Source organism: Nesoenas mayeri, assembly GCF_963082525.1.
Source record: "Nesoenas mayeri genome assembly, chromosome: 7".
Taxonomy (NCBI): Eukaryota; Metazoa; Chordata; class Aves; order Columbiformes; family Columbidae; genus Nesoenas; species Nesoenas mayeri.
Genome location: NC_137551.1, coordinates 19,818,148 through 20,106,505, shown reverse-complemented (window position 1 = coordinate 20,106,505; position 288,358 = coordinate 19,818,148). Strand labels below are relative to the sequence as shown.

General features: G+C 38.3%; 6 protein-coding genes across 13 annotated transcripts; 3 read left to right on the top strand and 3 right to left on the bottom strand.

Moving 5' to 3' along the window:
- Positions 1–9,449: 9,449 nt before the first annotated feature.
- On the top strand, positions 9,450–41,108 carry TNKS2 (tankyrase 2). Of its 5 annotated transcripts, XM_080347479.1 has the most exons (28): positions 9,450–9,753; positions 16,072–16,296; positions 17,277–17,372; positions 17,692–17,728; positions 18,058–18,133; positions 19,196–19,290; positions 20,491–20,557; positions 22,182–22,368; positions 23,284–23,405; positions 23,905–23,996; positions 24,088–24,166; positions 24,828–24,999; positions 25,708–25,787; positions 26,218–26,363; positions 26,786–26,951; positions 27,248–27,467; positions 27,887–27,996; positions 28,476–28,547; positions 28,717–28,905; positions 30,308–30,560; positions 31,157–31,239; positions 31,830–31,950; positions 34,118–34,215; positions 34,847–34,921; positions 35,977–36,082; positions 37,215–37,401; positions 37,582–37,738; positions 38,059–41,108. In XM_080347479.1, exons 1-28 carry the CDS (start codon positions 9,552–9,554, stop codon positions 38,119–38,121), a joined length of 3,576 nt encoding a protein of 1,191 aa, XP_080203605.1. In that variant the 5' UTR covers positions 9,450–9,551; the 3' UTR covers positions 38,122–41,108. The 5 variants fall into 5 exon arrangements, with proteins under 5 accessions (XP_080203605.1, XP_080203606.1, XP_080203603.1 ...); XM_080347480.1 differs by lacking the exon at positions 28,476–28,547; XM_080347477.1 differs by lacking the exon at positions 38,059–41,108 and having other exon boundaries at positions 31,169–31,239; positions 37,582–38,049.
- A 16,395-nt stretch (positions 41,109–57,503) lies between these two features.
- On the bottom strand, positions 57,504–58,013 carry FGFBP3 (fibroblast growth factor binding protein 3; the record flags this gene model as incomplete). The annotated part of the gene is made up of 1 exon (XM_080347767.1): positions 57,504–58,013. One exon carries the CDS (start codon positions 58,011–58,013, stop codon positions 57,504–57,506), a length of 510 nt encoding a protein of 169 aa, XP_080203893.1.
- Positions 58,014–73,317: 15,304 nt separating this feature from the next.
- Positions 73,318–74,679, bottom strand: LOC308042635 (D(1)-like dopamine receptor; the record flags this gene model as incomplete). Its single annotated transcript, XM_080348223.1, has 1 exon — positions 73,318–74,679. The coding sequence occupies one exon, from the start codon at positions 74,677–74,679 to the stop codon at positions 73,318–73,320; it is 1,362 nt and encodes a 453-aa protein (XP_080204349.1).
- A 17,795-nt stretch (positions 74,680–92,474) lies between these two features.
- On the top strand, positions 92,475–136,419 carry TBC1D12 (TBC1 domain family member 12; the record flags this gene model as incomplete). Its single annotated transcript, XM_080348156.1, has 14 exons — positions 92,475–93,319; positions 109,953–110,076; positions 115,651–115,707; positions 122,046–122,161; positions 124,262–124,344; positions 125,957–126,074; positions 126,257–126,363; positions 126,972–127,052; positions 129,845–129,939; positions 130,660–130,731; positions 132,629–132,757; positions 133,053–133,162; positions 134,856–135,114; positions 135,353–136,419. 14 exons carry the CDS (start codon positions 92,475–92,477, stop codon positions 135,419–135,421), a joined length of 2,265 nt encoding a protein of 754 aa, XP_080204282.1. The 3' UTR covers positions 135,422–136,419.
- A 911-nt stretch (positions 136,420–137,330) lies between these two features.
- On the top strand, positions 137,331–156,366 carry NOC3L (NOC3 like DNA replication regulator). 4 transcript variants are annotated; one of them, XR_013922335.1, is made up of 23 exons: positions 137,331–137,349; positions 138,547–138,754; positions 139,170–139,296; positions 141,519–141,676; positions 141,782–141,838; positions 142,867–142,997; positions 143,646–143,807; positions 144,550–144,643; positions 144,853–145,028; positions 145,247–145,375; positions 145,828–145,959; positions 146,325–146,405; positions 146,992–147,092; positions 147,561–147,633; positions 147,711–147,774; positions 147,862–147,933; positions 148,922–149,103; positions 149,332–149,460; positions 150,099–150,196; positions 151,964–152,048; positions 153,745–153,966; positions 154,422–154,516; positions 156,058–156,366. XR_013922335.1 is itself a non-coding variant. In XM_080347481.1 (21 exons), exons 1-21 carry the CDS (start codon positions 137,341–137,343, stop codon positions 153,874–153,876), a joined length of 2,400 nt encoding a protein of 799 aa, XP_080203607.1. In that variant the 5' UTR covers positions 137,331–137,340; the 3' UTR covers positions 153,877–154,615. The 4 variants fall into 4 exon arrangements, 1 of the variants encoding a protein (XP_080203607.1); XR_013922336.1 differs by having other exon boundaries at positions 153,745–154,516; XM_080347481.1 differs by lacking the exon at positions 156,058–156,366 and having other exon boundaries at positions 153,745–154,615.
- Positions 156,367–159,993: 3,627 nt separating this feature from the next.
- PLCE1 (phospholipase C epsilon 1) lies at positions 159,994–285,431 on the bottom strand (the record flags this gene model as incomplete). Its single annotated transcript, XM_080348222.1, is given in 33 exon segments — positions 159,994–160,427; positions 161,187–161,405; positions 161,533–161,694; positions 163,427–163,636; positions 164,390–164,518; positions 165,589–165,707; positions 166,304–166,565; positions 167,492–167,655; positions 168,457–168,747; positions 169,861–169,992; positions 174,497–174,614; positions 175,330–175,454; positions 179,085–179,211; positions 180,148–180,306; positions 180,388–180,504; positions 180,938–181,045; positions 182,900–183,065; positions 183,216–183,277; positions 184,289–184,527; positions 185,457–185,593; positions 185,679–185,801; positions 191,066–191,222; positions 191,597–191,714; positions 192,608–192,790; positions 193,285–193,951; positions 198,085–198,293; positions 199,011–199,269; positions 201,066–201,211; positions 214,178–214,494; positions 243,519–243,804; positions 283,890–285,124; positions 285,306–285,393; positions 285,396–285,431. Coding segments are annotated over 33 exon segments (7,050 nt in total). The 3' UTR covers positions 159,994–160,247.
- Between the last annotated feature and the right edge of the window lie 2,927 nt (positions 285,432–288,358).

The window sequence follows — 288,358 nt, the reverse complement described above, 5'->3', positions numbered from 1 at the left end:
TCACTTCTTCCAAGTTGGCATCTGAATGACAAGATTGTCACTTTAGAGCATGGTCTCAGGGCTGCCATCAATGCATTTACTCTTCTGAAGCATAATGTCTCCAACTTCATAGAAGAACTGGTTCTTTTATTCAGGGGCTTATTAAGTATGCCTTTCAAGAATGTCATGAGCTCATCATCGAAGTACATTATAAATCTGTCCATAGATAAATAAAACAGGATAGAGGAATCTTAGCTAAGGGAATCTATAGTAAGACTGATTCATTCATTTCTCTATCTCTTCTGCCAGCGCAGGATTTCAGGCCTCCCCCAGCAGTACTACCTGGCCCAGAAGCAAAGCCCTTGGTTTCCTTTCCTGTCCTAAAGGGACCAGCAGTTGACTGGCTTATTTAGCAAAACATGTAGGTATGTTTCTGAACTTCCCATACACAGGTATCTCTATGTAAGTCAACATGACTATTGAAAATACCATAATTCTTTGCTAGCCAGAGCTTAGCCATCTGGGTGAGAAAACACTGATATAGCTCTTAGCTAAGGTGGCCCACACCTACAGGACTCCATGAAATCTCTACTAAAGGCAAAGCAGTTCTTCTCCAGAAGCTGGTGTTGCTGTGCTGTTGGATGCAAGGGACAGTTTCTACTTCCTACTCTTCACAAGGTAAGCCCACCTTTCCAGAGCTGGTCTCTCTGTGCTACCTGATTAGCTGCAAAGTCAGAATAGCTCAGAAAAATATATGATTTTATTTGGTTCCAAGTTCAGTTTACTAAAAGCTATTTTGGCTAAAATGGAGGACTTCCCAGACCTGATGTTTCATTACTGTCATCATTGTATCTCAGATAAAATGTTAGTAACATGAGGCCAGGCATGTATCAGTTGTTCTAAGAACAGTCTGCACTTCCATCACCCAAATCTTTGCTAGAGCAAGTAGGCTTCTTTCAGATCACTCAATCTAGCTATAAAATGGGAAACTGATATTCCTAAAAAATTATTAGATACTATTATAGTCTGAAGTGTCTGAACAGAGAAGAAAGTCCCTGAGTCATTTGTGTACTCTGCTGCGTGTGCGTTCATAGGTCCTACAGTGCTTGGCACCGCTCTGAATACATGGCTGACATTAGGCACTTTGCTGGTTGGTTCAGACTAACTCAAATTATAAAAATTATTTGTTTGCCTACAATTAAAGATCCCTAGTAGCTAGCTTGTATTCCATATTTTTTTTTTCAAGAGATGTAATGTATTTTGGGCCAAATACAAATGAGGCCAACTTCTGTCCAGTGCTTATCTGTTGCATAGGATTTTTGTTTACAAGCTAAAAGTTCCACAAAAACGGCTGGGTGCCATGTCCTCATCTACATTGCAGGGGCTGTTCTGGTCCACACTGAAGAGTTTCCATACATGGACAATATCAAGAAAGACAGCAGTAGATCTGCTGCATGAGCTGTCCAGACAACAACAAAAAAAAGAAGGATCTTCAGCGTAACTGTTTCTGAAGAAAAACAGTTACTAACTTACTGGGAGAAAGCTATTTCACTGCCACATGCCTATGTGCCATTTAGTTTGTGTCACATATATTGTGTGCAGAGAGAGCATTTCAGATGTCTTCAAGGTTTAAAGATCTTAATCATGCCCACTACCTCCCACCAATCTAATTTTCCATTCAGTTGTTCTGTTTCCAGTTTTGAAATTGTTTGGGTTATGAGTTAGATCTGAAAAGTAAAATAGGCTCCCACTGGGCACGTACTGGAGATCCCACCTTGAAGGTGAAAGACCCTGGCCAGATGGGGAAAATAAGTGAGAAGGAAAGAGAGAAGGATGACCACTCACTCTCCTGGAGGGATTCCAGAGTGATAAAGCCTGAGATATATTTAGTTTTCACCCCAAGTAACCTTGCTGTTGAAATGACATCCTGTGTAACTTCATCTTAACAGCAATAGTTTGCATTTATGTAAGTCTGTTAAGTAAAAGGGCCTATTTTTTAATTTTATAGAAATATATTCAGTCACCTTTAAAACACAAAAAGGATAAGTTTTAAATATATTTCCCAGACAACTAAATAACCCATGACATTTAGGATTACCTTATACACTCAAAAATGTTGCCATCTAAAGAGGAATTTATCAGGTGTTAGGCACTGGCTGTACTGGCCAAGTACATCGTGGGTACATGTTATGCAAACTAATCACAGTCTCAGGTGAAATACAAGCACTACTGTTTGCTATTTTTAGGCAAAGTGTAACCATGATCTTGAGCATGACCATAAGGTGACATTTCAACAATCAAGGTAGGTTTGATCCAAGGAAAAAACGGTAGTTTTCTGGTATTAATGGAAAAATTATTTTCCATGGATCAATAAAGACATAAGTTACTGTTACAAGGCTTTCTATAGAATGTGCAGAAGAAATGTCTCAGCTGCTTATAAGGAATTACAGAAAGTATGTAACAGAAATAATCCTAGAATAAACTATTTGAATAAAGTCCTCAAAGTTTTCCCTCTCTTGCTATAAAATACAAAACCCCAAAAAAGACTTTATATGTACATAAATGAATGGTACGTTGCCATTCATGTACAGCACTCAACTGTGACAGAATACAATACTTAATTTGCTAATATTTTCGCATCCTTTCAATGTATAATACTGGCAATAAATAAAGCCTACCACCATACTAACTTTTCTTTCCATTAAAAAGTAAATTTTAATATTGCTTTACACATTGGTTTTGTGTGTGTGGCACTAATGCTCAAGATATTTTACTTTTAACATGTCTTAACACCTATTTTTAATAGACAGTTGAAAGGGAAGTAATTCACTTATCTACTTGATAATTCTGTGAACCTGCATGTAAAAGGTGATCCAAGTGAAAATATAAAAATTACAATTATATAGTTTATACTTTGATAATGTATCAGCACATGTAGCTGCTAAGGTCTCTTCCAACATACCGCTAATAATGGCAATGAACAAATTGAAAATAAGAATTATTCTTTTCTTGCAGCCTATGTAGACATAATACAAGAAAACCTGCTACAGATGAGTTAGTTTACTACCATGTTTCAGAGCCCATCCTTGTGCTAAATACTCACTGAATCTTTGTAGTAGTATACTCTAGTGTAAAAATCCAACAAACTTTTGTATAGCATCAGTGAAAATGTTCAAAGATGTTTTTTCTCACACACACTTAGCCAGGCAATACATAAAAAAATAGAGACCTACGTGGCAGAATCTCAAAAGAAAACCAAACTGATGAATTTTAATTCAGTTTTGAAACTTGTTTGGCTCTTAGAAAACTTAAAAGATAGAAATACTTTAGAACTTTTTGACCACTCAGGGTTTTCTTAGTTTTGTTGGGCCAAATTCTACATTGAATTTAAGGTATAGCCAGCTCTTGTATAATTTTGTTTCAGTCTGAGAGGTCTAATAAACAGATTCAGTCTTCAGTTTACTCATGGAACAAATAAATGAAATAGAGGTCTCTTAAGTGGGAATTAGTGCCTTCAATGCAGGGTGGCTGCCTACCATGCATTCAGGTAGGAATACCAATATATTTACCAGGTAAATGTCTTAGTCTTCTGAGATTTATTTGTTACAGGCAAAAATATATTTGGACGCAGATTTTAAACCTTACTTGCAGGAACAGAAGAATTGTTTTAATGGATCACAAAACATTTTTTCTGCAAGAGTACTCCTGGCCAAATGTATTCTACCCTTCTTGAGACATTATTACACATTACAATAAGTGATAAGATGTTGGAAAAATCATCCCAAAGGAGAAGTTTGTAGTTGTCATGTGTTGGTTTAGCTCCATGATAGCTTGTGCTTAGCAGGACATATAGACAATTGTGTTCATTTTTAAGAATCCTCCTTTTTTAAAGAAAAAAAATCACTATTTTTAATGTTTTTTACGGACAGTTTATGAACATTAGAGTTTGATTCCAATAACTTTTTTGACCCGTTTATACTTTCTGTCACTTGGTTAAAAATCTGCACAATTATTCATTATTGTGCATTATTAATAATGTGCATTAATTAATTAATTAATTATGTGCATTACACATTATTCACAGTAAATCCTAGGATTTTAATGTTTTCTTATCTGATTTTAATACCACTGTAATGACATTCCTTCTTTTCATCATTATTCCTTCTGAATCAGTGCCGTGGACTACTTTTCAGTAGGAGCCTTCCATTAGAAATGTTGAAATTATTTGGATTTGATCTTTATTACTTCATGATGAAATTATGGTTACTTCTTGAACCAAGTAACTGTGTTGCTTGGGCTTAAGTCAAGAATAGCTGCCTTTTTTCTTTTTTCTTTTTTTTCCTTTTTTTTCCGCAGACTGTGGAACGAGCTGTTCCAAGAAGCCATCATTTGAATTGTTGAGAAATTGCCTCTCAAAGATTTGTCCTGAAATAACATTTTGCCAATCTATGTGCCAGTAGTTGGAGCAGTACACTACCACTTTTAAAAAAACTTCTACATTTAGTTGGTGCTTTGCTTTCCTTCATGCTGCTTACTCTGCATGGTATTTGAATTACATACTATACACAAGCAATTTAGGTATCCAAATTAAAATTATAGGTTTCTTATGCCATCAACAGAAAGAGGTGAAGTGCTTCAGAGGGCAATTAAGAGTACATGAGTGAGAAACCTACCTGTTTTGTTAATTACTCGGAGGACTTGGACACTTGCGTTAAGTGTGCAGGATAGATTGTGAAGATGCCTGAACCTTCCCAAAGCCTTTTGCTTGCTTGTTTGTTTTTTTCAGTTGGAACAGGAAACAAATATTGAAATCTGTTAAAATAATGCTTGAACTGCAATTTAAATGCATGGATAATCTCTCACTAGTTCTTGCTCCTCTGAAATTTTCTCACTCTAACATGGTTTTTACAAGCCAATTACTACTTCCGACCTCAGTCAGTTCTAGACAGATTATAACTTAAGTAGCCCATTGTTTTTTTTTCCCTTTTGTACAGCTTCAGAATAGCTGCAAATGACATGGTTGAGTAGTTTTTCTAGTTTGCCTTTATTTGTTTTTAGCTTTTACATATTATTGTAACTATTTGAGATATGAGTCCATTTTGCTGGCATCCCCAGTCAATGCTCATTTTTGGCCCTACTGCTCCTCTGCTACTTGTGGCTTTCTTCTGAAAAACAAATAACAATTTCCCAGGTCTCTGCCATGTTCACATGCTGGCAGCCCAAGTAATTCTGGTTTGCATGAGTGGAATCTATGCTTTTAAACAAGCTCTTTGTCCTCCCAGACATGTTCCAGGCACTAGAGAAAAACACACAAAATCTCTCTTTAAGCCCTCTAGACACGTGTCTGTCTAGTTATCTTTGACAGCAAAACTGGAATCATTTTAAGGAAATCACTAGGGTCCTGGACAAAAGGCCCTTTTTCCTGTGTGATGTAGTTTCTGTGAACTCTCATACACTTATCTGTACTTCTGGTGTGAGGATCACAAGCTTTTCCCTACCACTAAAAAGAATCTTCTCTAAATGTATCATGTGAACTGCCATCTCCACAGCTGGTCACCAAGCTGCTGAACAGTTCTCTTGGCTGCTGCATACATGGATACAGTATTTTGATAACTAAATCACCTACTGTTACAGCTTGTCAACATCTCACAGTGTAAACCCTTCTCCTAGAGGGACCACTTGGCTCTGTGTTTGCTCCTCTCTGCAATGCTCATTCTCTCAGTGCTTCACTATCTCCACGTCTCCATTTTATATTTTTTTCACTTTACCCCCACCTGCTGGTACAACAGGGCCGGCACATATAATATGTCACTGACTGCAGATGAGTGACTGGCAGAGAAAAGGAACGTACTCCTGCTTGTTTAATATAAGTAGTCAAAATACTTGGTAGATGGGATGAGAAGGGGAAGGGAGAAAGTAAGTGCCTTTAAAGATCTGGTTGTACAAACATTCACTGCTGCACAAGCTGTTTGGCTTTGATTTTGCAGTGAGCTCTTATTTCTTAAATCGATCGCCTGTCTTTTCATTTAGGCAAAAAAAAAAGACGTACACTGAGAAAGTTTCTATTTATTGTTTTAAAAAGGTAGTAACTAAGCAATACACCATTTCTGTTTCTGTCCAGATTCACCTCTTTCGTTTATAGGTATGTTTTATTATTTCCTGGTGTACAGCATTAATTACTGTTGATTAGAGGTTTCTTTCCAAGTCTCATCTGGAAATACTTCAAATGGAATAAATTTTAAATCATTCTTCTTTTGGAATAAGCTAAACTTCTGAACGTTTGAAATGTCCTAGTGATATTAATTCTAGCATTTTACCTTGCTTCCAAGAGCAAAGCAAACTACTGCAGGGGCCAATTAGAAAGAGCTGAGAAATCCTCACAAAATGATGATCTGATGGCCTGCCTTGCAGACTGGCATGGATGATGTCTCTGCCCAGAAGTAAACTTTAATCTCCCAGACACAAATAAAAAGGGTTTATTTTTAAGGCTGCCTTAGTCTGTCCATATCAAACAGTCCCCTTCTTTCTCTTTATTTTTTCTTTGTATTTTTAATTTTTCTCTTCTGCCCTCTAGCGACCAAACAAACATGTCTCTAAACAAACTGCTTAAGCTCTTCAAAAATACTTTTGTGTCTCTATCAGGCCAGCTCATGCCACTAATATAAACGTGCTGCAAAGGTAGAGGTTATCGGTGTATCACAAATTATAATGAAAAATAAAACAGCAGTTAAATGTTTCCAAGCTGTTAATGAGTTCTTTTGGGTGGTGTTAATGATAGGCAAGATATAACCCTCACTTTCTCTAGAAAAAAACCCCACTACATACACTGGGTGAGATTTGGCATATGTTTCAGCTTTGGTTTTCTAACCATACTACTGTACAGAAGACTGGAGAAAAACCACTGAATTTTACGTATTTTCCCATAGAATAAATAGAGAGAGAAATATAATATAATATAATATAATATAATATAATATAATATAATATAATATAATATAATATAATATAATATAATATAATATAATATAATATAATATAATATATATTTTACATAATGTGAATCTCAAATGTCAGTGTAAGGGCTATTAATACACCAATCCTAAAATATGCTGAGTCTTTGACTCACTAAATTCAAGTCTAATTGAATCCTGCTCTTACAGCATCACATATTCAAAAATTATTTTCTGCTCACAGACACTTGCCATAGTTTTACACTCAAGCTATCAGGAAGCCATACTGGAAAAGGAAGTCAGGATACAGGCAATTGAGAATAGTATCTTTTAGGTGTAATGATGTGGAAAGAATGAGGAATTTATTTACTTAAGATATATAACAGTAACATATTTTATAATTGTACTCTTCTTCTAATTCACTTCAATGGTTTTCCATTAGCATTTGATAATAGCTTTTGCCAAGGAAAGAAACATAGAGTTTAAACAGAACTAGTGAAAAATCATTCTAGTTTTAAACTTCTTTAGAAGACCTTGGGAACAGGATGTGTTTCTGTGTACACAGGTATTTACACTTCCACACACTTTCAGATACACAGCCCCTTCTTCAGTTTTGAAAGCAGCCAACTTCAAATTAATGCATTTGCTCCTCCTGCTCTAGGCCTGAAGAAGGATTTTTCTCCAGCTATGCTAGTGAGACTAATAAAAGACACAAGCTGCAGCACTGAAGCTCTTGGTGTCAGTCTGTGGAGCCTGTGTGTAGAAGGGCAGTTTTAACTACATGTACTTGGGAGATGATGGAAAGGTCTGAGGTGGCTACAGGCCTACGAGACAGATGACAGTTTATGCCAGAACATTATGGCTACATGCAAAGCAGCAGAAGAATTATGTATATGACACAGCTGATAGAGGCACCCTGGTCATAGCCTGACTTTTCCTTGCCTGCTGAACACAGCTTATGATGTAAGTGGTGATAGGGAGAAAAGCCAGTGGGATGACAAAACACACCTGACAAAGGCATCACATTTGTCGAAGCACAGGCTTTCCATCCCGGCGCTGGCTGCATTTTTCTGTTACACTTCTACTGTGACTGTGTAAATCACTAAACTAAACAGTGCCAGGACACAGAAGTGTTGGACCTTGACCTGTCACTGTAGCATCGGTTTGGCCTGGGACAACTAGTAATTTCTGCAAAAAAATATTCCTGGGCACAGTTTAGGCATTTACATGGACCAGGGAGAGGCAACTTGGTGTAACTGCCTTGATCAAGAGACAAGGATATGTAATAGAATAGAAGTGCAAATTAGCAGCCCATCTCTTTCCTAGTTCTTACGCACTTTAATTTACAAGTACAAAAACAGTCTACAATTTCAATTGAGTTTGGAGGCACTTATCTTTCCTGACTTTGGAACAGGAAACTGCTGACCTGATTCAACTGCATTTTCCAAAATGTTCTATTATGGCATGAGTGGAAAAACGCTTTTCAAAATTACTGAATGAATCCTCCAGTTAGTCCCTACCACCCCCACCAAGCTTATTAGGCTTACAAGAGGGAGAAAGATGCTCTCTTTTCCTTTCTAAAGCTTTCAATTGGCTAAAGCCAAGCAACTATATTTTCTAATAGCTCCTTTCTGAGATTAGGAAAAAAACTGTGTAATTTATATTGTATAAATTCCATTTAGTAGTTAATTACCTTTTGAGCAACATATTTTGCTATGTAAATAACTATGTAAGGCTTTTGATCAAATCATGAAGTTATTGGGACCAAAAAAATATATCCCTCAATAGCTGTCACCTCCAAATCTACATTTAATTACTGTAGGCAGGCAGCAAAAGGACATTTGTTCTTCTAGGACAAATTACTAGCTCTGCATTTGATTTCTTGCACTACAATCTTCTCTTAAAAAGGAGCAGGCAGCAGGTTAAAGACAATGTGCATCAGTGGTGTCTTTTATCTTGTTTCCTCCCTAAGTTTGAAAGAAGTGGACAGAAAAACTGCTTCTGTTTTGCACTAACAGGAATCCCAGCTTCAGATCGTTTTCGCGGCAGAAAGGGCCTTCGCGGGGAAGCAGAGACGAGACAGCACTTTGACACACGAGTCCCGTGCAGTGGAAGCGGCTGGTAGGCCGGGAACCCCCTCAGTCCTGGGCCCTCCCTGGGTCGCAGCAGCCGCCGCAGCGCATTCCCGGCTCTGGGCCCCAGCGATGGGCGTCCGCCCCGACAGCGCCTCCAGAGCGCAAGGGCAACACCCGCCGCCGAGGTAAGGACCCGCGGGCCCCGGACTCCGCTCCGAGCCGCCCGGAGGCCGCAAGAGCCGCGTCCCAGCGCGCCCGGCACCGCCCGGCACCACCCACTGTCCCCGCGGGCAGCCGCGCCACTGCGCGTGCTCAGTGCGACCGCCCACGCGCGCACGCCCCGCGCGTGCCCAGCCTGCCGGAGCGCGCCTGCGCAGGGAGGTCGGCAGCTGCGCCGCCGCTGCTCCGCCCGGATCCCTCCGCCGCGCAGCGCCGGGCCGAGCGCCCCGCCCAGCGGCGCGTGTGTGGAGCTGCCGCCGCGCAGGGCCGCGGCCTGTGAGCGGGGCGGCGGGGGCTGCTCGGCCGCCTCCAGCGGGCCCGGCCCGGCATGGCGGCGCGGCGGTGCGCAGGCGGTGCGGCCGCCTTGGCCGAGGCGCCGGGCTGCGGCACCGGGGGCGAGCCGGCCCGGGAGCTCTTCGAGGCCTGCCGGAACGGGGACGTGGAGCGGGTCAAGCGGCTGGTGCGGCCCGAGAACGTGAACAGCCGCGACACGGCAGGCAGGAAGTCCAGCCCGCTGCACTTCGCCGCAGGTACGGGCCTCAGGCCGCCGGTACCGCCTCTGTGGGGAAGGGGAGCCCAGGGGACAGCCCCGCCGGGTGCCAGGCCCGCTGCCGGGCCGCGCTGCTCCGCTTCCCTCTCGACGCGGGGCCTGGGCAGGGCCGGGCCGCGGGGACGCGCTGGGTGCGAAGGCTCCGCGCAGGCCCCGCAGCAGCGGGGGCAGGGTGGGCACAGCGGCCCTGTGTGCATCCGGCGCCCATCCTGCGGCTGTGACCGGCCCTGGGCGCGACCCTCGCTGCTGAGGTGTCACCCGCTGTTTGCTGCGTGGTGCAGGTGGCGTCTTGTTTCTTCTGTTGGGGACACCTGGACTGAGGTTCTGACTGTTCGTGGTGTTGTGTGTGAGCTCTAACAGGTGACATATGTCCTGGGTACTGCTCCCATTGATTTCAGTAAGCCCGCTTGTTTTTGGAATTTCACCCATGAAGGGTGCCTGTCAGATAATGCTGTTCATAAGCTTTTTGTTTTCTTCTCTTTACTAAATAGGCTTTGTTAATTTGGGACTTAAATATGCAAACAGCTGACATCACAGAACAACTGCTTTCGCTGGCAACAGGCCAGAAGATTGCATCCCACCTTTTCAGACAAAGACCTGACTGTGACTGTTGTTTTCATGATGTTTGTTTTGATTTGATTACAGTGTTAGATTTGGGACCCCAAGGCTGGCAAGCTGCAGAAGACAGCAGCCTGTTTTCACCTAAACGACATGGATAGTAATAAAGATGTTTGTTTCTTCACTGGATTGTTTTGGAGAAGGTTTCTACTTAAGGTGTCCTTTCCTTGTGTTCAGTAGACTTAAGAGGTCTAAGTTCTTGAAAGCCTCATCAGGAGTTGCATTTCACAGATTTAAGAAACTTGATTGACAAGAGAGCCCAGGAGACAAAATATCCTGTCAGAGGAAAACATTTTTGCGGCACTTTTTTTTTATATGCAACAGTCCTGCCTGTTCACTACTGAACTCTGAAGTACTAAACAAACGAGTATATTTTCTGCATTTTGAAAAAGTGACTTAAAAAACAGAATTCCTGATCTATAGAAAGCTTTTTCTTTAAAAAATGTATAGCAATCAGTTAATGTAGTTGTTAAACTTCTCATGTTAAACAAGTTGGTGTGTGAATGGGAGAGGCCATTGCCATGCTTATGCCCACTTCAGACTTGATATAGAGAAGTTAAATGTTCCTCTCACAAGACTATAAGAGATGCCAAAAGTTTCTGGTTAACATATAACATAAAATACTTGTATAACTGCTTGAATTAACACTCTTGCACTGCTTCAGGTAGAACTCTGCTGTTGTCAGCCTACTTGTAGTAGACTCAGTGTGAAAGATGGACATAAGTAACTCCTGGATTTGGGGGTTATTGTTTTTGTTTTGCTTTTCCCCCATTATTCACAGTTGGAATAATACACCTTCTTTTGTCTTCTGTCTCTAAAGGAAATTACATTCCAGGAAGTAAAGCAAAAGTCTGCTGTGTTCTTGCTTTGTTTATTCTTGATGTGTGTTCTTAGAAAATACATAACAAAACTCTCTAGTTAGTTTCGTGCAGTTTCAAGACTTAGTTTATGGAAGAGGGGGAGCTGAAATACGAAGGCAGGTTTTGTATTGCCCTTTTTTCTCATTGCAGTGGCATTCTGGAGTCTGAACTTGCGTTCCATTTTTTAAGTATTTTCGCAGATTTTAGCTAACAATTTAAAGAAATAAACCAAATTGTTCTTTTTTCCGTATATTATTTTGTAAAGTTGGATTTTAAAATATTTTTTAAAAATATTACAAGCTTTCCCTAGGTGTGCATCATTATTAGAAGCAATATATATTGGGATCCTAGTGAAGGTTGCTTTTTAGATTTTGTAGTACACAATTGTGTGGGTGGTAGATAAGTTGTACTGAAGCTTAAGTCAAGAGCCCACCACCGTTTGCAACATAATAGGCTCAGTCCTCTCTCACCATATGCTACGTGTACTTGTTCAAGTCAATCCTTTCCATCACAGTGGATGTTAAACTTGAAAGTATCACAAGGTTTCAGGGACTCAGCAGGAACCAAAATGCCCTTCCTGCAAACTAAAATTCGTTTAAAAAAAATAGAACACCTGGGGCAGAGGAGAAGAACTGGCACTCAGTTGTTTGTGTTAGCTTTTTGTCCCATCAAAATTAGGTGAATATCAATTATGACATGACAGCAACTGTAAATAAGTAAATTTTATATATATATATGTACAGTTACGAGTTTCTGTTGTGATTAACATTCAGGATTTATCAGCTAAAAAGTTGGTAACTTTTCAGGGAGCAATAAGTGTCATAGATGGTAGAAGAGTTGACAGCTGGAGGCCATGGGTAGCCCTTCTACTTTGCAGTAGGAAATAAAGTGATCATGATGAAGATACAGTTATCTTGCACAGTTGCAAGCTGTGATACCATATAATTGGTCTTTTGATAGAAGCTCAAGAGCGAAAAAAAAAAAATCCACCCCTTAAAAATGACAATGTATTTAAAAAAAAAAGCAGTGAAGTGTTTTTTGCAACAGTGGACTAATAGCAAAGAGGAACTGTTACAGTAGATAGTGGCTCCCTTCCCTATGTCAGCAAAGTCAGTCCCCTCTTTCCATTCTCAGTGAAAACAAGAGAGAGGAAGGAGACCATCATACAGAGTTTGGCCACTTCCTCTGTACATATACATCCTTTAGAAAATAATGAGGAAGTATTTCTCTTTCCATATATGGTGCCCTCTCGTACAGATGCTTCCACAAGGAAGTAAGGAATCCCTGCTGTGCAGTCAGTGCTGAAGACAAGTTGCAAAAATTGATATGATGTAAATGAGCCTGTCTCAACCTTAAAATAATTTTAAGTAGTTTAGGGGTGTTGCTATACTACTTAGGTTATTTTTGAATGGTTGCAGGATCTGCACTGAGAAAAAGCTATGGGTTGCTCGTGAACTGTATCTGATTGAACCTATATACTAAATAGAGGACATTCAGGGGAATTCTCTACACCTATCATGAGGTTCACTACAGCTGATTTTCAATTATGATATTGATTCCTCCTAAGGTTGGTATTTTCCATTCAGAAACATGGCTATACCTCAAAGCTTTGAGGGTCAGGAGTCTCTTCTGTACAAATGCCCTAGTTTTGGTTGGGATAGAGTTAATATTCTTCCTAGTAGCTGATATAGTGCTGTGTTTTTGATTTAGTATGAGAAGAATGTTGGTAATACACGGATATTTTGGTTGTTGCTAAGCAGGTTTTATACCAAGTCAAGGAGTTTTCAGCCAGAAGGCTGCAGGTGAACAAGAAACAAGGAGGTGACACAGCCAGGACAGCTGACCCAGGCTGAACAAAGGGATGTTCCATAACAAATGACATCATGCTCAGTGTATAAACCTGGGGAGTTGGCCAGGGGGCTGCGTCTGCTGCTCGATAACTGGCTAGGTGTCTGTCAACAGGTTGTGAGCAATTCCATTGTGCATCGCTTGTTTTATATATTCTATTATTATTACTATTAGTATTTTCCCTTCCTGTTCTATTAAACTGTCTTTGTCTTAATGCATGAGGTTTACCTTTTTTCTGATTCTCTCCCTCATCCCTCTGGTGGGGGAGCAGTGAGCGAATGGTCGTCAGTGGTGTTTAGCTGCCTGCCAGGTTAAACCACAATAAAGAGCGACGTTTAGCTACCAGAAGTGTAGCTTCTGGACAGAGAATTTGATCAGAGACTTTTCTAACATAACTAAAGCAGTTCTGGAAAACCTTTTTTGGTACGGGAAGAAGAAGATGATACCAAGCAGTCTGTCATCAAGTAACAGCTTTGATGTGTTTGTAGGACTTGTAAAAAGTCTCATCTGAGTAAATTGTTGAAGAATTTAGCAAATTTAGAGAATACATTCAGACTAGAAACAATTTATTGAAATTTTGAAGATGAGAATTCAGGAGGACACATTTAAGGCAACAATATTTATAATATCTAGTTATGAAAGCTAAATATATTTAATAATTAGAAATATGCTGCATGTAATTTGTAGACAGTATGGCTGCATGGGTATATGTTAATAGGTACTGATTTTTTTTGGCAGCAGAAATATGTATGCCTGTGCATTGAATATGACTTCTTGTGCAGGTAAATTGTTTTTGCATGGACCATGGGTCTGATCCAGTTCTCATGTGAAGTGTGCTGAGCTCCTGTTTGCTGTTAGGACAGGCAGGGTACCTTCTGTTAGTTATGAGATGGGTAACTGTAATGTTGAGACTCAGAAGTTAATTTGCTGTGCAGTATGTGGTTCTATTGAAGTCAAGGTGCTAGCAAACCAAGATTTGTATTATTAGTAATGTATTTTAAAAAATTGGAGCACATCGTCAGTCTAGTCTTGTGGCTATTACTTGAAAATACCTTGGAGTTCATTTGGGGTTAAAAAGTTTCACATAAAATTATTTTTATAATAATCAGAAATCTGTGGGAAATGGGTTTTCTTACCAGACTTCTGAGAGAAGAGGGAGAAAAATAGAATTTAATAAAGGCTTTTCTGAATACCTTTTCTAGCCTTTTTGGTTTTTGCTTATACAGCTTGTAAACGAGATCACTCAGCAAGCAGGATCCAGAAATTGCTTAATAATGGCAGTGTTTGTTTCTCGAACTCTGAGTAGCAAAAGTGCTTTTTGCTTCGAAATTCCGGTTGCTGTCAGTCTGGGAGAAGGATTTACAGAATAGTCAGGTTTTAGTTAATGTGCTATGAAAAGCTGAGTTGCAACTAAAGACATTCAGTTGTAACTAAGGTGCTGGCACTTCTCACACTTTTCTGTAACTTTGTCACTGAAATGTCACTGAAATTTCTAGGTTACGATTGCATGGACTTAATACCTACCTATTGATGTTCCATGGATGAGTTGTAACACAGTTCAAATTTGCTACAGTCTATGTATCACTGGTGTTGGCAACTGTGTCATGATTCAGGCTGAGGGAAAAGCCCAAGACTTTGTCCCCATCCAGTTCTGCAGCTCTTCAGGAAAAGTTTGCAACTCATATTTAAAGTAAGGAATGCCATGTCCTGCAGATGCAGGTTATTTCCCAGAAGGTACTTGGCACAAGTCTGATATATACAAAACATGGCTCTTACCTGCCCTAATAATCCTGAGACCCAAAGAGACCTGTGTGAAACCTTTGGGGGATTTCTGTAGGCAGTGGCCTTTGGAATGTGACCAGATGGGTGTAATGACTACAGGCAGAAGTCCTAAGTTATTCAGTCCTCTTGTGAAGATACTAGAGAAAACGTGGATACAGTTGTTAAGTTTGACGTCCCGGTTTATTTGCTGTTATATAAATGTGCAAGATACAGCTGAAATTAAGCAATAGTAACTATAGAATGCGCTTATAAGAGTTAAGTACCTCATTTATGGTATGTTTCTAACCCCGAATGTGCAAGTGGACATATTTTTTTGCTGTCTATGAAATTGAATTGCAGGATTGTGAAAAAGTGCTTCAGAATGTGTAAGACTATTTCTGTGCTTCAGTCATGATCAAATATTTATAATCATTTTAGGCATCACTGAAAATAGATATTATGAATATCTTTAAATTATGCTTACGCATACTGTCATAAATTTCTTCAATAGAGAATGGTCTCAGATAAACTTTGTATGTCCATAGGGGTTTTCTTAAGTGATCGTTTCAAAGATGGAAGCTGTGTGCACAGTATCTTAATTATTCCTTAGAAAGCAAATAGCCATTCATACTTCTAGTTTTAACCTGAAAGCAGTGCTGCTTATGTGCTTGAAAAAAACAGCCAAACAAAAAAAACCCACAACAAGCAATGTGTTTCTATAAAATACTTGTCATGTTTTAGGAACCTTTTTTTAAAAGCTTAGAATATGAGTTGTATGTGCATTGGCTTGTAGCCAGTCTCATCTTACTGCTCCCTGGGCTCAGTATTGATCCTTCCACAAACTGGCTTTGAGTGGGCAGAGTATCATGCAAAATGTAGTTTGGCTTAATAGCCATATAAAATTACTTAAAAAGAGGTTTTGTTTTCAGTTTTTTGTTCTTTTTGTTATGTTTGCAATAAGCTGATGACTCATGGGAGCCCTATCAAGATATTAATTGTTCCGGTAATCTTGAGTGTTACTTTTCTGCTGGTTTTAATGTAATTTTTAGGGTTTTCAAAAATAGCCTTAGTGCGTAAATGTTCTTTTAGTAAAGAATGACAGTTGCAATTGTTAGTTAGAGTGGTTACTGTTAGTTGGTTTAACCTGCGTGTGTGGGACAACGAACTCTCTTAACCCACGCTGATACCTTTCTTCCCTTTATGTCTTCCAGGTTTTGGTCGGAAGGATGTAGTTGAATATTTACTTCAAAGTGGTGCCAATGTCCACGCACGAGATGATGGAGGCCTTATTCCTCTTCACAATGCTTGCTCTTTTGGTCATGCCGAAGTTGTCAATCTTCTGTTGCGGCATGGTGCAGATCCTAATGCTCGGGATAATTGGAATTACACTCCCCTTCATGAAGCTGCCATTAAGGGCAAGACAGATGTCTGCATTGGTAATATTCTCCCACTCTTTCTGTGACTAACTCATTTCTTTTCACTGTGAAAAATCAAGAACCTTTTAAAGACCATTTTTACTCTCTGAAGCTGTGGTTGGCATAAGGATTAAAACTAAAAATCTTGTATAAACCTAAATTTATATGCTAGTTTTATAAGAAACAAGTTTTTTAGATGTTTTTGATAATTGCCTAAGTATGAAGGTTCACATTGACATAATGGGAAAAGAGCTTTAGAGTGACATTATGGAGCTAGATTCTCTTCTACTCCAGCCCAGGCTCTTATGCTGTCTTCTGCTGCTGCTTGCAGTGCAGTGGAAAGAACAAAACTTGTTTTAATAGTGGATTCATTCTGGCTCTATATGTAGCAACCATATTAAATTAGTTACGGGTAGGAGCTAAGCTTCAATTATTGACCACTTGTTTTTCCTACACAGTTCTTAAGAGTTAGGAAGAGGTAGAAAGTTACGTATGAGGTCAGGAAACTAATTTTGTGATTGTGTGGTTTGCTCCCATTTACTTTATTAAGCAGAACATATGGAGACTTGCATATATAACATTGCCTGTTTGTCCTCAATATCAGTGCAAGATGCATGGCCTGCTATGGCTGCATACAGTGTAGGGCAGGCACAGGCACTTGTGGATTTGAGGCAGAGTGATCTGGAGCTGATAAAATGTAGCTGCTGCTACATTTTGTGTGGTACGTCAGTCAGTGTCTTTCAGTTGAGATTGCCTTCTGCCAATCTGTAATTGTCCCACCTCTGCTCTGCTCTTTTCTCATAAAATATGTACAGGCATGTTTCACTAGTTAAACTTTTCACAGCTGATGTTAAGGAATTCTATCATCAAAAATTTGCTAGGGGAAGTTAGAATCAGTAACTGGATCTTTCTTTTGTTGCTTGTTGCTTACAGTAATGATGCATCTCATAAGCCTTGTCTTGTAGAATTGTTTTGTCATGGAAAACTTTGGCATTTTGTAGTACTGCTGCAGCATGGTGCTGAACCAACCATCCGGAACACAGATGGAAGAACAGCTTTGGATTTAGCAGATCCGTCTGCGAAAGCAGTGCTGACTGGTAAGTGATAATCTTTAGATTACATTATGACTAATAACAGTCAAATGAATGTAATACAGTATTTTAAGGTTTTTTTCTTTCTGATGTTACTTTAACTTCTCACTGTTTTGTAGTTCTAAATAGAAGTTCCCATATGGCCTTCATCATCTCAGTCGTGGAATGTGTTCTGCATAAACAGTTTATTGTGCTAGCTCAGTCATCAACTGTCAGATTTTTAGCACTTATGTTCTCTAAAATTTGAAAGAGGAGGATAAGTAGTGAACTTCACAAGTATAGATAATTTATCTAACAACTAAAGAATCTCACTTTTGTCTTCCAGGTGAATACAAAAAAGATGAACTCTTAGAAAGCGCCAGGTATGCATGTTTGGAAGATATCAGGAATTTAGTTATATTTTCAGAGTTGTCTGGGGGCTTGTATGTAATGAATGTGTATATATATATATATAACTTTTCAGCTGGCATTCCATCTAGATGCTGAACTTGGGCTGTTATCTGTGAATAAAGCCACAAAAATAATACTGTAAATGCCTTTTGCCTTTCCTTTAATGCTGACAGTACAGAAGTAATGTATGACTTCTGAACAGATATGCTGAACATTATAGCAAGCAAAAATATAAAAGCATAATAAGCTACTAAAATCTGGAATAAAAAGGATTTTGTCCATTTCATATCTTGTTTTCTAGGACTGGAAATGAAGAAAAGATGATGTCTCTTCTTACACCGTTAAATGTTAACTGTCATGCAAGTGATGGCAGAAAGGTATTTTTGTTTAATCCTGTTGTAGAATTAGTTCACTCTTATGTGTTTCCCTGTTATTTTCTTTAATATATGTGGGAAAATAAGATTGTATCTCTCTAGCAGCTAGCTGATTCTTTTTGTTTGTTCAGCCTTAAAAGGACAATGTAGGTATTACCATCTATAAGCAATAAACAAGTATCTTTTCAATTGGAACTTCTGTTTGACCTTCATGTCTGCAGTAATAGAGAAGCCTTCTCATAGATTCTTGTCACTTTCCTAGAGACACACAGGCCCCTTATTTGCCATACATGCTAGGCAGGTTGTCACTGCTCTTTTGGGAACAAGCTGTTCATAGATATAAGTATTGGCAAAGAACTACATGAAAAATGTTCAAAATCTCCATTTAAAAAAATCTTTATAGTCTCCTGGGTTCATCCCCTAGCCTACCAGAGCTTCAGATCACTGAGAATCAATTTTTGGCATCTACATTTTCATTAACTGTGTGTAATCATTCGTTTAGGTTTTGCTTGAATTTATTTTCCTATTTAAGGCTTTGTGGTAAGATATTGGGATCTCCAAAATGCCTTTGCATCTCTATTTTCACATCTTCTAGTTATAAGACTCCTCTTCTAGGAACTGTACAAACCCAGTTTGTAAATGAAGAGGATAAGATTTCACTAATTTGTAGCTTTGCCCTTGGTGCTGCTGATGGGTATGCTTGAGTGCGTTTGCTAGGGAAGATCATAGAGCAGTTATTTGACTGCTCTGTGGGGAATGAGAATTTAGAAGAGTTTTCCCCTCCTCCCATGAACATACTGCACTCACTGACATTAACAAGAATCTCTGTTGATAATGCCTAAACTTAATCAGGATTTGTGTTCATGGTGACTCTAAGAGTAGTCAGTAAACAATTAACACAGTTACCAAATGTCTGATTTCAAGCACTCTTTTTTCCTTTTTCCTATGTTGCAGGTATTTTTACAGCTTCAGTAATTAGCACTCTTAACAAGTTTTGAAAAAAATAAATATAAAATGAACCCTTGATTTTGTGTTACTGATTGCTTTTACATTCTGTCGTTTCAGTCTACTCCTTTACATTTAGCGGCTGGGTATAACCGTGTAAAAATAGTACAGCTCTTATTGCAACATGGGGCTGATGTACATGCTAAGGATAAAGGGTAGGTTCATTTTTCCTTTGTTCAGAATAAACAGAATTTGTTAAAAGTTGAGATGATGTAAAAACCAGTAATACTATTTTAAATATAAAGAATTTCTAGGTTGAGACCGGTATGCAATCTTTAACCTTTATGTTATGACAGAAACACAAAGTGTATAGGGTTAAGTTTTGTGAATCAGTAGAATCCAAATTAAGCTGACCATACATCATTCTGCCTTTTAGGTATCATTAGCCAAATGGTGATCTTTTGTTTAATGAAATACATTCATACACCCCTGTGAAGTCAGCAAATATTTTAATGACTTAATCAATGCTAATTTTCTTTCTACGTTTTAAGTTTCTACACTTCTTTTTGCAAATAATGTGATAAAATATAAGATCTGTTGCCCAGAGGTTTTATTTGGACTACATTTTCAAGCATTTGGTTGTTATGTCAGGAAAAGTAGTGAAATATAGATATGCTAAGTTAATTTAGTTACATAAAATATAACAAAAACCCTATTTTTAAATTGTGTATTTATGTACATTAAAGATCATAGAAAGCAAACTCTTATTCCTCGTTTTTCCTAAGATTACTTCACAGCTACATAAAGAGCTGCCTGATCAGACAGCTTTAATTGTCCCTTTGGGCTTGGAATTCTCTTTTGTCATTTCTCCCTTACTAGCCCACAGTGCAAGTATTCGCTTTGGGCAATTTCTCATTTGCTCTTAAGACCACTGAGTTTGAGGGAGCTGGCTTTAAAACCTCTAACTCTGCCGTTAGTGTAGAGCATGTACAGTTCCTTAAACATTAGCCAGTAAAACTTCTTTAGTTTCCAAGGGAGAAGATAATCTTACAGCAATATTGTTGTGGAAAAGGAAATGATTACTGTCTCTCCTGAAAACCCCCTGCACATAGTTCTTCCTGCTTAGGCTTCTGATTCTGAGCAGAACAATTTCATTTGCAGTAAGACAGTGCAATTAATTTCTCATCTTCTGATTGTTCTAAAAGTTTGTTGTTTTGAAAAATGCTGATGGGATTTTCTGGATTGTTCTCCAGTTTCTTATTTCCCCTCGACTTCATTTGAACTATTGTACTATATGTACTATTTTTGTAAAGTTATCAAGGTATAACATAGTACCATAATCTGTAATGTTATAGATGCATTTGGAATTGAAATACGCACACCAAGATAATCCTTCCCCTTTCTCTCCTATATAGAGATTTGGTGCCGCTTCACAATGCCTGTTCCTATGGTCATTATGAAGTAACAGAGCTTCTAGTAAAGGTTGGTCTTTGAAGAGCTTAAATTGCACATTATTAAATAAGAACTATTTATAATAGACACATACAAGGTGTATATTTTTTTATTTTGTACTTAGATTTACAAAACTTAAAGAGTGATAGATTGCTTTTGCTCTACATGTTAGTGATTATAAACCTGGAGCTATAGAATCTTCTGCTTGCAAGGAAGCTTTTTCCTTATAAGTGTGCTTTCTGCTTTTAACTCTCTCTGCTCAAAAGTTGAATGGTTTTGTACCACCAAGTAATTCTTATCTCAACCTTCCCACCCTCACCCAAAAAGCCCACAAAAAAACCTCACAAAAACTGAGCAATATTATGAGTTTGACAATAGAAGACTGTTTCAGAAGGCAAAGTATTAAGAGGTTTTTGAATGGAATACTAGTAAAGATCATAAATGTTTTAACATTAGAGAGTAATCAGTCTCTTGAGGGAATGAACTTTACATCAGTTCTGGCCTTCACCCCAAAGAAAGAAAAATATGTCACTTTTTCTCTCAGAACTGAAGTGACTTATCTGGATTATGTTAGTCTTGAAGATACAGTATGATTCTTGTCAAACTAGTGGCTCAAACATGTGGCCTGCAAAAATCTGAGAGTATTGTCCACCCAACTGTGCCCATGCTCAGCTGCTGCTGCAAATTGTGATCATTGTAACAGCTGGGAATGCTCTACATGTTTGGATGCTCAGGGAATAGCTGTTGTTATTCTGTCCTATGTGTCTCAGTCCCCAATAATTCCATGTGTCTTTCTATTTACTTAGCAAAAAATATGCAAAAGATATTGAAATAAGCATATAGTAAGTATAAATAGTCCAGGTTTGTTTTGGTTTTTTTTTTACTTCAGAGGCCAGTTGCTAAGTGAATCTTTACAGTTGTGGTACTAGACAAAGAAAAACCACTTGCCTAGACACCACTGTATATCCTAACTGTTAAGCTAGAGTTGCATTCCCTGTTGGATTTCTGTTCCAGTGAGTTTTGACTTATTTTTTGCAACGCACTACAGCTTTAACAGGAGCAATGGGAAAGAGCATATCCTATCAGACTTGCTTGCAGACAGGACTCAAGGTGCACACAAAATGTTATTGGAGAAGAAGTACACAATTATTAAACATCCAAGAGTATTATTTGCATAACTTTGTACTTAAAAGTTTTGAATTGAACTCAGTTTTACCTGTCTCCTAGATATTCATGTCTTGGGGATTATTCACAAAACATGTATTTATTTTTAGTGCAGCTGTTCACTCTAGACTTTTTCTAGGGCAGTAAGAAATGCTTGTTCAAAGGTGGTTTGGAGTATATGAATTATTGGCTCTTTCTCAGATTTGACCTATAGCAGAGCTACTCTCCTTTTGGAGGTGCTGGAAAAAGTCTGGAAAGACTAGTCTGCCTTTTGCTTCTTTGGATGAACCTGTGAGACAATAAAGAATTAAAAACCGCAATGTGCTGAAATGTTGTGTTATACTGAAAATTAATGTCTGGAGAATGCATACAGTTTGCATACAAACATTGATTTTTATTTTAACAGTCTACTGGATTGAAACTAATGACAGAAGTCTTTCTAATTACCTGTTGCTGATATTGTGTCTTTTATACTCCTTTTCTTTTCAAGCATGGAGCATGTGTCAATGCGATGGATCTGTGGCAGTTCACCCCTCTGCATGAAGCAGCTTCTAAGAACAGGGTGGAAGTGTGTTCTCTTTTGTTAAGTTACGGTGCTGACCCAACACTGTTGAACTGTCACAACAAGAGCACCATTGATTTGGCTCCAACACCTCAGTTAAAAGAACGATTAGCATGTGAGTATAACGTGAGATCAGTTTTATGGTTATAGATTGTAATGTATACTTAGGTTCCCTAGACAGTGACCTGCCAAAAGTCAGATTTGGAAGATGTTTACACTTCCCAAGCAGTTGTGCAATGCTGGACAGTAAATTTCACTGTTTATAAATCGAGATTGCTAGATTTTCCAGATGTAGGCATTTAAAATAATTTTATTGTCAGTTTTATAGTCATGTGGTTGTGGTGGGGTTTGTGGCTTTTCTTTCCTGAATATATGCTTTCCCTCACAACCTTGCCAGTGCACTTTCACACTTTCATTTTCCATGCTTGCTCCTGTCATTGCATCAATGCTGTTGAAATATTATGTTTTTTTCTTCCACTGTCTTTTGTTTGAAGAAAACATAACAGTTCAGAATGGTGAATGTGTTTGAGTATGCCATAATTGCTGAAAGATCAAATAAATTTATGGAAGGCATTGCTTTTTGTCCAGCAAACTTAAGGAGTTGAAAAGAATGCACTCAAATTCTGTCCTTGAGCGATCAAACAACAATTTTCTGGAATACATAGAAAAACTATCAGTAAATACTACGTTAGACTTCATATAGCATCTAGAAACGTTTTTGCAAAAACAGGTCAGGAGTAGGGATTTATGTGTGCAAAGAGTGGAACCTAGAACAGTGGTGAGTGAAACAAATCTTGTTCAGCCAGTTTGGATGTCTCTGGCTTTGGTTTAGAAACAAAGCAAATTCCTGTAGTGTTTTGAATTAGCTAGCAAGTTCTGTCTAGTCATGTAAAAGCTTAAGTCTGAGTTGGAAATACCTGTACCATGGTCTGCTGAATAAAATGAGCATTTTTATCTGAAAGAAACAATCCTCTTGATCTTTCTTGAGTTAAGAGTGTAACCTTCTGGTGTGTTTTTGTTTCTCTTAAAGATGAATTCAAAGGTCACTCACTGCTACAGGCTGCAAGAGAATCAGATGTAGCTCGTATAAAGAAACATCTTTCTTTGGAGACAGTGAACTTCAAACATCCTCAAACACATGAGACAGCACTGGTAATACCACAAGATCTCTTAATTATTTTGCATGTGTTGTGGCTGACCTAAACATACTAGGTAATAGCTTAGGACTAAAAATTTCAGCATCAAACAGTGTAATTCAGACCAACCTGGAATATCCAGTGTCTGCTTAAACAGGTAACATTGATTAATATTTTGTTCTTAATGTTAAGACTGATCCAAATTTCCCGTTTATTTGAGGTTGTCTAAATTACTCTTTTTCTGTACAATAGTTTAGTTTTAAGCAACAACAAGCTACGTACATTAGCTTTGTTTGTAAAGCTTGAAGGTTTCCAGCAGTTAGTGGAGATGGAGCTCTGGAAAATACCAGAGTAAATCCAAAAGCCCATGTGGATCTCCCAGATTAATAAGCTTTTACATGCTTGAGGTTTTTTTCTGTCGTCTTTGCACAAAACCAGCTCTTAACTGCCAGCTGATCAGTAAAACCTGTATATTGCTAGCTAGTTGTTAATGCTACAATTTTCAATGTTCTCAGCACTGTGCTGCTGCATCTCCATACCCTAAGAGAAAACAAGTATGCGAATTGCTGCTGAGGAAAGGAGCCAACATCAATGAAAAAACGAAAGAGTGAGTGGTTACAAGTGTATACTGCTAAGTATTAGTTTAGAAAATGTTGCAAAATACATTCTGAATTATTCTTTGTTTGTTTGTTTTAAAGCTTCTTGACTCCTCTGCATGTGGCATCAGAAAAGGCTCATAATGATGTTGTCGAAGTCGTTGTGAAACATGAAGCTAAGGTATGAGTTATTATTCATACTTTTTGTGTTGAGGTTTGCCTACTATATAGATTTTCATGGCAGCAGAATGGACAGCTGAGTAGACAGACTTTTCTGAAATAATTCATTTTGGAAGGTTGTAGATCTATACACTGAAGGCACAGTCCATCAGTACAGCCTGACTGCTGTCAAGTTTCCAAAGCAGTGATCAAAATCAGAGGAACAGTAGAACATACAAGTAACATTTGGGTGCAGAGTTTTAAGCTGTTAAATACACCTTGACTGAAACACACAGGAAGTCCTCAATTTGAAAGACCTCAATAAGCCAATGCAGGTAGAAGGTATTTTACAAGTTAGCACTGAGGATTTGTGTTGTCATGAGCAAAATAATGGCCTACTTCTGTATGTGGTAAAACTGCTGTAACTGTTTGTTTCTACTGGATTATTCACATGGCTCTAAAAGGGGGCTGTTCTTTCTCAGTAAATGTATTAATAATTATAACTTTATGAACTGCTTTTGTTTCAGTTTTATCTTTCTAAATGTCATGACCTTTGGAAATACACTGAATATGTTCTTTTAATTAAAGTGAGAAGAATACTTGTAGAACTCTCCCAGTCAGTAATGAAAACAGCTTTAATATTAAGTTTTGATGGACATATTTCTTGTCTGTGTTATTTTTAGGTTAATGCATTAGATAATCTTGGCCAGACCTCTCTTCATAGAGCAGCATATTGTGGTCATCTTCAGACCTGCAGGTTGCTGTTGAGTTCTGGATGTGATCCTTCCATTGTGTCTCTGCAGGGCTTTACAGCCTTACAAATGGGGACTGAAAGTGTGCAACAGCTACTACAAGGTACAGCTGATTTATTCAGGATGCACTTCTGAAGTAATGTGGTGCTTCATTTTACTTGCCATTTCAAGTGCTGTCAAGAAATAATAGTAAACACAAAAAAGTACTTTCTGTAAAAGACAGTACTGGGTTGTGCAGTACTTACTCCATAACCACGTACACAGGGAGGGTGCCTGCTCAGGTGTGGTTAACAATATAATTTACTCTCTAGTATTCAGCTACATAGATTGTCAGAAATCCTCAGAGTATTTCATGGTATAGCCACCTGGGGTAATTTTGGAGAAATCCTGATGTAGGGAGGGGGGAATCTTGTAAGCAGAAAATTAGTTTCAAAAGCAAAAAAAATGGCTGCTTTGTATTTGTGAGCAGCGGCAACAGGGTACATGGATTTTCAAGAGTAAGGTTTGGACACCATACAGATAGATAAGCTTCTTGATATAGTCTAATTCTGAAACTGAGATAAGAATGTTTAGTGCATACTGCACTACTTCAAAATAGATAGGAAGCACAATGCTGAAGGCAACTTTGCAAATACTGTTAGAGCAAATAGCTACAGCTGTAGATAGTAAGAAAAGACAAAACTTGTCTGTGGCTGGTTAACTTTTTTTTTTTTGGAAGGGAAATCCTTGAAATAACTAAATGATTTCCTGTTTTAACAAAAGCCTTCAACTACATACACTTACCTATCATGTGATCTCCTTTATTTTGCAGAAGGTATCCCATTAGGTAATTCTGATGCAGATCGACAGTTGCTGGAGGCTGCAAAGGCTGGAGATGTGGATACTGTAAAAGTAAGCTTAAACCTATCCTAAAAGTAAGAGGGAATTATACCCCAAACTGTAATTTCTGGAAACAGTCAATCAAACAGCCCTTCACTGTCTGCTTTAGAGTTGTGATCTGTGTTCTGAAACCTTTGTTTTGCACAAATATTATAGATGACAAAATGTAATTTGTGTCACTCCCTACAGAAACCTGTCTTTTATAAAAGAGTAAATAAGAAGTCAAAGGTGTGGATTTGGGAGGAAGGAGTATTTAATTTTTAGGGGGAGGACACAATCTGTGAAAAGTAAAGGTTTTATGTAAAAATAAATGAAGAAATAACCCCTCTTTTAAATGAAAGCAGCTTTTCAAAATTAGGTGTGTAACAACATTTTATGACTAAACTGAAACTGTGCCAACACTGTATATAGTGATGTATGTTTTGTTTTGGGGATTTCACAGAAACTTTGTACAGTTCAAAGCGTGAACTGCAGAGATATTGAAGGACGTCAGTCTACACCACTTCATTTTGCAGCTGGATATAATAGGGTGTCTGTTGTTGAATATCTTCTCCAGCATGGAGCTGATGTGCATGCGAAAGATAAGGGGTAAATACTCAAATGTACATTTTCATGGCAATTGTAGTTGCTGGTACCTGTCAGGCTCTTGAATATTTCTAGCTGATAACTATCCCATCTTTATTCAGACATTCATTTTTTTTTTGTTTTCATGGCAAGTTCTGTTAGAATGAGGATGTTCAGAGTATCTACAAAAGCATTTGCAGTACTTGAGACTAGACCATCAAGAATTTCTCTTGCCCTGTATTTTTTGTTCTCTTAAGTGCCACTGCTGATGGCATTTTTACCATTTTGACAGTAGATATTCCTACTACATTAGACTATTGTGGGAAAAAAAAAAAAAAAGTTATGGTTTAATTATTGAAGGTGCATTATGTTTTAAGTTTATATCATTTTGTGAAATAAGACCCTATTTCAAAATATATTTTTTTCTCTTTTTTAATTGTTTCCAGAGGTCTTGTTCCTTTACATAATGCTTGCTCATATGGTCACTATGAAGTTGCAGAATTGCTGGTTAAACATGGTGCAGTTGTCAATGTAGCTGACTTGTGGAAATTCACTCCCTTGCATGAAGCTGCAGCGAAAGGAAAATACGAGATTTGCAAACTCCTGTTACAGGTATCACATATGCCGGAGAGAAATTTATTTTCTTTCTTGTTCAGTCTGAAATATGATTAGACCTCTCTGAGAAATTGATTTGTGTTTTCTGGCTTCTAACTTGTAGTTAAATGTATGTTTTCAGTACATGGGATACTGTTAGCAACTATGTTATCCTTTCTCACACAGTAGATGGAACTGTCTGTCTGAAGGATTCAAATATGTGTCAGAATATTTGCGCAATAAGGCATAAGATGCCAAAGGTGCAACATGTTTTTTCTACTTATGTACTTAACACCTGTTTTTGATGTGCACAGCATGGAGCTGACCCTACAAAGAAAAACAGAGATGGAAATACTCCTCTAGACCTTGTTAAAGATGGCGATACTGATATTCAAGACCTACTGAGAGGAGATGCAGCTCTGCTAGATGCTGCAAAGAAAGGTTGTTTGGCCCGAGTAAAAAAGCTGTGTTCACCTGACAATGTCAACTGTCGGGACACACAAGGACGGCATTCAACACCACTACATTTAGCAGGTCAGTGTTTTAATAAACTGTTTTGATCAGAGTTATTAGTTACTGTGGCTGAACTTTCTATGTCTAAGCAACTGTAAAGTGTAGCCTCAAGTTAGAGGATTCCGTATTTTTTCTTTTTTAAAAAAAAAAGTCTTTTGCACATATTCATTTTATGTTCCACTTCTAAACTATTTAATTACTTTAATTTCCTATTCTCACTAGCCAAAGAGGATCTTTTATTGTTTATCAACAGAGGTTTTAAAACCAAATCCTTTTACAAAGGCTAAAGCTGTCTTCACTAAGAGATAACACACAGTCTTCACTGGGATTAACATCTTAACTTTCAAGTAATTGAAGTGAATTATTACTTCTCTACAGTTTGTTTGAGGATTTTTTTTTTTAGTAAGTTCTATTTATTCTGTCTTTTTGCAACCTTCCAGCTGGTTACAACAATTTGGAGGTTGCAGAATACCTGTTACAACATGGAGCAGATGTGAATGCACAGGATAAAGGAGGTTTGATTCCTCTGCATAATGCAGCATCTTATGGGGTAAATATCTCAAACTTTCTGAGGCTTTATTTGTTTTTAAAATAAGTAAATAAAGTGATACATTTCATTGTTAGCACTGTGAGCCAGTACTCCCCAGAACACCTTTGCCTTTGAGATGTAATCTTATTTGTGAAACACACACACACACACACACACACACAGATCTATTGTTGTCAGCTCATTTTATAGGTGAAGACTCTTACATTTGTAAAATCATGATTGGAGTTTACAGAATTGATTTTTCTTAACACGAATGCTTAGAATGCCAGCAGCCTGAATGGTGTTCCCTAAAATGCATTTCCTTACTTGTGCCAGGCAAATTTTGTCAGCAAGATCTGATTTTCACTTATTTCGCTGGTATTGAGACATTAATTGTATTTGTGGACTTCCTGGATCTCTGTGCTTAGATCAACTCTTTAATCAAAACAGTTGGAGTACTGTACAAACTGAAAGTTCAAATTCAGGTTTTTTTCCTTTAGATACCCGTGGATTTGGGATTCTGTTGTAGTCTGTCCTTTTTTCACAAGAGAAGAAATCTTGACTTTTTATTGGTATGTTATAGTTGAGGTAGAAAACACCATGTTTTAATACCTTTTTAAAATCACAATGTAGAAGTAAATGTACTCTAAGAAAATTCAGAATGATAATTACAGAGAAGTACCAGTAATAGTTTAATATACTGTGGTACCTTGGAATTTAATGGGTGTTTTTATTTTCCAGCATGTCGATGTAGCAGCTTTGCTTATAAAGTATAATGCATGTGTGAATGCTACAGACAAATGGGCTTTCACACCCCTGCATGAAGCAGCGCAGAAAGGAAGGACACAGCTTTGTGCCTTGTTACTGGCACATGGGGCTGATCCTACTCTGAAAAACCAAGAAGGACAAACACCATTGGACCTTGTCACTGTAAGTGATGGGGCTCTTCTTGGGAAATCTGTACTGCTATTTGTGGCAGCTCATCTAAAAGCTATCCTTTTTAAAAAGAATAGTAATATAGCAACTAATGCAAAATGTGGTTTCTCTGGTGTTTATATGTGTCTGTAAGGAAAGTAGTAGAGCCTTTATAAACCTTCTTTAAATACTTTCTTGCTCAAGACTTCTATTTCAAGATGGAGTAAAAAAAGAAAAAAGGCACCAACAAAAGGAGTTCGTGCTTATAATGTGGTTTTTAATTCAGTACCTATAGTTTGACTAGTATTGCAGAAATAAAATGTAAGCAGACTTTGTAGCAACAGAAATTTAAGAAACTCTCTGACTGCTAAGTTTTTGGGTGGGTTTTTTGTTTAAGTAATATAATACAATTCAAAGCTACACTGGGAAGTGTTTTGTTTCATTAATTCTGCTTGCCAGTAGAAGCCTCTGTTCATTTTTCCAAGCAAATTAATTCTGTTTAACTGTCCTTTAAGTATTTTAAAAATATGGAAGTCTTTACTTTTTACTTTATTACAGTTTTTGTTGATAAGCATTTTACAGTTTCGTGTATGCAGTTGGCACAAAAGGCAATTTGTAAACTGCATTGTGAACTGCATATTTTTCTGATATGCATTTATTTATTTTGCAGTATACTTAATGTCGAGGGTTTAGATTGCGGGATGACAATAAAACCCTGTCAGATGTATTGTTAGCCCCCTCTTCCCCCCCCACCTCCCCCTTTTGCCCCTCCCTCTCCCCACTTCCCACTCAGGACAGGCGATCGGGAGGGAAAGAAGGACAGAGAGAAGAGAGTTGGAAAAAATTAAAGATGTTTTACTAATGCTACTAATAAGAGTAGAGAAAATAATACAAAATATACAAAACCAATCTTGAAAGTCTCAGCAACTGCAGAGCCGGCACCCGAAGTCCTGGATTGGACTCTGCAGCCAACCGGAGCTGGATTCAGTCTCTCACTAGGCCTCAGTTCGCAGGGACGACTAGCAAGGTCCTCTCCTAATGTCAGCCATAGGGAAAAAAGGGACAAGATCCTCGTGATCTCCCACTTTTATATGAAGTATTCACGTGAATGGAATGTTATACACAGTTGGTCAGTTTCTTGGTCACTTGTTTCTCGTTACCCCTCTCACGAGATGTCCATCCGTGCTTATCAATAAGTTTGCATTCCATTGCTAGGTTTACCAAAACGTGTCTGGTTCTCCAGGAAAATGCGGTTAATATGAAGGCTTTAGCTGACAGGCAAAATTCACTGAAAGAGAAACTTGTTTTTAACAAAACCAGGACACTTAAGAAGTCTGGAATAATGATAATGCATTCTAGGCAAAAATGTTGTGTAAAAGTGTTCATCTGTTTTACTAAGTTGTTTTCTGCTATTTAGGCAGATGATGTCAGTGCATTATTGACAGCGGCAATGCCTCCTTCCGCCTTACCAACTTGCTACAAACCTCAGGTTATAAGCGTGTCTCAGACTACGGCTTCTACGGCTGATTCTCTGTCATCTGTTCCATCCAGTCCATCCAGTCTGTCTGCTGCAAGTAGTCTTGACAACTTGTCTGGTAGTTTTTCTGAACTTCCTTCTGTTGTTGGTACAAACAGTGCAGAGGGAGCTACTGTGCTGGAGAAAAAAGAAGGTGAGGCTTTCTCAGTTAGGAATGAGTAACATTTTCTACCGTATGGTAAAAAGAGTACACAAGTGTAAAGTTTCCTACACATTCACATAGTTACTATGACATATGCAGTATCCCTATTCCTTAGGGTGTCACTAATGAGGAACAAAAGTCTTAGTCTTGTAGTATAAGATTTTAGTACTTTCCCCCTGCAGAATCTTTAAAATGTTCCCTTTTTGCTGTACAGAATTGTGTTCTAAAAGAGAAGTCAAATGAAATATGGCTCTATACCAAGCAGTATTTTACTACAAATTTTATCTAGTTTCAAAGAGGCTATTTCTATAGGTTTCTATTACGTTTTGGTTCTCAAAACATGTTCAGTTTGAATATGCATTTCTGGTAGCTGGTTAGTTTTGTGGAAGCACAGCTCTTGGGGGAGAGGGGGCAGAAATCTTAGAGTACTAGGGTTGATTAATAGTTGCCACTGGTTAATGATACAGATATTTATTCCCCATCTTCAGAAGACTGGGAATTTCTGTCTCGTTGCCAGAGACAGTGAGATGTGTATATTTTGCAATACATGTATGAATGTTCAATGTGAGTTTTTCTTTTTAACGCAGTTTCGGGTGTAGATTTTAGCATAAATCAGTTTGTGCGGAACCTTGGCCTTGAACATCTGATTGACATATTTGAGAGAGAACAGGTGAGTAGCTGTATTTATTTCCAGATACTCAGCTAGAAAGCAAGGGAATAAATTCTGCCTGTTTAGAATAACATAATGAGACTTAAAATGAGGGAATGTCAAAATGAGTGAAATGAAGGAAAGGAGTGCAACTATGGGGTTTTAAAATTGTTATATAATATATATATATATATATTAAAATATATGTATATATAAAAATCTGGGGGCAATAATGTCTGTATCAGTGAGACAGTGTAGACATATTTCCTTTCATGTGGTGTAAATGATGTAAGCAGTCAGTGTTGATTAGTAATTTCTGGTTTTGTTTCTATTAAGTTGAATACATCTAGAAAAATGTATTTCTCAATCAGACACATGATCCTTGCTAGAAATACAAGTTACACAATTGTAGTTTGTAGCTTGTTTATTTAAATACAAAAATTTGGAGAACACAGTTGAGTAAAACAAATACACTGAAGTCTTCAGTGTTCATGTTCTTTTCACGCTTGCTTTTTATCTCTACTATTGTGAGGTACATTTTCACTGTCACTGGCAGCTGTTCTAGTCTGTTCATTGTATTGTACTAAAAAGCAGTGTTGCTTTCATTATAGATAACACTGGATGTATTGGTGGAAATGGGGCACAAAGAATTGAAGGAAATCGGAATTAATGCTTATGGTCATAGGCATAAAATCATTAAAGGAGTTGAAAGACTCATTTCTGGACAGCAAGGTATATACTTGTTTCAAATTACTATGTCACACTGCCTTTACAGAACCCGTTTTTATAAATTCTTTAGATTATTCCAAATTGTATCTCCTTACAAAGAATTGATAGTAAAACTTGTCCTAGCAAATGGAACTTCAAATTGTAAGAATGTATTCTGACTTGAAACTTGAGTGCTTTTATTTGTGCTGTGGATTACTGTGAATCTTGCCTTTCAGTTCTCTATTTTTTTTTCTTCATGGTCACTGTTTTGTGTTCACTTAGGTAAAGTTACACCTAGTTCAAAATGATTGTAACCGTTTTGAGATATAGGATCTTTATCTTCTTATCTTCATCAGAGCACTCTCTGGACAGCAGAGCACATTCTCTATTGATGGGTTAGGGCCTGTTACATACTGTTCCATTGGGTTCTGCAGAATAATACTGTGTTTGCTCTCTCATAAAGTCAGCTGAAATTGTTATATATACTTTTATTTAAAAATACAGTCAGTGTGCATCCAGTGAACCAAATTTAACATTCTTGCTTTGTTTAACAGCTTCAGCTTGTATTGAAGATTTTGCTAAAGCCTCTTTATTTGTGCAGCACTGTTGATACTAAGACAGTCTTGGGAACAGCACGCTTCTTTTAACTATGGCTGCATAAGACAGAGAAAAGCAAACCAACAAAACACACAAACCTTTTTTCCCTGCTTGTCTCACTGAAACATCACTTACTGTTGGTTTGCTGTGTTTCAAAGAAATTGGATAAATTAGTTGAAATTAGTAGGAATTTTTCCATTATTGAGATACCAGCTATAAATTCTCATTCTGGGCACTTCTTAAAACAGTGTTAACCAACCCTTAAGAGAAGCCTTTTTCTTAGTAATGGAAATCTTCATAGTTTTCTTCTCAGTTGTCAGTTGTTTTTGATAGATTTATTGAGTATTTTGGATAGAAGTTACTTTTAAGGTGTCATTTCAGCCTCATGTCCTGTTTGAGTTCTAAATTTACAAAACCAAAGTCTTATATACTGGTTTTGCTTTCCAAGTAGGCCTGATTTATTTTTTAACATAAATATATTTGTACATATTTTAATTTGTCTGTACATAAACAGAATGTCAAACACCTAAATCTTTCACCGCTCCCACCCCTGTTCTTTCTAGGTTCATGCTGTCTTGCCATAAAAGGACTGACATTTTCCTTTGTAACATTAACCACAGGCACAAGTACTTCAACTGAATATTTCAACAGCTCTTGATTTTTTTTTTTGTTTTTCTAGGCTGTCTTTATAGAGTGGGGAGGATTATTCTTGTTCAGTTGTTCCATCAGTTTATCTTGCCCTTGGGCTCTTGCACTCAAGTATGTTTGCCCTGGTGTTTTGCCATCTCTTCCTGGAGACAGTATAGCCATTATTCTCAGTTGGTCAGGGCTTTCGTGGAGGAGCTTTTTTTTATTTCTTTCTTGCCAGAGTTTGTTGCCCCTGAACACACTATTCCAGTTGCACACTGCCAAATTGAGGCTCCTGACCATGCATGAATCTGTAATTTCCCTTTTCCCCATGTTATTTATTTCTACAGAGGTTATGACAGACACAGCATCATACTCATGTCACCTGCTAGTTGTCTGGGAAGACCATGGGCAAAAAGACACCTAACAAGTTCCGTGTTCTTATGCGCAGTAATTGCATTCTCACTACTTGCCAGTTATGATTGAAGTCTGCATTTAAATCGACAATGGATTCTGGATTCTGCATAAAACTCCTTCTTTTGTTTTTGTTTTCCTGTATTTGGAATGATAGAGAAGTTTCCTTTAAGCGTTCAATATCAGGCTCGGGCCTTTTATGTTCACAGAGTATCTTAGTTCTTTCCTCAACTCTTTCTGCACAATCCATGGGAAGAATATTCCTACTGAATTAACACTTCAAGTGCTGTGCTTCTCATGGCATTTGTGGTGTATGCATGGTAATGTATATAGAGGTTATAAACAGAAATGCTGTAGAAGTTTGTTTGAAACTAACGGAAGAGTTTGAGGGATTGTGCTTTGACATTTGCAAAAATGTATGTAGCTCTTCATCTTGTAAACTGAGTTTTGAGAGAACGATCCCTTTAAAAAGACAAACCTCTTGCTGGTTATCATTCCAAATTGGCGATCTTAAAGCAGTTTCTGAAACTATTGTGTTTTGTTATATTCACAGGACTTAATCCATACCTGACTCTAAATACTTCTGGTAGTGGAACTATTCTCATAGATCTTTCCACTGAAGATAAGGAATTTCAATCAGTAGAAGAAGAGGTATGCCTTTCTTTGTAGTCTCTTGGTATTTTTGTTATTTTTACTAAAGATGTAGGTAAGTTGTCTAGTAATACCTTTGACAGTGCAGTAAACATTGCTAAGCTAAGAAGAACTTGCATAAGGATACTTTGAATTTCCAACTTTGACTGCACCCTTTATAATCTGTGCTCATTACATCTGTAACTTTTTTCTTATGTTATTACTGCTTGTAGCATTTTTAAAACCTCTACTATACAGAAAAGCACTTTGATGTAACACAAAAATTCTATACTACCAATTGCCTGTCTGTTATACACAGTTTTAAGTCACTTCCTTCCGAAGTGTCATAATCACACAGGACAAAATTCTGAAGAAGCGATATTCTATATAGATGAGTGACAATCTTTTTCAATTTGAAAACTCGACCATAGACTATTCAAGATATGTTTTTTAAAAAAAACGAAACATTAAACCTGTGCATGTGCCTCCACAAAATCTGGCATTACTTAACATATCATTGCCTAAAAATTTCCTGTATGATTTTTATATTTTTGCAAGATAGAATTAGTTCTTTGGATTGACTGTTTGAAGGATATGTGTTTTGAATGTCTTCTAAAACAAGGTGATCTTCCTTAAAATTCTCATTCTTCAGATGCAGAGTACGGTCCGAGAGCACAGAGATGGAGGACATGCTGGCGGAGTCTTCAACAGATACAACATCTTAAAGGTAGCTGTTGCATTTTTGTGGTCTGATTACACCTTTAGAGTTTTGGTTGAAAATAAAATGTCCATGAACTGTTCTAAGATTTGTTTGTTGAGTTCCATAATGTGATAAGATGTCTTGTTTTAAAACATGCATAGGAAAAATATCGTCTTCCAGGGAAATTCAAAGAGTAAGATTATACAGCAAAACTGCTTATGGGTTAATCGTCTTTAAGAAGTTTTGTGAGAAATTGACATACAAGGTACTCACAGAAAACTGCAGAATGTTTGAAGAAAGAGACAGAAGGCTTTATAGGAAACAAAAGAAGGTTTCTGTTGAGGGAAAGGCAGGCGAAAAAACAGCAAGAAGCAAAAGCAAAACTTCTGAAGCATGGAAGTAAGCAGTATCTGGTTTGATTCAACACCAAAGAATCTTAAGACACCAGACAGTAGACAACCTTTATTTAAATAATTTAAGGGAATTCTGGTTTGTATTTGTAGTTTTTTCCTCTGAATAAACTGTCGTTTTCACTAAAATGACAAAGATTTTGATTTGCTGGTAAGTAGTACTAAGTTTTACTCTGAACTGATGTTGCAGTTTCCCCAGTAGAATGTTATATCTACATGCATAAGGCTTTGCCAATGTTCAGCATACCTCTGCAGAGGGTGCATCATTTACTTTCTTTTAGAAGTGTTTTAGAAGTCTTCATGGAAGACACTTCTTAAGTTACTAGATGATATTTTTACTAGTGGTTTGGCATCAAGCTGTGTTTGGAGTTATACTCAAGTGGACTTGTGATTAAGCCTGCTAAATTTAAATTAAGGAGTATTGCTCAACAGATATTTAAAATTAGTTGATTCTTAATTAAATGTATAATTATCATTTACTTAAGTTATACTACAACAGTCAACTTCTGCAGGATAAATTAGAGAGTTTGTGTTTCATTGAGTTCTAAGGAAAATATTCTTCTTCAAGTGGCAGCGTTGTGTACTGTGGTGTAGCTGCTATAGATTAAACATCTGTCAAAGCAAACAGAATTTTTCAGTTTCAGGGAGGAACTTACACTTTGACTGTTTCAGATTCAGAAAGTGTGCAACAAAAAACTATGGGAAAGATATACCCACAGAAGGAAAGAGGTCTCTGAAGAGAATCATAACCATGCTAATGAAAGGATGCTGTTTCATGGTGAGATATTGAAATGCACCTTATGAACTCATTAGTGTCAACAGTTTTTTGTTAGAGGGTTTCTACTGGCTCATACAAAGTAAATTTTCTCAGTGGAAATAGGTTCTAGATTTTGCCTGAGTTGTAAACGAGCAAGTGTTTGTATGTATCACAATGGGGATATACCATGCACTGCATCTTTCTGAAATAAGCATCTCCTTGTCTCGCCCCAAAGGAGGCTTCAAAGATCTAAGTGAAAACATTTTAGCAATTATGAGTGGAGGCTGAAGAGCGTGCCTTCTTCTTGGTTAAGTTACTAATTCTGTTTTATCAGCTGTATGACCAAAATGATTAAGTGTCAAACTTTATTCTGCTATGGGTTGTTTTGGGGTTTGGGATGGGAATTTTTGTTTTCTTGTCTTTATAGTTTGATAATTTAGTTCTTGTTCATCATTCCAGAAAAGAGAGCTTGTAATTGGCAAATTAAAGCCAATGGAAAGCTCTCCTGTACACAAATATGTAGTTTATCCTGATGAGCAACTTAAGTAAGTTCACAGTACATCCTTACAATGAAAGCAACGTAGTTCCCAACATAGTACATTACTGTTGGAAGCAGCAATAACACAATAATTAACTGCTTGCCCAAACTTGTAGATATCTAAATCCTGTCTTTTCACTGTGGTCTGTAACCCTGTAAGAGGAAATAGCCTCTTAATGGAAAGACCTGTCTTTAAAGGAAAGTCTTAAATTAGATCATAACAAAATTATCCCTGGAACAAAGCAATTAATGTTTTATGAGCGTTCTGGGTTGGTTTGGTTTTGTTTTGTTTTGAAGTCTTTTGTTTATATATTTTTTTTTAAGCATTGATATATGTCTTAAACCATGTATACCACTTGCAGAAGATGACAAGCAATTGTCTCAAATATTATCCTTTGTAGATCTTTGTTAAAAATATACATTTATTTGCTACTGTCCTTTGTATAATACTTCTAGCAAATTGGCTGTGTAAATCGGAGGTCAAAATTTCTGGAGACAGATTTCCTTGTATGTGTAGAAGATCTGTACCCAAAAAAGAGTTGGAAATATATAACTAAATTGTGACAAAAGTCTCTTATGTACTGTATTTCCAATATTTTACTTCCTTTCTCTCAGGCTCGCCATTTGTAAACGCGATCATTCACAAAGGCTTTGATGAGAGACACGCATATATAGGTGGCATGTTTGGAGCTGGGATTTATTTTGCTGAAAATTCTTCCAAAAGCAATCAGTATGTGTATGGAATCGGAGGTGGCACTGGATGTCCAATACACAAAGACCGGTCTTGTTATGTTTGCCACAGGTAAGTCCTTCAAAAGAATCTGATTTTGCCTTCAGAATTTTGTGAACTATCATACAAGGAGTGACTAAAGTGGCTTTAAAGTTCCACTGTTCGCACGTAAAAGATTCAAATTATTAAGAGAGTCTTTCTGGAGTTTCACAAACATTTTGTATTCATGGTTCTTTTTCCCTTTTAACACAGGCAATTGCTGTTTTGCCGTGTAACACTGGGCAAGTCTTTCCTGCAGTTCAGTGCTATGAAAATGGCTCATTCTCCCCCAGGACATCACTCAGTTACTGGACGACCCAGTGTAAATGGATTGGCATTGGCAGAATATGTCATTTACAGAGGGGAGCAGGTAAATAGCTTTTTGTTTTGGTTTTTCAGGCTGTTGGGTTTTGGTTTTGTTTTGTTGTTTTGTTTATTTTTTAAGGCATATAATGTGTTGGGTTTTTTTCTTACTTTCGAAGGTCTAGGACTTGCTTTTGTCTTAAAACAAACTCCAGATGTGGTTGCAGATGAAAGGAACTGTGCTTCCTGAATGCTCCAGGCGTTTTACCTTTGACGTTTTGCCTTTTGTTCTTTGGCATAAATACTTTTTTCCCCTTCTCTAGCAAACATACCGAATTTGTCCAGAAAATGAAATAATAATAAAGAATGTGCATGTCACTCTTTCAGGCTTATCCAGAATACTTGATTACCTACCAGATTATGAAACCTGAAGCCACCACTGAAGCTTAAGACAGATTATTTGTGGGAAACCATCAGACTTTGGATGCAAAGATACCAATGGCTGTTCTCCTGTTAATTACGATGAGTTGTTGGAAAACTTTCATCCACAGGTGGTGCGGTAGCAAATGTGAACAAAATATACCATTTTTGACTTGATAAAGCTTTAATAATGTACAGTATGTTTTTCTAAAATTTCAGAGATGTCCTCTTTTTCAGCACTTTAACAGATACCATTCCAGGCATAAACTGGGGTTTTGGCTATACTAAATTATTAAAAAAAAAAAAAAAATAAATAACTTGAAACAATGGTTTTATACAATACTGCATTGAAATTTAGCAGAAACTGTAATGCTCTATACAGGAAATCATTTTACTATATTGTGTTCTTTAAAACACTGCATTTACACTGAAAACATTTTCATTTGTAAAACTGTAAATAAGAGCTTTTGTACTAGCCTGGTATTTATTTACATTGCTTTGTAATATAAGTGTTTTAGAACTACAACCTTGTACAAAATGTTTTTTCCAGATATTAGTTTATTCACCTGTGTTTTCTCATGCACAATAGATTTGAAACGCCAATTTTTTTCAGGGTTTATCACTTATTTGTGAGGGAGACAGCAAATTTTATCTGAAGATGTTTAGAAATATCCAACTTTAGATTGAATATGCAAATTTTTGTTCTGTATTTTTATTTATGAAATATACATTCCTGAGAACGATGGGCTATGACAATAGAGTGTTCCAGCTGTATACTGAAGTGCTTTTCCACCTCCTTCTTTGAGTTGCATATTTTATTTCTGAAAAATGTCTTCTTTTTATTTAGGTATAGTTGACCTGTATCCTCACTTGAAGGCTAGTAGACCATGCAAGTTACAGTTTTAGTAAATTATTTTCTTTGAATGTAGTTGGCAAATTAACCTCAAGGAGGTCTTTCTTGGGTTCCTCTTGCTTACATTTAAGCCAGGAAGTTAAATAGTTTATTCCTAACATGAGGGCAAACATCTTGGTCTTTTTTGTATGCTTCTTTTGGTAAATTAATCTACCTGTTAGTGCCCTCGGGATACAATTATTGCGAGGTGGAAATGTTAAAAACCATCCTGTCATCTCCTGTGTTTCTTCCATGTTAACGTTCAAGCTGTAGTTGAAGCAGGTGCACAGCCGTGTGTTTGTCTGCAGTGCTTTTGGCCAAGTGGTACTGGTCGGTGCAAGGTTCTGCTCCCTGCACTCGGCTGGCTGGCAGGTAGGCTGCAGGTGGGATGAGCGACTCTTCCATGGCAGCAGCTGCCTTTGGCAGCTCTGGTAAGACCACTTGGGTGGAGGAAGAGTCCAAAAGGTACAGTCCCCTGTTCAAGTCTCATTTGAGGTTACTGAATGCACCGACCAGTTCAGTCAGCTCTATCGTAGCTCTCTCATGTATTCTCCTTCTCTTCCATCTGCAGTTTTTACCTACATATTTCAAAAATATGTAAATACAAATTATAGTTAATTTGGGGTTAAAGTGGTTAGGAGAGTATTTTAGTTGTTCTATATTTCTACACTGTCCCAGAAGACAATTTGTTTGCAGGGCATGTTATCATACCATGGTTTTAAATGTAGTAACTGGTCAAGATAATGAAATTGTCTTGCTGATGTGGTGGTTATGTGATTATGCTCCATGTAAAAATGTATCGAACATTACCCAGGTATGTGGGGAATCTGAATAATAAGATTGTATAATTCTTGCAGAAAGTGATATTGGCTATGAATAAAAAAGGCTTTGATTTTTAGGTACTTTCTCCCAGCATGCTGCCTGTTCCTTAGGTATAGTAATGCTGGAATTGGTGTTCATGCAAAATCTGTTAAGTATGTTTAAAACTTCTTTTTGTTACTGCTAAAATGCTTCATTCTCTTTGAATGATCACTTAATGTCTTGTAAAATATTGTGGTATAATAGCATTTTAAGGGGTACCACAATGTTGGTTTTGTCTGTTTGGGGATTTTTTAAACTTCTTTTTTTGCATGACATACCTTGCACTCTGAAGATGGAAGCTGTAATGATTTGATAATACTGACTATTGAGGTGTACCTTTAATCTCTTGTGCAATTAGTTCTGCTTTACTCATTTTGAAGTGTCTTTACATGTACTGTATAACATTCCATATCCATTTAACACTAAATAAATTTCATTCACTGTTTTTTTGGTAGCATGGGAGTAATTATAGTATGTCAACCCATTGTTTTAAGTGTGTGTACAGTACTATAACAAACTACATAATTAGAGGCAAAAATAATTGCATTAAATAGCAAAGCTTTTAATGTGGATAAAAAACTGTAAATAATGTGGAAACTTGTAGTTTGGTATACGGCTAACTAACATCTTTAGCTGCTGTTGAAAATGTTTTAATAATAAATCTAAAAGTAAGCTTCAATTTGTGCATTTAAAACTCCATTTTACGGTCTGAAACTGAAAAAGAAGACTGACTTGCATTAGTTTTGTAAAATGAGAAGTAACCTGGAAAGTCTTACCTTTCAGATGACTGCAGAGGAAGCAGTATGATACGTACATGAGCAGCAGCACAAGTACTGCCTAGATCACTTGTAGTATTGCAGTATGTAAGTAATTTTATTTCAGTAGGCTCTCTTACATGGTAGGAGGTTTCCAAAGCCAGCCTTGTGTAGAAGATTTGAATAGAAATGAGCACTAGAGGGCAGGAAACCAAATGTTTAAGATCAAGGGTAAGGAAAATCTTTAAAGTATCCTAGGCATACAACTTCTGATAAAAATGCTTCTGAAAATTCCACCTATCTAGGCTGTAAAAAGTTAAAATTAACTTTCCATTCTGCGTTAGTTTTTTAAACTAAGTAATTAGTATAAAAACAAGTGCTGAAACTAAGCAAATTGAAAATGTTAGGATTTTTTCTTAAAAACTTTACTCATAACTTAGACCTTATTTCTTAGAAATTAAAACATAATTTAGCCAGACTCTTCTGTTGTACCTGAAACACTTAGGATTATCCCCACAATGCATGTACAAGAGGTACGTTGGCACAAATTTTGAACAGAAATAACTCCATATAAAAGGAGTTCCCACTGTCTTTTCTCCCTGAATTTGCTCATTACATACAATGATCTGTGTGTGTGTATCCATATGCATGTGTATATGAGTACACACACTTGCTCATTCTCTCACTTCATTCACCAAGAAGCTGAGAAAAACTCTAAAAAGTGATTTCTCCAGCAGGTCAGCACTGTCAGTGAGGGTGCTGCAGCCATTTCCCCTTCTTCTGCCTGTCTCTTGAACTTAATGTAGTAGAACAGTTTTTTGCTGGAAACAATAGAATCCCATGAGCGGCTTGCCTTCTGCCTGCCAGTCAAAAAAATATAAAGGCTTTATTTGTACCCATCTAGTGCAACAACACAGCAAAGACTGCTTTCTCACCTCCAGTGAACTGGAAAACGGATCCCCTGAGGTCTGTCCCTCGGGGGTTCTTGGAGCTGGGCTTGTGCACCCACTGAAGGTGCAGTTGGAAGTGGAGATGGTGTCAGCAAGAGATGAGGGTGTGGAGGGAGGCGTGTACCCCTTTTTGCCCCTCTCCAGCAAGCATAAGCAATGGTACTTCTGAGAGTATCAAGGGCTTTCTTCCCTCTGCCTGTGGCTCAGTAGATCAGAAAAAGCTGCAGGCAGCCAGAACAGAATGCAAGAAAAAGGAAAAAGCATGTAGATCACTGGTTTGGAGTTAACATGTTCTGCCCTAAAAAGGGACAATGTTGGTAACTGAGAGAAGACAGACAGGAAGGGAGAGATAATAATAGAACTAAGAATAACCTGTAAAGAAATAAAGGCAAGTTCTACAGACACTAAGAAATTATGGTAGGAATAAGTAATATAATTATTAGGAGCAGCCAAAATAATCATACATCAACTTCCCAAATTATGTTTGAGTTAAAACAGCAAACAAGTGCTCATGTGTAGACATTACAGGGATTTCAGAATATCTCCTCTTGAGAGGAACACGGTGTTTCAGAGGAGAAATTTGCAGCCAATCCTAAACATCAACATTAGACCTGTGAAATAATGTGTGCAAGAAAAAGAAACAATTTAAAAACTGAAGGCAAATGTCCTGTACAATAGCCCTGTAAAACATTGGTTTTGAAGCATCAATTATCAGAGACAAGCTGAAAAATGACAGCAGATAGCATATGAGTAAGGTATGTCACATCAAATTATCTACCTGTATTCTGTCTAGTGGCAGGATATATATGGAGGGTGTGGGGTTTGGAATTTTAATGCAGCGAGGGAATTCAAAGGAGGAGATGGAGGTCAGATCCATCGCTCCATCTGTAATCTTGAAACTGCTAAATTTATTCCTTTGCAACTGAAGTATGTTTCAGCTGGGATCTTCACAGGTGGCAGAGACAAGGACTGGGGTGGGGTCTTGGTACAAGATATGGTATGCGATACCACTGCACAGCCAGTGTGCAGCAGCACAGCTAGGGGAACACTTACGTGCAAAGGTTTTAAGTTAAGGCATTCCAGAGTTTTCAAAAGATTGTACTAGTATTTGCAAAGCTTAATATTTAAAATAGATTTAAATTGTTTAAGGAGCAAAAGAATATGCACTAGAGCCTAGGAATGTATGACTGAGGCTTTTTTATAGTTGGGAAAGGAGCTTTATGTCAGATGATAATAATGTTTACAGATCTAAGTTGGTACATGTGGGAAAGGATTAACACTGAATGGTGAAGCTGATAGAAATAGCCTGAGAAATTGACTTGAAAGTGGTCACTTATTTCTGGGCTAGCGGTGTACGGTTTTATGTTGTGTAGCTGCTCTTCCGAAAGGTAACATTTTCCAGCAATATATTTGGAAGCTTATTTCACAACAAGAAATGTATTCGAATTTGTGAGGCAGTGGGCATTGTAGATGAACAGATGTGTATAGAAGTAGAACTTCTTACTAGCCTGATAAAGAAGCAGGTAAATAAATTGAGCAAGTAAATAAGTAAGTAGGAATGTCATGTAAATAGAACTGAAATTACATGAACAAATGAAAAAATTGATTTTGTTGCAAAAATTAGTAACAGTAAATCAATTAGTGTATATAATATTTATGACCCAACTGAGGATATTATATCTAATAGTTCTTAATTATTGAAGTAGTCAAAGTGGAAGCTGACAGCAGTTACATTAATTATTGTTTTAATTAATGAAAGAGTGAACTACCAAGCAGACCAAAAGTATCATTTTTAAATAAATAAGTCTTTATATTATGACAAATTGCCTGATAGATAGCGGTTCCCTATTTGGAAGTATTTTACTGAAGCATTGCAAACATACGATAGTATAAATTAGATTTGGTTTAGTATTAAATGGATTCATTTTTAATGATATCTATTCATTAGAGCACCTGTTTTCATAAAGGAGTCAAATTCAGGATTTTGGGAAGGAGCTACTTTGGGGGAAGAACCTGTTTAGCTGTAGGTTACTAAAACAAAAATTTATAAATAACTGAGAAACTATATAAATAAGGGCAGTTTCACAGATAGCGTAATCCCAGCAATAACATGAGGCCTCTGAAGCACATAGTATAGAAGGTTTTATTTAATGCAAAGATTCTAAAACCAGTAATCAGACAAAATAAATATGACTTCAAAATAAAGCGACAATAAGGATACTAAAGCTTATTTCTAAATATTAGGAATGTGAAAATGCACTAGAAGCTGCAAAAACCTAGGTTTGAAGAGCAGAAAACGTTCTGTATGGACTAGAGCTCTATGAATGGAGAACAGGTCAGCACATTACTAGTAAGGTGGATTTCTAAAGGTGCAGAAAAAAATGGGGTTAAAAAAAAGGTGGGGATGCAGGGGGAATGACTGCGTGTCTCAGAGTGCTGGCAGACAGGTTAGCAGAAAACCTGATCAGTGGTACGCCAGAAGACCTGAAATAGCCTACACAAAATCAGACTGAAAGGCACTAAGTGTCTTGATGAGGAGACAAAAATAGAGAAAAGGGCTGCTCTTAACTGCAGTGAAGAGTAAGTCGGATTGCTGAATTTCAAGCAATCCTCAAGAGTAGCACAGAGCAGACTGGTCCCGGGTGGGCAATTCTAATGGGAATAACCAGTTCTAGGTAGGATTGGACAAAAATAAAAGTGGAAACCTGCTCTTTTTATGTAATCAGGTATTAGATCACATTCCAAGGCACTTCTGAAATATCACCTGCTATTACAAGTGTACTTAATTATGATTTTGGAAACACCTAATTAAAAGAACAGCTGTTTGTAAAATATAAGAAAGAAATAATAGTAATTTCAGATCTGGACCAATTAAAAGGAATATTTCACACCTGCTGTAAATTGAAAGATTTATTCAGGGACACGCATTAAAAACAGTTTTGGACCAGTTTATATATATAATTACCATGTGTCTGCTGTAAGGAAATAATCCAGCAGAAATACTGAAATCATGACAATAATTTACGTGTGGCAACTTTTAATAGCCAAGGACATGTGCAAACTGGTCCATAAATGAATAGCTAAAAATTTAGGCATGCCTGCTTTCTGTCTTCTGAGACTTCCCTCCCCATTCCCGGAAAATGCCGGCTTTTCAGTAAAAAGAGTTGAACAAAATGTGTGAGTTAAATATTTCATGCATCAAGTTTTGGTTGTGTTTATTTTTTTGAAAAGAAGAAAGAGTAATGATGCCATGTTGTACAATTAATAGCTTAAATATTATTATATTAATTGTGTAATTGGGTGCATTGTTATGTATTACAGATGGTTTATTGCAATATCAATAAATAACATTTTCCTTTTAAAAAAAGAAAGAAAAAACTTTTTAAAATAAGGTTTAATATGTCTCCTTCACTGGACTGATTTTACCGTACGGATTTCAGGGAGTTTGTGGCTCAGCATCTTTAACCTACTTGAAATACTATTAAAATAGTGGGTTTGATTCGCTGACCTAGTTTTAGCATAATGAATTTTCTCATCTCTGTAAACACAAAATTGTACATATTTGCCTCAGAATTCTGTTATTCCCAGGAAAAAAAAAATCAGAACTATATTTATATACCCTAATTTAGCAGTACAGATATTTTAAGGTTATTAACTGAAACAGTTGGCTTCTCAAACTCAAACACAATTCATTTGCCCCTGTTGTATCTAATTCTGGAGGTAAGACGTAACTGGGATTTCCCAGGAAAATCTACGAATTATGTCCTTCAGTTTTAAAACTTATTTATTCTGGTTTCTTCTTTTTTATAGCATTATGTCTCTTTTGACTCAGTGGAATTACTTTATTTAGCTATGGCTGCCTAAAAAAAAGCCTCACTTCACTGTCACTAGCTCTCTCTTACACCAAGATCAGAATTGGGTTTGACATGTAACACTAAAGGGAAAGGCTGTACACCCATTTTGTGTCAGAATTTTATTTCCTGAGCTAAGCTCTTGCTTGTTCACACCAGGATGCGATTTACAGGGAGGTGAGGGGGGTTCAGGTGGGTAGGCGATCATCCCGGAGGGGTACCGAGGGGTCCTTATCACGTTCCCCCCACTGTCACTGCTACAGGTGGCTCCAGAGACCTGGCTGCCAGAGATGTCACTAACAGAGTTGCAGCTTGTGTTCATCTGAAAGACTGACCCTCGCGGGTGGCCTCTGGCACCTTCTCCCTTGTTACAGCCCACAGGGACTTGCTGGCATTAAGGACCTCAGCTTCTTGGTTCCGAGCCTGCCCTGCTGTAAGCTCTCCACCTGCTCTGAAGAAGCGCCGGGAGTCTGTTCTGTGTGGCTGGAGCTTCATGATCTAAAATGTGTGAGTGATGGTGTGGATGGCAAGTGACAGGAATGTACACATTCTAAATAAATAGTGATGTCCATAAGGATCTCTGTACCTATAGACAGCACAGTATCAGTTTTATTGCTGGATATTCCTGTTTCTCTACAGCATTCTCTATAATTTTGCCTGCTTTCTTTTTTCAGCCCAATTCTGTAACAAGGACATTCAACCCAGGATTCTGTAATAGTCATAATGTCTACTGAGAGGCTGAAAGGCATTTCACTTCAGATAAAAGTGAGATTTATCCCTGTAACTTCGAGTAAAAATATCTGCTGTGGCTCTTTACCCCCTGTAAAAGCAAATTAGATTAATTTGAGTTGATATTAGAGAACTTAAATTGCAACTGGTAATTTTAAATCTCGTATTTGAGAAGGATAAAATGTGTATGTATTGCTAGAGGTCTTCAATTTGAGAACTTTGCTTGCTTTTAAATAGGGTATTTCTATTCTCAATGTTAAATCATAAGAGTAAGATCACATCATACTAAAAGATGATTGTCATTTTTAGTAGTTTCTCAAGTAAGCAAGCAGTTATCTGCCTGAGAGAAAAGGAACCATGTCCAGCTTGTGTTTATAGTTTATAATTTAAGAAATTAAGTTGATGAACATATAGCACTAAGTGTTAAGAACAAGATAGATTAATCTGCATACTAACAATGTAAAATGTATGTGAAATGTATAGCTCCATATGTGGAAAGCAGCACAAGCGAAGACCACCAGTTCTGCTAATCAGTCATTCACGTTTCCCACTGTTTTCTTCTATTGTAGCAAAATGTGAGAAGCTGCTCTGAGGCCACACAAACAATGCTCTTTATTGGTCTTTACTGAGGCATGATCAGGCGTCTATGCTGAGACTGCCAGCCTCAAAGAAGTGCTGCTGGATGACATCTGGCAGCCTGGCTTTGCTACAGATAGATTTATGAGCTGTGAAAGATGGTCAAATTAACATCTTCTGCATTCTTGATAGGATTAGGGTTTCTGGGACATGCAGCCATTTGCATATTGCCCTGACTTACCACATTAGTATTGTGCTTGTGGCTCATTTTAATAGATTTTTGTGGGGGACTTTCTCCCTTTACATCCTACTGGGTTTAGTTGCTATTGACAGTGATGCAGCTGTGTTGGTTTAACAGACCTACCAGAAATCATACTTCTTGCTCTGACTTCTTCCAGTTACAATCTCAATGCAAATCAAGAGCAGCAGTAGTTGTAATAAGATCTTTGACTCAGGGAAGGATGCTCTTCACTAGGCATGAGATCATACATGAAGTCCCTAAAGAGAGAAACTCTGACCCAAGCTAACTTCCTACAGCCTCAAACAATTATTAAGTTCTTGAAAAGCTTAATTTCAGCAGTAAAAACTTAACTAAAAACACTGTTAGCATTAAATGTCTGTTCCTTTCCCTTTACCCCTCCTCCCAAATACCCACAAGACTCACTTCACGTATTTTTGACAATGCTGTCATCTAGTGTTGCTAAAATATAGCCTGTGCTTGTCACTAGAGTGGAGATGGTTTCAGGTTGCTGCGTGCGCGCTGAATGTGATGCTGTACACCCCTCAGCAGCTCCTGGCCTGCCTGGGTGGTGGCACAGGGCAAAGCGTCTTTCTAGGGGACAGGGAAAGGGTCTGGGCTGGAGACGCTGAGCCCTGGTCAGCACCGGGGCAAGGCTGGCAGCTGGGGTGGGAGAGGGGACTTGTGGGGCCCCCATGGAATGGCAGAGCAGGCTGGGGCTGCTGAGGCAAAAGCATGGCCAGTGCTGGAAGATGCCGTATGAGAGCACAGGCCACAGACTCTGGTCATCGCTTCCAGACTCTAGGGTGGCTCTTGGCCTTCAGATGTGGGTAGGAGTGGTAGTGAAGGATATATTATAAAACGCAGTTTAGAATGCACCATTGTAACCCCATTAAATGCAAAACCAAAGACTGTGTTTCATTCCGCTTTGGATCAAGATACTAACAGGGAAGCTATTAGCTCGTGTCAGTGAGGCTATAATGTCTGTCACCACAAAAAAATATCCTATTCTCTTCAATGGTCTAACTGGTTGAACTTCTCTGAGCTATCAACCCCTTTAAGAAGCTCTTTTTTTCTACCCTCTAGTTTTGTTTTCCAGATAGAAGTATGCGGTGTAAGCAAGACACCGTGGCAGGACACTGGAAGGCTCACTGCCTCTGGGGCTTGGAAACGACAGCAAGCGGCCAGCACAAGCCCAGAAGACACAACTTGGAGCATTTACAGGTAGAAGGGAAACAGAACTGCAGTTAATTCTGGGTTACCACACAGGTATTAGGGTTTTGTTGACCTTTAGAGCCAGAGATCCATGGCCCTCCTGTGCTGCTTCTGGGACAGCCTGGCACCCACTAGATGCTCTAGTGAATGTGTGTGGGGAGTTTGGTAGTTACACTGGATCACCTTAACTCTGCTGTGTAATTCAGTATACATGACCTTAAGTGAAACATTGCTGTTAGTTAGTTTGAAATCACCCTTTCTTCAGACCAGGTATAGGAAAGCATAAATAAATGGGTCTTTATAGACCCCTAATTGCATTTAGTTGCAATAAATGAACAGCTTATGCTGTAGACTTAAAGCCCTTTAAAATGAGAATTCACCAGTCCTGTCACTGAAAAAGCCAGGCTCACCTGCGTTTGGACACTCACTTCAGCTCCTGTGCCACACCTTCCCTGATGTGGATAGGACCATCTCAGGGTTCTGACCCAGCCAAAACTTATCCTGCCCAGAATGCTTCAACACCGACTGGTTCTCTGATCTCATTTGTGATATGGCTGCACTATGTCACTTGCACTGACATAGAAAGATGGGCAATAGCAAAAAAAAGAAGGACAAGGCTGCCTCTTCCAGCTGCAAGGCCAGTCTCTGCTGACTGCAGCTGATGGCGTAAACAATGTTCCCCAGCCTTGGGGTGCCGGTGTGAGATAACCAGATAAACTGCACACACATAGTGATGGGACTTCCAAGGTGCATAGAAAAGAGAGGGTATCAAACGAATCACTATTTCAAATTTTTAAAGGGTACTTATATGTACTTAGTCCTTAGTCTGTAAAATAGTATAAAATAAACAAGCTCTTCTTCAGGACATGATGACTTTTCCAGCCTTGTCTTCTGATTTCCTTACTTCCATTTTTCACACTCACTGCCACTCTGACTTAAAGTTAGCTGGTACCTTCTCTCTAGAGTCAATTACTTTTGCTGCAGGTGATGTGTGGTGGAAATATTGTCATTAACCTCAGGAGTTAGCTCCAAATTCCCAACAAGAAATCTACTCTGCTCTGGCATCTTAGGTTAAATAACTTGAACGGATTTAGCATCTCCAAGAGTCCCACCACACTGTTACATTGTGAGCAAAGAAACTACAGAGGCAGAAACATAAATGGAGTCTAATTTCCTGCAGCAGTGAAAGGCATAGGGAAGGCAATGAAACCTGCATGACCATGGCATAAAAGGCAGAGCAAGCTGTGACAGATTATTTTCTGGTGGCATTGGCTGTATACTCCTAATTTCGTGATGTTATTTTTTCCTAAGCCATATTTGCCGTGTGGACACATTAAAAGGAAGAAGGTCAGGCTCACCTCCCCATCCTGGCACTTGCAGAGAGGGTAGACCAGAGCCTCTTGGTGACCCACTGATGTGTTGTCCCCATAGGTGCCACCCACACACGGCTGGCCCTAGCCCCAGGGCTGCCTTGTCTTCCAGAAATGAGAATAGTAGCCTTTATCTCTCTTAGACCTATAATAACTCCTTAAACCAAACTATTTTTTGTTTCCTGGTACTGTTTTCCTACATGACTATGGCACCGTAAAGTTCCTGGCTCAGAGACATCCATTGAAACGAACAGTCACATTACCGCTGCTATTTACCGTGGACTAATAAAGCTTAAAAAGCCCCCAGAAGCTATTAAGATGCCGCTGATGTGTACGTGTGTGGCGGAGCCAGGCGAGGAGGACGATCATTGGCCCCGTGCTGGGTGGGATGACATCAGGCCCCGCTTTCCATAGGGCCTCCAGCTTGCCCCGACGTCTGCTGAGGGTTGCGAGAGAATAGAGCCAAGGGGAGAAAACCTTCACGCTGCACCCTCTGGGATCCAATGAGAACACAGGCAGCTTCAGCTGGGGATAAAAGAACTAAAAGAAAAAAAAAAGGCGCAAAAACAAAAAGAGAGACACTATAGTCTTGGAGCCACTATTAACGGGAGATGAATCGCAAGGGACCATTTCATGCCGAGGGACTTTAGAGAGCAGCATCCCCAAGAGCTGTTAGCTCTCAGCGAGAGTCGCGCCAAAGCCCTTTGCTGTCAGGACAGAAGCATGCATATAAATTTTATACCGTTTGTCTTTGAGCAGAGACAAAAGATCAGCTCTAAATCCTCAACATCTTGTCTCGACTAAAATGAAGTAATACTCTCTTGTGTGACTGTCTTGTTACTCTTTTCCCATCAAAAGAATACTAGTGATAAATTAATTCATAATTTTGAAAGGTTTTGCTCTTAAAATCAAGAGAAGAAGAAAACACATAGGGTTGAGGCTATATTTACTCCTGTTAGTGCAAATCACGGTGCTGCTAAGGATGGTGACTTTGGGAAGTGCACAGTACTTTTGTTTAGTTGAGAAGAAGCACAGCTTTAAAAAGTCAGCCACGAGGTTTTCTTCTGCTTTTCACTAAACTAACTCTGATGCTGATTGTTCTCATGTATTTTCTAGCTGCAAGTGCAGTCTGGAAAAAAAAATAAATACTATAGGACTTTTTGCTCTTTTTTCAACCAAGATTTCAAACCCTGTAGACATTTTGGGGCCTAAGACCTTCACTTACTCATGCAAGAAAATCTGCTGAATCTAGTAGTCAGACTAAATAGTGGCTCTGGATATAATCAGCAGAATAAAATGCTTTGAAAGCTTTTTTATTACATTAACAATGTGTGCCAAAACAGATATTACATGCAATTTTACATTTTAAGATCTTGATCTCTTTTATTGCACCAGATTTTGTTCTATGTAATCCCTTTGTTAAATATATATTTTAGCTTTAGTAGTTCACGAATGTGTAATAAGAAATTATTTAATTCTCTGTTCACCATGACCCCTTCATCAAACATTTTCTCATTTTATGGCAGTTGAAATAAAAAACTATGTCATGTTAGAGTCTGAAATTAATTACAACTTAATCCTAAGAAGTGTTATTACACAAGGAGCAATTATTGCTAGATTTCCTCTGAAGGATTAACATAAAACTTCTCCAGCTGGCCCAACAGCTCTACAGTGGGTGTAAAAGGGGTGAGTGAGTTGCACGGCACAGGTGCTGGCGTGGCTGCGGTGCTGAGTGACTCGGGCACAACCCCGGCAGCAGCCGAACCCTGTGCCTGGGGCACACACTGAGCACACAGTCCCTGACTGTGTGTACCCAGCCAGGGTGCAAGAGCCAGCAGCAAGGACTGAGCTCTGAAATAGATATATAAAAACACAATTTATATATAAACGTACATAATTTTTATGTATAAATACATACAATTTAGATATATAAATGTTATTATTTTGGGGGGGCTCTCAGTGAAGCATCCATGTGTTTTCCTGGTGCACTGAGACCCTCAGCGTCCCTGCTGGCCGGGGCTGCGTGGGAGCGCGGGAGAGCCAGGGGCTGCTCGGTGAGCAGAGGGGTCTCTCCCGTGGGAAGGCTGGAGCCAACAGCAAAATCCAAGCACAGCGCTCAGGCCGTGCTGCTATTCAGCCAGTGGCAATGAGGGCTGAGTGCACCTTGCTGCCCTTCTTCCCACTCAGAGAAACAAGTATCATTAACCTTCTGAGTGCTTGAAATAGATTGGGTGAAATATTTGCCTTCTAAGAGGCCAGTGCAGAATGTACACACTTCACAAAGCACAGCACATACCAAACAAGGCTAAGCCCTAAAACACCGAATTATTTCTAAAGCTGTAGATATTTCATACATGCTTGTACTTAACAGATCCCTTCTACATAAGGAATGAGCATGAGGGCTGGGAGAGTTAATCTAAACTCTGTAATACTGTACAGTTAAAAGCCTCTTTCATGTAACTGCTTTCATGAACTGAGCTTGGAATTCTTAAAAATCCAAATTGTTACAAAGGAAGGGGTTTGGTGTTTGGCAAAATGACAAAGGCTGCCATTCACTTGCCTGCTGTGTTGCTTGGCTTTACAGTGAGTCCCAATAGGGCTCATGGCACAAGGGATTGCCTAGAATATGTCAGAGGCATTTAAAGAGAAATTCCCAGATATTTCAGGTTCCATTATCCAACCAGCTCCCAACTGAATGGTTTGGGTTTTTTTTTTAATTTTTTATGTCTCCACCTGTTTCTTATTTGTTAATAGCCTGATGACTTTTAAGTTGCACCACAAGTCTCCAAAAACATAGCATTCCTTTGTAGGCCCCCCCAGAACAGATTGGTCTTAAACTCAGGGAACAAACATCAATGTCAAATGATCAGATGTGGAAATATTAAATAAGCAAAGGCAGGCAGGTATAGCTGGTAGAGCTGCCAGCTGAACTGAGACTGCCTGACCACATTTGACTTGTTGAAACTGTGAAATGAAGAATTAAATCCCAGTGTCAAACACCTGACAATTAAGCTCAGTTTGTGCCAAAACTCTCTGCAGCTTAGCCATTTCAAGGGTTATTTTTCTTAAACCGACCTCCATAGGCTGCTTCCCACAGTACTGTGTTGCTTGATGCTGGCAGCGACCCAGTGTCACTTGTGAGCGCATTGTCCTTTACTTGTCTGCACTGAGACAGCATAACCTGCAGCCTTTCAAGACTCTGCATCTAACTGAGTTTCCCAAAATGGGCTGGGAAGAGGTGAGCAGGAACTGGAGCAGAGCTCAGCACTGTTTCTGCAGGTCCTGAGTATATAACAAATCAGAGACAATAATTTGCAGAGTCAATATTAGTGATGTAGAAGTGTCCAAGAGTACTCGTGTGCTTTGCTGCAGTAACTAATCCACTGAGGACATACAACAGCCAGTGCCTGCTAAATCAAAACTCTAAGTATTTAAAATAGGCCTACGACAATTGAGTAATACTGTGGCATCTTAAATTGCAATATGTATACTATATGTTGTAATACATTGGCATGAATTGGCTTATTCTAGTTTCGGTTTGCCTTTACAAACCAAGAATAAATGGGTGGGTGGTCCATCAGAACAAGAGCTATTCTCATCATCCAGATAGGGCAGAGCTCATGTGCTGTCTTTGCTTTTGTGAATACTGGACTTTTCTCCTACTTCACTCTAGCATAACTCACAGGTGTCGAATTGACTTACAGAAATTGAAATGCTTTCAAGTAAGACACAGCCATGTATGTCTAAAGGTGTCATCACTGTGAGCTTCACTCCTGTGCTGAACCTTGGGAGACTCCTGTTCTTCATCCAGCTCTGCTCAGTTATTGAAGAAAGATTTATTTATTTTATTGATTTTGTGATGTCACTTTATAGGAAGGGATTGTTGCAAACAACAAAACAGTTTACTGTGTGCTTTAACCTCACAAATTAGAGTAATATCTTGTAACTGTCCCTTCAAAATCAGAAAGTGGTGAAAGAGATTATTAGTTTGCTATTTAATAAGACCTGAGGTTTTCTATGTGTTAAAAAAAGTAATTAAAGCCAGCTGCACTAAAAACATGCCCAGATTCAGCATCACTGACTTTTCTCCAAAGGAAAATCAATGATATTGCCAGCTCTTGAGATTATGAGGCACTGAGATATTTGTTAGTATGGTTGCATGAACACATGAAGAACTGTGAGTTCAAACTCGCTGCCATTTCTACTGAGCAGCCAAAGGAAAGAAAACAATGTTAATTGTGTGCAATATAGCACAAAGCTGATTTTATTTTAATTTTTTTTATCCTTGAAGACTTCTGAAGAATTAGAGCTCCCAGAATACAAAATCCAGAAACTAAAAAGTCAATTGATACCATATTTTTTTAAAAGGTAGCTCATGGTTTTCCTCAAAAGACAGATATAGTATCCTGATACATTTAGGGAGCAGCACCTGCATGATGACAACCCAACCCTGCAGCTGCATGTGAAGAAGGTGCCCTCTCCTTAATTATGCCCAGGATCACCTGCTTCTGGGATGGGAGAGCTTATCAGGCCTGCAGGGGAGACAGTCAGGCTTGCTCCTGGGGGTGTGTCTGTTCTTGCTGAGGATGTTGAGTGACCAGGAAGAGATGAGGCAGGAAAGATGAGGCAAGAGGAGCCAGCCAAGCCAGGAACCAGAGAAGTGGAGAAGGACCACCACAGCTGCAGTGGAAGAGCAGAGGTAAGGCTGGCTGCAGGGTGGGGGTGTGGGCAGATTTGGGTGGCTGAACTAAATCTGGAGGGGTGACAAGTATGTGCTGTGGTAGAGCTGTCACAGGGTTGGAAAGGAACAGATCCTGTTGGAGGTGAAGATCTTGGCTTCAAAGCTTCTCTGTGTTTGGTTGACTTAGCTGGTGGTGTTAGCTGCCACCTAACCACAGGAGAGGATGAAAATGTTGAGGTAGGAAGCAAAAAGTCACAGTCTTCCCCCTTAAAAATAAATCTGGGGATCTGACTGTGGTTTTCTAGCCTTTGGGACCTGCAATACCTGAAGTAAAAAAACTGGGTTGTTTTGTTACCATTCAGCTCTAGCCCTTAGTGTTATTAAGCACAGTAAATGCAGTTAATGCAGTCTCTTGTGTTGTTGTTTCATTACTTGGTGGTGCTATAGAAAAGACTTTGAGATCTTTTGGAGTGTCAGGGGAATAATATGGTAAAACTTGGAACAAGGGATCCTATTCTTTCTTCTCTCTCTTGAGTAAAACAATGAATTTGTTCAGAGTTTCTAATTGGGTTTCTAAACACAGGGCAATGTGGGTAATCAGATCAGTTGCCATGGTGTTCCACTTTTGCATCTGATGGTGTGACATATAAGCTCTAACAGCACTGCACAAAACTGCTGTGCCAGTGTCATGGATGTAAAACAAAGCTGCATGTTATTGCAAGATGTTATGCAATGCTATAGCCAGCAGTTTGCTGTATAGCTGTTTGTATGACATACGTATGAAAGAAAATTGAGCTGTCAGTTAAAAAAAATTGTGTAAGTCACACACATTGATGATCAAGCTTTTGCAGAGTGCTGCTGAGGATTATCCAAGATACTTGCTGTAAAGAAAAATCCCTTGGCCTTAAGAGCGGTATAGAGCAGTCTGGATCCTCTTGAGAGAGCCACTGGCAAATTCTTATTGCATCTAGGTGGTGTCCTCACAGCCATCCATATAGAAAGAGTCTGCAAGTGCTCCCAGTCATGGGCAGGCACCTGGGGCTGTGTAGGACCACAGGCACCTAAATGCACCGGTCTGGGGGCAGCTGAGGAGGGCAGGTTTGCAGACTGGGGCATGCTGGTGGCTGCCCTCCTACCACCCCTCACACACACCGTGACAGTGCTCAGGTGTATCTGTGGCACTTGGTATATGAACCAGGTCTGGGGACTGCAAGCAAGGGCTTCAACTCGAGTGCTCCTTCACTGTCAGACATAGAGATTAATGGTGCAAAAGAAGGGGTAGAGAAGATTGGGAAGGCACACATGCCTTTACAGAGCTACCTGAGCAATGGTTCTGGTTTGGAGCTTTTGTTGGCTTTTTCCCTTTTCATGTGGTGTTCTTCAAGCATGTTGAGTTGTGGGTTGAATTCATTTAGAGGTTGTGGAAGGGACCATGTTTAGGACTAGGAACAAGCAGCTCACATTGCATAAACTTTTTGAACACTGTAGTTCAGCTTTTAAAAGATAATTTCAAAACTAACATGGAATTTGTCTCTGGGCAGTATTTTATCAACCTGAAACTCTCTAACTCTCTCTGAACAATAATGTTATGAACTTACATTTAGGAAAGTGAACACTACTTGTTATCTTGCCACATTTTGAGCATCAAAGTTGCAAGGGCTATAAGTCAGCAACAGTTTCTCTCTTGCCTGGTTTAAGTTCGATTTCAAAGGGACAATATTCTGGTTGTCTCTAGGCTTCTGTGCATACCTGTGAGGCTGAATAACACTTTGTCATAATATGTTTGCCAACAATTTAATCGTGAAATTCAAATTTCTGTAACACATTGTTACCATTTCCCTTGTATGAAAAGGTGAAATTCTGTAAACCAGTAAGGTAAATAATGCTGCCATAAGAATACATATAACATGGCTAAACACTCATCTGTGAGAATGCTAGAGTTTTGAGAGAGATGTATTTTGCTAAGGCAGAGAGCTGGTTACACAGTGACCGCTAGCCTTTCAAAAATAGTGCCCATTTCCTCTTGTAGTCCAGCTGCTTCCCCAAATAATTCTTCAGGTTAAACAAAAAAATATACCTGGTGCTTCCTCAAACAAGAGGGTTCAGAGGAACAGTTACATCAGGAAGACTGGGTTTTATTTTTGACATTGCCCTGTCTGATTTATCCATGGTTTCTGTAGTTGTTTTACTGCACCTGTCAATGGTTTGATGTTTAATTGCTGGTCCTGTTGTGTGTGAGGTGACCATGATAGGTGCTTCACTGCTGCTCAGATACCGCTCCTCTGTGCTTGATCTGGTTCAGGAATAATGTATGAGAAGCAGCCATCTGACTGACTGCAGGGGTAATGTCAAGATATCTCTGCAGAATAATTAAATTAATTTAATCCTTAAACACATTTTACAATCCCCCTTTTTTCAGAATCTGAGCAGGATGTGTCTAAAGGAGAGAAACCAAGACTGAGGGAAGCCTGAGCTTTCCTTGCCAAAATGTATCATAGAATTGTGCTTCAGTGAGCAGATAAAGTAGTTAACATCTAAAATTCCTCTTCCCCCTTGGTAAGACAACTCACCTACTTGAACATTATGGTCACTCTAAAAGTGACTTGCTTTGGCCTTAGCTCACTGGCTACATGAAACACAACCTCCAAAATACCATCTCTGTACCTAGCTGCTTCTGAGTTTCTCAATCTTTTCACATCTGGTTTCTCACCCAACTCTGTTCATGTTCCTGTTCAAAGTCAGTCAGTGATCATCTGCTCTGTGGAAACAGGACTGGACTGGTTTGTTTAGCTTGTGGAGTTTTTGTAAGCAATAAAGTTTCTTTTCTAGGACTTACTGTTTATTGAAGTCTCAGTTGTTCCTTCTTTTGGTATAAATGTCTGTTTTTCTAGTTGGGCAATTTCAGTGTAACTTTAACCTTTAGGCTTATAGAAATAGATTTGGAGGAAGGAATAGCTGTCTTGCTTATGTCCTTGGAAAATCTTTAATGTACTAAAACACAGGAACTGACTCTAGAGACTCTCATCTCCTTCGTTAGCTGCCATGTCACACACGTCGTTCAGCAGTGTAACGGTGCTGCAGGCATTGCAGGGCTTTGAGAAAAGAGTTATGTCCACTACTTGTCGTAAAATAGTTGGCACTTTATTGGAGAGGAAAGAGGAAAGCTGACAAAGTCGAGGGACATCGGTGTCAGGCAGGTGAGGACAGGCAAGGCTGGGAGGGTGGACCGTGGCCGCCAGCCGGGCAGAGCAATTCTTGGTCCGCGGACAGGCAGCCGCGCTCCTTCCCGGCGGCTCAGCCCTCGAAGAAGCCGACGAAGAAGCTGCACAGCGAGTGCCAGCGCTCGGCGCAGTAGGTCTCCGCTGGGTCTCCCGTGGGCTCCGGGGCGGCGGCCGTCGGGGAGGGCCCGGGGGCGGGCAGCAGGCGGAGCTGCGCCTCGGGCGGCGCCCGGCCCGGGCCGCACAGGCGGGCGCTGAGCGGGCCGCCCTGGGCGCAGGGGTGCCGCCGCCGCCGCAGCTTGCCCAGGATCTGCCGCCAATACTGCCGGCTGCGGGCGTCGTATGCGGGGCAGCGCCGCGGCTCTCCGCGGTACGCGCAGCTCCGCGCCGCCCCACCGCCCGCCGGCGGCCGGCAGCTCAGCCGAAGCTCACTGGCCCCCGCCTCCGAGCGCAGCTCCCAGCTGCATCGGTGCTGCTCCGGCGTGGAGAAGCGCCCCGCCTGCACCGCCTCCTCGGCCTCCCGCCCCGTGGCGGCGGCGGTAGCCCCTAGGGCAGCCAGGGCCAGCAAGACCAGGGGCAGCCTCATCTCCTCGGCGCCGTGGGAGCCTCCTCCGGTGCCTCAGCGACGGAGCGTTCCGGCACGGAGCCCGCCGACCCGCCGCATCCTCCGCGCCCTGCGGAGACACGGACACTGGCGATCGGGTGCCTCCGCTGCTCCCACCCGCTGCCTGCCCCGGCGGGAGTGCAGCCCCTGGGGTCGCGCCAGGCTGAGCCGGGTGGCATTTGTTTTGGCAGAGGGGCTTGTCCCTTCAGAATCGTAACCGCCGAGGCTTTTAGCTTGTTTTTTCCCCCCTCGCCCCCTAGCTCCGCTGAGGGACCGCCGATGGCGGCGGGGCTCTGGGACCACCCCAGCCGGGAAGCCGTAACCTCGGGGCGCCGCATCGTGAGCCCCCCCCCTCCAGCTTGCAGCATCAGAGCAGCGAGCGGCCGCCGCTCAGTCGCCAGAGCTGGCTAAGGGCAAACCGCTCCCCTAAAAACCCGTCGTTGCACCCCGAAACCGGTTTCCCCCCACCGCTCTGTCCCGAGGGCACTCACGGTGCGCTGTGGGGTTGGTGGAGGTGCCTGGGCACAGGCGTGCGCGGCGCTCTGCGGCGGTGGGGCCGGGCAGGGGGGTTATCAATGGCCGGGGGCTGCCCCCGCTGACGCCCCTCCCCGGCCCGCCGCCCGCGGGGGAACACGCGGGGAGCTCTGTGCCCCAACTTGCGAGAAATTCACTGCCCCCTCTCCTTCCCCCCCGCTTTCGGTCGAGGAAATCTCACGCCAGTATCGCAAAACCATCCCGGCGCCGCAGCGCACTTGGTAGGTGCCCTGCCCGAGAGAGCACGGTCTGGGTGCCGAGTCGGGCAGCAGCGGCTGTGCGGAGACCTGCCTTCAGGATGCTGGTGGATGAGAATCGATCTCTTTCTTTTCCCTTGCAACTGATGAAAGTTAGATCACAAAAAGGGATTCTCATTTCGGAAGTGAAATACCAACGTAGATTATTCTAGGATGGTTATTTATGTGGATACAGGCTTCTATATACGGAGGATGTGTTTTTTTAAAAAAAATGCCAGAAGTTTCAAGAAAATGCAGATGTGATCTTTGTTACTGCAGTTTCAGAAGTCTCTGGGTGGAATTAGACGCACAAGATCCGTGTGTGCTTCAGTTTCATGGGTGATGATGTCCTTTTCACTTCTGTTCCAAACTTTTTATTAGCACTCTGAGCCTCTTACGAACATCTAAGTCAGCGAGCCCTCGAGTTCCCCAGCAGCTCCCCACTGTCTCCGCAGTAGCGGATCAGCAGAAGAGCGTGTCCCTGCTCAGCGTGCCGAGCCCGGCCCTGCACAACAGAGACACTCTTCGCCTGCGGTCCTTGCAGGGGAAGTCCGGGCTCTCCCCTGAGCTGTCACAGGCTTTTGGAAAGATTACTGCTGAGCTATAGATGCAGATACTCGCCTATGCCCCTCAATAAGTGCACATACTACGCAGACTGCCGTGCTGTCGGTGTAACGCTGTAGCCGAACCGCGGCCGCCCCCAGGCGGGCAGAACCGCGGGCGCGGCCGAGGCAGCTCTTGCTGCCGCCCCGTCCCGGTGCGCGGAGCCGCCTGGTGCCCGGCCGGGGCACGGCGACAGAGGGGTAGGAGAGCAAAGCTAAAACGTAGCCTTCTTCGCACAACGAGGTCAATGTTGTTGTAATGAAGACTGAGTGGTACAGGGACCTCTCTAGGCTTTCTTCTCGTGTCATCCCCCCTTTCCAGTGACTTCTTGAAAGATCCCCTGTGCTTATAGCAAGGTATGCATGGGAGGTGTTTGCAACTGTGGCTGCAGAGGAAAAAGTGTGCCTAGGTGTTTCTGGAGTCACCTGCACACAGACATTTAGACACTGGCTTTCATATGCATTTCTGAGGATGTGGTTTGATCAACATCTTAGGCTAGCCTAGATATGGCTTCCTCCCTGTCTTCCCACTGCTGCCCATGTCTTTGTGAGGCACCAGCTCTGGACTAGTTGCAGCATGAGCTGGATCTAAGAACACTTTATTTTGCTGGGCAGCTGCCCTGGTTGGTCAGAGCAAGGAAGTTATTTGGAGCAGTGGTTTTGGCAAAGCATCCCAAAAGAGTGCCTTTATTTGTTCCTGAGTGCTTGAGCGTACTGTACTCCTCTAATCTTTCCTCATGGAGTTGTTCTATTTTGAACAAATACTATTCAGTAGAACTTGATGGGGGGAGACAGGCTGATATTGACTCACTTATATTTCTGTGCAGTAAGTCTTGAAAAGGAAAGACTTCTGTAGAGGCTGAGAAAATGACTGCTGGAGGAGATGTGGGATGCAGAGTGCTTTCTCTAACTGAGGGAAAGAGGGGGATTTTCAGAGACCTCTCATTTCCCAGCTGCATTTCATGCTTAAAGCATGGAGACATTGCTTTCCTTAGTTGGTTGTTTGAGGTGGGAGTTGAAACAACACGGGAGAGAAATGCAGTGACTTAGGCAACAAACTCTAGGAGAAGGTTTACAACCAGAAATTTGAAGTGGAAGCTGGCATCTCCTGTTGCAAAGTTACATACCTAACTACCTCTGAAGAGCAAGGCATAGCTGACTGTTAGCTGTGCATGGCTCCTTGTCCACTGTGTTGGATTGTATAAATACCTTTCAGGGGTGCTGAAGACTTCCCGTAGGGCTGTAGGAGGAATCTTGGCATCTAAGTTTGGGCTGTGGGTACCATGAGGCATCATAAAGAACTGCATTGTGACTTTTAAGACCCTCTGTGGCTCCAGTGAGCATAAGGCACATCATGTGCATTAGCTTATTAGTCCAGAAAACCTTGGAGTTGCTTTCAGATTAAGTTCTGACCACCTGTAGTTGCTATGCACTATTAGACAGAGATCCTTGTCCATTTTCCACATTCTTACTGGCATTTATGCGAAGTGAAATGAAGTTCTCTAATATGTTTGAGATCATTTTTATAGCAGGTTATCTTAAGCATATCAGGTTTGGAGTGATATATAACTGTGTTTTAATGAATGTTTTGCTATTACACTTTTTGGACAGTTCAAATTTCATGCAAGTTATTACTGTTCATGAACTAAGGAAAGAAAGCGAAACAGAATGAAACTTGCCTAAACTCCCCATACAGTAATTTTATCCCCTGTATTTTTCTTTGCCATGTTCTCCTAGTACCTATATTTACACACACATTTTCCTCCATGAGTGCAACTAATCTTTTACAGAAAAGCAGATGTTAATCTTACTCATTAATTCTATATTGGAAGTCAGGCCATTGCAGGGTGCCTCAGAGTCATCCCAGAATACCGCTCCTCCTCAGTTCATTTGCTTTAACAAAAAGTGTTCCACATATGTTTCCACCATCTTTTCTGTCTCGCATTCCCTGCAGGTTTTTTCTCAAGCTGCTCTGAGTCATTCACCTTGTGTTCTCCAACGCTGGTTTTTGGGTTGTGTTTTGTGTGGGGTTTTTTTGTTGTTGTTGTTGGTTTGGTTTGGTTGGTTGGTGGGGTTGGTTGGTTTGTTTGTTTGTTGTTTTTTCTCCACACTGGAGCTCAGGAAATTTTAGTGATATGAGTTTTTGGTAGTGGTTCCATTGCCCCATAGGAACTGCTTTGTCCCTTGCACCATGTGTATATTCCTTTCTTGCTTTGACTTGTACATTCTCAACTCAGACTGTTGTATTTCTGATTAGAGATACACAATTACATGCTAATTTTTCTACGAGTGTGTTTTTATTATTTAAAATGCTACCTTTGAATGTTTTCTTCTATAATCTGTCTTCCACTGTGAGGACACTTCTGTATTAGTCATGTAAAGGTTACCTTGCTTGTTCTTTACCTTCATAAGCAAACATATGAAGCTTTCTCATTTATATTTCTCAAATGTTTGTCAAAGAGTCATTGTTGTTTCCTTTCACAGGGAACCCACATGACCGCTATTTCCTACCTTCATTCTTCATTGTATAATTAAAGTACTGACCTCAACATTGACAATGCCCCTTGTTGAGCTTGGTATGGGAGCTGCAAAAACACCCCTACCACCCCGTGCTTTTGTATCAGCTGATCAAAACTTCAAGTCTTGTGAAAGGCTGAACTTCAGTTTTGCCTTTGCCATTATTTAAGCTGGTTCAAAATAAATCAGCCTCTGCCCTATAATAGTGAAGGAAATTTGAGACAGAATTGATTTAAAGTACCACATTCCTAGAAATATGAAGTGTTAAAATTAACTCAACAAATGCATCTTGAGACCATTTCTTCGCAGTCTTTCACAATGTGGTGGAGATGCCTAACATGCTCCAAAAGCCTTATTTCATTATTTGAGAAAAGTAGCTAAAGAGTATAAAGGGAGGAAAAAGCTAAAATGATGCAGGAAATCAGTTATTAAATTGTTACCAGAGAATGCTTGTATCAGATGGTGTGAGAGAGCATTTCTCTTCAAGAAGCAGCAGGCACAGCGTGAGGATGGCAGGCGGCTGGTAATGTAAAACCTGGTACTGCAGCATGAACTCCTCATTCGCCACGTGTGGGAGGCCACGAGTTGTAAGGATCACAGAAAACTCAAGGGTGGGATTGCTGCCTCATTTTCTTCTTTTTGTGAAACATGAGGAAATTTCACATTCTGAAAATATAAATTGTGAGGGCTTCATTAACAAAATATAGCTGCAGAGCCCTTCCAAAAGGAAACGTTCTAATTATTTGACAACCAAGTTGTAAACAGAAGGTGGTGTCCTTTAAAATAGATCAAATGTCTTGTTTGAATGCAAAAATTCAAACCCATATATTATTATACAAGTTTTAAAAAATAATAATTTCTATAACAAAAGGTCTGATCTACAATGTTCCACTTAAAATTCCAGGAAACTTAAATGGCAAATGTATTAAGCATACAATAGTCTGGCCTAGTAGGCTTACTTTTATTTAATAACACATAATAGAAATAGTCTATGTTTTTCCAAGGGAAAAAATATAACATTGATTGTGCTTTCTGCATATCATCACAACAAGGTACCTCACCTGAAACTGCAGCAAGTTCAAACATTCAGTTTGTTCAGACATTGTTTATTTAGAGCTTAATTCTTTTACCAAACTACTCACAAACTGAAGGCTGGAGCTTGTTTTTCCATGATGTGAGCTGATATGTAGACTACTACAAGGAAGAGTAACTCTTAAGAGATAATTATGATATATGTCACTTACCTAAATTATGGATATTTTTTCCCCCAAAACCCTCAACTTAATAGTTGTATAGAATTCTGTGTTTATTTTTGTTTATACTGTGGTTTTATCTAGACATCTGATGTAGAGAGAATGTTGGTGTATTATACACCAGGTAAAAATGAAGTTAGCCCTGGCCTATAAATTGATTATTTTTATGGAGTAGAAATACACGGGCTTATGTGTATTATGACAACATATGATTCATGGCTCTTGTATTACAAAATTAAAACCAGTTTGATTTTTTTTAATTTTTTTTTTTTTTAGTAGCTCTACAGCATAAGCACCAAATATAAAAACACTGCAGCAAATATCAAGGAAAGACACTTGATTAAAACAACTCAGAACTTAATATTAAGAAAAGCAGATTAGGACCATGTGCTTGTTGATGTTTGTTTGCATTGACAATACACAGGCCACCGAGTTTCCAAATGGATGTTTTCTGGTTTGATACAAATGTGCACCCTGTTACCAAGCCTCTGCTGCAAGCACAGTTTTTTCAAGCTGTTCTTTTAACGGCATTTTCTTCTCTGTGTTAGAAAATATGGTATTTTATTCTTGTAAGCTCCAAAGAGTTGTAGATAAATGAGTTGATTCATGCCCCTTTGCTCTATAAGGAAGGAAATAGGAATTAATTTTGTGGTACATGCAGTAAAACTGAAATGTGGGTAGAATACATATTCTCATTCCTAAATCAGGAATGTCAAAAAAGATGAGTATTCTGACAGACAGCTGGACAAGCCTGTCCCACTGGAGATGTGGGCTGGCTCTGGCTGTATTTCTCCAAAGGAGAAAAATCACATAAATGAAGTCTTGCCCTGACACACTTCTGCTGTCCCTGTGCTGCAGCCCACTGTCCCTCTGCTACTGTGGTGGACTACAATGCTTGGTGACCACTGAGCCTCCAAGCAGGACCCAGGACTTTTTAAGCCTGGAGAGGATCATTCTTTGGGATCAACATTTTAATTTTTCTAAAGACTCAATGTTTTCAAAACAAGTCTTCCCACTATGGACTGAGTGCATCTAGAAGAAAGCTGCTTGTTGGAGACAGGAGACAAGTGGAGTTCAGACTGTTAGTTCCATCACAGGATGAACCACCTCATGCATGCTTTTTGTCCTTTTGTGCAATCTTTCTACACCCATGTGTCTTTTCTTCTGTTTGCAGATTATAGTTGCCCTCTCTTTTCTGCATCCTGGTCTCTCTGTGTCTAAAAGGCTCCATCAGAAACGGAAAATATTTTTTTTCACACTGTGGCTTATTAGGAGGGTGCAGTGATGAGACCTTTATAGTTACCAGGTCAAGAGTTAACAGAATCACAGCAAATACCACAGTATCAGACAGGGAAGGAGCTGCTTGTAATGTACAGAAGATTCATGCTAGCACGGTAACAGGCAATATAGAGCAGTGGGATTGGCTGTAGGCAGGCTGAAAGTTAGGAAAATCTGTTTTATGGATGCATGATGTTAGATGCTCAGCCTAAAGGCTATTAAGATCACAATGACTCCTGACAGGTACATCTAGTTCTTCCAGGTTAGGTCCTGGTGGGTGCTGAAGTGCTTAGTATTTTCCGTTGTCATGTGTATCAGTAGGCTGAAGTTAGAGGTCTGTGTTCCTGGAGCAATATGGTATGAACAGTTTTTTCCTTTCTTACCACATGATACCTTCACCAAGGGTGATGTGTTTTCTGCCTCTAAAATCCTGTAGACTAAGTCAGAATATAAAGGTAATATGGAAAAATGCCTGTTTCATTCAAGCTACAGTAGAGCTGAGGCTGACAGTGATGAGCATTTTCTAAAAGGAAATAATTGGTTTTTTCTAAGTAATGTAGAAATATTAGTGTCAATACTCAGTGGTATTAAACTGAGTGGTATTAAACTGGATGAAAAATTTCCCCTGTACTACTGTTTTGCCTTCAAGTATATTTTATTTTATTTTTTAAATTCTGTATAGATTTTCTTCATGTTCTGTTAGTGTTTTACCGAAGAATGACTCTTTTGACTGGACTGCAGGGGAAGCTGGCATGTTGTAGCAACACATGGGGAGAAAAGAAATTATATTTGGAAGCACATGACTTGAGGCATTGTTTGAACTCAGCTTGTGCTACTCCAAAATTACACATTTCAGCTTTATAAAATAAGGCATACTAAAAAACAACCGAAGCTCAACAACACATTTACAATTCATGGGTTTTGCCTGTCTCTGAAAGTTAAGCTTTAATTCACTAAGAGGATTATTCAGAAGTGAAATAAAATAATGTTACTATATTTAAAAATAAAATAAAGGTAATACATATTCAGATAAGCAGCTATTGTGCATTATCTGGAAGCAAAAGTGGTGGTAGTAGTGAGTGGAGTGACCTGTGCTTCAAATGAAATCAGTGTTGATTTGTATTATCAGTCTTGGGTCAGTTATTGGAGCAGCACAAAAGATATTACACAGCCCTCTGGTCATCTCTGTGGGCCTCCTTTGGACTTGCTCCAACAGGTCCATGTCCTTCTTGTGTAGGGAGCCCCAGAGCTGATCACGATACTCCAGCTGGCATCTTGCAAGAGTGGAGTAGAGGGGGAGAACTGTGTCCCTTGACCTGCTGGTCATGCTTCTTTTGATGCAGACCAGGATACGGTTGGCTTTCTGAGCTGCAACCACATATGGATGGGTCATGTTGAACTTCTTGTTAACCAATACCCCAAAGTCCTCCTCCTCAAGGCTCCTCTCAATCCATTCTCCTCCCAGCCTTTATTTGTGCTTGGGATTGCTCTGACCCATGTGCAGGACCTCGTGCTTGGCCTTGTTGAACTTCATGATATTCACATGGGCCCACCTCTCAAGTCTGTGCAGGTTCCATTGGATGGCATCCCTTCCCTCTGGCATGTTGACCACTTCATGTCATCAGGAAACTTGCTAATGGTGCATTTAAGCCCACTGTCCATGTTGCTGACAAAAAATTATGGTTATTAATTACCACTATTGATTAATTTGTCACAATGTAGTTTGTCAGCACTAATATTCTGCTATAGTCCAAAACATAAGAGACAAAATGTCTAATTACCAGTTTGATGTCTTGAAACTCAGTTGTTATATATTTCCCCTCTGTTAACAAATTCACACCAAGAACATTTGCCGTGGTGCTGCCTCTGACTCTGTTATTGATTTAGGCATTAGTAAACATTTCATGCTCTGTGTTATTTTATGCATTCGTTTATTTAAGCTACTTTGGAAAATTGACAGTTCTTATCACTTTGGTTTATATATTTTAATTTCCTGAAATCTAAATGAGGTGTTAGACTTTTCAGACTGGCCATCAAACAAAAGATCAAATCTAGTTCTTTGTACATATTAAATATCATTACCTCTTGTCAAGTTTTTAGTGTGATCTCTGATTCGTCCTTGTTACCAATACCAAAAATGGAACTAGTTTGCACACTTGATCATCTTACCTCCTATCTGTTACTATCCTGCATCACTGTTGTGGTGTTTTGGTGTGGGTTTTTTCGTTTGCCTATGTGTGTGTTTTCATTTTGGTTTGGGCTTTTGTGGGGGGAGTGGGAGGAGAGGTGGTTTTGTGGGTTGTTTTGGTTTTGTTTGTTTGTGGTTTATTTTTGGTGTTGTGTGTTGATTGTGGGTTTTGGGTTTTTGTTTGGTTTTTCCTTCAGCTAGTCAGAGCCTAGGGAGTTTTTCCTCTCATCCTAAAGTAGGTAAATCTTTCTAGACACATTTGACTGTTTGGGATCTCCACTGACTGTAATAGAAGCCCTGACACCTTGCTCACATGTAGTTAGTTACCTTTGATGTAAAAGTCATCACAGGATTTAAGCCCATGAAATGGTGTGTATAAACTCCATTCAGCCACTTCAGAACTAAATATTAAAAGAGTAAAATGAAGTGATGTGCTCTTACTGAGGGTGGGTACAAAGATGATTTTCACTAGTTAAAAATATTTTAAAATGTTAAACTGCAGAAAACTCTATGAAAATAATCTTTGAAGAAAAATGAGAACCTAGCAACGTTTTCTGCAGATTTTACAAATGGAAATGTCTTCTCACTATCTAAACTAAAAGCAGGCTCAAGACAAAATTGTGTTCCTCCAGTTGAAGATAAACCTACATTTTCCCCAGCATCCTCATTCATTTCATGCTGTGCACATGTGAAGATTCTGCATACATGTCCACACTTCACTTAGTGCTGTCAGTCGTTTAGGCATTTTTTAGGCATCATGTCACTATTTAACATAGAAAAATGTGAAATGCACGCATAAAACCGAGGTTTTCTAAAATGCTTTGAATGATTAGACACAAGTAGGGACTGGTGAGGGACAATAAGCCAACAACATGATTACCATAAGTTCCGTAAGTGTGGGGTTTTTTGTGTGTTTGTTTGTTTTGAGTTGGTTTGGGTTTTTTTGTTTTGTTTGTTTGTTTGGGGGTGTGTGTTTTTTTTGTTTTGTGTTTAGTTTTGTTTGTTTTGTTGTGGTGGTGGTGGTGGTGTTTTTCCAAAGCCAAATATGCTAGGAAAATTCATTATTCTAACACCTTTATGCCCATGCCTGGGAGTGCATCCTGCTGTGTGTCCCTTTGTAGTAGGAAAGGATTCAGGAAAGTGAGCTAAATTATAACAATGAGATAAATAAAGTTAAGCATTATGTGGTGGGAGTCTGTAACCATGGTGATGAAACCACTTAAGTACATCAGAGTACAGAGGGACTGGACTCATAGTGCTTAACATCCAGAAAGCCACTTCAGCCCCCCAAGTGAGGAAAATACCAGTTTATGAAGAATAGAATTTTTCATAAAATAATTTTTACTGAGAAATATTCAACTGATGGAAATACACTTAACATGATGTATGTAGGTGCATCATCTGAAATCCAACGCAAGAGGCACAATTTTGGCAGAAGCAAAACAACAGATGCTTATGGCAACTGGGTTTTATAACAGATTTCTCTTTTTGCTACCTAGGTCAGCTGTTTCTCACTGAAATTAAAGTTTACCAAAATGTTAAGGCATCATCTTATTATTATAAGAATAAGAAAAAGTTATATACAATTGAGGCTTCCTTTACACTGGTATTTCCACTGAATTTAGCATTTGTTAAAGTTACACCTAACTATAAACTTCTGGATGAAATTTAATATTTTTAGCTTTATCATAGCAGCTTTATGTAATAGTTGCTAAATCTTCAGAAATATTTAATTAATTTTCCATCTGTACATATATTTGGACTTTCTAAGGACAAACACAATGATACTTAGTCCATATTCAGCTCAGCAAAATAAAATACAATTTAGCAAGAAATAGAATTATGAGGAGGGACGACTAATGTTGAAAAAATATAATCTCCTTTGATGCCTTGGCAATATATTTTGTGATATATAAAGGCTAAAATAACTTTCATGGCCTTTTATGAAGTGCCTTTCCTGAAAACATCCAAGTGGAGGAATCCAAAAGCTTGTGCAAATACAAAGCTGAATACCCATATGACTGTACTGGGTTTTGTCCTCATAAGTGGCTGCTTAGACCCTGGAAAGTGGAGTAATTTGTCATTGTGGTGGTGGTTTCCTTTTTATTTTATTTTCTTTTTTTCTTTTTCTACTTTGCTTATTATTCAAAGACAGGGCAGCAGCTTGTGGAAAGCAGGGGATGAGCTAGAGCTGGAAGAGGGCAAAGAAACCCTTTCCCTCTGCAGTATCTGCATGCCTGTGTGCACTTGTGAAGGAGAAGGAAGACTCTCCCTGGAGACTGGATATATGGGTAGCCTTTTAATCTGAAGGGAGGAGGAGACTGGAAGGAAATCTCATCTTTTTAGGTTTTGCTTATTTAGATTTCGTTAATGGGAAGTTCCTTTGAGAATATGTTTTTCTGTTGTTATGGTTTGAATTGTAGAATTGTCCCAGGGCTTTGTTTTCTCATGCCAAGTGACATGTGCTTTTTTCAGTCCCTTCTCGTTTCTGAAACTGATATGAATAGAGGCAGTGCTGTAGCTGTAACAAGCTTCCTAGAGTCAACAGTGATCTCCTGAAAGTCTATGTGTAATGCAAAATAAATACATAAGTGACAGGCAAACAATAAGCAATAAACATCAGAATATAATAACGTAAGCATAATGTCAAGAATGCATGTGTGTTGTAATTAATATTTTTAAAATATTGCTTAGGAAACAAGCTGAAACTCTGCATCAATGCAATGTTCAAATACATCTTTGCTGTCTGACTGTTACATCCTGATACAAAGGTGCTGTAGCTGGTGGCACCACACTTGGTCTTAGAACCAACGCTCTGGTGGCTGGTTGTGGAAATGTGACTTGGCATCTCTGCCACACATGGTTGTGGGAACCAGCCTTGGTCTTTCATGAGGAGGGAGTTCTTGTCCTCACCCTGCCACAGCTTCAGCTCCAGAGAGCTCTCCCTTGAAGCTTAGATCTCCTTTTCCTTGAAGAATGCTGATCATCTTTTAGCACAGTTGTCTATGAAGGTACGTACATGTGCATCCACATATCTGTCTCTGTTTACCCCCGTGTTTAACTTTTAAACTCAATGAACAATTTCAGAGAAAGTGGACAGGAGGGAAAAGCTCCCAGCTGGATAAGCATCTCTACATCCACTCAAGGAGGCTACAGAGACATTATCCCTATTTGTCATGTGCAATGTAATAGTGAGAAGGGCTGCCTTGTTGGCTAGGCTACTAAGTTTTTAACTGACCACAAAAAGTTTGTATTCATTTCAGTTGTTTAACAGAAATAAGAGCTCTTGGGAAGTGTAGCTGGTTGAGAACTTTGTAGACTGACACAAGGAAATGGGCATTATTTGACTGAACAGAGAAGGCATTTAGTGTACATTGTAAAGCTCTATTTTGCTGAATTGCGACATGTTTTGATTTGGATGTTCAGGCATTGGTTAACAAGAGTGTTTAGAAAAGGTATCTGTGTGGTTGGACTGTTTGGACATCAAGGCTATTTAAAAGCTACTTTTTAGGCCATTGTAAACGTGGAACCACTAGGCATGGAAGTGAACTGCTTTTAGTCAGTAAAGTATCTGACACACATTGTGGTGAATACATAAAGTCGTATGTAGATCTGATCATCTGAGTTACAAGAAGTGTGTTTGAGGAATAGCCATAGATTTCTCTGAAATATTACCTTAATCATTTATGACTCACTTTGTCCAACAAAGTACTGCCAAGATTCTGCTTTGGAAGGTGTTTCTTTTGGGTCACTGCAAATGTGTAAATAGGAAATAATTTTGCCTCTTAATTTCTGCTGAAGTAAACCTTTGGCTTTTTCTAATAATTTTTTGTAATAATTTTCATTATCTCGCCAGACTCAAACCTAACAATTCTAATTGAATTCTGTCTAATCTAACACAGCTTCTTACCTTGACATAAGAAAAATGTCAATTAGAGATCACATTTAATCACTGGAAAAAAATATTGGGAAAGTAAGTCTCGGAAAACAAAAATACACACAGCATCAATATTTGTGTTATTAAATTGGCAACAGCAGAACACGTAGTCTGAAGGGTGATGCAGTGTAGCTTTCATACGAAGTATTTTCAGTAATATGCCACTTAAAATGAGTGAAATTTGTGAAATTTGTTGCAGCTTTGAACACTACACTGCATTTAACTACAGTGGACCTTACAGCTGTAGACTATAGTAATGTGTACCATCTGTACATGATTAGTGACCATTATCAATTAGGTACAAACAATTATTTTCTGCATCACTTTCAAAGAGCAATTTTAAACTGTCCCTTTAAAAAGCTTCAGTAAAGACCATGTTTTTTTTCTTCAGGTAAATGTCCATTTATTTTCAGGTACAATCTGACCTATTAATGAAACTTATTTAACTACAGCCACAAGCACTGACACAAATAGGTTTTTGCATTCTTAACCCAAGCAGTTTCATAAATCAAAGTTACCATGCATTTCTGATTATTCTTAAGATAAAACATTATTCAAATATATTCATGGCTTAACTTCTGCCACCTACTCTGTCATACACTGTTTTCGTCGCTCTGTGTATTAAGTCCAGACTACTATCTGGGTGAGATGGCTCCCATAGGCAGAGCAAACCTGGTGTGAAGGTAAATCTTTACCTTATATTAATTTTCAGCTTTTATCACTAATAATGGGGCTGTCCACACACAACAAAAAAACAAAGAAACAAAAACCCCACCAAACACAAACCTCCTGTGCATAATAATTTAATGTGTGGCCTTGACTGCCAGAAGACTGTCTGCCCAAGAGAAGGAAGATGTGTGTGGGCAGTGAGAGTTAACTCTCTGAGGGATGGAATCAGCTGAAGCTATTGCAACAGAAACAGAAGCGTAACAGGCAGTGAGGGAGTCCCACTTCAGCATAGCATCTTATCAGGTGTGTCAGTAATATCCCCAGGATGAGTTTTAGTGTGGAGGGGGTGGGATGAGAAGTCTATTACAACTCTAAGATATAATTTCATTTTTTTGGATGAGATAAAAGATGTTGATACTCTTACAACAGGTGTTTCTGCTCTATGTAGGAAGTAAGAGATGCAGCAAGGAAAATTCTCTCAGAAACTGATTGACCCTTTAGCATCTGAATCTATGTACAGTTCACGTACAATGCCCTAGAAAATAATTAAGGGAAATCGAAACAAAACCCACATATTTTGTATATCTTTCAAGGAAATACTAGGTTTATTTCAGGTTTTCTCTCTGGATGAGGCACCAGGTATGCTGAATGATAGTTTTTAAATGCTAATTAAAATGGGAAATCGCTAAGATAAGGGAGATATAACAGTGGTGTCTCAGAGTTCTTAACTGTATGCTTTTTTGCCTTCAAGAAAATTTCTCAAAAAAAATTGAACATCTTAAGCTGAATTCTTAAGGAGTCCTGTTGTCATAGTGAAGCAGGACTAGAAAAGATCTCAAGAGACCATTACACTATGCCTCTGCCCTAAGACAGGGTTAATGATGTGAGTGTGCTTTCAGACAGACATTTAGCAATCTCATCTTCAAGACTTTTACTGAGAGATGTCATAACCTCCCTAGGCAATCTACTCCAGTGCTTCATTATACTTATTCTTAGAAAGTTCTTCTGGGGTCTTGCCTTGGTCTTTCTTACAGTTAAGTACATGACCTCTGGTCCTGCCAGTCTTGGCCATGAAGAGCAGACTAGTTACACATGGTATTTTCTCTCCTGCAAGCCATCCAACACCCATTTGCTCTGCCTTTTGCTGTTGTTTATGCTTACAAGGACTGAAATGGGTTCAGAAAGATGATCTGACCACTTTTTATTTTATGGACCAACTTGCTTTCTGGAAGGATTGCTTGTCTGAACTAGGAGAATGAAGGATTGCAGCTGCTTCAGCTGATAGCAGCTTAAATCTCACTGGAGTTGTAGCGTTAGTTCTCAAACACCATCCTGCTGTAACTTCAGCTCAATACAATGCTACATTTTCTAACATTTGAGGATGAGGAAGATCCTAGCTCAGTATCATTAAACCTGGATACCAAAATTTGGCACCTGAAATTGTCTGGCATCCTACATAAAAGCAATATAATTTTCCAGGGTTCTGAGCAGTCTTTTGACTGAACGTAAGATAGTGATGTTTTAATAGAGCAATTTTTATGAGCCTAAACACAGATTCAGACATGTAAATGCAGATAGGCAGCTTTGAAATAAACACAGAAGTAAAACCAAACACAACCTTTAAGACCAGAATTATGCACATGTATGATGTGAAACCAGGAGGAGTTGGAAACTGGGTTTTAGCAAGTAAGCTAAATCTAAGATTAACTCATCTATGTAAGATTATATTAGAGTTGCAAACTGCATGTTGTTTTTATTTTTATCTAATTATCTTGATATTCTTAATAAATATCACAAATTTGATTGTGTGAAGGTGTACAAATGCGTGGGAAATGTCTGCTGACTCTGAAAGAGATTAAGAAGTAAAGATGGCTGTGGAAAGAGGTTAATATACAGTTGCTGCATGCTTTTGGGCTGGACTTCATACACTTATCACCCCTCTGGGGTAAGAGCTGCAGGTCCCCATCCCTCTGGGATGGGACTTTGTTTGCTGGGGGACAGGTGTATCTCATGTGCAAGCAGAGTGAACTCCCCCCATGGGATGGCTGTGTGTGTGAGAAATGCACAGACTCTTATCCCTCTGGAACAGGGTGCTCGGGTTCCACACACTGACCAAGCCCTGTACAGGGGCTAGTAGTTTCTGCCTTGCAATCAAACTGCAAAATGGCTGGTGCCTGATGACTCTTGGGGCTGCTGCCAGGGGCAGCCTGTGTCTGAGAAGTCACAGGCCTCTTCTCCATAGACATCTCCTCACTGCTGTCTTCTCCCTGCAGGCTTACAGTGTGGGGTATGGGCTGCACCCAGGCAGTGATGGCAGGGCGGGGTGCAGATGATGAGGCAGCCCCTTCCTTCTGGCAGGTGGTGTCATGGTGATAGGAAACAAGCTCATTGCTGAAGTTGACCCTCTCCACACTGGATCTGGGTGTGCCACAGCAGAAGCATTTGCAGCCCAGCAGGTTGCTGAAAGCCCGCCTGAAATCTGCATTGAAAGCATAGATAACTGGGTTCACTGAGGAGTTGGCCCAGCCAAACCACACAAAGATGTTGAAGGTAGTTTGGTCAATGCAGGGTGACTGTCCTTCATGGTTGCTCTCCAGCTCGGGCTGGCAGAAAGGCAGCAGACAGTTGAGTAGGAAGAATGGCAGCCAGCAGCAAACAAAGACTCCCATTATGATAGAGAGGGTCTGCAGCACCTTGGTCTCCTTGCGCAGGGAGCTCCGCAAAGAGGAGGTAGGCTCCTTGCTGTGAGCTGGCCACTGCCCCCCTGCCCTCTCGAGGGTGGAGATGCGGCGGATCTGGGCCTGGGCAATTCGGTAGATCCTGGTATAGGTGACGATCATGATGGCTACAGGGATGTAGAAGCTAATAAGGGAGGAGGTGATGGCGTAAGTGCGGTTCAGGCTGACATCACAGCGGGGTGTCCCAGGCAGCCAGGAGCCTGGGTATCTCATATCCTTGGCTTTATGCCAGTGCAGCTGCACTGGGACGAAGGAGATGAGTATGGAGAGCACCCAGGCCACAGCTATCATGGTGCAGGCAAGGCGCTGTGTCATCCTGCGCTCATAGCGAAAGGGGCTGGCGATGGCCCAGTATCGGTCCAAGCTGATGATGCAGAGGTGGAGGATAGAGGCAGTCGAGCACATGATGTCGAAGGCCACCCAGGTGTCACAAAAGTGGCTGCCGAAGATCCAGATGCCACCAGCCACCTCAGTGACTGCCCTCCAGGGCATCACAAGGAGGGCCACACAGAGGTCCGAGATGGCCAGTGATAGCACGAACCAGTTGGTGACCTTGGTGCGCAGGTGACGGAAGCGGAGGACGGCCAGGCACACTAGTGCATTGCCCACCAGCGTGCTCAGCACCAGGGCGCCCAGCAGGCACCCGGTGAGGGCCTGCAGCGCCCGCGGACCGTCCCCTGCCACCTCGTTCCCCATCAGCAGCACAACCCCGGCCGCCGCGGCTCCGCCTGGAGGAAGGGCCCGGCCCGGCCGCTCCTGCCGGCAGGACGCCCCAGGACGGGATCGCGGGACCCCTGGCAGCCGGCGCCGCCCGCCGCAGGGAGAGCGGTCGCTGGCAGGGGCATCTCCGTCCGCCGCCCCCGCCGCCTGCCTCAGTTTCCCCCTCGGCGGGACGGGCCGTCTCGGTTATACTCACCGCACCGGCTGCTTGGGGCCGCCGCCTTTCGCCTCGCCGCGGCTCCGTCCCGGAAAGGGATCACCCGGTGCGAGTGCGGAGCGGGCGGCGCTGGCAGCCCCGCGGCGGCGGAGCTGCGTCGTGCCGGGGGGACACCCGCGGCTCCTGCACGGAGCGCTGCGGTGGGCGAGCAGCAACTTTGAGTAGGCTCCGCTGCAGCGGGAGGGAGCGGAAGGGCGAGCCCACGCTCAGACGGAGCTTGTTGCCGGGTGGGGAACGGCGTGGGAAGTCCCCAGGGTTAAGCGACCTTCGTAACTGCACGGAGGGAGATGTCCCCACAGCATCGCCCTGGGAAGAGTCTTTTTGCAGACTGCAATTTGTACTTGCGTAAGTGTCAGGGACGAGGATCTGGCGCTTTCCAAGTATCTCCTCCTTTGGGAGACCACGGTCAAATTTCAGGTTTCTTAAAGAGCAGGATAGCACTTCACATCTGTTCACACTGCGAATGCTATCAAATTGGGGTATTAGAAGCTGCGTTTTCAGCAAAACAGTATTTTGCTATTTGTTTTTTGTTTTGAATTTAAATCATTCGTAAAGAAACCAAAACCATAGAAACCTAAGACATCTCTAGTTTGGATTTGTTTCATTTTGGCAGAAGCTTGTTCGTGTATTTCCACAATCACCCAAAACGTGTCTCTGTGTTTTTCAGCCAAAGGTGTTTTCAGATGTATTTCAATAGTTTTCCATTTATTGTTGTAATTGTGTATACATGTTGTCATATAAACTCCTTGCATATATTTACAGCCTACTTTCAATAAAGTATCCTAATGCAAACAGGGTATAATCCTTTATTTTGGAAGAATTTATACAGTAATCCTGTTATGAGAAAAAAGAGATTGGGATCTGAATAGAAAATATCAGCTCATGTAATTAACATGGCAAACAGGTATTTATTTTAGATAAGGTATTTTATATTTTCTTTTTCCTCCTATTATACTTAAAACTACTTCATTCACTAGTGCCAAATAATTTTCAAGCCAGTAGGTATCTGATTTCCACTGTACTGTTATGACATTTTTGGTAATTAGAACAGAGACTGGAAATTCTTTAAACAAATTTTGAACAGCAAAGCTGCCAGCTTAGCCTGTAAAAATCAGTACATTTGAGATAAACTAGCAGGATTGTACCAGCTCATAACAGATTGTTAGCATTTGGTCATGTTTTTTTAAGATTCTAGTTGCTTTGTGCCTTGGAGACCACAATCTTCATAATACAGTCCACTGTTACTTCTTCTCTGACACTGAAAGTTGGAATACATTTCTTGATGTCTTTGTCTATAAGACTAACTCATAATTCAGGCAATTTATCTTCTCTGATAAAATATATATTTTGTTAAAACAGTAGTAGCTGTCAAAATATCATAATCTGTAAGGTAAGAGCCAACTCCACACCCTGTCTTATTTTTAACCATCTGTAGTTCCATGTACATGGATTTTGTGAACATCTGCAAACCACAGTGGGTCTCTAATTTTCATTCCAATACTAAGGACTAAATCTTCGTAAGAATTCTCTACACACTTGTTAATTTGACTCAATACATTTACTCTTATTTAACAATCAATAAAAGGAACAGTATATATCTGTGAAGAATTGTACATGGGACAGTAGATGGAATTAAGGCAATAGAGCATTGAAAAGGAAAGAGCAATGCTTTTGCATATTCAGCAGATGATAATGCTACAGGGCTCTGTAGTGGAAGGTAGCTAGCATTTTCCTTATAAAAAGAACTGTTTTCAATGTCTCTGTATCTCTTCAGTTTCCAGGATCTCATTATGCTCTACAAATATTTCTAGCTCATTTTTAGCGTGTATTATAAAGGAAAGTGTTTGTAATCATGCTGGTTTGTGTGCATATGTTTTTATGTAAGTGCCCTGCCTCAAAATTCGGAGGTTGTTGGCTGAAGTCAGATCTGACTGAAGCAGATGTCTTGAAAAATTAATATTCCACAGTTTTAATTAAGTAGGCATCCTGGTAGGAAGGCTGCATTGCAGACTCAACGCTCACTAAATACAAGAGAATCCACACAGAGGGAGACATTATGAATGCTCTTATCTTAAAGAAAACATCAACAGATGTATTCATCTTCTTAGATACCAGAGGATCCAAGTGCAAGATGCAAATGCTTAAGAAACTCTACAGTGAGTCAGTGGCAAAGACAGGAATAGAAACATTGCCCTGCTCTTATTCCTATATTGGGCATGGTGGAGTGAAGTGTAAGCTTATCGGAGAGGGAGTAAAGAGAGACATGGGGGGAAACACAATGCTGTATGAAAATCAGTGTGTGCAGTGAATTGAAAATGCAGTGAACTTTGATTTTAAGGCCTGTAGCTATTTCTTGAATTAATCTTACAGAGGATAGAATAGGAAGGGTCTGGGCAAAATAATACAAAAAATAGTGGTGGTTTAGGTAAAATGGTCTCTTGTGACTCTAGAAAATGTGCAATCTCATTCCAACTGAGAAAAAAAAAAAGCCACCAAGCACTTACCTAGAGATTATACATAAAGCATATGTCAATGTTTAGAATGTCCCTATATTGTAGTCACTGTATTCAAAATCTCTTTCCCTTGAAGAAAGGAAGGAAGCCTGGTCAGGCAGACTCGTATAACAAACCAAAATCAGTTTCCTTCTCCTCCCTCTTTCCTTCCATTTGTCTGTCTTTTCCCTTGTAGAACTATCTCATCCTAGACTCAGTGCCCACATGTTTATAGCACATTATGATTAAGAGGAGATCTGACTCAGAACTTAAACTTAAGCCTTTAATGGTTTACTAGAATTGCATTTGGAACACATACCTCTCTCTGGGTCCCTAATGCATTGGCTGGACAGCTGAAACAGGTTAAAATCTGTACTCAAGAGGCTGTGATATTTCAACCCAACCCTCAAGGTGCCTCCTGGAAGGGCACCACAGTTCTCATGTCCCGTGCTGTCATGCTGCAGTCAGCTGGGGACAATGAGCCTTCACCCCATTAGCGGCAGGGTCCGCACTGCCCTGGCACCCAGAATAATGCCAGATCTCACTGACGTTGCACGGTCTCATAAAGACAGTGACTGTAGACTTCAACCATGATTATTCACTGCCAATCATTACTGCTTTGTCAAAAGAATGTAATACCAACAGTGGTCAATTAAATAGTCCATTTAATTTTGAGATCTTTTCCAAACGGGGGAGCACTATTATAACCAACTTCATGTACTAGTATCATTTAATGGAATGTGATCACACTGTATAAATATGTATCAAGGTACTGCTAGAATGATGCTCTGAATAAGCTGTCTTCCTTGCAGTCTGAAAAACCATTGGTAGTAATGTGAATTAGACTAAACTAGGATTTGTGATTACCTTTATGGCTACTTTTTGTGGCTGACTTTATGTATCTTGGAGGAAAATGTAACATTATTGTCTTCAATGACATCTGAAACCAAGATTATTATCTATCTAGGCACCCACCTATCTATCCATCTATATATCTCTATACAGCTACGTAATCTATCCCATTTCATACATATGTGTATGTGTGTGTATATTTATCATTTTGGCTTTAAATATTGTATTCATGCTTTCAACGCTATGTGAGTTTCGTGAACTTGATCATATAACAAGACTGCTGATCTAGGTATATAGATTAGCATTTACTGTTGAAAATAAATGACCTTTTTATTACAGAGATATGGATTAGCTGTATGATAGAACTGGAAGTCACTGAATAATTCATCATTTCAGAAACTGTCTAGACAAGTTCAAGTAAGAATAACTGAATCACCAGCTAAGTATCAAAAGCATGCTTAGCCTGTTCAGACTTAACAGAAATAATTTGAATTCATGATGTCCCATCTAGAGTCCACTGTAGCTCTTCACATCATTCAAAGTTAATATGGTTCTTAAAGTGATTTCACTATGAGTTGTTTAGTAAATTGGTTCTTGAGTTTGGAATACCTTTAAAGTTATGTAAGGAAGACTAAAAGTGATGTAATATCTAACTGAATGACTTTTCTGGGAAAGCTGGCTGGTTTCTCTCACAGATATAAAGGCCAGGTGACAGACAAATCCACTTTTCAGAAACGTCCTCCAAGCACCACTGTATGATAGCTATGAATACCAGTCTGTGGGGATGCTGTGATGCTTTCATGTGATCTAATCTGGAAGATGGTCCCTATCCACAATTGAGATTTCCTGTGTCCGGGTGCTAGGAGAACAATAACTACAGGTAAATAAATGGCTTTTCCACAATGCTTGCTGGTATCACAGCGCAATGGGTACTCAGCAGTAAAGATGCTACCTCTTGTGAGTTCGGACAACTAAGTGGCTAAACAGATTTCCTTGAGAGATAAGGAGAAATTTCTTAATTTTTTAGCAATCTTTCATGAAGAATAATATTTAAGGAATTTTAAATGTCAAAGAATGAATGCCATCAATTCTCCTTTGTTGCTATTTTGACAGAATCAAGACAGTATTTTATACCAAGTTAGCAAGAGATCTCTCTTTGTAGAAACTTTGCTGATCAGATCTTTTCATTCCATAATCAATAAGGTGTTTTATTGCAGTGTGGTTGATAAATTGACTAGATGCAGGATCTCTGCGTTATCTGTGTATCTGTTTTATGTAATCTAAACAGGGTGGTTCTGTGTTCTTCTAGTGAGTGGACCATTCAGGCTTTGCCTAAATTGAGCAATAGGTGTGTATTGCTGCACGATCCAACATCCTCATCCAGACTGGGAACTCCACAAGAGCATGTCCTGGCTCCCTTCTTGCTGTTGTACCCAAGTCTCCTTCCCATGGATGCCAGTGTGCCCAGGGAGTGACAAGGTTAGCACACACTGGAGTCTCTCGCTGTGGCTGTGTCAGGCCATATCTAGGCAGTACACACAAGAATATCTGGACCAAAAAGTACAGAAGTTTTCAGAGTTTCCTCAGTGCAGAGATCATGGGTGTTGGATAGGTGCCTGACACTGGCTTCTAGCAGATACCAAGTAATTTGTTTGAGACTCTGGAGACAGCACTGTAGTTATAATTTAAATCCATGTGGATTATTTTGACCCTTCGGGTCTCACACAAAAGCTGCATATTTTTGCTAACAGCCAAAACACTTCACCTGTGTTTTTAGGGTTCTTGGGTATGCTGCCTGGACATGATGACTTTATGCTTTTGAAATTATAGGGTTGCTCCAATTTATCTTATAGCTAGTCTTCAGTCTAAGACAATGCCTTATTTTCACTACTAGAAAATATTAGGTAAAGGGTAGCTGTCTTCCCCTTGTGTTCTCCAGTTTAGAACTAAGGTAGAGAAGACAACATTGTCCTTTCTAGGGCTTCCTAAATCTTCTTTGATTATTCCCTTTAACCTCTGTTGATACGGGAAATGCACAGATCCATGTAGGGCCACAGCAACTTTCCTCATTCCCTTCTTATCCTCTATCTGATGTAGTTTAGTGTTCCTGAGGCTGTTTTCAGTTGCTAGATTTGGAGCTGGACTCCAGAGTTGTAAAGGGCTGCACTTTGGCTTCGCTAATACTGGACGTTCATCATTCAGCCACATTGGGGTTTTGGCACGTTGCTTTCCTCATAGTCAGAGGTACGTATCTGTTAGAACATCTTTGTGGTTTCCTTAAGTAATAGCTAGTGCTGATATAAGGATTCTACCTCCTTCACTATTCTCTTTTTGGAGCATTTTTATTAGTCATTTTATGGAAGTCTACCATTTCACATATAATTAAAGTGATTAGCATATGATTACTCTATAGTACTGTAAATAACGAAAGGGTACAAATCCTATTTAGGTAGTAAACTGGGCTTTTTAAAAATTGATTATTTTTTTTTTAACTATTAAAATAAACATGGGAGGTACAATCAACTGTCATTTGAATTGCAACTTTACTGTGAACAGCATGAAAGAAAACAACTAATTTGAAAGGGTTTGCTTTGCAAAGCAACATTTCATAACTGCATTTAACCTGAGATATATTATTTCAAATTTTTATTTAATCTCTTCTGTTATTGATAAGTATACACAAAGAGATTTAACACTTCTAGATGAACTGAGTTCAGTATTGTGCCAAGAAGCAAGTGAATACTTACTACTAAACAGAAAAATCATGCTCTCAGTTCACCACAGATAATGCTAAAAGGGGTCTTGATCCTTTATTTTAGTCTGCTGGGTAAGGCTCAGTTTAAAGGTAAAATCCATGTTTTGAGCATCCTGCTTTGCAAGTTTTCAATAGGTTACCTTTGGTGATGACACTTTTCTGATCAACTTCAGTAATCCATCCTGTTCTCCAGGGAAATTCTGTGTTGATATCACACTGATAAGGTCATCCTATTGTTTTATTTTATCAGGATATTATTCCTTCCATTATTCTTCAGAACCAGCATAACTGAGTCTCTTGCATTCTCCCAGTTTGGTGTTCTCAGTGGCTTAGCTTTTATCAGATCCCTTGGCTCACCCCTCCCCAGCACATTTCTAGTTATTTGCTTCCACCAAAGCAGCCCAGAGACCAGGGCTGGCAATGTATCACCCCTGGGCCACTGGCTTGGACCTTCCTGGGTGAGAAGGTGCTGGTGACTGAACACCAGTATTTTTCACTCAGCACCATCAAAGGCAAATACCTTTGAGAGGGTACCCTTCCAACTCGGGCAGAGATGGAACGCCCAGTGTGACATTTAGGTACAGTCGAAAAAGCAGAAGGTAAAACCAGAAGCTTTAATCTCCAGGCAGCCCTGGGACAGTGCTCCTGACTATTCTGATTGTGAGCACCATCCATGGGCAGCCATGAAGCACCCCTGTAAGGCAAAGCAGCACACAGGCTGGTTGGAGTAATGTTGGGGTTGAGTTGCCTTCTGACACAGCCCATAGTTTAGGAGGCAGAAATGTGAGGTGGTTTTAATGCAATCTTTGCCCTCTTGCACATGAGCTGCATTTTTGAGTTGTGCAGCACAAAAGCCAACACCTTCTCTGTTGAACAAAACTACATGTTCAGCTGCTCGAGTATTTTATGAGTGGCTTCCTTTTTTCCAGAGAGGTAGGGCACAGTAAAGAGCTTTTTGATTTTACCTTTAAAACAAATGCAAAATGTATTACATTGTGATATTAATCAGTATCTATTTTATTTTAATCAGTGTTTAATCTAGATTAAAGTAATCAAGATAATAATAATGTGAAAACCAGTCTATAATAAAATGTACACCATTCCAAAATGCTACCTCTGTATACTTTAAGATATAAATACTTCACTGAAATTGAATTTCATTGAAGATACAAATGCTTCATTGAATTGAAATTGACTGTCCTTGCTTTTATAAAACAGGCTTTAAAATTAAGATTAAAAAATGCAATCCATCGTATGTTTCCAATAGAGGGCACACGCAGCACTTTGCAGAATGAAAAATTTTTGAAATCCTCTTTTACTAAGTGATGTGGCAGAACTACTACCAAATAATATTCAGATTCCTATAGGAATTATTGTTAATAATTTGTGCTCCACTTCTGACAAAAAGTTATCTGCTAAGTTTGGAATGTATCTCTTTTGGTTTGCTTCAGAATACACAACTCTTAATTATTAAGAAAATAAATGTGAATTTTCCTTACTTTTTGTCCATGTTCCCACAATGTGTAAATAGGTTTTTGAGATATGTGTGATATTTTCAAAGAGTAGACTGCAAATGGATTTTCTGTTTATATGTAACAGTGCCTGGCACTCAGCATTAAGAAGTGCAATTCAATCTCTATTCAAAATTATTTGACTTTAAAGAATTTCAGACAACAACGGCATTGCTCTTTGTTTCGTTTTGTGTTATTTTATAGATTAGGTAAAACAGAATCTGTCAGCAGGCTGGAAAGCTTTCCAGTACCCAACAGAGGGGATACATGATAGCCACTGAATTTAGTGTTACACAAGGACCATTTCATCTATTCTTGTTAGAAGTCTAGATGCAGCCACTATCAGAACTGCTTCCACTACATGGACAGACAACACAGAGATGATGAGCAATTGTTTCTGTCCTGAAGATATGGACATGCCACCGCCACCAGTAAGGCTCGGTGCTTGGCTGACCTGGCTTTGAGGAGCAACAATTAGGTACACAGAATGTAAGCAAGGCAGAAGTGATGCCAGGAGGCAGACAAAAGGCTTTTGAAGGCTTCACAATGCTATATTCACTCCTATTTTTTTGCTGATTCCACATGCCTACAATCTATCTAACCTGTATTTTAGAACAATCTTTGAATTCCTCTCAAACCTTCTATTATCTAAGCTATGTTATTAGCCTATCCTGGCAAGCAATAGCCAGCCTAATTTACTCACTTACTACAAGCTTGTGGCTGGACTGCAGCATTTAAAGTAATGGAGCATTGATGTTCAAGGACACTTACAGATACACGGGCACAACTGATAAGGTCTCCACAGCCTGCGCTGGCTACCTTGGAAGTTGATTCAGATTCAAGTTCTTTATCTTCAAGGCTTTCCCAGACTTCATGCTGGTAAAGGCCATATAAAATGTCACAGTAAAGATCATGGTTAATAACTACTTGGCAACTGTCCCTGGTCAGAAACATCCTGCAAGAGCTGCTTGCTTGCAGTCTTCACCCCAGAAGTTCCAGCAGCTCACATACCTTGTCACCTACTGCTGCACACCTCTTTTTCAGCAGCAGCTGAGCAAATTTGTGTTTGAATACGAAACAAATAAACAAAAATCTTTGTTTGTAGCATGTGCTTCTTTCCCTGTGATTGAACATGACAAATATTAGTTGCACTGGCTATGTCTTGACTGCGTTGAGAAGTGCTTCCCATGAGATGCTACAAACAGGGCCCTTTCAGTCTTTCTTTGGCTTTCCATCTGTGGAAACCATTGCATGAAAAAGTGGAGGCATGATGTATGATGTATGATTAGCTCTTAACATCAAGTCAGGACAAAATTGGTTATACCCCTGGAACTGAGAAATGAGAAGTGTTTCATAGTCCCATAATTCAGACGTAGCCATTATCTAATGCCTGCACTTAGAGTCATTACAGTGCTGGACTGGGACAATGCAGTGTTGAGAATTGCATTAAAACTGTATGGAAAGCAACACAAGCTTTCAGCACTGTCTGGAAAATAGCTTAGGATATGTGTAGGATGCATCACTGGATAACTCAAGTTTATATTTCTTCATAGTAAATATACGCCTCATATATTTTTTTCTCATTTTCCTCATTCCTCTCCATCCATGGTGCCAAATGTTCCATGTTGGTTTTATAAATAGACAAACATTTCTTACTAAGTATACTTAACAAATGTCCTTAATAATAATACACATAAGAAGTTTCTCCCCTGTTGTACCGCCTGTGATTAGCTCCAGTCGTACTGGCTGTGCCTGGCTGCACCGTTTCCTAAGGGACCGTCTCCCAGCTGAGCACAGCTTAAACACAGAGCAGTAAGTTGAACCTTACCCCTTCCAACCACTCCCTGTTCTCCTGTTTGCCCAAGATAAGGGAGACCTGTTCGTTCCAGGATACACTCTTGTGTACTACTATTTGGGACCAGGTTCAGCATTCACAAGCAGCACTTTGTAAACGGAGGTAGGCGACTCCCGCATGTGTCTGCATCACTCAGCTTCATGTTACCTTCATGTAACTGCTAGAGCTGTAGAGTAACATAGCAAAAAAAATAAGTTATTTTTCATTCATATTACTTTCTCAGTCTGATTCATTGCATTGCCACACAAAGAGCTGAGATGGCGTGACAGCAGGCAGGATTAGGAAGGTGAATGCACGACCGGAGCTTGGACAGAGGAAAGTCTGTTTACACCAACATTGTCACTGAAAATTTCTTTACCCTTCATACTTTGTGCTCTTACATACCCTGTGACAACTTCTTTAACTTTCTGTGAAAGGTTTGAAAGCTTCTATGCTGGTCATATCTCAAGAAAATACTTTTTAATAAAAATAAATTAAAATATTTAATCTGCAAGTAGTCCTAAGCCAAATTCAGTTCTCACTGAATTCAGGAATAAAGACTTTCAAGTTCCATCTGTTTTTCTTGGTGGACTTCCCTTGACACTAAATTTAGTGGACCGAATTCCAGAGTGCCCAGGACCTGATGCTCAGTCAGCAACATTTTACAGTCATGCTGTATATATACATAGAACCTGTAGGTTCAGGGCAGCATAAAATCAAACCAACTAGATTAGTCCTAAATATTTAATATGAACTTAGCTTGTGAAGCAAAGAGAATGTTTGGAGAGTGCAAAGAGTGCAAAGACAGAGTCCTGTTCTCATAGCCCCCAATGGGCATTACAACACTTTTTTTTTTTTTTTTAATTTAGGAATACAAATCCAATATGACTAAGGGGGAGAAGGAAAGGAAAAATCCCAGTAATTCTTCTCCCTTTTTTTTTTTTTCTGCTTATATTTTATCAGCCATAGAAATGATTTTTAATAGTGACACAGTGAGCAAACAGAGCACAAGGCTGAGACAGGAATTTGTGATAAGGTTGTGACTATGATGCTATGATGGAGGAGGACTAACAAATCTTTATTAACTACATATTAACTTTAGAAAAGTAAACAAAAAACTTATAAAATGCTCTCATTGCATGTAACAAATGTTGATATGAAAAGTGCAAAGTATATTCCATGCAATTGAATGAGTTCCCACAAAAATATTTACTGTGGTAGGCTAAGGACCATATCCTGCCTGAAAACAGGAAAGGGTTGTGGCTGAAAGTAAGTGATTAAAAATGGGTCTAATTAGTGGATGAAATAAGTGAAGTAAGAACTATTGTTGCTCCTAAAAAAAACCTCCAAACCAAAGGTTTATGTGGAGAATAACTAGCCAAAATATTCACAGGGAACCAAGAAAAGAGCTCAGATCTCTGCTTCATTAAAGTGACTCCCCTTTCATTTCATTCCCCAAATATGCCTCCACTAACATGGGGCCACTGCCTGAGCAAGTAAGGATCTCAGGCTGAGAAATGTGAGATCCTGTGTTGCCCATTTACCCTCAGGTCTTCCTTTTCTCCTGCTTTGTGTCTGCTCTCTGCCAGCTTGCATCTACTCCTTTAATGGGTCCCAAAGGGTGAATTTGATCAAAAAAGAAAGAAAACTCGCAATCTTTGTGAACACAACCTGAGGTTTCCAGCATCCAAGTGGACAGAGCCTGTGGATTAGGTGTCTAATCAATTATTTGGATAGAAAGAGGAAAGTAAAAGCCTTCTGTATCACAGCAGAAGCAGTTTTGTTTTGTTTTCATTTCTCTCTTCTATTAAGAATAAGTGTAATTACATTTCTGGCTTGGATGTGGTAATAAATAATTCTGGTTTTTTTCTATCTCAATCTGGTTTCAGATAAGGTTAATTTCTCGATAACTCTCTGTCCCTATGAGTTTAGTGACATTTAAACCAGGAATATTGGGATATGTAAGCAGTCTTTAGATTTTCAGTATCTTGATGGTGATATCCAGAGGGCAACAGAAGTCTCTACACAGGTGTGTCATCCACATAGACTGGTCTGGCAATGAGAAACATGGAGGTTACATGGAACGAGAGTCTTCCAGTGACTGTCAATAATTTTGAAAGCCTTCTAGTCCCTAGCAGAGCAATGGCAATTATAGCTTATCCCACTGCAGTGCCCAGGGAGGTTTTGGCTCTGTTTGAACCACAGCAGGTATAAGCATACATAAGCAAAGCATCACGGGCTGAATTATCTTAATACAGGTATATAGCATGTTTGATGCACAAGAAGTGTAGTTTAATTCCAGGACTGCAACATGAATGGGAGTGTGCAAAGGAGAAGCTTGCAGTGTGCAGGAGTCTGCCAAACATCATGTCTCTGAACATCTTAATTAATTGTTAGTTGTACTTTGTGGTGAGATCTTGTCCGGAAGGCTTTGTATTAAAAGTGCAAACTGCTATCAGTGGGGTGCGACGATGTTCTTGCCAAAGTAGCATTTCCAAAGAAACAAGAGCCTCTGGAGTGAACTGCCAAAGAGCACAACTATATTGCAAACAGAAGAACATCTGAGGTCTTGGGAACCCTAGGGTACAGTTCTTCCTATATATTGATTTGAAGAAATCACTCTGTATTTTAATTACAGAAGTAATAAAACAGCACAGGGAAAACAATAGCTACATATTGGTGGTGTGTGTATCTATTAAATGTGTATTCGGTTATCAGCATTGGTTGGCACAAGAGGTAAACTAGTATCTGCAACCTTGCTAGTTGTTCTTTTGAAATGGAGAAACTAGTGATGGACATTGGCTTATTTTTTGTACAGTTTGGTGTTGGTTTTGTTTGTTTGTTGTTTTTGTTTTTTACAGAGTAGCAGAGTAGTCAGAATAGCTTTGTTTCTCAGCACTCGGGAACACATTATAAATTGGCAGTTTCGTTGTTCATAATTTCCAGACCTACAGAGAATGTCTGATTTGTGAGCTGCAAATGGGCATCAGGGAGGGGCACAGGAACTTGTATGACATAAGAAAGGGCATTCCCATCAGCTTAAGTGTCTGTTTAAGCCAGTATCCTGCCCCTAAACCAGAGGGTGGGGAGATCAGATCACTACGTTGTGCATTTCAGCAACTGGTTCTTGTTCCTCAAGGAATGCCTCAAGGCTTTCTCAGTACTGCCAGCAGCATTGTGTAAGTCCAGCTCAGCAAGGACCGCACACCAAAGTATGCAGAGCTCACAGTATACCTTGTCATAAGTGTTTGCAAGATTAGAACCTTTGCCTGTGATCACAGCCTCCTTGAAAACAATTGCCTGGCTTATGTTGTTGCACGATATTCCTTATGTTTTAAACATTGTAGTAAAAAATTATCTGTATCGGTAAAACCCATAACTCGATGAGGCAACACAGATCAAAATGGAAACTAGTGCTAAAACTAATGACCTAGAATTGTGTTAATTATATGAGAGATGTGTGACATTTCCTAAGCATTCAGACCTTTGAAAGGGTGCAGATATAGACAGGGGCTATTTCTAATGAGGGATGGTATTAAAAGGTCAGCTGTCAAAAACAGTCAAGGATGCAGATAGGTCTAGTTCTCTGTTGCCAGCGTATTTTGCAGCCAAGAAGGCTGCTTCTCTCAGGCATTAACTCTGGGTCACTGCAGCACACTATACATCTCCAGAACAAGAGGCAGGGTTGCAGTTCGCGCAAACCTGAAGTAAGAAGTATTGAGAAGACTGACCTCTTCCTTACATGGTATTTTAATTGTAAATTCTTTGGAACAAAATCTACATGTGTTATTTACTTGTACACTGCCTCAGTGAGGACTTGTTTAGCTGAAAGTTGTACGTGCTGTTTGTAATATAAAATAATGAATCCAGTGAAGATTGCTTCCTTTCTCTTCCAGTGACTAACAGTGAGAACAAATTAGCCAGATTCCTTTCACTTAGCTCCTGTTTCATACGTATTCTCTTGATACCACCCCAAAACTAGCATAGCACTCAGAGCTGATAGACTTCTAAGGTGGCAAAGATGCTGCTCTCTTCTTTCTGACATCCAAAATGCCTGGAGTATCTTCTCCGTAGCTGAGATATTTTATAAATGGAGCTAGAGGCTTTGTTACTGTAGAAAAGTTTTTAGCAAAAGAAAAAGAACTCAGCTTCACGTTTATGTAACGTGACTCACTCTTTCTCCACAGAATCTTATTTGGTAAAGTTGCCTCTGTCGTAAGGGTCACCTCAGAGAGCTGGAAGCACAAAGGATCTTAACATATGCAGATTGCTGTAACTAGTTTGAAGACAATACAAAAATCACTGCCTGATAAGTTATTCACAATATTCAACTAAGCAGCTATTTTCACTAATAAATTATGCTATTTCTCATGCGATTATGTCTAAACTTTTGGATACTAAGGCTCTCACTACCAGATCAGAACTATAGTGTAAATAATAAAAATTGTCATTTTTAACACTATCAGGCAAGAGCACAGTTACTATACAGGGTAGTTAGGGTAGAATCCCATGTTGTAACTTCTTCAATGTCGAGGTGAAGAGATTCCCACTCTGGCCAGTCATTCCGAACCTCCAGCCACAGTTTAACTCTCCTTTGTGATTATTCATTTTTTTTTTCTGGGACCGGGTTGCCCTAAAATGAATCCATCAAACGATGTGGGATTTTGATTTTTCTGAACCAAATGATTTCACAGATATGCTGTAATAATTCTAACATGGGGCAGTGCCCTCATAAGGCTCAAAATAAGTTCCTGCACAGCTAGTCCTTTCAGCAACCCTGCTCTTAATATTCCTGGACTTTATAACCACCCCTCTGCTGTTTAGTCCCCACTTCTTCCCTGTGGGCTGCTGACAACCCTCTACAGACTCCAGATTACCTGCTCATCCAAATCAGAATGAACTTCTAACATGGGAGCATGTGCTTTGATGTGAATTATTGCCTTGACTTTCAGATACTTGGCTCAAAGCTGTTTCATTATCAGCTACATGCAAACTGTATAATACATATTCCTGACAATTACATCTTTAATTCTTTAGTTCGTTGAGGTATTCCTCAGGATTGAGCATTTCTGGAAAACACAATACAGAGCTTCAAAAATCCTCATTCAGCTCTAAACTCCATCCTACAGGAGTGACTTAAAATTCAAACTATTATTTGGAAATCTGTGGGTTTAAAAATATGTATATAAGATTAATCTGCCTGTCTAGGAAGTCCTAGAGGTGGAAATGAATGCAAATGCAGTGAACCAAGTGGTTTTATTTTGTGCAAGACAACCTACTATTCTTTGGAATCCCTGGCATAATTACCAACTATCCCAGCCACAGTGATTAAAGTAAGTTCACCATAAGCCAATCTTGTGCTACAATCTCAGTGCCAATCTTCATTTTGCTTAGCTTGTTTAACATTTGACACCGTTTTGCAGGTTCTGCTTTAAATTAAATCACAGGAGTCTATTCAAGAGTGACACAGCCACACAGCATCCCAGGTAAACAGTGAACACTGTTGAAAATGAGCACAAACACTCCATGGATTTCTGAGTGTTTCTTTAAACCTAAAATCCTCACCAATAAAAGCAGACATATCTCTCATTTTGCCCTGGTGCAGAATGAGCTCCCAGGTAATTTATTCTTAATGGATTCACACTGCATCCACCCCTTCCTTACAAGGCATAGAGTGGTGCTGTGTTTCCACAACAATTCACATCATGTAACAATGACTATGTAGATATTAAGTGAAATCACTGTTGATCCCTTCTTACAGTGTATGAAGTCACTAATTCAAGATGGTTAGAACACCAAGATGATGATGATGATGATTATTATTATTATTATTATTAATTCTGCTTGCTGCATCAGTTTAACTAAAATCCAACAGAAGTGCAAGGTGGATGGATAAGCCACCTGCCGAGACCTCTAGTCTCAAAGAGGATCCACAGCATATGCTGCACAGGAGTTGCATAGTCTCTATAACACTCTGCATGTATGTTCACTCAGCAGGCATGGTGATTAGATCCCATGTGTTTGAGATGACATGGACCACAGTGAACAGAAAATCCACCACCTTAGTTACAGCAAAAAGCTTAATTAAAAAGCCTTAGTTAACAAAAAAGCTTAATTAGATCATCTTCGCTAGTAATTTGTTTTGGACAAAGTAGCTTGCAAAGTGCTCCAGCTGGTATATCCAAAGGATAGGCAATCCTGGCAACATTTATGGGGCATTTTTGTGAGCAGCTGAGGCCAACGGTACTTTATCTGGAATAGCTGTAGCTGGGTGGGGCTGCATGCCTGCTATCAAGATACACAAGGAAAAAAAAAAACCAAATCAAGATTTGTTTCTTCTCCAGCATCTGAGATCCAAGCCAGACATTTTTGTCAGATTCTTGTATTTACCTGCAATATGCTGTATGCTTACCCTGGGAAGTGGTTCAGTCACCATCCCTGGAGATACTTAAAAGGTGGGTCGACATGGTGCTTAGGAACATGGCTTAGAGGTGGACTTGGCAGCACTAGACTTACGGTTGAACTTGATGGTCTTAAAGGTCTTTACCAACCTAAATGATTCTATGATTCTACTCAACTAAGAAGGGGTGAGATCAGACTTGCTTGTTACATGTAAAATATGCAGTGATGTACATCTGATTACAAGAAGGGAAAAAAATTCACAAACTTCATTTTTTTGTTTATTTCTTACTAAAGCAAAACCCAGAAGTCTTTATATTGCAAAATCCTAACAAGAAGTTATAACACAATGAAATTCATCAACTTTTTATTTGGATGAAGATCCTCAGTTTAAACCTTTCTTTCTAAAACGGCCACAATTTTTAGGACAAAAAAAAAAAAAGGCAAAACATGAAAAGAAGATGGCTGTTTTGTCTTCATTTCCATGTGGTGGGTGAGGCCTCTCTCTCTGGGCATGCCTCACTTCCCTGCCTTTAAAAGCAAGGACCTCCACAATGCAGCAGGACCTTTGAAGGTGGAATGACCAAATGGAGGACTTTTCTGGCCAAGGATTTCCAAGAGAACGGTACCTCCCTTGTTACCAGCTGTGAGTATTTATGGTAGGAATCCCAAAGTCACCTGTTGGTTTGAGGTGCTACCTTTGGTGCTTGCCCAGGATGAGTGGCAGCCTGCTAGACCTTGCATAGGGCCTGTGTTATTACTGCTGCTCCTTTGCCATTTCTTTTGTCTATGACTTTTGGTCTTGTTTCCTCACTACGCCGAGGGGGCTGTAATGACTTTGTTTTCCTCTGAGAGGTAGAGTAGGAAACGTGTGCTGGCACCTGCCTTCCTACATGCCCTCCACCCACCTCCCAGTGTCAGCCTAAGGAGTTCTGACATCCCACCGCTGCTCTGGAGAGGATTCACGCCGTGATTTCAAAGCGCTCATCCCGTTTCTATCTCCCTGTTGCGGGCAGGTTGCTGGCGTGTCCGTGGGTGCGCGGGGGCGGTGACCGCGGGCGCACTGTGCGGCGCGCCTGCCCGGCTCCCGGCCCCCGGCGCGGCTGGGAGCGGCGTGCCCGAAACCCGCGGGAGTGCTGGGGCAGCCGGAGGGTCCTGTAGGTTTGTGTAACCCCACCAGGAGCGGGCAGGTGTGGGTGGCAGCTCGGTTCAGGGGAGGGAGGAGATGCCGGCAGCTGGGCTGTGCTTTCCCGTGACGGAGGGGGCGCGGCAAGCCGGCGGAATACGGTAGGTACTGCGCGAGGCGAGCCTTTAGCTGGAATACGGTAGATACTGCGCGAAGCGAGCCTTTAGCAGGAATACGGTAGCGGGGCTGCGGAGAACGGCCTCCGCAGCACCTCTCTGCCGGCGAAGATCCTGTCTAGTTGGCAACTCTATGGTCCCGGATGTGGCTGCGCCGGAGAGGGCGGGCGCGCTGCTCCGGCGCTGCCTCTCTATGGTGACTTTCCGGGGGGAAGGGCCGCCGCCGGCGCCGCGCGCCTGCGTGAGCCGGGCCTGCCGCCCCCCGCCGAGGCCGCGCTCCCAGGCGCTGAGCGGCGCCGCCGGTGCGGAGGAACGCGCGCGCCCCGCCCCCCTGGACCCCCGCCGCGCCGGGGGGGCCGCGCCCCCGCCCCGCTGCGCCGCTGGCATCCCCGGGACTCCGCGGCGGCAAATGGTGGGGCCGGACGATGCCGGAGCTCCGGGCAGCGCAGCCGTGCTTCCCGCGGGCCGGCAGGAGGCGGCGGCGGCGGCGGAGGAGGCGGAGGAGGAGGAGGACGGGGAGCGGGATGGGAGCCGGGGCTTGAGCCGGAGGAGCGGCGGGCCGGGGCAGGAGCGGCTGCTGCAGCGGTACCTGGCGGCGCTCGGCCCCGCCGCGGCGGGTGGGAAGCGCTGCCCGGAGAAGCCCGCCAACGGAGCCGCCTACGCCGTGGGCCCCCGCGGCAGGATGACCAACGGGGACGTCGGCTTCCTGCTGCTGCCGCCGCCCGAGGAGTCGCCGCCGTCGCCCCCCCCTCGGGCAGGACGGGCCGAGCCGGGGCGGGATGAGCCGGAGCCGGGGGAGGAGGAAGCGAAACTGCAGAACGGGGGCTTCGTCCCCTGCCCGCCCGGCCCGGGGGGCGGCGGCGTCCCCGCGGGAACCGCCTTGGAAGAGCCGCTGAGGAGCTGCCGGTTGCGGAGCGAGGCGGAGCGGCGCGGGGGGACGGCGGCCGGCAGCTCCCCGCCGCCCCTCGGCCCGGGGGACGATGCCGGCAGCCGGTCACAGGCCGCCCCCACTGTGCGGACCTCCCGGGGCCGGACGGAGCCCGCTGCTGCGGCCCCGCCGCCCCTCGGCTTCACGGACGTGAACCTGAACTCCCGCAACACCTACGAGGTGAGCCGCCGCCGCAGCGCCCCGGAGCACCTGCCCCACGGAGGGACGGCGCCCGCGGCCCCGCCGCCGCCGCAGGAGCCGGCGGAGAGGTCCCGGCGGGCGGGCATCGCCAGCGCCGGCAGCAGCTTTGCCGAGTTCTTCACCAGGTAAAGGCGGGCGGCGGCGGGGCCGGTACCGGCAGTGCCCGGCCTTGAGCCTGGGGCGGGGGCTGCCCCGCGGGGCGCGGCGGGCCGGGAGCGCCGGCGGCGGGGGTGAAGGTCTGCTGGACCGGCTCACGGGGCGCTGGGCTTGTCTGAAGCGACGTGTCTCGGCGCCAGCAGTGCCTTGCTGCTGGTCAGGTGATGAGCCAGTCCAGCCCCGCCGGGCTTTTGCCACCAGGTAAATATTGCTGCAGCAAGAAAGAGGCTTTGGGTTCGAAGCGAGCGTAAGGTGATAAAGTCACTTGTGCTGCTGCAAACTATCCGGGCTTCAAACTGGAATCTGCTTTCTGTGCCAGAGCGTTTTGCTGTCTGAATGAACACAGTGGTACCGATTAAACTCTTTGAGGAATAAGGTGAAAATTGTTGGTATTGGAAGCTATTTTACCGTAATAGAGTCATGAAAGTAACAAAGGCTCATAAAACTTTTGCTGCTTGTTGACAATGTAGATACTGTTTACTTGTTTATTCCAAAGTGTGCTGTGGTGTGCTTCAAGGGCTAGGCTTTGTGCTCAAATTAATTGGGCCTCTGTTAAGTTTCTAACACAAACCAAAAAACTCTACGGCATCCAGCTTCATTACCTGGGGACTCTGTAGAATCACTTACTCTTTAACATACTATACAGGAGGTGCATCTTGACTATAATAGCTTATAGCATACTCTATGTTACTTTTGTTGTGTTTGGATAGGGGATTTCCCAAATTTCTAACAGTTTTTGCTCTCCAAAACCCCAGGATTATAGTTACTGTGTGACAGTCGCTCTAATAGCATCGTGGGTCTCTAAGTGTTTAGAGGAGACAGAATAAGATTACATCTATTAACTGAAGAATTGATATAGAAGAGGGGAGATTTGATTTTGAGGCAGGATCCAAAACTGAGAAATAGGCTCTCTCTGCCCTCAGGAAAGGGAGAGATGGATTCTTGCTCAGGGATACTGGCAGTTGCAGGTAAGTTTGATGCCTCCACTTTATTTCAAGGATGGGTTGAGAGATGTCACTCTATTCCCAGTATTTCCTATTAGTGTTCTTTTTCCTCACACCTTCCTCCCCCATGTTATGTGGACTGGGTTAGATTACTTTCTCTTTGTCTCATTACTTGAACACTTTGACCAGTAACATTGGTACTTGCTGGTTATTGCCCTGGAATGAAAGCTTAATGAAATTCTGTAGAATTTTCTTCATAGAAAAGACTGAACTTGGTGTGCAGTAGAAGTTTTTGTCAGTATATACTCATGTTTGCTGTTTCTAGTGAAGGCTTGGATAATGCACGGAAAAATGTAATTCTTTCTATCCTGGCAAAAGGCATAGTGCTGATGCCTCGGTGAAAAAAAGGACTTGACAGAGAGCCAGTTTCATAGCCCTTAACTGGCCCAGCTGTCTGTGCCTCTTGCGTGTTTGGCCTGGTGAGCAATGTTGTCTTCAGTGACTTTACCTTCAGCTCTTCCTATATGTTCATATAAGTGTCTTAGTTACAGCTGAATTCATCTGAGCAGCCAAAATGAGATTTATTAATAAAAAAGCACTTTTACTGATTAGAGAGAGGAAAAAACCCCACAACAAACAAACCCAAACAAACAAAAAACCACAAAACCAAACCCAGACTTACCTTCCTTGATAGATTGGTCTCTAGATACAGTAACATTAGAGTTTGTAGTCTCCATTGCTTAGAGAAGTGGTAATAAAACTTGCCTGTCATAAATGCTTTTGAGTAGTTAGTTCTTGTTGTTCCAAACTGACAGTTGCCACTGTGAGTGGACTTTCTTCCAGTTCTTAGAAAGATACCTTGGCTCTCAGGAATGAGGACTTAAATTGTTAAAAACTGTCCTGTGATTGAATGTTGATAGCAACTATACCCCCTTGTGAAACCTCTCAGCAGATGATTGGTTGTATTTTTGAATGAGCACAGAGCCGTAAATGATGTTACTTCCCCAAACTTAATTTGTACTGGGTGGCTGTGTCCTATCAAAAGTACTTGCTAAGACAGAACTACTTGTTTGTGTTTTGTTGGCACCTGTATCTGCTCCCACAGTGTACGGGTAGTTCAGCAGTCTGGAGCATCTTATAGGCTGTTTTGCACTTGTAATGCTCTTAGTCTAGGTTACAAACTCTAAAATTTGGTAGCTTCCACTGTTTTTTCTAGTAGTCATAATCACATGGAAATTCTTTACAAGGTGGACGTTTCTTGCTGTTATTTAAAGTCTGAGAGAAGCCAAGGGGGAAGTCCTACTGCCTTCAGTGTGAGAGCTTCATTGTTGTCATTGCCCAGTCAGTCAAACTGTTCGGTTGTGGCAGATCTGGGTTAGGAGGCTGCTGTTCCCAGCTGCTTATTTCCATCCCTTCAGTTTTCAGCCTGGCCTGCTTTGCAGTTCCTTGAAATCATCCATGTTAATTGTCTGTGTTAATTTCACTGAACCAGAGGAGAAACCCATGAGGTGAAATAATGGAAAAAGTGAGCAGCTGTCAACAGTGGCATCTTACCTGAGCTCTGTAACAGGGAGAGTTGCTGTGCCCTTGAGATTGTCAGTAATAATTATTTTAAGGCCATGGGAATGTTTCCATCAGTTATCAAAGCTTTTTTCTTTAGGTAAGTATGAGATGCAATATTTGGCCCTGGGCTCTTAAGTTGTGTTTGTGCCAAATTAATAAACCTGTCAAATCAATGCTAACAACTTTAAACTGAAAAATAATAATTTTTGCTGTGCTCTCTTTGTTTCTCTCAGCGTGTGAAGTGGGATGTCTCAAGTAAATCAGAGGTATGTGGAGTTGAGTGCTATGGCAAGGAAAATTGCATGACTATGGTCAGTTGTCTCCACTGTGCTACTGTTATGGTCAGAGCATTAAGTGGCTTCTTGAAAGTCACCTGTCACTGCTTTGTACTCCTGTGTATGATTCATAATATGGTCATATATAGGCACTGTTCTTGTGGTTTATGGTCTTATGTAGCAGCTTACAAGGGTAATGCTCTGTTCTTGGGTTATTGGATCACTTTTGGGTAGCCCCAGTGCATTGTTATGGGGTATAGAATGGTTCAGTGAGCAGGAATGTTGTGCGGACGGTTGAGTTAAAGACGTGATGATTACTTTGATTGCAGTATACTTTATCCCCCAAAGCAGAACATATAGAGCAGAACAGTAAACCAAAAAGGCCAAGCAGCAGTGAGTATTGTGGGACTGAGATAAAGCCATGGTGATTCTGAACGTCTTATAAAGATAGATTATATTTCATAGTCCTACACATATGTACCAAGCTTATTAAGGTGTTGTTCCTTTCTGGATTGTGTATTTACTAGATAAATATACATATCTTTTAGTTGGCAAAGTTTCTCATTCCTGGATTCAAAGCTTACTGGTGACAACAGCAGTGATATTTACACTGTTGTAGTAAAGCATCATTTTCCCAAGTACTTGTTTTCCAGACTTCATCTAACAAGTTTTACTGATAAAATAGCAAAGAGCTTAATTCATAACCACCACTTAGTGTAGATCACAGCACATCCTAAAGACCTATAGGTGTAAGGTGTTGGACACATAGATGGTAGTTGGCACGCTTATGCTTACAAAAACTGTCTTTAGTCTCATCTTTCCTTCCTCAGTCAGAGTGGTTGTGCTTATTGTCCAGAAGTTTTGAAAAATCCTCACTTGTGGAGATGATTGGAAGTTGAAGGGAATCAGTGTATATAGGAACAAAGAACTGTGAAATCTCTGAAGTCTGCATCTTTTTTTTCCCTCTTTGTAAACACAGTTCTGTGATTTCAGTAAATAGGTAGTTCTTCAAGAGCTGCTAATCTTTGTGCTCCTACTAATGTCCTTGGCAGACACTGCAGAGAGTTGTGAAGAGGTTTACCTCCCTGAATATGGTTACTTGTGTACTAGTAATGTCTGTAGAGCTGTAGTTTAAATTTCTTACTACGTAGCAGTTGAAGCTCTTTGAGCTATATAGGCATATACCTGGTCTACAGTTGCATCTCGTCAGTGTTTAATACCAGAGTCCACGTGGTTGTGTGGTGGTTTTTTGTGTGTGTTGTTTTCATTTTTTTCTTTTTCCAGAGCTCTTCTGTTTCATAAATCAGCATGAAATTTCAGGGGAAGTACAGTGTGCCTCTATGAAGAATAAATCTGTTTTGTTGGGTTTTGGTCAAAAAAGAGTCAGGTGGGGTATGAGCCATCCTAATTCTGATAGATATTCTAGATCTCCTGTTTGTGTAAAGGTCAAAGAACATATTGGGGGCACTTCACAATGCTTCATTTATATTTCTCTATTGCCTGTGCCTATGCCTTGGCCAGTTCTTGCTGACAACCTGAAAGACTTCGTGTGCTTGTTTTTGGGGTTGTTTTTTTTCCCCTCTGTCCAGATAGGAAGGAAAAAAAAAAAGCTACAGAGTGCTTCTAACATATGTCAAGGAAATATCCTGGTAATATATTGGAAAGATAATTGGAAGAGAAGAGCTAAGGGAATGTAACAAAGCTTCCCCTAGAAGTTTTGAGAGCACCCTTCACTCTTACGTCTTTGTCCAACCTACTTTTTTTTTACTTTCTCTAAGCAATCTTGTAACTTAAGTGAACAAGCAGATACCTATGATTGATTTTAATTAAAGCTGACTGGTGAAATTTGGCAAGGCCATCTGGACCCAAATCTGTGACTGATTTCAAACAGTATTCCTTTTTCCTCAGAGGCATAATTAACTTGATATAAATAGGAAAAAACATTAATTTTGTCAAAATGAGAAGCTTTTCTGTGGATTCTTCATTCACTGTTTGCTAAGAATGATTGATTTTATGAAGTCGTATTGACACGTTTACCAGTTTCTGGCTTTCAGTCATATGAATAACAAATATAATGGCAACTGAAGTAAGGGTAATCTCCTAAGCAAAACAAACTGTAGCAAACTTTGAAGATTAAAGCTCAGCACTTTTTATTTTGGCTCCCAACTTTTTAATAACTGTGTACATGGAAAATTTTACCCAAATTATAGAAAACTGCTATTCATAAAAAGGTTAAGGAAATACTGTGCACATCTAAAGTTTCTACAGTGGGATCTGCACTTGTGAAAACTAAATCTGTATGACAGCAGCCTTGTTTTTGTTAGTGAACCAGTTCCAAGCAGCTTATGAAAATGAGCAAGTCCTCAAGGTCTATGAGTTGAAAATGGCTGTTTGAGGAAGTTTCTTGATGTATAGGCTTTAAAGAGTTTTGTGTTTCTGAAAAAAACATGAGCAATGGGTGTTTCACCGTAAGTATGTAAGATGCTGTCCATCCATGGTGCCCATGTTATTTTGGCTAGAATGTCTGTTGATTAGTAAATCAAAGTTAGATTTCAGGTGTGCAAGCGGAAGAATCATATGCTGATTTAATTCTGGATAGGTATCAGGTTGCTCCAGCTTCTGTCTGCAGCCCATTTCCTGCCCTCTCCTCCCAAGAAAAAAAACCGTAACATCACACCCAACTAAACAGATGTGATTTCTAAGACCTTGCAGCCATGTGTATAATCTTCATCAACTTCAACTACCCAGTGTATTATTAGAAATTTATCTTTTCTCCTTGGTAGACGTTGGTACAGATATTTGCACTGGGAGTCTAATAATCCTAATAGGACTTTTATTGAAGTGAGTTTCCCTTAAACTAATGCTGTAGGTTGGTTGTTGTTTGGGTTGTTTTTTTTTTTGGGGGGGGGGGGGAAGGGGAGTTGTGTGGGTTTTCTTAGTGTTTTGTTTTGTTTGTTTTTTTTCCAAGCCAAACAGCTGAAATTACTGTTCAGTGTGCACAAAACTGTTGGAGTTGTAGCTTTTTTTGCTAAGGAGTGTTTTATAGAGGTATTTAAACTTAACCTGTAATTATCTTCTTCCCTGCTTAGTTTCACAGAAGGCCTTTTTCATTCCATGGTCTCTTCTGCTTACTTTATGCCACAGAATTTCTTACAGGCTCAATATATTGAGCATAGTGTGACAAAATGAATGGGACCTCTCTTCTGAACAGTTTGTGACTAAAAGGAGAATGTTTTACATGGAAAAGAACAACCAAAGGAGGTCGCTTTAATCACAGCTGGCCTCTAAGAAAATGATACTTTTATGCTTTTGCTTTTCTGACTGTTCAATTATTCATTAGGCCATTTTGCCTTGATTGTTTAAGAATAAAAGAGGATTTTAAGGATTTTGGTCACATTTCATTTACATGGATGCAAAAATTATTATTCCTCTCTTGAGTTCCTGGGAACTGCTGAGATGTTTATGATATAAAGCCTGTCCTTTTTTTATCTCTTCTTGATGTTGTTTGTTGTTCGGCTGGGAAAGGACTAGGTTTGTTAGACTGGATGGTAGACACTGCTTTAAGCTTCTCAGCCTCAGACAGTACTGTGCTTCTCAGCCTTTTTATTATTGCTTTCTAAGGAGCTGCAGTTTAGGCAGCTACTGCCTCATCTCTCTGGTACTGCAGCCTGTTAGCCAGGTTCAGTCACATTTCTCTGAGACTGAGAGGACTCAAAAATTGAAATCCTGCAGGTTTTTGAATTAAGGCTGGGCGTAAGGAGAGCCTGCAAAAGAGAGACCCTGCTAATTTGCCTCTGTATTTGGAGTAACCAGTCAGCTGTGCAAACCACCTGCAGAGCGTATTGCTTCTGGCCCAGCATTGGGGGTAGCAGTGTGAGAGGTGGATGGATGTTGTGGGTGAACTTATGACCTGAATGAGTAGAAAACTGGTTTTGATGGTCATAGATGAGTTTATTCTTTCAGAACTTCTGAGAGCCAAACATTCAGACTGGTGTTCTTGAAAATTCCATTACTCCCCACTCAGAATAACACCTGTAGCCTATGGGAGGAAGCTCTTTGCGATTTTTCTCCATCCTTCTCCAAGGTACTCCTTTAATTAAGAAGAAATGGTGCTCTGTTTTTGTCGTTATATTGGGAACTTTTATTTAATGTACTCTTGAAGTGAAACAGTCTTTCTGGATCAGGCAGTATAATAAAAGCTGCCTTGTTGGCTCCCCTTGCCTAGGGCAGTTCTGTTGATCTAAACAAATGTCCTGAAGGCCAGCTGTAGAAACAAACTAAGTGATTGTCTAGAAGGAGAAAAGACACCAGAGATATGGAAAGCAATAGAACATCTTTAACCCTTCTGCCTCTGCTGTAGCAAATGAAGCCCAGGCTTGCTGCTGCTGCCCCAGTCGCTGAGGTCTGGTTTGGTGTGCTGAGGAAGATGCAGTGGGACAATGGTGACTGTGCTTCACGCGTCTTACATATGCTTCAAGAACAGCAAACAGAGTTGCTGATGCCAGTTCCTCAGCGTTCTGTAGCAGAGGAAGGTTGGCCCTGGCCAGGTCTCAGACCCCACAAAGCTCAGTCCTGTCTGTATCGCTTCAGTTGCCTAATGCATCCATTAATGTAGGATCTTGTCTTTCTTGCTGCTGGGCAATAATGAAGCTGTTTGTATGCTTGATGCCAGAATGCTTTAAAAAAAACCCAACCAACCAACAAAACCCAAACGAACTGTGAATTACCAAAGGCATTGGGGGGGTTTGTAGCTGTGGAATGGGAAGCAGTGGAGATTCCAGAGCACCAAGTAACTCTGTTGTGGGTGGCTGAGGGAACTGGGGTTGTTCAGTCTGGAGGCTGTTCAGAGGCTAAGGGGAGACCTTACTACTCTCTACAACTACCTGAAAAGAGGTTGTAGTGAGGTGGGTGTGGGTCTCTTTTTCACAGGTAACAAGTGATAGGACAGAGGAGATGGACTCAAGTTGTACCAGGGCAGGTTTAGATTGGATATTAGGAAAAATTTCTTCCCAGAAGGTTTGTCAGGCATTGAAATGGGCTGTGTCGCCTGTTGTGGTTGAGTTGCCATCCCTCAAAGTGTTTAAAAGATGTGTAGATGTAGTGCTTAGGGACATAGTTTAGTGGTGGCTTGGCAGTGTTAGGTTTACAGTTGGACCTGATCCGAACGGTCTTTTCCAACCTAAATCATTTTATGATTCTAGCTGCTTGTTGTTGTAAACTGTAGGTATTTTGCAAGTTGCTTGCTGTTCCTCAAATTCTGTGGGCAGCTGAGTGATAGGTTGGGGAGTCTCTTCCTTGCTTTGTAAAACACGTCATCAGGCAAAACTGGAAATAATCAGGCTCTTGCATATTAATGTCATCTGTCTAACACATCAAAAATGGATTATGGAATTTTGTAGTATTTCTGCAATTTATCACTGAAGGAGTGACATAAAATCTATTGTGAATTGCTAACCACAGCATATACCAGATACACTAAGTGGCCACAAAAGTAGTACTGTAGTATTTTGTAGTACTACATGACACAATCAAGTAGTTGACAGGCGCTCTGGGAGCAGAAGGGAAAAATAGTAAATGGGGTTTAACCAGGCTGTTTGGAGCAGTAAGCATTGCTGCTCTTGGGACAGTCTTAAAAGTAAGACTCTGCCCTGTGTTTGAACTTAGAGTTCACAGACTTGTAGGCTGTATCAAAGGCTGAAAATCTTTCACCTTTGTCTTGAAAATGCATCTTGTATAGGAACATTCGCACTACACAGGTGACTGCCCTGATAAAGTGTGAGACTTTTGCCTTAACTGAAAGTGAGTTTCTACTAGAACAGTTTTAGGTAGTTTGCTTCAGTATGTTGTACTTTTGAGAGAAATCTTGTTGAGGTGATTGAAGAATTTGTTGTTGTCAGGAAACAAAGGGAATGTCTCCTCCCTGCTTCTGGTATTTATTTGATCCTCTATGAGCTGCTATAGCTCGTTAAGCTCGGGAGTGAAAAAATGTGGATGGTTTTCTGTGGGATTAGTGAGCTGAATTGACTTGCAAGGTATAGAGAGTCTTGGGAGTTGATGCAGAAAAAGGGGCTGTAGGACATGACTGCTGCAAGGAAGAGAAATGGGCTTCCCCTTTAGTGGAGCTGAAATAGCTTAGCCATTGTGTGTGGGGGGAGGGAAGGGGTCTTATTCCTGCAGCGTTTTTTTGCTTAGAGTATATTGCTGGTTAAGCAGCTGTGGCTTTGCTGGAGTAGATACACCTGGCCATGAAAGAAATAGCAGAACATCTGTAGTCAACTGGTAGAAATTCTCCACTTATTGCAGCTGTGATCTAGGATTTTGGTTTAGGTTCTGTGGACAAGTGACATTTGGTTATTGTTAAACGTTTGGTGTAGCATCAAAATAGCTGCTGAACTACCAGATTAGATATGAAGATCATAAAATAGTTTGACATAGGGCTCTGTTTTGCTAGTTCACTCTGAAAAGTAAAGGTAAGACCACACCAATTATCTTCCTTTTTTTTTTTTACTTAAGCATTTTGAAATTTAACCACGTCTGTCACCTTGGCATATGTCTGCTTGTTCATGTATGTTTTGGAATGCTTGAGCATGTTTGTAAAGTTGACCTGTGCAACAGATGTTTGTTAGAAGTATTATTTAGACTGCTAAAATACTGCTTGCCAGAAAGTGCTGCGTACTGAGTGTTCTGTGATACTGCTAAATCGTTTCAACTGTTAAAACTTCCCAAGTGTTTTTGTACCTGTAGTAGAACTGTTTTGCAGCAGAGTTTGTAAAGCCACTTTGGGACTGGTATCAACTGTTAATCTTTCCCTCCTAAGAGGCCAGAAACCTCGTTCTTGCCTACCCCTCAATCCTTAGTAGCTACTCCTAGATGGTTCATTAGATTTCAGGTATACCTAATTGTATTATAGTTGAGGCTTTAGTTAACCGGTAATACCAATGGAAATGTCAGAGCTTCATTAAAAAAATACTGCAAGCTTGGTCTTGCTGAAGATGGGCCTTCTACTGGTTTGGATTTTTTTGTTTCCTTATTTTAATTTTTTGGGGGAAGGAGAGGAAAACTGAAAACTTGCTTGTGTAGCACTTAAGACTATATTTCTAGAGTATTACAGATGCAAACATTGAAATTCCTTTGAAGAAGGGTGGTTTGGGATAGTCTCTGGGTTGCCTTGGTGTGGAGAGAAAGAAGAGATCTTTGTACTGCTATAAAGTCCTGAAATGTGAAACATCCTGTAATATGTAGATCTGTGTCTGGGGGAACAGGACTTCAGCTGGTGTGTAGTTGTTCCTTGCAGCAATGTGGTGGAAGAGGACAGAGCCTGGAAACTTGTGCTCAAAGCAACTGTATAAATGTATGGAATCAAAATGGGCTGATGTTGTTCTAAGTTATTGAAAATAAAAATATAGCATGTGTAATAAATTCTAAATTTATTAGTGTTTTGTTCTAGATCTATATGCTATGGATTTTAAACTAAACTGAAAAATGTTTGTGTCTTAAGGTTGAAATGTGAGAGTAAAGGATGAGTTGAAAAGTGTATTTCTAAAGTAGGGGTATTTGCTCTTAATATTTTAATCTTCATGTCACTTTTCCAGCCATAACTAATAATGTGAGAAAACACTTCTGAGCATGTGAAAGTGAGCAACAGCTCCTTGACAATGTCATGTAATTCAAATCTAAAATAACCCTATCCAGTGGTGTAAGAAATAATTATTGTGTGCGCTTTGAACATGCATTGTGTTTTTTTTCGACACTTTCATAAATTCCTACAAATGGTGTACTGTATATAAACAATTTAAAATCTAGAAGTAGAATTCTACTGTCGTTGCTCTGCGAGCTTTTTAAGTGGCTAACCAGAAAGTTTTTTTTTTCTTTTAATTATTCATTATTTATGCTTAGAGTTGAATTACTTTTGTTTCGGTATGTAAATTATTGAAAAGTCTTGTTTAAGAGGAGCTACTTGTCTATAATCAAGCAATGTTTTTCTGGTGTTACTTCCAAGTTGTTGCATGTAAGACCTTAACAGAATGGACAAGTCTTGAGTATGAAGAAGAATTCTGTTGTGTTCTTAAGCAGCTTTTGTGTTTTACACATGGCAAAAACACACCAGTGTGAATGTTAAAATTCTTGCTATGTGCTCAGTTTCAGTCATGAAGGAATATGGAATTACAGACTTGCAGGGGTCTTCAGAATTTGTGCATGCTGTTCTGAAGGCATGACTTTAAGCCTAAATGACTGATTTTAATGCTATTCCATTAAAATGCATCTGTAACAATTTCTGGACATATGTCTTCTAACTCCTTAGTGATACAGCTCTCTGGATAAAGATTGTTAGGTGTAGTTTCCTTATCAGTTTGTCTTTTGGCTCATTCAGATTTCAACCATAGACCTGTTTTGTATGCCTAGGAAGCTTATTTAAAAGTTAGCATAGGGATGGAGCAAGAACAGAGTGTTTTTCACAAGCAGAACTCTATTCTTTGTGGTGATGCAAAGTAAATTGTATCATGATACATATGCAGCTTTTAATGAGTTTTATTATTTCATATTCATTTTACAAATGCCGAGGTTTTCTTGGAATCAGTGGATTTTTAATGTGATTTAATTATTGCAGAGAAATGCAGCTTCCAGTTTTTTTAACTGGATTTTTGTAATTATATTTAAAACAACCAAACAGGAAACTTTTTGTCCAGCTTGGTGCACATTTGCAGTTTTAATTCGATGCTGGATTCCCCCTCTAAGCCTATGTGATTCTGGGAGGAAAAGTTAAATAGGATAAAGTGAGGATAGTCTTGATGTGCTGCTGATTCCTTCCTGTTTGTCTTGCTTCACTGGATTTAACATGAGACAGTTGTCCTATGCAGTGTGTAACAACAGGAACTAGATGCTTAAGGAAAAGGAAAATATAATCAGCCATCACTTCCTTTATCAGTTCTTCTGGCTTTCAAAGCTTGTTTTCTCAGCGCTTCCCTGTTACCAGAGATCTTGACAGGTAGATGCAATGACAAGAAATGATTGTTGATTGAAAATTACTGTTAACCAGAGTGTTATGTGTGTAAAAAAAGGTCAGAAAAATGTTTTAACAGGAAGGTCACTTGTAGGAGCTATTTTATTTGTAGGTTAGTGAGTAAATATTTTGAGCAAGGTCAAAGTTGCTTTGCAAAGGAAATAGATTATAGTATTCTAGCTTTCAGCATCAGGATTGGAACACATTTATTTCTAAGATAACCCTGAATTCTGAATATTTTATTTGGAAAAAAATTGTTTGGTGCCATGCATCAAGTTTTGCAAGGATTGTTTTCCAGGGATGCCTACAGTTGTTTGTTGTCTAACATGGTGCAGCATTTTGAATTAGATGTATTTGTATATGAAAGTGAATTGTAAGGAGGAAGCATGCTTTGTTGCTCAGGTGTAACAGTAATGATGATCCTGTGTTTTATGCTTTCTTCTGAGACCATATACTGGTTTCAGTAGTTGATACCACTTGATTTTTTTGCCACTTTTCATAGTGCAGAATTGATGCTCATCTTAAATAGCTCACATGTAAGCCTTCCCCTGCACTTGAAATTTGTATATAGAGAACTAAAAGCAGCAGAACAGGTGAAGCTTGGGTCTGAAGGTGGAGTTCTAATGATTTGATTCTCTTAACACCTAATAAGTAGAGCAATGCTGCGATTTTTCTTCAATGCAGAGGAGGTAAATCCTTATTAGGACACCTTCCTGCTTTGGCTGACTAATTACCTTTGAGTTTGCTGTGCCTTTTACAAATCTGATTGAAGGTGCATTACTAGATTCACTGGCTAAACAGTTAGGGTGGCTTTCTAGGCAGTCACATTAAAAGTGCTTTAATAATGCAGGTTAAGCCGTGCACGCCAGGACTGCATTTTAGCTTGCCATTTTGCAACTTCGTTGCATTTCACAGATTTCTAAACTGTTTGTTTGTTTGTTTTTCCTAAACACTTCACAAGCATTGCTGAATGTATGGCTTTGAAGGCTACAGGTTACAGTTTTATGGAGAGTGGGAAGGTGAGTCAGAATCTATATCTTGTTTTAGAGCTCAGAACTAAGGGCAGATACAGGCTTGTGGATGCTGTTTCCAAGTGTTATTGCTAAGAATGCTGGACTCAAATGGGAGTTTTAGGGAAAAATGGGAAGTAAATACAGTTGCTTGCTTCCAATAATGCTGGACTATATCTCAACAACATCAGAACTCTGAATCATCAGAGATGATTCTTCTGGCAGGCTCCTTTGAGTTAAAATTTGGAGTGAGAAGGAAAGCAACTTCAGGTTGCCCATAGGTTTTTGTGTAGAATAATCCAAACAATGTCAGAAATAGATGTCTTGGTATGTGCCAGTAACAGCTTTGTAGTCTATCTTGCTTCAGTTACTTTTCAGGCTCTTCAGTGCACCCACTGGAACATTTTTGAGTGTCACTGAGAATGTTAATATGTATTCCAGTGTAGTTATATAAAACTAGCAGGGAAAAAAACTTACAAGTTTTCCACTGGGCTTTTGTAAACCAAAGCTGAATTCAATGAACTAATTTAATACTTGTCCTTTCAACAGAAAGCATTATTCAGTTCTAAAGTGTAGGCTTCTTTTTAATGAAATGTGATGTTTTCAGATGGATTTTGAAATTCTGTACCAAAATGCCACTGACTCTTCAGTCCATCTCAATAGATGACTTTTCCTGGGATCAGTGAAACTCATGAATATTCTAAGCAGCAACAAATATATCAAATCTGGTACACTTCCTGCCGTTCAGTGAATGCAACTGGTCAGCTTTCACAGATGCTGTTCCTTAACGGTGCTTTTATAAGGCCTTACTGTTGTCAACAACACATCAGATGTGATACTGTTAGCTGCCAAAACAATGTATTAAAGTGCCCTTCCATCTTCAGTAAAGCTTATTTGTAAACCTCCCATTAATTTCTCTTGGATTAGAATTCCTATGTGAGGTTTATTCTGACATGATATAATGTCTGACCAACATTTTGCCTTCACAAGAAAAAGACTTCAATGAATTTCTACTCAATAAAAGTAAAATTGCATATTTTCACTTGTGCATTCATAAAAAGTGAAATAAGCTTTTGCTTATTTCAGTACACCGAAGAAGAATAAAGAAACAACCAAGATGTGTTTTGGTGGATACTATGTTCTGGACAGTTTGTTTTAATGTTATATTTGTTTTTTTGTTTTTGTTTTTTTTTTTAAAAAAAATCCAATCTTGTAAAAGCCACGAGGCTGCATAAATCTTTTGTACAGATATATTAATTAAAACCTTCTGTATGTTTACACATTTTTCCTTTTAAAATCTGCCAGCTTCCTGGTTAATCATAAACCAGCTTTGATACAGTAACAGATTGCCATCACTGTTCAAGGCATACATCATCTCCATTTCCACAAGTGGTGGAAGCAATGGAGCTGAACTGCCAGGTAATCCTGGTAGTATTTTGTAATATGTGCAGAGACTGGATGGTTACTGCTATCCATGAAGTCAGGACACATCAGCTATTTCATATTTCAAGAATGGTGCTCCAGAATGTATCTTCCTGCATACCTGCTATTGGAAAAATATCTCTCCCAATTAAGTTTCATATATAGCTGCTGCTGTAATTGCAGATTTAAGGGCAAGGCTCTAGTGTAGTATCTAGTGTCATCTTGGTCTTTAGAATACTTTGTCTTGTTTTTTTGATGGTTCTTTGAACACTTCTCATTCCCTCCTGAAAGCAATGTAAAGCACTGTGAAAGGTTTCCTGTGCTTGTGAAATGAGCCATTGTTGTTTACATAAGCACACTTTTGACTTATTTTTCTGTTATGGATGGACCTGTTCATTTCACTAACGGTATGCAGTCTTGGGATTTACTTTAAAGATGTTGGTACCATGGCTTGGCTTTTTCATCAGCCCCTCTTTCCAGGTCATGTGTCAGGAAACACTAGTTTGGCGTTCTGGGTGCTTACTCTGCTTCCACAGGGATGGACTAAGATATTGCAAGTTTCCCTGATGGGGACACAGTTGCGGGATGCATGGATCACAACTAATGCTTACCAGAAAACCTTGTATTGATTAAGCCATTAAGCTATTAATTAGCTATTAATATCTAATTAAGCTATTATTAATAGCAACAGCTGAATTTCATTAATGGCAGGTAACTATTAATGCAGTGCAAGCAATTATTTCCAAGTGTACTTACTCACTTACTGGGTTGGAACAACAGCTGGGAGACATCCACAGACTTGAAGGGCTGTACTGGTGCACCAACAGCTTCTATGTGGGCATTCAAAAAAAAAACCTCTCAAAGTGCTTTCTCTTTCATCAGGTGTGTATGTAATCCCATACTCCCTGCCTGCCTGAAGCCTGCTGCTTCCTTGCCTGCAGTCCTTTTTTTATAACAAGCTGTTGTTGCTAGTGTATGCTGCTGGCCTTGGACAGACTGAGCAGAGTCTGTGTTCTGAGTTTCTCGGTTCTCCTGGATTCCACAGGACTGCTTGTCTTGAGCTTACAGTTCTTGGGAGACTTTCACACTTTATCAGCATCTACTTCTACTCCCCAGCTTGCTGTTTTTTGGTGGCTAGATCTTCAACTACCACAGGAGTATCCGTAGAGTCCATTCACACAGACTCGCACAGAAGAGATTTTTGTGACACACATTTGCTAATTTCCTAAATAACAAAAAACCTTCTGCGAGCTGAAAAGACAGCTTGTATTTGAAAGCTATACAATGTCTTTCGAACACTGACAGTTCCTAATTGTACAACTATGCTTCATGGTCAGACCCTGACAGCGCTGGAATTTAAGAGCAACTATACTCTTCAGACAGTTTGAGGTTGTTGGAGCATGCTGCTTCTGTCGTGGCAAAGCCAAGAGACTGATTTCTGTGCACAAATGTGAATTCATTCAGTTTGAGAAGGAAATGTATTTTAAAATACAACAAAATGTTGTACATGAAGGATAAATCTGGGGATGTCTTTCCAGAGGAAGAGCATGAAAGCACAAGGTTGGCTAGTTAGTGCTGCTCAAAAACATCTTCTAATAGAAGTGCTTTATATTCTGCTTGCTCAGAGGTCAACTTGTAAGCATCCTGAGAAATAACCTTACAGGGTACCTAACTTTTAATCCCTCTGTGTTTTTCATAAGTTTCTGGAAAGTAGCTTTCCAGTATTCAGAATAAATGCACTTCTTTCTCTTTCAAAGCACTTGCACATGGCATGCTCTCCGAGAGCTTGTGATCAGAGTCAAATGGTTGGCTTTCTAAGAACTAATAGGGCAATGCAGTTGTTTGCTTGTTTGAGTGTAATTGCTTTAGGCACCGGCAAAGATTATCTTCTGTGTGCATGGTCCCTGGTTTTCTAGTCCATGTTATGAGAGCGGAAGGTGTGAAGATTGCAAAAAGGGTTATTAGAAGTAATATTTCACAATTTCTTCTTAAATCTATAAGTTACACAGTGTTTTCCATCTGTTTTCAGCTCCATAAAGTACACTAAAACAAACCCCAGACAAAAGTCTGAGACCTGTTGCACGCTGCTAACTTACATTTAAGAAAGTATCTGGTATTACTAGAAGAGGGCTGATATTGCTTAAGTAGCTTAGAGTTCAGAAATAAACCAGAGTGTTAAGTACAAATATTAGTATCAAAGCACCTGTAATGAAAGCTGCTCAAGTTAATTATTTGAAAGTATAAGAAACAGCTAAGGTAGCACACTACGCATTTGTTGAGAAGTAATTCTCTACATTGGTGAGCTTGGTTTAAAGAAATGTAAGTAGGTATAAATATCATGTTTATAAGTTGTTAATAAACAAAAAAATACCCTCCTCTCTTTTCAGAAACTTCTTTGCTAAAAGGACAAAGGAACTCAAACCTGCTGTCCAAAGTGCTCCTGGATGGAAGCTGTTTGGTAAAGTTCCACCCAGGGAAAACCTTCCAAAAGATTCCAAAATTATTCAGCAGGTGAGTAAGCATCACACAGCTTCAGGTAGAAAACTTGTAAAAATTAATGCATAGTATTTCAGTTCTCTGCTGTTATCTCCATGCTGTTACTGTACAACCATGCAGTGCTTTGGGAAGACTCTTTATGAAGTTCACTTCTGAGTTACTTTTGCCTGTTTAGTGCAATAATATCATAGTTGCATATTCAGTTTTTCTTCGTCTTCAAACTAGATATTAATCTAGGAAAATTTATCCTCATAAAACATTATTGGGCATTGTAGTGTTACGAAACTGGTTTTGGTGTTGTTTTTTTTGTGTATGGTGGTTGGTTTTTTTGTGTGTGTGTGTGTGGTTTTGTTTTTTGGTGATCTAACTCATATTCCCATAGTTGTTCTGGCCTGGAAGGCTTACAATGTGTGTAACTTGTGACAAATCGCTTAGAATTCTTTGTGAAACATGTAATCTTGTTTCATCTACACTTGTAATCTCACTCAAGGTATTTTTGTTTCAAAATAGTACTGTAGGTTGAACTTGTTTTAGAGTTACTAGGTTACCGCATAAAGGTAATCCTGATTTGCTTCCCCTGATAGTGAGTTGTACTTCCATGTATTTGTTCTTGCAGAATCTCTGTTTAATTAGATAAAATAATAATAAAATGGCATAGTCTTCAAAGACAAGCAATTGGTAATGCATCGTTAACTTCATGGTAACATGTGATCCTGAAGTTGAAGGATTTATTGACCCAAGAAGTATGATTGCCCCTCATGTTGGTGCAAACAGTAACTTTAATCTCTTGAGAGCTGCTTTCTCTTTGTCTCCTTGCTCAAATTCCATATAAGCTGATGTGTTTGGTAGGTACAAATGTAGCTGTGAATGAAGCCGTGTTGAGTGATCTGCTAGAAAGAGCTTCATGGTGAAGAGGGCCTTTTGGGAGCAACTAAAGTGCAAAACACAGTGAAATGTAGGAAAATTATGCGATTGCAGAAAGTGCTATTTACTCTGAAGTAAACTGGGTGCTTTTTCAACATTTTCAAATACAAATTTCCTTATTTAAATGGTTTCGCTTTTTGGGTGAGAGAAGGCAAGTGTTCTTGCTTAGTCTACTTGCAGATAAATGGTCTTGGCCTTGTGATATGAAAACACTGTGGTAAAAATCCAGATGTCTCTTCCATCCTGAAGAATGGAGAATGTGTACAATGCCACCAGTCATCTGCTTCCCGTTTTCTAGTAATGAATGTGTTTGTGCTGGAGACCAAGTCATAATCTGCAGAAATAGTCTTATTTTCTTATCCTGCTGTCCCTCAGTGACTCTTTTTCTTCTAAACTGTAGTGTTGCCATTTTTTTAACCTCTCTGTAATGGCAGAAAAGCAAATATATTAAAACAATGTATTATCTCCTAAACTTGATTGAGTTGGTCCTGGCCACTAGTCGTGGTTTCTGTTATAATGATTGCCAGATTAGGGTCACTATTGGATTTATATAATCTTGAGTAATGTGTCAGTAATAGCTAATACTTCTAGCTTCTAATTTAGCTAAAGCATGTGTGGTCTTTATCTAAAGCATCATGAGCTAAGATATACAGTTATCAAAGAAGAATGCAGACTGATGGTATACTCTGCACAGAGTTAGCTCTACAATACCTGAGAAAATTTGATTCTTAAATTGAGAGGTGACCCGAATGTCTCCATATGCAACATATGTCAGATCTCTTGCATGTGTATTTAAAATTTATAGTATATCTCCTTGCACATATGCCTTTGAAGAAAAGCCAATGGTTTCTTTTTCTCAAAAACCTTCAAATTTGCTAAGCTGATGATGGGTTAGAATGAATATAGGCACACTCGGTTATTGAGGATCAGTAGAAAATAGTATCTTCACTTTTGAATGGCTGAGTGAAACCCCTAGATTAAATTCCTCACTATGCAGGACATGTGAGAAGAATATAGGCAAGAATGCAGTTGTGAAGCCTTTAAGAAGTTGGTAGAAATGTGATTAAAGCTCAATATGTTCTTTTCACAAGTAATTCTGGCTGAATACTTCATATCCTATGTGGAGTGTCTACAAACTTCCATGTTGTCTTTCTAAATTGAAGTCAATGGATCAAGTGTGATCTGAAGCACAAAACTCACATTTTTTTTCCCCAATATCTTTTTAGCCATCTGGTCAGAACAGTGGCTACTCGCTGTTTAGCGCTTTTGTAAAATGTGCTTCTAGGTGTAAGACTATGCAAGCACAATGAGCTTAAGCTGTATACAAACTGCATGTGAGGGAGTTTATGGTAGTTTATTATTAGCAAAAAATCTTGCTATTCCTGGACACTACGGCATTCTCTGTGGCTGGACACAGACTTGTGTGACTTTACTGATGCCAGTGGCCAGATTTGGCAGGGTGCAAATAAACCCTTGATTAAGGAAACTCAGTAATGAGTCAGCATCCTTGAGATGAAGGATGAGATCTCAAAAAGCCTTTTTGCAGGAAAAATTAACTCACAACAGGAAAAGCTTTGTAATTAATAAGAAGAGGAAGTCTTTTGGGTAAGGATAATACTTAATATCAAAGCTTTATGGCAATATTTTGACACTTAAACGACTTCCCTATTAGTAAAACAAGAAAAAAACTTGCATTGTTGTAGATTATAATATTTATAGTCAAGAGGGTGGTAAAGCTCATGTGCCCTATTTCCATCCTGTTTGATGGAAGCCTCCCATGTTATCTTTTTGGCAAGGATGATGTAGTAAATTGATAATTACATTTAAATGAATGCTTATGGCTCCTAGTCACTGTCTATCAACTAGACATTGCTATATATGCCTCTACAGAGAATTCAGGTGGTGATTCTAATATCCTGAATAACTTCCAAGAAAAGCTGGAAACTTAATTTGGGATGCTGTTGCGGACGTTTTTCAGACAGCGATGCTAGCCAGCTCTGCCTTCAGAGACTGTCGAATGAAAGTTACTGTAAATAATTTTCTTTGCAAGTTTCTTAGCCTGTGTGGATGATAAATGCTTTTGTCGAAAAGCAGCCGGCATGGTTTTCCTGGCCGGGGAGGTGGCGCGGTCCGGCAGGGTCCCCGCAGCCGTGCTGCCGGCAGCGTGCCTGGGCCGAGATGCTCCAGCTCGAACTGGGTCAGGGGTTGAAAGCTCTTGGCAGCAGCATCTCCCCACTTGCAGCTGCTGGCACGCTCGGCTCTCCGCGGATTTAGAGCTGCCCAGGCAGGATGTGATTGAGGCCAACTCTTTGGCTGGACATCTCCCTCCTTTGGGCTTCCTTCCTTCACTGTTTTTTAAAAAGGGAAAACAGCAACTCCTTAGGACTGCAAATGTGAAATGTGTTTGGTTTTAGGAAGTGTGCCTTCCTTCATGAACTGCAGCTAATAACACTGGCTACTATAAGAAGTATGTGTTCATTAATGATCAGTCTGGTAAATTCTTTTGGTCTGTACAGAGATCTGCTTTAAATTAGACTGCTGAAATATTTTAATACAGAAGCATTTAAAGCAGAGAACGACTTGTGGGCTGATGCGTAACATTTTGGTGTGTATTGACTGGAGTACAAGTTTTGTTCAAAAATGCAAGCTTGATTTCATTTTTTTCTTGCTCATGATAAAAGAACTTTAAATCTATGATCAAAATTATTCTGGATATCAAGTCATTAAGTTTAGCTCTTGGGTTTTATTAAAGCACTTTTTGATACTTTTGATTTGTTTAAAGAAGTATGGCCATTTTTTTTCCTAATATGCCCGAATTAAGGTAAACTCAAAAAATGGAAATACACATTGCAAGATAAACAAAAGTAAATCATCAAATTCACTTCATGAGCATTTTTAACAAAGTACTGTTAGTGACAGTCTTAAATGAGGGGGGAGAAGCTTGCTTTTTATTTAAATCTGACACACCATGAAAAGCCTGCAGTGATTTAGAAATGATTGCTTATTCAGAAGTGTAGCCATCTTTTCCAGAAGCTGTCACCTTGTGTACAAAATGGAAGGTATTCATTTTAGACACTCCATTAAATACTAAGTTTGATTATGATGACTAGGTCACTGTCCTACAACTAACCTCTGAAAATATTTTTGGGTGGCTCTGAAATTGGAGGTGGGGGAAGAACACAAAACCAACAACAAAAAACAACCCAAATTGTACTTCAGGGCCAAAAAACTCAGTGTCTTCACTTGCATATTTTTCCGATGTCATTATCTCCAGCCTGAGATCTAATGGAAAAATTGCATTCACTGAATCAGGAGAACTCCCATGGTCTCTCAGGGACAAGAGTTGTTGGAGGTTTCTCTTCAGAGGAACAGATGCGTTTTGAATCAGTTTTCATATGACACAGACCTAACTTGCAATATTAACTCTTCCCTGCAATCTGTGTTTCAGTTTAACAGTGCTTGCAAAGTGAATATAGCATGGTTGTCAACAAATCTAGGTACTGAATATGTGAAGGAAGTAGGTAAATACAGTACTAGATGCTTTTTCACAGGAGTGATTCTTAAGCAGGTACTTACTTAGGGATAGCAGAGGGTGACACAGATAAAAATAATGGGTTTTTCTTCTCTTAAGAAGCGAGCTTGTGCAGGTTAAGCAGACTTATGCTACTGAGCTTGAGGTGCTGTGATAGCAAAATCATAATCTAGGTAGGCTGTATGAAATTCCAAAAGGGTAGGATTTAGCAAAAAGATTTGTGTAGTAAAGATGCTGTCTTTTGTGGACTTTTTAAAAGTTGTGGTGTATATGTGGGTTTTTTGTGTGTGTGTGTGTGTTTCCTGTGGTGGGTGGGTTCTTGTGTGTGGGTGGTGGTGGGGTTTTTTTGTTTGTTTTTGTTTTAATGTAGCTTTTATCCTTGTGAGACTGGTAGGGTACTTTAGTGCTGAAAAGGAGAAAAGAGCAAGGGAGAAGAAAGCCTTTAAAATGCTTTTTATTAGTCTGGGCTATGCATGGTACAAGAACACTGCAGATGTGTCCAGAAATAATGTTGAAGGCATGATAATTTTCCTTCTTCCAGGTGCTATAATGTGATGTGTAAAAGCCATGACTTTTTTTTTTTTTCTCTTCCCCCCTTCCCCATCTTTCTGTTTGGCTTTTCCATGAGAAGTGAAAGCAGGGTCTTCAAGATTGATTTTCAGAGCAAACAGTTTCTGTTTTCTTGTGTCAGCCTATAGAAAATGTTTTGTTCTTTTCTTTTTAACAGTTTATCTTCCAAGGCCGGTGTCTAAGTAAGTTTAATTTTTATGGGTGATCTAGACTAGGGAGAGACAGTATATCAGGGAACGCCATCTGTTATGCACTTGAAGTGCCACAGTAAAAGATCTCCTTTCGGGCAGAGGTGCCGACTGTAGAAAATATACAGCTTCAGTTAAGCCAGAAGAATAGTCCAATAGATGTCTATACACATCTTGCACAAGGGGGAAGTCTTTGTATGTGTTTTTGTATGTTTTGAGAGCTGGAGAAGGAGGAGCAGCCACATCTATGTTTCTTCAAACACAGAGTATAAATACTCTACATATGAATTGAAATTTTGACTTACATGTTGCTGTATTGTAATGGTCTTTTCTGTCATATATTCACTAAGGCTTTACTTCTGTTTCTCTCATTAGGATGACAGTTCTGGCAGTGTTGCGTCAATATCTGCTCTCAGTCTATTAAACACAGGGGTATGAAATTTAATATATTTTTTTCTAGTTGTATTCAATGCCATGCATGGGACTATGTAGCACTCATTAAAATAGAACAAACATCACATTTTCACATTAGCATGAATATTTTATGGCACTAACCATCAACTCATTAGATACCATTAGTAAAATAAATAAATAAACCTCGCACATGAGTCTCACTAACAATTTAAAGTGATAGAGTATTATTGTTTGTGTTGCATGTTCTCGAATAGTAGGAAATAGGTAATGCTAGAGCTTGACGTTAATCTACTTTCTATGTTTGCTGTACCAACTTGCGTAATGGTAAAAGTTGTTAAAAGGCTTAATTTGTAATATTTTTGAACACCTTGTATTAGCTTTGAAAACTGATATCCTAGAATCTTTTTTTTCCCCCATCACTAAGTCACACAAACTATTAACAGTGGCACTTCAGAACTCCAGAGGCTTTTAGTCTCTATTTCCAGTGTAAAATTGGAAACCTAGAAATGCATAGCTACTGAGACTTGTTAGATGCTGTTATGTCTTCTAATGCTGTGGCTGGTATCCTTCTGGAATTGGCCCAATGCACATGCCTGTTACTTTGAAAACTTTTAATGTTGAACAGGAGTATTCCTGTGTCGAACAGGAATAGTACAAGCTTAGCTTTTTAGTTCTGTGGGTCTGTTACTCTGGCTTTGTGAAGTGAAGCAGTAATGTGACTGCTAGCTGTATGTGATGCCTGTGGTTCATGTTACATGGTCCAGCCACTCTCAGCTCTTCTTTATTGCTGTTTTGTAATAAACAAAAGATGAAACTTGATGCAACTTGTTAAATGCCCAGTTGAGGAAAAAATAAGGTAAATGAACATCTTAAGATGGATGATGTTACTTTTGAAGGTTGACCTAGAAACTCTTCACTGTCTGTTTGGTTGTTCTCTTGTACTATGTGAAGATTAGTATTTTTCCCTCCTTCAATATAGGTTCTTCCTATATCACTGGCAAGTTAGGAAAGAAATTACTGTTCTGTCTGTCCTTATAGCATTTGGCATTGTTAGTTCTGGGAAAATGTATAGTGTGTGACTCACAGAATTTTTCAGTGGCACTTACTATTGCTATAAACACTTCATTTTTAATCACCTTGTAACCAGTTCTAGCTCAGCAATTTTAACATTTAACCTGAAGGCGACACATGATGACACTGGAGTGAATCCTTACGCATTAGCAGAAATCCTTCTTACATAAATTTTCTTACTTTTTATTGAAGTGATTTAGATGGGTACCTTCCTAAGCAATTATATTAATGTTTCCATTCTTGCATGATCAACTCTGCTTGAAATGAAGGGAGATGATCTCTCTGATATTTCTAGTTAGCTCTACAACACTGTGAAAATAATCATATAGATGTTTTTAGACCCCCATCCGCTCTAGAGTTGCACATGTGTGTAGAGAGAGGTTTAAAACAACTTGCAGATTATACGGCACTCCCCGTTGTTTCCTTGACAGCAGTCATGATTGCTTGAATAAAATCTGTTTCAGTATCAGGTTTAGAATTTGGGGGTAGTAAAGCATGTGAAGAGAAACAGTAATATACAGGGTGTATGCTTTGTTTAATAGAAGTATTCGTAAGCCTTGACATACTGGAAATAGAGGCAATCCTTAAGGTAGTAAAAGTTAATTCAATGTTACCTATTGGGTCATTTTCTTCTCCAGCATACATAAAACATAATTGGGTCTGGGGTGCTTAATCTGTATTATTGGTACTTTCAGGACTGTAGGTACTCTCACAATCCTTGTAATCCAAGGCTTTTATCACTCATTTCCAGGAGTTTAGCTATCGTTGTTGGATCCTAGATAGATTAAAATTTATCCCAGCAAGATGCATGTAAAATTCCATTGTCAGTATTTATTGCTTTAAAGCTGTATGGTTTGGGGACTGTAGATGCAAGTTTATCTTCTAAAATTGAATCATTATGTGCACACTTGGCTACATACTTTATACTCACAAGTGTGCCCTCCTTGGGGTCAACTAATGCTTTTGGAATGCTGCGATGCAGCTGGTTTTCTTTTCTGTAAGTTAGTTTGCTTAGATGCTGGAAGAAGCAGCGATGCGCAATTATGGTGTATGTTACACAGTGTAATCCAGTACTGCTCAGAGAGATTCAAAATAGCCCAGAGTGGTCTAGCTGTCCTATATGGTTCTACTGAAGCAGGATGAAAGAAACTTCAGTTTTTTATGTTTTCAATGTAGATATCAAAAAGGTGCAGGCAATAAAGACCTGTGCAGGCTTATTATTTTTCTTTTGTTTAAAACACCAGAATAGTTTGTGTGTATGCCAGTTTTATTTCTTTGTTAAAATAAGTTACAAAAGACGTTTTTTCCCCAGCCCCATTCATGTATTACTTGTCTGAAGGTTAATATGTTTATCTATATTTCTGTAGGAATAAATACAGGAAATACAAATCCCTCCATATATTAAAGTGCTTTTAAATATATTGTCACTGTGATTTTTGGGAAAAACGTGCTTTTGGCCTGTTAACAGGTTTATTAGTGGCAGTAGATTAGACAATGCAGTTCCAGCTTTAATAAGGAGAGAACTATACTTACTTTGTAGTAAAGCTGAGATTTGGTTTTCTTCATCTATTTTGAGATTGTGTTCTGTATCTCTTAATGCTGTAATAACAATTTTTTTTAACATAATTCCTTAAACTACTGAAACCATATGTGTGACACTTTTGTTTTGTTTTTTTCTTCCCCATAAACAAGTCTTACATAGTCTTGAATCTTAGTTTTCGACAATTCTATGGTCTGGCATATACCTCGCATGTTAAACATTTGACAAGACATTTAACTTTAAACTGTATTTTTACCTTTTAAAGAAGAGTTTTAGCTCACATCTTTTGAAGTGAAATTCTATGTCAGCAGAAGCTTTTTATCCTGTGTGAAGAATTTTAGATTCTGTATCAAAAGCATTGTTAAGGCTATGGGATTCTATGCTTCTAGTAATGCAAAATATTCCACAAAAAAAGAAGATATTTTAGTTGCACAAATGAATGAGTTTGGTGCATGTCTGATGGTTCCAGGATCTCACCTTCAAGTAAGTTTCCTAGAGCACGGGCTTCTTGAAGCAGCAGCATCTTCTATTGGAAAGTTCCGATACTTTGGACTGTATTTCATCCTGAGGAATGTGCAGCTATGACAGTTTGAGCTTGAAGCTATTTTGGTCTCTGCTTTGACTCTTTCTAGTAACACTTAGTGTTTTTCCTCTCTGTGCATGTGTTCTTTTCTTGCAAAAACCAACTGTTTATGAAGGGTAGTTCCAGAAACACAGTTGGGTGATGAGTTCTGCCTTTTGTGAAAATCCCTTTCTTTGTTGCCTTGGAAATAGCATATCAGTTCCTAGCATGTACAATAGCCAGAAGCACTAGCATTATTCAAATGTGTTGCTTGTAATAAAAAGGTGAGAGTAGTTTCGTTTCCAACATCCATCTTGCAATGCTTTTTTAATTTAACTTTCCTACAAGTTAGGTATGTAGGAATGTTGAAAAGGTTGGTACCATTTGAGCTTCCTAATCTCTGACCACTAAATGAACTTGATTTTGTGGCTTCTATTACAAAGTATTGGAAAGTGTGAAAGTAAATCAGAACTTGTACCAAGAATATGAGGGGTTGCCTTGCTGTGGTACTTGCAGCCTGGATGCTACCAGAGGATGCATTCCTAACTTCAGAATATACTGGGTTAGCCTGAGGTATAAAGCATAGCAGAAATGCCTATAATGTTTCTATAGTTTCAGGTGGATGAAATAATTTTACACTTAATGTGTATATTCATTCATACAGTGAATGTTAGTTTCCAATTTGTTTTTTTCTCATGCCTTTGTGAATTACAACAGGACTCTATCAATCCTATACGTCCAGATGTTCAAGATACTTGTTTGAATGTGCCAAATTACGTTGGATGCATATTATTTTCGATCAAAAGTTGTCTTAGGTATTACCCTTCAGGAGAGGAATATGTTCTAGGCAATTTTTGTAAATACTCTTCTTTGCTAGACTTGGAAATATTTTAGAACTAAGTTGTATTTAAGAACTGTTGGCTAGTAATTTAAAAGTCATTGTGTTTTCAAAGCATTAGGGATTTAGTGGGAATGTGTGACTTTCCAGGGTACTAACAAAATGAGATATTTAGTACACAGCCACAGGGTAGAGTAAGATACAACAGGTAAAGGGGTGGATGGCTGGAAGGATAGCTGGGGTGGAGGTGGGAGTCACTTCAACAGATACTGAAAATATTTCAAAACTATTCTTTGCCTTGTTTTGTGGAGGTGCAGTCACCTTTTCTCCTGAGCTAAACTGTTGTTCTGACTCCTACAAACTAGAGAAGGGCAAGAAGTCCAGATAACTTCTCAGGACCTGAAAATATGTATAGAGGCATATAATGTGTATGCCCTTAGTGTTGTGATGACACCTGATCTCTGACCTCTGAAGGTAAAAGGTTGGATCTGGTTAGTACTTGGATGGGCATACCAGTTGCTGTAGCCTCTGCCTAGCAAGAGTGCAATCTCCATCCTTGGTGATACTCAAAATTGTGCTGAACAAGGCCCTGTGCAACCTGCTGTATGACGTTGCTTCAAGCAGGGAGACTGGACTAGATGATCTCCAGAGGTCTCTTCTAACCTCAGAGATTTTCTATGATAACTTCCCCTTGAGACGAGATTAACATGGCATCATTGAGATTATACTTTTCAGATCCCTTAATGTGTTATGCCCTATGTGGAAGAACAGAAATTTTGTTAGAGATCATCAAAATGGGCAGGGTAAGGAGGCTGTGGAGCAGAAAGCTTTTAGCAACCTTAGTGTTGGGCGAACACTTTGTGCCTTCTCTAGAAATCTGAGGCTGCATTGTCATGTTTGAGAGGTCTTTTCCCATTTGACTTTGTGGACTTACTGTGTACTGAATTTTTAAGCTATATAATAACTTTAGAGTTGTCAACTCTGTTTCTGTGATGCTACTAATGAACACAGAATATGTAAAGCCCTCCGTTTCTCCCTGGGAGAACTAATGTGCACAAGAAGCTGTATATTAGGTGTGAGGGTCATTTGGGAACAGTTTCTAGAGAAGACTAGTTTGTTTGGGAAGATACATGATAATTCTTTTTATTTTTGGTGACTTATACGTAAGATATTGTGGTTAATCTGAGACTGAACTTACACAATTATTAAAGCAACAGATGTACAAGAACAAACTGCCTTTAGATTAACAAAAAAGCTTGGACAAGTTAGAGCTCACTTGGCTGTGCTTAAGAATAGAGCTGTGTGATCTGTGAAAGTACATTACTAAAATATCTTGAATTTTACTTTTCAGCTCTTAGTATTCTATGTTTGAAATTCAGCATGTGGAAGACTTGCAGGGAAACTAGTATTGGCCTTCATGCCTAAGGAGAGTGTGAACCCACAAGCTCACTTGGTTGGGAATAAGTGGAAAGTCTTCTCACAGATAACCTTAGAAGCTTTGCTGGCTTGTAAGAATGGGTTTCCTAGTAACTTGGCAGTAAATTTTTATTTACCAAGGCTAAAAGAGAGGGAACATGAGATTTGAAGTTTCACCTGGCTCTGTCTAGCCTTTTGCTGAAGATTGTCTCATATTTCTGTTTTGTTGAGTTGCTCTGTTGGAAAAGGAATGGGATTCTTTCTTTCTCAGAATCTTCTGTGTACTGGAGGCTCTAAATATTTTTTCCTAAGGAGACTGCGTGTTTTAACCTCTGAGAAAGAAATGATGTGAAACAGACTTTTAATTATAAATACTGTTACATTGTCACTGAGTATAGTGTAGGTAGGTCTGGATAATGTGAGTTTGATGGTCTTCCTAAAGGCTTCAGAAACCTGAGAGGCACCGGATCTTAAGGTGACTATTATAGAATTAAGGGGAAAGAAATGGAAAGAGACACGTGTTCTTGGTTAGTGGTTTTTGGTGTTTGTTGTGTGAGGTGTGTGGTGGTTTGTTTGTTTTGTGAACTTCAGATTACTTAAATATACTTGTGTACTAATTGGTTCAGGAAGATTATGTAGACTTCCTCATTGTAACTGATCACTGGATGCTCAGTAGTAATGTTGAACTAGAATAGATCAAAGATTAAGTTGACACAAAAAACTGCTTTCTCATTCATCTTTACTTAGCAGTCTTGGAAACCTGCAGTCTTGCTATAAACAATTACAACTTGTTAGCTCCTTGCTGTCTTAAATTATTGAATATTATATATTTTAACATTATTTCATAAGTTAAACAAGTAATATTATACTTAGTAACTAGAAGTGAGGTTGAAATCTGAGGTTGAATTTTTATCAATAATGTTATTTAGGAATATGAAGCACGGACAGGAAGAATGTATAAACCTCCACCCCCAACAGCAAGACGTAAAAATATTGAATTTGAACCACTCTCGACTACTGCTTTGATTCTGGAGGATCGACCAGCGTAAGTACAAATCTCTTGTGGAACTGATGATGACTGAATTTGTTATATATGCTTTTGATGAGCTAAGCTTCTCAAGTCTTACCTGAAAGTATCATTGTATTATTCCATCCCAGATAATAGACTAACAAAAACCTCCAGGAGGTCTATAGTCTATATAAGGAATTATTTCTCACTGTAATGGGGCCACCATTCTGTTACCTACTGTATATCACAGCTGCCTGTGACAGTGCTGTGGGCATCCTCAATCAGGAAAGTTTGCAAAGATTTTTATGGATTTCTTCACTGCCCTCTCAATGTGCACTCCTCCTCCTTCCCCCATCCTGGAAACTTAATTTCCTAGACCAGGTGGGAAGGCAGTGGCAGTTGTCACTTCAGTAAACCGGGACTTGCCTCACCAGAAGAGTGTTTTTAAAAAAGGAAAAAAAGTATTAGGTAGGTAGCTGCAGGAGTGGGAACTGTCTTTGAAACACAAGAAATACCTTCCTGTCACTAGTGCTGAATGCTCATTTTGTGTCTGGCAACTACAGTTGAAGTCTTTGTTGGCAGCAAGATGATCGTGTTCACTGAAACTGTTCCTTGCCCCTGTTTCAGTTGTTTTTGTGGCTCCTTAAAACTACAGCTGAAGGCAAGGCAACAGCAGAAGATGCAACAAAAACTGCATTAAGTACAGATAAGAATAGTAATGAAAAATGGGTAATAAATTGGTCGGTATTTTTAGCTGTACAGTCTTAGCAACTTGAAGGAATGAGGAGGACCTGCTGACTAGGAATGCGTGCTGTGCTGTGAGGAAAGCAAAGGGAGCAAAGCTTTCATATTTTACCGTGAGAAAGCTTGTGATGGCACTGTTAAATGTTTGCTATAAGCAGTTTGAATTGGGAAATCTAAAATAGAACATGTAGTGTTTCCTTTGATACTCTCTGTAGTGGTATATAAGCTCATTCCATGCTGAGATGGAAATATATCAAATGAAGGTATGGATTGCTATTATTATTTTTGAAAAAATACATTATTTCTTTTACTATCGGGTGGATAGTCAGATATGCAGTAACTGGTTTGCTGATGCTTTTCTGTACTTTCAAAATATCACAATTTACAAACTAACATAAATGTATTTTTACAAATGACACTTCTGCTCATTTCAAATTGGAGTGCCAGTGCAATGTATTGCCACAGTCTCATCCTTTGAAAATATATACTGTTCTCTCTTCCATTCAAAGTATTAATACAGTTTTGGTTTTTTGTTCTTTTGGGGTTTTTTTTGGTGTGTGTTGTTTTGTTTTGTTGTGGTGGGTTTTTTTTTTGTTGTGTTTTTTTTTTTCCTGCTTGTGCAAGAGGAGATGGAAAGCTGGTTGGTTGGTTTGTTTGTTTGTTTTTCATATTAAAATGACAAAACTGTTGTCTGTTTATTTTGAACCAAAGTAGACTAGGGATGAGGTAAGAGACTGAGACCAAACGTTGTGTTTAGATTTGCTTTGGAATTAGTCTGCTTGGTCAAAAGGAAGTGTCTGTTTGACAATTAGGGGATCATTATGCAGCCAAAAACCAAACACATTTTAAGCTGGTGAACTTGTAGTTCTCCAGTAAGATTCTTTAGCTTTAGCTTTGACATAAATGGGGATCTATCCTTTCTTCCTGTAGCAAACCTGTCTTCTCTTAGGAAGGCTTTAAAGGGCTAACTGTAATGAATAAAAACCTTTACCTTTCATTAAAAATACATAATCATAGATTTCAGATGAACAAATGGATTATCAGTATGCAGGTATATTTAATGATTAAAATTTGCCTGTGCAGAAATGCATTGGAATAAATATCTGGATAGAAGATCAGTATTTCCATTTTGTTACTTCATGCAAACTTCATTTGAACATCGTTCCAGCTTTTCAACCAGTCTAATAACCCTGCTTTGAAAGCTGTAGATGAACTGAAACAGAAGTAGTAAACATCTGGTAGGTTTGAATGAGTCAGTCTTCTACTGCTGTTACTGAAACACTGGTAGTGTGACAAGCCCAGAGTTCACCTTAGAAGCCAAATTAAAGCCTGTTTTGAAGTGGTTCAGAATGTCATTTGTATGTATTGAATTCAGGAACAACTTGTTTTCAGAAATCTTCCTGCCAAATCAGTGGAGGAGGCTTTACGTCACCGACAAGAATATGATGAGATGGTGGCAGAGGCAAAAAAAAGAGGTATGTTAACTGTAGAGCAAAAATAAAGTAATTCCTGGCTTCTAGGCTAGTAGGTACAGTCAACAACAACCTTATTTAATATCTAGGTTATTTTCTAGTACACGTGTGCACACAGTAACAGAACTCAATTATCAAATTGTTTTCTTATTCCACCAGAGGGAACACAACTAGGTTCAGAAGTCAGTTTAACCTTTTCTTTAATTTTTAAGTAGAAACTTGACGATGTTTTTTTAAATACTTGTATAATGTGATCAGCTAGAAACTTTCTGTGCACTTGGACTCTTTTTCAAGCTATGTTGCTGCAGTTGCCACTGAGAGCCCAAGTATAATAAAGCTGACTACCTAAAGATCTGGGTGGGTTTTTTTTCAGGAATTTGAGATAAATTCCAGTGTGAAGACAGATTAAAACTTTGTTTTGTTTCCAACTAGCCGTACTTGTGTGAACCATTTTACTCCTGATAGATCTCCTTTATTTTTTTTTTTTTAATTAAACATACCTATAGCATCTGGTACCGTGTAGGTCTTTGAACAGTTTGTTGAAGGGACTTCCGTATTCTTGTGCCTAGTATCCAGGGCATAAGCTATTTTAAGAATCCGTGCTGCATGTTGTACTTGGGCTGTTGTCAGAGTTACAAGCTTCTGTATTGATTGAGCCTCTATGGATCTGTGGTAAATCACTCTGAAAGATGCAATAAGAATTTCAGGCATTTGACAACTTGCTTCACTCTTGTGTTGTGCATCTTACAAGGTGTGATCTGTGGCCCGTGGTCTCTTAACTGCACCTTTGGAGGGTCAGCCATGTGTGGTGTGTTAGTATGTGTGCCTTAGTATTTATTAACTATTGCTACACAAAAAGCTTCAGTAAAAACTTAATGAAGCTGGTCAGCTGTATGAGTTTACCAGGAATGGCATGTTTACTCTATTGATGTGTCTAATGCATCCATAAATAGAAAATGCCTTGCAATTTCACAGTGGTTCTTAGTGATGTCAAGATAGCACTGCTCCGTCTTTCTTTTAGCCTTTTTAATAAGAGGAATCTGTAAATGATCCTCTTCTAACAGAAGGCAGAATACTTTTCTCCTGTTCAGCATTGAGGCTTTGTCTCAGATACTCAGGTCCTCTTTCCAGAAAAGAAAACATATAATCCTTTTAGGTGGAAAATTCATTAAAATTTTAATAATTTTTAAAATGGGTGTAGAATTGCACTTCTATATAATAATTTGATCTATAAGAATTCCTGATTAGTCTAATAAGTAAGGTTTTGGTAGAACATGCTGTGAAATTCATTGCAGGAAAAACATTGCTAATGATGTGCTTGCTTTTTAGTCATTCTGTGTACTGCAGAAAAGAGTGCCAAGAGTTTTCTAGCCAGATTTTTGCTTGTTGAAGTTGTCGTGTATTTGAATAACTTAAAGATAGCCTAAATTTAAAAAAAAAATCCTGTGAAATACACCTACACTCAACAGAAAATAGTACCTGCTGGTTCCTGCACAACTGTAATTTACCCTTGATATCTTTCAGGCATCATCTAAATAATTAGATAATAGCTGAAATATTTACCCAATACTTTATATACACTAATATAGAATTATTAACATGTTATGCTTAACAGAAATTAAAGAAGCACATAAAAGGAAAAAAATAATGAGAGAGCGTTTCAAGCAAGAAGATAATATCGCTAGTGCTATGGTGATCTGGGTCAATGAAATACTACCTAACTGGGAAGGCATGTAAGTAAAATTCTGTTGTGTAAATGAGGCAAGGCTGGTGTGTTTCTCCTTTGGAAACAGAGGAACCACATACCCTATTTTCCTTTTCCTTTCTTTTTTGTCAAGAAGTCAGTTTTTGTTGCCGTGATATAGTGAGAGGTCATTACAGAGCAATATGAAATGTGCTTTTTTTCCTATTTCAGGCGTGCTACCCGAAGAGTTAGAGAGCTGTGGTGGCAGGGATTACCCCCAAGTGTACGTGGCAAGGTTTGGAGTCTGGCTGTGGGAAACGAATTAAATATCACTCCTGGTATGCATGAACAGATCTCATCTTAATGCAAAATTAACTTGGCTATTTTAAAAGAAAAACTTAAACCTTTGTTAAAAACATATAAATGAGAGTATACTGGCTTTTTTTTTATTTTTTAAACCATTGGACATTATATCCTCGTAGATTATGGAAACTATCCAAACCTGCTTACAAAAACATTTCAGTCTCATAACAGTTAAGGTGACGCTCCCCCCAAAAAATATTTTTTATATTTAATATTGAGAATTTGTAGCTTTGTTTTCTTAAGGAGATGGAAAGGGGAATTGCTTTATTTCATAACTAATTATGTTGATGAACTTGAAGTGTTCCAACCTATTCACAAAAATAAACATCTGAATTATTTAAGACATGATTTCCCTCTTGTAATTTGCCTGTTCACTATAGAAGAAAGCAAAATACAGTGCACACTGTAAAACTGGACATAGTGGCACTCCAGTGGTTAGGGGTGACCACCTAATAGATTCTCCTCCCGCCCTCCATGGTTCAGATGAAACCAAGCAATAAAATCAAAGCCAAGAATACTTTGTGTGCTTTTGTTTTGGATGGGTGCTTTTCTTATCTGTTCCTTTGGTTTTGTTTTCTTGCAGAACTTTATGAAATCTTCTTGTCAAGAGCTAAGGAACGATGGAAAAGCTTCAGTGAGACAAGTTCTGAGAATGACATAGAAGGTGAGATCTCCTGAATGCTTGACAGCCTCCTATTCACTGTTACAAACCCAGAAAGTCTCACAAGTTCAGCTGCAATTGCAGCATTAGGAATACTGGTTAAAAGAGCTCTGGGGCATTCCCTACTTAAATGTTTGTTTTCTTATAACAAGTCAGTGAGTGAGTAGCTTAACAGTATTTACTATATCAATGAAAGATGCCTTGAAATATTGCATGTGCTAGATCACTTTCAGATGAATGTGTTTTCCTCTGAATTCCTGAAATGCCAGGACTAAACTCTTCTGAAAATTTTAGATCAAATACAAAAGAAGAAATGGAAAATTAAATTACAGTGTGTGTTATTGTTTAACTCTGCTTAGATAATTCTTACGTTGATATCAGTTCCACACTTTTGGAAAAGAAAAATAATATTCTCTGGTTTTTGATTGTGGAACTGAAAGGTGAAGAACATATAACATAGTACACATTTTGGATCCCACGTGGGTTTCCCTGGAGGAAAGGCTATCTGAGCAACCATGATCAATTAAGTGGGGATGTTATCACACTTGTATGTGTAACGGTGGTTTATCACTGGCATATTGCTGTCTCCTGTGGCTATTCTCTCTGTTAAAAATAACATCAATGATGTTTTTAATGGTACAGAAGTCCTTGTTATAAACATTAACTCCTTGTGCTTATTAACAGTTAATTTTTAAAATGCTGTCTTATATTATACTGTCAGCACCAGCTGCTATATATATATTTTTTTGGGTTTTTTCTTGAGCTCGTCTATTTTTGGGAAAGAAAACGTCATTGTAATGCAAACCATGCTTTTTTGTTTGCACTTGCCGTAGCCTGTCCTGATTAGTTTGCCACTTCAACTGTAAATTATTCAGGTCTTCTTTAGGCAACTTCTGTGACTCATCTGAAACTTGTATTAAAAAAACTGTGTGTGTATGAGACTGTAAATATGCTTATCCTTGGAAAACACATTTGCAGTCCCCCTTGGTTTGTGGGGTGGTGGATTGTTTTTTCTGTTGTTGTGGCTGTGTGGGCTGAGCGTGGGGGAAGGCTTAGGTAATCTGTTTATTTTGGAAAGGTAGTAGTTCTGGATGGGAATGAAAAGGGGAAGGGTTCAATTTGATTATATCAGATGTTCTGGGAAATGTAGTAATAAGGGAAAACTTAGAGTAATAGGATTTTCATCTCTGGTTGAAAAGCAACCCAGCTCACTGTGCTTTTTACTGATCTTTGGTAGCAAAATCTGGAAGATCAATTATTTCAGCCTCATTTAACATATTTGAGTCATTCTGAAGGTTTTTCCTGTTCAAATATCTTTAACACACTCTTTTGGCAGATGAAGATTAAAGCATGAAAAATACGTTTTTGTGTCTTGAAGACAAGACATTCAGCAAAAGATGTGTTATCTGTCAGTTCTGTTCAGAAGACCCCAGCAACTTCTCTTTTGGAGTTGAACTGAATTTCTTGCATAAATCCAGAGTTTCTTATGCTCTGTACTGTAGATTATAATCTTCCTTGTGAATATACTAAATGGATACTATCCCAAATTAACCAATATAATACCTGTTCCTTTTGAGAGAGAAAGAAGGGAAGCAGCAGTTCTTGAACGTTTCATTTTAGATTATGCTCCTTCTCTATAATAATAATCACCTTCTTTCTCCCAAATTCCCCTAACACAACCTGCAACAGTCCCACTCACTCCTGAATGTAACTATCTTAGTTTTAGGAGGACTGGACAAAAATGCTGCTTTCCAGGTTTTAGCAGAGCAGGTTCTGTTTAGCCTGTTCATCAGACTCTGCAATCTTCCACTTCCCAGGTGGCTCTTGACTGGTTTAAGCCCTCTGAAAGAGCCAAGTGCCATCTGTATTTTTCTCCTTGCTGTCACTAGCATTTGCATCATATCCCTATGTAGAGGACAGGGTAGAGATAACTCAAGGGACAGCTGAATTTCAGTGAATGTTGCCTTTTTTCCTTGCATTTGAGGAATTCCACTCCTTCTAAGGATGCAACAAAAGTCTGGGTCTAATGAGAGCTCAGAAGTAATGTAATGTAATGATCAGATCATAACTGTGTGGTCAATTCTGGAAACTTCAGTAAAGTTGCTCTGTATAGTTTAGTGACCTTCAGTAAAAGTGGGACGTGAGAAAAGCATGACTTCAAAAGTCATCTGCTTGACTTTGCAGATGAAGAAGTGCTAGCTTCTTGTGATAATTATGTAATTAATCCTTTTATTTTTTCTAGAATACAGAGTATATTTCAATGCTGCTGGTTGAAATAAGCCACCAAATGAGCTGATTAGGAATGAAAAATTTGAGAATTGAGATGTCACTGGCTCACATTTAGATCAAGAGCAGTGCTCTCTGTGCCCTTGCACAGACTCAGTAACTGAAGTCACAGTAGAAGATACGAAAGAAAACAGGGGTTTGAGGACTGAGCTGGGCAAAGTTCAAATTCGAGAGAATGCAGGGTCAGTCTGGGCCTGGACAGAGTGTGATACAGAAGGAAAAGGTAACTTGTTATTTTAAAGTCTGAATGGTATAAAGGTGACTTGCAAAACAATGAGTAGACAGGTAGTAGTTGCTGATCGTTTCCCTCACTTTCTGGAGCTGATGGCCTACACCAGGTATCAATGGGCAGCTTCAGCTCTTGACGTACAGCACTGTAGAAATGCATTCCAAGAGTTTGAACTAGGTAACTTCTCCTTAGATCCTAAAAGTCTTTATGTGCCTATGGCAGTTTTGTTCTGAAGTCTGTAAAATTTATCAGTTTTAATAAGTGTTGGTTTTGCTTGCAGATGTGGGTGCATCTGTTGCTGATCGTGAGGCCAGTCTGGAGCTAATTAAGTTGGATATATCACGCACATTTCCATCCCTGTATATTTTCCAGAAGGTGAGATTTCTGTAACTTAAGTTATGACAACTGTAAACTTCTGAATAGTTAAACAAGAAAAGAAACCTAGCTGGCTAAATATTGGAATAGTTTTTAGAAACTATTTGTATAAAACAACAAAAGTAGAATTAGTTCTCTTCTACACACAACAGCAAGTAGTAATTTTTTTTTTTTGTGTGAGAATAAAGTAGGGACGCTTTGAATTATAACTCTCGTTCTCTTGGAAAAAATGCGTGTGGTTCTTATTAATATTCGTGAAATTACATGCAAAATTAGAATATTCTCACTGCTTCTACTGAAATCTTGTTTTAGTACACATTTTCAGGCTTTTTGATTTTTATATAGATGGACTATATGCATACACGTGTGTATCAAATAGCATTCACTCTTGTAATACAGTAACTTGTGTTATTAAGAATTAAACCATCTACTGTTTCTGAAAAGGAAAAACCAACCCTGGATGTGTATCAGATATCCTCATTTTCCATTAAGTACTGATTTCTGATGAATTATTTCATAGGATTATTGGTCAGTTACTTTTCCTTTAACATCTCAAAACCATACATGGTAATGCGTAGAGTAAAACCTAGTACTATTCTAGATGTGAACAAAGCAAGAATTTACTGGCTGACTTGTATTTTAAAGCAGTGGCTTGTTGCCTTCCTATATTTATAAGGTGATTTTGAAAAAAACTCTATCTACTCCCTCTCCTTGTATTAGGGTGGTCCTTATCATGATCTCCTGCATAGCGTTTTAGGAGCATATACATGTTACAGACCAGATGTGGGATATGTAAGTATTTACTATAAAATGTTTATAACATGTAAATAAATGTAGGATGTCATGTATTAGAATGTATTAAATAAGTAGGTTATCTAAACTTTACTCTACTGGCACTTAAAAAAGTCAATTTTGGCATTGATTCATTTCATAGCAGTTACAGTGATGGTAATTCTTAGAGACAATGAAATAGCTGAAAATGTAACTGAATGTCAAGGGTGAGTATATTATCTGGCTTGCATGGAAAATTTTAAATGGGTGTGTTCACAAGGCATTGTAGTTTTGACAGACCCACAGTACATACAGGAAAACCCAAAATGCTAGCAGACTTACAGTGAGACCTCGGCCTCTTCTGTCCTAGTGTTGCTCCTACTGCTGCCATTTCCACACGCTCTCTGTTTCACTACCACATGTCCTGAACTCCAGAAAATCCTTATTGGTGTTGTCAAAAGTTAATCGCCTCAGCTGAGTACAGTGAAAATAAGATTGTTTGCATCAAACATTACTGTGTGTAAAAAAACCCCACAAACAAAAGCCACAAACACAAAACCACCAATGAAACCCACCCATATGAAATTGGCAAGAATCCCACAAACCAGCCAACTAAACCTAACATTGAATGGTGTCAGCTTACAGAAGCAGTTAATAACAAACAGATGCGTTTTTCCTTTTTCTTTCTAGCAGTAGCTAGGAACACCTTTCACAAGCTCTCATTGATTCTCAGCTAAAAAGAACCTGAAGACTTTTAAGTCTGATCCAAGTAACAAAACATTACTTTACATAGGGTGTGTTTTCCTCTAAATCAGATATACTTGGGACTCTGCATCAATATCTAGTTGGTTTTTCATGTTCAAATGTTTTTCAGCCCTGAATACTGTCATCTGTGACCTCATTTTCAGAGACCCTCCCGTACTCTTTAAGTGAGATTATAAACTTGGCAGTTCTCAGGGTGGAGTTTTAAAAGGAAAATGAGTAATTTTTCATGGATAGGTCTTCTCTTTTTCATGAGGAACACAACTAGCCTGGATATTGCTGATTATAGGGTGTTTTTTTTTTTCTTTTAACGTTAATATGGCGGTAAATTTAATGTTATTTCCACACCCATCTGTTGCACAAAAATGCAAAGCTGTGGAACTTTTTTCCCTAGTTGGGTAAAATACTAAGTGGATTTTTTTTAATGCATAAATGCCTAGAAACAGCAGAAGTTGCATTTGAAACATCGTTGCAGTCGAAATGGGTAAAATTATTTTTATAATATATAAGTATTTGTTATTTCTTGCAATAATGAGTATTCAGTTCATCAGTTAACAACTACGAGAATAATGCTCTTCACTTTTACTGCAGGCTAAAGTGTTTTTGAGAGAGTAATAGTGGAAAAATGTAAACTTGCATTGTAGCTAACCACTTAAAAGTGCTTTTATGTATATGAACAAACACTATTTGGCAAGTGGAAAGCTATATATTGACTGTTCTGAAACAGAACTTTGTCTCAATTCCAACATATCTGTCTGGGTCTAAACTGTCCCATATGTGAGGTTTTTCTCCATGTCTGCTTTTCCCATAGCTTAACAATGAACTTAAGGCAAAATTTTGTCTCTTATGAGCTTTGTGTACATCCTGTGTGGTTTTTAATTTCTTCCATTCCAAGTCCCAATGACTTGTGATCGTGAGACCTCCCAGAACTTCCATCAGTCACCCATAACTGCCATCTGAAGAAACACACTATGTCTTGCTGAAATAGAATTGTCTGCATGCATAAAAATTATTTATCCGTATTGTTTCTGTTCATCAGGAAGTGTTATGCAATGGTTTTTTATGTATTGCAGACTGTAAATATTTGCATTTCCAAAGATATAAGATGTACTGAACCTACTCACCTAGATTTACCCAATGCTTTTCCCCCTTGAAGGTACAAGGGATGTCCTTCATTGCTGCTGTGCTCATTCTCAATCTGGAAGAGGCAGATGCTTTCATTGCCTTTGCTAACCTTCTAAACAAGCCATGCCAGCTGGCCTTTTTCCGTGTGGATCACAGCATGGTATGCACAGTTTTCTGGTTTTGAACCATAACATTCTTTTGACTTGAAGCATAGTTGATTTATTGGTGACTTCCTTTTGTTCTGTTGGATAATGGAGAACTTTTACCTCTAGTTACAAAACTGAAAATACCAGATACTAATCCATAGAACACATCCTACTGTGTAATACTCGTACTTATCCTAAGAAGTCACATTGTGCTATGTTGACATACTTAGTTTTTGGTAGTGTTTGTGTTATTTTACAACTAAACATTCTTTTGATGATTGCTTATGAGGTGCTTTACTGTCTCTACAGATGCTGAAATACTTTGCAGCCTTTGAAGTATTCTTTGAAGAAAATCTTCCCAAATTGTTTCTTCATTTCAAATCATACAGTCTTACTCCAGACATATATTTGATAGACTGGTGAGTTCAGAGAACATAGCAAATCTAATCTTATAACTATTGGAACACTTTCCAGTTTGTTATAGGTTTTTCAGCAATAGAAATACAGCACAGAAAAAGCATTCAATAGGTGCTTATGTACCTTAGCTTCCTAGGTCTTGTGAAGTTGTGGTGAACTGCTTTCTGCAACAGCAGTTCCACTGGTAGGATTCAAATTTTATGAACTGGGATTAGGAACGACATCTATTCAGATAGAAAAGGAGGCACACAAGAGTCCTGTGTGTCTTGTGTCTCATTTTCTTGTTGCTACAGATAAGACAGCTGTGTGTAACATAAGTAGGGGAGAGAAGGCTGCTACACTGATTGTGACTTGATGAAATGAACATCATCAACTGCTGCAAAGCAGGAGGAGGATAAATAACATTTAGGACCTGGTTTGGGAAGGGATAAGGTTGGAAATAGAGTGAACATTTTGAAGTAATGAATGTTCTAAAGCAGAGAGTATCAAACTATGTTATGTGCCTATAGCAAAAGGCAGCATCCTTGAAGTACAGAATGTCATTCATAAGCATTTGTGTGTGGAGAAAAAGTACTTCATTGTAGTATTATTAGAGAGGTCAGAAGTTTCTAACAGAGTAAATTGAATTGAGTAGAATTAAATAATATAAAAACCATCATGTCATCTGAGTACTGAAGTATGAAGAACTTTGGCTATAAGATGCAGCTTATCAGTCTCAGCAGGAGCAGGTTATACAACAGCAGCATTGAGTCAGGAGTGTGCTGCAGTCCTGAGAGTTCAGGCAGATCGAGAGAGGTATATATGGCGTGGAAATAGTGCCACTATACGAAGTACTAGAATATTCTGCTTCCAATTACCCATGAGAAATGAACACCATTATTCCTGCACATGTTCCACAGATGGCCTTGAAGTAGAAAGAGTTCCTCTTGTAAAAGGAGAGTGGAAGAGGTGGTGGTAGTCTGCAGTAAGGAGCGTTCTGAGGTTCCTGAATCACTTCCCAGCAGGAATGCTGGGGAAACAGAGAACGCCATGCTTTGTATCAAATGAACCACTACAAATTTATGGGAGGGGTTCTCCAATATGGTACATGCAGCAGGCTGAACTCTCTGCCCATGTATAATGAGTATAATTTTTAAAAATAAACTTTGCACTAAGAAGTGCAAGTGGGCTCTCCCCAGTGAGAATAGAGCACCAACTGTATTTAGATGTTGGCAATTTTTAACGTGGATAGAAATTCAAAATGTATCATGGAAATGTAGTTATTGAGTTCTCATTAGTACATCAGTGGGATGTAGCCTCCTATTGAGATGATTTAGATTTAGTTTAGGAAACAAATGATTACAGAGCTGCTAAACTCTGGCTTAAAGAATGGGAAGGGTTAAGTTCTTATTTATTTATTTTACCCTGTTTAAGTGTAAAGGTGTTTGTAATTTCTCTAGTCAGAGCTTTCTAAAGGAGATGGCTTTCAAATTCAAGGTTCCCTGTAGCATGAAAAGACGTGGGTTTCAGAGTAGGGTTCTGACCAAGAACTGGAGACTTGTGGATCTTTGAAATAATGGTAAAAATAAGAACGTATGAAATAATTTGTCATCTGCTAACTCTCAGCTCATGTAACTGAGACTTAAAGGAGGTTGTGTTTTGCTCTTTCTGAGATAGGTTAAAGTTATAATTGTGCCTTTTTTTTCTCAATTGTAGGATTTTTACACTCTACAGCAAGTCATTACCACTTGATCTGGCCTGTCGTGTCTGGGACGTTTTCTGTAGAGATGGAGAAGAATTTTTGTTTAGGACAGGGTTAGGAATCCTTCGGTTATATGAAGATATTCTCCTACAGATGGACTTTATTCATATAGCACAGTTTCTAACAAAACTTCCAGAAGACATTACATCAGAAAAGCTTTTTAGTTGTATTGCAGCTATTCAGATGCAGAATAGTAACAAAAAATGGGCACAGGTGAGTTTCTTGGAGGAAGTGTGTGTATATATATATAAAAACAGACACGTTGGCCCATGAATTTATGGGGCACTTCTCTTAATGGCTGTGCTGTATGTCTGACTTCTGAGCAATGGGCACTTCCTATCTGGTGTCTTACTCTAGAAATCAGTTTCCATGATAATATTGTGGTGGTTAATATTGATCTATTTTATAAGACTGGCTTTTAAAATATTCATTAAATAACTTACTTTTCCAGGTGTTTGCCTCACTGATGAAGGACAACAAAGAAGGGGACAAGAACCATAGCCCAGCACTGAAAAGCTAATTGTCGGAATGTTGAGGTCAATTGAAAATGTGGAAAACCACTTGATGATAAGAGTTTTCACATCACTTCTATGTGGAAAAGCATTATAGAAAATGTGAAAATGAGATGGAAAACCGGCACAGTTCTCAGTGGAGTAATGAACTGATGAAATCTTCACCCTTTTGCCAGTATTAGCTTTTGTCGTGGGAAGATTTGTTTTCAGATAGAATACTAAAACCTATGAAACTGAGAAGTGGGGGAGTTCATATTTAATACTTTAAAAGAATCAGCTCAATGCAATAAACATTTGTAATAACTTCTGTTGGTACTTCAAAAAAATTTTGAGGCATAACGTTTTTTACGAATACCACAAAGGCACTTTTTTGGGGGGATGAGGGAAATGTTAAATCTTAAGGCCCCAAAACTGCTATCCAAACCAAATGCTTTGGCACAAATATTACCTCCAAAATTAATCATTTGAAAGTATTGGGGACCAAATAAGGTTGTTTAATATGTTTATGTTCCAAGATGGTTAAAATTTGGGAATGGGTGTTGTCTTATTTACTTGTGTTTATTTTGTTTTAAGTTGCAGCTTCATTCTTCAGTCTGGGCAAATGTAATTAACTCAGGAACTGTGGAATTATTGTGCCCAAACCTGTTAGAGCAAAAATCATCTGAATTTTAAACAGTGGTAAGATCAGGGCTAATATTTTCAGCGTGTACAGTTTTCAAAGCAAGTGGTGTTAAGCATTAGTTTTGGTATATTGGTTGTGAGGCTTGTTAGAAATGCAGTAGGTATTCTGTGAAAGGGTTTTGCCACCAGAAGTTTTATTTTGCGGAGCCGTTTCCAACTAGGAGATACTTTTATGTAATGGTGAACACTAGGAACTGGCAGAGTTATCTGCAGACTTTGCGTTGTCAAAGGAGCAGCCACTTTTAACACTTTGGCATAATGCAGACACAGAATCACTCTTGATACTGTCTTTTATTAGTGTGCAATACTGAAATCCAAAAAGCATTTGGTTTAGTGAAACTTAATTCTTTAACATCTTTTAACTGTGAGACATGAGGTCATATTGTATGTGTCATGGCAGATATTTGCAAACATTTCCTATTCTCAAAGATGCTGTACAACAACTTCTGATTGTAGGGGATGGAAATTTAAAATGGATAGCACTGCAGGTGAGGAACACTTGCACTTTCTTGGTCCATTTTTGCTAATATTTAATGTAAATAAATTCCTTACATGTGGGTTTTTGTAACTGGTCCCTCTGTGGAAATCAAGTCAAAATTTATCATTATGTATTTTTAAGTGCAGGAGGCTTCCAGTTGTCTGGTGTTTAAAAGCAGAGTCTACATAACTGGGGTAAAGATTTAGTGTGGTGTAACTTACATTGCTATCTGGTTTAAAAACTACATATATACTACTCATAACATTACAAATTGAAATTTAAATGTCAAATTTTTCTTAACTTATGTATTCACTACTTTAATTGGATCCAATTTGTCTTATATTTTTGTGTTATCTTGTACAGTTTTCTTACTTTTCAACTATAAATCTGTATATAACTGTAAATAGAAGGATCAAGCTGTCCTTTAAAACCACTAGTACCAATTCCTGTGTAAATAAAACTTATAGCAGCTGTGCAGTGTGGTTCTCCTCCGTTCCTCAGTAACCTGCAGCTACCTGTGGCAGGAGAATGCTGTAGGGACAGTGTTGTACTGGTTGAACTGAGCGCCAGCCCCGGCCTCAGCTCGTTTCTTTTTGGATGCGGGGCATAGGGCGGGGCACTAAAACCAGATGTGCAGGGAGGAGCTTCGCCCCCCCAACCCCTGGCGGCCGCCGCTCTCCGCCGCCAGGGGGCGCTGTGGCCGCGCAGGGCTCCGCCCCCGCCCGGCGCTTCCGCCGCCCCGGCACAGCACGCGCACGGACCGCCGCCATGAAGTCGGTAGGACGGGGCGGGCGGGACAGGGGAGCGGTGCCCGGGGCTCCCGCTGGCCCTTGCGGTGCCGCGGGGCGCGCCTGGCTGGGGCCTGCTGCTCGGGGCGGCCCTCGGGGCTGCAGGAAGCGATAGACCGCGGAGCGCCGGGGAGCGGGTGGTGGCGAGGCGGCCAGCCTTTCCGCGGCGGGTCCGGGCAGAGCAGCCCTTCGGCCCTCGCCCTCGAGCGTGGCTTTGCCAAACTGGGGCGCGGAGGAGCGAGCCGCCGCTGTGCGGTGCTTAGAGGCGCGGGGCGGGGGCCGGCAGAGCCCCTCCAGCGCGGGGGGATGGCGGCAGCGAAACCTAAAAAACAAACAACAAACCCGTAAGCATGAACTGGCAAAAAATTTGCAGGTTCGAGGAGCCCCATGGTAGGTACTCCGGCCCCTTGTTCCCTTACCAGAGGGACATCCCTACCACCATCAGGCCCACTTTCCCTCTGTAGCCTCTGCCTTCCCAAGCCCCCCGGTACAGACGCTGTGCTGCGTCCATCTCCATCTTGGACGCTTCTGAGAGCCTTTTGCAGGTTTGGCACAGGGTGCCTGTGTTGATGTGTTCCTTTGGGCTTTCCCTGAGCCCTCTTTGGCACAGCCACTGGGACCCTCTGAGCGCTGGCACCTGTGACAGGTACACAGCTGTGCCTCATGCTGTCCCGAGCCCTGCAGCCGGCAGCCTTGTTACTGCCACGCAGCTGCCAGGCACTGAGAGTTTAGGGCAGGAGAGAGACAAAGCTCAGCACGGGCAGGGGTTTTGCAGGAAGATGCTTGAGGCTGTGGCCATGGACCAGACTCTCTGAACCTTATCATGTGCTGGGGAATAAGGGCATAGTAAAGAGAGGAGACAGAGAACTTGGGAGCATGCAGGGCAAAGAAGTGGGCCCTAATAACATATTTACCATACTTTGAGTGTTTGTGTGTCATGTGTCATGAACATAGGGTTTCATAAAAAAATTGTCAAAGAATATTTTTGTAAAACATTCTTCACAGGTCTCTCTTGAAAACTTAACATGGTTGGGTACACTGGGAACTAACTTATGACACCATTTGGAGGAAACATGTTCTTCAGCCCTCATAGAAATATGAATGTAGTGAGATCTGAAACAGTGAAATAGATTTCACAGAGACTATGGACGTGTCAGTTACTTGTAGTTTTCTGTTTGTTTCCTAGAGAAAAAACACAAAACGAGTTCCAAGCTTTCGCAAGTTACTCAGAACTAGTCAGATAAAACTTGACAACAAATTAAAGAATAAGCAGTTCAAGCAGAAGAGTGCTGCTAAGAAGTATCGAAAAGAACAAAAGAAGCTAAGGGAGGCTGTCAGAGATGCTATCGCTAGCAAACCTTTTCCATTGGAAGTATACAAGAAAAAGCAAATTGGTAAGTGTTTGCTCAGAGTTATTTTTGTAAGTGAAAAGGTATGAGGATTACTAAATATCCTGCTGCTTCATGTTTCAAAATTATGTTTCAAGAAAACAACTTTTCATTTTCTGTGTACAAATAATTGCTTTTCTTGTTTAAAGGAAAGAAAGGGAGGGTTATGAAAAATATAAAATGTAGCCATTCTGTCAGCAAGATGTGATGTAAGATGGCAGAATGTATTTGCTCTAATCGTTATTGTATGTCACAATAAAGGGGCAGTTTTCTGGGATGACACAAAGTGCTTGAAGGCTGATGAGTTCAGGATTGAAGTAACGAGTAAAATGGTCTTGCAAGTGTAGGCAGGGTTAGGTTTTCAAGTTTGAATTTATGTACAGGATCTTAATCTGTACATATATATCATCTTCTAAATCAGCTGAAAAACGGGAAGAAGAGGAGGAAGAAGATGCTCTTCCACTGGACATGATGGATGAAGATGACTTAAAATTAATGGAAGATTTGGCTCAAAAAGCATCCTTTTTAACCAGAGATCTTTCTTCTAAGTGAGTATTGTTGTGACATCTACTTTTTTATACTCAGTTATGTGTGGTTAATATGTAATTAATATGTAATGTAATACATAAAAGCAGGAGGTCACTTTCAGTCTGGTGTTTCTTTGCAGTTCCAGTTTAGTGTTTCCTTAGTCTGTCAGTACATTCAGTATTAATGTATTGATGTATATCGGTACATTCACCTGCTCTGCCTGATCTTCAGGGTACTGTTTCTGCACAGTATTCCTTCCTGTGAAGTCCCTGGCTGTAAGAAATGCGTTAATCTGTATACAGTCCTTTTTCCATATAGAGTATTCAGGACATTCCCTGGACTTTGAGCCACTACACTTTCATATTGCATTGCAAATTGCTGTAAAAAAAAGAAAAAATGGAGGTTTTGGAAGCCATGTCTGTAAACACATGCAACACCAAAACATTCATACAGAAAATTTGTTACCAGTTTTCTGGAGCAAAGTGTTATGGTAGAGTTCACAATGAAATACATAGAAGGATAGTTGCTCTTTTACCTATTTTACTCTTACTAGATTTTAGCTTCTTTTATAGTGTCCCCTTAAACTGGAGAATTGTCTTTTTCATCTGCTCTATTCTGATCAGCCATAATCGTTCTTAGGAACTTGTCAAATACTACCTTACTTATCAATTACATGTTTATATTAGCACAGAATAAATATTTATGTTCTTATATACTTATGTGCAGGTTAGGAACATATCCTACAGAAGAGTAGCACACCACACTGCATTGAAGAGTGAGCTGTGACACAGGCTTTCCAAGTGAGCAGAGTAGAAAAGTGATAGGAGTAGTGGTAAAAGTTAACATGGAGTAGGGATAAATAAAAATGTGCACTGATGCACTCATTTTCACATGCTGGTTAAGCATCACCTGAGTATTGAAGGCAGGGTAGGGGAGAGTGAGGCTGTGGGGCACCTTATGGAAGACCCTGGACTGTGTGTCCAGTGAGAAGGTCCTAGTCCTGCTTGCTTGCTCATGGAGTCCTTCATGGCAGAGCTGCTCAGGGTTACGTTTTTAGTGAGCCTCAGCCATGCCAGGACACCTGCTCATGCAGTGAGGGAGCACAGTGGGGAGGGGTGTAGGTAAAACGGTGCTCTGGTCTAGATGAGAGACAAGCTGTGCTGAGATCTTAATAGTTTATATTTTGCAGATTTTAATTTCATTTACATTTTTCAAAAATTTTTAATATTTTGGCGGTGAAATCATGTTTCTGAAGGATGTTTGCTTTTACAAGCTTCATCTGATTTGTTCACTGTTGCCTTACTTTGAAGGATCTCTGAGTCCCCTTAGTGCTGCATGAATGGGAACAGTGCCACCTCAAAACCCATCAGCCAGTACTAGGGTCTCCAGATGTTTGGTATGACCCAGAGTTTCCTGTGTTTTCACAGCAGCTGTATTTTCTTCAGGCTCAACAGAGCAATCCTAGATATGTAGGATCCTGTGCTTGTTGAGTAGGATTTAAGTACATAGGAAAGGTTTGATCTGCACAGGGACAGCAGGGCTGAGGCTGGTGCACTGTCCTTACAATACATGCGTAGGGTGACTGTGTTGTGTGTGCAGCGAATCTGGGTATACTCTGGGATATAAAAGTACATCTCATACAGGTGATTTCCCTTTCTGAATCCTGGCAATCTCTGAGCCCAGGGCTTTCAGTGTCCTTCAGATGTCCACAGTTGAAACTCTGCCCCTTACAAGAACAACAGCAGTGTTCTTATATGACAGACCACGTGGCTTCAACAATGTGATTCTTTATCCCTGGCTTTTATTTTTTTAATAAGATGAACAGATAACATATTTCATAGTGTGCCTGTACTATAAGCAATTATACCATTTAGTTAATTTCTTCTGTAAATTGAAAATCAATGCAAGTTTTTTGCATGCGTGTTTATGCTCATATGCCAACATTTCAAAATCCATGAAGTTGGCTGACCTGTTAAGATTAACTAAATTTCATTTTGTCTTTGCTCATGGGAAGCACTGTATTGTCCTGAATTCAAACATCCTGTACAGAGCTACATTAACATTGTTTGATTGAGTGGTGATTGATGCTGTCAGTGGTAAACACACTAAAACATTCCACTTAATAAGACCAGTCATCATTTATTTTTCTGAGTGGAGAGACTTAATCCAGGTAGTATACTGTCATACATGGTTCATGTCTAATTAGAAGGCTAATTCATTTAGCTTGCCTTGCACTTTTCAGTGAACCTGTTCATGTCAAAAAACGAAAACACGAAAGTGTGATTGACAAATATGAGAAGGTGCCAAGACGTATGCAGTCTGAGCCAGAAAAAGAACTCATCCATCTCCTGCCCATCAAAGACAAGGGTGGCATTATTCCCCAAACTATGGAAAAGCCGGGTAAGACACAGATTCTGAACTGGTATAGTAGCCAAGATGGATAGAATTTATTTTTTTTTAATTCCACTGTGTTTGTGACATGCTTGACACACTCTATTTTTGCAGTTTCCAATGTTGGACAGGATGAAGAAGAGGATACAGAAGAAATGGAGGAAGCAGAGGGTAATAAAACGTCATGTTTGCCTTTTCTTTTTTTTGGTGGATTTCTATTTCCAAATCACTGACATATCTGAAGGATACTTTACTGTTCCCTAAGGAAGATTGTAATTTAAGTATATTTTCTTTAGGGTGTTTTTTAATATGCTCATTACCCTGTTGCCCCCAAAGCATAACAGTGATTCAGAGCTTGCTTTCTTGCCTGTTAGGATCTCAGGACCTGAGGAACAGCTGTTTTCAAAATCTATTTATTTAAAATTATTTTGATTTTAACCTGAAGCTGATCTTTGCGCTTGTGTTGTCTTTGCTAGTGAGAAAGGAAATCGTGGTCTTACTTAAAGAATACATGCTGTGGTTCTAGTTTGATTACTCTGAGATCGTTTTGAAATGCAGTTCAGGATACAGATTTGTATAGGCTTTTAAGTGACTGTCTTTGACTTTGAAATTTTTTACCTAAAACTGCAGGATACCAGGAAATTCAGATTTTGATTTGCAGTTTGCTATGCAGTTAAGAGTCATATTCAAATAACAGTTGCAGTTGTAACTCTGCCACTTCTGGGTCATTATTGTCTAAATAAAATCTGAAGCGAGGAAGGACATACTTGTAGGAAAGTAATACTCAGAAAACACAAATAATACAACTGTGCTTTTAAAAGAAAAAGTGAATGGTGAATAATTCGCTGCAAATTGCAGAGCACTGCAGTTTCTTGGTCCAATTGGGATTGTATGTTGAGTTTCTATGTTCCCACTGTACTTAGGCAACATGATTTGCAGATTCAAAAACATTTGGTCCCTTTTTTTTTTGCAAGTGTAAGATTTTGGAGCAGAGCAAAAATGAATGTCTGGGTTAAGCTAAGCTCTAGCAAGGTCCTTCTTAAAGCTTCTTTTAATGTGTAAGGGCATGTGTTACTCTTGTGTGGTGTTGCCACAGTGCCCATTGGAAATGCAGTGTCTAGAGCTGTAGTTTGGAATACAGTATTTGTTAAGCAACTTCTCTCGTGATGCTCCTTTCTAACTCTCACACCTTGTTCCAGACTTCAGTGCAGAGCCCCTGCCTGTGCTCACTCCTGAGGAGATGGCTGCTCAACGGAGACAAAAGCTGCAGGAGAGGAAGATGCACATAGCGGCCTTGGCGTCGGCCATTCTCTCTGAGCCAGACAACAACGTAGGTAACATTTACTTCACATGGATGTATGTGCACCAGTGTTGTGCAGTAAGGCAGGAAAGGCCTGAAGTGACCAAACAATAGCAAAAGCAGAAAAGTACCTGAATTGAACAAGGTAAAAGGTCAGTGTCGTATCACTTTTTGGGGCTGGCAAACAGTGAAACTACTGACATGGGTTGGTACAAAGGATTGGAATCAGGTGAAGATCCGGGTAGCTGTGTTTGCTCTGTTCAGGAGTGATTTGTCCCTCTGAATACTTGTGGATTTATGAATGTCTGTGAAATTTCGTGTCCAGGCTACCTTGTTCCTTAAGCATGACCCTTATTTAAGCTCTGATTTCAGGATTGTAGCTGATAGTTCTCAGTGTTTCAGGATATGCTAGTAGTTTTCTTTAATTCTTTGCAACTTTGTAATAGGAGGGTAGTTTGAACATTCCCAAGATAAAAATTTTCTTGGGATATTTAGCATTTCTTGGCTCTTTATGCAGTGCTAAGCAGAGACTGAATAACCGCTGAATTAGTTGCTTTCTCTTTCTAATATTTAAAAATGAGACATGTTTCTTGTGGCAAACTTTTGCTAAAATGTACCTTGTGCTGGTAAATTAGTTTAGGGGTGATCTTCAGCTGACTTTGTCTGCCTCCTAATCAGATTAAAAAGTTAAAGGAGCTGCGTGCCATGCTGATGGAACAGGATCCTAATGTGGCTGTGATTGTTCGGAAGCTGGTCATGGTTTCTTTGATGGAGATATTCAAAGATATTGCACCTTCTTACAAAATCCGGCCTCTGACTGAAGTAGAAAAAGCTACCAAGGTGAATTAACAAATTTCTTTATAGAGTATTGTGAGTAGTTCAGATTTTTTTTTAAGTTATGCCAAATACTAATACTGATTTGTTTGGTATGAATTTATAGTTTTGAGCAAAAGGTGACAAACACATGAGTACTTGTGGAAGTTCTGATACTGTGACACTTTCAGGGGCAGAGGTCTTTGTTTTGAACCTTTAATTCTTATGTGCTTTCTTCAATAAGCAGGTGCCATTCCGGTGGTAATGGAGGGGAAAAATAGCATATGAAAGTAATATACCAAACCTGGGTGACTTTCATCATAAACCTTGCAATAAGACGATGTTTTTTGTCACACTGAAGACAACTAGAAAGCTAGTTATTGTCACCTAACTGGCACAGATTTTTGAAATGCATTCGATAATTTACGGAACAAATGCAAAGTAACTTGTTTTCTGAAGCTTGTTTTTAACCAATTCTTTAGATGGTTTCTTTAATATAGGTAATACAGTTTAGAGTCATGGCTTTAAAATAACATCTAGCTACAAGTTACATTTCAGTCCCTATAAATGAAATGGCCCTTTGAGCACAAGGACATGTATAGAAATATGTAGAAATATTTTACTTTTCGTACATTCCTACGAATGTCTGTCTAGAAGAAGAACCGTAGATATCTGATATTTGTTTTAAAACTTTTTTTTTCCCCACCACTGGCTAGTTTCGGGATTTAGCTCTCCAAATGAAATTTCATTTGTATTATTGTTATTACAGGTTAAAAAAGAAACTCAGAAACTGAGAGAATTTGAAGAAGGCCTTGTGAGCCAGTATAAATTTTACTTGGAAAATCTGGAACAAACAATTAAAGGTACAGTTAACACTTCCCATTTTTTGTAGTAAATGCAAAATTGTTTACGGCATCACAATTTACTTCCTCAGATTGAATGGTACTTGCCGTCTTTGAAATAGTACCTGCATGAAGTATGTGGCAGAATGCCTGCAATAACTAAAAATGTAAATATTTGGAAGCTCCCCTACATTCTGATCTGTAATCACCAAAAATAATATTTTGTGCAGATTGGAAACAAAGAAAGTTGAAGAAAAGCAATGTCATCTCATTAAAAGCATATAAAGGTCTAGCGGAGATTGCAGTGAAGTGCCTGTGTGAGCTGCTTGTGGCCCTACCCCACTTCAACTTCCACAACAACATTATTGTTCTCATTGTTCCCCTCATGAATGATGCATCAAAAATGGTAAGTGATTTTCTGATTAGAGGAAAGAGTTCTTGTTTTGCATGAAAAATAATCTATTTCTGAGCTTTATTCCACAATATCCACATCTTGTGGCCGTATCTTTTTGCTGTTGTGCAGGCTGTGTCTACTTTCTAATTAGTAGATACCACAAATATTATCAGTTAGCTGTTGTCATGGAGCTGGCTTTACAGAAGAATTTGTTTGAATTCACTTTTCAGATTTCTCAACTGTGTGTTGAAGCAGTTAAGAAGCTCTTCAAACAAGACAAGTTGGGCTATGCTTCACTTGGTGTAGTTAAGGTCATTTCTGGCCTTATAAGAGGTAGAAATTACGATGTCAGACCAGAGGTAAGAGACTTTCTGTTCTACTACACAATTTTCTTCTGTCAATGGTTTTAAAAAAAAATCTGAAGGTTAATGTTAGTGCAGCTGCGGGTTACAGAGAAGCAGAATTTCCTCACTCTGTCAGAACTTGGGCAACTTAGGAGTGGGCTGAGCCAGATGGTTAGAAAGAGGGATATGGGGCGAGGGAAGGAGACTGGGAGGAGGAGATCAGACTCCAACAGAGACATGGGTTAAGTCAGGCAGGGAGACTTGAAGTGAGAGGGGCAAATGAGGGCAGGGGTAGAAAGGGACAGTGCTGGGGGGAGGAGCTGGGAGAAGAGGTGGGAGACACAGCTATGAAGGAACAGAATGATTGTCCAGCAAAGCCTGCTAGTTGGAATGGAATTCAGAATTTCTTAGCTTCCATTCCTCTGTTGTGGATCACGATTCATTGTATTTATTTTATTTTACTATAGGTGTTAAAAGTATTTCTTCACTTAAGAATTAAGGAAGTAGAATTACAAAAAGATTCTGAAGACATTGCACCAAAGAAAAAGTTCATGACTTACAAAGAGAAAAGAAAAAATCTTTCAAGAATGCAAAGAAAGGTATGAGGGGGGCTTTCTCATGCTCTACGTCAGTGAATTTATGTAGCAATTTGTTCTATTAGTAGCAATGATTGCACTTCTGTTGCCATTGTTAACTCTTGAGCGTTGCTGATTAGTATTTGTGTTGTACTTGAACATTTATGGGATTCTACAGGGTATTTAATTATCTTCCTGTTATTTTCCTATTTTTTTTCTCTTTCTGGTTTTGATGATGCCTTTGATTGGTTGTTTTTAATAGGAAGGAATATATCCAAGTTGGTTACCTTGTAGCATCACAGGGTGACTTAAGCAGCTCACCAAGCATGGAAAATTTGTTCTGTGTCGTTGTTTTATCTGTTGTCTTAAAATCAGCTGTATATTTTCAGTGGAAGAAAGCAGAAGAGAAACTGGAACGAGAGCTCTTGGAAGCAGAAGCATCAGAAAGCAAAGAAAAAAAACTGAAGCTGGTGAGTAGTTTAGAGATTATTTTCCTGTTTTTGCAAAGTAGCAGCTCTGAACACTTTTGTAACGAGGTTCTCCCTTCCATCCCAACCTCTCAGCGTTCCACACCTCTAGGTAATGTTGGCAACCTACAAATATTTTGCCTGTGCCAGAGGTCTAGGTTTTAGGAAACCAAGCCCTCTCAGTTTACCCAGGAAAGCCAGCATGGGCATTCCTGTTTCCTTCTGTTCTCTGCACAAAAAAAGTGTTTGAATCCATTGGCGTAAGTCCTGCAGGTGCCCAGTTCCGCATGATGCTGTGTAATGGCTCTTACCAGCCTCTCAGAGTGGCCTTTAGGCAGAAGAGGAGTGTGATTAGTGTGGACTGGGGTAAGAGAAGCTGTTTATCTGGGAGATGGTGAGGGGACAGAGTAAGGGGCAGGAGAACAGGACTTGAACTTTTCAGCATAAGAAGAGCAGAGGTGACGGTGCCACAACTAGTTGGGAAGGCCCGAGTGCAGACTTGGAGAGGAACATTTTCAACTGAGTTTAATTGAAGTAGAAATGTCTGTTTTCCATGATTAAGTATTTTATTTTGTTTTCTTTCCTTCAGCACACAGAGACCTTGAATATTGTATTTGTAACATACTTTAGAATCTTGAAGAAAGCTCAGAAGTCTCCGCTTTTGCCGGCTGTGCTAGAAGGTCTTGCGAAGTAAGAAATGAGTCCACCTGCTTTTGTTTGTATTAGAAAAGACATAAAGCCCTAAAGGGATTTTTGACTCTGAAAGGGATATATAAGCAGTGAGAGAAGACTGTTCCTTAAAAGCTTGTTGAAATTCTTCTATTTCTCTGCTGAAGTTTTCACCTACTTCTAAAAACATTTCAATGTGATGTGAAATTTCCCATGATAGAATTGATGTGATGCAAACCCAGCAGGGTGTGACATGAGTCCATTATTTTGTTTGATTGCTTCCTGAAGAACACAGACCATGTCTCTAGTACTATAGGGAAGCCGTGATAGCAGCTGGGGGCTGAATCATCCATCTGTGCAAAGATAACAGATGTTCAGCATTTTATTTAGCTCTGCTTTTAAGGTGTTGATTTTGGCATTTCAAAATACTTTGAACTGAGTTTCCAGATAATGTCTGTAGCTTAAACATTAAAATCTCTTTGATTCAAGGTTTGCTCATCTCATAAATGTGGAATTTTTTGATGACCTGTTGATTGTCCTTCATTCTCTCATAGCTTCTGGGGTAAGTTGAAGTTACTTTTATTACAGTTTTCTTAAAATTGCATTCTTTTGGGTACTTAGTAGGTTTTGTATTTTCAGGGTTTAAGCTATCGTGAGAGTCTTCATTGCATTCTCAGCGCTTTTCATATACTCTCTGGCCAAGGTAAGAGATCTTTAGAAACATACTTTTGTTTAATATTGTCTGATAAATTAATGGAGTAAATATATTTATTTGGGATTATGTTAATAGGTGATGTTCTTAACATTGATCCAATGAAATTCTACACACATCTTTACAAGACACTGTTCAGCCTACATGCAGGTAACTCCAGATTCTTATTTTCCGTATTTACCTAGATAATGTTCTGCTTATTCAATATCATAGCCTTAATATAATGTTAATAAACCTCAGTTGGTTTAAGATATCTGAGTTCTGAAAAGAGTACTGTTTGTTTTAATCTACTTTTTTCTCAATTTACACGCTGCACTACTGTAGTACAAATACTAGAATTATTGCAGTACATGGTAACAGGTACTAATCAGGTCACTTCATTAGGGAATGCTGAGTATGTGACCTTGGATAAGCATTTATCTTGTCCTTAGTTGAAGTTTTTTGTCTTCCTTAAAATAGTTTCTTTCAGTAGCAATTCAAAAATTGTCTGTTTTTCCCCCAATTCTTCCTCTTCTAAGGAAAAATGTCTATTTTTTCTAATATAATTTTTAAAACAATTTCAGTTTAAAGCCTATTTTCTAGAATCTTCTGGTTTATATTTCTGATTGTTGTAATTCTGATGTTCTAATTTTCTAATATAAATTTTCTAATAATTCTGAGAAGTTGAATAGTTTATGAAAATAAATATAAAGTTTGAAATTAATGTAATTTTAATGAACTTCATTAATTTGTACTCACTAAGGAGAAAAGCTTGAGAAAAAAAACATTCTACAGGTCTGCAGTTTTGAATGGCTAAAAGATTAAATCTTTGCACCACTGAACAATTTATAAAAGATGATGTAATGAATGCACTTAGGGTTAAAATACTAACTGCTTCTAATGTTTAGACATTTTTGATGGAACAAATATTTTCTTAGATAGGAGCACAGAAACAATGATACATTTTTTTCTGTTCAAAGCTGGACTATTTTTACCAAAAAAGGATGGATGCTTGTGTCTGTGTCACATTGATGCTGTGTCTGAACCCCTTAGCTTTCATGCTGTTTCTCGGGTTCCAGCGTACAGTCAGTACCAGAGTATTTAGCTGTATGTTCCTCTAAATGGTTATTTACTCTTCGTATGAAATTCTGCTTCTGAGGTCGTACCAATGATGACATGGGGATTGTGCTCCAGTGCCTGGATGTCATGTTTGCCAAACGGAGAAAGCAAGTTTCCCAGCAACGAGCTCTTGCTTTTCTAAAGCGACTTTCCACGCTTACTCTTCATGTCCTTCCAAACTCCAGTGTTGGGATCTTGGCAACTAACAGGGTATTAATGCAAGTAAGTTTTACTTGTTGGAATGTTTAGCTTACTAGTTAAAGGTTTTTGAATTTTTTGACAAATTAACTTTATGCAAAATACATTGAAGCATCTTAAGCAAGAGTGATGAAAACAGACTATCCTTAAATGCTGCTGAGACTGAATAACATGGAATGAATCCTGAACTTAACCATGTTGTAATTGGGTGTGTAATACAAGCAACTCAGTCTTTTTTTGTGTGTGTTGTAGATATTCCCAAAGATGGACCTCTTACTAGACAACGAATCTCAAGGCAGTGGAGTTTATCTCCCAGAACTAGAGGAACCAGAGCACTGCAATGCTCAGAACACAGCTCTGTGGGAGCTGCATTTACTGCAGGTCAGTGAGCAGCTGAGTGATTAGAGAAGTAAAAGTCAGCAGTAAATAGCTGCTAGGTGTTTATGTACTTCAGAAGAATAGAGAACAGAGGTCTTCAGGCTTATTAATCAAATTTGGCCGACATGATAGACCTATTCCATACAAAGAGGAAGAGCAGCACAGTGATGAAGGGAAGGAATGAATTCAAAAGGGGACATTACATATCCCTTATGATAATGCCACACTGGATCTTACTGCAGGTTGCCTAATAAGACCCTCTGGAGGCTTTTTCCATCTGTTAAGTTCTTGTGCAGTCCAGCCCTTATTTGGGGAGCAGCTGACACCCTGATCTGTCATTCCAGCCAGGGTTTAGAGTCTGGGGCTTGGGAAGGGCTTCCTCTGCCCCTTCTTCTGCCTTCTGGGAGCAGAAGGTAGATTAACTGTGTGGAGTTATGCTCACAGCATGACATACTAGTGAGTAAACGTATGACTGGGTGTTCTCATTAACGTAACTCCAGAAACTGACTGATTTTGGGGTGCTCAGTTTCTCTATCAAAAACCAAAGCAGAACCTTCCATCTTATTGAAATAGAAATAAGTGCAAGAATCCATAGATTAATATATTATCCTTCAGCCAAATGCCTTCTTTCTTCCTTTTAGAGACACTATCATCCAATAGTGCAGAAATTTGCAGCTCACCTTATTGTTGGAGCTCCAACTGAAGGCTCAGGGGCTCTTTCACTTGATTTGAGCCAAAGGTGAGTTATCAAGGAGTTATGTTTTTAAAAATACTGCCCTGAAAAGTAGCAGTTACTCATACTTTAAAGGAATCCTTAAAAATAATTATCCATAAAATTAAAAGATTTCTGTTCTTCAAACTCACTTTCTTTGTTCTTCTGCCAGTACAGAATGTTGGCTGCCTTTTTTTTTTTCCTTTTGAGGCTTGTTGCCAGGATATGACAAGGGTAAAAATCTCACAGTGCAGTGTGCTTTCTTCTCTTGAGAGCAAAATATCTGTGTTTCCTCAGTAGCAGCCCTGATCTTAATATGGATCAGGATCACTGGACTGTGACTGTGTAAACTGGAAACCAAGTTGCAACATAAGGTCTGTAGCATGTTAAAATGTTAGGATGACCATCCTGGTTCACACTATAGATTTAATTCAGCATCCTGTCTTTGTCAGCAGCTGGTAGTAGGTGCTTCAGCAAAAGTAAAACCAGGGCAAGCTCCAAGCCATGTGCTGGCCTCCAGCTGGTTTCAGCCAGGTGGATTTCCTGAACCTGATACCGTTTTCTGTTTTGTACCTCTTCATAGAATTATTTTCAAAACTGTTCATTTTGACTTGAACCAAAGTATGCATTTTGCAAATACAGCATTTTTTGGTAAAGATTCCACGAGTCCACAGCTCATTAAGATGTACCTTCTTTTGTTTTGAACCTGGTGTCAACATGGATCATTTAACAGTCCCTGGTTCTTGCTCTGGGAGGTGAAATGAACACTGTGCTCTAATACATTCTTTCTGTGGCTCACATGACTTGGGGGAGCCTGTATCATTTTGTCCCTCTGTCTGCCATCTGTTGTCGCTGAAGGGATCTGGTCCAAACAGGAGCTGTTCTCTGCTTCGCATGATCTTTGTTGCATGTTCCTGAACTTTAACCATTTAATGTATTTCGAGATAATTGGAGACACAGATGCAGTATTTGAGATGTAGGTGGTCCGTGGATTTATACACTGATGTAACTATTCTTCTATTCTGTTCTCTGTTTCTTTCCAACTCAGTTAAGGTCACAATCCCATGAAAGTATTTGTCATAACAACAGTATTTTTTTTCCATAAGTGATAGTGCTGTCAGTTCAGAGCCTGTTGTTTTTATGTGATGCTGAGATTGCTTTTCTCTCTGTTTGTTTTGCCTTTTTTTCCCCCCACTAAATTTGATTTGCCATTTTACTGACCATCTCATACAGCAGTTCTTCACAGGCAAGAACTTGGTACCCTCCAGCTCATCTTTGAGTGTGTTGAAAAGCACAGCTCCTGGCTCAGACCATGTGGAAATCCGTAGTTTCTTCTTGCAAAAACTAACTTCCATCCCGTTTCCTGCCCTTTAACCAGTTCTTCTCCCATGTAATGGTCTTCCCTGTTCTCCCATGGCTGCTTAGTTTTTCTAACACCATTTGCTAAGGAATTGTTGGAAATTCAAGCAGATTGTATCAGCCAGGTAAACTTTATCTGCATTTTTTTTACTTTTACCATGTACAGGGCAAACAGACAGTGACTGCTTAAGAGCGTTGGCAAGCCAACAGAACAGTTTTCTTGTCTCCTATTTCTTCTTCTGTCCCCTGAGTATTTGGACACATTTTACTTGCTTTTACTTGTATTGTTCCCCAGCTGTTGGCTTCCGGTCTTTTCCACGTGATACTCATTACTCTGAGGAGTTCTCTTATAGCATGGTGGTGGGTGTGAATGGCATGTGTGTGGGAAAAGCTATAGCTAATGCCATTTTTCTTTCAATGTGGTTTCTGCTATAGGCCTGCTACAGAACTTTTTGAAGCATACAGTATGAGAGAAATGAATTTTAATCCTCCTGTTGCATCAGTAACACCCAGAAGAAAGGTACTGTCCATCTCTCTGTGTCCTTTTTAACCACATGACATACCAACATAACCTGTATCTGCTGGCTCACCTATGCAGTTGCCCAAGCATTAGCAGACTTAGTTGGGCTTTTTGGTATCTGTCCTTTCTGTGTCAAATATTTTTTTTAACTGGCATAAGATAGCACTGACTATAAAGAAGGAAAAAAGGCTATATGAATAGTTCCACCTCCCATAGACAATTAATGTAGCCAGATGAATGTGGTAGTTATTATTTTACTCATCTTTTGCACTTTGCAGTGGTTCAGTGCAGAGTTCGTGGCCCTTTTCTGTAATGATGAACTACTGTCTGTTCAAAAAGCAGTAACAAAAAGCCAGCTCTCTTTCCCCAGTGTGGGTAGTTGGCAGGACAACTTGATTTCCAGAGCCTTTGATTCAGTATGTAGAAGGACACTGGTCCCTGTTGGTGTCAATTTATAAAGTATAAATTTGAAGGGAAAAAAGAGCTAATGTATAAAGAGAAGGAATGGGTAAAAACTTTTTAGATCCTCAGCAGTGGATGTGTTCCAGATGCTAACCTCCATTAAATGTCCAGCGAGTGGTGTGTCCTTTAAAAGGTGATAATTAATTTTTATTCTTCCTAATGAAAACATTATAACTTATTAAGCTTGTTAGTGCCTCCAATTTGTAACTCGGTAATGTTGAGCAGCTTCTGAAAATGTAGCTACTTATTCTGTCCTTTTACAATGACTTCTTGATGTGTCTGTCCTACCAGGGTAAGCAGCTCTGACAGAACAAAGCTGGGAAGAGCAGATAAGAGAGAGATTGTGTAGTGCTTGAATAAAGAAGTGCATAAGCTCGTTAAGGTAGCAAAAACAAAGGAAGAGGAAGGGAACAGAGAGAACTGTCCATATCTGGTTGTGATGGATGTAACTGGGAAAATTACCTTGGAGTCTTGCCTTCTCCCTGGTTGTCTGGCTCACTTTAACAAATTTTGGCAGTATCTAAGTTTTAGCCTGTCTGTCGTGCATGTTTTTCTCTGTGTGCCGTGCTGCCGTTGTCTGTCAGGACTCTCTCCTCTTGACAGAAGCTCTGAATTGTTTTCTTTCCTTGCGTACCACTAAAGAGAGGATCTCGTTTGTCCTGGAGTGCAGAAAGTACTGCACTATGTGAGTGTTAAGATTTTAACAGGGAGGTATAGACTGAGTGCATGAGCTTTCTCATCTGAGCACTAGAAAGGAGGGGAGGCCTCCAGAGCTGGCTGCAGCCACAAGGGATCTCATGAGGCAGGGTCAGGACATGGACATGTCTTTCCGACTGACAGCCTCCACTGCTGGCATTATTGCTCTTGCTAGCCTTTCAATCTGATAGTTTATTTATGTTGATAAGGTGTGTTGAACAGGAAACAGTGCGTAAGCTTCTTCAGAGCTGGAAGCTGGGGCTGTGTGTAGCAGGTATTTTTCTAATGCCCAGTTTACAACAAAACAAAAAAATCCTCACCAAAAACATGAACTTACAAAGCACTGCCCTGCACATTGCTTTGCTACTGGCCAAGTGAAGCTTCCTGGCACGCCAGATATATGTGAGCTGCCAGATCCATAGATCTGGTCTAGACACCTAAGGGCATGGGAGAGAAACAGGGCTGCTAATTGAAGCCTTGCATGGAAAACACATACTGGCCTTGTTTAGTAATGCATCTAATATTTTGTAATTTTCAGGATACTTTCTCACCAACGGATTCATTTATAGATGAAGAACTAAACAAACAGCTTCAACAACACATTAGTGAGACTGTTGTTCACAAACCCTTGGATTTTGCTAAACACTTGAAGGAATCATCCTTGTCGTAAATTTATCTATCAACCATGTTCAGTTGGTTTCTTGTAATTATGGAAAATGATTGGCTGAAGGAAATCTCCACTTACATTAAAGGAATTCAAGTAGGTTTTGGTTTGACTACAGACACACAAAAAAAAATGTAACAGCAGTTTTTCACACCAAATTACAAAGCCACCGAGCCCATGTTCTCTGGGCCTGGGAACCACAATGAACAGTCACAGCAGCAATCTAAAAAGCAGCAAAACCAGGTCATTTAAAAATTGTTTGCAACCATGCATTAAAGTATTTTTGTTTATATATTTTGAATTTTTTAATAACAGAATATAGGCATGTGTTTCTGAGAAACCACAGGGTTGTGTTGATAAATTAATAAATATTTTGGAAATGTAAATATAGTAGTGACTTTGTTTGAGATACCTAGAGATTTGGAGTATGTATTGCATTTTTTTTTCTGTTTCTTTTTCTGATGTCTCCTAACCATTTATCTAATCTTGAAATGATTTTACACTTGGTGGGTTTTTTTCTCTCCAATGACTCTTGGTATTGACAAATTGAGATTACCGAATTCCAGTTCTGAACGATCATGACTGAGTGCTCTACGACAATGTCTTTAATAAGCTATTGCTGTCAAGAATACTGGACAAATTCAAGGTAAGAATTTGAATTATTTTTTATTAGTTATTGCCTGGTTGTTTTAGAATCCATTTTCAGCTGCATGTTGGCTTTGTGAACAGTAGATAAAACATATGAAATAACATGCAAGTGAGTATTGGCTCTATGTGAATTCCGTTCTACAAGGGAGTGTGGTAGGCTCTCCCTAGCTGGCAGCTAATACATTCTGTAGTGTTTAGTCCGTGAAGTGGTAATGATACATGTTGGAAGGTTTGCAAAGCTTTTGTTCAAGTTGCTTAACCTTCTTACAATAATCAGAAATTCTTTTTTTAAATCTTGATTTCTATTTAATGGATTAGAAAATACCTATTTTACTACGTAGATTACAAAACTTCCTACATAATACTGCTGGTAATACATGTGTTTCTGTTTAGGTTGCCAATCCCACAGCTTTTGAGTAGTTCTTTTTAATAGTTAAGTGGTTGCAAATATGGATGTGGTTTAAGTTCTGAAAATTACAGGGGGACATTTGCTGGTACTTTGTTAGGTCAGGAAGGCAAAAGCAAACAGTCAGCATCTTAAACCATTTATTTTTTTTACAACATATACAAATACAAGTTTATTCTTCAAGTCAGCAGAGAGAAAATAGTCCAGGTGGAAAAGTCACTTTTAAAATTGTTCATTTTACACAATTTTGAAACAAAATAAAGACTGGCACATGTTAATGTTGCATTGTCAGAATACTTTGACATGCAGAGGCAGACAACTGTACAACTAAGTCATTCTGAAATATCCTATACATGTATTGGAGCTAAATCTATTTACTGCTATTGATTTTTGTGTTTAATTTGCTAACTCTGCCAAAGGTCTATCACTATTGAAGTTACAAAATATTTGTCACAGACAGGAAAAAAAAAAACACCACCATTGTTACATTTAGTGGGCTACCCTAAAAGTAAACTGAGTTTTATAGTGGAATAGTAACAGCCAGTGATTAAAACCCAAAAGTAAGCAGAGGCATTGAGAGAGCTAGAGCAGAACAGACAGTTTGGTTTCAGAAGCTGCAGACTCAACCTTCACTGAACTATGAAGCTACCAGCAATTTCTTCTTTTTTTAAAACACTAACTATGAATGTAAGAGAATGTGTTCATGAAATATGTAGATACTTCCATGTTGAAGTCTTCAATTCGTGAAAGCATGTGATTTCTAGAAGCAGATGGGTTTCTAAAGATGGCTATTTGGACACTTCATCTAGTAGTATTTGTAGCAATTAAAAAAAAAAACGTGACTACGTTTTAAAAATTAAAATTGACATAGTATCTTTTATTCTTCTAACTGCTAATTTTGAGGTTAGTAAGATAGAAACAGGAAACCCTTCAGGCGGTAGGAGGGACCTCCTGGTGTGCCCCGGTTCCTGCAGCAGGGCCAGGATCTGCAGCTGCCCAGCTGTTGTCCCGTACAGTCACATCACTAAAAAAAGTAGCACATGCTATGCAAGGAAAATACAAGACATTGGTAGATAAGTAACAGTGGTTTTAAAATAGTGTAGAATAAAATACTTCTGTGTTTTTGCCAATAGGCAACAGAACGTGAGATTTCCGCCTGTAAACTGTTCAGCATCAGGCCTGCTACCACTCAGAGACTGCGTGTTTCTGGAAGGTGTTGTTTATTTACATTCCTTTCTTTCAAACTTTATCCTGAAAGTCACTTCCTGTAAATAGTTTGTAATGTAAAAATGAATGTATTTTCCTAATTGATGTCGATGCCCAGCCAAAAAGCACAGAAAGGGACAAAGTTGTTTTGTCAGGCTTGTCATAGGAATGTGCAGACAGGTATTCCTGCAGAAATAAAATCTGGCTAAGCAGAATAAACTTTCCTATTAGAATAATAACTCAGCACATTAAATTTGTTTAACTGGGCTTTCACAAAAGTTAACAAAAAAACCTCTGTTTAATGCTTCAAGTGGTTTTGTATTTTCATTATTAGGATACTTGAAACAAACACAAAGGGAAGGCTATTGTATTCCAGTGTACCTAATTTCAGCAACAAAACTTTACGCTGATGTTTACCTCAAATTGCAATTAAGTGTTATATTAATGAAAATACTGGACAAGTGTAATTAGCCCTACACAATTCCAGATGTCTACATGCCTATAAGGTTGGAGGTTTTATATAGAAAGCCAAATATTTTGCTGTTCTCTTTCACTGTGATAAACAGCAGCAAAAGCAGCTTTAGACTGTGACTGATGAGGAAGATAGATAGTTATATGAATAAACTATTCTCATAGTTAGAAAATTATTGTATTAGCAGAAATGGTACAAAACTACTGTTTTTAAATTGTCATTAGATGTCAGGCTACTGTTAAACCTGTGTTACACAATGTGACATGGCTGCTGTTGTCCCTTGATTTCCCAAGGGTTTTTCTTTTTAAATCTACGTGACAGAAAACCATTAGTGGATGACGACATGGTTATATGAACTTTCCATCCTGAATCTAACGAATTAGCAAACGTGTCTTCCAAACTACTGTGATACTACAGGTGATGTTAAGACTTTTATTTTTAGTGCTGCTGAATATAACAAAACAAAAAAGCCAAACAGGTAAGGTCAAACTCTATAGGAAGTAAGTATTGTTTTTAAAACATCATGGAAACACCAAAAGAAAAAAATTCTTAAGGGTGTGAAACTGTTACTGTGTTAAAGTAACAGAGAGTGAAACTAACATTAAAAAAAAAAAAAAATGCATTAGTAGAATTGTGCAATAGGTGGATGTAAGTATTTCCCAGTAATTCAGAAGTATTGCAAACTATGCATATAAAACTACAAGTTGCCACATCTAACGTTTTACTCACTATCAGTCTTGCATTATGCACGTGCCTTGGGTGGGGATGGGAGGGAGCACAGCACATTCTTACAGGGCCAGCTGTGTAGTTAGAGCTGGTGATGTGTGAGTGAAGGGGCTGAGCTGGGAGGTGTGTGGCTTTTTTAGTTGGAGCTTGATTGCTGAATTGCAAAATTCTGTTTTGCTACAACAGTACTGAAGATAAGCAGTGGAAAGTGCATGGTCTCTGGGAGGATATGCCATGGAGAAATTTGACTTTTTTATGTGTCTGTGGTTATTTTCCCTGGAAATGACCTCAGAAGGGCACTTTTTTGCTTTGGTAATGGCTACTTTATTGGAATTTTCTGCAGTGGATAGTGAAAGACTTCTTAGCTTCTGGTGACAGAGAGCGGTTTCTGTTTTCATGTTTATATGCCAGTTAGTGACTGACTTTGCTTGCTTTTATTTAATTTTCTGAGGGCTATGGGGGGCTGGTTGTCACAGGACTGCTGCTTGTAACTTCCTTTCATCCTTGCACTATCAAAAGTAAACATCCTTTTAGTTGTGCTGCTTCTTTATCCTTTGCCTGATGCAGCTACTCTCTCAAGAGCAGCAGCACTTTGTGCTAAGGTTGATGTGGAATAACTGAGTGCATGAATCACTCCCTGTAGTCACACCAGGTAACTGAAATGCTTTGTTCAGGGATTCCTCTAGGAAGAAAAGAACGTGCAGAGCAATTTCTTCACCACAGATACACTTCTTGTGGGAAACCAAAGGGATGACTCATTTCAGCAGTTGTGCCCCTGTAAATGAGTATGGATTGTTTTCACTAACTAAGCACATTGGTAACTCCCATAGAGGAAAAAAAAAAAAGAGACAACCACAACTAACTAAAATATCAGAAGATAAACATAAACCTTTCCAACAGTGTTTCTATGTAAACAAAAATGTCAAGAGTTATAGTGTGAGAGTTCTTTGTACTCTCTGGGTGTAACAGACAAAAAGACATTTCCTGACAATATGGAAAAATGTATTTAGAATTCAAAATTTTAAAATGTTAGTTACATTTATCAATGCATTGTTTTGAGTGGGGTAAGTTTTGGGTATTAACCATCTTGTGCTGAAAAAACAACCAGAAAAGTTCAAACATTTTTTCCTCTAAATCCAGAGAGAGGTAAAAATTCTGCATTTTCTAAAAAGTAGTATATGATAAATATATTACACAATAGCATATACTTTGGAACATGATAATAAATATTCTTTCTTTAAACACAAGCCTGGAAAACTAGAATTTATAAGAATAAAATGTTGTTCCTTGTCGAAGTATCACTACCAGTTAGGTGTATTCAGCTATTGTACATTATTTTGTTAAAGTAGATAAACCATAAATAATTTGAGCATTTTGTGTATATTCGCCAAAGTTAAACAGAGAAGCAAAGGAAGTTACAGTATATTTAAATCTCTTTACAGTCACTTAACACAGTGTTTAACAGAAATCTTCATGTAAAAGTGCATTATTTTAATATAATACACATAAAAGAACGCTCTGGTTCTCTGCCTTCAGTTTCCCTAGAGACAACTAGCTAATATCATCTTTTGTTTAAAAAGAGGAGGGTGACAACACACATTTGTTTGCAACAAACTTCTTCATCCACCTGTCGAGGATCTGCAGATGTGAAGGGATGGGAAGAGGAGAATCTTCCAATAGCTGCCAGGTGTATTTCCAATCTACAACATCACATTCAGCCTTCCCGGACTCTGGATGTTAATCCAGCAGCATTACCTGGATTAAGCATCTATAGCACAGGGCACACAATTGCTGACCAGCTCAGTCCACAGCAGGTTCCTTCAAAGGCACTGCAGAAGGATTCAATGATTGATGTAAATTCCAGTTTTCCAAAAATGTAAAAACAAATGAAGAAGAAGAGAGAAAATGACTGGGCTCTTTCCATAATTTACTTTGCTTTTCTTGAATTCAAATGGTTTTGATGATTCTAGGGCTTTTCTAGTAGTCTAGAAATAAGATACCAAATTTGTCCCTTCATATTTGAACTATTTTACAAATGAAAATATTATTTTTGAATTCTGTAAATTTAATGATTTAGCAGTAGTATGACAGTGCATGTCAAATAATGCTTTAATAATTAGCTGTATGTGGAAAGAGAAATGTAATCTTAAATTGGCTATATGTGAGATGGAATTATCAACACTAAACAATTTCTGCTTCATTTACGATGAGCCATAACTCAGATGATGTCTCAGTGCTGTAATAGCACCACACAAATATCTGGTTAGTATGCGGTGGACGACTTGCATGTACTATCATCTTCACAGAAACAGGACAGTCTTATGTTGTATATTTCATTTGTTTTAAGTCAAGCAAGATGGAAGAAATTGAAGCGATAAGGAAAGGATAGTAAAAATGTTTAAACATTTCTGCCAGAATTTCCACAGAGAGAAATTAACACTATAAACTTTTGTAGCTAAAAAGGAGATCGTCAACCCTGCTGATTTTATTATATGCATGTAATAAAAAATAACAAAAGCTCTCCTGGATACTTCTATTTAGTTTGGCCTAGAGCAAGAGTAACAGGACATTATTAATTAAGCACAGTTATTGGATTAAAATGCATGCTATAAAATCAACCAGGATGCAACTTTTTTTTTTTTAATGGGCAGAGAAAGTGGGTGAAACTCCATTCTTGATGCCATTCTGATTCACTGTAGCAAATGCCATAAATAAGTGGAGACGACGCTGATCTGATTGTGCCTTTGCACACCAATGTGTAAGGCTTTTATGGATCTTTCTGGCAGTCTCTTGTACCTCACTGTCATTTAACCTGCTACAACTTTGAAAAAAATACTCTGTAAATCAGGTATTAAGTGACTGGTCAGAGACAGAATCAGTATGTCCTACCTGGACAGACCGTGCGGTAGGCAGTGGTGGTTACTCCATGATGTCACTAAAAGTCAAACTGCACGCAGACCTCTCGTCCTTGCTCTGGGGACTGTCCGGCGAGACCTGCAGAGGTGCCGAGATGAATCCCCGATACTGCTTGCTTGACTTGGTTAACTTCTTGAGTTCACTGGTAAAGGAAATGCCTTTTCTTTTGTCATCTCGTGCTGCCTGTAAAAAAAATAAATCACAAAAGTGGTTTATAAGAGGCTGTTTGTTAGCTGTGAAATATGGAATTAATACAAAACCACCTAACATCGCTCTAAGCAGGCCTCCCTTTTGAAATTCAGCGTGGCTGTGCTTTCATAACCAAGCACACTCTTCTAATTGTTCTGAATAAATTAATTTAAAATTATGCATTGTCAAAGATATTTTTAGCAAATGTGATATAAACTTGTTAAAAATGTGTGCTTATGCCACGGGTACTTTAAAGCAACAACTGCTGTAGACTGGTGGCATCTGCTGGAAGGGAGAACACTGGTCCTTCTCCGAGCAGGCACGGACTTAATTCCTGCTATTTTCCAAAGCCTGAGATAAACGAACAGAACAACTTTTTCACAGGGCAAAAAGAAAGGGGACTTTGTTCCAGTAGTTTTTCCGTTCTGCCCATTTGCACAGTCCTGCTTCACTGTGATGGGGAGTACGGCGTACACATCCAGAAGATTTTGAAAAACAGAAAGCTGCAGCAAAAGACAGAGGTTGTCGTGGGATTTGCAGGCTGTGAGGGAATTGTGTTGCTGGATGTAACTGATGCAGTTTTGCAAAGAAAAAAATGGAGCTGTGGAGAAAAGAGGAATCTGCTTTTTGCTGTAGTGTCTTCTCCCTACCCAACCTCCTGTCAGGCTTGTCTCCCTCCCACTGAAAGCAGGTTCCCATTAAGCTGATCGTAGACCATCTGTAAAACCTGCTGCAAAGTATTTAATCTTTTACCTGAACCTGTTCTTTCAGCTTAAGGATAAATTTTCCTGCTCCCTTCCATTTGCTTTGGGCCTGAAACACAGACTCTTGATCAGAGAGAATCCTCTGAGATGGTTTAGATGTTGAGGACTTTTTGTTTGCTGTCTCTTTTGTCACCTCTTCCAAGAGCACATAATCACTTGGATTTGGATTGCTCAAAATGCTGTAGGAGTATTTGGCTTTGCAAAGAGTCTGTTAAAAGGCAGAAAAAAAAGGCATTTCTTCAGATTCAAGTTACTAAACTGATGCCTCAGCCGGTGCTGAGAATAACCTCCACCCCACGTGTTAAAGACCTACCAAATGGAAACATGCTGCTTACCTGCTGTATGACATCCTGAGCTGTGCTGAAGCGGGGAGCTTTGATGACGGTGCGTGGCTGCTCTGGGGAAACATCATGTACCTGAACAAAGAAACTGTCATCCTCAGAGCTGATGGCTGCATCTTCCTTTGCTTCTTGAAAGACATTTCTCTCATTTAAATTCTATAGAAAAAAAGGAACGCCAAATTCATTTACTTCAGAGAAGTGATTAATAGCTGGTGGTCACAAAAGGTTCTGCTGCCCCTGCTTCATTTCATTAAATGCAAGTCTTATTATATAAGGGTTCTGACAAGCCGCTGTTGCTGGTAATAAATCTCTGTGTGGCTGAAATACTTTTCATAGTAGACAGGGAGTGGAGACACACATTGTACATTATGCAAAAATGATCACTTTCCTTATGTATGAAAAATCAGGTTTTCTTGTGTAATAGTGGCATTAAGATGGGAGATGGTAGAAGGTGCCCTTTTCTCTCCTTGTCCCTGCACTGAAGCCAAAATAATTTAGAGAGCAAGAAGTCTGAGCAAACATTTTCCTGTGGATCAAGAGGAAGGCTGCTATGCTGTCCTTTTACAGACTCTCTGACTATGGCAGATTTTAGACAGAATTCCTCCCTGTATCTTCTCTCAGATAACACATTTCTCTCCAATCCCTTGTAACGTAGCTTGAATCCATAAGCTATAAACATGGGCTGTGTATCACACCCTACAAATGGACCCACACTCCTTGTTTCTCCATGCAAATTTGCAGCTCTGTTTCTCCTCCAAGATCTGAGGCTGCTATCTGCAGAAAAGCTCAAAATTACAGATAATGCTTTGAGGTACCGGCATCACAGGACAAAACTACAGCATAATTTAACCCATGTTTTCTGAAAGAATGAAGTTCAGCAGTGACACATTTGTGGTCACATACACTTACAAAGTAAATGGTGTAGTCAACTGAATTAAGTAGGCTACTATTTCCATGAGCAAATTTCTACCTAGTAATTTTTCTCCAAATATTAGAAATAAAGGAAAATAAAATATTGATTTGTCTAGTACAGTGGTTAATTTGTCAGATTGAAGCTTTATCAAAAATTTTGTCAAAATAATCAGTTTAAATATATTTTTTAATTTTAAAGGATCCCAGAGGATGTCATCTGTGCATGTAAAATCTGTGCATATAAACATATGTCACCATATATTACTATGTTCAGGCTAAGCAAGCATCATTATATGCTGAACTGACCAAAGAAGTGCCTCTGAAAATGAGATCATTAAATGTCTTTCTCCTGCTTTTGTGTTTCACAAGCCTGGGCACTGGCATATTTTCAAGGTCTGGACATTTTGCTCATAGTTTAAACTGAAGTAATCACTCCGTCTTCCTCCTTCAAATTTAAAGGAATCGGCTATTTTAGGCTATCATTGATAATTTCATCATCTGTTGAGGTTTTTAGAGTTCTTAAATATTAAAATCCTTCCTGATTTTTCTGAACAGAAAAGAAGCTGGTGGCATCTAAACTGATTGATAGTTGTAGTCTGGAGTTCTCTTACCTGTGATCTTTTGGTATTAACTATTATCTCTTCTTTATATTAATTTCCTCTCATGTCAAAATCTAGATTTACATTACAATAGAACTATCGGTCAAAACAGTAAGCTAGTGGCACTGAACTGTTAAATGATAATGATCAAAACCCACAAAGCTGATCCTAAAGCTGAGTGAAGTCAAGTTAGTGTCGTGCAGGTGTATAAACTCTAGTTGTCCTCAGTCAAGAGTTACGTATGTTTTTAAACAACGTACACAGCATTGACATTACTCACCAAGTAGTGAAACAAATACTGCACCCTTTTGTTTCCTGGTCCTCACAGCTATTTTTAGCTACCTTTGTAAATAACAATTTATTTAAAACAGACTTACTTCCTCTCGGGTTTTAAAGATAATCCTTCCAACATATCCTTCTTCTGGGAACCAACTGTTCAAAAGCTGCACTAGCCCTTCTTCAGGACCAATTACTCTCTGGAATGGTGGTTTTCTGCATTCACTCTTTTCTTTAGATATAAAGCTTTTCTCTTCCATCAGAAAATAGTCTGCCGCACATGAGTCAGTGCCTTTTGTGGTAGCCAAGATCTAAGACAGACCACAATAAACACATGGCAATTAGAATGCTAAATATAAACTGCATAATTAGTATTTATAAATGAGACTGAATAAAGAAGCTTTAAGATTCTGTAACTGTTCTGACAGCGGAGGCAAGACTTCTGATGTGCTATTTATTATTCAGATGTTTTACTCCGGGGTAATGTACTGTTCTCTTTAGCCTAGCCAAGCAGTTCAGCTATTCCAGACAAGGCAGTACTTATTTAAGCTTATTTCTGTCCTGTTGGGCTGGCCAGACAATTTATTAATAATCCCAGGACAGTACAGTCTTTTCCCACTGCTAGAATAACAATCCCTGTTGAGTTAACTGGTTTTTCTACTCATGAACTTCGCCCTCTAACTTTTACTCTGTATTCCTATGGTGCTCAAGTTCAGAGAATTGTGCAGAAATGCTTGTCCTTGTTGTAAGGACAGCCCACTGCCTCCATCACTCACAAAGACTGTTTTTCTTATCTGCATATGCCCAAATTTAAAAGTAACTAATAAGAACATGTTCTAGGATTATAAACCCATTTTCTGAAGCCAAGATTGGGGAGATTTCACTCATGACAGTCTGTGTTTGTAATGAAATTAATTCCACAAAAGCACATTTCTGAAGCACCTCGTGGCTGTGACGAATGAACTACAATGACCCTGCGATCTGGGAAATGCCAGGAGAACCATGTCCAGAGGGATGTTAGTGTGGATTCTTGCAATTAGTCTGCAATTCAGAGGGCAGCTTACCTGCTGGAGAAGCTGTGCAGCCATGGTCCCCTCGCTTACATTAAAAACAGTGAAAGGCTCCAGGCCTGGAATTCCATGAATTGTCACTTTGTGAGTCACAGCAGCTTTCCTTTCCCCTGTGCTAAACAACTGTTCAGACAACATTCAACAGGTTACTGAACATTTTTACACAGGTCTGTTATTTTTAGGTTGCATAAAATAAACTGTACACCCAAGTTGTAAGGACCCCGACAGAGCAACGCTATCCAGCTAACATATGCATCTTAGACTACAGATCAAGGCATTAAAAACCGCAACAAACCAATCCTCCAAAAGACCCCAGCCCAGCTTGAAGCTGAAGAGAGAGCGAACATAAACTGCCACTGGACACAGGGCAGATCTCCATTGCTCACTGTCTGCATTTTAGCTGAGCTCCAACTACTTGGATTCAGTGTACAAATTACTGGATGGAAATCTATAGCTTCATTTTACCCTCCAAACCATTTATGTTCTTCCTTTCTGCCCAAGGTAATTCACCAAGGTAAGCGTTTGTCATGTATTCACAGGAGGACAGCGTCTGCAACACATCCACTGTTCACACCATAGCTCAGGAGGTTTTACCTTAACACTTTAGGAATCAGCAAAATCATAATATACAAGCTTAAAGTTCCTAAAACACAAGTAAACCAGGCAACCTAACATTAAGGGCTATTAAAAAAAATAAAAATCACATGCGTATATATTACATACGTGTATGTATACATATTTGTGCATCTAAATGTGCACACACATATAAAAATATGTATTTATGCAAATACAGACTCCATCTTTTCCTGTAATACAATTTAATTTTACTCTCGTTATTGCAAAGTTGTTGGTAATTTGCATATTTCAGGGGTTTTTATCCCAAATGCAGTGCTTACGATTCATGCATAAAGGAATGCAGGAGGCAGCTCTGAACCTTACAGCTCAACCACACTCCTTCCACACAGGGGTCCTCGTGCTGTACCTCAATACAGCGAAAGCCAGACTTTGAAAAGATTCACACTCCCACAGTTTCAGAACCTTACTTCCATCAAAACCCAAAAGAACTGGGCATCGAGGTACTTTCAAAAAACATGCAGGTTTAAGGGGCTAATATCTTTGAACAGTCTGGTTCAGACCATAGTAGTCATTAAGACAAGAATACACAGCATTCACAAAAAAGAAAAGAAAATTACCACAGATGCAGGCAGAGTGTTTCCAGAGGGACTTTCTTCCATTCTTCGACTGTTTATGAACAGACTAGAAATTTCTAACGCTTCGTTGTGCAGGTTATGGAGCTGGACATGTCTGTAGCCTAAAGAGAAAAAAACCCTCTATAAGTACTTTGCCACATCCTAGAATACAAGCCTCATAAATGTAAAACTCAAATTTGCTGTATTTATAGATACAATTTGTCACACCGATAGGATTTAAAGCACTGTAACAACACTGCATGAACAGTGTCTGTACAATAGTGTAAGCCAAATGCTGTGAAATCCTGACTGCCTCATATAGCTGCATACTTTTGTTTTGCCATAATATTCAATATATTCATACATGAAATAAACAAATATTAGAATATGAATGAAACAACGGCAAATTCTCACTGGGAAAAGGCATGTCTACAGCCAGACCTCCTCATACGCTAAGACTGTTGTGTACAGGATGCCCCAGTCTCTGCAACAGCACAAGATGTGACTTTTTACCAAGTCACTGGGGCAGCCTCCAGCTCCCAGGGAGTCTGTTTAATCAGCATCATGCTGCCAGGGCAGAGCGTGTTGTCTGACACTTGCTCCCTGTCTCATCCAGAAAAATTCAACCAGCTGATTAAAAATATCCCTCCGGCAGGAATCAGTCCACGAACCTGCTGGACCATTTTGGCCTAGGGTATCACTACAAACTATACTGTACCTCTTTTGAGAGCTTTAAGGGGAATGATTCTCTGAGCTGCAACAGCTGAACTGTTATTTTCAACAACCGCAAAGCGAAGAAAGACCAAATCTTCGAAGTGAACCCGGAAAAGGAACTGCTCATTCCACATGGGGTTGAGAGTGTTGCGGTGAATGGGCTTTGTCCGGAAATGGCAGCTGTCCAGGGGCATCCCCAGCACGTCGAGCTCAATGCACGGGCTGCCCGTGCTGTTGCTGGGGCAGACGTTCTGTCCAGACACGATCTGAAGCCGAGGAGTACACAGAGAAACCAATTAGTGGAGCAATTCTTTTATTGTCACGATTCTGAGATAAACGTTGTTTAGCACTCCCCTAAGCACAGTTTGTTAACATGCTGATTTAATTACAATGCTCCCCTACTTTTGTAGTTGCCAGGGCAGTAATTTCAGGAGCAGTGCTGCTTCAACACCCCCCCCCCATGCCGTTGCCACGGTATCTTTCCTCTGAAAAAATACACTACACATAATGAGTGTAACCATTCAAGGCATTTGAAAGTTAATCCAGAAGGAATGTACCAGTAATGTAGTCAAAAAGGATCAAATTTTCTTCTCCATTACTTGGGGCTGATGGCACTGACCTCTGGCTTGCTTTGGCACGCACAACACGAAAATTAGGTGTGTGGTTACCTCAGATGGGAGAATTTTGACTTTTATGAATCTCACTTTTTTTAAACATTTCCTGGAAGGAACTAGCTTCTTAGAATACATTTTTTTGGCCATAAATGCATGAACTATATATCCTATTATATAACTTAAATTTTTTTTTTTAAATGTTCAGTACAGCTTTTCATAATGGCTTTTTGTGTAGCTTCTCAATTGTTCACAAACATGAAACATCCAGGCACATGTATAATTTTACACAGTTGTGTAGTCCCAGGGAAAGTGCTTTCAGTACCGGGTTTTGACAAATATTGTGAAGGAAACAGTGAAAGTAACTATGGATACAAACCAGCCAATAAAAGAAAGACCATTATTTGCTCCTTCCCCCTCCAGTTTCTGTTAGTTATACTGACCTTCAGAAGTACAACCAACAATTAAAGGTTCAGTGTTTCCATACAGAAGCATGACTGTAATGATGGTTAAAGACTGTAGTTAAACATTGTCTGCTTCTATCTGTTTGGCTGTATTAAATTCCCTTTTAGTGTACTTACTGTTAAAGAATATATAGCTGGCTCCTTATTATCAAGATCTCTTTCTAACGGACAAAACTGCTGGTACATTGAGCAATTTTTATCCCACAAAACAGGAGGTTTCAAAACATATCCACAGCCGCCATTAGCCTCAAACATCGCTGCATTAAGTTGCAGAGGAAGATCTGTGAAAGGAAGGCAGTCAAAACTGACAAAGAGCAATAGTACAATGGAAAAACTGTAACACTGAAGGCAAAGACACGTTTTAACTGTCCTTTTTTAAACTTTATTTTAGTTGTGTACTATCATTCTTGGTTTTTAGATAGCTGTAATTCATGTATCGAATCTATCCAATACTTAATTACACAAAACTATAAGAACAGTTCATTCTTTTCTATCTCTTTCTGTTGTCTTTATCCAACTGTAAGGCTTGTCTGCACCTGCTCTCGGAGCAGGTATTTGCCCTGAACTGCAGAGTGAAAAGGCATTGACTCTGTACCTTTGTAGATGACCTAATAGATCCCCCATTGAAAAGGTGAAGAAACACAAGATAGGGTAGAAAATGACCCCAAAATGTTTTGATCAACATTAAACCAGCATCCAAGGTGGCACTTCTAAGTAAAAGAAGGTTCAGTACCTTTTTGTACTTGGAATTATTAGAAAGGGATAACAGCTACTTGAACTAGGGAAAACAAACAAACAAACAAACAAACAAAACTTCAGCAATAAAATCAAAATGGAAAGTGTTGGTGTCCAGGCTTCTGTGCTACCAGGAGATCTGCTGCATTGGCATAAAGCTCCTGAGCTCTGGGATCGCTACTCTCAAGGACCAGATTGTCGTGGTATGAACCTGCTTGTGCTGGGGCTCACAGACAGGTACATTCGCTTGTGGTAGCAGGTAAAAGCAAACACCAAACACAAATTCACAGTTTAAGGACTTATTTCACATTTTAAACGTATTAAAATGTGTGTTCATGTAGTCATACCATCTGTTTGGTAGTTAAGAGCCACGAGCTGTACGCCATGGAGCCAGAAGATGAGCGGATGGGGATTTGAGGAGTCAATGCGAGTGGCAGCGGGGTAGGTCCTCAGGAGCTGACAGGTGGTGTGCTGGATCAGCTTCTGCGAGTACCGCCTGCACAGCCGCTTGGCCGCGTTCTCGTTCAGCGAGGAGATGTGATAGCACTTGGGCGTCCTTATGATAGCACTGAGAGAAGCGGGAGAGTTGTAAGGAGAGCAAGGATCTTCTCCGGTCTGCCGCATCACATCAAAAGGACCTAGAAAATAAACAGTAAGCTCAAGATACAGCCACAGATCCAGAGACTCCAAAATTTCAATGTTTTCTAGTGAAAGACGTGTGGCACACTTTGGTTATAGTACAAAGAGGTGGTCCTGGAAAATGACACTATCAGCGTGCCACATTCCTTCTTAGACAGTAAGAACAATTCATGAGAGGATACATGATGTTTAAGTATTGAAATGACACTGTGATTAGAAGTGCTAACAAGCCTTTTCATAAAGAAATACTTAATTGGCATTTGCCTGAATAAAATAAAGGACTAAGAAAAGATTGAAACCTATCTGCTAAGTCTCTAAACAGGAGGTCTACAGAGGCTGTAAGAGTTAGGGAACAAAGCCAGCAAAATACTTACATCCTTTAGAATTAGGCACTAGGCTCCTTCATTTTTAGGACACTGGCCTCTAACTGGTCTGCTGCAGCTGTGCCCTTGTGCTCAAAGAAACGCAATGTTCCTTGAGCCAGAAAATACATACAAGAAAGGGTACAACTCTGTAACTTTCTGTTTATGGCATTCACCTGAAAGGCAGGGAATCTGGGTCTCATCTCTGCTCAAGAACTGAACTTTCTTTGTACTCTTTACATCTGTTCATATGCAGAAGTACAATTTCCAAGTTCAAAAACTGAATCATATGCGGAGTCTAAACACCTCCAAGGTGGAACACGGGAGTTTGCACAGTTACACATTTGTACTTGGCTGAATTTTAGGCAACTAAGTCCTACTTCAGACACTAAAAATCCTTTTCTGGATCCAGCCCAACGTTTCTGCCTTCCATTTGTACTTTAAAATACTCATTCATACCTTTTAAAACACAAACTTTAAGATACATCACTTAAAATGTATGTTAGGTTTGAATCATTTACAAATTAGGGTCCTCATATGCCTGACCAAGTAATCCTATTTTAACATTCCACACTCTACACTTCAGTTATAATAGTGTTACTGTAATAGCTGCTGCGATAATGAAAAACCATTCCAAAGTTCAACATCTTACACATTGTAAAGTATTTGATCTTTAACAACTTGGTCTGGTACATGTGTTGGATTACAGAGTCATTCCATGTGACTGGTGAAAGAAGATGCTAACTTTACCTTTTCCAGATGCTTTGGCAAGAGCAGCTGATTCCCCAGGGCTCAGCCTGCCAGGATTGTTGCCAAAAATGGACTTCCTGCTTTTTCTTTCTTTTCCTCTGCTAGAGCCAGATGAGTTTAGAGTTGACAAGCCTGTTCCCATAAATGTAAAATAAATGAGCCAAAAAACATGACCAAGAGGGCATGACATTTTCCATCATATTTTACATTATTTTGGAAGTCATGAGTACTCCTCTTATATAGTACACAGGACAAGTAGTGTATCTTTCCCCATAATTTAATTTTAATATCTTTTACATACATACATGCCTTTATATATGTATATATTATGTGTGTTTATATATATAATGTATATAAAAACTGATATGAAGCAACACAATAAACAGTTATCTCTTTGTGATATAACTTTTCTCCATATTAGTTTTTGGCTTCGGGAAGGTAGTGGCTCTGTCTCAAATTACCAAATGGTCCTAATTAATACTAAAAAACCATGCAGTAACAGTCCTAATGTATTCATCCTTAGAATAATTAAAAGCAAATAATTTCTAGAAAAGCAATAAATCTGTACAGTAGCAAATATTGTGGAATTCATATAAATGATTAAATAAATGCAAGAATATTATTTCAAGATATAAGGTAAAGGAAGAAGCTAAAATGCTGCTGGCTAAACAGTTTAACCTCAAGATGTTTTCAGAGTTATCTTCTTCTGTTTAGAATTTGTATTGCAATGATGGGAAATACAGTAGGTGTGCAAAATCCATTAAGCATTTAATGGCAAATATGTACTAGAAGTGGAACTGGAAAAGTCTAGCAGAGCTGTTATTCAAACATATGCATTCTAGCAAAATAATCATTAAAATCATGATCTAAATCCCAGTGAAGTAAACAAACTCAATCCCGCTTAAGGTCAGTTTATTTCTGTTGACTTGGAGAGAGGACATGGCAGGCCAAAATTAAACTAAGTCAAAACACACAACAATTATTCTGACACCAACAGCAGGGAAGGTGCGAGATGGGTCTTTCAGAGACCTAAGCTGTACTTGTGATATAAAATATAGCAAAGCAAGTACACTGTTACTTGCCTAACTGTGATTCACAGAATGACCCTCATGAACTCACATCAATTCACACCTGCCTAAAGGCAGTTCTGGATTTAATACTAATATTTCAGCTACAAATGTAAACCACAAAGAGGATACATTGGACTCTCTTCTACTGAAGTCTTTCCACAGCTGTAAATTTTCAGCTCTTAATCTTTACAGCATGTCTACGTGTACTTAGTAAAATTATGCTTGTAGTTTCAATGGAACTGCTTGGGTTAGTAAAATTTAGGATACATAAAAATGTTTTCAGTGTTGGAGACTTACTGTCTCTTTGGGCCAAAGCATACACACAAACCACAGAAGATGGTACGAGCTGAGATCAAGGAATATGAACTGACTAGAAGAATGAGGAGTTATGTACTGTGTGCTTCCAGCAGTATTTAATCTAGGTTTTCAATGGATCAAATAGATTTGGCAAGCAAGATCCAGGTTCCAAAATCCTGTTGTGGAGACAGTCACTGAGGAAACAGACTAACTTCATAAATCACCAGTGAGTGCAACACAAAACACCAGGGTTAACTGAACTCAGGGTGATGGCCACAGGGTAAGTTGCAGCTGGGAGTTTTCTTTCCATCCTTCCCATGGCCATGCTTTGCATGTGACATGCCTCGTCCCAGAGGCAAGCTCCATTTTTCTCCCCAATTTAAACTAGACTCCAAAATGTAGCATCACCTATTCATAGGATCATAAATCCACAAAATAATGGAGATTGGCAAGGATCTGGAAGTCATCTGGTTCAGTTCTCTGATCAAACCATGACCAGCTTAGATCCCACCATACTGCACAGAGATCCTATTGTACAACTGTTAACAACAGAGTAAATGTTTTCTATTTACCTACAACCCCTACACTATGTCCTTTGAATTACAGAATTTAGTGCCCATCTCTCATGTTAGATATAACTACACTGCTTTACTGCTTTTAGATTTTTAATCCACAGGATGGCAAACTTCCCTGCCCTTGTTATCCTAACCATGCTAAATTAACAGGTTAAACTGTAATTATCACCTTCTCACCATGTGTTTCAGACCAACAGCCATTAGTCTTCATGTTTGCACATCTTGAAAAACAATTTAAGGTGCTTTTGTATGTAGGGTCCCCTTTTTCATGCTCATTTTAATTTATTGAAAAGTGATACCATAGGGGCAGATAGTCTGATACAATGGAGATGGTGACTGAATTTCATGCTGGAGAGTTCAGGTAACTCCCTGCTCTCCACACTTGAATGTGCAGATCCTGTATTTATGTACTCAACTTTCTTTACTCTTTGCATAAGGATCCTCAGCACCAAGGCAATGAGCCACATGCAGTGGGTTATAGGACAAGGGGCAATGGGATCAAGCTGGAACACAAGAGGTTCCACTTAAATTTGAGAAAAGACTTCTTCTCAGTAAGGGTGACAGAACACTGGAACAGGCTGCCCAGGGAGGTTGTGGAGTCTCCTTCTCTGGAGACATTCAAGACCCACCTGGACATGTTCCTGTGCAACCTCACTTAGGCGTTCCTGCTCCAGCAGGGGGATTGGACTAGATGATCTTTTGAGGTCCCTTCCAATCCCAAACATACTGTGATACTGTGATACTGTGCTCAAGTATGCTTCACTGCCCTCATCCTGGGTGACCCAAAAGAACAGATCTTCACCGTCTTAGATAACAGTATGATGATATCAAACGGACTGAAACTGAAGTTAAGCAAGGGCGGTAAGGGTCAAAAACCACTGAAACAACAAGAGTTGTGGTGGGTTCCTTGTTACCAGAGATTTTATAAACAAGAAATGTTATTTTCTGCACATGATAAATCCTGTTTTGACCAGGGAGTACTTAGTCCGTGTTATGCAGTAGGCTAGCATAAGTGAACAGAATGGTCCTTGTCTTTTTTTTAAAGTCACAAATCAGTGATTAACATTCAGGGACATAGGCAACTGTAAACACAGAATAGACCTACATGAAGACAGGAGAAATAAAATATTTACACTACTGAGCAGCCACTGACATGAATTCTACCTTCCCCATTTCCAAAACTCTTGCATTTTCTTAGTTAGGAACCTGGTCAATAGAGCTACATAGTCATGGATCTACCAGTCTTGTTCTCATTATTAATGGACCATATTGGGGTACAGCAATGCCCCATGTCTGTGCCCTCCAGCTGAGCAGAGGAATCCAATCAGCAGTATGGTGGCCATGGAAGTCTTCATATCTTACAGAGAAGGCAGTATTTGTCTCAAAGGAGACAAAGTTTGTTGGAAAACTGATTTCTACAGCTTCATGTGTTCACCTGTGAATGGAACTATTTCTCATAATTGTTTTATTCATGTCCCCTTTAAAGCAAGAGGAAAAAATTTGATAAGCAAAGCAGGTTATTTCTTTTATAACTGAAAATACATTAAAAAAAATGAAATATTTTACACTCTTCTTCGAATATCAGAACTTCTTTGTGTGTCCAAGTGCTTGGAACAAGATAAGCCTATCTCTGTTTAATCTTTAATATAATTCTTTAAAAGAAAATATTTTATTTGAAAGATATTTCACTGCAGATTTCATTAAAAAGAGTATCAGATTTGAATTTTTAGAAGTTATTATTTTTACAAGTGACACCTACAATTCTTAAAGTTATAAAAGATTAGAAAAGAATGCTTCTCCATTTTTCAGCATGTTTATCTTGCCTATTTGACACTATTTTATGTTTGGTTAGCTTCTCTAATCTGATTATAGTTCTATTTGTATAAGATTATAATTTGGCAGAATTGCTAACTTTTTCACAGAGAACCCCCCATTCAATTAAAAAGCACATTTTTTATTCAAAACATTAGACACACCAATAAACAATAAATTCTCAATTTAAAAGTATTTATGTACACAGTGTGAGTCAAAACATACTCAACCCCTCATGTTTCAGGACTGTACAAGTAACTATCAGTGATCTCCTCTTCAGTCACTCCCTCTCCTTTTCCTCTGCAAACATTATTCTTCCTACTGTACCAAAGATGACCATCCTATCTCCTTAACCCCTTCCACAAAGGGTGCGTGTGAGTGTCCAACCCGCTGTCCTCACCCACTCCAGGAAGAGCTGCTTTACACCCCAAAATGGCTCCTTCCCACCCACTTAGGACTAAGAACAGAAGAGGCAGCTGTAGGCAAAGGTGAAACACGGTAAAGTGATGTCACCTAAAGAAATGTGATAAGCTCTTCCTGCAAAGATTTTCCTTCTTAATTCAGTAGGTCCTTACATGGAACTTGGAGCTCTTAAGATAAAGCTTTCTGTCATCTGTCATTTTGCAATGAAGCAGTTGTCTAAGTTGTGAAGACTGGCAAATTTCTCTTTTGTAAACATTTGACAAACAATATGTCTTTGCATAATTTATGAATACTACTTCTGAGCCAGTAACTGTTATTATGTAGAATACCAAATCATCAAGAAAAACGCTCCTTGACTACTTCAATTTGAAAATGCTTGTACTAACTAATTCAAAACATAAACATAACATCTCTAAGAATTAGAAAGCTTAAAGCAATAAAACAAGGCAGCGTACTTACCAGGGAACTTCACAGCTTGACAGTAAATTACAAGATCTGATAGCTCTGGGGCTATCTGTCTACTTTCCTTCTTATTCTGTGGAAGATAGAACTCTTCACCAAGCTCCATGTCATAAACCTAAGTGACAATTCCAAGAACATATAATAATAAAAATATGGAATGTGAAAGTACTCTTGTATATCTCACTTATGTCCTTAAAATCCTTTAACTCATTCTTCCTATGCAATTTGCTGTCTTCACCTCAGACATCTCTGTGTGCGGGTTTACGCATCAATACCTGTTACTGATACTGTGGTAGCGTGCAAAGGCCTCAATCAGAGTCATTTCTACAAACATTTAGACAAAAAAAACCCGTGTTGAGAAGAACTACAGTTTACAAAACTGGTTCACTGGTTCAGTTGTGAAATGATTTAACAGAAGGTAATGTGGCTGATATAATAGTGCTGTATTTTAAAGTTTTTTAGGTACACAAAGATTTTGAATATTCAGATGAAATCTTCAGTTCCATTGATGTTAATGAAAATTAGATATCTAAACAAACTCCTGGATCTAGCTTCAATTAAGTCTTCCATTGAGAGCAACAACAGTTAAAATTTTCAACCAAACAGCCTGTATATACAATAACCTCTGAGGACTTTTCTTGAACAGTATGTTGAGTGTTTGTTCTATTTAATCTATTTTCCCTGGTGTGTTTCCATTCTTTCTACTGTTTGTCTTCATTCAAGCACATTTCCCATCTGATGTCTCAGTTACCTAAACTGCTCAAATCCTTTTGAAGCTGGTTACATATCAAAGTGTGGCTGAGAAGAAAGGGGGGAAAAAGCAGAACTACCTTTCCTTTAATGTTGTAAGTAGCACAATCAGCCTTCTTTATTCGTTTGGCAGTCTCTTCATTATATTCAAACTGCAGCTTATCACTTGATAATTTATTTTCAGGTCGGTCTTCAAGAATGTTATCTAAAAATTAATGGGATTTTAATAAGCATAAAGCCAAACTACTTAAACTGAAAATTTAATTTGAATTAACAGTATTTGTGGAAAATGCTGTGAATCTTATCTGAATAACCAGATGCCAAAATAATGCATCCACTGGTCAGAGCATTCTCTTTTAGTAGTAACTTTCTACTTTAAAAATCTAACGCTCGGCTTTGGTTAATGTGTTGCACTTCTTTTAAAGCCCATCCTTTTGTGCTCAGAAGATGCTTAAAACAAAATCATCTAGTGTATTAAGCTTGCCATCTGAAAACAGCTGATATTCCTGAACAACAAAGAATTGCTCAAGTCCAAACACAATTAACCACATCAAACATGAACATATCTTTGTACAGTGAGTTTTGGCTTTAGTCCTTAACATTCACCATGAAGAAATATTTTTTTACATCTACAGAAATTCCTCTTCAAAGCTACATATTTATCAGAGAATAATACACTTATTAGTTTGGTCTTTCTCGACCAAAATATTGTAACTGTCACAAAAGGAATGGTTTTATTTCATTCCTGATATTCCTGATGCTTTGAACTTATTCTTTTTATGCAGTGTCACACATGCAGCCTTCTAATAGTTCCTGACCAGTTAGCAATGCCATTTAAAAATATCGGATTGCGTTTTTAATATGAAGTAGAAACCATATATTCACACCATCACATTTAACAGGCTGGAGACACAGTGTTGATTTCATGCAGTTAAAATGCTCAACCAAATGGCCTTTACCTTCCAGGCTGTTAGGAGCAGGAGAAGCATTAAGGACATCAGCTACAGGGAAATGGAGTCAGAGAGGGAATAAGAGTAAAGGAAATTAAGATTTACAGCCAGAGAAATGAAAATTAAGTGTCAGTTGTAAAATGCTTAGCCTTAAGCAAACCTAATGCATCAGTAAGGAAAATAAAACTGAAAATCTTTTAGAGAGTTTACAGACCATTATTTAGATTAGTTTTGCCAAAATATTAACTTAATTAAAGATCCCAAAGAATAATCACTGTAATAAAGCAGTAAACCATGCTGCATATTCCTTCATATATTGGAAGGTGTGAATGTTTCTTGCTAGCTTCAGATTTCTCAAACCTCCTCTTATCTAGAATATTGCTCAAATGTCACTTACTGCAGTTGGCTTGCAACATTTTCCTGGCAAGTCTGTTGACAAAGTTTTTCACAGCAATTTACATGGACACTATCTCCACCCTGTCCCACACAAGGAGTATTCTCAAGCAGCCAGTTAGGCCAACTATCTAGCTAAATGCAACTGAAGGCAGCACTGGCACCCAACTTGAAAAATTTTCCCATTAGCATAAACAATACTGCTATCCCACAAGCAGTGTCAGGTCCTGAATTGCATTAATTAATTTTGTGACTATTTTTTAAATCATTAAACACAGAAGCAAGTAATGTAAATAAGAGACCAACTGGAAAGAAGTCCTGTGCTGCAGGGCATGCTCAAGCCTTACATCTTCTTTGAACTTAGTGCCTAGAACTTAAACCAGTACCCATTAGATTTAAAGGTTCAGTGTGTAAAGTACTTTACTGTTTACCTAAGAGAACATGCCCAGCTGCATCAGCGCAATGGTCCATCTAGCTCAGCATTCTCTTTCCGACAGTGGCAACAGGAGATGCTGTGTAAAGAACGCATCAGCCACTGGTCATGGTCTGACTCCCTAGAACCACCCCAACATCCACAATTGCTGAATATTAGGATGTTGGACTGTACATTTCTACATAAAACATTTGCTTATAAACCTGTCCATGAATTTGTCCAATCCTTTTTTTTTTTTTTTCAACCTGCTGATACCATTTGCTTCTGCAATTCCAGTTGGTGCCAAATTCCAGAAATTTACTACTGGCTGCAGAAAGAAATACTTCATCTCTTTTGGACTGATCTTCCACTTATTTTACTGAGCACCTCCTCAACCTAATGAGTTCTGTACTCCCTTTATCTACCACTTCATGATTTAGTAAACCTGCTTCAAATTCACCTCCCAGTCCTCTTCTCTACCAGCTGGAAAATTCCAGCCTTTTCACACTCATGCAAAGCCACTGCCATAGTCCCTTTACTTTTTTCCTTTTCCTTCTCTCTAGCTTCCTTAAGTCCACCATATCCTTCTCAAGATCTGGAGGCAAGACCTTGACACAGAACTCAAGTTGTGGCACATTAAGGTTATATAAAGAAGCAAAAGTTGTTTTGTTTTCAATACTGTTCCTGATGATCCTCATCTTTCGGCTGTCGCTGCACACCAAACTGAGGATTTCAGAGAACTTTCAATGATTTCATGATCTCCCAAATCAATATTGCCATTGTTGTGCTTAGATTCATATAAGCAAGGTTTAAGTTTATTTCCCTAAATATATTACCTTATGTTTATCTACACTGAAGCACATCTGTAACTTGTTTGTTCCCTTGGTCAGTTTTGTGACCCGTTTATGGAGTTTAAGAATGGTGGAGCATTTAGCTACTCAAAGAGCTTAGTATCACTTGTAACGTCACTGCTGTCACATTGGAAAAACACGCTGTGATCTACTTTGATATAGTCTCTGAAAATTACCAATTAAAAATAACTAGTAACCCATTTAGAGGCATCCAGTGTGTTCAACCCATGCATTGGGGTTTTGACAGATGTCCTTTGACAAAACTTGAGAGGATTAAGTATTTCTGACTCCAGCTGTTTACCAGAATCTACCAGCCCTGCAGCAAGAGAAGCAAAAGAATGCATGACCTCAGCTCAGCTGCCTCAGTGTGGCACATTCGGTCCATCTCTGTAGTTGAATCAAATGTGTCTGACTGAACCGGAGAGCTAAGGAAGCAGTGAAAGTTACTAACTGCAGTACTTTTTATCACCTCTGGCATGCCAATCATTATATCCAATCTATAAATTGCTCCAAAAGGTGGACTTATGCTAAACTGCCAGTTCCTGAAGACTGGGATACCTGAAGCACAGAGAACACATGAATTTACAAGGCAAGTCAGTCAGATACACTGTGCTCTTTTTTCACTGAGCAGCTAAAGCTTTAATAAAGCTTTCTGTATTCAACAAGCCAAGCATTCAGTAGCTTTTCTACCTTTATGCATGAAATGAACAGCTGATGCTGAAAGTGTAACTAAAGTAAGTACTTCAGCGGTCCCTGGGATTAGACAGTAACTAAAGAGGACCTCGGAGAATATGCATCTTAGGCCAGCTTAATGCTGGTCACACAGATGAAAGAGCTAAGCCTGTTGTGAACCTTGAGCTTTCACGTGTCTAAACTCCTTACGAAAGACAATACAGGTGAATGTAGGTAGAGTATACTATCAACATAACCATTTTTGCACAACAAATAATATAAAATATAATTTAGAAAGACTAAAATTTAGCATACATTGCACAGTTAAAACCTTTAATGGCTGCAGTTAAAGTCACACTTAAGTCCTCTACAGAGTCGAATTATTTTCACAGTATTATAAACTATTGCACCAAAGTGCCACCAGGGACATTCAGTACATCTTCCTTACAAGGTAAGATAAACTTAACTACATCATTCCTGAACCAGAATATTTACATGCCTTATTGCTACTGTTCTAAAAACAGCACTGTAATAAAAAAATAAATATATATAGTTACCATCAGACAGAGATTCATAGTCATAGTCATATTCATCCTCTTCATCTTCTTCCTCTTCATTGGTAGGTGTGGTGGGGTTGCTAGCACCATTGCTAGCCTGTGCTTGCATGTGCGCCAGCTGGTGAGCCTACAGCAACAGAACCACTTATTACATTACTGGCATTTTTAAAAAACAAAAGTTTTCATCACTGTTTGCATCTTATGTGAAAGTGATGAATCTATATAATGAGAAATAATTAGGATTATTAAGATCAAACTGAAATACTATTTTAAGGATTTGAATATAAAGAAAACTTGTACTGGTAGAAAAATACCCAATAAGATACGAAACCTAATTAATTATGGGAAAATGTCCATTTTGGACACTACTCAGAGCAAGACCACCTTTTTCCAGTCTGAGATATGCCGTTTTGGAAACATATTAAAACTTTTTTAAAATATGGAGAATGTCCATACACTGGTACAATTAGTGTGATTTACTTATTCTGATACAATAATTCAATTCTAATTCAATTGTATTTACATTTTTGATAAAAGCAGTTAGTTTTCAATGATTCAATCTAATTGCTGACTAACCATAAACATTGTTAAGTTGAGGCTACCAGAGATGCATCCCTAATTTTCAGAAACCAAAAATATTCTCATATAGGTATAAGCACTACTTGAGTAGCAGAGTTCCTCCAAAATGGGTGTAAGAGAGTATTTCCCTGGCTTGAAAATGAAAAAAGAAACAAGCAGAATTCTACGAAAAAATATGACATACTGTATATTATATATACACAAATACTCAATTCATGTATCTATTTCTCAACAAACATGAGCGGCAAATAGCCTCAGAATGAAACTTCATTTATGTTTATCACATAGTGCATGTGGTGCTAATCACAATATTATGAAGCATTATAAAACTAAAATACACAAATTTTGTTGTGCTGTACCTCTGTACCTATACTTTACTACACGTCTTGTCTACTTATTTGGAAGTGTTACAATCCACTTCAAACACAAACTTTTTCTAACAAAAGTTAGAATGTCACTGCTTGCTACTAAGGAAGGACTTTACCTTTTGTTTCAATATATCCACTGGTGTTTGATGGGCTTTCAGCTTCTTGTTTTTAAGCAGGATTTTTCTTTTCAGTTGCCCAGGTGAAGGAAGCATGGGATCATCAGAAAAGTCACTCTCAAATAAAAACTTTGTTACCAGCTTGTCTCCAAATACATTCTGAAATATAGAGAACATGTGACATATTATGGAAAATCCCAAGGCATGTGCTTAGAATAATCACCACAACTTATGGTCTACCTTGAAAATTTCAGCCATCTTGCGCTGCTGAGGCAAGGAGCAGTGGTTTTCTATTGATATGATAATTGGCATGTCGGAGGTGATAAATGCATTGCGGTCAATAGCTTCAACTACCTCCTATGAGAAAGAAAGGTCATCGAAAGAACATGTGATTATTTTGCAGCATTCAGTTAACTTAGAGTTAGCTGAAAGGGGAGAAAGGAAGGCATCTGTTTTCCCCTCTAAGAAGAAAGAATCCACAATTTGCTTTCAAAAGAAGCTCCTACAGATAAACCTAGCATCTTGTTACAACAGAACTGGTAATGGCTACTTAAGTTAGTTGTGTTGACAGTGAAAGACAGAAAATTACAGTACATATGCTACAAAAAATAATTTGAAAAGTATAATGTTTTCAACAGAGGAGTTCATGTCTGATATGGTGCATAATTCATATTCTCTTAGGATTTAGTCCATTTGTACTTTTCTAATAGGTGATTTTTTTTCCTCAATTACAGAAAAAGTTAATGATTTTATTCTAACTTTTTGCTTCTATGTGCAATTACCAGCATACCTTAAAAGAGATCTTAGTAGTAAGAGTGTGCCCGTGATAAATGATAGGCATCCCATCATCACCATCCCAGCAGTCTAATTCTACACTTCTGCAGCCTTGTAAAAGAACCTACAATGCAATTGAACAGCGTAAGCACGTATATACCACAGTCTCATGCTATCAAGGCAGAAGACAGACATTGCAGAGCTAAATGAAAGCCCAGTGATGAAGCAAAAGAGCAATCTCTGTGGAGCAAATACAGTCTACAGAAGCTACAGCCCCCAGGTAACTGAATTCCCTAGGTTGAGAAGGAGTGGGAAAATCAAGAAAGCATTTATGTTCACAGGAGAAGTACCATAAAGCTTTGAAATCCATGGTATCTCACAGGACACAAGGAATCTGTTTGCAGAAAGTGGTTCTTAAGTGTATGGCTTAATGTTGTGAGGGAATCGTTTCTGTATTTCTACCTGCAAAAACAACTATAAAGCAACATGGCAATTTATTCCAGGTTGCTACCATGACAGCTTATAGGCATGGCATCTGCAGTTTGTTTACTGGTTCTTTTTGTTGTTGTTTTTAGGTTTTTAAATAGAAAAAGGTCCAAAAATAATATCTTATGAACAGCTTCCATGAGGATAGTCAGAACTGAAATGTGCCAGGTCATCTTATTTAATGATATTAAGAAAATTTACAGCCATCCATCCACTTTTTATTTATTTTAGAAAGCCCTACTTGCTAGAAAACCACTGAAGAAAGCCAAGAGGAATGATAGAGGGAAAGATAACCCATCTGTTGGCAGCCCAGCTTATTATTGCTATGAGTATTTAGTATGCTTATAATTCAAAGAGTTATCTCTACTATGATTAAATATTTTACTGACAACAGAGATCTTGACAATTAAAACCATTTCCAGCAAAAACATTCATGAACAAATAAAAAATTACTTCTATTCAAAATCCAAATAATTAGATTTCAGGTGGTTGTGTCCATAGCTGGCACATCACCACTTCTGTGAGAGCCAGACACACTGACCCAGGACAAAGTGCCCCTTTTCTGGTGACAACTACTCCAGGGAGAGAAAGAATCTCTTCTGCATCATGCAAATTTTGGAATCAGCTGAGCTCTGTGTCAGTTCCCATCTATTAGCAACACAGTACTCGCATCGCTCTGTGCACTGCTGGAACCTCCTTTGCAATTGTGCTATTCAATGCAATCCTGTTATTTGGGCTTTCCTAACACAGCCTCACCCATCTTGCAACTCCAGGCAAAGCAGCACATGGGATGCCAGATGAGCCCTTCTCAATGATGAACCGTTAACATTTAGAGTAATGATAACACTACTCACAGGAAGTTTGATGCTTTCTCTAGCATTTGGTAAATACACAGACACACAAATATATATACATACATACATATATATACACATACATACATACATATATATGTATGTAACCCCAAGTTAGGGTTAAGCTCTCTCTCTATATATATATATATGCAAACAAACACAGAACCAAAAGCCCTAGGGAGAAACTGTGCTTCTCCTATTTACCACGAATAAGGCATAAAGTCTAAAAAATGGTAGAATATTCCTAGAAGTAATGTTTTTAGAAGTTATAGTTCCATTTGCAATTTGTTTTTGCAGTGCAATGCACAGTATTTGAGTAGCATTTTGGACATCTGAATGAACTAAAATATTAGATCAGTCTTTCCTGTGGGAAAGTCTAATTTTAGTAGGTTGGGTCAGACCGACTGGTGTCTAAATGCTATGAATCTCAAACTAAACCCATTTTTTTGCCTTAGAAAAGGCATTTGAGCACAACTGTGCTTACAGGCAGCTTTCCCACACATCTTGTTTTCCAACATTTTGCAAGCAGGGGTTTAGGACATTTAGATTTTCAAAGCAAAAAGGTCATGTTTCTTTGACTTGCCAGTTAAAGGAACAAGTTCATGTTGAAAACTACACAACGATCCAATTCTGCATACCTGGCTGTAGAGCTCTACCGAGGACTCTCCTTTAAGCTGATGGCCAGTAAGGTAAGTATTGTGTGAAGATTCTATATAGTAATATGACAGTGGAAACTGCAAGTCCTCAGAATTCTCTTGAGACTCATCATTTTTGGAGGCAAAGTTGTCTTTATCCATCAAAAATCTAGAAGTGAGAAGATGTGAGGAAATTTAATGCTGTGCTGAGTATTTTGTGACTGTCATACAGACATCAATACATTGGTGTGATTTTCATATATATATATATATATATACACACACACACACACATATAATTTAGCAGATAAATAATTACCTTGCAAATCCTTCAAAAGATAGCAGCCCCTGCTGGCACATATTCACACTGGGTTCAAATTTCTATAAAGAGGAAGAAATTTAAGATATATATGTAACAACAGTTCTTAGAAATACAGCTTCTTCATATTGTCATAGTGTAGTCTGGTCATTGAACTAATCAGGTAGTATGTAAACCCAAGTCTTTTTGTGGATAAAGTAAGTAGGTGCCTGTAGTATGCACATGCTTGTTTTACAAATCATTAAACAAGCATACTGAACTCATAACTGTAAATCATAGAATCATACAGGTTGAAAAGTACATTGGGAGGTCATCTAATTCAATCTCCTGTTCAAAGCAGAGCCAGCACTTAAGGTGAAATTAAAAAGGGTGTATAATCAGGCATTCTTCTCCAAGCTCTTGTGCTTAAACACAACACACCACCACCTTGAATTAAAGAGACTTGTGGTATGCTAACTTGAGCTAACTTTAGAATTTCTGTTCTTTAAACTTAGCAATTTTATATTACATGCTGATAGCTGAAATATAATTTTTAGTCTTTGTTACTTGCTAAGTGGGGGCTTAATTTTGGAGTATATTAATTATGTGTGTTTGGAGGAATTCAAAGTTGTGTACATATATTCTAATCACTTCAGCCATTGTACACAAGGGAATAAAATGTCCATAAAATAAAAATATGTGGATATGGTGTTTCTTTTAAATTCCAAGTTAGGGTTAAGCTCTATCAAAGGTGGTCATAGACAAGGAGAAAACAATGCACTGTCATAAACACTTTTCCCAAGTGGTGACTAGGGAAATCCCTTTTCTGGATAAGCATACATAGCAAATAAAACTGTTTATTGGCATTTTTTTTATTTTTATGAATGTATTAATGGACATCTGCACAATTTTATATCTCAGAATAAAGACAGTATTAACTTTTTAATTCAAGTAAACTGTAGTGACAACATGAGTGTGAAAGGAGATATCCACACATACATGCTGTTCTCGCTACAAGGCACACAACGCTAGTGGAGAAAACAGAAGTTACAAGACTTCAAGTAAAGAATTTGCAAGATGTTTGTATTACAGACCTGGATAATACTGAGGATTTCATCATAGGTGCAGTGTTCTCCTTGGCAATTCACTAAGAAGTCGTTTAGCTGCTGGATTCCCACTCCAAATATTCCTAGCGATGTGCTTTCAACTCCAGTACCATTGGTTACGATACTGGCAGCAGCAATAGCATCAGATATTTGCCTCTGGTTGTCTGATAGTTGCTGCCTGCTCTTAATAAACAAACCAAGGTCTGAAACATTCCTAGTCAACAAATCTTAAGGAAAAAAAAAAAAGGAAATATAAATACAAGCTATATGTCTACTATATATACTATATAGCATATAATGTCATACATAAAACACATTATCATCTGCGTATTTTAGCAGTGACATAGTAAATTAGAAGAAAAACATCTTGTTTCTATTCACTAATAGAAGAAAGAGCATTAAGGGTGTGTGAAAACAGTGGGAGTGAACTAGAAGTGTTCAATTACTACAAACAAAATCCTGGAACCTTTAATATGGATTCATCCCCTCTCAGGCACTGTCACTCAGGACTCTCCTGCTTCCCCTCACCACCACATCCAGCCTCAGAGACTCTCCTTCGCTGCGTGCAACCCCATACCCTTCCTGTGCAATCACCATTTATCTTCTTGCAGCCCCATATGCCAATTGTACTGTACCCTCCCCACAGGCTGCTTGGCAGAAAGACTGTTTTCTTTAAATGCGGACAAACCTCCAGACTTAGAATAAGATAAGTGGGGAATGTAAAGGGGGACAGAGGTTTCTTTCCCCCTTGTCTCACATAAAGCAGATCTACTACAAAACCAAATGAGACACAGGGCACAGCCTCCTCATTTCTCTTCCCTGCATTTGCTCGGTGTTTTAGCTCTTCTAGAGCTCCTGCAACCAGATAGATAACCCTGTGTTGAGTCCAGAGGCTCAGCAATGAGTTCTATGCCTCTACTATACCAGTTACAAACATATATGACTAATATCAAGCAGGAATACTTTTCTGCCCCTTCATTTCTGAAGTGAGAACCTGTCTTACATCCTGCTAAGCAGGTATGAGAGGATGGCAGGAATCCTTTACTTAAACTTTTAACTGACAGTTCTTTATGAGACTGACTGACACGCTTTTTCTGAAGGCAAATAACTGAAGCTGTTCAGCAGTCTAATCGCTGCATTTTCCTCTTCAACAAACCTAAATCAGGCTGGAATCCACTGCTATTCTCATCAATCTTCAAATTAGTGTAAAGTGGAGCAGGCTCTGAACTGGATCTATTGCAAGGCACAGCATAGATATCAAATAGGTCTTTCAGATCCTTGCGGCTACGGACACTGCAAAAAGAGTTGAAAAGTTCATTTTTTTCTCTTTTATAAACTTGAATGAATGAGATCAGTGCAGAATAAAAATATATTTTACCTGAAAGATTTGAAGAGCTCTACAAACTCCACAAAAGTCATGTTACTGTCAGACACCATGAAGTTTTGAAACCCCTTCATTCCTCCTTTAACGCGGCCATGCCAGCTACTGCTGCTCCATGTGCTAAATCAGAAAGACACTGCTATAGTTTCGTTCTGTTAAATTTCCACTTATTGAAATATTACGCATTACTGCATTAACACTTTATTTGTGCTTTCCTTTAATGTATTTATTACCAATATCTGGAAGAAGCAAATAAAGCAGTATATTACAAGATGCACAATGACAGTTTGTACCTTCTTTTATAGCAACTATTCCCTCCTGACAACTGCAGACTTTGTCAGAATTAGTAATGTATATGCATAGTATTTAAAACTCTCCCGTGTGCAAAAGGGTCTGATGGAAATAGCAAAATCACAGCATTCTTATTTTCCCTTTAAAGAAAACAATTTCAGCATTTCCGTAGTGCAGGCTGTTTATGAGGTTTCTTGAAGATTTGCTAAGGGGAAAAATAAAAAGGATCTAGAATTCCTTAAAGCTCTGTGCTGTTAAAATAAAATAGTAATATTCAGACTTGATACACATGAAAAACAAATATTTTCCTTATGCACCTGTTTTTTTTTTTTAATATCTGGGATCATTTAAGGAGCAGATTTTTAAGAAGGACAACCCTTCCCCTTTCCTGGCACTCAACCCTCATTGTTTCCCAGCCCATGGGTTTCCTGAGTACTTCCCAAGAACAGTCAGGATTATCACCAGATACCTCAAAGACAGGTCACACTACAGTCCTCTTCTTCTAGGCTTGGACAGTAGCCTCTGGAGGCCATTTCCTTCTAGAAATTTGGTTCTAATGATTTCTTCCTTTCAGCTTTGTGGGCTGAAGGAAAGCAGGCTGGAATTTCTTGAGAGCAAAGGCATAAAATGATCGCACAAACAGCTACCTGTTTAGTTGACTTCATAACACAAAGCCCAGCCAATTTCATTATAACTGCAATTGCTAACCTAAGTCGTGCAGCTGAACAAAGTTTTTGAAGCAGAACCAGTACATTTCCAAACACCACATCCCAAAATCTTGAGGCTACACAGGATATACACTAGTAAGTGTAGTTAGGCCATGACATGAACTATTCCTTGAGCAGTATGAACAAGTGAATTTCATGTACTGAGTTGCAATGATGACAGCAGGATGGGCCTAAACACCTATGAACACACATTGCAGGAATGGGATCCATTAGCATCCTGAAAATTGAGGGATCTAAGCAGCCAGCACAAATATAATGAGTTTTCTAGTTCAAACCAAAACTAACTCCAGAAGTTACAGTATTTTTTTCAAAATGTCAGACTAGGTGACCACGTGTCAGACTTCATTGCTCTGTAATCAAATCTACAAATCCATTAATCTATGAGTTCTGTCAGGTTCAGTACAAATAGTTCCAAGAGCAGTGATGGAAAACCAGGATCAGCTTGTTTTCCTGTTCACTTGCTACAAGCAGATGACTTTTTACATAAATATGCTAGATCAGATTCCTCAGTTCACTCCTGGCCTGGGATGGATGCTTGCAATTGAAACCAGAATGTGATTTAAAAGTATTAAAAATACCATCTACTTCAGTTGATAATGTTCCATTTGTTTGACATCACTATGGCAAGTGCTGATAGGCTGCATATAAATTTTGGCTAAAATCATTCCTAACATTTTTATCAGATAAGAAAAATAAACTGTGATGAGGAAATACTCTTGAATCCAGAAAATAGACTAGAACTGTAGAGTACTGAATGGAAGACCAGCAGCAGACAATAATGTTCAGCATCTCACCAGATATGATCACTAAACTGTATTTTCCACAATCGTCCCACAGGTAATAAATACAAGTTGTTTAAAAAAAGCCAAAGAAACACCAACCTCCCCCCCACCCAAGAAAACCTTATTGCTAACAACAACTAAACTGTAATTAGCAGCTGTCTGGATTATATGTGTATACAGCTAATGAGAAGGGCAGTTTACCCTCTCTTTGCAAATCAGCCCCCATCTCCAGTTTTCCATAACCTGCTGTTTCCCAGTGGTGTTACCACGATTTCTCCTGCTTCCTCCACCTTACAACAGGCAGCATCAGATTTCCAAAGAACTTGGGAATTTACTGGATGCACATCTGCTTTGAAAGAACGACAGGAGACAACTGCAGGCTACCTGTATTTAGAAATTATCTGGACATCTGGATTGTATAAGGATTTATTCTCAATGTAAACTATTTGTAAGGAGGTCAGGAATATCAAGGTTCTGAGTTATAAAAATAAAAATACTGTTCTTCATTCTCCACCTGTAAGAACTGTTATTTAAAACGTACAACAAAGATGGCTATCATCATATTTAGACTTTTTTTTCATTTTAAGAAATTTTATTTTATTTAGCACTTCTCACTTGCTGGAGACATTGATCTACGTGACTGGTCAGGGAAATTTAATGCACATATACAGCAAGAGAAAGAGAAAAGGGACTAAAAATCTCTCTTGTTCTCCTCCTCCTAGCTGCTAAACTGCAGCTAACCATCATTGTTACCAGCTCAGCTTTCTGTGCTGCAAAAAGGCTTCTGCAGAGCCCCGTAGTAATCTCTGCTCCCTGCTCTCCTAAGCTCTGTGTTCTGTGAGGGATCATGCACTTACCTAACGTGGACAACCAGCTCACGTCCAACACTGCCTCCAACTATTAAGCCTTGTCTATGTTTGAGTCTAAATCCAGATGCTAATCTGCATTTATAAACTCTGTTGGCTCTAATCTGTGCAGAGTATGCACATGAGCACTCCCAGTGGATCCCGTATTTCCTAGTTATTTCATTATCTAGGTCATTCCAACTTTGCTACTTTGGAAAATGGGTACTTCATTTATCTTAATTTATGATGCCACCAACAAAACTGGTTGAGTATAACTTAAGTATATAACTTGATTTTTATGAGACTGCAAAACTAACAGCAAAGCAAAAGGAAACAAAAGATGTCTGTGTTCAGCCTGTGTGGGTTTCCAAACTTACTTTGCTCGTGTGTCACTACTACTAAGGCTAGCAGCTCCCAAGAAGACTATTGCACTGCTTGCTGTCTGTACGTACCATAGTTTGTGGATCTGTGCCCAGTCTGCTCCTCTGTCAGTTACATCTGCACTGCTAAAGGCATCCATCCTGCCACTTTTTCTGAGGGGGGCAGAAAAGCTCAAGTTCACATTGCTCTGTACTGCCCAATAATTGGCTAAGGTCTTGTTTGGTCCCCCATGGTGCTTGCCTGTCTCTAAGACATAATTTTCATTTCTGGTGTGTGTGTTTTATCTGAACTAGCTGAAATTAGATGTGGCATGTGCTCTTGGCTGACAGACTGCCTTTGAATAATGTAACACAAAGCAACAAGACATGCCCTGAGTGTGGGTGGATTTCCTGAAGGTACAATTCTTGCGGGGATCATGTCCTGCAAGACAGTATATTATAGGTAGTTTGAGACTGAGTAAGCTCTCCATGCATACTATCTAATTACACAAGACTCTGGAGGAATTACTCCCAGAACTGCACCTAAATTCCCTCTTGGAGGCAACAAGTTGCTTTATTCTAAAGGAGATCTCAGGAGTGAATTAATACAGGGTGGATGATCACAGGACTTTGCAGCACAACAGAGAGCAAAACATTTGACAGCTTAGACTTACTGGTTGCACTTAACGCACTACAGATACCTTTTTCTTTCAGCACACGTGAAATGTCCACACACATGAAAACTGGCAAGCACAATTCAGACCTATGAAGGGTCTGAAGGGTAAATACCAAGAATAAAACTCTCCAGTGTTCCAAGTCTCTTAATGGCTCATGAAAACTGGGTCAAGGCAATGGATAAAACACATAATGGCATTCTGAGGAAGATTTCCCTCAGGACAGATGAAACAGCCATACAGCTGTATCCTGAACAAATTCTAGCAAGAAGGGTCATCAAGTCGAGGAGAGCTCTATCAAGTGACACCATTGAGCTTCTAGACAACCTTACCAGAGAAAATGTGTCCTAGCTCGGGGAGGCCCAGAGTGCTAAGCTGTTCAGGGATCTGTACAGAAACCCAGGACTGAGAGGATTTAGAGGAACATTAGCTGTCCTTCCCCCAGGAATGTGAGTTCTCTGTTGAGCCTTTTAATCTCATTTAGAGAACAACAATTATTTTGGCATAAAAGCAAAAAACAGATTCGCAAAACAGATGCATTTTCAAGAGGTAGTAATCAGTATTTCTTCAGTTTAATGTAAAAGAAAGCTGTTCCAATCTTTAAAAAAAATAAAGGTAAGTGTCTGACAGAGATAAATTCTAGTCCATCATGTTCATCCCATGGTTGTGAGTGACAGCAAAGAACAAAAAGTAAAGAGCATAGTAAGAGTCTCGGCAGTGTTAAAAGGAGAAGCAGCCAACCACAGATGTCCACAGGTGGCTCTACTGCTCACAGCTATTGCCAAACATTTTTTAAGTGTAAAAAAAATCCCTAAGACAAGCACAACATAAACCATTACATAAGACATGCCTATTCAAAAATAACATTCTACCAGCAGCAGTAGTCTCTAATCTCTTCCATTGTTCACCACTGGTCTCCTGGAAAACCCAAGATTCATACTCATAATGATACCTCAAATATTCATTCAGTTAAAAGATACTGCAAGGTCTCTGTTGAGACTGTCTTCTTGTAAATCATAAAGTACCATCCACAAGCCCCACATTGTTGTTATATTATTATTACTACAACTACTATCACACCACAATTATTACCACTCATAGAATCAATACCAGTGCACTGTAGCACTGCACAACCACAGTATGACCTTTTGCACTGCCTAAATGACACAAAAAGGATGAATATTCAAGAAAAGGCCTATAAGAGAAAGATTTAAAACCTCTTCCTCCAGTTCCCTGAGACAGTACTGCAATCATCACCAGGAATGTCAGCAAAAATTAATACTCCCCCAGGTAGAAATTACTCATGCTGAGAAACCTCAGAACTTGAGTTGAGACATCTATAGCATTTCTGTTGTTTTTCATTATACAGAAGACATCTGTAACTATGATTTGGAGAAGATCTGGAGAAAGAGTTAAACTCTATATTTGTGTAGTTTTGGAACAGCATTCCAATCTGCTTCTGTAACAGACACAAACTGAAGCATGCTGCTCAGGGAATTGCTACAAAACCATCCACAGATTCATGGGATTTCAGCTTAGATGTTACATGTTGTTCTGCAATGTGTTTTAGATGTCTATCAAAAGGCTAATGACATTTCTGGCATTGTTTTTATCACATTTCAATGGCTTGGCACAAACTCCACGTTTGATAATAATAAAGTAAGAGTAACTTTTTTTTAAGTCAAAGCATTGACTTTGTCCTTACCTCGACTGACTCTTGCTTGAAGACATTACAGGAGAGGAGACTGGTCTTGCTGGTGAAGATGTAGCTCCTAAAGTAGGAGATCCAGATGCTGTCAAAGAGTGAGCTCTTCTTGATGGCAGGTTGTTAGATGGAGAAGCACTAATAATAATATTTTGATCTATGGAGAAAACAAAAGCTTGCAGCACAATTACAACATCTGGCCCAATAAAAATGCTTTTGTCCAAGAGACCCATATTATAATTCAGTAACACATAGTAAGACACTAAAGGGATTCTAGATTTGTCCCAAGATATTAAAAAAGATACGTTCTGAACACCACTTATATACCCATTTCATCTGAATCGAAAGGAAGCGCTATTGAAACTAAACAAAAGAACAGAACAACAGAAATTAATTTAAGAGTTTATAGCATTTGGAGTTTCAACCGTAGTTTTCTATCTTAAATGTATTTTTAACACCATAAAACATGTCTGTATAGAAAGACTTTCAGCAAAACTGAGGGACTTTTAAGTAATGAAGCTATATATCTACCTGGTTCTTCTTGTTCATCAATATCTTGAGGATCTGAACCACTTCTGCTGCGATATTCCTTACAGCTTTTTGCCTTCCGAGTTGCCATTTCATCATCAGTGGCCTCTCCACTTTCACCCTAGAAATAATGAGCACCATAATAAACATCCCCAAACCACTACTTTTCCCATTCTTTATCAATGCAATCTTTAACAAAACCATGAGATAAATCAGCTATTCTTTTTGAAAAAGACTACTATAAGGCTGATGTCAGTAGAAAAGAGACAACTAAACAGGATACATAGTGAATTACGGGACCATCAGGTGTTACCTCAGTTTGATGTCACACAGAAGACAACGACCATGTCTCTCTAAAACGGTGCAGCTGGTTTTACACTATTCTGCTGGTGCATGGAAGCCCTAAGCGGGTGGATCTTGCCATCTGAGGATCTCCCCTACCTGCCCACTAGAACATGTGGAGAGCCTAGAGCTGCTAGTCCCAGCATTTTCCTCCATCCTGGCTATTGCCAAAAGTGGTTGAGTCCAGGAAAAAAGAGGAAACTGCTAGACGACGTTCGGTGTTCCTGTCAGCCACATAAGATAAAACTGTGTGCTAGCCTGCAGGAGAATAACCGTGATGATGGGTTTGGGAACATGAAAACTAAAAGGAGCAAAGTTTAAAAGGAGCAAAGAAACTGACACCAGCCTCCAAATATCATTTTGCATGTGAATATTTTTATTATTGCCAATATTTTACGTTTATACTGAGGTAGCACCTAAAGGTCTCAACAAGATTCTGTCCCCTTCTGCTAGCTCCAGTGCCCCCATGTCATGAGAATGCTTCAAGCATGAGAAAAGAAACACACGCTAATGGAAAATAAGCCCAAAACCTGGAAGTACAATAAAGAGCTTTAAAACTATCATCTAACTTCTTATATCTGGTCCAGAATATAGTTAGCTACACAATAACTGCAGGAAGGACACAAATCAGCTAGATAAGCAAAAAAATACATTAATAACAAAATATTCTACCCTTATGAGTACTTTTTTCTTTTTCTTAGCTGTGCTTATTCCCAGAGTGTTGTTCCTCTGTACACTTGGTTTCTCAGAGCTTTTGGTGAGAGTTCCCGTGCTTGTGTTTCTTGCACTCCATCGTCTGCCTCCGAACAGTTCAACAGCCTGAGCCAAGGTTGGGCCTTCAAACCTTCCATCCTCCTACAAAAATTCCCAGCATTAACAGAACAAGGAGAACAAAACCAGACACATTTTCTTAAGCAATAATGTAGACATCTCTAAGGAAACATTTAAAGACAAAACATCAAGAGGAGTCAATTTTTAATTACTGCATGAATACGAAAGGGCTATTTTGTTTGCTACTTTGCTTTTTTTTGGCCCATCACTCAGTACTTCAGTATCCTGCTCAAGTACAGCCATTGCTTTTTCTTTAATAAAATACTTATTCCAAAACTCCAAACATATGAAGAGCTTCATAATAAAAAGAGATTTAACTTCAGTGTATGGAAAACATGCAAGGCTTGACAGAACATTATGTACAGAATCAGATCTTATTGACTTAAGTTGTGTTACAAAGTTGGAGATTTTTGATGCTCATCTTTAATCTTAGCTTGCTTACAAAATAAACTAACCGCATTACATTAAGTTGTTGACATATTTGAACTTTTCTCACACAAAATCACAGCATCTTTTACCTGATAAAGGCTGACATACTGTTTCCGTAGCCACTGCAGTCTTTGATCAGGGAATCTCCTCATTTTTCTTACAGCTTTAGTCAACTCCAGCAATCCATCATACAGCATTCTGGCAGTATATTTTGGAGCAACAAAGTGCAGCAACCTGTTATCAGTAGTCTGAAGTCCATAAAGTAGTGTTATACCATTTTCTTCAAGGGACATATTACAAAGTTTATTTTGAACACACACAGTGTGCATATCAATGCCAGAATGTCCCATATATACCGCCTTGGCTGAAAACAAGTCCAAAAAACCTTCCACCAGTCCAGTATTACCAGGAAACTGGTATTTACCAAGCTCAGCAGTATTACCCAGCACACTCAGTTTTGCCTTAGCATTTGCAGGGCAAACCGTTGTGGGTTTTGTCCAAGTCAAAGTACTATTATCAGGCTGAAGCTGAAGAAAGCACCGTGCTGAGAGATGTGTCTCCTGGTCATAATGAATGACGGTTGCCCCTTGTTGCATGAATTGATGGACGTCAGCCTTGATAGACAACACGTACCAAGGGATGAGTTCTATTCCATGGCAGAAAGCATTTTGTTGCTCTTCTGTTGAATTTGTGTCCCACTCCTTCAACTGCTCAAATATATCACTTTCAGAATCTGAAAGATCTCCGATTATAAATCTGTATGTAAACAAAGATGAGAGACTTACAGTGATACATGTGCTGATTTATACTATGATTGATGAATATTTTTCTGCTGCAGTTTAAATAAAAAGAATACTATCATTGCTATATAAGTTGGACTTAGGGGAACATTTGTAGTTTTTGAATTATTACAATTTATGTTATTGCAATTTTGAATGAATTAATAGTTGCTGCTATGACTAATTATAACTCCTGTAACAATATAATTGTATTTTCTTAGAACTTTCCAAACATTACATTAACAATAAAAAAAGGCCATTTGGATCCTAAAGCCAAATGATTCCCGTTTCTAAATCCACAGCATAAGATTGCTTCAGTTGAAATATCAAGTATCATAAGTGGAAACTGTTAGTAGGATCTAGTGGACTGAAGTCAGGTCTTCTAACCTCTGTTCTGTTATTGATTTAATATGCAGACCTTTCACATTATATAATTCACTATTTAACATTTGTAAAATAGTGGTTAAATACATACCTTCCTCATAAGAATGCACCAAGAATTTTATCAGATACTTTCCATTAGAAAATTTACTTTTACTTAAGCAAAATATTAACATGAAACTTGTAGGCAGCAACCAAAATTTTTGAAATATTTTACCATAATTAGAAACAGTTAATACAGAGCAAAGTACTGAACTAATAAATGAGGTAGTTTAAATAAAATTTCTTCCCTGCAGTAGCTTCTAACATGTATGGATGCACAAATGTTCAATATTTTGATACTGCTTTAATGAACACAAAAAAGAGCAAACTGTTCCATGCACAGCAGAACTAATGAAGCACATTTTCCTAAGGATATCTGGCCAATAAAATCCAAACCAGCTTCCTCTGCATATTCTTCAAGGCATCTTGTCTTAATATCCTCAGTGCTTCCCCTTCATATTGCCACAGTCTCTCAGCATCTGCCCATGTCCTGCCAGCTGAGCAAAAGATGATCCATGTTGTTACTTATTCCAAGTCACATATACTACCTCCCAAAGCTAAACAGCATGGATAACCATTAGCTCCTTCCTCAAACTCTTCCCTATCCAGGGCACTAATTAATTTGAATTTTTCCCTTATTCCATACATCAAATCTACTGATTCCTCTATGAATTTATTTATCAGTGAGATCTCTACCTCTCTGCCCAATTTAGTCAAAATTGGCCAACAGGTTGAGGATTTATTGCTTGTGGCGAGAAGAGTGACAAAGGAAGAATAACTGTATCAGCCTTAACTGTAGCTCTATTTTCTTAAGAAATCTTCCTAAAAATAAAGGTCATGCATTATAATGGACCTGGTATAAATGGTCTCACTAGACTCTTAACAGACACATGTATATTAAAATACTTAACCGTATTACACAAGATTAAGATTTTCAAGCAACTCTTTCTCCACTATGCCCTCAAAACAATCAAAAAAATCTCTGCAAAAATGCTAGAAAATGTATTCTGAGACTAGATGTGCATGGCTGGAAGAGTCTTGTTTAGTGGAGACAGAAACAGCCGAGCTTCGTTTTTGCCTTATTTCACCTTTGACAGCACTGGCATTCTGCAGATAACATGTACAGGAAGCAGGTAAGCCAAGCACACACACACAGCCAGATACAGAAACAACCTCTGACATCAGCTGCCGGCAGCGACACAGCTCTTAGTTATTTGGAACACACTTACAGAACTCGGTTTGAATCAGAAGCTTTCGTTACATGTGCTGCACTGAGATGCAAGGAAATGAAAAGAAAGGAGAAAGAAAATGTTAAAACAGTTTTAGAGAGGAAAATTGCAGAGGATATGAAAAGGAAAGAACTTGAGGTTTTCCCTTAGTATTTTAAAAGGTATTTACTGTAATTAGGAAAGCTTAAATTGATTATGAGATCAGGCTAATAAAGTGATGCCTCAAACTTTAGAGTATATTAATAGGTCATTTGATTAACAATTCTATACAAACTGTATTTCAAACTTTTTTTTTTTCTTATCTCTTTCTATATATTTGAGAACTGTTCTAATAAAGACCAGAGTTTTATATTTATCTGGCATGTACAGAATTTCAGGGTGATTAGACATGTCACTGATTACAGAGTGATAGAGTTTATTTGCTAACACAAATGGAAAAGTAATTCTACCCACTGATTTTATTAGATGTCTTTCATTTTCTTCAAATCAAACTAACCTGCCAGCTTCCAAAAAAGCATTAGGCAAACTAACTGAATATCTTCCTTGCAATTTTAAAGTAATGAGAAACTTGTTATACATTTTTCTGCCTTTATGACCACAATACTACAATTATCAGGTAAGACATAATTATCATATAATTCGGATTTTATAATACTGTATGCCAATATGACTTAGGTCTCACAAGAAAGAGACCTAGTTTCTTCCTTAGAACTCTTTAGTTGTTCGTAGCATTAAAAATAAACCAAACATTGCAGCCTCATATGGTCCTTCTGCCCCTGCAGCAGTTTGCTCCTGTGCCTCATCCAGCTCTTGGAATGCCCAGGAAAGAGACAGAGGGTGAATAAGGAACTTCCAAAGTCTTTGAGGTACTTGAGCTAAATTAACGCTTTCAGAAGTATTTTTCTACAAGTAATTATACTGTTAAAATTAAAAACTGCAGCCTGAATCAGGAAACATAACTTTAATTACTTACCTGCAGTTTTGTTCATTTAAATTTTAAACTTTCATTTCAGCCTTGTTTTTTTTAATTTACTTTCTACCTTAATTAAAGTGGAACTTACTAGATTATATTTAAATATTAAGCATAAATAACTAATTTACCAAGAAATTATTTCATAAACACTTAGGAAAGAGAACTTAATTTTCTCCATACTGTTCTGCTATATTTAAATTCTACTTTGTTCATCCAAGTGAAATGTTAACTTCTCTAGCTTATTCTCCACTTGAGCTGTGAGTTGCATGCTGGTTTTAAAGCATATTAATTAATAAAAATAATTCCTGGAAAAAGTATTTGAACTGAAGTAAGTCACGAGACAGCATAAATGGGGTCTGTAGGTCTGTCTTTCTTGGCTTATTCTGCTACTCCACTTTCCAGAAGCAACTAAAGCCAGATGAGAATAATTCTATTAGAAACCATTCTTTCAGGAAATAATGATTATTTATTTGAAATTAAATTCAGAATTGCATGTTAATGAAATAAATGCATTTAAAACAGGAAGATAGTAGTTCCTTCTCAGGCAGTCACTTATTAGATTTTATGTGTAAGTAGCTGAAATATGTTGGATACTTCTGATACACATTGTCAGTAAAATAACTCAAGCAGTGACCAAAGCATGCTCACTGCAAGCCCTCATGTAACTTTACAGTGCTTCACCTCTGAACAGTACAGTTCTGTTACTCGATTTTAAGTCACCCTAGCACAGTTACTTAGTTTAAAGCTGACCCACCTTTGTCTATATGGGCTGTAGCTTCACTGGAAAGAAGCATTTTAGAAAAACAAGTGATGTCTTAAACTTTGTATTTACCATATTTCTTGCTGGTGAATAGTATATAATACACCAGGTCTTCGAAGTGAAAATCTGAGATTACTGAACACCGGGCTTTTTTTACATGGGGCACAATTAAGTAAACTTCTATGCAAAATAAAAGGACTACAGCAACTTGTAAATTCAAAACGTCCACTGACTTGCAGAAGTTTTCTGGACATAATTTAAAAGCCTCTAACAAACATGTCCTTAAAAGCAGAGGTCTTTTGAAGGATAATAAATAACCTTTATTTTGAAGGAGGCAGAACATTGCCCGAGCATTCAGAATATAATGTTCTCAGCTCTGATAACAGATATGTCCCGGTGCTATTCCTGTCACCACAGATCAAAATTGTAATCGTAACTGTGGATTTTTAAAGCTCTGTGTGTAAGATGAAAAGGATTTACCCTTATCGTGAGAGGAAGTAATTACATCATGAGGGAAAATATAACTATACAGAGAGTTTCCAAGCATTTGAGTATCAGCTACTTAGCGTAAGTACAGGGGAGAAAAGTTCTGAATTGGAAGAGGATGAATACAAGGGAAGATGTTAAAGTCACCCTGATTTCTAAAAGTGAGCCTGGGCAGTAGGAAATTAAAGATTAAAAACATGAAATATGCAGGTAACACTAGAAAATAAAATGAGACCTACTGGTACCGGTTTTTGTCCTTCAAAGAGTTTTTTCTTGAATTGTTCCCTTCACTAAAATTATCTTCACTCTCTTCAGATTCCAAACTGCGACTGCAGCTCCGAATAGTTTGAAAGATACTGATTGCTGTTGATTCTTTTTCTGGATTATTTAAACCATCGTGGCCTACTCGTTGCAAGAAATTATCTTGTCCACTGTAATCTGAAACAAACTAGAGATATCTAAAAGATTAATATAGTAATAACTAAAATATTGCGTCATCTACCCATTGGAGACATTTTTACAAGAATTCACAATATTTAGCATGTATTTCCTATTAGCTTCTAATGGGATTTTGTACCCGCTTCCAATCCTAAACAGACCAAATCATTCCATAAACCAAGTAATGTAAGTTCCAATAACTACCAAAAACTTTTTAAAAGCCTCAGTCTTCATCTTTTCATGTAACAGTGGCATTTTTCTTTTAAAACCAAAATGATAAAACTCAAAGGAATTTATTCTTTTCATAGAGAAGTTTGATCCACTGAGCTTTTAAATTCTGTTTTTAAGGAAATTAAACACTTCCAATTCCCAATGAGTTATGTGGAAGGTCAGAGTACTTAACAGAAAATAGATACATCTTTAAAGATTTACATACTTACTTTACCCAAATCATAAACACGATCTTTTTCGCACTAATGTTAATTTCTCAGTACCCTGATATTGAACTAGGTATAAACAACCAAACCTAAATTGCTACAGTAACTATGGGAATGAAATTGGAAGTCCATGTAACTGAACAATGTGGCAACAGTGGTTTAGAAAACTTTAATTAGATGATGCCTTAGTATAGAATAATAAACAATACAAAGTAAAATAATAAAAATAATATAAAAGAAAACACTTGATGGCTGTGAACATAACCTCTTAGAATATCAATCTCATTTACCTCTAATGTTTCATCCTGGCAGTTATACCGTGGACAGAGTCTGATGAGGCTTGATGCTCCATCCAAAACTTCACAAAGCTCTTTTAAAAATACACCACAGAAAGGAACGACTTTAAAGCCTGGAATATTGAGTGCCCGGTTGACCACTTTCCTGTATTCAGATGATGACTCATGTTGTGCCATAGCATCTTTCAGACTTCGCATGGTTTCAATATCAGACTGGTCCATAAATTGCCACATTTTTAAAACTTTTCTTGACCTATTACAAAAAGAGATCACAACATTTATTAAAAAAATTAAAAACTATTTACATTCAAGTTCAATACCTGCAGCATATATGTAACAGAGGAAATTATCATCATTACTCATAAATGAATGAATGAAATCAAGGTCTTTTTATGAAAATTCTGGACTGTTTTCCCCTCTTTGAATTATTAAGGAACAAAAATAAAAAGGAGAAACAAGCAGTCTGATCTATGGGAGTAGCGTTTGACATTTTAATATAAACCTAGCTACATAAGACATACAAGCAGGCATTCTAACATTTTCATTGTATAATAGCCTTAAATTTATAACGGCTTGAGAAGAAATAAGAAAAGATTAAGGAAATGGCAAAAAATAAACCAGATGGTTTATTACAAATTCATTTAGTTGTATTATGAAGAATTATCAAGTTAGCAAAAGAGTTTTTTTAAAATTCAATTTATTTAAAGTAGTTTACATTGATTATTTTTTTTTGCCATTTGTCTCACAAAATAAATTGTTTCTTTTCACAGAAATAAGTCAGGACCATGTTCCAGCTCTCAGGCATCAATGCAGCACGGCACATGAAAGGAATCTCTGATTTCAAACAGAAATAGCTCCTGATGCTCTCTGAGGACTGCGAGTACCACTGAGAGGTCTCCTACCTTGTGAGCTGTGTGTCTATGCAATGAGATGGCCTTTCCACCCACTCCTGGCCCCAGACATACCAAAAGGTCTGTGAAGATGCTAACAGGAGAATGTCCTTAACCCCACTTTCTGTCCCTGTCCCAGAAACACTGCTGATCAGCGCTAGCCTTCCTCTCCTCTTTCCCTTGTGCTGTGCAGATGTATTACATATAAAATAAGGCCCTTAATTGGCTTTGCATTTTCCCTCACAAATTACATGGCTTGGAGGCTGTGGATGCATTCTGCTCAAAGACTCCCTATGCCTACAAGTGTTTCAAATGTGTTTTATAAACCAAAAATATAAACAAATAGCTCAATGAGAATCCTTACTGAGCCACAAAGAGTGGCAATACAAACACTTTAGAGCTTTGTTACACAAACACGATATACAAGGAAGGTCAAAGCCAAGACCCCTGTTCAGTCCTATTCGCTGCCCGTGCACAGGCACAGTGTTCTCGCTCACCCGGCCCGGGGGAACCTGTGGTTCCATGGGAAAGCTGAGAGCAACAAACTGCCCTTAACCCCACAAGCTGCCTTTGTCCTCAGACACTGCAGGTCTGGCTATATAAGACCATGACAGCATGAGATCCCAACATCAGTCAGTATAAGTAAACTGGATAGGTTAAAAAAGAGGTACAGCTCTTTGTTTGGTTTTGTCAGTTTTGGTGTGCATTTGTTTAGGTTTTTGTTGTTGTTTTTGTTTTTTCCCCTACAATTCAAGACTGACACTTTCAGAACATTATCACAATTCTGTTTCGCTCATGTTCTGGAAACTCCAAACCCAGGTTATATTAGTTGTGGTTGATCAGATAAACCACAACTGCTTTCCCATTTTCTTTTGACATTTAAAAAATATATCTTTTTTTTTTTTTTAATGTATGTTTTCTAATGTAACGTTTTTAGCATGTATGAGGAAAACAAATGCTGCCTCCAGAGCATTTTGAAAAAAACAGCTTTTAGCATGATTCATTCATCCAAAGGGGATTACTAGAAAGTCACAGGGTGAGATGATGTGATTTAGCCACAGATTCTGTTTAGTCCATTGTTCTCTAGAGATCTCTGCTTAACAGAATCTGCAGTGTAATCTGTCACTGAAAAGCCATTTAAAAAATGAGTTGCCAGTACCTTAGCCCGGCCAGAAATTCCATTACAGCATTGTAGTTGCCCATATTCCAGCAGCATTTTGCCACATGAACTAAATATGAGAAGACTTCTCGTTTCTCCTCCATAGAACCTGCAGTCAGGATCAGCCAGGTAACCCACGAGCTCACCTTGTAAAATAAAACGGACAGGACAGTCAGCCAAAACAATGTCACTTGGAGCTTCCATTCATACTTGATGGATAATGTGGGATTTTTTTGTTTCCTTCCATCAGGAGAGTATCACTCATAATTCTGCTTACACACTCATGGCCAAATCATATATGCATTGCAAACACAGCTTATACACAGACACACATTAGAACAGTCATATCATTAACTACTCTAGAAGTACTTATACTAAACAAAAAACTACTGCATGTTAAGATATTCTGAACATGCATTCAGGCCACAGAAGAAAATGGACAGCTTAAGGCAGTGCTGATTTCTAAAGCCGCCAGAGAGATCTCCAGTGTAAATTCTCATTAACAGTTTACAAATCTCAGCCTCGCACTGAATAACCCAGCTTCTTACAACATGGACAGTGCAAATTGATAAATTGGAATTTTTATTTTTGCTTAACAAAACTGGTAGCTGTATGTAACTCACAAATTTGCTAATTTCTATATGCACTGAACATTTAAAATCATTCACACTATTTGCAAGACCACAAATGAAGTAACAAAGAAGAAACAAAACAGAAAAACCACCACCTTCCTAAGTGTGACCATACTATCAACTTCTGTTCAGTGGTTAATTAATGCCAGAATCCAAAATTAACTTAGTACATGATTCTGTTTGTATTTAAACAAATAAAAATCAATGCTGCATTTTATCAGTGTGCAGATTTTTTTTCCAATTTATGTTCCCACAACATCCATAAAAAGTAGCTATATCTTACATGGAAACCTAATTTAAACCAACTGTTTCTTTTTGCAACATGATTCCCTGGGGGCTTGATTTTTGTCATTGTGTAAACACGTAGGAAGAAATAAACGTGATTTGTTTACTGACACTGAGTTCCATTCTTTGGTCCTGAAGGATTCAAGTGTTTACAGACAATACCAGTGCAAGGAAAGGCTTACGAAAATTAGAAAACATTAGTTCACCCCTCAGGGGGCATAGACTTTTATTTAAAAAAACAAGCATGTGGAATAAAATGTAAATGCACTAGTACTAACAGGAAAAAAAGAAAACAAAACTAAAAATACATAAGGGTTCCATTTATGAACATCTATACAGACATAGTGTTCTGAGCCTCTCCTGATGAAGAACAGCCGAAGAATATGAAAAATCTAAGTTACCATTTAATTTTTCTGATGCCCAAATCAATCAAGTTCAATAAATGAGAAATGTGCAGATGGGAAGACAAGCCATAGCTCTAGTATATGCAAAGTACAGGCGTGTACAAACAAATCACATTTTTAAGACTGAATTCCTGAAGAAATGAGGTTATAAAATCATTCTGTCTTTCAAGCGGTAAGGACATACTCAGGAGTGCATACCATGGGGATGCTCTAATGGGATGTGAGGATCAAGGGACAACAGACCCGTTAAGACACAGTATTCCACCTGCTCCAGCCCTCATTGAAAAACTTTGGTATGGAAGGCAAGAGCTGGAAGAAACCTGCTTCAATTCTAGTGATAATTGAAAGAAAATAGGTTAACTACTGTTTTAGTAATTACTGTAGATTTTTATAACTAACAGGTAAAAACCAGAAAAGATGAGGATCAGATAACAGGTATAGAGTATTCAACAAAGGTAGAACTACCAGAGTCCAATGTTGTACATGTGAACATGCTTGGGTAGCCTTCCCAAACACACAGCCTTAATGCACTTTTGCTGTAGAGGTCACAATACAAAAATAAATAAACATAACCCATTAATATTGGCTGCCCTATAGATACATCTAATTGCTGCAAGAGCTCTGAATGAGAACTTGAATTTAGCTGAAACTTAATTCAAAGTGCTCAATTGGTTATTCCTAAAATGTAAAACCAGAATCAACACAGAAGTGTACACCTGAAGAGCACAAGGTATGGGAGGAAGAAAAACAACAACAACAAACAAACACCCGAGTACAAACCACAGCACTATAAGACACGGGGGTCAAACAAGGGCAAAACCAGAATAAAAGGTAACAAAGAAAAAAAAAAACAAACACAACAAAAATTGTAATACAAAACAGTTAAATCTGTGATTCAAGTTTGGAATAGGTTTGTTTGTGTATGCTGGAATAAAATTACATATTGTTTTTGGATATTATTCTGATTTTCCAGAAATGGCTCTGTTAAGATACTGTAAATGCTAAACATGGAATCTCACACAAAAAAAATAATATTTGTTTGGTACAAAATACCAAGCATGGTAATGACAGTTTGATTAATATTTGTTTAAACATTTTAAACAATAATACAATTTTTAACAGATCCATTTTAACATAAGGTAGTAAAGATGTAATGGTCAGGAGAAACAGTATCAAAATTAACTAAGAACGTCTAAAAAGGCAACTGAATTCAGACTCCTCACTAAGAAGCAACCTTGAAACTAGGACAGTTACTTGTTGAAATTTTATTTAATAGAGAGTTTAGGACTGCTATAAACAGTTATGACAAACTCCTACAAACACTCTGTACAAGCAAACAAAAAATGATAAAGGTCAGTATGAACACTCCTTTGCAGCCTTGAGATGGCATACGTGTATATAAGAGCAAAACAAGGTTGCAAAAGGCACTGGTCTCCCATGAAGTTTATGCTCACTCCTCTTGCAGGACAAGAATAGACTTACAGGAAGAGTAGAAAACATTAATAAAATCTTTCACTAAACAAGAAGGAAAAAGAAAGTGTATAAATCTCTAAATTTAAAAAGCGAATGGGCAAAGGCAGATATAATGGATGGGGCAGAATCAGGGGACAGAACTGAGCATCTAAAGATACCATCCAGTCTAGAAAAATAATGCACATGCGTGCTTTAGAAACTTCAGTATTTACGTTTTTCCTGGAGATGAGGAAAAGTGCGAAGAGCAGGCTGAGACACTTAGTCAGATAATGGAAAATTTCAATCATATCACTATACACGTTTATGAATTTAGGAATGAAACAGAATTGTTCCTGTGCATATGCTACAGACTGTTTGGATTTTGAGTTCTTTTATGTCATAACTACCAGCTGCCAGGAGTATAAATTGACCTTTCTCGTGGTCTGAATAGTGTCAGGTCTCCATAAAGTTTTTCTGTGAATTATTCAGAGACTGTTGGTTGATGAATCTGAATGCATCATATAGGCCCCAGAAAGGGAGACTTCTCAGAAAGCACGTGGGCTTCTCAAATAGCAGAATAGCCTGGTACCCCAAAACTGATTTATTGGAAGGTTTTGTCAGTTTGAGACTAGAACAGAGATGATTAAAATGCAACAGTACTGTCAGAAAGGAGGGAGCAGAGGACAGGAGCTGGGAACAATGGTCATGTCATTACATTCAGTGAGGTTTTTGTTGAGCGCTGTGGCTAACATCTGCAACAGCTTTCCTAGCCCTAGCTTTTTTAGTGAAGACAGCTGGAAAGGGAAGAGAATTCAGTCAGAGAACAGTGCTGAGGGAGCACTTCCCACAAATTAAATGTGGTCCTGGAGCCCAGCTAGGAAACAAACACAGAATTAATGAGCTGAACTATCAGTTATCCATTTAAATGCCATAGGGGATTTTTGTCATAGTTTTGAAGGTGGGAGATCTGGTTGAATCAATAGGCTTTAAAGGAGCAGAAAATCAAAGCTGGACCTCAGCTGACTGAGGTCACTTCCCAGCTCTGAACACCCTGAAGATTTTATTCTGCCCTGACAGATTGAACTGACGGTTCCAAGAACTTTATAACGAAGAACAATATTCTAAAGGTCTTAAATAAATGCACACAGGAATAGCTTGGGTATGGCATTAATTTGAGGTGATTACTCATAAGGGCCACCAGTAAAATGAACCATGTACAAACAACACTCAAATGCAGGTAAATTGAAAAGACTGCAATCTTCAGGAAAAATCATGTGTGACAGCTTAGAGGAAACTTCATTATATTAATTAAAACAACACTCAATACTCTTGATTTTGTGATTTATTGATAAATATGTAAGCAATCTAGAGTATATCCTCAAAGTTATGCCTCCATAGGAATCACTGACATTCTCAAATGACTGTGGAGCTTCCACAGGATCCCCCAAATACCCAATAATGCACATACTACTTTTTTGCCACAAGAAATAACAAAGTTTTCAAGATCTTCATTCAAATGAAAGTTCCTCAGCTGCTTCCTGTGTACACCTGAGCTAGGTGCACCTCACATAAAAGAAAGCAGGGCACAACCCTGTATATGTATTTATTTCTTGGTGGCAATGGAATTTACCTGGAGGTCGAACTTAGCTTTTTCCAATTTGGCAAGCAAGTAGCACAGACAGTATTTTGAAGCAGCACAATTTCTCTGTCACCAAAACTGGGTGTGATCTCCACCTCCAAAAGGGGTTTTCCAGTAGGGGAAGAGATGAAAGGGAAGCTCCAGCCTGGCAGGCTCTGACTTCTGGACACCTCAGCCAGATGGATACAGAACGGCACCTCCTCTTCCAGCAGTTCATTCTTGGTTGGCTTGCAGAGCCACCTCCCCAGCTGCATCACACCTGAGGAGCACCTACCTGGAAGATGAAGCATCATCAGGTACCAGCTGCCTGGTTACCAGGTGAACGCTATGGCAGCGATAGGTCTTCACAGCTCGGGCACTACCTGAACCAGCTGGCTCTGGGACCGGAGACAGCACAGCCCAGCCAAGAGAGCAGACAGCAGTAGCCTTGCCAAGAAGATCAAAATACACTGCAAGGATTCATCAGCATGAGCAGTAACACTTTTTGGACCAGGTTTTTGTGTTAGATATAACGTTAATGTCAGATCACAACCTACATATCAACATATTAACCCTTATTTCCTGAGTTTACTTTTTTCACAATTGACTTACATAGTTCTGTTTACATGGCTCATTTTAAACTCCCTTCAGAAGAGAAATCACCACAGCAAACCTATAAATAGATTTCCGCTGCATTGCTGATGAGTCTCAAAAGTATGAGAAAAAGTATCCTGGCTTCATTACTATAATCCACATGATTATAAGGCACAAGAAAAGTCATAAATTGAAAAACGATCCACTTAAGTTGATAATTACATCCATCTTTTCATCCTTCAGATGGATAAAAATGAATGTCCTTCAGGATTACTGCATCTTTAATATTAAGTAGTAAACAATATCAAATTAAATAGATACTTATTTAAGATTTAAATATTTTCTGGTGCCCTAAAAGCACTGACAACATTGTGCCAAATTGTAGCTTAGCAATGATCTCAAGTACAGTAATACAAAAAGATCTGTAAAAGCTTTAGGTTTCTTTAAATTGTCTTCTTCTATCACCTCTTACTATTTTAACTGCAGAGATCTGAGATCTATTCTTTTCAATAAACTTTTTCAAAAGGTTTTTAGGCTTATCTTACTTTGATCAAAGTTTATAAATGAATTCAAGTTAGATATTGCTAATGCATTTGGGAAAGGCATATTACAACTCAGTGTTAATCTTCAAACATACTGTGAATATTTTGAAGTCAGTGAATTAGTGTCATTCAATGTTTCTACTAACTTAACTTGAAATTTTTCAGAACTGTGGCAATGATAGACCTTTATTTAGGACAGACAAACCTTCATTAATCAGGACATCATGTTCCCAGAAGGCTTCAGAGATTCTCTTCTGATTTTCAGATTTCTTTTTTTAATTTGTATTTTTTTAAGGCAATTAGAAAGAGAAGTTCCTATAACTCAACTGTCAGAATTATTAGGAGAAATATACATTTTTAAAGTATAGGATTTTCTTCACAAAAATTAAACAAACTCACCCTGAACTTTTAAACATGGGAAATCTATATTAATCATTCAACATATAATATGAACCTCCGTATTTGATTACCCAATCACTGAACAACCACTGATTTAAAATCAGGTCTATATGCAGGCAAAAATCTCCGAATTTGTCAGGGGCAGGATATAGCTTATTACTGAGGCTCAGCTGCTTTTACCAATAAAATATGAAGGACATAAAAGAGACACCCATGACAGAACTTGATCCTCAAGTTATGGCACATGACCTTCAAGTCCTTACAAGTGTAAATTATGGGACTGTTTACCATTTACTCTACAGGAATCCTGCTTCATGCAGAACGCAGGATGGAACAGTGCTTAATGCATCTTGGATTATTAACTGTGTCCCTAAATTTACCATGGATTTACTTTACTCCTTTTCTTCTTTTAGTCTTCCAGTACTCAAGATTATAATAACTCATATATATATTTAAAAGTATTTACTAGCCTTCATCTAGTTGCTAGAGAACGTATTATGCGATTTTTTAATAGGAATTAATTTATTGTTTATCTTTTATCAGAAGGTAGTATCTTTCATCTTTCATACAGAGGTGGTATTGAGGGAGGATACTATTAAGAACCTCCACCTGCAAAGCCCAGCGTTTTGTTATTTGTACTGCTTCACACTCATTTCCTCCACTCTAAAGTTTATAAGGCTTTTACAGCAATTCCCAAGCTACATACTTCAGTGGGTGATGCTACATGGAAGAAATTACGTCTTCTGTTTTTATAATACATTTTTTAGGAACTTCATAATACTCGAGAAATGCAGCTTTCAGAGGTGAAATGAGCAAACACAGCTGTCTACCTGAAGTTTAATACTTACCATTACTAGCAAGTAAAATCTTTTGGTTTACCACAACGTAAAATCACAATACATACCTTTTCTAATACCTAACACACACAAATTAGCCATGGATATCTTTCTATAATAAATTGTAGCTGATTGAACTAGTGCCTACACTGGAGTAAGAAAGCAAGCAATTTTACCACTGACAAAATTAAGTATGTGTATGAGAAATCTCTGAATACAAAACAAGAAGTGGAATTTTCTGGTATCCAAAGGATAAGCATGACAATTTGTAACCCATCTAACCAAGCCATTCTGGTTTGAATGATTTGTTTTGATAAAATCAATAAATTTATGTAAAATCTGAAGAACGTGAAAAATCCATGTAAAAAAAAATAACCCTCATCAGATGTCATGCGGTATTTATGGTAAGAGGGGAAAAAACATACATTGTCTTGCTTAAAAGCAGAATTCTTAGTATATCAGTGTACTTGACTTCTCCCTCTTAAAAAAAAATATCCATCTTTCACAACACTACAGAGTCTTTCCACAAAGTAGAAGTGTTGGTGAAGGATATTATTCTTATTTTTATGAAGCAGATTCCTGTTTATGAGGGTTTTTAAAACACTGGCAGTATACAGCATTAGCATCAATAGCTGGCTATCCTGTGTTCCTTTGCATTGCTAATGTGCACAAACCCATCAGTGTACATTGATGAATATAAGGATCGCACAGAACTGATATATTTCACATGGGTTTCACTAAGTTGTCATTATTAAAATTTAGGGGCCTTTCGTATAATATGCAATATAATTTTCAGGTGCATTTTTTAAATCTGAGTATTTTAAACTGCATAACTTATGAGCAGATGGTTCCCTTCACATACTTGAGTGAAATTATATAACCTTACAAAGAACATTTACCATTTTAAATCTGATTAAACACTATTCCAAACAAGGACTGGAAACAGTTTGATATTTGTACAAACACAATCATTTTAAAAGTATTATGCAAACCCATTTAGGCATTGCAAAAAAATGCTGAACTAAGAGAGAGAGAGCACAATATTTATTTACATTCTGTTATTTCAGTAAAATGATACATCTCTGTTTTGCTAGTGAGGGTTTAAAATTGTTTTTTGAATGAACAATCAAGAAAACTTATAAATTTAAACCACCTAAAATAAAACTATCATCAATGTCCTAAATAGCCATATTTGAAATTAACTTTACTGAATATGAAAATGATTAGTGAATGATGAAACTACCCTAGTAGCAGTGCTATGCTGGAGCAATTCAAACATTTTTACCTTCTTAGCCTATTTTTTGGTAATTCGATCTTTCCAAAATAATCACCTCATGCATTGAACTTCTTATTTTGCATTTTCAGTTCCATAGTGGGACTATGTTCAGACAGCTGTTTGAATGATCTTTCAATCTGGTGCAACTTTCAATCTAAGGCAGCACAATTGCTTTGTATACATATCAGTGTGGAAAATTAAATGCTGCTTTTTTTTTTCTTTTTTCCTTTTCTTTTATGTTAAGCTGTGGCCAGAGAGACAAAGTTACAAGAGACTCTTTTCATGCTTATATAAAGCAATGTTTGAAAATATTTACAATGTTTACATAAACATAAATGTTTACAACATGTACATTGAACTTGTGTTTCTGTGGTTGCTCTGCTGGCAAGAGGCAGAAGAGTGGCTGGGAGGAAAAAGCCATGAATGGGGAGTAAAGATACAGAAAAAGAAACAGGTGCCCAGGAAGACTGCAACATACCATGAAGGTACAATACCGAGTAAGGACCACATGGCACTCGAGATAAAGCAGCAGGGCCAACTTATAATACCATAAAGGAATTGGATAAAAGAACTAAATGAAGAAGAGAACGGCACAGTAGGCAACAAAAAGATATGCAAAAAAAAATTACGTTGTTACTGTTCTTAGAGTCCTAAAACACACTTTGGTACCATTTTCCTAAGTTCTTCCCAGCTACCAGGGCTCTGCTAACTCTGCAGAACCTCCTCAGTTCCTTAATAGTTTTCTCCTGCAGTTTTTATACACCCATGAAAACTAAACTTCTAGTAGTCAGTCCTCTATCATAGCAGAAAAATATACTACTACCATTACTGCTATTACTTCTTTCTGCAGTGTAGCATATATCAGCGTATATCAGGGGTTTCTGGGTTCTGTCTGGGTTTCTTGTTCTTCTGTGGTTATCCACCATTTTTAAGTTTTCCTTTTTCAGTTCTACTGCATCTACTCCACATGTTGAAAAGTTCTTGAAATATTTGATTATTTTTTAATTTAACTGTAGTTTTATGAATTATTTCTTAAACATTAGTGACCAGGCTTCCTATAGCAACATCACAGAAGTTATTTAAACTTCAGTAGCAATCTCCACCATGACTGTCATCTTTCTATAGTACCCCTAGGGAAGCAAAACCTGAAAAAATGTGTCTATGTATGTAAACATTACAAATTTTTAGTGAGTGGGCTACATGTCACATGAATTTCTATATGTCTGAAAACTCCATCAGAGACAGTAAATCCTGCAGACAAACTGCAACATTGAGACTATACAATTCTTTTTTTCCTGTGAATATTTTATTTTCCTGTGAATTTCTGTACAGACTTGAGAGCTGGAATGACCCAAAACTTTTAGAATACAAATGAAATACAATCTAAGGATGTATTTCATTCCATTTTGTGGGATTCAAGCAGATTATTCATGACTGACCTTTCTTCCAATGTATTTTTGAAACAAGTTATTGGATATTCAAGCTCCTTGTCAAGGAAGCCACCTTTATTAACATAGCAAGGAATAATGCTTGGTAGACTTGGAAACCCATGGCAAGAAAAGACACAGGGAAATACATAATGCCTGAATCCCTTCTAGTAACTGTGTGTCAGGTCAAAGCCGTAACCACGCTCTCTTAAACAAAGGCAGTTTCTGTTTCCCAGCCTCAGCAGCACAGGATTTACCAGTTGTATGTTTGTGCTACTATTCATGGAGTGCTTGACAGCAGCTTTAATCCATGCTATCCATCTTATATGTCTCTACGCTACTTACTACTGCACTTTTTTCCCATCATTCTTGACAGTGAAAAGAAAAAATGTGTACATGAAGAGGATCTATTTCCATCTTGGGTGAATATTAGTAAGGATAATCTATGTCTCCAATCTTTGTTGCTTAGGTTTTTAAGATCTTAACACAACAGAAACAAAAGCCACTCAGTTACTAGTTTCATCCAGTATCTCCAGCAGCTGTAGAGTTCCTTTCTCTACCCCTGAATTTAAGGTCAAAGCACTGACTGAAGTCATGCAAAACGGGGCACGGTGAGCAGTTATCACAGCTCCCAGAGGTAAACAAACCGTGTCTCTTCCATAACATAGAGGACTCAGACCACTGATACCTTGAGCAGCCACTGACATTATAACAACTGTGTTCAGATTGTTGCAGATTAAAAACAAATCATGTAGCTCTGTTGGGCTATCCCACTATTGGGACTTTCGACAAATGTGAACAAAGTGGGAAAAAATAACAGCAGTTATTTATTGCACATTCAACCATGCTGATTGTCTTCAAGCACCAACTACTGCAGAGGGCAACTGATTTCTGATTCAGTCCTGCAATTTTTCATAGACTGTTTCCATGCCAAATGATTAGTGCTGACGGCTCAACACAAGTGCTTCCTCCTGTGTAAGTCTTTCCTATACCTGTTGGACTCCAGTGGGGTCTAACCACTGTAATTTGTATTAAGCAACACTAACCAATAGTAAAAAGAAAGGTTTAAACAAACTATTAGAAGATATTCCTACTCTATGTAATCTCTCCAGCAACAATTTTTAAACCATTCGCCTCCAGAAAACGACAGTTTTGCAACGGCAAATATATTTAAAGTATAAGGGAACCATGTGATGTTTCCCAATATCTACAGCTTCATCTTGAACTCTGCAGCCAGTGGGAATTCACAACTTGAGTCATGAATGGAGGTTTCTGGGAGTTACTGGAATTTAAACAGTAAATAATACTAGTAAAATTTACCTCAATAAGACCAAATTTTTCCCCTACTTTTCACTTAAACTCACTTTAAAAAAGATATTCTAATATTCTGAAAATATTTTAATCTTCATTATTTTTATTAATTCATTTTATAATACTTCTGCTGCCCTAACTCACTCTAAGCTTTCATGAAAATGTCACTATTTTTTCTATTTAATAAAGAAGTTCCTTTGTGTCACAAACCAGCAAATACTGTCATTCTAAACAACTGTTATAAAGCATCCCTCACAAAAATTACTGAAAAGCATATTGCTTTATGAAAAAAGCTCTGTGTACTATAATCGCTGTTAGTACAATAGCACGAAATTATTTTTTTCCTATTATGTATCAGAAGCCTGTCATCCTAGAAGTCATTCTGGCTCCCACACTGTAAATACACCTCAGTATTTCTATAAGCAATGCCAAAAAAATCAGCAAGTGCTCACTGACTTTTGCCAACAAAAGCATGACTCTTTGCACAAGAATTTTCTTGCCATTTATAAACAAAGACATTTTGAAAGTTCACACTTGTGATTGGCTATGGCAACTGATACACTCCACCATGACATAAAGCAAATAGCAAAACAGTGATTTATTACAAGAGTAACTATTTTACAATAACTCAATTTAAACATATACCATTTTTGCTTTAAAAAATTATTCCCGATTATACTTAAAATAATCCATTGCACTAAATGTTATATAATCTACACACCAGATATTCAGGAATTAATGAAAATTATATGAAAAATTACCCTGTAGCATTACCAAGCAAGTAATGCTAGACTACAAAAACTGCAAAGTCACAAACCTCTAACATTAAAAGAGAATGCCAACTATTTTACAAAAAGGCAACTTTAATCTTAAAATCCTCATTGATATGGAATATTCTCAGTCATTTCTGACAAGACTTCTTCACCACCTACTTGCTCTTCAATCTCGTGACTGTTCAGTGTCAGAACACATGATGGCGAATCTAATTTCTACAGCTAACTGCAAAAGGCCCCGACAAACTGCTCTGGCGTTATCCCCCACCAGGTCATATGAGAACTTGATCACTTCACCTTTTTCGCACTGCCCTTGCTCTGGTGATCACCGTATGAGAACCACCAGAGGAAGGAGGATCCGAGCTGGGTCAGCAGCAAGATTCCTCTCCAGCTATGCAACAGTCACAGTGTTTTCCTAAACACAGTAACTAGAGCTAATGTAAACAATTTTTAGTCTCTGTCTAAGACTTCATGTTGTAAGTTGCAACTTTTATGTTCACCTAATTCTATTGAATTAGGTGAGAGAAGAATATTTACACTATTTTAGTTCTTAAATCTCAGTAACATGCAGGAAACAGGAACACTTAAAAACACGCTAAATATTCAGTCACTGATTCTTATTTGCTCAGGAAGCAGGAAGTTCACTAGGGGTTAATACATATTCTGCTCTATCTACTTAACTTTGTTTTTTTGATACCTGCATGATTTTAATCTCTTATTAAAGCACAAGAATGCAGTGGATAACAAACTAAAAGACTGTCTTCATTTTATTCTACTTCTATGAATATAGAAACTGTTAACATTGCATATTCTTCACACAAAAAGGGAAGAAAGAAATTGTTGGTTTTCTGCAGCTAAAATCTGAGGTTTTATTCAGGGGGTTTTTTGTTTGTTTGGGGTTGGGTATTTGGGGTGGATTTTTTTTTACATTTTTCTCAATCCTTGATCAATTTCCTATTAAACTCATCAGAAGATCACCTTACTAAAAATAAAGTAAAATTTTAGTAAAAAAACTCACAATTTGGCTTATGTAAATGCGTCATGCCAAATGACATTTCTTTGTACAACAACATTCAAGACACACACAGTGATTAAAGAAAACAATAAATAGCACAGATTAGTGTAGTTATACAGAATACAGAAACTTCTAGTTTATAATAATTCTTTGCTCACTCCTAGGATCATGCTTAGTCTACAAAAATCCAAAGCAAATAAATAAAACTCCAGCTCCTGAACAAAATAATAAACTGACACAAAGTATACCCTGTACTGTCATTATAAATACAACAAAATAAAAGTCTGTGATTTTTTTTTCTTCCTGTTTACTTTACAATGTGCAAGACAAACTTAGGTCACAGTTTTCCAAACTCACTGAGCAAATCAGTCACATACTTCCTATTAAATTCAGTGCAATTCTTTTATCCCCTCTTTAATCCCCTGGTCAACTTACGTTTTAAAAATTTGCCATTACAGCTAAATTCAGTTCTGAGAGATAAAGGAAATAACTAACCCAGGAATCAGGTAATAACACTTATGAAAAGTCTTTAAAAAGTTTTGTCTTACCTCATTAAACCTTGTCACAAGGTCTTCTACAGCATTATGTTCACCATTGGGGGAAGAAAGAATAGTAGCAGATATGGAGGCTTTAATAGATGGCAGCTTGCTTTGACATTCAGCATTACCCAAATCCCTGGTTAAAAAGCAGAGGTAGTCCATGGGTAAGACTTTCCGGTAGAGCTCCTGCTCCTGCTCGGTCAGAATGCTGGCAACCTCCTCCGGGAACTGGATGAGGTGCTGCAGTTCCACCAGCTCTTTGCTGATACCAGCCACATTGGAGGGAAGGGCACTGGAGCCAGCCATAGATGTACACGCTTGACGTTCTAGAACAGAACAAATAAGAATTTACTAGGTTTCACCTTGAGCTGGGCCATGCAAAAACAACACAACTTGTTCTTTTTATTCTGTTAAACTGTTCACTAATTTATTCAGCAGTACATTATATCCTAACTACTTTATATTTAAATGACCTAATTCATTCTTTTAGTGAGGGTCTTTCTGTGTATGTCTATATCTGGTATTAGCTAGATAGCTGTATTGGGGCTTCTTGAGACTGTTAAACTGCCTGCCAAAACACGCTTGCTTCGTGACTTCTCCAAACGCCTGCTTCGGTCACCTGCAGTCTTGTCAAAACTTCAAATATAAGGATCTTCTCATAGGGTCTGGCTCTGTTCTGCCTCCATATTAGAGTCTGCAGTACAAAGGGGTTTGAGGCCTTGACTGGGGCACCAGGACTTTGCTGCCACAAGAAATAATGTATAATGATCACATAAAACCCACACGGGTCAGCATTTTTCTTCAGATTCCTCTTGATATAGGATATAATCGATCTGAGATCACTGCATCGTGAAACTAAATGTCTAAAGTTACAAAACATTTTTCATTCCTTTGGGAAAATGTATATATTGGGGAGTATGCATGTTTTATCTGTTATTACAAGAGATTCATGGTGGTTTTATAATATCCTGGCAGTGATGTCCCTTGCAAAATAAAACTTTTCCTAAGAAGGAAGACGCCCAGCTTTGTAAGACCGTGTGGGAAGCCTGAAACATCAACATAATGATTCCAAAACAGTGAGTATTAGTCTTCCAACTAGATAGGTTTAGAATGGGTTCTCTGAACAATAATTTTTCAAGAATTACTTAAATGTATAAGCAATCATAATAGTATATTCTGTACTCTTCTTCCTTCACAGGAAAAGGAGTTCATAATTTTCGCATTGCTTCACAAAATAACTTTAGAGATTTTTTGCAAGCATAATGGAGGTATGCTCCACATCTAGCTTTTACTTCACTTTTTTTTAATATCAATAAGCTTTCATTTCATGGAGGGGGCAAATATGCTTTCTGTTCTCAAAAAGAAACCCAAGATCAGAATGACTGATTACAATTCACCCTCTTATATAAACACAAAACACATTGCATGAAGTTTCCCTTGATATATTCATTTTATGCAAACCATATCATCAATCAGCAGGAAGTTACACAGAAAGTTGCTTTTTCTTTATATATTCTCCTAAAAGCCAAAAAAATAAATTATAGCAGCCCTTAATAAAGCCTTTGGGCTAACAGAACCTGTCAAGAAATTTTCAAATACCCAAGAGGCTTCTGAAAGAGTAAAGGAGTAGATGTTTCTGTATTTACACTAGCAAGGAAAAACGTAATAGACTTAATTTGCAACAAAAAATATCCTGGTTACATAGTGGGGAAAAGCTATAACTTCAAGGATAGTGCTATACAGTATCTGCAGGTATCAAGAAATCTGTGTCACCAAAACTCCTGTAAAAAAGATCAGGGGGGAAAAAAGATAGTTAAGAACACCATGTTGACATGCCAATCTTGTTTTGGGCAGCAGATCAAGTGCAGTGAGCTTCTGGGATTCCTTTCAGTCATGTTTGCTTTGATTCTACATGAGACTCCAATTCAGTTTTCCAAACTGTCACTGTCCCAACCCGTGTTATCTCAGAATGAGAAGGATATGCAAAGCGTAACAGCTCTTCTCACCCAAGGACTTTCCTGGGAAATATGAGCTGCCCTGCCAGGCAGGAGAGGGCAGGAGCAGGCAAAATACAGCCTGTACCGCCTCTCCTGTGCCTCAGTGCTGAAACTGAGGGTACACAAGTTGTGTCTACATTGTCAATTTATTTTAGATCAGAATTGCACTTTTGAAGAGAATCTCCCAGATACCCCTAAAGTCTTGGAGCACACAAACTGGATCCTTTTCAGATGAAACTGCAGCAGAAGATGCTCTCCCAGAAGACAACTAGCACAGCCCAGTTGCTAACAAGCTGTGGCTGTTAGTAGCATTTGAGCCCTGGAGAGGACACAGGCCAGGAAAGGTCAGTTGGACCAGACAGCACAGATCATGGCTCAGCTGTGGGTGATCGCAGGGAGACAAGACAGCAAGTAGCACGGACAACACCATGCCACAGAAATACTGGTGCTTTGCAAATTCAGTTTACTTGGTAACTCGTTATATATACCTTGTATCTGTCAACATAGAAGGAAAGGAAGGCGTAGCTCGATAAGGATTGCCCAGTCAAGTAGCGACTGATTGAAGAGAAGTAACGTGCAAGTGAAGATGAGCTGTTCCCTGATGTTGAGACTTGCTGTTGAGACTCAGTGGTATGTTCTCAGTAATACACTTTCTGCATTAGAGTATCAACTACAAAGCCAGCCCACATTCACACTTCCAGCAGATCTACAGTCCACATTGTCTCAGAAATTCAGCTTTGCTCAAAGACCTCAAAAACTGGCAAAGGTTGACACTGAATTTGCAATAGGCTAGAGCACTGTTTGTGATCCTATTGCACACTGCTTTGCCTGAGTATGATCAGCCTTCAGGTTCCACTTTTTACAGCCTCTCATATCTAAGAACAAGGCTCAACACACCACAGTGACCAGAGATAGGAAGGTGGCTCCACAGTGTATTTCCGGACTGCCTGTAACTACTAGCAATATATCAGTTGAATTTTATTTCACTAGACTGACTGCCCATTGATCAAGTCCAGAAGAAAGCTAATGCAGAGATTTTGAAAGCCTTTAATGAAATCATTATCTTCTGTAACGAAGGCTTCACAAGCAAGATTCATTCTAACAGAAAAATGAACCTATCAGAAATAAAATATTTTTGTGGAAGCTAAGGCAAGATGATTCAAGCTACAGGCTAAACAAGATCAGTCACTGGTATTGCTGGATTTGAAAGAAGATAGAAAATAAATATAACTTTTCCTGATTCAATAAAATGAATTTCAAACCAGCATTTCTCAACTTTCCATTAAACTGGAAGAATTAAACAAGTGCTGCATCTTTAATGTAAGAGACCACAAACAAGCTGCTGCAGCAAGAGGGCAGGTGATGTCCAAGGCAAGGTGCACAGGCCAAATAGAATTATAAAGATTCACAGCTCATGGCTAACATATGGATATAAATACTGAAGAAGTGGAAATATTACTTATTTCTGTTGACCTATAAATATTTCTTTCATCCATAATTCACATCTTTGCAATTCTTGCTTGTTGACAATATTTCACCTTTCTAGATTCTTATTTTTTATCTTTCCTTATTCCAGTCTTCTGGTTTTTATCACAGAAAATCCAGGATCCTCATTTTCAGCCTCACCACCCTTCATGATTTACACTGTGTGCAAGTCTGCTTCTTTTTCTTTCTCTCTTTTTATTTGCCTGTACTAAACAATTATGTTTTTCTGGACTTTTTCTTTTTGTCTCTTTTTCATGTCTCATTTTTCATGCCAGGAACCGATCTGCACTTCCCCGTTCCTGCTATAAAACTCCCTAACTAGTCTCATCCACAAGTCCTCTAGCTTGGTGTTGTCATCTTATGTTCTTCAGGAAATAGATCCTATCTTTCTGTGCTTCAAAGACCAGGTCCTTAGATTAACTTGCAGAATGGAATTGCTTTCAGGCCAAAATCACAGTAGGCTTTGTTAGAGTCAAGGATACAATTCTCATTAAATCAGCTGCTTCTGGAGTAAATGGTATTATTCTTTGTGCTCTATCACATCAAGTTAATGCTAAACCTAGCAGAAGAAAATGAGGACCCTAACTACTCATTTGCAAGTTGTTTGGAGCTGGAATTAATAGCTCTACTTATCCTTCTGATAAACAGCAGATAATCTTCTAAATAGCAAGCATGGTTTATTAATCAAAACAAGATAACCTCTGTCTAGCTTTAAAAAAACAGGACTTGGGTTTACTTAATCATTGCTGATGCACATGGAAGCAAAAAGGTCTCATCTTCTCTAACAAAAGGATAATCTATTGAAGAGTGGGAGAAAAATACAGAATGCCTGTTTCAGCATATTACTCAGCCTAAGCTCATCACAAACTCTAAAAAACATTTTCAAGAATTACTAATTTTTATTTTTAAAAAAGCTTTCTGTGAAGTTTAGTAAGAAGTTCTTTTATCAACAGATTAACTTCAAATTAACTTAGCCTTTATGACTACAAAATTTAGAATTTCCATACATCTTGTATATATATAGGTTCTAAAAAGTCTATTCTGAAAAAATAAACTTCAAGTATGTAAATATGTAAAAAACGTGCATGCATTTTTGTGTATCTATACAAAAAAAATGTTGAAAGTCTTGAAAAACTGTTTTGGTGTTTTTTCCTATTGAACCATATTACATTTGTGCTGCTGCACTAGCAAGAAGTTGACTCAGTATTTTTTTAATATGAAGAACAGGGAGTTCACTTTAAAGAAAAACACAAAGAAACTTTTATAAATAAAACCATTAAAAATACTGCTAGAATATTAGTGTTAATTACTTGCAGTAATTCATAGATTTTTTCGACATTTGTATGTTCTATTAAATACAGTAGTTATGTGACAAGTGATATGTCATAACCATAAAATCAAAACTATCTGTACACTTACCATATTTCTTGTAAAGCTAAAATTAAAACGTGAGTATTTATTAAATTTTATTTCATTGTGGACATATAATTTATTGATACACAATATGATACAAATTTTGGGCTGCTGCCCTCAATTTTCTCTAAGCAAAAATTCAGCTGGAATTCATATGAAGACAGAAGGAAAATAAATACAGCCCCAACTGTAATCAAACCAATGTCAGAAGTGTTAATGCTGCATAAAATTACAGTTGCCAACCATGCAATTTGTACTTTGATAAAATCACATTGCTTTCCATGTGAATTGTGACCAAGTAAGGACTGTGGTACAGAATTACTTTCATCCCAACTCAAACACAACATCTCTTACATCTGATACTTCTAGGAATGTGTGATGCACGTGGGAGTACATCCAGGGAAAAGCCACCATATTTTTTAAATAAGCACAGTCTCAAAAGAGTACATCTGCCAAAACCATGGAAATTAACTTTCAACAAAGTTTGATGAATAGACAAATGAGATAACTGAATTTGTACATTCGTTTTACTTCTAGGTTGCTTTTCTTTTTACACATTGAGAAGAAAAAAAAAAAAAGGTATTCTCTCTATACATTCAAAAACCACCAGTTTGAAAGCAGTAAAGTGAAAATTGCAACCACTAAAGAAGTGCTCACTCTCTAGAAGGCTACTGGGGGAAGATCCTGTGACTATGACAAACTCTGGGTTCTAAAGCACAAAACAGATTTCAACAGCTGTAAAAGTAATTATTCAATCTATGGTAACATCTTATAACTCGGTTGCTTTTCTGACAAAAGACTGCTTCCATGAAGTTATGCTACTGGGACTGAAATTACACAGTAATTACACTGCTGCTATTAAAAGGTAATGTAATAAATGGAATACAATAGCAGCCATGCTACAGACAACATCCAACTGTTCATATGCTTTAAGAGAACATACAGACTATGTTTACAGTGAGAAAATAAAAGCAGACCACGGGAAAAAAAAACAGAGTCACAGCTGAACAACTGTCAATATATAAAATACACACGTATAACAGAGAAGTGTTCTTTTCAAAGAATAGGAAGAGTACAATAAAAACTCCCTCAAACATAAGATACGTATGTAACATATGGCTATTTAATTGAACACCAGGTTCAGATACAGATCAGCTTAACAAGGTTAGCACGGTTTTGCTGTCCCATGGATACAACATGTCTTAGTACCATAATAACCAAACCAACACGCTTTTGTTAATTTCCTGTTCCTCTTCTGTATAATTAAAACCACCTCCATCTCTCTTTTAATGAACATGAATTCATTGTTATCGATTTTGACTGCAAACAACTCACTCCACTATCAAAGGGACTCAGTGGGAAGCTTGCCACACAACAGGATCAAGTTCAAGTTTCATTTCACTGTAGAAACCACTGAAATTAATAGATCCCATTTTTTCTTCGAATTAACTTATGAGTCAAGTAATCAAAGAATCAGAAGACGCACCTGCTCTCTGTCCATATCCCTAAATCTAGCAACATGAGTTACCTATTAAAACTGTGTATCAGTATGGATTATAAATCATTATTAATAGCAGGGGAGCTCTAAAGCCACAGGGTACTTGCACTAAATAAAACTGGAGTCCAGTATGACCTGAGTATCAGTAAGCAGAAGATAATACTGTGGGCAAAGGAAGATTCCCAGATGATGACTTGATGCAAAGATGATTAATATAGTCACGGGCTATATGGAAAATAAACTTTTATTAGACCAAATAATATTACAGATACACTCTGGGTGCACAAGATTGTTTTCAGGTTTGGAAGAGAAACAGTAAACTTCAGAGCTAGTATGAAAATACCTGCTTTGAGTTTAATTTGATCATGGTAATAGAGGGACATTGGAGAAGGTGATCTTCTCTGGTGGAGCAGCAGCATGTCATCACAATGGGCCAGGTGAAAAGAACAATAATTTCTACAGTACAAAGAAAAAAAAGGTAGAGATCACCTCTAGAACAGAATTTTGCTGGAAACAGATCACTATGAAACTATAACACACAGATATTTCTGCTGAGGCTGAGATTTTTTTTGTTGAATAGAGTGTTGAAACCCCTAGAGAGGATTTTTTTTAAGGGCAGCAATCATACTAAGTTATTATTGAATTAAATAACAATTACATACCACAAAATCCTGACTCATGAACTGACCAGCATAGTGGAATTCAGCAAACAGGAATATATAGAGTTCTAGTAACAACAAACACTTACTCCTAAAATCACTTCTTGCTTTAGGAAATGGCAAACGGTTCAGTTTTGAAAACCAGACTCTGAACTGTTTGCCCTTTATCTATTGCAATCACAGCATCAGTGAAATGAAATCCCAGAAAAAAAAAATGGAAACTACTGTATAGTTAGAGATACAACCTGCCTATATTTTTTCTGATTTCAAACAGATTTAAGTTGACTAAACAAATTACATTCGTATAAGGATAGTTGAGAAGTATAGGCATGGGAAATATATTTATTTTTTTTAACCACAAAAGTTGTGTATAAACACACTTACAGGGCAAAAGCTATGCACAGAGAAACATTCATTCAGATTTAAAACTGAGTTAAAGATCAACATGAAGAATTTGTTAACATTAACTTTAAATTAACAATTACATAGCAACTCTTACACTTTTAGAAGTTCCTACCCATAAGTATGAACTTGAAAACCCATGTAAACTGTTTGTGGTTGGATTCAGAAGATCTTGGTTGTAAACTATACACGTGAGCACTAACATAATATATGGAAGGAATTTAAAGTATCACCATGATTTCATCACACCTGAGACTGCCATGCCGGCCTCCCATCATCCCCAGTTTACAGCTACACACTGCCCTGGGTAATTACATCTACGCTGCTGCTCAGATTTCTGGCAGTGTATCCCAGGTCTTTTACCACTCTACTAGCCTGAGTCATTCATGGAAATATTTTGCAGGGTCCAAAAAAGAACTTGGCTGCTTGTCTCTGAATTACCATATACTGTCAACACATTTAACTAACCATTTCCTGCTCTGTGTGCAGTTTGGCTGGTACTGGCTACAGCTGATAGAAACAATCACGGACCTGTCCATAATAAACGGATCCATTCATTTTGCTTCTGGCTCTATACTCACCAGGAAAAAAAAATGCAAATAGTACCATTTTAACAGTAGTTTTGACTCTACAAAAATAATAGCAGATGTCAGAACAAAGTTTATCAAATTTGGTGCTGGTTTCCTGATTCCTTTCCATTTTGGGGCAATGAGCAAAGAGCTGGGACTGCATCCTCATGCATACACAGGATGACCAGCAATGCCTCCAGAACATCTGTGTAAGAATTGGTGTGATATTGTGGGTTAACCCCAGCCAGCAAACATTCTTTATGCACCTGAAATAATAGGCTTTGAAGGCAGTGTCCTAAAACACAACCCTGAGGCTAAGATGGTAGCAAATGGATACCTCAGCCACAAAGGGCACCTAGTGTTATGCAAGGCTTGGCTAAACATAGACATGTTCATGGACCTTAAGAAGAGATGAATCAGCAGTGTGTATTGCCAAAAGTCTGAAAAGATTCACCATCTACAGGTTTAGTCAGAAATCAGCCTTATTGCTTCCAGTCTGCACAGCTGGCAATAAGCACCCTGGGCCCTACTCTTTAGGGGGCCTTCACTTATTGCTATAGTTCATTAAACTATATCCTGATTTCAGAATCCTTGCCAGAAGAATGTTTAATTATAAGTTGGGTAGGCACACAGTGAGTGTCCTAGTGGCTGGCTGAAAATTAGATTTCAAAAGCTGTTCGATACCAACACGCCATTTGTCTTGCTGTGACATGCTGCAGCCCACACTGTGCAAGTGCAGACACAAGATTCTATTGCTTCAGAGGCAACTATCATCATGAAGGCTGGGTGAAGGAATTAAGGGAAGTAACAGCTAACTTGTAAATCTACACCTTCCTATCACAGTGTAAAAGATATGTGGAAAGGCTGTAAAGAGGTTAATAGGACACCACCACACTTGCCATTGAACTATTCTCAGGTTATTTGTTACTTTCCTGCAACAAAATCTCGTCTAATTAATCCCGTCTTCTGCCAATCTCCTGGAGGTGTTTTCATAAATATTCTACTTTCATATTCATTTCATAAATCTTTCTGCTAAAGGTTGTCCAAGTGATCCTGGTCTATCAGAAGCTTGACTTGAGCAACACACCAGCAGGAGGATTCTCCCTGCAGGATCTGTATTCAAATACTTTTAACATACTGGATACAAACACGGCACAGCACACCGAAGGTTAAGTTCAAATGATAAATAAACGTATATAGAAACTGCCAGATAAATTCCAGCACATAAGAAAAAAATGGTCAAAATGGAAGATTTATGAATTGACTTTGGAAGAGTGTTCTAGAAAAAGTACTGTACAATTCTCACTGCAAAATGAACAAGTAACTGCCTGAGTGAAAGCAGATCCCAAGCTGTAGCCTAACCCACAAAAACTGGTACAAAGCATGTCCAAAATCAAAGCAGGGGTTTCTGTGCACTGATGGAACAAAATCAAAACACATACAGCTTTGAGTTAACCCCTGAAAGGAGAAATATCCAGTAGCTAAACAGAGCACAAGAATCTCAGATCAGATTCCAATATTCTAGTATTTTGATCAAGATTTTGATAAATTATATTTATTTGGATTCTTTTCATTTACATAAAATAGAAATTAAGTAATTTTTCAGTTTTCAGAATAAAACAACTGTTATGAATCAGTGAGAACGGAAGTTAAACAAAAATGTATTTTGAGAATGCACATACACCTATGGAAAACAAGGAAGTTAAAAATAACATGTATATAAAGTTGGGTACCCCTTAAAGTTCATGATCTCGATTTTTCATACTTTACTCTTTTGTTAGGCACTTTTAAAATTCAAAAGACCATACAAACTGTGGTTGCAGTAAAATATAGCATTCATTATGTAAATAACAGCAAAACTGAAACAACAGACATTTTCAATGTTTCAGAGCCCCAATCTTGAAGTGTTCCTTTCTATCCTGAGGGCACTGATCTTCCACAGCAGCAATCCCTGCATTGAGTTAATGATATGCTGCAGTGTCCTCCTTGGCTGCACAATTTTTAACAATTACCACAAAAGCAAATTGCTTTTCAGCTTTAAGATCCTCAGAAATATATTTTGTAACAAGCACTACCTTCCTTGCTTTGGTCTCACCCTGAAGCCTGATTCCATGTGACAAGAGACCCTTTAGGACAGAGCGGGAAGAGGAGGCATAGAATCATAGAACATCCTGAGTTGGAAGGGACCCACAAGGATCATAGAGCCTGACTTCTGTCCCTGCATGTGACAACCTCAAAATTCACACCATATGTCTGAGGGTGTTGTCCAATCACTTAGTGAACACTGTCAGGCTTGGGGCCATGACTGCCTCCCTGGGGAGCCTGTTCCATCACCCTCGTCCAGCCTAAATCTCCCGTGGCATATCTTCCTGCCATTCCCTCGGGTTCTGTCATTGGTCACCAGAGAGAAGAGATCAGCACCTGCCAGTTCTCCTCCCCTTGTGAGGAAGCTGTAGACCATGAAGAGGTCTCTTCTCAGTCTCCTCCAGGTTGAACAGCCATAGTGACTTTAGCCACGTCTCATACAGCTTCCTCTCCAAACCCTTCACCAACTTTGTAGCCCCCTTTCTGGCCACTCTCCAGTACCTCTATATCTTTTTTATCCTGTGTTGCCCAGACCTGCACACAGTGCTCCAGGTGAGGCTGCACAAGTGCAGGGCAGAGCAGGACAATCACCTCCCTTGCCTGGCTGGCAATGCTGTGCTGGATGCACCCAGGACACAGTTGGCCCTCTTGGCTGCCAGGGACACTGTTGGCTCATGTTCAACTTGCCATCAGCCAGAACCCCCAGATCCCTCTCCGCAGAGCTGCTTTCCAGCATCTCGTCCCCCAGTCTGTATGTACAGCCAGGGTTGCTCTGTCCCAGGTGCAAAACCTGGCACTTGCCCTTGTTGAACTTCATGCTGTTGGTGATCACCCAATTCTCCAAATTTGTCCAGGTCACTCTGCAGAATCTCTCTGTCCTTGAGAGTGTCAACAGCTCCTCCTAGTTTTGTGTCATTGGCAAAATTCCTTAGCATTCCCTCAGGTCCCTCTGTCTAAGTCATTTAAGAAGACATTGACGAGTGCTGTCCATGAGATGGATCCCTGCGGAACGCCACTAGTGACTGGTCACCAGCCCGACATAACCCCATTTACTAGAACCTTTTGAGCCCAGCCCATCAGCCAATTGCTCAGCCACTGTGTTGTGTGTTTATCCAGCTGTGTGCTGGACATCTTGTGCAGAAGGATACTGTGAGAAACAGTATCAAAGGCTTTACTGAAATCCAAAAATATCACACTCACAGCTTCCCTTGGTCAACTAGGTGGGTAACCTTGTCACAGAAATAAATTAAGTTGGTCTAGCAAGACTTTCCCCTCATGAACCTGTGCTGGCTGGGACCAATAACTTTATTGTCATTTAGATGTTTTTCAATAGCTCCCAGAATAATCTTCTCCTTAATTTTGCCAGGCACAAAGTGAGTCTGTGAGTGAGACTGACAGGCCTGTAGCTGCTAGGGTCATCCTTGCTGCCCTTCTTGAAGACTGGGACAATGTTTGGCAGCCTCCAGTCAACTGGGACCTCTCCAGATTCCCAAGAGCATTGAAAAATCATGGAGAGAGGTCTCGCTATGACATCATCAGTCAGCTCTCTAAGTACCCTTGGATGAATGCCATCAGGCCTCATTGACCTGTAGGGATCTCGCTGGAGCAGCAAATCCTGTACAACTTCCAGACTGATTGGGAGTTTATTGTTCTTGCAGCCATGGTTCCCTAGTCCAGAGCTCTGGGGGCCCCAGAGCCCATCTTCAGTGTTAAAGACTGAGGTAAAGAAAGTATTAAATGTCTTGGCTTGTCTATGTCCCTGTTTATAAGGTGACCATGTTAATCAAGTAATAGGTCCATGTTATTTTTGGCTTGCTGTTTGCTATTAACATATTTTTAATAGCCCTTTTTATTGTTCCTCACAGTACTGGCCAGCTTCAACTTTAATTGATCTTTGGCCACAAGAATTTCTTCCCTACAGTGGCAAGCAGCACCTCTGTAGTCCTCTCATGATGTGTGTGACCTTGCTTCCACTGACCATATACTTCCTTTGTTGCCATAGTTCAAGAAGGAGATCCCTGCTCAGCCAAGCCAGCTTTTTGCCTCACGTGCTTGACTTTAGACCTTTTGAAATGTCTGTTCCCATCTTGTCCAGTTACTCAAGCACTGCAGAGAACACGAATGCCTAAATTCAAGGAACTATTTAATGAAAACTGCCTGCCTTTGGAAAACCACCATTAAATATAGCCCTACTTGGCTTATGAAGTTTCCACTCTGTTTCTACTATCTGTCTCAATTAATTTTATTTCAATAGTAATGATTTAACCCTCAAATTCACTGATGGCCTCAAAAGCTGTTCTAAAGCATTCATCTACCTCAGTGGAAGCACTGTTATGCTTAATAAAGCTGTGAAGTCCATGAAAGAATCTATAGTCCTGAGACAGCAAAAATATCATGTAGCTTAATGAAAATCACGCAGCACAACAACAAGAACTGCCAAGAAGTCAAAGCTGAGAAGATTTTGTTTCTTTCCTTCAGATGAATTTAAATTACAGAGTGGAGAGCCTGTATGATTTAGCCTTAGAACTGAAATCAGTTAAGTGACGCAGGAGTTTACGCCATGGAGGGATCAGTGGAATACAGCAGACTGCCGCAAACAAGGCACGCATATGTCTGGAAGCCAAAAGAAGTAAAACAACAGACTACACAAAATATTAGATCAATGTAAACGTCATAATAGAGATTTCAACATCTACGACTTGCCTCAATATCACTTCTTCCTACCTCAGACAAAAATGTTTTAAATAATTATTTATCCATACAAGCTTTTTTACAACCTCACTAGTGAACTACTATAGTTGTGCTAGACTAAATCCTGCTATAAGCAATTATTTTCTATAATTGTTTCTGTTTAGTTCATGTCATTTGGGAATTAGTGTAAGCTAAATTAACAAAGACACAGTTATACAAGATTGTGTTCAAGCAAACAGAGCATAGCTATATGTATTACACTGTTGCAGCTAGTTATCTTTTAAAAATGAAAGTATTTATACCACTTGGTTTTCACAGTATTAATACACTTACTACATAAAACCTCTTCTAAACAGTCACAAGGCTTTTTAATGAATTCTGTCTTTGTTGTTAGCTTTAGCAGATTATACTAGAAAAAGTGTTTGCAGCCCTTATCTAACACGAAAACTTTCAAAACTAATGATTTTGCTGTCCAAAAACAAGCTCAAAATTAGTACCTTCTGAGATGACTTCCTCAGATTTTAAGATATCTCCCTTAATCTGAAAGCTTCAAATGCAACTACTTGTTTCTTTAAAATGACACAGTAAAAATTAACCATTCTCTTTCTTTCCCTTTCTTGTGGTGCCACTGCTGCTTGTACTGTGGTTAAGGTTTAAAGTGGAATTAGGGCCAACTTTGTAAACAGTATTTTTCACATAGTAAGAAAACAAAACAACTAGAAAAATAACACACATCAGCCTTTCCATGTACAGGGCTGGACTAAATGACTGGCACATTTCCTTCCAACCCAGATGACTCCATTATTTTTATGTGGCAGTTTAGCATTTTACCTCACTTTTAAGTATCACATAATAGTGGAACAAAAAGTGGTCACATTAGTGTACACATTTTAGATCCATTGGAAATAGGAAGTATTCTCAACGCAAGAAATGCAGATCCTGTGTATGGAATGGAGTTCTGCTTTCCTAAAGGCCATGGCTCCGAAAAAATAAGAACAGACACTAAAATCAAATGTTTTTAAGGAAGGGAGGTAGCAGAAAAGGAGATGCCAGAAACACATCTTTTCAATGTTTTTAAAGAAGAGACAAACCACAGTGTGTGCAGAAGAGTGCTATAAAATTATTCCACACTTGAATAGTGAGACCTAGAAGAAGAGATATAGATCAGAAATGCATAACTTTAGGTAAATAAAGTGAGAACTGAGAGTAGACTTCACTGTAGTAAATTTGTAAACATCTCCAACTGGGAAAATACGTCAGTTTTTAAATACTTTAACCCAGCAGAAAGAAGGCATAGAAAGAACAAACAGTTGGTCCTTGATGACAGACAAACTCAAACTAGAAATAAGTTGGCCCCCTTTGCGAGTGTCACTGAACACTGGAAAAAGCTGGACACACGGATGATAGTTCTAAGGCATCCTCCAAAGGCTGTACAGTAGCACTGCTGCCTTTCAACTCCAGAGCTTAAAATATAAGACAATTGGGTTTAAGTAAATGACATCTTAAAAGGATGTCAGACTATAGTTAGTGATCTCCATTGACATTGGGCTTTGCATTTCTATAAGCTGTCTTACCTTCCCAAACTACATGCTCTTATTGCCCTCCTGTCTTAAAATTTGATGTGCCAATGTCCATGCAATCGCTAATGGGTTTTTTTCATTTGTTGTTGTTTTGGTGTTGGTTGGGGTATTTTGTGGGTTTTGTTATTGTTTTTTAATCTCAAGCTTTCCCTTTCCTGCAAGACCTCTTTCTGAAATTAGTCCCTCTCTATTAAGTCACATGCATTTATTTTTTCACCTCCTTTGCTGCCTTTGTCCTGCTAGTGATGCCAGCCAACACCACCTGTGTCCATTTTCTTCAAGTGACACAAGAAGTCCTTCAGTTTAACCGGACCCATCTGTCAATTCCCCTTCTATCACAATACCTACAGTGAGGTGTTTGCTGTTTGGATCCATTTATTGTTCCACTCCCAGCAGACACAAAATACTTTCTCCTGTACTGTGGTAATTATTATTTATCTAAACGTTATAATGTATCTCCTGAACTTTTCTCCATAGAAAGTGCACAAAGTTGGACAGTCAGCAATGAAAAGACTGAGAGGACTACTCCCTGGCTTTTACATATAACTTATTTATTTTTGCCTCCCAGTAAAACAACAAACATTACCACAACATGGTGTATTTAACCAACAGACAGCTTGTGACGCACTGTGACCAACAAATGCTTTTTTGCAGGCTGCTTCTCACCAGTCCTCCCATGCTGACATAAAAAGTGATATAATCTTCTGCCCAATAGAATCAGAAAGCTGTTACTTTCGTGACTCCATTGTTTTTTTATTGTAGCTATTACTGAAAAAAAATAAATATTAAAGTACTAACATTCTACCATCGTTAAACTGTTTGTTAAATCAGTTGTAACTCCCATTCATTGTGGCAGCAAGTAACAGAACAAGGGCAATTTTGTTTACCCTTTTAAAAAATGTAGTGAGTTTCCAAACCATGCAAATATTGCGGTTTTGTTTTGTGACACCCAGCATGCTTGCAGTTCTTCAACTTTCAATCATATGAGAAAGAGATCAAATATGCAGGAATGTGGTAGTCTGGAAGAGTCTGCTATAAGTCAAAATGCAAAACTACAGTTTTCAGGCTTTTTGTGCATACAGGAATTTAAAATATATTTTAGTTTTCCCTTGTTGTCTTTTTAAAAGCAATTCACTCTATAAATGGTTATAGAAAATTCCTGAAGTTTTTTCCTCCCAAACACTAAGCTTGTATGCAAAATCCTACCACCATCTTTGAGACAACCAGTACCTGAAGCCAGCAACTCTTTTGTGTTCCACTCACACACTTGAAAGGTTTATTGACAGCTTTTAGCAGGTTTTATATTCACAAATCCTTTACCTACAAGGTAGACAAAAACTAGATGATTTCTTTTGATCCTTTCCACTTCATGGCAGTTACAGAACAGCATATTACTAAGATCTGAAACCTAGAAGAAAATTCTACTTTTAATGTTCATTTTCTCTCTCAAATTGAAGACACTATTAACCTTAAACAATAACAAAACTATTTCATGGTATTTTAATGTATGACACTACAAATAAGTTCATAAAATATTAACTTTTCTCAGTCAAGAAAGTGCCTACACTGACACAACACCAGAACTAATTACTATGATGTAACTCCTCTCAGCAAATACTGTAAAATCACACACACTGACACACACATCTGACCACACTAGATATTTTTTATCTTTTAATGTTCAAATTAGTTACTGTACTGTTTTCTTAGCTTGAATCATTAATGCCATAATGGTTTATTGTGGGTTTTGTTAACACTATTTTTATTTAATTCATTCATTAATAAAAGTGAAATTTTTAAGATCTCTAAAAAGATCTATCAAGTCTTCAACCTACAAGTTCCAGCATGACCTCGTGCAGCTCAGGATGAAAATAACCTTGGACATTTGGCACATTATGCCCTCCTGAGATTTGCAGAACTTGCAATACAGTTCCAGTGGCTACAGTTCCATATCTGGAGGTAGTAGGAAATGATAGTATTACCCACAAATATTCTACAGAACAAAGAATGGTCAAAAGAAAAAAACAAAAACCCATATGTAGTTTAATGGCTATAGCTATTCCTAAAGCTATTTTCAGGATCAAGGCCTGAAGACTAATAGTGTTTCCAATCCGAATTCTTCTGAATTCCAATCTGAAACTTCTGGAAACTTGTTAGAAGAGCAATTTATTTTTAAAAAATCTTATAAGAATGTTTAGAAAAGGTCATACATATTCATGTCACTTCAGTCCCTAGTCCACTTTAATAAGGAAAATGGTAAAAGAAATCTTTGTTCAATTTCTTTTCAGAGCTTTGCAATGTAATTCTGAACAAGCAAAGACAGGTGAAGAGTTCAGATCAAATCTTCTCCAAACCTAACAGCAACATATGGAAAGGCATTCAAAACTATAGATTTTCCAGATCAAGATTTCTTTTCCTCCCGCAAAGAAAAATGTTCTCGGAAGATACCCTTTCTGCCTGCAGCAATATGGTTAAGTCAAAAAGTGCTTTGCTCCAAAATATCAGAGGAAAGAGACATTGAAATGGTCACTGAGGAGGGGAGAGCAGAGACCTAACGCAACAGCATCAGACCTGCCCCCTTTCTAGAAGATCTGAACACTTCATAAAGAAAGCTTAAAACATGTATGAAATCTGTTGTACCAAGTCCATGGGAAATTAAAGATAAAATATGTAATTGCTGTGCAAAAACCTTAGGAGTAATTAAAGGTACTTTTCGCATTACATCATATTTCTAGTTCTTTTATTGTTGCCTAGTATTTTGCAGGCAAAATATTTTCCATTTGCACTTGATGAATCTCACTGGTAATTTACTTACTTCAGAATTATTAGAATGGGTAGAAATGCATTTTTACGCATAACTATTTCCAAAGTGAGCACTTAGACATTAGAAAACTACGTCAATATGAAGCCTCTTAAAAAAAACCTAAACAAATTATGCTGTAACAAAAATTTTCGTATCAGCTTATTTTCTACAGAACGCCTGCAGCATTCTAGCTCAAATCAAAGCTAAAACATCACAAATCAGCAATCAACGGCAGGGTCTGAGCTGAATTTATAATTTTAATATTTCTGAAATTAACTAATATAATTTTCTCTCCATTTCTTGTAATCTGACTAGGTATCATATGTTCATTATCACCGACTGAATAAAGGGATTTAAAAACCCCAAGATTTTGCAATTAATACAGATACACTTAGTATTAGGGCTTTTTTTTCTTTCCTAAGTCTCTGAGGTGAAAATAAAGGTGTTGATAACCAATACAATCTTTCTATTGCAATGGGATACCATCTGTTTGAATGCTGAGTGTTTGTCACAGTCTTTAGCTAACAGCCAGATTAGGGAAATCAGAGGGTTAGCAGATGAAAGACATTCCTTTCACAGAGTAAAATTTTATGAACATTAATTCAAGTTACATGTCCCAGTTTACAAAAAAAAAATGTAAATACAGATGTTTCTTTATGACCAGTTAGTAACAAAACATTTCTTTTACATGCTGCTATGCACTCACATCATTCAGAAGGGGGAAAAAAATCAAATTACTTAAGCATCCACAAAATATGAACTGGTTACAAGTTATGAACTTATATACTGAATATTCAAAAGCTTGCTGAAGAAAAAAAAACAGAAGTGGATTTACATTCAAAAAATATGCTACTAATTCATAGCATTTCTGTAATACATAAACTTCAGGGAAGAAAAAATATTACCTAGTTCTATTACTTTAAAAAACTTCTATTATATCTGACATTCATATTTTGTCCAGCATTTTTTGTAAATCACTTATATTTGTAGAATAAGAAACAAAGTCTCAAATCATAATTTGATATCAAAATAGCTGCTATGTGAACTGCAAAGTATACTTAAATTACTTATAAATATTTATATTCCATTCCATTTCCAACAACTTTAAATACAAAATACAGACTTATGACTGAGAGAGGGCTTTAAATTCCTACCGTTTATATTAAATCCCTACTTCATTTTCCACCTAGCAATAGTTTTAAGTATCTTTACAGCATCGTTATTAAGTGTAGACGTTATAGATCCAACATTAGATTAGAAATCTACTATCCAATCTACTTCTATCTCTGGAAATAAAACTATCACTTTGTTTAAACCACCTACAGATAATCAGAACTGTGTACTATGAGCCATAGAAATGCAAATCTTACCAGCAATCGTGTCTTCCATGGAATCTTAGATTCCTCCTAAAATGCCAGAAGAGCAGGTACTCCCAGAAAGTCTGCTCGCTGCACTTGTCCAAACTAACAGTCAGGCAACAGCTGCTCAGTTTAAAGCTACAAACTGTGGCAAAATGCATAACTGACATGCCTTGTGTAAGCCACGAAGAAGACGTGCATTTGGCTGGCTCGCTGAAAGGTCAGGTTACCCACCTCCCCAGATAAAAGTTGAAACACTAGGATTCGAATGGAAGGAAGTTTAGAAATTAAGGATGAGCATACATCCTGCTAAGACTAAAAGCATTTTATTTTGACAGCAGAGTTACAAACAAGCATGATTTAAATTCTGCTGGATTTTTGTCTTTAAATATATTAAGAAATAAGCTAGCCTAGACCCATGCTTTTGTACAAGTTATATTTATATCAGTGTTGTTTAAACAGGCCAAAAGCAATAAACCGAGTTAGTTTTGTTTTAGGAAACTTCAGCTGAAGCATTACAAAAACCGCGACATGGGTTTCTTTATTAGCAAATGCCCTACCTTTACAGCTATTCTGCACTCTGCTCTAGAGTCTCTAATAAAAGGCAAGAGCATTAGTTTTTATGGGACAAAAGGGTATGACTTAGCCAACAATTGAAAAAAGTTTCTTTGGGAGGCAAAGAAGAAGAAAACCTTCCCGAAGCTTCCAGAACTGTGATTAACTGTAAAGACACTACAAGTAGAGGGACCTAGACAGCACAGCCTTTCAGGCTGCATCTATGTTAACGAACTACATGGACACCAAAACTCTGCCTTGATCCCACCAGCTGTTAATATCAGGCTCTGGCATTTTTATCACTTCTTTTCTTCATTCAGACCTTAGCCTTGTCTTCTCACAGTTTACATCACTATTATAAGCAGCAGGACTACATCAGTGAAAAGTTAGTTATGAAATCTGCTTGAGTACACAAGGCTGAAAAACAAAACACCGCCACAAGAAGCCTTTCTCCATTTCCCCAGGAAGCCTGAGAGCACGATCTGTGCAGAACTGGAATGTGAGCAGTACACTTAGAGTCACTTTGTTTATACGGTGAATATACGTCTTGTCTGAAAAACCTCTACCGGAGGAACCATCATGGAATCTGGCCAACGCACCATTATTCCTTCATTGACAATACTAGCATATTCTTTCTTAATTGGAAGAATGACAATTTAGTGTTGTTTCCAACTTCCAGCTGAAAACTGGCACACTTAAGATTTCTGAAGAATTGATGTTAAATAGGACAATATAAGGACCACCATGGTATCAATTTTATTTATTGCTACCTCCTTACAAAAATACAAAATAATACATTAGATTAAACATTTCTGATCAGTACAGGGTCCATAGTAAAGAATTTCTCACTAATTATAAAAGCAAATATTTGAAAATCTAAAGAGAAAACTGAGAATGTTTTTGATTCTATGAAGAAAATTGTACAGTATGTTGTAGAATTTAATAAAAAAAAAATTGTGCCTGGTTATAAATACGAGTATTATCCTATAAAAGTTGATTTTCTTCTATTTTGTTTCCTAGAAACAAAACTTCAAGGGAATCTTTAGAGATGACTCGAGTCATCTTGAAATCCTCAGATTTTTTATTTTGGCTTCTGATTGACATGCTAACATAAACATACCAAAAAAGTTCCATTCTACACTTTAAAAGTTCCCATGGACATTACTTTTACAAGGCCCATTCAAACAAATGTTTAGACTTTTAAAACAATAAACAATGATAAGCAGTTTAGAGATTAAACTTTTTTTTTTCCTGAAGACTAATTACTCTTCATAAAAAATATAAGTTTGATTTTAAAACTAACATCACTTTGCACAAACTTCTCATCTCTCAACTGCAGACATTAGTACATTCTTCTTCCCTTCCTCACAACAAAGCTCTAATGGCAGAGTCAGATTCATTCTATGAGTTTAAACTTGTTTTTTTCTGCTGGTGGAAAAAAAAGCCAGAGACTACCAACAAAAATATTGCTGTCAGTAGAGGCTCAGCTACACAAGTTAAGGGATCATCAGTGTACCAAACTGCCACATAATCCTATTGGAACTAAAATCTATATACACCCATCTGAAACTCAGTTCTGTGTTCTGCTTCTTGATTGCTTAGCGCTCTATACATTAGTTAGGATATCTAGGTCATATTATATAAACATGTCCCTTCCTGTACCATGAGTATGATACCCCTTCTGCCCAAAGGAGTGATTTTACAGATGAAAATGTTTTGTTTTGTTTTACTTAGATTACTTAGTTAACTTCAATCTACTGCCTGGATCAGTTAGCTGTCTTTTCATCTTGCAGCACCATACAGCACCATGCAGCATCTTTTCACCTTACTGCACTCAGAAAGAGGACTACAAGAATGAGACAAGCTCTGCTGGCAGAGCTTAATTCCTGGTGCCTACAACGAATTAAACACATTGGATTAAAGGAAGCCTTGATCTGTGCTTCCTGCCATGTCACTCTTAATTCTGCCCCTGACCAGGTGACCTGCACTTGTTCCTGGTCCTCCTGACCTACGTCCTGGAGCTAACCAAGTAGCATAAAATCCTCGCTTTCCTGATTCACACCCTTGCGTCAGGCCACATCATCTACTTACTGTCTATCTCCTGGATTTGATTTCTTCTCCTATTGTTCATTGCCTTACCCATCTTCTTATCTTAGATTCTCAACCTGAGACACATTTCGTATTTTCATGTCTTAATCTCAGCTCATTTGTCTTTATCCCTTACTCCAGTTGGTCTTAAACTTTGGGTCCAAACACACATAGACTAGCTAAATCACGTTAGGCTTTCTAAATGCATACATAAATCTTATTATTGCCCACGACTCTGACATATAGCTGTCAGAAAATTGCCCCAGCTTCAGGGATCCTGGAATTTCCCCAATATTGTAACAATAAGCCTTGTGCAAAGGGTATAAGAAAGGGAAGCGGGAAAAAAATCAGACACTTGGGTCGTGTTTGCTACCTAATCCTTGCTGCTGGCAAAGTCTCATAACAGAAGAAGGGTAACCTCTGACTGCTGGGGGATGAATGAAGTAGGTTTTCTTAAGTTTCCTTCTATTCTTGGTCAAAAATTGTTGTCTGTTTAATAAGATCTGAGTGAGCTGTCTCTGGAAGGTGAAAAGTGAACAAGGATGCAGTCTAATTTGAATCACTTAAGAAAGTGGCATCAGGCTTTAATAGCTTTGAAAGATGCAAAAGTGAAAAGAATACCGACACAGAATGTTTGCAGTCTGCTCCATCCTCAGACACCTTTTCACCTCATTTTTGTTTTTCTTAGATTACAAAGCCATAGTTATCCTTGTGAGGGGGGAGGGAGAGGCAGAGAGGAAGGGTATAAAAGTTTCTTTCCAACAATGACTCTTAATACAAAGCACACATTTTCAAATACTCTAGTTCCTTCTTTAGGATGAAAAAAAAAAAGCAAACCATTTTTTTCCACATTCTGCATAAAAATGTCAGCACCACATAAACTGTGACAATGACTGCGTCTTCAAATATGATTCCAGTGAAAGCTCTGGCCCGTTCACAACTATGAACAAATTTCTGTAACAATCCATTTGTGAGAAACAGAACAGGCTGAGAAGCAGGATTTCCTTTCTACGGGAAGAAATCTGGTTTCAATCCAAATCCCATTGAAAGACATTCTCATAACTTCTTACTAACCAGAAATTTTGAGTCACATACGGAGGTGCTAACAGTGCAGCTGAAAAGTCTTCAGCATTCATACGTGAAAATTAAGTTCTCTGTAGTAACAAAGATGCTGACAAGGATGTGAATGTAACTGACCAGCTGTGGGAACTCTAGGCATCTGTGTTTCCCGGGAGTCCACTCTCAGACTGTCCCTGTGCTACTGGGACCTGAATCGCAGCTCCTCAGTCGGGAGCCTCACATCCCTGTGAGCCATCTGAGAGCAGGGCTTGCAGGCTCGCTGCTCCAGACCCGAGAGATAAGTCTCCTACAGAGCAAGCCCTACATGAGTAAAGACTCTCAGTCTCAGATCCACATGACTGGGAATTCTGGCTTTGGAGGTCTAGCATGTTTGCCAGCTTCCTCTGGAACTTACCACACTGGCGGCTGATCTGCCTGCAAGACCACCCTAGCCCTGGGGACTCAGAGCATCCTTAGCTACTGAACAAAACCTTAGCACAGTATTTCCTGGAGCTGGACTAGTTGTGACTGTAAGATTTGCAGCTCAGGTCACTAAATAACTCCTGAAGGACTGAACTCAAAGAATTCACAACGTGCATAGTACTAGGGAGACATAAAACCAGGAGTCTATCCCAGCATTAGGGACTCTGTGTTTGCAGAATCCCTATATCTGGGGCAGATACTCCATAAAATCCCTAACTACAGCACACACAAGGGTTTTGAGAAGTCTTCCGTTTAAATAATGAATGACACTCCCCATTAAAGTAATGGGCTCCCCTTTAAGCAGATTATGCAAGAGAGTGCTGAACTTTATCTCCAGGAATTGCAAACATTTTGAAAGAAAAGTAGTGGAATGTTGTCTGATCTAGAAGAGGTCCTGCAAACACAAATCCAACAGCCCTTGAGATCTTTTCAAGACTGGCTGATGCAGACTGGTTTTAATAAACAAATTCACTTCTACTTTTGAAGCTTTTTAAGAACTGTCTTGAAAATCATTCCAAGTGCAGTAATAATTACTCTTGGAGTTAAAAGCCATCTAAGTTGTGTCCACAGTTTCATGTCTGTACTGAAGTTTAACTTGTAGCAAAGCTAAGGAACGGTTTTATCTGGTGGAAGATACACATCTACATGACATGGACCTTGATCATGTTACAGATGTCTTTGGCACAAGATTGGATATACTGCAATACAATCTGTATGTGGGCTGCCCAGTAGAGCAATTCAGAAATCATGAAGTGTGGAATTCAGCAGTCTACCCACTCTGTGATCCCAGTGCGTCAGCTTTTCACGGTTTTCAAGACTGAAGTTATTAGTCTGAGCTGTGACTTTATAAACAGCTTGTGACTTTCTTACCAGAAGAACTTCATTCTTCTTCATGCTGATGTAACTAGTGATAACGCAAGTGCAGCACAAAACAGTTGTGTTGTTTTTTAATTGGTCAGAGAAAGGAAGAGTTTCGAGTACTTTCCCTGAGAGTCTCTCACCTCTGTAAAAAGCATCTATTCCCAGTCTGAATAGTAAAGGTACATACACTGTGTTCTATGTGCTATGAGGGCTTCAAGTGACCAGATGAGGGGGTAGAAGAAGAGGTTTATGCTCTGCTGGCTCTTTTAACTGTTTTGGACAAGGTTTGACAGTAAGTCATCATGTTGTAGACAAAAAATAGGGACACTTTTGTACATTTTCACAATTAAAAAAACGCAGACAGTAAAAAGCTCGTGTGAGTGAAGCACTTTGGTGCAATTCTGAGTACCACTGAGTTAACAAAAAAAGGGGGACTAAAATGTGGAAATGTGGTTCCCACAAAGCCAGAAGGCATGAGGAGAAGCAACACGTCTCTATACTTGCTGCCCAGTCACATGCCCATTAAGTAATATTTTACAGTTCACAGTCACATGTTTAACAACATGACTACATTGAGCCTATAAATGAACTCCATAATAAACCACTCATGATTAGCTAATGTACGATAATTATTTTTACAATACCTTTCAGGTTCAGATGGAAATTGATTCTTAAGAGAGCTATCACCCTCACCGAAAAAATTGCATAGGTGTGTTACTCAGCTCTTCCCTTCAGTACAGTCACACATCTGTTAGTTTTTACTTCCTCCAGTGGGACACATTTCTGTGACGGCACAAGAACTTCCAAAAGAACAAAGGAGATAGACAATATTTCCTGGCCCTAAAAAGAAGGCTTGACCAAGCTGTTTCCTAATTTGGAACAGAAAGAACTATACTTATTTTTTAAAAAATGTTTTAAAAGCCAGTAAACTGAAGCCTTTAATTTTATGTTTACTTGCAAGATAACTCTTTTGAGCTAAACCTTGTTCCATATACATTATTAAAAGACTTTTTTCTTCAAAATAATTTGTCACTGGCAATCTTAGAGTAAGATGCATATACAACCCACCTAATTCCCAAACATTTTACAAAATTAAACTATTAGCCATATAATCCATATTTTTAAACAAAATAAAAATAGTCCTCTTATACTTAAGAATATATTTGCATAATGCCTGCAAAAAGGTAATGATATGTTTAATTAAAATACATGACAATGTATACAGGCATGAAAAACTAAAATATTAATCACATCATGTTTTAAACACAAAGTATTTTGTTTTGTAATAGGTAAATATTTGGAACTGAAATCCATAATACATATAAAAATCTCTAAGGCAATTTAGAGATCTCTAACTTAGGACATGATTTGACAAAATGAAGCTCTCAGTGGCAACACTAGGACAAAGTGAGTTCATAGCTTATTGTTCCCCTCTTTTACAGGATTTTTTTGAAGTGAAATCAGTTTCTAGGAACAAAGGAAGGAGAGAGAGGTAATGAAAGCTGATGCTGGGAATGCCACTTACCATCAGTTCAGAGCCTCAGATGTGTAAACTTTTATTCTAATATGCAAAAGTATTTGTCATTGTCTAACACTGTAAGTAGTAACATGCAATATAGCAAGTCTTCAATAGCACCTTTATGCAGCACATCTTTACAAAATAAAGATCTGTTGAACTGTATCCACCACAAAGAATATTTTACTATAATTATTTCATGATCATTAACCACTTCTTTCAGCTTTTATTTACAATGGGTTTAGGTATTACAAAATTTATAGGACAAATTTCTGAATGGCAGAACAGTAACTACATAGTTCAAGAATTCTTTTATTTACGTTTACCAAACTTTGCAACTACTTTTGAAGATATATTAAAATAAATATATATTTTTTTGTTTTCATAATGCATTCTAGTTCCACCTATATCAGTCCTATTGGTGTTCACATTTTCATTTGTTTGTGGTTCCTTTTATTTATTTCAAGTAATTGCTACCTTTGGGCATCCCTACCTCTGTATAGTGAAGTATGGTGCAGTGATGCTCATACTACCTCCACTTCAGTCTAGTGCCACCACAAGAAAGAGTCGTATTCTGAAGCATTATTATCTAGATTGCTTTCAAACCAACCACTATAGGGGATTTCCCTGCACCAGGAGAATACCCCAGTATAGGTCTGAATGAGTCAGCAACAGGTCAAGTGCACTGCACTATCCTGCACAAACCAGGCATTCATGATTTCCTCCTTTCAGAAAGAAACGAACATCACATCAGTGCCCGCTTGAACTTCCATCAGGACCTTCATGCTTGGACCTTGGCTGGATTATGATATATTCCTACAAATCCTTTCTCAAGTAGAGTTTTAAATGAAAAACTCTAAGACATGTTCTACTAACAAATAAATAAATAAATAAATACAAAGATCTGAGAATCCATGCTTTAATACTTTATGGGAGCAAGCCAACACTTGAAAAATCTGTCTTGTCACAATTTGTGAAACACAGTAAGAAGAAACATTTGCTATTCTTGATCAAAACAGTAAAAACAAAATCAGAGAAGGGGTCTTCCCTCTGTTCTTCAGCCGGCTGAGCAACATGTGGAAACACTTCCTGAAAAGACATAATCTTAATTTCCTGTTGCTGATATTAATTCAGGGCACTGCACAGCACTGACACTGCTACATGGGCACTCACAACCTCTGACTGTCAGAGCAAACATTTATTTTCATCTCCCTGGTCTCCCTGTTATATACAATACTCTTAACTTAGATATACTGATATCTTGTTTGAAAAAGGTTTGTAGGGCCAGGATGAAACACACAGCAGTTTGAACCACTTCTGGAGAGCTATACAGCACAAGTGCTGATGGAAATATCACCTTCACTATTGTGCTGGTTTTGGCTGGGTCAGAGTTAATTTTCTTCATAGTAGCTCACATAGTGCTATGTTTTGGATTTGTGACCAAAACAGTGTTGATAACACAGGGATGTTTTAGTTACTGCTGGACAGTGCTTACGCAGTGTCAGGACTTGCCTGGTTCCCATGCCGCTCTGCCAGCAAGTGCGCTGAGGGTGCAGAGAAGTTGGGAAGTGACACAGGCAGGACAGCTGACCCCAACCAACCAAGGGTGTTCCACACCATATAACATCATGCTCAGCATATAAAGAAGCTGAGGGAAAGAGAAGGAAGGGTGTACATTCAGAGTTACTGCATTTGTCTTCCCAAGCAACCATTACGTGTGATGGAGCCCTACTTTCCTGGACAGGGCTAAACACCTGGCTGCCCATGGGAAGCAGTGAATTAATTCCTTGTTTTGCTTTGTTTGTGCTCACGGCTTTTGCTTTATTTATTAAACTGTCCACGAATTTTCGCACCAATTCACTCCCCCATCCCACTGCACCAGATTAAGTGAGCAGCAGCATGGTACTTAGCTACCTACTGGAGTTAAACCACAGCAACTATTAAGCCACACCAGGTTCAGTATACTCCATTTTCAACACCTTCAAACAACTACTAAGTGAACTATTCCAACAACATGCTGTATCCTGCAATAAATCCTCCATTGCATTTGACGACAGAGTTGTCATCCATGTCAATTAAAAGGTCTCAGGTTCAAATGAGATTTGCTTATGGTACAAGTTAAATCCAGCAGTAAGAGAGGATGTTGAACAGATGAAAATAACCTTTTAAATCAATCTGCATGGAAATTATTATTTTCTTTCTTAAAATTGTACACCCATTAATGATAACTGCAGCCCTGAATTCAGAATACTGTTGGGTTCCTTGCTAATGCTAATGTCTCAGTTAATAACATTGCCAAGTAACACTCTGTAAATGTCTTTAGAGATGATGCTGTTACTGATACCTTTGTCCTTTCTCAGCTATATTAAACCACTCTGATATACTTGAACATGAACCTTCCACATCCAGAAGACTTTAGTATCCTAAAGCTGCAGCACACCTCTTCCTCAATAGAAACTACAGCAAATCAAATCTCTACAATCTACACAGGTTGCAAATCAAGTTCAAGATCTTGGCCTTTTCTTTTAAGTCCTTGCTTGGGCTCAGAATACAACAACAGAAGCATACATCATATAATACGGGCAGTGCAGAGATACCTAAATTAGTGCAAAGTGCGCTGGTACACAGAGCACACACGTGCCATCACTAGCTCAGGCTCTGTAAAACGATACAGCCACATTAGCACAGTGGTGAGCCTCAGCTAATTACTGCTGCTGCTTCCAGTCTCAGAACTCAGAGTAGCAGCTCTATGGTGACAGTCACCGGCTGGGCTTTGGCACACTGCAGCAACATGCCCCATGGGAGGCTGACATCTGTACTCAGGGGACAGAGCATCCTTAAGATGCTCTCCTTCCACTCTGTAGGAAGAAGGTCTACCATATTGTACCACCAAGTACACGATTCAGTTCTTTTAACCTTGCTTTCCAGAGCTGCTGCAGGAATGTGTTTATTGTTCTAAAGCACTCAATGCCCCAGAACAAATTAACACAAAATAAAAAGGGAAAACCCTACCAAAATAGGACACTGGGTTGTACACATCTCTGTCTCTCACAGACGATGTGGTCTGTGAAGCTCAGTACTGCTGCTCAGCATACTGCTGAAATTCACTCAGATGCTACAGTTTGCCATCTGTACCTGTTGTTCTTGTACCATTTTAGTGCCTCTCTCTGCAATTTGATTCACCTAAAGAGAGACTAATTTAAACTAGAAAATTCTTTGGGATAAAAATAAGATAACCTGACCTGAGACAAAACTATATGATTATTTGTCTGTAAAAATGAGGTCAGTATCTTGCACTACTTAAGGAACTGCACTGAGAATTCTGTACTGATTTTATCATAATCTTGGAAAATTTTGTTCAAGCTGCAATACCCACATACTTCAATTTTACAATTGTACAACTGAGATACTACAGCCTTTTGTTACAGTGTATCAGATGATGACAAATCCCTAAATGAGTACCCTAGGGAATATTCTAGGCATTAATTAAAAATGAATTTAAAATGCAATTACTGTTCTGTACAAACATCACTTTTAATGCAATGAATTTGTACCAAAAATGCCTTTGTCCTGTTTAACTTCCAAAACTGACCAAACAAAATCATATAATGGTATTCTTACTGAACACTAAGACAATCAGCATGGAAAGTTAGTATATAACATCCACCCTCCAATAAGCATTTTCCAAACAGACAATACTCGCATTATTTGAAACGATGCAATACTAGGAAAGATGATGGATCTCGGAGAAGACCAACAATAAATCAGTAATGAATTGTACATACGTATCACACAGAGCTATACTGACAGCTGGTTGTCTAATGGAACTATAATAACCGCATAGAGTATACACTCCATCCTGAAGTCCTGATCCAAGTCAGACCATAAGCAGGAGCACTTGGTAAATAACAAATACTAAACAAAAGAACACCCTAAAAACAATAGCTAAGGCATTAACTTTGGATGCAGACAGGATCACGTCTATAGAAAAAAAAAAAAAAAGAAAATATTTCTGTTCTGTAATAAGAGTCTTTTCAGTTTTGCATGCATTTTTACATCATTAAATAGAGCTAGCCATTAAAACACATAATGATTGCAAAGGAAAATCTTTGAAAACATGAATATCTTTCTTAGCTCTCAACTACAGATAGGATTATATGAGCTAGAGAACATTATATAGTATTACATATTTTTCAATACACCCTATACTTAAAGTGGACAGGGTTCAAAAAATTAAATCTTCATTACCTTTAAGCATTGTTCTTCCAGTTGATCCTCCAAAGATATTTAAAAGACCACTTCTTGCTCCTAATGATGTAGTTGCTTCTAGTAAAGCACCAGTTACATAGTTAGAGAGTGCAGTCCTCTGTAAAGTGGCACGATATTGACAGAAAGCACCTGTTACACATGGTTTTACACAAAAACCATCACCTTTGCACATACAGTCTGTATCAAACGTCGGGAGCTTTCTCAGAAGATGAGGAAAATATTCAAAAATATCTTCTGCTCCTTCTTCTCTCACTGTATTGAAGATCTGTGAAAAATACAAAAGCACGAACTGTTAGCTTGCTTAAGATAAGAAACTGAACAACAAAAATTCCTAACAAGCATGACGTCTGATAAAGTTCAACAGCCTCTGCAAGAAGGCACTGTGTTAAAACTCCGCACTCATGCATTAAACCTGAAATATATAGGAATACAAAACCTGATTTCTGAAGATTTTGAGTTGGACTCCCAAGCAGGCTTTTTAAATAAGATGGCATCCTGGCTTCCAATCTATCATTAAAAACATTCTAATGAAAACCAGTTTTAAGGATCACCTTCAGATTAAAAAAATGCCACATCATTACCTCCAGTCAACATTTAAAATAAAGAATATAAACAAAATCATTTATAAGACTATTTAGTCTGCTGTAGTTTCAGTGAAGTCTTACAGATATCAGCAGTAGAAAACCAGACCTACTAAGGGTTCACAATTTTTCTTGCAGAACAGGGCGGGTTTTCGCAAACAGAAGTGGTTTTAATCACTGTGAGCAATCTTTCAAAATGTTCTGGTGCCAGGTTCATTGGATTACTCCCAGCCTATGCCCAGGTCCTCTATCTAATATTGGTTTAGTCCCGTTTTTCCAATATTTGTGCTAACACACTAATGAACTTCAGTCTGTGGCTTAGCAACTAAGTAATGTTTGTTTATTTAAAAGTCTAATGATCAAAGCAAGAATCTGCTAGAAATCTTTTCATTTAGTATACAAGGAGAGACTTGACTCTGCATTTTTGTGTGCTGACTTACCGGTTAACATTAATAATTTGTTTGATGATCTGTGCTTTGTAATTACAAAGCATAAACTACCAAACTAAAAATTATCATAGGAAAAAGTCATTATAGCTATTATAAGGGCAGGTGCTGAGAAAATTTTCACAAGAAATAAGCTGATGACTTAATGACTGTTTTTTGTGATTAATGGCTTGTTTCTTGTTGACATCATACCCCACATATAAACAAAACACAACTATCTATCAACGTGGCAGAAATCACATCCAGTTCCATGATGCAAGCACACATGTGTTCAGTCAAACGGTAAGAAACTGTTTGCACAGCCTGTGCACACCGCATGTCAGAGGCACCAGCACCCTCACCGCACACAGGACATGGCACGACAGAGCAAAGAGGCTCCTGGCACAGGGACCTGCACATGCAGCCAATTCTGCCCCAAGACCATCATCTACCCTGCCATAGGAGAGTTCAAATGCTCCATTCCCACAAGGTATCTCATCCTTGCAAACAGAAGTTGTGGACGATGATACAATGCTTTCATCCAGGTCAAGAAACTGAGAATAGCAGCAGCTTTGATTCAGCTACTAAATTCAAAATTTGGCAAAAATTTGTATTGATTTTTTGCCATAAACCAGAAAATCAAATACAGTACAGTATTTATTAAAGTATGTATTTCTTAGCTTTAACTTTTGTATTAACAATTTCTTGAGGAAAACAGTAAGATTCTATAAAAATATAATAATAATTAACTAGTAATGTAATTCAATTATTTCAAAAAGAGCACTGACATTTATTAACATAAAAAAAAAATCTTTCACATGTTGACGATAACTTATGTAACACAATTCCACTAGAAATACAGCTTCTGTGATTCATTACACAGTGAAATGCTGTGGTATCTTCCCCTTCTCTCAAATTTTCCAAAGCTGATTTGGTCTGAGGCTTCTAGAAATATTAAGCCTTTACTAAAACCTCTTTATCTTCTCAGGTATACAGCAGTTTTATGGACTTGTAGATTCTCAGTAACAACACTGCTCATCTCTACTATTATCCGGAAAGAAAATGCACTCTTACATGGATAGGACATGTGCAGAGCTTTTAATCAAGCTAAGTGTCTGCAAGGAACAGTGGGATGTGCACATGTATCCAAAAGGTGTACTGTAAAATAGTAAACCTGCCTTACACATGGATTATGAGTATTGTCACATGTAGCACACATAATCAGTCTTTTTAGCTTGTTTTTTAAAAATATTTAGTTAATGAAAGTAATTTAATTTCTCAAAACTGCAGTTACTTTCCAAAATATTTTTAAAATTGGGTTCCACATCTTCTAAAGGCACGTTCTTTTGCCTACACAAATTAAATTTCTTCCAGCTGCCAGAGCAAAGAAATCTTTTGTTGACAGAAATAGGCGACAGTGTTTTGCTGGAGAGATTATACATAGAATAATGGTATTAATCTCTTTTGTATAAAGTAGACTTCAGGGCACTAGCTGTCTCCAAAGACTCTGCACTTCATATAACGCTCTCAAACACTTTGTTTTGATGTGTTAAAGCTGTGAATGTATTACTTTTGCTGCACACAGATGAGGTTACAAAAAAATACAGACTTGCAGTGCGTATACTTATCAGCCACTGAAAAGAACTGAAACAATCAGAAGAGGAACATATCCCACAGGTAACTGACAAGGAAAATCACCTTTCAGTGGGATTGAATCAGACAAATGGGGAAACTTAATCTTGCTTGGGAGACAAAAAGGTTGATTTCAAGCCAGGGCTTAGAGTTCATCCTGGCAGACGTGGTTATACTGATCTGTATCACCAGCAAAGAATGATTACTGTCATTACAAATTAATGTGAACCAAAGAAGGGTAAAATGCAACACTAAACTGAGCTACCTGTCAAAAAGCAATGATTCACAGCGGTGCATCACTCCTGCTTCACTTTTGCTTTTTACAGACCTCAAGGCCACCTGCGGCTGATGCTGGTGTCTCTCATATACTACGTATCAAGCAGTAATGCACAAGAAACTGGGGACAGCATCCAGATCTAAAGACACTGCAATATTAAACATACTTCAAATTTCTTTTTAAGCAATGCAAGTACTGATGCTTACAGGAAGGAGTTTAAGGAGAACCTTCATATCTATACCACTGTAGTGAGCATATACATAAGTGGTAAAATTTATATGCAACTACAGTACCTCAAGATTTCCTTTAGACAATAAAAGCATACATTCAAATACTTTTTCTTTTCTCCCCTCACCCCCCCCCCTGTTTTTTAAATGACACTTTTAAACTAAGAAATGACCTGAAATAGGTCTCTCCATATACTAAGACAGCATCACTCCAATGAAAGTATACTATGGCTTTGATAGATTTTTAGTTTCTTCTAATTTTTAAACAGATTTTAACAGTAAGTAAAAAGAAAATAAAAATTACTTGCAACATAACATTTTCCAGAAGACTACAGAAGAAAATCATGTCCTCTTAACGCAAAACTGAAAATTAGCGTTAAAATAAAGATTAAGTTCAGGCAGAATTCCATCCTTGTAGTTTTACGATCACATCCATATTTGGAAAATAAGTGGAAACAAGTAGATCTTTCAGCTCTTAATAACATATGCAATAAATCATCAAAACTTTACTTTAAAAACAGCTCAGTTTTGCTTCTAGTAACTTAGAATAGTATCTGAAAGTTAACTTATTGATAACCTTCAGGCAATAAACCTTTCTTACAGCAACAAGAGACATATTTTGTTAAGATATACTTTAAAAATAACTATAAGAAAAGCAGCTCATGCTGGATTTCAAACTATTTCACATATTTCTCTTATAATCTTTTTGTTTGTTTAATCATCACTACCATGGCCAATTGCATTGAGTCCCTTCCTTCACACACATTACTGTAGGTTTACTACATAGAAGTGGCAGAAACCTGAACACCACTGCCATTCTTAGCCCTATAGCCTATGGCAGATATTCCCCCAAAATGAAGCTGGAGTTCACAGGTGCTGCTGTAATGGAAATATTGGATATAGTAGTTCATAAAAATAATCGTTCTGATTTCTTACTTAGACTTCCAGGTATCTCTTCCTGTTTACTGTAATCTTTGATCTGTTCCTTTTTTCATGTTTTTTTTCTGCCTCAAGTATTAAGCTTAGAACCTGGGGGCATGTTATTGTTTTGCCAAACATCTAGCAGTTGCTTGGCACATATGAGACACAGAAACTAAAATTAAGAACCAGCAAAAGATTTCTATTCCTGTTATTAGGAAGCAGGCTTAACTTCTCTACCTTTATTATAATAATAAAGATTATGTGTACCCAAAAAGTTCATTGTTAAGAACAGCCACAAAAAATTATCCTTATTGATACTATGCTACAAAAATATCAGAAAATAGGCCCTAATAGGGCTTTAATAATTCATTGCATTGTTTCTGTCCAAACTCTTTCTAAAAAGCTCCACTGATATATCTGAATGATCAAAATTAAACAGTGAAATGTAGGATGCATGTGTGTACATGTACATATATACACTATGCATTCCAGTCTGATTTCCTGACTGTTTACACCTACATGGCATTTCTACCATAGAGCGCTGCCAATAGCCTGTGTACAGCATTCCTGCAATGCAAAGACTTCATTTGTTGCACCTTTTAAAAGCGATTTTAAACACCAGTAAACCAGAAAGGTACATTAACAAGTGATAACTCTCAGGACAATATATCTTGAATATCGCTTAAACATCTCGTTTGAAAGCAGAAGTCTGAGTAAACAAGACAGGTAGAAAGACACTTGGACGGTGCTCTGAAGGTCAGCTCCATAAAAGCACTGCAGCTTTCTGACTTAGGCTCCAAACAAATCCTCTGTTTCTCAGCACTGTGTTTGCCAGAGATCTCATTTCTGAGAAGGTTTACTTGCTTGTTGCTTACAGCACCACAGAATCTAGCTACGGTGCTTCCTTCATCAGCTTCCTCTCTGTGCTCTCATAAAGCTCAGACATTTCTGCAGAGAAATTCACTACAAAATTTGGTTAAGACAACAGCAAGAAATCAGATTCTGAGCAGACGGATGTTTGTAATGCCAAGGGGAAAATCCTCTTTTAATAAATAAAACTTTAAAAGCTAAAGCAAAACCAGTTGTATTATATTTTTTATCATTACTGCTAAAGTCATCAATTAAAATTTTGAAAACTATTTTACTTACACTGCAAGAAAATGTAGATTAAAAAATGCCTAAAGAATTATTTAATATTGAACAGCACGTTAATAAACATCTGTAGGCAAAGCAATTAATAAACATCTGTATGCAACTTCATTTCAACTCAAAATTCCCCTGCAAAAAGTTAACTCTTTGGTAGAATTGGAAATTGATAAATTTACTGTATTTTGGACAATTTTACACCATCTGTCTGTTTCAGGAAAGCTAATCTGTTTGAGAAGAAAAGCTTTATGTTATTATGCATTAAGTACGGATTCCAGGGGTTCCAGATAGAAAAATACAATTAAAAAATAAAGAAGATATCAGAAGAAGTGACTGGAGATGACTAAGTACTGGGTTAAAATGTGTATCACTTCAAATGTTCTGCAGTCAAAAAGATGAAAGATCAACCATCTCTACATGACTCTCATACAAGAAAAAGAATGGGGTGCCACAAGTTTATTATTAATACATTTCTTATTTTCAGGAAGAAGGAAGTATTTAAACCGTGGACTTCATAAAACATTAATCTGGTGTAACAATTTTTTATTAACATATCGATGATGAGAACTGAAATACACTAACCACTGAATGCATTATCTGTTATGTCTAGAACTGTGTATATATCTTTCTTCCTATCACGTACTTAAGATACAAGAAGACATGCCAGAGCCCCATATCTCAAACAGTTACAGATGTTGCCCAAAGCTAAAGGATGTTGCTATGTTTGACAGAGATGATGCTGTAAACAGCAAAAAGCTCTGCTCTGTTACGACTGTTTCTTAGCTATGTTCACTGACATGTGTTCAATAAGTTCCAGTCCTAACCTACTATTCAAGATGAAGTGCATGATGACAAATAGTTATCCACAAACTTTAGTAAATCATACTGCCACTCAAATTTGTACGAGATTTAGCGATTACCCCAAGCTCCTCTGATGTCCTGTTTGTTATGACACTATTGCAGCTTCTCTCTCCCTAGGTGCACTGTGGCAAATATAGAAACAGCTATCTGGAAGCAACTGCAGTTTTGCGAGTTGGGGTCAAACTCAAAAATTCCCATGAATTCTCTCCCAGCATCTCATGATCCATCTTTTTTGGCTAATGGGCAACATTCTTAAAGTATTAACAGCCATCTGAGATTAAATAAAGTATTATATATCATGATGCTGATATCTATAAGCAACAGTTTTTGGAGATGCACTTGAATTTCACCCTTGAGTTGGCTCTGCAAGCCAACAGCTGCCCTGCAAAACAACAGATGACAGTTTCAGCAACAGCACTTGCTATTCAGTCTGCCTGCAGCTTTACCAGCAGGAGAAAAAGAACCGTCATCACCTGAAGGAACTTTTGGTGAAACACAGACTTTTGGTGCAGGTTTGCGTTTGTGTTCAACAAACAGCAGTAAAGGGCAGTGTGACATGGCTGCCACCTGCTATGGCATGTCCAGATGACAAAGAGCAGCCTTGGGAGATCTGTACACAGGTAATCTCAGAGCTGCAGCAGCAACTCGTCAGTGCAAAAGCTGGAGTTATAAGCACATGTTTGCAGTGAAATACATACAATCGTGCAAAGACTGTTCAGAACATCAGGGATTAAAAGTGTTCTCTATATCTTAATTCGCTTGTATCTTGCTCTATGTATTTTCACATGGTGCTTAAACAGAGTATCTTGACTGCTGAGATCCTAATTTCCGTAATGGAAAAATTCCTTAAAATATCCCTAGACTGCTGAAATGCTGTTTTGTATTTGAAAAAATACCTAGAAAATAAGAGAATGCAGTGCCACACTACAACCTGAAGTGTACCTTATAACATACTAGGAATATTGTCTTGGAGGGGGTGGGGGTGAAGACAACACCTTGCTCAAAATACATACGCACAGTAATCAATACTGCTACAACTTTGCCCTGTACTTGACAAATGCACTATTTGCTATAGGGTAGTTCAGGCATGTTTGGGATGGTGTGGTTCACAGATACTGCTCGTTTTTTGTCTGAGACATTATTAAGAAGTAAACCAGGAATTACTTTGAGAACTTAAGAAATTGAAAGGTTTGCTTATGCAACTCCAGACCAGCATGAAAGCATCAGGAAAGACAAAGGTGAAGATTTCTAAGTAGATCACTGAGGCAGAAAGAATGTGTCACTGCACTGAGGATGCTTTCAATGCAGTCAACAGAAGAAGTAAAAGAAGAAAGGAAATACAGTAAAATGAAGTAAGGTGGGTTGTTTGTTTGGTTTTGGTTTGGTTTGTTTGGGGTTATTTTTGTTTGGTTGGTTTTTGCATTGTATGCATTTAACAAGATCATGGTTTAAAAAAATATCTCTGCTTGCACAACTTCCAGTTGCAGGCAGTAAGTAAAAGCAAACGCTGTATGTTATGCCCTCACTGCCCAGAAATTGCAGGGCAGGGGGTGGGGGAACATGCTGCTAAGATACAGTTGGGCACATACTATCACTTTCCCCTTACAAATGGAATTAGTCTACTGAGTCAAAAGGAAGCTGCCCTTCCCAGGCAGGGTGTGCATGACTGGCAGATGAGGTGAGTGCAACAGAGTCTGTCCAGCCCCCTTACACACCTGAAGGAAAGAACACATCACAGGAAAAGAATAGTGGTCTTCAGGCATGTCTCCATCATAGGAATTGATACTTGTTCCAGCACACTCACAACAAACCCTAATTCACTCATGGCTTTTTTAATAACAACTAGCGTTACAGTCACTACGGGAGGTCCATGTGTTTCCTTTGCTTTTCTGTAAATGAGCTTGAACTTCTAACAACTTAGATACTGCAGTGACCTGTCCCCTTTGGTCACCCTTCTAGTAACTGTCCTGTCAATATCCTTATTGTAGTATCTGTTCTCAAAGGCTTTTCAAACTTTCGCTCTTTCTTCAGTGATTAGGAAGACATAGATCTTTATCATGCCAGGATGGAGCACAAGACAGAGTACCACGCTACAGAGCAATAATGCTCACTTATTCAACAGCAATTCTTGCTGTGTATCAAATTTTACAGAGTAAGTCGTAACTGGGCAACATGGCCCGGAGCAGCAGAGGACACACAGGAAAACTGATGAGTTCACCCTGGTAACACAAGGAGCAGCACTGATGGCAGCTGGAAGGTTGCCAGAAGAGTGAACAAGCACAGATGTGCGCAAATATTAATACTCATTAACTGATGTTCTGTGAACTTTCTACAGCTTCAATTGCAATTACAGACTGTGCATTACCTCACCAGCCAATATTTCTTATCAACTGCATCCTGTTAGGGATGAGATTATTTCAGGGAGCAGAAATTGAATTTAATGAGGATCCAACCATCTTGCAGAGGCAATCCTTAAACATAAATCGGCATTTTTCAGAAATGTGATCACCCATACCCATTCAGCTCTGGTATATGATCAGTGTCTTTAGTAGGCAAATCTTTTCATTTGTGTTTAAAAAATGATGATAAAATAAAAACAAACAAACAAATATATTTGAGAGTTGGATTTACTTATGACAAGAAGTTGTAACAGTACTCCTAAACTTCCAACAAGCCATCATTTTAACTTCTGATAGAACTTGGTTGCTATTACTTACCGATTTTCTACTTCTGTAAGGAAACAGTACTAATTATTTTAAAAGCCATTATCAAAGGAAAGATGGACTTCATGGATTTGGAAGACAGAAAAAGCAGTGTGATATAAATGGGACACAGATTTACCACAGCATCTCCACCCCAAGAAATTCTACTCTTAAAGAATCATCACTCCTGTGAAGAAGGAATGGGAAAAACGGTGCTTGTTACGTCTCTCAGCAGGTAATACACTTTAGATCTAAATAACTACTCAGATAAATCATCTTAAGATATAAAACAGAGGCTGACATCAATTAACTGTCCTTTGAAAGATTTTTCTCAAGTGCCTGAAATTTCACCTTGATTAAGGAGAAAATGAAGGATGACACCAAACATAACACAGGAGGCTCTTCACGCCATTCTTCAGTCATGTGAAACAATGTCCTTGCCAGCGAGTGAGAGAGACTTATGTAATCTTACCCAGAAAAGGCCAAACATATCTCTTTCTGGTAGGCCAGGTCAGCTACCTATATTTCTATCTGCAGAAGAGGATATGTGAAAACATATTTTTCTTACTAATTATTTTATTAGTAAATTCTCTCGCTAACTTCTTCAGTTAAGATCATAATTTTCATATTTTTTCTAGTACTTTTCAACTTCGTATTCCGAGGTAAATTTTTGTTATCTATACTCTTGGCAATTCTTTGTGCAGCCAGTATTCTCTCTTTGTTTTCTAAATGAGAGCTTGCTTACTTCCTCCAAACTTGTATCAAAAATTTCACTTACAAACAATATACTTAGTAATTATAGATTAAATACACTTTATTCAAACATCTGTGTTACTTCGACTTTATTATAAAAGTAACTATCTAGTCTAAACAAAACTACTAAGCTAATGTACACATTTATTTACTGAGAAGATGATAGTTTCACTAGTCTGATGTGATCTTTGAACATCTGATCATGTGGATTGGAATTTCTTGAGTTAACAGCTTTCAAAATAGTCTACTGAGTTTTTAACATAAAAATATAAGCACCGCACACACCTTTGTTCTAAAATCATATTACTTTTTTAAAAAGGTATTTTCATAATGACTTTTGATGCATCTTACTGATGAACAGCAAAGATATTCCATTCATATAAACATTCTCAGGTGTGCTAAAGAAAGTATGTAAAACAAGAAAAATACCAGCAGGTTGACTTTTCAATAGAAAACAGAAGTTTTACTGTAGCTAAGTACATTATTTAAAATAGACAGTAAGTAGGATTTAAACTCCATGTCAGAAAGCAGACTGAAGTAATTCACAGTCAAACCACTCAGATGTTAGAATATTAAATGTGTCATGGTTGAATAATTTCAGCTCAAGAGAGATGCACATTTTCATTGTAAATTCCACCTTCCATTCTATGTTTTTGGAATATCAAGGTGTAACGGGAGGCTACTACTAAAATGGGATCTCTTAGCTTTCCAAATGCAAGTAGAAAATAGTAAGAAATATTAACAGACACCACCAAAAACTCTATTTAATATGTCCTTAAAGGCTTATTTTCTTCAAAGGCAGACATAAACTAATTATTTTAATTAGGTCATTAAAGGTTTCAAACTGACATTATGTTCATGTTTTTCATTTCCAAAACACTCAAGACAGGTGAATGCTGAGTGTTCAATGCAGAGGAACCCGCTATCTGGCCTATCAAGACAGTTAAACAGCCCCCTTCCTGCATGTCTATTTATTTCAACTATTCTTCTCTACGTGGAGTGATAGCGTGTCTAGATTTTCTCCAAGAAACAAACAAACAACTCTCCCCACACACAAGATACCGGCAGAAATCTGTATGGTTTTGTACATTACTAACAACCATAAACTTCCCATTTGAGGGAAGGCTTCTACAGAACTCATATTTAAAAATAACTGCATCTCCACACATTTGAACTGATTATTTAAACAACTTTAAAAGATGAGCTTAGTTGCATATTTCTGAACTGCAAATTGATAGTAAGTTTGAGGCGTTACCCACAGTACAGCAAAAAAACCTTAAGATATCTCCTGTCAACAAGACCACCTTAAAACCAAAGAAAAGCTAAAAATTACGGCTGTTGAAGACCATGTCTCACCAGCCATTAAATCTTTGGTTTGTCATCCTCTTTCTACAATCTTACCTATTTGCAAAAGCCAACTATAACTACTTCCACAAAACAGGCCTTACCTGTTCTTTTAAAATATTATTTTAATACTTAGATAACTGATTCAGAAAGCACATAGCCCATTCCTATGTCTCTGATTCTAAAAGTCACAACGGTAGGGGTTACAGCTCACGGCACTGGTCAATTCAGTTTTTACATAGCACAATGTTGCATCCCTGTGACTAAAGGAACTGCTTAGAATTTCTTGTGAAGGTCTCAACCTCAGAGTAAATGTGTCAAAGCTCAAAAACAAAGTAGATTTAATAAAACTGTCTTCATATTTATACAATCACTATTATTATTTGTACCAAAGAAAGACTCATATTGGGATTTTATTGTACTATACATTGCGGACTTAGATTGAAAAGCAGATCTTTCAAAATCTATTAGAAACAGTCTGCAGTTTAGAACTATAGTCAGAAGCATTAGTATTACATAGATGTAAAGTGCAACAGAACTTTGCTGTATCTCTACATATTTTTATGTATAATCAATTTTAATTCATATTGTTGCAAGAGATCAGTAGATATATTACTACAGCTGTAAAATTTATGCATCCTACCCATTGCATATAGCTAATAAAAGAGGAACTTTGAGCATATTCCTTAGCATGGGAAATCTAGTTCTCATTTTCTAATTCTGTAGACATTGAATCCATGCCTATTTGCTTGTATTTCAGCTGTTGGGTTCACAGGGTCACATGAATAATTATAAGATTATTTTGGATAGTACTTAGAGGCCAGGAAATTCTCAGAGTTTTCATGACTGAATTGTTTAATAGACTTTTAGGTCAGGCTACAGAACATGATTTTATGAAACAAAATAACTTTGTTCTATAAAGAGGCATTTTCCATTTTAAGTGGTTGGGTTTTGTTTTTGTTCTTTTTCTAATTACCTAGAAATAGAAAAGGCATCATTCCTTGCCCCAAATAACAGCAGAATATTGATACCCTCAATTTTTAAATGACACATGTAATCTTAATTTACTGATAAAAAGCAAGTCTCTATTCATCACTGTTCACAATGAACATTTAATAACAATCCTGGCGGGGGGGAGAAGGCTATCTTCTAAATTTTTGCCGAAAGCTAAGCAATCACAGTAATCCAATAGGGTACAATGAAGCAATTTTACTGATCATAGTATTGTGAATCAGTAACATAGTAAAATACGTTCAACACTATTCATCTTTCCTAGTCATCAGCTGCTAAGGAAGACCCTGCCGTATCAGTAGAAAGTATATAAGATAAGTTAGGAAAGTTTAAGATAAGAGGACAAGGTGAACAGGTTATACACAAGGCAATATCCTAAAAAAAATAATTTGCTCCTTTCCTTGTTTCTAGCTGGTGCGTTCAAATGCTGCCTAAAACTAAATAATTGTCCTGAGGAATACAGTACGTACAATTTTCACATAATATTTTTATTTTATGACACAAATTCGATGATGGATACCTAATAACACACTAACAGCCATACTTGTATTAAGATAATTGTATATTAGAATAAAACTGTGTTTACTGAAGTAATTGTTACTGGAAGAGTTTTTGAGTTTTATCCGAATCTGCTAAAAAGATTATATTATGGTAACACTATGATTACATTAAAATCGGTGAGTGGAGTTTTGGAAGCCAATTCCAAGATTTAAACATGGGACAATGACTCATTTCATTTAATTTCCAGTTCAGTTCTACTTGCCTGAAACGCACATAATAGATGATACATTCTGCAGTTTTCAGAAGTTCTAATTCTTTCATCCCAGCTAAAACATGTTTGGCTTTTTTTTAAGTAAATATGTATGTTTTAGGAGAGAATGAGAGTGGGAAAGAGAGAACAACTGAACAAAGGAGTGGGAATGAGAGAGAATTAGTTCAGTATCTAAATTACACTTTTTAATTACACAGAATCACAGAATGTCAGGGATTGGAAGGGACCTCAAAAGATCACCTAGTCCAATCCCTTGCCGGAGCAGGAACACCTAGATGAGGCTAATGAAATAAATACAGTTCTGCAGGACCGGAGTATATGTTGTTCTTTCTTTTCCCACTGGAGTGGAATGTCACTTGGGGCTTAATTTTTAGAATTTAAAGCATCTGGACTAAGACCAGAAGAACAAAAATATTTTAAATTAACTTTCCTTATTCTCTGGGGACTGTTACAGACCCAAAGACTACAGTTTAGTCATCCATGAGATTTATTTTGCTTTAGCATTAACTTCAACTAAACTTTGTATATACAACAGCTTCCTTACCGAAATTCATAGTCACTCTGCTCAGTGCAATCATTTTTATAAATTGCAATTTTATTACACTGAATTACATGCATAAGTGACCTATGTATATGCCTAACCTCTCAAAATGACGGGTAAAACCTAGATTACTATTATAAACTTCTCTTTCATAGCATCACACCAGTTTTGAAAAATCTTTATAATTACACATGCCCAATCTAACATTTTTTAAAACTTTTTGTAAAAGCTTCATCTTAGTGAGAAATAGTGGCCTTCAACAGCTTTGGGAGAACTGAGTACAGATTTGCTTTGAATTAACTGCACCAAGTTTTCATGTACATAATAAAGTATTCAAGTACCTAAGGGAGGAAAAATGCTAGTGGATGTTTCAGTTAACTCCCAAGCAAAAACTGTTGCTTGCTCTCTCATTTTAAATAATTATCATAGGAGGACAGAAAAACCTTGAAAGCACAGTAGTTTTCCATTAATCTCTAGTAGTGGCATAACATTTTACTCAAGTCTTACACTACACTTGACAAGTACACTGCTAAGATCTTTAGAGGGCATTTTTGTCACAGTAGCATCATTCTGATAATAAGCAGGAAGCCTTTTTTATCCAAATAGTGCTACAAGCAGAACTTGAGGTGGCATCAGGGACAAAACAAAACAAAAAACAAACACCAAAACAAAACCACAAAAAACTCCAACCAAACAAACAGTACTTCATAAAGGTTATATAGATCTAATGGATCTTTACTGTAGCACAGAATAAACAAGCAGAGATAATTTTCAGAACCTTATTTTCTCAGCAGCATATCAAGGACAACCTATTCCTGTGGAAGGTGAAGTTTCCACATGCTTTTAATAACAGAGGTCTCATCAAACCCCAAAGCTACATAAAATTATTAACCTATTATAATACTAGCATAGAAAAGAGCAATGCTATACTGGAAAAAGGTCATTTCCTTTTGAGACGTGTACTTCAAAAAACTATTTTTACATGGAGTCTTTGTATTCCAAAAGTTACTTTACAAACCATACTAATATATTCTTCTACAATGAAACCTGCCTATGAAGAATTATCTATCAAAGACCATATGAAAACAGAAAATGAAGCCATGATGGAAGTTTAGTTGCTTATAAAAATTTAAGATGAGAGTTTGAGCACTAGTTTAGTATTATTAAAATAACTGATACAAAAATGACACTTAAGTGTCACAGCCTTTCTCAAAATTAATAGAGAAGTAAGAAGGAGTGAAGATGGCAACAAATACTATGCCACAAAATAAGTTAAGATGGTTTTCATAACTCTGCACTCTCAAGATTTACTTGAAAAAACAGTGACTGTAATTTAACATTTTACTCTACTCATTCTTTTTCTATATCCTGACTGCTACCTATGTATTTACATTCTTCACGTGGCATTACTCCTCTGGACTCACTAATACACAAGCAAAAGCCCACATTCACATATATGCTACTTCTCAGCATAGTCACTTAATAATGTGTTATATCTGTATATCCCACAGCTCATATTTTTTATCACTATGTACACACTTTAAAACAGGAGTTTTATCTTCCTATGCATTTATTCGGCTCCTTGGAAAATAAGTCCCACAGCCTAATGCTACCAGACATTATCACAGTACATGTGACTTCTAACACTATTCATAATGTACCAATGTTCAGATACCTTTTGTTTCATCACTTCATAGCAGCACAAAGAAAAAAGTAGATATTTGGGCTCTTTACCAAAGACCTCAAAAGTTTTCTCATAATGTTCCCAGCCTATTTGTTTTTAACATAGTAAAGCTACAACACTAAACTACAAAAAGCATCCTCCCACAATATAAGAGAAAATAAGACAAGTTGTCACAGAGACACAGTTTGTGTTCATTAAGTACTAACTTACTAATCATCAGAGCTTATGTACAAAAAAGATTACTATGTTATTTTTAAAAGTAGGTACTTGGATTCCTCATTAACCAACCTACACAATAAGTTGCTTAGGCCAAGTCAAAAGCACTGCTCATAGTTTAAATTCCTGAAACATAGTACTTTACCGAACAACCAGACTAGTACACTTGAACATTACACAGTTTTCAAGTTTTTTCAACTATTTATAAGTACAACACACTTAAGAAAATGAACCAATTGTCTCATTATCATTACTAGTGTGTAGTGGGATGCCTGTAATTCTAGTTTCACTGCATATGGCAGGAGAGTAAAACAAAGCAATATTTTAGTATTTATAAAAACATATGTACTAATCAAATGTCATCCTGATTGTATTTCTACTGAACATTTTTCTATTTATTACACTGGGTGAAGTGATCGGTAGAGAATTTGTTTTCATTCCTTAATGAATATTCAAAAAACCATATCTTATATAATCACTTTATGGTTTCAATATACTTCACTATTAAAATAGCAAACATTTTCTATAAAGCCTTTCTGTACACGCAATATTTCTTTTCAATTTACAGTAAGAGTGAGGTACTCAATGGGGGTTTTAATGCCGACTTCATTAACTGTGTCTAAGCATTTTATCAAAACAACAATGTAAGAAAAAGAAAAGTCTGTAATTATATTACTTTATTTATAGAGTTAGAACCTAATACTAAGCAAAACAAGTAGACAGAAGTTCATGCAAGTATTATAACTTTAAGTACTAAAATTCTGTACTTGGCTTTACTAACAATTAAACACAATAAGCTAGTAAACATGCACATGCAGTAAGCCTGTTTTAAATAAAAAAGAAACACAGACTTTTAGAAATTACTAATTGTTTACATCTGGAGGGTAAGTACTGACTGAAAAAGCAGCATGTTCCAGCATGCAATATCTTGCTTAATATATCAAGAATATATTTTTCTGCAGCACTACATACTTCTTTCTGAAGAAGAAAAGCCTTTCTGTTATTACAGCAGTAAGAAAATCTTTTTTTGTATTTTATAGTACATGAATCATACCTTTTCCCCTTGTGTTTCACCATATCCGTATCATATCAACTTGTAGGAAAAATGACGAAACTGCATAGAAACTGAAGCAAGCAGACACAAGCAGAAGCTGCAAGTTAGCTTTCAGCAATACAAGATGACAGTCTGTTCTCGTCTACAGAGACTGCCTAAGAGCCTGGGAGAAAAGTAAGGACATTGCCAAATCTTAATCCCGTTGCTGCAGTTCACATGGTGCTGCCTCACCTCTGCAGCTCCTACAAGTCTACTTTTCCAACAGTCAGTGGAAATCTGCTCACTGTAAAACTCCGTAAGCATTTTAGTTTAACCACAGACACATAGATAATAAAATCTGAAATATTTAATATTTAATTTTACTGACATACTGGAGTTTGTGTTTACATTACTGCAAGTGAAATGATGCAATGCTAAATTTATCTGAAAGCACTGCCTTCTACTCCTGGTATTGTATGAATTTACAGAAAAAATATTTTTCGATGTTAGCAATTAAGTAATTTCTAAAATGTATTTAAGACACAGAAAAGAATGTCACTGGCATGATGTAAACTCATTGTAAGTAAAACAATTCTTCCCACGTTAGATTTCTCATCTCTAAGCTACTAACGCAATTATATTATTGCAGAAAACATACAGATTAATAGGAAAAAAACTTTGAGCCAAGTTACATAAACACCAGAAGATTATTTGTAATTACTGTCCTCTTGAAGCAGTTCCCAAGCATACTACTGAGGTTGCTGTACATCGCTCTGCTGTAATGCTGCAGATGCCCTTTCCTACTGACTCACCATATTTCTTCATAAGGGGGCACCATTTAGAAAGGACAAGCCTGTTTCACAAGTCATTTTTGCAAACCTAAAAATTCCAAGGGTGACTATACACTACTTTAAGAGGGTCGCAGAGGAACACAAAGTGGATGAAAGTAATTTTTTCCTAGTGCAGGAACTGAAATAAGCCGTTACAAATAAGCAGCCTTACAAATCCATTTTCTTTTAGATTAAAATATAGATGACGGAGCCAACACGGAAGTACTACAGCACACGGGGTATTTTGTGGCTTCATGGCCTTACATTCCTCAGGAAGACTCCTTAAGTGGGTCACACTTCAAATAAACTTCAATAAATCCATATCTAGTAACCTGGGTAACTTATCTCAGAAGAGGGCCTTGCCACTATTTAGTTTACCTTCTAATACTGCTCTTGAATAACTTAATCTGTGGACAAACAGTGATTGAATAATCAACAATAGGTGAGAATAACTAGTCACAGAAGAAAAAGAAAAAAAAAAAAAAAAGAAATGTGTGATAAAGGCAATGATGATAAAGGTAAAAGTAAGAAAGCCACCGAGTAGCAGAAACTGTGCAGTAAACATGACAGTTGCACATCTTCTGAAAACATATTTTAAATAAGATGACTCACCCCTTACTGTCTTTAAAACACCTTCCCTTACAGTTATGGAGAAACTAACACAGAAGAAAAACTATGACCAGATATGCTACAGTTGTATGCTAGAGTGTCGAAAAAGTAAACATGCAAAACATCCACCTATCAGTAAAACCTGGTCACTTCCCTCAGTGTCCTCTTACAATAATTAACAGACAGACAGCAACAAATACAGAAAAGGGTACATGGCAGAGAACATTGTTCTTGACTTCTCCTATCCACAGAGATACGATTTCTGAAAAAAACTGTAACAAATGTTTTAATATTTTTGTACTAATAGTACTTACCAGAACTATCATCATTAAATACAACATGTCATCTAGCAAATACTGTAAAAACAACAGGAGATAGCTGAGTTCTATAAAAAAAAATTACAAGAGTTCACAAAACCTTGTCATTCAATGCTCCAAAAATCAGTAATTACAGTCATTTTGCATGTTTTTATTGAATAAGACCTGTATCTATTTTTCTACAGAATCTCTACTTTTACTAAAAATAAAAGAATACCATACAACAACTACCTGTGGAGAACTGTTCTTCAGGAAAAATTGTCTGTCTCTATTCACTGATTTTCTAGTATTGCTTTGACATTATAACACCTGCACTGGTACCCTGAATTCCTTCATACCAATTTGTGGTTTATTTTCTCAAGTGCTGTAAGCCAGAAGAAATTTCTTACCTGTCATTGTTAGGGAAAACGTACTTTTGCTTGACAAGGCATAACGACAAGATATTCTGAAATTCTGGTTTTTTTCCTGCAAGGATGTGTGTCTAGAAGACAATCCCTTTTCATGGTATCAATCTTGACAGAAGTCTTCACATGGAAGTCCCAAGCATGCAAAGACAGGGTAAACACCTCTTCCACATACATCAATTTCATTACATCATTTGGAAACAGGGATACATCAATGACATTTGAGCAAATGGAAAACAGAAAACATACGCTGGAAGGAGAGTCCCTGGGGGCAATCAGTGAGGGGGACAGCTGTAGTCACTTCTTTGCCTACTTTATGACCAGTCATGAGTGTGTTTCTAGGTAGAACAGCAATGTAGTAGGTACATAAACTCTGCTGTTTTCTAGCTACTAATTAACTTTGTTAAGAGCATGTGTCAAAATCAAGAGTCTTTGATAGACACATATCATGTAAATATTTAAAGATATCTCTCCCACAGAAAACTTGTTGGATACTCTTCTAACTACACTACAGTTTGCAGCACAGATTAGCTCCTCAAAGAAATCCCCTACCATTACACATCTTGCAACTACAAGTTACAAAAAACAACTATTCTTCCTTAGCTGGCCTGCCAAATCTTTTAGTGGAAACAAAGAGAAACATCTACAGATGTCCTACCTGCTAATATTTAGAAAATGGACATCCAACATGATAAACTTGTTCCTTCATGTCATTGAAACCAATTTATTCACAAGGACTAGCCCCACTTCTATATGGGAGATTAACGAAAAGATGCCCATCTTTACTATAATCATTCTAGTCCTAGCAGCAGCTTCTATTACTATTGTAAAATAGGGGTACAAGAATCATTCTGAATTAAGTAAATTAGGTCATATAATAAAGTTCGGTAAGTAGTTTTAATTGCTTTTCTTAACTACAGGAGAACTTATTCCAAGATATATTTCAAGTTTGTTGGCAAACATCTATGAGCATTTAGTTTATGATATTTTGACATTTTCTAGTCTATGGACATTTTAAAGGACATACTAATGATTTGTTAGCAAAATGGTTTGGAAAAAAAATGTATAAGAAACATGACTAAAGTAACAAATAATGACTTAAAAACATGCAGTGGATTTAGCTAAGCAGATCTACAATCTGTACCTTTACCTATATATTATATGCTGCTAAAGTTTCCATTCTTTCATAGCTATTACTTTACAATTGCAGCAAAAGTGTTCTTTGAAAATTTAGAGTAAAGCACCTGAACAAAAGATACAATTTGAACTGAGAAGTCCTAACTCCTGGAATCCATAATAAAAACTTCACTCTAAGTGCCTATGACCACATCATTATCCAAATAGCATGAACCCTGATACCATCTAGTACAGAAACTGCTTTACTCTTTTAAGCTTCTTTAATGTGCAGCATGATCCACTATGCAAAGAAATACTTCAGGACATCCAATCTGTTCTTGGCAGTCTCCACAAAACAAAAATCTAACAGATTTGTTCAAATACAATTTAAGTGCACTTCTGGCAGATAAACAATGAAATTCTCTTTGAGCAGAAGAACAAAACACTATCTAAATTCCGAGTATAGTTTGGTAATGCTCAGCTGAATTTAAGATCATCATGTCCCCATGGTCCTGAACACATTATTTTCTACACAAACCAGCTTGTTGAACTAAATAAATCCACAGCACCCTTAAGTGCGTGCACACACACACACACACACACAAAAAAAAGACTGATCTGTTCCTAAGATCTCATCAGGAACTCCAAGAATCACATGCAGGACCCTAAACCAGTCAGGAGTCAGGCACCAGTGAGAGAGACATCCTTGCTCTCCGCATCTTAGCACAGGGTTAGCAAGAAAACCAAATGTTTTTCTTGTCGAACACACTTTATGTGTATTTTTCAGTACCACAACATATGGACCTAATAGCATGAGAAGATTTACAAGAGATTCATATGTTTAATCCAACAGAAGAACAACATTGTTCCCTCCAACCCACATCAACAACTTTTTGTGCTATTTATTGATCTTCCAGCCTGAAGAAGAAGAACTATGTTTTCTTAATATCAAGGAATTTTAGGTAAACAAACCACTGCAAAATGCCTGGGGAATGACAGTTTAGAGGTTATTGTGCCAGCACACGAGGCATAAATGGTGCATCCTGCTTTAGCAAAAGATGACATTCTCCCCAGCTGCAGGATTTTCTTGACAAAAAGGTGAAGGTGCACTATTACTCAGCTTTGTTCTCCTTCCAAAGAGAACAAACCATGTCTGCAGAAGACTGACTACGTGACCTCTTAATTAAGAGCCTGTCAATTCTAAGATAGCTTTAATTTCACAGTGAGCTTCTTTGACACTGCAAATACCAGAAAAATTGTCCTATAGCAGAGAAGTAGCTCCATATTTCCTACAAATCATTAAATACATGTCTCATTAGCTTTCTACTTCGCTGTACGAAGGGAACCAGAGAGACCACGTATCTGTAAGGAATGGTATAACAGTATACAGCCTGGGAAGGAACAAAAAAAAAGGCAACATCCAACATATCCTCTTTGGTCTGTTTGCCAAGTCTGTCCCAAAGCAGAAAAACCCAGATGCAGAACCCTGGTGTTACAAGTTCTCCCACATACCTCTCATGAAATTTGTCTGTGTGGGTTTGTTCCAAAAGGCTTTAGCTTCTTAGACATTTTGGAACCTGCGTCTGCACCAAGACATGCATTTGCAATATGTTAAGTACTCCAGTCCTTTCACTGAGAAAGTGTGAGCTATGTTTTAAGCTCCAGTAACTTATGCTTTTCATCACAAATATTCTGTATGATTTGATCCAAACCATCCCTGGAAAGCTTCTCCTCAGTGAAAGGAGAAAAACATTCCCATGAAAAATTATTTCCTCCAAGAACATAAAAGGGCACACTCTCCAGCTCATAAAATTACTGGTAAGAAGGAAGGAAGACAAAAATTCAGAAGACTATTTTAGAGGAATTCAGAAAAGCAGACTGAAGCCTAGCTTGCACTTCTTATACCTGACAAAGACCAACCGAAAGTCTGCGTTAATGCCTTGCCAGCAATGTCCATCACTAAAAAACTTAACATTTTCTCTCCTGTGTATTTCCTAATATCTGAAGTTTATTGAAAAGTTTTACTAGTACTGGGTAAGTGATTTTTTTTCTCTTACTTTCCAAAATGCCCAGGAGGAGGAAAAACTATACCCCAAAATCAGTACATAATACTACTACAGTTTTACAAACACAGTAGAAGTGGAGAAAATAAGTACATAAATAACATCTCCAAAGTAAGAACTATTCAGAGGAAAAGTCTGAAGGAAAATCCGTAATTCTAACTTCCAGAATCTCTCTCTTCACCAAACAACTCTTCTTCAACTGCCACAATTACAAGGCCAGAAGAACCATTGTCTACTGCCCGACCTTTCCAAGGGATTACATATCTCTTTTGATGAGCTGGGTGAAGATGAACTGGTGTATGAATCAATCAGTCTTAGAATGAATTTTATGCACTAACTCAGATTTTTCAGCAGATACAAGTACATGACAATGCTGTTACCTAAATAATTACACATAAAACTAACAAAGAATCAACACAGCCAAAACTTCATACACACAATGTAACTGGGAAACCTTCATTTCCCTTTCCTTTTTTTTTTTTTCCTCCTGTGAATGCTTCTGATATGTATAAAGAAAAGAAATTACAGCGCCAGTTTTCTTAGTAAGAGATCTGAAAACAAATCTAATTCTAAAAAGTTGGTTAAATGATCATAATTATATTCTAAAATAGCATCTACAAAGCTCTTATGTTCCTAAGTTTTTGGCACCTTATTTTTTGCATCATATGGGTCAGTGTTTGTAGTGGTAAACATCATATAATAACAGGACATTTTCAACCCACCCAGGAGTACTTTCCAAAAGTGCACACAGGGAACCAGTATCAAAGCCATACTTTTCTTAAATATAAATGCAGAATGGTTATTAGAAAGCTTCTATTAGTTGTGAAATTCAAAATTTGAGCCATTCAGATTATTTCTTTTGGCCAGATCACAAAGCACAGCTACACGCTGTATTTAATAGTTAAGACTTTCATCTGATTCCACCTACTGGTAGGAAAATTGTTTTCTGTAGCCACGACAATTGTACAAACAAGCAAAAACGCTTTGCTCACAGTGTCATTCAATTAGTAGAAAGTAAAATGGGCAATCAGGATTTTCCAACAAGGAATCAGATACCAAACATTTAAAAAACTGCTCATGAAGACTTCAAGGAATGATATCCCAATGTTTTTTGTAATTCATATGCTGTATTGGGCTTGACTAACTTTTTGTAAAGATGTTGACTTTAAAACCTAAACTTGTTTAAACTACATAGCAGTGAAGATCAGGGAAAAAAAAAAATCCATTTTTATATTTTCTTCTATACAATCTATTTTATTTAGTATATGCACTGTCCTTTACATGAAAAAAATGTCTCCTTTCATCATTTTGCCAAGAGCAACATTTTAATAAATACAGATTTTTAAATGTTTTTCAAATATATACGTGAACACAAAGCATATTTTATGCAACGAAACAAACTAAATTGAATAAATCTTTTATATTCAGATAATTTGCCCAGAATAAACCATCCTTTTGTTTATATTCATATAAACATAACTGCCATGACATAAGACTATGCAAGAGAAAATATTATCTCTGTTCAAGCCATATAAGCACAAAAAGCCAGGGAGGCTGGCCCCATGATAGGCAAATTCACCTCAGGGAAAGATTATTTTGTCTGGTTTGTAGAAGAAAGTCAGCAAAATACCAAACCAAACTTTAAACCATTTTGTGAGGATTCCCAAGCTGGTCAAAGGCAGAAAAAATCTCAGAAAAACAAGGTTTGACGTCTACATCATGGACCTTATTGCTCTAAATAAAAAGTGGCATCTAGACTAATTGACCAACATGCCATCATAAAGCCTGAAAAAAGAGTTAACTCTTCTGTTTGGTCCATAGTTTAGAAAATGCTCTAACTCCCTAACTGTGTCTCTTAAGTTGGAAATAAATACAAGAAAAATTCTGCCCAGCTTTTCAATGAAAGTGAAAGAGGACTTCACCACAAATCGGCTAAAGAAATCCATTAATACCTCTTAAATACCAGAAACACATCTCCCTCCTCCCACCAAACATTAGGAAAACATATCTATCCCCTCTTCTCCCTTTTTTTTAAAGTCTCTTGGCCTGTTTTGGGCCAAAATTTACTTATCTCTCTCCTTTGGCTGACCATTATTCAATCAGATTGGAGAAAACACGTTTTCTTTTTTCTAATATAATACAGTAAGAGTTGTTCAGCATTTCATGAAAAGACAACAGCAACATGTGGAAAATGCTTCAAAAATGATGGGAAAGGATCTTTTTCAAATCAGTTTTAGACACGAGTGTTTGTCAAAACTTTTGGAGTGCTGTGGGCTTTTTGAGGGTAAATAATCATATCAAACATCTTAGACACTATAGCATTCAGAGCACAAGCCAGATAATTTAATCCCAATGTAGCATACATATGTTTCTGAAAGAATACAGGTCCATGTGAAAAAGTATAAACCTGTGCCCATTTTAGCAATGCTCTACTGAACACGTGCTTCTCGACCACTGAAACAGTTAAAAGCGGGGTGAGCTTGTACATGCTGTTCCTTCATGAAATATTCGACACAGAAAAGTGCCAAAGCAGCTTAGTTCAGAAAGAAGCTCTGTTATACTAAGGTGCAAAAACATTTCAGCAGTAATTTTTGCAAATAATGTGAACACTTACTCTTCTGGATTTTTAAATGTTATTTACTTTTAAATGTTGAGAAATAAATTAGTTACAAGAAGAATAACAGAGCCATGAAGTTTGGAGTCACATATACTAAGTCTGTTGAGTCTACTGTAAGTAAATTTACTGTCAAGAAGAACCTTTTTACATACTTCTAAAGTAGCCAGTTACTTCCAGTAATAAAACAAACCATGAATGTTTCCATGTGCAATTAAACCTCTATCCTGTTTGCGCTCCATGACTGAACTCATAAACCTTCAGAGCTGGGAATGTGGTGCAGCACAGTGCAGGCACCTGAACCAGCTCTGTGAAATCAGGAGCATGTGCAAGCAATAGCAGTACCTGTTTTTTCCATTGTGTTGTATTTCAGCTCTCTCCTTGCCATCACATTAGCTAATGGAAGAATGACATAACATGGTGATGACAATGCCATTTCACATGTGCATTGATTACAATGTATTTGCATAACTTATTCCTTCTCAGACTGTAAGCACAAACTTACTTTTATTTAATCTGATCTATAGTAAATCACTCTGTGAAAGACATTATGAAGTACTTGTCCAATTCTTTTTTAATATGCTAAGAATACATTTAGAAAAAATAAATTTAATGCATTAGGTTTGATCAGTCTAAATAAAAAATGAGGGAGCTGCAGTATCAGTCTGCCAGTAGATAACAGGATGATAGATTCCTCCACGTCCTCTAAGAGAGCAAATAATAAAAACTATCTACCAACATAACAGAAATTCTCTATCAGAATCAATATATCTTGACTGCTTCACTTATTATCCCACTCTGTGTCTACTCTGTAAACTATCCTGAAATATATATCCTGAAGTCATGCACCATCTTATGAAAAGAACAACATTTAATACTGGCCACTCTTCACTGTATCTGCCTAATCTAGGTTTTTAAAATATTCAAGTCATATCTACATTCAAATCTACTAGCAGTCTAACATTCTTTAAAGCACAGCTTCCTGTACAAAATGGCACTTGATGAAACTGTGCTCCAAATGGCTGGAAAAAAAAGCAATTCTGACCTGCAGACAAAGGAACCTGAAAGTGGCTGTAGAACACAAGCCAGTGGGCTCCAAAAGGCTCCTCCAGTCTCACCTGCAACACCAGTGCAGACACAGAGCAACATCCAGTCTTCCTGCCACCATGTTAAACAGATCATAATTCACAACAAGGCAGGGGCTTGAGAAAGGTATATCAGAGAAGATCTTTGACTAATTGGCACACATGTTTTTAACCTTTAAAATTAATATTTGCGGCAGAAGGAAATGGTTACTTTTCCATTTGGGTTTTGAGGTTTTTCTTCCAAGCATCCAGTTCACTAATCATACACCAAAGCCAAATTTGGGATTGCATTTTGTCTTTGAAACAACACAGGAATTCAGTTTTCAGATTTTTTTTCCCTTTACTTCTGCCTAGAGAAATGTCCACCAATGCCAATTAAAAGTGATAATACAGCATAGAACAGAAATGGATAACAAATACTTATAGAAGTTGCTTGTTAAATCTATCAAGATTACCAATAAAACTGTACGAATAATTGTCTCCACCAGATGGCATGGGCCTCACATTTTGCTTCAAATATAGTCAAACTTCAGTGACATGGATGAAGATCAGACTCTTCCTGTTTTTCCTCTAATGTACAAATTTCAATAATGGCTTAGAATGTATATAGTTTCAACAAATTAACAGACATGTGCTGTAATCGAGGTATGGAAAATGAATTTCCACACTTAGAATACATGCAGTCATCTATGAGCTGTTTTGAAACCTTAGCCTTTTCCCTCCTAGGCAGGACATGCTATATACAGTTCTACCAGGAAAGTTATACCTGTAAAACTATCCTTGCAGAGACGTTGTTCAGGGTAAATATATTATAGTATAAGGATTCTTCTACCGCTATACTTTGTGCAGGTTCTCTAATTGTTTTGTCAAAAGAACTGCAGCAAGACAAAGATTTTATCATTATGGGTATCAGATATTCAGTTACTTATCATTTGAGTGTGTATGCGTGTGAATGTGTACACGTGTACAAATTAGGTCTAAGTGAAAATCAGTGATAACAGTTACACAGATATTGTAGTCAAACAGAAAGAAACCTTGTCAACATTTTCAGATAGTGTTTCAGTGGAATTTAGGCCCAGATTTTTAAACTGGACTCCTAAAAATCAAACCTGCAAATCCCTAAGACGTCTAAATGTCGCTGATCTGATTATGAGAAATACAAGCCCTTCAGCATCTCTAAAATCATGATTTTTTTTTTACCCAGTAGACTAATAACGAATTTTTTGTGTCTAATTTAAATGCCTGTATTTAAAATTTTTGCTGTAACTTTTTTTGAATAGTACTGAAGTGTGAATTCTACCTTCAAAAAATATAATGGGTATTCCTGCATAAGCAAAGCTTTCTCACAAGAGCCGCCTCCAGTTTTGGAGGATCAGCTCTGAAAAAGAACAGTTCAAACCTTTCTGACTGATGTCAGTCAGATTGTTTGCATCTGTCCATGGTATTTGGCTACAACAAAAGCACCATACTAGACATCATGTCAACAGCCAGTTGGACAGTAGCAACTTGCAACAAGTAGTAAATAGGCCAGTCTTTGAACCAGGGATCTACAAGGTCTCATGGTCCTAGAGCCATCTGCTCCAAGCAAGTCCCACAATCAAACTTGACTCAGGTAGGAAACACAAAATAGAATTTCCTTTATGCCATTCACTCTTACCTAGGTTGTGTGTTAATAAACAGAGAGGATCAACAGCTGGACCACATGTACACACTAATAAGGAGATCCTCAAACTACAGAGGATGGAAGAGAAAATCAGGTAATGTTCTTCAATAAGCAGATATTCTGTGCTAAACTGGTATCGGTGACTTGCTTATACAATATATAAGCTAAAAATACAAAAGCACAAAAATTAAAACTGCATAATGTTCAGCGGTAACAACACTGCCATCTTACAAAAACAGTATTGTTTCAAATTTCCCATTAATAACTTGTCAGCACTTAATCTAATTTTATGGACCTTTCTTATTAGGAAAAAAAAAATCATAATAATATGGTTTTCAGTGTTACACAATAATGATTAATCTATTCTAGACAAATACACTACAAACTACTTATTTTCCCACAATGGTAACCTTGACAGTTCATTAAGAAGTTGTTTCCCAGCATTAAGAGGTCTTAAAGACTTTAATGTCCAAACATTTTGGCCTAACAGCATGGCAAGGGTTTTTTCAAAAAATAAATATTTGTAAAACTTGTTCTACTACCCTTCAAGCAAGCTGTGCCATCCAGCCCCTGCTCACGTAGTAGCTGCAGCTTCTCCACATCCCTGGGACAGCTGTGGGTTCCCTCCCACACAGCTGGAGCTGACACAGGCACAAACAGCACAGACAGAAGCTCCAGGATGTGATCTGGGACCACCCTAAGAAACAGGTAGCTCAGGTTTGCTAACACAAGGAACAGAATTTTCTTTTCCCCTTCTTTAAATCTGGACATAAAATGGTGGATGCGAAGGGCATGTGAGCTCCTGCAATGACTCTGCCCAGGTCACCAAGGTTTCAGCAAAGCACAGTTTTAGTGGGGCTGGACCCTGGGCTTCAATACCCTCAGGCCACTCAGAGTGTTGAAAGAAATCAGTGTGCTTGACAAGAGGACCACATAGTGAAGAAGGCAGCAGTTTAAAATCTGAAGTTTAAAGATACACACACTGCAGGTTGGAGGGCAGAGGAGGCAACAAAACAGGACAATATGGACATGGCTGGGGCAGAGGTATAAGTTAGACTACAGGATAAAGATACAACACATATGAAGTTTTTAATTTTCATTTCTTTAAAAAAAATGAAACCAAATTATGGTCTGGATTGTCTTAGATTTGAGCCAAACTAGTATTTATCAGATCCAGCCAAATCATGGGCTCAGTCATGGGTTTCCAAACTGTGGTGCACATACTATTAATGATACACAAATGTCAACTAAGCAACCAAACAATTCTTCCATGTGCACGTTAAGTACTGCTGCTAGCCTGATAACGGTAACATATGAAACAGATACACTTGGAAGCTCTGCCCCTCATCTGTAGGAGAGAGGTGGAAGTCCAAGTGGAGACTCAAGATATCAATTGCAGTGCTGAATTTTCTGACATGCATCATCTTAGTCTTCTAACAAACTTTATTATTCTAAGCTTTCCAAATTAAGTTTCATTCTATTTCATTATTTGATTTCATTTGTTACCCAGATAAGAAATTGAAACTGATTTTTATCAAAACCAAAACTCAGTAACTCTGCTTGCAGATTTGAATTTTTTAAACCAGCAACCAATTTAAGATAGTATGTTATTTTCATCAGATATTTTCCATAGCAGAAAATATACCCAGCAAAAAATCCTATAAAACATCATCTAATTAAAACCCCAAGAAGCTAGCAAAATAGCCCAACTACTGAGCCTTGCCAGACACGCTTGGCTTTGGCACATCAGGTCTTGCCAGAGTGCCTCAGTTCATAATGGTTTAGAAATCAGATGATGACGAACAATGTCTCTCCAAATTCTTTTAATTTTCTTTTTGTTTTTACTTGAAAGTGCAGCTTTTGTACATAACCATCCTAATAGTATGATCACTGGTTTACATGTCTTCGTTGCATAGAAAAACAGTAAAACCCTTAGTCCTGGTTAAGTTTGGAAATAAGATTTTGTTGTTGTTCTTTGCTCTCTACATTTCTGAAGTCCTAACACTCAAAGGACTCTTTGTCAACTATCTCTTTTCTTTTCCTCCCAAGCTTTTCCTAAAATTGGCTGCTTTTCACTAGTTCTTTCAGTTAACTACCTTTCATATCTCATTAGCTAATTGTGCCCAGTACTGTTAAATCAATTTCCACTTCTTTTACTTAATGAAAAATGTTTCTTTCAGTTTTTGTTCTCTTGGATCCACTGAGTCACCACTACATGGGTATTTCCTGTGAATCTGCTTTCATCTAGGCTGTTGTTTTCCTTGTGTTCCTTTGCAGAATGGAGAAATTAAAATCAAGCAACGATCAGAGGGATCTGGCCACTACTGCCTAATATAAGTACTGATTAGATAATACGTCTTTTTTTCCTGATGAGTACAACAGGAAATCAGTTACAAATGTACTATTCTTTACGACAGTTTGATGAAATGGACATTTAAATTCAGCCAAAAATACCAGCTCTTTTGGAAAGCAAATTGCAGTCTAAAAGTGTAATACTACAACTATATGCATATGAACCATCCAACATGAAGTTTCAACGCTGTTCACTAACCCTCCCTGGAAAAAAAAAAAAATCTCCAAAAAGAACATGGAAAGTAAAAGGACCCCAAAAAACCCCTAAAATGTAAATGTAATAGCTATAAATGGTACAGGTGCCACATGTAAATTTGAATGAGCTCAACAAAGCTGGGTGTAACACTAATAGAAGCAGGAGTGCCCATTAAGACCACACAATTGCATGAAGAAGGAATTTCAGCTTTAACTGTTAGACTCAGCCAAGAGCAGGTTGTGAACACTATGAAAAAATACTATAAAGTAGTAGAGAACTAATGGGACATATTTTGAGAAGCCTGCTTTAAGACTGAAGGATAAAAGAGGCTCCATAAAGACCACTGGTCCAGGGAATAGTGAGCAAGCTGAAGGTAAGTTCAAGAATGTAACTAGGGAACAAGAAAAGACAACTACTGATAGGCTTGAAGTAAAAAGAGCAAAACTACTTAGAAGGTGTTACAAAAAACTAGCGTTTTCAAGGCAGGGAGGTGAACAGTCCCCCCTTTCCTTCACAGAATTTAATGAGAAACCCTACCGAGACTTCCAAGGTCAGGAGGCCTAGAAAGAAACAGCAGATCTTGGAGTCATCCACCAAAAAGAACCTGGGGAGAAGGAGCCTGAAAAAGCTATAGTGAAATCAAGATAGTGCAAGCTGCAGGCATGAGTCATTTACAAACAGCAGCAGCTGGACCAAACCCTGAGATAAATGCTATTAAGGCTGGCATTTGGAGAAGTCTGCAGAGCCCTAAAAATGGTATGGGATATGGTCTATAAATGGGTTAAGATAAAAAACAGTTGACAGATACCTTATCCAGGGGAGCAAATGCATGGTCCAAGGTTCTGGAGCTGGCACCTTCACCACAGACAAAAGCCCAGCTCTGCTGCTGCTACTCGGTGGTAAGAAACATGGTTACCTACCAGGTAAGGAATATTTAAAGCCCTCAATCCAGGGAGGATCACCGGTCATGGTAGCTGACATGCTATCAACTGTCTCTGACTGCTTTTTTCTGTCATTTCAGAGGGTGCAGACTAAATAAGATCTGACCACTTAGGTCACAGAGAGCACTGAAGCAGAGTGAGGGACAGGCAATGCTGCATTCCACCGAACAGCCTGCTACAAGGATCAACGAGTGATCCTTCCACAATCCTACACAGTGACAACCTCAATTCTGAAGAGAGAAGGCAATATTTTCATTACTATCTATGTAAACATCTTTCAGGTTAGTGAATAACTCATTTAAAGGTCCCAAAGAATGATGTCTGTAGCCAGGATAAAACATATCCACTATCTGTGTGGATGTGGAGTAAGCTCACTATTAACAAAAAGAAACAGAGTACATTGCACAAGCCCGTCCTAACGGACAATGTACCAACTCTTCCCCATCTTCCCTGGTAAACCTGCCCTGCTTTATTCTGCAAAAATACATACACAAACTCAGCTCTAAAATTCAAAAATAGTTCGTATGATTACAAAAATGAACAAAACCTCTATCCAAATAAGTCCAAAAAATTTTGGGGGGGGTGGGAGGTTGAACAGGACAAATATGATGTAATGGACAGGTCAATATGTAGATCAGATCACATAAATCACAATATTCTCATATGAACACAAAAACTTGGAACGGTTGAAAAATTCCATCACACACACCCAAATTCCCCACACAAAGCTTCACCCTGGTGTTTCCGATGCTGGATTAATTTTCTTGTATCAAATGAGCTTCCTATGTAGCAAAACCTTTGTAATCTGTGAAAGATCTAGGTACAGCAAACAATATTTCATCTACTGAATTTCACCATAACTTCATTTGTAATGGTGCCCAACTTATTTGTTTAAATATTTCATCATTCCATAAATGTAATTTTAATTCTGAATCAAACCATTGATGCATTTATCTCCTCAGCAGCTAAACCACTGGGAGGAAAAACAGGAAACAGCTGGTCAAAGCTGAAGTGTGATGAGAAATATGTTCAAAACCAAAATAAAAATCACTTAAACCTGATCATAATTTACAAAGGCTGGATCTGCAGTTTTTCCAAACCAATGGCAAAGAAACACTGTGCAAGCTAAACTAAATATTCCATGATTCACAAATGCTTGCTGAAGATGAAAGTGTGAAGAACTTTGTGTGCTCAAAGGAAGCATTCAAACCCTTGTAAGTCCATCTCCAACCTGTTGGTTAAATGAAAAACAAAAAACACCTCTATTTCTGAACTGCCAGGGAATATTAAAAAGTAATATGCTGCTGGTTTATTTATGATCCATGTTACATTTCCTGCTCGTGGGTAATGTCTACCTATCTTTTCTACAGCCTCAAGGTGTTAAATGACCTGCTGTTAACTGACCAAAGCCACCTTTATGCCGGTGGCAAATCACTAGATGGCAATGAAATCTTCACATAGCAAAAGATTTTGCACTCCTGTGGCTCTCCTTGACTGTATTTTAAGTAAGGTAAGTTTCAAAAAAACATACCAGAATACAAGTTAATTTCATAAACGGGGTATATTCTGTATACTCATATTTTTTCCCTTTGAGATATATACATATACACACACGCCACCTAGTGCAATCCCAAGTTTGTAAACCACAGACAGGAAGGCCAATGTTATGGTTCCCATGGCAACTGTAATGTGCTTCTATAATGTAAAATATCTTACACAAACACAGAGTCAGAACTATAATGGCCTCAATTTTGTAGCATGATACTGTTAAATCTGCAAAATTACTCAAGATAAATTCCTAATTTAAAACAGAGAAGACTGATGACAGTTTTCTCTCAGGGGTCTTTTTCTTGCTCCAACTCACAACCACATTTAGACCAATTCTCCATGGCTCAGATACATTCTTATGTTTTTGCTTAAAGATAAACTATCCAGAGTTATCATTCAGACCTTTATTCAGCCTAGAAGTATTTCAGTGTTGATTAGCTACATACCTTAAAAAAAATGTTTGCTGTTATGCATATAACTCTAAAATTACCAAATATTAGCAGTCAGAGCTGGTGGGAAAGTGTTTATCTTTTTTTCTATTCCACTAGAAATTTAGGATATGTCTCATCCACAGGCTACAAGGCACCACACAGCTTCTAAGCCTGCTGAGATAAAACAAAATTTAGCCACAGCATATGGAGAGCGTTTGGGAGAAGTTGATCTTCTCCAAAACCTGAGCTCACTCGCTAACAACTGCCTGCCTCTCAGTCTATTGAGCAGATGAGATCATCCCTTGTTTGTGAAACAGCCAGGACTCAGATTCAGGTCCAGAAGCAGGACTTCCGAGCAGTGCGGTGACATCAACAGCAAATAACAGCATATGCAATTGAAGGGTACTGAAGGAAGTTTTATATATCAAGTTAATGATCGAACCTGAATTATATGAATTATACATATTTATGGACAATATTTGTAGTTTAAAACTGTATTTCTAAAACTGCTTAATGTAAGTTTGGCATGTATCTCTCTGTTACAATGTTTGATGTAAAACTATGGTTCCCATGAAGGCAATAGCTCTGTTTTGCACACACTTCTTTTTCTCCCTCCAAGTAACTTTATCCCAATAGGAGATTTTAAATAGATTACAATATGACCAGGATTTCACCCATTCTCTAATACTTGAAGGGAATTCCTAAAGACTTTAAGAACTAAGACTGCTGTAACATGAAACTAGAGCAGCTAATAATACATCCTTTGTTTCTCCCAAACTTTATTAGTGAATGTCTGTATCTGTTGTGATTTCATGAAAACAATTTTTACAGTGTCAGGAGAATAAAATAAAAATAATTATGATAATACATAAGAGAAGCTCACGTTATTTTACTGTGGATTCAAAGTCTAAATGGTGACAATAGTCAACAGGCATCACAGTACCTGAAAAAGCTAAGGGAAAAAAGAAGAAAAATCTATTTCACAAGAGTTAATTAGATTATTCAGAGTCCTGCAACAAGCGCATGTGGTGACTTCTAGATGAAAATGAAACTTTTCATTACTGTTGCACATGTAGGTAACTGTCTGAGTATTTGCTATACTAAGGAAATCTTAAGTTTTTACAATAAGTGTCATAATTTCAGAGATAAAAAGACTTCTAAACTTCATACAGATGGGAAGACAAGAATATTATCTGTAAGAGTGATCCCAAGCAAATCCAACATATTTTTCTCTCTCATACTCAGCTAAGGGGTTGATGAGTGTATCTCAAAAGTGAGTATTCAATCTCAGTTCAAAAATTACGGTATCTGGTTACAGTTCAAAACCTTAAAAAAGTTTATTTCCACATAACTTGCAGGACGATATGGGCACTGTCTGATACATGTGTTTGCAGGTAAGGAATAGCTTCTAACTGTACAGTTTTCTAGTGAAATTATTAGGAGAATTAAAATATAAAAAAAAAAAAAAAAAAAAAAGAAGAAGAAGAAGAAAGAAGATAGGAATGCCAGGGCTGAATATTTATGTCTCCAGCACTGCCCCACTTCCGACATTCCTGCTGAAAGCCGTGTGCTGTCACACCGCCCTGAGTCACTCTGGTTCCAACTGCTGCACTGATGTAATCGGCTTTGGTCGGTGTGGGAGCACCCCAGAGCCGTCCCTGGATACTCCCGCTCACATGCACTTGGATGGTACCTAACAGCTGTGTTATATTCAATTGTTATTTCCTTTTTTAACCTGTCAAGAGTCTGTATTTTCAAGCAAAATTCTTTGTGACCAGAAGCTCATAACTATACTATATCAAATCACTTTTCACAAATAGAGAAACCAAATAGCTTCATATCTCATGGATGATGCCTTAGATACTGTGACAAGTGTAATTTTAGAGTAGAGATTTTTCCTGTAAGTCCTTCTTGAAATTTCATACTGGTAAGATACATGCCTAACAATTATTGTCGACCCAAGCTTACTCCATTTTAGAAAACTTTCTTTCTAAAAGATCCCAAATAACTGTAGAAAAGCAAGATAAATTAAAATGTATATGAAATCTCATAAATTCAGATTTTAATTATCCACTAACAGAGTGATCTTTATATGACACAGTTTTTATTCACTCATACCAGAGTAAACAATCCAAACTTTTCAACAGTTCATATAAGTAATGGAGATAACTTGGTTTCAACTGAGAAAGAATTTAGAAGAGTGTCCAACTCTAACACTCTAAAATGAACACTTTAATGTGCTGCACGGAGATTTTCTAAAACATATCTTCATGCTTCTTTACAGTTAATGAACAGTCACTAGAAGGAAAGTCAGAAAATGTGGAAAAACTGAAGGCATAATATATTGCTCTTGCCAAGACTCCCACACTATTGGCTCTAAATACCTAAGTGTGCTCACAGCTAAAACTTATTGTTCATATTTTGGCCCAAAATTGTTAAAGCTATAAGGCAACTGCAAAATAATAGAAAAAATGAAGATATTTATCTCTAATTCTATCACACATTATTGTAATAAAACTGACTACTTTTACAGACAGAGGGTAAATTTTCTATTTTTAAGGCTAACCTTTAAAACTGGAATAACTCAACCCAAAGCAAATATAAGTATAGAGCTTCATTTCACAAAATTCAATTTATTTTTACAGCACTTACTGAAGGGAAAACATAATTTCATGCCTATTTGGCTTCTCTTCTGCTTCCCTGTTTTTTTTCCAAATAGTCAATTTTGATCATGAACTTTTTTCTTTAAACAAGACTGCAACTCTTATGCAAAAAACCCCGAGAAACACAGGGTCCAGGTAGAACAAAAACCAGCTCATACACACCTACCAACTACTTCAACATGAATATAAACCTTTATGTCTGAAAACATGGTAACATTAATAACAGGCAAAATACTCATGCACAATCAGATAAAAATATTACTGCTAGAGTGGAGGAGAACCTCAACCACTTACAGATTATTTGCTTTATGTCGTTTTTTTCCATGTAAATTCCTTCCAGTGTATTGGACTAGAAATTTTATTTCAAAGTGGAAAAACAAAAAAATCCCAAACCCCAAATTTGTCTGTAGTTCACAAAACAGAATTAAAAACTTTTTTTTTTAATGAAAGTACAAGTGTAGCATAAACTGTTGCAGAAAGAGCAGTGCCACATTTTAGGTATGAATGCAAAACTGAGAGGGAAAAGAGTAAAAGTCCATTTAAAGAATTCCATCTTTTTAAATATGGAGCAAGAAGGAAAAACCTGTGGGAAAACCACATAATCCTAACAGAAAGATAGCAAAGCAAATCTAGACCTGAAATTCCTACAACAGAGTTCAGCAGAATAACCTCACTACTAAGATTTCTATTCCCAGGTGATTTCATGTGGCCACTCCAAGCAACTTTGTGTCTGTTCTACCAAATGAGATCAGTTATCTGAGGGAACCACAGCACACAGACAAGGACTCTTATGCTGCTTATTATAATTAGTCTAGAGGGCTCGATGATTTCAAGTTTTTGTTTTACTTCTTAAAATCAACATAGGCCTCTTCATTATATAAATTATGTTTTGACTACACTTGAAACAGTAGTATCTTTCAAGATACTACAAGACAGAAAAGAGGGTTATACTATTTATTCTAACAAAATATTAACAATAACAGGTTGCAATTAATCCAGCCCCTGAGAAAAGCAAACAAAAAAATGTTCTCCTGAACATACAGCATCACTAACCCTTCCTTTGTTCATAAATGTATGTTAGCATTTGATGTAAAGTGCTGCTGTATTTAGTTAGTGCAACTGGTTGTCAAAACAGTCAAAGCGGATGTTACTTCCATGACTGATAGTGAAATACTCTATCTATATTTTCAGAAATGCTAGAAAAGCATGCAACATAAAGATATACTGACCACAGTTGCTGATACACCTCTGGCAGGGAGTGAAGAGGTTGCAGGGCGAGGAAATCGAGGTCTCTGTAGGTTCAGAATTAAAATTAATGTTTGTATTCATTACAAAACATTAATTTTAATTCTGAATGTATGCAGAATTAATAATCAATTTAAAAAAAAAAATCAGACAAATACTATATATTAAGCAGGAAACTACTTGTGCTGGGCTCTGTTTCTTTAAAAATACTATCCAAGGTGACTATTTTAGATATCACACCAATAAAACAGGATAGTAAAAATTTTTTCTCTCCTTAACTTTTTGTCAACAGATGCCACTGACTACAGCTCAACTTTAAGGAAATAATGAAATCTTAATGTAAGACTTCTTGTATTAGCCATGCATAATCAAAGATCCCTCCATGACCCTGATTTTACACATGAATCATAAAACTACTATGGACAGTATATGTAAAAAATACTTGATGCTAACAAATGCTGAACTACTATACAAATTCATTACATTAACTATGAACTATTCCTACAAGGTAAAGCTATAATAAAATTATTATTCTATCTGGAAACAGATGTGGAGGAAATCAAGGGTTTTTTTAATTGTTGCCCTATTAGTATTTGGCATTTCAGTAGTGCCTTAGAAGCTACAAAGAGTAAGAGATCTATCAGTGTGCTCACGTCTTTCCGAGCAGTGTTAAGCGAGCCAGCAGAATTCTTGCTTCTTAAAGCTCAAACTACTGGCATTAGGAATGTAATGACACAGCAAAGATGGTACTGACGCCTACAAAATAAACTTAACTAAAGAATTCAGCTATTAGGCATTGCAACTATGTCGTTGGAGCTGTCATCTGGAGATCTCAAGGTCACTTACCTTGTTTGAGAGAATCACCCGGTGATGGTTTACTGAGCTGCTCAAATTTAGTATCTTAGTCAACGGTGGACCTGGCTACTTTTGTTGTATTACATTACCACTACTGGAGAAACTCCATCACACCAGGAAACAAAGCAGCACTACAAACCTAATATCTCACAGACACAGGTGGTTAAATAATCCCAGGAACTCTGACTTTTGTAATTAGCCAGATTGCTAATACGATGCAGCTGAGCTGAACCAAAGCAGTGGATAGGTTGTGCCAGATCAGGTAAAGCTAACTCCAAAGCTTGCACTCTCAGTATTTGTTTCTGGCAAATTCTTTGCATTTGTGACATATTTAACAGGTACCAATGTGATGGGCTTGCACTGTTCCAACACAGACAAACTAACTTCTCACAAATGGACGCAACAGCCATGTTACACACATCCATCTGATGAGGGTAAGTACTGCACCATATATAGCTGCAAAAACTGTGCAAAACTAGAAAAAGCATTCAACATAAAAATCTTCTCTCTTCCTACAACACATATATTAAACCCAAAGCAGAGGAGTCTAAATCTGCATATAAAATATCTACAGACATCAATCATACGCTACATTAAGAAAATATATAATTTCATGTATTTTCTATATAATGCAAACCCTCAGTCCCACCTTCCTATGCAGGGAAAGAAACAAGAAAAAAATCATTGAGCAAGACAACAGTCCATCGCATTTCCTTCATTAGCACTAGAATTTTTATGTAAGGGATATGCACAAATGAGACCCACATTTTCCTACTTAAAACATAAAGGTCTCTATTGTTCCATGTTACACCAGTACTGCTATGAAAACTTAATTTCTCCAACTTTTTTTTCCCCTTGAAGAACAGAACTACTGTTCCCTTAGCTGTTCCAAACAGAATGCATGCTCAAAGGGTGAGATAAGGGGAAAGAAAGAACAAATTACCACATTCATTTACTTCTTTCTCCTTCTTCCTTTGATTATTACCATGAAAGCTTCCCGCAAATGCTCATAATTAATTATTTTAACCCAGTGCATATGTTCAACAGGTCCATATTTGTCACATCCATTGAGAGTTAATTTCTATGTTAGTGTAAAAGCCATCTATAATGCTAATAAGCCATAAACATATAGAAATATTATTGCAGAAATATTTGACACTAAAGCAACAGAAAAATAATGCTATGAATGACAAATGCATATTATACATAAAGAGATTAAATACAAAGGTTAATAAAAAGAAAAATATTTGTAGTCACTATTCAGAAGAAAATTTAGAAACATGAGGCTTTAAGCTTTCTCTTACCATGATAAAACATTCTGTGCATTATAATTACAGAGTACTTTACTGTGCCTGCTACTCTTTTGTTCATTTGTAGTCAGAACTTTTCCTATTTAAAGAATTATTCAGTGAGTATTTACTACATTTATTTCTAAGTTTCTATATGTACTACAAAAATATCTTCTAATTAAAGCTCTCACACCTCAAAATGCTATGCATTCAGTATTACGCAGGAGTGGTGGAAACCGGTGAAACAGGCATGCGTGTTACAAGCTAAGGAACTCAACTCAAATTGGAAACGCCCAATGAAGAAACCTAAACACATCCTTCCCTTTCCATACCTATATAAATGAAAATTATGCTAGAACACTCTCTCTTCCTTGCCCCAAAAAAACCTCATAATGAGAATACCAATGTACTGAGCACACCTCATGTTAGGCAAATACACGGCTCATTCATCCCTTCATGGGACCGTGACTCTGCACCACACAGGGCATGTGCTGTACCGGCATCTTTGTACTTCCACTGACCAGGACACCAAACATCACAGTCATGAACAGCATCACAAGCCTTTGCAATCTAGTGCAGACACCTGACATACACATGTTCATAGAACTTTTCAATCAACTATTAGTTTCTAGGATATGAGGATATTACTGCAGGGCACAATTGTCACGGAGCTCCTGAGCCACCACGTTGACTCTTCTGTTATCACTGACAAAATTTCATATAATCCATTTCATCAATTTTATGGTTGGACTATATGATTCTATGATTCTATACAATTAAGTAAGTTTTCCTCCATGTCAGTCCTACTGAAAACTGTGGCAAAGTCTGCACACTAACCGCTAGAAGTTTCTTCCAATTTTCAACCTACGCTTATTCATGAGCAGTTTATGAGCGTAGCTGATCTGACCAAATTCTTATTTACCTTTGTTATTTTCCCCTCCCTAGAGCTTATTCACACATTTTAACAGATAAAAAAATCACACCTCCTTTTTTTGCTAACCTCAGTAAACCTCTCTTTTCCTCTTCTTGAAAGTTTATCTTGCTGTGATCATCCTGCTGGTCTTTCTCAGTAGTCACATTTCAGATGAATCCCTGAGAATCAGCGATCAAAACCTATTTAAATTCTACCATCACGGAAAATATTTTCCTACTTAAAATAATTTGCTAAGGATGTGCTATGTCATTTCTAAAATAATAATTTATACATTAATGATTTCAGTCTAAACTTAGAATTTTTTGTATTATCTAATTTAATAAAAAACTAATCAGGGCAATATGAACATATTAAGATACGTTTTTTAAACTATTACATAATGTTTAAATTATTTGCAAGCGTAGAAGCATTATAAATATCTGTAACTTGGGGAAAATACTATGCTATCTTTTTCAGATAAAAAAACATCACTGTGATCTAATACTGCCACTTATTTTATACAATTTATTCAATGAAATTATTATATCATTAATATACACATTTATATTTCAACTGTGTATATCTATAATATATATTAGTACATCTATTTTTACATATATGTATAAATATAAATGCATATTATATACATTTTCTACTTAAAATATAAATATCTATAAAATGTGTATATATTTTTATATCTGTATATGGGTATATTACATTCTTATCTATAAATAATAAATATCAAGATATAAAGTTATAAATGCAACTATGTATAAATAGGTAATTATATACATTTTATATAGATACATATGTATATACGCACATATGTATGTATACATTTCATAGAGATAAAAATTATACATTTTACACCATGCCTATTTTAAAACAAAATGAATTTTAAGGGATGGGAATACATTCTTCTAAAAAACAGTGTTCAACATAACGTTCAAAATGGTGAAGTGCTATATCCTATTCAGTGGTACTAAGTGATCGCTAGATGAAGGAATTTTTTTTTAATGAAAAGGTCATCAGGGTATCAAAACTTCCACGGAAAAAAAAGCGCCGCAAACCAACACTATGAAAAGCTTACCTCACACCATAAAGACTTCTCAAGAAAGGAATTAAATTCCCATTTTATTAAGGACTGAATTATAGTTAGCTGTTCTGTCGTAATCCTAGAAAGCTTCAAGCCACTGTTGCTTCTCCTTTGCTCAACATAATTCCAAGCAACGGTTCCTATGTGCCCTGAAGGTAAAGTCCTAACAATTGCTCTCGTTCCAGTATAAACTGATTTTTTAATCTCTTTATCGTTTTTACAGAAACGCCTTATTAATAAAGTAGAACGTTCCTTTTTGTTTCTAAAAAACTCCTCTTCCATCTCTTCACAGTTATCGTTACAGTCTTCAAAATGGCTCAGAAAGGACTTTGAGGGCATCCTTCCAGTAAAGTGATTTCCACAGAAGGTGTGACCTGAGCACGCCACTTTAACTTTTCGTGGTGCTCTTTCCAGACATAAATACTTATCCCTTAAAGCGTCTTCATACAACTGCTGCCCATGTTCATTCTCACAACTATTTGCCAACTCCATTAATCCACAAGCACAGGCTGGGGATCCAGTGGTGCTATCATCAACAACGCTTAATGGCTGCAAACAGTCACCCAAAATGAAGCAGTTGTGTGAACTGCACAGAGCCCTTGATATATTCCTTTCACTAGCACAATGAAAGTGAAAAAAGGCCACTGTATCCATGTCATTGCTGTCATTCTTATTTAGTGCCGTCTGGCTTCTTAACGAAGGGCCATTCATTTTCAGCTGAATTTTGGCAAGCATGGCTCTTTCCAGTGAACCAGGAATTCCAGTTTCCAGGGATGCCTCTCTCCCTGCTAAAGGATCACAAGATTTATACAGTTGGCTGCACGGGATATCGCTCTTGTAGTTCTGTACAATGTTACAGTTAATGTTAAGAAATTCCACTGAATCAGGGATGGAGCTGTTCCTCTCCCAGAAGTTTTCATTACTATTGTCATTAGTCAGTTGTTCTTTCGCCAGAGAGAATATTTTGGGCACTGAGCCCTTAAGACTTTCCTCTTCAAGTCTGTGTAAGTATGAGAGAGCATGTGTGCTTTGCCTTCCCGGGCTGGCAGTACGTCTTTTTATAACACTGGTGTCCAAAGCATTTTCAGTATTTTCATCTCCAGCTGACTGAGCAGGTATCACTTTACCCTCTGCCACAGAGACGAGAACAGACGCTGTCATTTCCTCAGAGGTCATCCTGACACGGTCTTTAGTTGCTGGATGTGTGTCTGGGATGGGGGGAGGCGTGTCTATCAATGGTCACACCATGATTTTAGTCTAATAAAAGATTCAGTGCTAAATAATCAGGGAACACATGGTAACGTACACGTTGACTAGTAGTTCTTTTTGACCTGGGTTTTAAAAAAAAAGTATTTTTCTGACTGTTGGACTACTATGCTTTTCTAGCCTTGAGTTATTGGCATGAAATACACAAGTTTTCAAGCCAGCTCCTTATTGTGATGTAGTCATTTGGCTTGTCTCTTCCCATGATTAATTTTTCTAACATATGTAGCACACACACTGTTGATCCAGGTTGTAGAAGATGAACAAACACATGATCCATGTCAAAGACACATCTCCCGATAAAGCATCCAAAAAGTTGGTTTTCTGTAAATAGAAGAAAAAATACATACATATTGAACAGAGCCAATGCAATAAATCCACCATCATAACTACAAAACATTTTTTTAATGTAAAACAAAGGAATACAAAACAACAGAATGTAATTATACTGAGAACTAGGGAATTCCAAAAAATGCATTTAAATCTGTCTTAAAGTCTCATTTTACAATTTAGGGAAATCATAGTCATGTTTTAGATATTTAAATAGCTGCCTTTACCATAGAAAGCTACAGAAAAAGGAAAAGTCTTTTCTATAATTTTTCTGACTTACAGCCAGGATAAGTCAAAATATTTGGAAGAACAAAATCATTTTTAAACCTACACTGTCTGTTAAAACTAATTACTTTCCTGTTCAGAACTGAAGTCTATCACAACTACAATTGTTTTGATATTATGTGGGGTTTGTTTTCATTAAACTTTATGTTGTTTGTGTGAAAGCATGAGGAAAACACAATATTTTTGCCAGAAGATTATGACATAAAAACCATGGAGGTAGAGTAGGGTAAAAACTGAAATATTATCAATAATCTTTTTGACTCCTTTACTTACATGCCTTAAGCTAAAAAGTAAACCTGCCCTTCAACTTTGCAATTAATTCTCAGCTTCTTTCCTGCAAATAGCATGGTAGAAGTAAATCTTGGAATCAAAACATAAGAGGTTACAGATGGTTCAACAAAGGAAACAGAAGAATAAAAGAGACAGATCCAGATACACCATGGTGAATTAAACTAATTTATGCTTATATTTCAATTTATCATATTTAATGTTTAGAAACAATAAGTGTATTACTAAAATGTGAAAAATGGAGAAAGTTATATTAAGGTTTAAGTTTACTAAAACAGTCTAAAGTCAATAGAAACAAGCAAAAAAAAAACTACTTTGAAACTTCGGTAGCAGAATATATCACAGAATTGGGGCAAATCACTGGGTAGGTACAACAACTAGAGATTACTGAACTCATCAATCAAATATTGACCCAGGCACTATCTACATAAGCAGAAGAGACCACCTTCATCAATTCAGTTCATGCAATTTAGCTAAGCATGATAACTAAGTCATCTGTAGTTGATAAAACAACTCGGAATGATGGGGGAGGAGGGAAATCAGGAAAGCTGAATAAGGAAAGTAACCTGAAGTGTAAAATCTATTTTTATACTCTTGTCAAGTAACTATGATTAACAATTTTATTTTAAATCACTTTAGAGTGTCAGGTCTTATTTTTTTTATTACTAATCTTCATCTAAAAGCAGTTCAGCACAAATCAAAAGGTAAAACACACCCTTTAGTTAACAAGATATTTGATACGTGATTTTCTCACACAATGAAATGGAAAAGTGTAATGAAATGTATCGTTTTCCCTGCCCATCACAAAGGAAAAACAAATTTAAGAAAAGTTACATTTCGCTACAAATCTACAGCTTCAAAGTGTGCAAGCCAGTGAACGGTATTCTTTCTTCAGACAGTAAACACATTGGGGGAGAGGAGGAAGTAAGATTTCAATCAAGATTGACATTTTATTGGTTTGACAACAGAAGAGAGATCAGGGAGGATCGCAAAGGAAAGTGACAGAGACAAAACAAAGAGACAGAAGCTTTACATTCTCCGTGCATTACAAAATGCGTTTGCATGCCAGAGCAGCCAGAGGAGAGCAAAGACGGGAAACTCAGAGCCTGTACAAGAGAGAGATTTAGCACCAGAAAGGAAAATACAAGCTACAGTTCATAGGAAAGTTGTGTAGGAGGAGATAGCAGCAGTTGGATAGAGTGGCGGGGACAGGACTTAAACTGAGGTCGCATTACCAACACAATTCACAGAGCACCCTATAAAATACTGCAACTGCACAACTGTAGAGGAGATACTATGAGAAAACAACATCCAGGGAATTCTGTAAGACTATAGTCCCTATATCATTAAATTTCATTAAACTGTGCCCTGAACATCATTTTAGTTCACTTTCTTTAAGCTTCACTAACTTAAAAAAAAAAAGCGACAACAAAAACCCAACCAAACAACAATAAAAAACCACCACCACACACTTATGCGCACACACATACAAGAGGAAAGTACCTCAGCAATTATTTTTATCATTTCCTACCCCTTTCCCCTGTCATACTTACTCTTCAAAACAATATCCAGAAAACAGCTTATGAAACTTTGTGCCACTGTATACCTGAGGAAAACTGCATTTCCATCTAGAAATGACCCCATCTTATTTCTTCTGGCAACCATTCTGTGCCTTCAACTTCAAATCTACACACAATGATGCTGACCAATGGAGAAAGATCCAGGAGGAACTACAAGGAGAAGCAGCTGTATTTTTCTTGTTCTACTCTTAAGTTTCTTTGTTGCTGTATCAACCTTGTAAAACGTGTAAAACACGTATATGAATTAGTAACAGTCTTCAGTACTGATTTTTGAAGGATTTATGTCATCTATCAAAACATCGCAGTCTGCTGATTCATCTTTCCTGTTTGCACCAGAAAAATTCCAGGCTATCAAATGAAAATACAAGCCACCAAAATATATTCATAAATGTACTCCCTGCAGTATTGCTAGCCAGGAGTAAAAATTAATTGAATGGATTGTCACTGCAAAGAACATGCTGCTTATTACACTGGTCAACAAATGAAATTCTTACAAAACAACATCACTCCATAAGGCAAAAAGACAACATCATTATGCAACTTTAACATCACACAATGAATTTGAGATCACAAAACTGACCGTGCATGTTAACTGGAACTTTTTTACATTGTTCTTTATGGAGAAACATCATCATCATCATCATCATATATAATAATAATACTGATTTGCCTCTGTAAATGGAAAGCTACTGAAATCAGAGGCCCATTAATATCCAA

What these genes read in the sequence shown, in the direction of transcription:
- NOC3L (XM_080347481.1), top strand. An exon ending in AAGTAGAAAAAGCTACCAAG is followed by an intron (nt 143,808 to 144,549) that starts GTGAATTAACAA and finishes TTGTTATTACAG; the next exon opens with GTTAAAAAAGAAACTCAGAA. An exon ending in CAGTAACACCCAGAAGAAAG is followed by an intron (nt 152,049 to 153,744) that starts GTACTGTCCATC and finishes TGTAATTTTCAG; the next exon opens with GATACTTTCTCACCAACGGA.
- TNKS2 (XM_080347476.1), top strand. Translation starts at nt 9,552, where the DNA reads ATGGCGGCGCGGCGGTGCGCAGGCGGTGCGGCCGCCTTGGCCGAGGCG. An exon ending in ATGCAAGTGATGGCAGAAAG is followed by an intron (nt 18,134 to 19,195) that starts GTATTTTTGTTT and finishes CTGTCGTTTCAG; the next exon opens with TCTACTCCTTTACATTTAGC. An exon ending in CACCATTGGACCTTGTCACT is followed by an intron (nt 28,906 to 30,307) that starts GTAAGTGATGGG and finishes TCTGCTATTTAG; the next exon opens with GCAGATGATGTCAGTGCATT.